The sequence below is a fragment of the Camelus bactrianus genome, chromosome 18, assembly GCF_048773025.1.
Source record: "Camelus bactrianus isolate YW-2024 breed Bactrian camel chromosome 18, ASM4877302v1, whole genome shotgun sequence".
Classification (NCBI taxonomy): domain Eukaryota; kingdom Metazoa; phylum Chordata; class Mammalia; order Artiodactyla; family Camelidae; genus Camelus; species Camelus bactrianus.
The window spans coordinates 26012466-26264049 of NC_133556.1; the positions used below are offsets into that span (position 1 = coordinate 26012466).

The 251584-nt window shown below is 45.3% G+C and overlaps 3 protein-coding genes, 1 long non-coding RNA gene and 1 other non-coding gene across 5 annotated transcripts; 2 read left to right on the forward strand and 3 right to left on the reverse strand.

The window, feature by feature from the left end:
- Positions 1-54891: 54891 nt before the first annotated feature.
- Positions 54892-58433, reverse strand: LOC141573923 (uncharacterized). The gene is made up of 2 exons (XR_012500384.1): positions 57914-58433; positions 54892-55665 (listed from the first exon to the last, which is right to left on the reverse strand). It is a non-coding gene; the product is annotated as an uncharacterized LOC141573923 (long non-coding RNA).
- A 62-nt stretch (positions 58434-58495) lies between these two features.
- Positions 58496-176704, forward strand: CREBBP (CREB binding lysine acetyltransferase). The gene is made up of 31 exons (XM_074346399.1): positions 58496-59181; positions 79931-80643; positions 107314-107490; positions 123668-123908; positions 125221-125334; positions 132649-132891; positions 134456-134558; positions 134923-135069; positions 135911-136028; positions 136545-136716; positions 137020-137064; positions 139274-139398; positions 140001-140189; positions 141583-141999; positions 143414-143593; positions 144570-144759; positions 149085-149203; positions 151323-151562; positions 151991-152079; positions 157407-157487; positions 159006-159062; positions 161965-162042; positions 162358-162425; positions 164859-165009; positions 165371-165517; positions 166140-166253; positions 167348-167513; positions 167805-167972; positions 169692-169853; positions 170096-170377; positions 171970-176704. The coding sequence occupies exons 1-31, from the start codon at positions 59097-59099 to the stop codon at positions 174145-174147; spliced, it is 7359 nt and encodes a 2452-aa protein (XP_074202500.1). The 5' UTR covers positions 58496-59096; the 3' UTR covers positions 174148-176704.
- Positions 176705-183632: 6928 nt separating this feature from the next.
- On the forward strand, positions 183633-232300 carry TRAP1 (TNF receptor associated protein 1). Its single transcript, XM_010949940.3, has 18 exons — positions 183633-183789; positions 209746-209910; positions 210795-210877; positions 212102-212242; positions 215225-215296; positions 216476-216636; positions 217516-217625; positions 218114-218187; positions 218910-219065; positions 220225-220345; positions 220813-220882; positions 223611-223758; positions 225657-225842; positions 226219-226357; positions 226906-226991; positions 228365-228510; positions 231679-231751; positions 231976-232300. Exons 1-18 carry the CDS (start codon positions 183714-183716, stop codon positions 232075-232077), a joined length of 2109 nt encoding a protein of 702 aa, XP_010948242.2. The 5' UTR covers positions 183633-183713; the 3' UTR covers positions 232078-232300.
- Positions 213254-213325, reverse strand: TRNAG-ACC (transfer RNA glycine (anticodon ACC)). Its single transcript has one exon. It is a non-coding gene; the product is annotated as a tRNA-Gly (tRNA).
- On the reverse strand, positions 232242-235759 carry DNASE1 (deoxyribonuclease 1). Its single transcript, XM_074346405.1, has 9 exons — positions 235562-235759; positions 234973-235120; positions 234557-234645; positions 234295-234378; positions 233927-234042; positions 233599-233711; positions 233359-233513; positions 232827-232923; positions 232242-232577 (listed from the first exon to the last, which is right to left on the reverse strand). The coding sequence occupies exons 2-9, from the start codon at positions 235117-235119 to the stop codon at positions 232530-232532; spliced, it is 849 nt and encodes a 282-aa protein (XP_074202506.1). The 5' UTR covers position 235120; positions 235562-235759; the 3' UTR covers positions 232242-232529.
- Positions 235760-251584: the final 15825 nt, after the last annotated feature.

Sequence of the window (251584 nt, forward strand, 5' to 3'; positions counted from 1 at the left end):
ACACATGCCATCTGTCCTGTCACAGAGATTCACAGCACCGCCAGGTCTGGAGCCAAACCACGGCTCTGCTAGACGTTAGAGCGCCCCCCACCCCCCCAGGGTCTCTCCCGGCGAGTCCAGTATTTAGGTGCAACTTGAGAGCACAGGATCCTTTTGTTGACTCAGCGAAGGGAGAGGCAAATGTGGCCCCAGGCCTTGTCCATCCCACTTCTAGGAGATTCTCTGCTGGAAGCTGGTGCCAGTGAGGACATTACTTGTTGACGAGGGCTCTCTTTCCTCCGAGTCTGCGCTGCAAGCATCCCTAGGAATGTCTCAGGAGATCAGGGAACAGCGGCCCTTGCTGCGTCAAAGGTCTCTCTATTGAAAAGGGGCCCCGCGGGGACTTCAGAGCGTTTCTCAGTTAGGAAGGGCAGCCTCTAATTTTTGCAGTAAGCCTCAGGACTTAGCATTTGTGGTTTCTTTTTCATCTAAAACCTCTTTCGCACGTGGTTGCTTTTCTCTGCCGTGGGAGCCTATCACTGTGGCCGCCTGGAATAGATCCCAAGTGCCAGGGAGAGGAAGCTAACTGGGAAAGAGATAAGTGAGAGGAAGTGATTAAGAAAAAGTACACACTTGCACACCATGTATGCATAACCTCAAAATCTCCCCACGTCTATTTTTATGCTGTTCCTTTGTAAAAAATTCTTTTGTGTGTGTGTGTGTGTGTGTGTTTTTTTTTTATAACATGGCTCTGAAGAGTTGTTACTGTATAGTAGAGTAACTTAAGCTTGGGGAATTCTCAGATTCCTGCTGGGCCTGGAAATCGGAAGGAGGAAGGAATTACGCAGTCATGCATTGAGCCATCTGCCTCCTGAAATCTCAGTCATCGACAGCGGCCATTCTTAACCTTTCTTGCAGGGGGCTCCCAAAACCTTTGATAACTTGATGAAAGTTGTGGCTCCTTTCTCCAGGAAAAAAAAAAGCACATTAAAAATAAACCTACTCAGTGTTCCTGGATCCAAATCAAATACCCATGACCTGGAGTGGTGATTTTTAATAATAACTCTCTGCTAGTGAGGTTTCCAAGCATTTCTAGACTCTCCATTGGAAATGTGATTAAACAGGTCAATGCTACTTATTTATATACGCATTTCCAATCCAACTGTATTTTAGAGTTTAGTGTCGGAGCTGCCTCAATACATCTGGAGAGCCATTCAAAGGACTTTTCAATATAAAGACGAAGTTAGTTGGATTCTTTTCAACAGAGAAGTAACGTTCAGGCAGTGTTTACTGAGGACCTACTAAGTGCCAGAGCTCCTTTTACTTAGGTGGTTACAATGCTGGGATACTTGAGAAGATCTGACGAGCAGCTGTGATTAGACACTGTTTTTTGTGATGGCTCTGCCGTTAGGAATTCCAACAGGAAGCTGAAGGGAATTTCAGATATCCCTGTCCTTGTTGACGTTTTTGAAGAGTGGCTTCCTTGATGTCATCTGTAACCTGTTAGATTATTTTCATGTTCGTGGTCTTATGAAGTATTCACTCTCAAGAAAGAGCAACAGATGAGGACCAATATTGTGTTGGTCCCTCCAACACACGTGGTCATACATTTTTATTTCTAAAACAATCCTCTCCTGATGGTGACTGGGGTCCCAGCACAGGCTCGGAGCTGAGCAGAACGAGGCACGGGCTAGCAATGGTCGGGCTGGTGGGAGCCTCTCAGGAGTAACACGCCCAGTGAGGCGTCTGCCTGCCGTGTCTGTCTCTGGGAGAACGGCTGGTGGTCAGAGGACCAGGGTCTCGGCCAGCCCCTCACCCTTCTGTGCCGGCTGCCGGCGGGCAGCAGTCTTCTCGGACCTGCACTTTCTCTGTCTTCTTTTGACCTTCTTGATCTTCTCAGCAAACAGAATTCCTGCCCTCTAGGTTGGAAGGGTGAGGAATGATATCAGAAAGGAGGAACTGCTCAGACTTGTCCATGTGATTCTGGGGAAAGGAGTAGGATGGGAGTGATGTGGACACACACGCCCCCCTCAGGCTCCTTTGGGCGTAGACATCCTCGCACCCAAGGCAGACCTCAGTGGCTCCCCACGCCCTCCCTTCTTAGGGCCGCCATCTCGAACTCTCCCCAGCTTCCCAGCCTCCCCAGCTCTGGTCTCTGTCCCTGGACAGCCACTCCTCTCCAAGGACACTTGTGCCTCCCTCCCCTCCACCTGTGGCCCCCTCCCCCCCATCCCACCATCACCTTTAACCTCCCAAGAAGGTTTCAGTGCTGGGCCACCTGACTCCCAAACTTGAGGAATACAGAGACCCACAGCAACACGATGAGCAGACACTATTGATTTTAAGAAAGTAACTCTTTAGCTGCTAAATTCAGTTCTCCCACATGCCAATATGCCTCAGCACATAAAGCAGCCTTCTTCCAAGACATTCAGAACATCTGGAACCCCTTCTGTCCTCATGATGCCTCACTGAAAGCAGAGGTGTCTTTTTCTGTACAACAGATTCAAGGCTCAGGTTCAGGGTAGCCGAGCGGCTGGTCCCCGCTTGGCCAGTTGTTGCCAGGGGTTCCCAGCTACGTAGCCAGAAGACGACGCCTGCTGCCAAAGCCAAACCATCTCCCATATTGGCAGCCCCTGTCCTTTGCAAGGAAAGAACACAGCATCCAGGTGGTGGAATGGGACATTGTGCATTTAAATTGTGAGATCAGACAGCAGGGCATTTAAAAAACTACTGAGCATTATACATGTTCAGTATAATGACCACATGTTCAGCAAGTGACCGCCAAGACAAACACGTCTTCCGTTCTCTCCCTGTCCCCTTCTTGTAAGACCAGCTACTTGGATTACGTGTGGAAGGTTTAAGTTATTGTCTAATGTCTGCTTGGACTGGAGAAGTGCAGTTACTCAGATGTCCATGTGGACTTGTGTCCGTGTGCTGACCAAGACCATCAGGGAATTGAGACAAGATTTGTAACACGCCAATGCCTTCAGAATGATCAGTGAGAAACAGATTATGTTGGGAGCCTGTACGTCCTGCTAACGTAACAGAAGTAGATTGTATACCTTTAACACAAGGTCAGGTTTTTTTCCCCCCAACTGTTGATTACACCATAAAATGTTTATTATGTATAATGTTCAGTAGTTTTTTTTAAATGCCCTTATACACCTGTACATCTCCAGTATTTCAGGGTAGTATTTGAGGGGGGGAAAGTCCTAAATATTCCTTGGCCACTTAACTTGAAATATCATAGAACATAATTTACAATTTCCACACCAATTTGGGGATCTTGGGTAAAAAAACGATTTTGTTGACTATTTACAAAGGACCAAGGAAGCCAATAGTTTTCTTTTTAGAAGGAGATCTTACAACGTGGTAGTTGGTGGAACGTTTCTTTGGTAATTTTGATTTGCCGGAACAATCTCTCTTCTTCCTCAACAGTAAAGACTTCTGGCGGCATCACAGATACACTTAGAGTGTTCATTTAGCACAGGAGAATGTGGCTGAATGTTGTCCTTGGTCTCCTAGTTCTATTGTTAATTGCATGATGTGTTGTACTTTCCAAAAATTTTAGTCAAGGACTTCCAAAGACTTCTCAAGCTCCTAATCTACTGTGATATCTGGAGAGCTTTTGGATTTGGTTGGTTGGTTGTTTTTTAATATTGAAGAATGTGATTTGTATGAACTTTCAGGAAATTGATTCAATTAAACTCCAAATCTAAGAAGATAAGGTAAAACTATTTGGGAAAAAAAAGGATTTAAAGCAGTTATCCAGATAACTTAGGATAAAAGCATCCTTTTGCGTGAAATATCTCAGATGAGACAAAATGAATTTATTGCATGAATCACATGGATAGTGATCCAAACCTTCAGCTCACTTTTCTTAACCGTGGGCCACTTCCGTCCCTTCAGCGTCTCATTTCCAAGTTTCCTCGTCTTCTGCCACCGCCCATCTGGTTGGCAGAATTACAGCAGGCTCAGACCTTCGTGCTCCGAGAGAAAAGCTAGCGAGTTCCTGTGAACCAGCCGCTTGGTGGGCACCGGGACTCCAAGAGTTTGCCTGTGCTCCCGACGGGTGGCTTCTGTTACTGTCGTGAACACAAGCCCTCGGGCATCTGTGCTCTGCCAGCACCAGCATCCCCATCCCACGTGTCCTGTGACAGTCTGGCAGCCAGCAGGAGACTGATCATTCCTTCCGCTCACCCCTCGGAAGTGCAAGAAGGCAGCCTCCTGGCACCACCGCGGGGCGCCAGCCCTCCTGGTGCCTCTTTGGCTTCTTGGTGGACTCTGGTGACCTTCACGCTCTGCTGGGGATGCTTTTTCTGGTCTGTGCCTCACGCACTGGCCCAGCCTGAGACGCTCCAAACCCCTCACCATAAACTGCCACCAGGTCCCGGGCAAACCCGTGGCACCCACCACCCTTCAGAAAAGCATCTGCAAATTCCTTCCGGTTTTAGCCCCAAGAAGCTGCCAGAGCTGCAAGTGGGGAGTCTGGGCTTGATCCAGGCTCACAGAGAGGGCCTTCACCCCTCCAGTTCTGGGCTGGCCCAGGCAGCCGCAGGCTAGACTCTCAGACCAGCGTGGAACCCAGAGAACCCCCCTGCCCATCCCACCAGTGATCCTGGGGTCCCCAAAGCTGTCCTTGGACTTGGGGGTAGTCAGGGACAGAGCAGAGGACCATCTGGGAACGCCCAGAAAAGTGGATGTCAACACTGCGGTCCCAGCGTTCAGTGACCTAACGTAGGGGCCCAGCCCCTCGGGTGCCACAGCTGCAGCCGCACCACAAGCCATCAGATGGGTGTGCCAGGCAGGGCCTCCGGGCACACCCTCTTCACGCCCCCACATCAACTGAAGCACCAGTAACACACGGATGAGCACCGGTGAAAAACCCAGAGCCTTAACGTCCTCTAGGAAACCCTGTGTCGATTTCAAAGTCTGTAACAGGCAGAGTTTTAGGATGTAGCCGTCCCTGAGATGATCCAATCACTAAACAGCTCCAACGTCTCCATCCACACACTTACCTTCATACCAAAACCAGTTCTGTGAGGCTGTGAGTTGTGATGGAATATGACATGGCAGCGTCACCCCATCCCTACAGCTTTGACCTGGCAGGTCGGGTGTTGTATCGCCTTGAAGGGGCAATGGCGGTTTGTTCCAGCAGCGTTTTGGCTGTGGGTGGTCTCGTGCTCCATCTGAAGATGAGCATCCTCTCACACACCTGACCCAGGCTCCCACACCCGGCGCTGCACCTTGCAAGTCACGGAGTAACAGGAATCACAGGAGAGTGCATGTCATCTTTCCATTCCAGAAGCACAGGGAGTCTTCTTTTTTAATCATCGCACTTTCTAGAAAGCGCTCATGGTTCCTCTTTTCCTCCCCTACCCCTTCTTCCCATCTCCACTTTTCCATCTTCTCTTTTCCAGAAGATGAGCACACTGCTGAGAGGGGAACTCGGCTTCCTTTCAGATAAAGGGAGGAAGCCTAATTGTCGATTTAAAAACTATATAAGGAACCACTTATGTTCTGTCAACAACCAAAAACAGGAGGAATTGTATCTGTGAACAATTAAGCTGCATCTGTGTATAGATAAAAAGCACATTATCTTTCATTCATTACTACAGATCTTGTAATCCATTGTATATTGAAATGTTTTACTGTATCACAGAAAACGTCATGCTATAGATGAAGAAAAGCTGGGGCAATAGTTCAAAATACAGTATAATTAACTCACATTTTGTTGTTTGTTTATTCTGGGTGTGGCACAAGTTCAAGTAGAAAATGTGCTTACTATAAATTATCAATCGGAAAATGAGTTTATCTGCAAGACTCCTGAAGCTTCTCTTTAACGTAACGCCCATTCACAGAGCTCACCGGGTGGGGGTCCTCCCTGCGGTCGGAGGAGGGGTCGCTGCATTTTAATCCAGACGCAGGCACTTCGGGGAGAAGGCGGTGCAGCCTCAGTCCAGCCTGCCTCCTGCCAGGCCACCGTCAGCTCCCCTTAGCTTGAGTAGAAGTGTCGGAACACGGAGTGGCTGCAAGGCTTCAGGACCTCGAATGCCACTCTTGGGACTGGAAGGTTCGGTAGCCTTTTTCCTCCAGCAGAACGTGTGCACACAGGCAAATGTGCAAGGAGGTCAAAGAGGCGCCCTCTCCCTGGGGGTCCCGATGCCAAAGGGCCAGAGGGACCTCCGTGGTCAGAAACACGGCGGGAGGCTCGTCTGCTGTGCGCTTCTGCTGTGATTTCCCTGGAGTTTGTTCAGGCCTGAGCTGAGCTCACAGACAGAACTGAACCAAAACTTGTTTTCTTTGGACTGTTTGGAGCAAAAATAGAAGAGAAGGGCTCACTTTTTCCAAGTGATTTTTTTTTTTTTTTTTGGATCAATAGGACAGATCCAAAGTAAGCGTTGATTCACCGGCCCAGTTTTCCAGTCTTCTCACTTAGAAGCACGACTGCCAGTTGCCTGAGATGTCAGCGTATTCTGAGGACGAGCTTTCCCCGTGCGGCTGTGTCAGGTTTCCTGCCCCAGCTGTTACATACATTGTTCTTAACTCTGAGCTTGACTTTTTTTAGTGGTGTTGGATAAACAGGTGTGTGAAGCTGGTTAGCAAACACACTACAAAGAGAAGCTGCACTCCTCCTGGGAAGAGACTGGGCTTTTTTGGTTTTTAAATGCAAAGCAACTATCTAAAAAGAGAAAGTTCTTACTGTCCCAGCCACCTAGCAATGAGCAGGGGAGGCGGGGAGATAGGTGTTTAAATGTGCATATTAACAAATGCCCTGATGGCTAAATTTTTTGGTCCATGAAGGAAATATTTTTCACCTCTTTTTTTCCAGTTATCAAGCTCATGTGAGAATAAGAAAGCATCCCTTTAAGTAGCATCTCTTGCATGACCTGGAAAGGCACCCCTTTCCAGCCTGGTGGCTCTCTTGAGACTGAAGCAGTCACTTCAGACCTTCCCCGTGTGGTCAGAGACCTGGCCTTCCTTGTCCAACCCCCCCTGGAGATACACAGCCAGCACACGGAGGCCGTGGCGTCCTTTTGGAAAATAAAAGAAGTATCTCATACCACAACTCTTCTAGCCAAAGGGACCTGCAAACAAATGTTAAAGTTGAAGGATATCATTCTCAACTTTTGAAAGGATATTAGTTTGAGCTTTGATTTATCAATTAGTCTTTCTGGAGGACTTTTTTTTTTTTCAATTAAATTACTCTGGTCTGTTGTGAGGCCGTCATTTTAATGTCATGGCTTTATAGGAACATAAAAATTTGATGGCAGTGAAATTCATTAGAATTCTCCATCATCTTGTGGATTTAGTGCCCATCTATCTTGCAGATGTTTCCAGTGGTGGCTTACAGTGGTCCTCATCGTATATCAACCATATGCCCACGTATCATGCCCACAGGGAAACACTCGAGCACAGAGACCCAAGACTGGGCGTCTAGTAAGGCTGTCTCTGACTTGGGTCCAACCCCCCAGGAGGGCGAGGGCCCAGAAAGGCGCACACGCATGGACATGCTCTTGACCGTAGCTTTAGAAACAATCCTCCCAGCTCAGCAAGTGTCACTTTGTTTCTGTCTGCTCACCCTTTTCATTTGCAGTAAACCTGACAAAAACTTCCAGAGTGAAAACGAGAATGTTCGTATTGGAAGGAGTCGTTGGCAGGCAGCCACCGACTCAAAGGACGAAAACTAATTTTGCTCTTGTTTTTCTGCCAATAGCTCCTTGGTCCCCACACACCCTGCGCCGGCTGGACCCGGCGGGAGGCGGGGGTGGGGGTCCTGATCAGTCAGCTGCACACAGGTCCCTGAAAACCCCCAACGGAGAAGGTGAGCTTCCTCTGCTCTGGAACAGACTCTTTCCCCTCTGAGTCCCACCGCCCCTGGGGGCGGTCACCTCACTCAGCCTGTCAGCCACACGGAGCCCAGGGAAGTCCACTGGGATCAGGCCCTCCAACCACCTTCCCTCCAGTTAGAGGAGATCCTTCACTTTACTAAGGAAGGGAGGGAGGGAGCGTGGGGGAAGGTTACAGAGAAACAAGGAAGAAAAAAAGGAAAGAAAGAAAGGGAGGGAGGGGGGAAAGAAAGAAAAGAAAGAGGGAGAGAGGGAGAGGAGACTGGCGGACACCTTTGCTGCTTTTTAAATGGACTTGTGAAACCCGTTTCCGGATGAGGTTTCAGCACACGTCTCCTGCAGGCAGCATCCTGCCTCTGGGGTACAGAAGGGCTGGAGCTCTACAACCTACTGGGGGCCCCGCTTCCGTGGGGCTTTATGCTGAACGACGGAAGGCAGGCACTGGGGCTTGGCTGTTCCCTGTGCCGCTGGTGAGGCCCCGACACAGCGCCCTTCCAACGTGCGGCGGGCGCGGGAGCGTCCTGGCTTTCTGAAGAGGAGCAGGAATAATTTGGGTCTAACAGGGCTTGGAGAAAAGATTCCAGGTTCCCTCAAGCCCCACCAGAAGAGGGGTGGGCTGAGGGTGAGGGTCCAGCGCCTGGGTAAGCTCTCCTGGAACCCGGAGGCCCCCAGGGTGGGCAGGCAGGGCAGGGCAGGCTGGGGCAGGAGTCCTGCACCAGGGATGGGAGGAGCACGGGGACAGGCTGGCCGGCCTCTTCAGCCAGAAGGCCCAGGAGGTCCTGCGGAGGAGAGGCCAGGACCACTGTCGCTCTTCCCAGGAAGGGACCTCGGCCTCCAAGTAGGTGCCCCTTCACCCAGAGAGATGGCCTGGCCACTGGGTGCCTGAAACCCCAGGGCCTGGCCTGAGTCTGGTGAGAAAGCAGCTCCCTCTCCTCACCCAAAGCCCTTTAGAGTGTTGAGGCCACTTCAGGGAAGGTAAGCCCCAGGAACTGGCTCTGCCAGGGAGACCCCCACCACCACCACCACAGTGACATGTGGCCCCGCAGTGGGACCTGGAATGTTCCAGAAACATTCAAGCTTGGGGTAGGGGGGAGAGAGCAGCTGGGGAGCAGAGGTGAAGGCGGGAGGAAGGAGCCACTGGATGAGGCTGCTTTCATGCGGAGCCTGAGGCTATAAATAACCAGGCAGCTGCTTCACAGCTGGGGCAGAGGAGGTCCGGGCAGGGGGAGGTGAGGAGGGCACAGCGAGACAGCAGCTGTCCAGCTCCTTTGAGCTGCAGGAGGAGCCCTGGATGCCCGAGGGGGCTACAAGCCTCCCCTCCCAACGCCTGGAACCGACAGCTGGGTCCAGACTGGACAGAGACACAGGGTCTGCCGTGGGGCTGCTTGTGTATGTGTGCACCTATGTACCTGTCACCGATCAAGGTCTCAGACATTTTGAACAGCTCAGGGGACAGTCTTGTGCCCGTGTTGTCAAAGCCCCCACCATCTGAGTTGAACCACTGTTTTGATCTCTGTCATAGTCGGTTGCTTCTTCCTTTTAACCTCACGGTTGATTCATCTCAGTGGAATCCTGCAGGAAGCACTGTTCTGTCTCTGGCTTCTTTCAGACACTGACATGCCTGTGAGATTCCTCTGCCTCATGGGTAGCAGAACTCTGTCCTTTTCATTACTTTATAGTATTCCATCGTGTGCCGAGATCACGATTTATTTCTCCATCCTCCTGCTGAGGGTCACTGGGTCATTTCCAGTTTGGAGCTCTTACGAATTATGTTGCATTGGGCATTCTTGTCAGTGTTGGCAGATCTCAGAGTAGGTTTGGAAGTAAATTATCATGTGGATATAAACTGGGACACCCTCTATGGACAGCAAATTGGCAACAGTTGTCAAAATTAGAAAAGCCCACACCCTTCTGGGACAGGATTCTGCAGATCTGCTCAGATATGCAAAATGTCTTGTGCATGAGGGTCTTCATTACAGCGTTTATTTGTAAAATCTAGCATTTAGTCTTTTTGTTGTTAAGTTGTGTTCTTTATATATTTTGGATACTAGACCCTTATCAGATATATAATTTGCAAATATTTTCTGCCATTCTATAGGGTGTATTTTCACTTGATATCCATTGATAGATATATGATATCCATTGATAGAAGTTTTTCATTTTGATTAAGTCCAACTTATCTATTTTTCTTTTTGTGGCTTGTGCTTTTAGTGTCATGTCTAAGATTCTTTTGCCAACACTGAGGTCACAAAGATTCACCCCTGTATTTCTTCTAAGAGTTTTATGGAATGTGATCCCCATTCCTTAAGTGTGGGCTGCACTTGGTGACTTCTTTCCAAGCAGCAGAAGCATGGAAAAGGGAAAGAAAGGAATACGTTTACCGTGGAGAAACCTGACCAACATAACTCAGCCCAGTGACCTAGGTGATAAGTCAACAGTGGTAAATGGTGTTGATAGCCTCGGCCCTTGAGATGATAAGAATGGTACTCATGGGCTGAATCGTGTCCCCCCCCCCCCCAAATTCATGTGTTGAAGTCCTAACTCCCAGGACCTCAGAATGTGACTGCATGTGGAGAGAGAATCTTTAAGGGGGTGATCAAGGTTAAGTGAGGTCATTGGGATGGGCCCTAATCCAATATCACTAGTCTCCTTATAAGAAGAGGAGATGAGGACAGGGACAGGCACAAGGGAAGACCATGTGAGCACACAGGGAGAGGACGGCCATCTCTCAAGCAAGGAGAGGGGGCTCAGAAGAAACCAGCCCTGCTGACACCATGAGCTTAGACTTCCAGACTCCAGACTGTGAACGAATAAATTTCTGCTGTTTAAGCCCCCCAGTCTGTGGTACTTGTTACAGCAGCCAGAGCAGATCAAACATCCCTTTACCTCTGAGGTCCACTCAGAAACCCATCACCCCATTCCAATCATGAGAAAAACATCTGACAAATCCCAGTTAAGTGACATTCTAGGGGGAGGGTAGAGCTCAGTGGTAAAGCACATGCTTAGCATGCATGAGGTCCTGCGTTCAATCCCCAGTGCCTCTATTAAATAAAATAATAAATAAATAAACATAATTACCCACCCTCACAAATTAAGTCATGCCCTTAAAAAAAAAAAGGGACATTCTACAAAATAACTAACCAGTCCTCCTCAGAACTGCTAAGGTTATCAAAAGTCAAGGTTAAAAAAAAAAAAAAAGCTTGGGATACTGTCACAGCCAAGGGGAGCCTGAGGAGACATGACAACTAAATGTAATATGGTGTCCTGGATGCGACATTAAAGGGCACTAGGTAAAAACTAAGGACATCTGAACACAGCGTGGACTTGAGTCACGTCAGATGTTAGCATAACTAGGTGTGAAGAATACGGACAGTCTGTACTCTCTTCACAATTCTGCTGTAAACCTAAAACTGTAATACAATTAAAAGTTTATTCTTCAAAATGGACAAAACATTTGAATGGCCGTTTCAACAAAAAATAGACCAATGGCCAATAAGCCGAGGAAAAGCTATTCAACATGATCACTTGTTAGGGAAATGTAAATTAAAACTGCAGTTAGAGGCCACTACATGAATCCCACTGGAAGGGCTGTAATCAAAAGGAAATTAACAAGTGTCGGCAAAGATGTGGAGAAGCTGGAATCATTATACATTGCTGATGGGAATTTAAAATGGTACAGCCACCTTGAGGGAAAAAAATTGGCAGTTTTTTAAAAATGTTAAGCAAGGGTAAGGGTATACCTCAGTGGTAGAGCACATGCTTAGCATGCGTGAGGTGCTGGGTTCAACCCCACGTACCTCCATTAAGTAAATAAATAAGTAAATAAGCCTAATTACCCACCCAAAAAAGAACCCAAAACAAAACAAAACAATTTTAAAAAGAAGGAACTATGAGCTCAAAAAAATAAAATAGAAATAAAAATGTTAAGCATTGCACATACCATAATATCCACTAATTCCACTCCTAGGTACTTACCAAAGAGATGTGAAAACATTCATCCACAGTCACTTGAATGTGAATGTTCATAGATGCATTATTCATAAAAGCCCCCAAAATGGAAATAACTCAAAAATGTGTCATCAACTCATAATGGACAAGGAAAATGTGGCCCATCCAAACAATGGAGTATTGTTCAGCCAGAAAAAGGAACTGACACGCTACAACAAAAGATGAATCTTGAAAACACCATGTTTAGTGAGAGAAGCCAGACACAAAAGACCACATACACTTCCATTAATATGAAATGTCCAAAAAGAGGCAAATCAATAGAGACAGAAGATGAGTGGTGGCTGAGGGCGGGGGATGAGAATGAGGATTGACTGCAAATAGTCACGAGCAAAATTTGGGAGATAGTAGAAATGATGGTTTCACAACTAATAACTTACTAAAAGTCACTGAGTTATATATATAAAGTGGGTGAATTTTTATGGTTGGTAACTACACCTTAATAACACTATAAACACCTATAAATGACTGGATAAAGAAGTTGTGGTATATTTATACAATGGAATACTACTCAGCCGTTAAAAGGAATAAAATAATGCCATTTGCAGCAACATGGATGGACCTGGAGACCATTGTTCTAAGTGAAGTAAGCCAGAAAGAGAAAGAAAAATACCATATGATATGACTTATATTTGGAATCTAAAAAAAAGACATAAATGAATTTACTTACAAACCAGAAACAGACTTACAGACATAGGAAACAAACTTATGGTTACCGGGGGGATAGGAAGGGATAAATTCAAAGTTCAAGATTTGCAGATATTAAGTACTATACATAAAATAGATAAACAACAAATTCTACTGTATAGCACAGGGAACTATATTCACTCTCTTGTAGTAACTTATGGTTAAAAAGAGTATGAAAGCCAGTATATGTATGACTGAACCATGATGCTGTACACTGGAAATTGATACACTATAAATTGACTATACTTCAATAAAAAAAATGCAAAAAAGAATGCAAAAAAGTACTGATAAATTGATAAGTGATATAGGAAATAAAAAGATGAGTCATTTAAAAAAAATACCTCTGTGAAAAAAACAAATAATCCAGCAAGATGGTGAGGCATAGATGAAGGAAGATTGGTGATATGTAAAGTGGGTGACAGGTAGAGAGGCCCCTATATTATACTATTCTTTTTACTTTTGTTTGTGTTTGAAATTTTTCATCACACAAACTGTAAAACTTAATTGCTCCTTTGCGCGTCGACTGAGCACACGTTTCCATAAAATCCCCAAGCACACAGGGGTTGTGTCCTGGTGTTATCTATATACCTTTTTTCCTCCCCATTAGATGGTGAATTTCCTAGGGGTAGGGACAGTTTCCTCCGGTTTATTGTTTTTCTTGTTTGTTTGTTTATTTCCAGGGTCTGACTCAGAGACTAGCAAATAAGTGTTAGTTGCAGAAATTTCTAAAATAAAACGGGGAAGGAGAAAAATCACTGGTAACATGGGAAAGACATTTTGCAAAAACTGACTCAAGTTTCTCAAGAGGAAATATTTTAAGTATTCAGAATAGCAAGATGACATCTTACTTCAAAATGTGTTTGGCGGTTGGATTTTTCTGGGGTGTTCTGCGTTAGGGAGGCTACGGTATTAAGCAACGTCAGTGATGGGTCCCTGGTTCTAAAATTGTCGTAAAATACGTAAAGCACTCTACATGAAAATAACTCTGAACGAAACTGGATCTTTTTGAGTCGGGATTTTATAGTGTCTCCGGGTCTTCGTTGTGACTCTCCTCACATTAAATTAGTGTAGAAAATTCTTTGACTTTGTTCTGATAAATTTCCTGTTTTTAAAAAAATGTAATTTTCTTGCCAACGAACAGTTCTGTGTGGCACGCCCTGGAGCAGGACAACTTGAAAGAATATTCCAGATTTGCTAATAGAGATGAGCAATTCACGCGAAGAACAGGCCTCCCCAGTAAGAGAAGTAAAGCGTCGTAGGGTGTGTGTGTCGAGGGGGGCAGAGGAGGGTGGTAACATGCAGCGCATCTTGGGTGGGGGTGGTGGGGGTTGGTAACATGCATTTCATCTTCTCTAGGACCCGGGCAAGTACTAGGGCTTGCGAAGCTCTTGCACATGACTCTTCTGCGAGAGAGGCGAAGAACCGGGCCACACAAGGGGCGACGCAATGCTGCCCGACGTCGCAACAGGACCCCAGGCTCCCCCAGCGCCCCCAGGACTCCCGGGAGCAACGCAGATCCGGCCCTCGGGCGCCACCTAGCGTTGACCGCGCCCGGAGCCGGCCCCTCCCGGCAGGACTCCGCCCCACTGCCCGCAGTCCTGGGCACCTGAGTCCCAGATCCCGGGATAAAGCAAAGCAGGAGGAACACCTGGATCTCAGAGCCAGCCCTGCTTTCGCGCCGCCTCTGCAGGGCGTCCCGCAGGGGTTTCTGGTGTGCAGTGCCTGAGGCAAGAAAGGCGCAGGACTGGGAGGCGGGACGTGACAAAGTCCTCCCGACATCCATTTCTTCAGGCTCTGAAAGTCCGAGTCCGAGTGCACAAGGTTCCCCCTGCTCCGAATCCGCCCGTGTAAACCGTCCAGACACTTGCAATCCCTTAACCTTGGTGGATCATTGGAATCACTGGGGAGCTTCTTAAAGGACAATTATTTGGGCTCCAACCCAGTTCAGTTGAACTGAGGGGAAGAGAGACCTGGGCAGCAGTATTTTTGACTTTATCTGGATGATTCTATTGTATGACTAGGGTTAAGAACACGGCCTTACACCAAGAGCAAGCCCCAGCTCCCCTGGTCACCTGCATTCTCCTCAACTGCTTCCTGTTTGCACTCCAAATTACCTCCTTCCTCCACAATGTCACCTCTTTGAACCAGCTTACCCTGGAAAGCCTACACTTGGTGTCCAACTCTGGGGTACCCTCCCATCACCCTGGACACTGGCAGGGCAGGTGAGGACTGAGAAGCAGTAACCAGCTTTGTACAGACCCAACGAGGGGCAGAATCACGGTTAGGGGGTGAAAGGGAGAGAATGGCAGTGGCCATGGGGCAGGACAGGGAGGGGTGGGGGTGGCCTGGCCAAGCCCCGGGGGAAGCAGGGCCTGGCGCGCTGGTGGTGCAGAACCCGTCCTAGGATGCCGGGGCTCTGAGCCCCTGGTGTGCTTCACCGTTTCCATCATTTACAATACATGCGTTCTAAGAAAAAATATGCAGAATCTCAGGCTGTGGACACCAGAGCTTTGAACCAAGCCCAGGTCCTGTGTGGCCACACAGGCCTCACATCCACGATGCCAGCCCTGCCTGAGACTCTGGCTAAACACGTGGATTCTTGGCTCCTGCCCCAGACCCAGGAATCAGAGTCTCCAGGAAAGATATTCAGGAATCTCTACGTTGAAAGTGTTCCTGGGCAGTTTTGTCAGTGAGTTGGGAACTACCTTTCTAGGGTAGTTTCCAAACCTGGCTGATAATTAGATTCCTGGGCCCCTCCCCATGCAGACTTAAATTGAAAATTTCTAAATTCTGTCCTCCCTCCCCCCACTGCATGGAATTCTGTGTGATTTTTGGAACCACTCTGCTTGGGTTTGAATCCTACCTCCGCTATCCACTAGCTGTGTGATCAGGAACAAGCTTCTTAACCTCTCTGTTCCACAATTTCTCATCTGTAACATGGGGGTGGTTGTGAGGACTCAGTGAGTGTATATACACACGGGGCTTAGAACAGCGCCCACTATGAAGTAAGGACAAAATAGTTAGTCCTCGTTATTCTCATTAGTTCTCAGCCCTGGATTGCATATGAGAAAAATCTTTTCTTTATGTCTTTGTTTGCTTTTAGTTTGTTTTTAAATACCTGTGCCTGGGCCTCACTCCAGAATAGTTCAGTGAGAATCCGCAGCGACTCTGGTGCGGGAGGGCTGAGGCCCAGTGATGCCACGTTGGAATTTGCTTTGTTCATTCAGTGGTGTGCCAGGCGCTTCCTCCTTATATGAAGATATGCAGGTCCAGTTAATCATCTTTTAAAACTTTCTATTTTGAGATAATTATTCTGATTATTAAAATACAGCTGTCTGTTGTCCCATGGCACAGACATGGCCTAATCTAGTTGACCCCGTGTAATGAGTGCCAGTCCATATGCTTACAAGACTATATTCCCTTTTAGGTGAGGGGACAGTGTGGTCAAGTTCAGAGACTTTAAGTGCTTCATCCAAGGTCATGCAGCTAGAAAATGGCAAAACATGTAAGTGATCTGATCTTTCTGTTGTTTAAGGAACGGAGTCTGGGGTAATTTGTCCTGGGAGCCCTAGCAAACAAGTACACCCCCATCCCAGCCCCACCCCCAGAGTTCAAGGGGGAAGGACGGAGCCCAGGATACAGCAGGCACATTTCTTCCTGTCCAATCTGTTGCCCTTTTGTACACACTGCTCAGCATGGGGCCGGGCACATGGTAAGCACAGAGCCGTCCTTGAAAACACACAGCACCTGGATACAACCAGGAGCAGTTCGGCTCCTGCATTCCAGGTGTATCCCCATTCTCCAGATGAGGAAACTGAGGCTTAGAAAGGCTATGTAACTTGTCCAAGGTGACACAGCTTTTTAATTGTGGAGCCAGGACTCAAACCCAGGTCATTTGTTTCCAGATCCCATGGAATCTTTGTAATTCATTTAATCAAGTTTACAGAAGTATAATTTACATATGCATTAAAACGCATAGATGTAAAGTCTACGGTCCGATGAGTTTCGATAAATGTATACACCCCCATAACCACCACCACAATCAAGATATTTTCATCCCTCCAGAAAGTTCCCTCATTTTCCTTTATAGTCAATTCCCCAACCCCTGCTCCAGGCAACTACAGATCTGATTTCTATTGCCTGTTCTAGAACTTTGTATAGCTAGAAGCATTTCTTTTGCTCAACCATTCTAGAACCATTTTGTTTTGCTCAACTTAACGTCTCTGAAATCCAACCAGGTTTTTGTGTATCAGCTGTTCTTTCCTTTTGATTGCTGAGTAGAAATCTGCTACAATATGTTTATCCACTCATCAGCTGATGGGCCTTTGGGCTGTTTCTACTTTTTAGTTATTATGAATCATGCTGCTATGAACATTTGTGTACAAATCTTTCTGTGGAATTATGTGTTCATTTCTCTTGGGTAAACACCTAGTAGTGGAACTACTGGTCATGGGTAGGTGTATGCCTAATATTGTAAGAAACTATGAAACTGTTTTCCAAAGTGGTTATACCATCCATTTTACATTCCTACCAGTGGTGTTGGAGAGCTCCAGTTGCTCCACAGCTTCATCAACCCTTGGTATTGTAATTTAAAAAAAAAAACTTCATTCTAGTAAGTGTGTAGAGGTACTCATTATAGTTTTAATTTGCATTTTTCCCTAGCCCTAATTACTAATGAACTTAAGCATCTTTTTATATGCATATTGTCTATTTATTTAATTGAAGTATAGTCAATTTACAATGTTGTGTTAATTTCTGGTGTACAGTGTAGTGATTCATTTCTATGTGTGTATATATCTATATATTCCTTTCATATTCTTTTTCATTATAAGCCATTACAAGGTATTGACTATAGTTCCCAGGGCTACACAGTAGGACCTTGCTGCTGTTTATCTATTTTATATATAGTAGTTAGTATCTACAAATCCAGAACTCCCAATTTATCCCTCCCTACCTCCTTTCCCTCCAGTAACCATAAGTTTGTTTTCTATGTATGTGAGTCTGTCTCTGTTTTGTAAATAAGTTCATTTATGTCTTTTTTTTTTTTAGATTCCACATATAAGTGATATTATATGGTATTTTTCTTTCTCTTTTTTGCTTACTTCACTTAGTATGACGACCTCCAGGTCCATCCATGTTGCTGCAAATGGGCATATTATCTATTCATATTGCTTCTTTTGCAAAGTGTCTGTTCAAGTCTGGATTTTTCTTCTTCATGCCTTATTGTAGTGGCGAGGACCTCCAGTACCATGCTGACTAGAAGCAGTGAAAGTGAACACCCTTGTCCTCCTCCCAATTATAGGAGGGAAGGATTCAGTCTTTCAGGACTAAGTTTGATGTCCATTGTAGGTTTTTCAGAGATGCCCTTCTATTCTTAGTTTGCTGAGAGTTTTTCTCATGAATGGATGATGAATTTTGTCAAATGCTTTCTCTGTGTTTATTGAGATTATCAAATGATTTTTCTCTTTTATTCTATTGTGGTGGATTACACTGATGGATTTTCAAATGTTGCCTAACCTTATATTCCTGGGATAAACCTCACATGGCCATCATGATCCTTTGAATATATTGCTAGATTTTATTTACTCTCATTCTGTTGAGGACTTTTGTGTTCATTGAGGGATATTGATCTATAGATTTTTTTAAATAATGTCTTTATTACAGAGTCCTACTTCCTCCTTAAGTAAAATGTAAGCGTTGGGGAAATCCTCTCCACAGAGATTATTTCCAAGTCTGAGATCCTCTCCAGATAGGGCTCTATTCCCAGGTGTGCCCTATGTACTAATCAGCCAGTGTCAATGAGATGAGATAAGATATGCTGGCTAAGAGTTCCACCTGGGTCACTTAGTAGGTACATTTGATGGGTAGAGCAGGGACCAAGATCTGAGCTTCTGCTGTACAGATTCAAGAACTCAATTTTATCAGATTACCCAATGGTGTTAATTTCCTAGGAAACCGCATCACACTATACAAGCCCATAGAGACTAAACAATTAGATCAGAGTGTCATTTTACTAATTTATAATGGAAGTGTACCTTCCCTGAAATCTGAATATTCATGCCTTTTATTCAGCCCACTCTCTGTCTTAGTCTCTAAATACTCAAGATACCAAATTAGTCATGCGAAGCCTTCTTAGCACACCCAGAGGCAGAGCGCAGGGAGCTGGGTAATGCTGTGTTTGTTTTGTCCAGGCTGAGGGGAGTCCTGGAGCCATCCCTGTTCCTGGCTGGTGATCCTCTGCCAGTCACCGTGTCCCTCTGCCATTGTTAGTGCTGAATGAACAATGGCAAATTCTTGGCCTTCAGCAGTCCTAGACTTAGTCCAGACCACTATCTTATAGCTTTTGTCATGTCACAGTTCATTAAACAACTGTTGATTTTATATTCGCTTTCATTTTCCTGATGGAGACTTAAGACATCCTGACTCTGAATTGTAGAAAACAAATATTCTGTAGCTTTCAGAAATCATTGTGAAAAGTGACACTCATACAGAAGAGTGCACAAAACAAATTTTTTTAATGTATTACCTGATGGTTGATCATAGAGCAAATATTTGTACACTGACTGCCCAAGTCAAGAAAATAGAAAACTGGCAGCACTCCAGAACCCACTATGTGCCCTTTCTGTCACTAATCTTCTCCACTCCCATCCTAATTTTTATTTAATAATTTCCTAGTGTTTACCTATATTTTCCCACCAAAATATGCATTCCTAAATCTTATGTCATCGTGTGCTTGCGCGTGTGCGTGTGTGGTTTCTTCTTGAGAGTCGTTCCTGTTGTTGTACCTTGTTCATTCATTTTCATTCCGTCCTTTAGACAGACCACAGGTTATTTATCCATTCTACTGTTGGTAGACTTTTGAAGTGTTCCCATCTCAGTTTGTCAAGTTCTATTTTTAAAAAACCTTTGAGATTTTGGTTAGGATTCCATTGGCTCTATAGATCAGTTTGAGTTGATGTACTTAACATGATTGAGTCTTTTTATCCGTAAATGTATTTGTTTAGGTCTTTTAAAATTTCTTGCCATATTTTTTTGTTTTATATTTAGAAGGCTGTGCATATCTTTTTTCAGTTTTATCTTTAGGCATAGATATTTTTAAGCTATTATAGATGGTATCTTTTACATTTATTTTTATATTTACTTCTGGAGCACTCTTTTAAAAAAAAAATCTGACGGGTAATTAGGTTTATTTATTTATTTTTAGAGGAGGTACTGGGGATTGAACCTAGAACCTTATGCATGCTAAGCACATGCTCTACCATTTGAGCTGTATCCTCCCCCACTGAAACATTCTTGATTTTTGTATATTGACTCTATCTAGCAACCTTGCTAAACTCTATTATTAATTCTTATATTTATCAGCAGAGTCTTTTAGATTTTCTTCATATAGAATCCCTTAGCTGAGAATAATAATTGTCTTAGGTTTTTTTTTTCCCCCCTTTCCAACCCTTATAACTTTTGTATCTTTTTCTTGCCTGCTGTACTGGCTAAAGCCTCCAGCAAATGCTGAATAGAAATGGTGGTAGTGAGTTTCTTTATCCCATACACAATCTCAGCCAGAAGGCTTTGAACTTTTTACCAAGTATGATAGCTTTTTTAATTGATGTCCTTTATCAGATACAGGAAATTTCATTCTTCCCTTTGAGTTTTTATTGTATATAGATGTCAGGTTTTATCACTTTTTCCTGCAAGACTTGAGATGATGAATTTTCTCTTTTGATCTATTAATATGGTGAATTCTGTTAATTAATTTCCTAATGTCAAATCAACGTGCATTCCTAGGGAAATGTAATTTGATCGTGATATATTATCCTGTTATATATTGCTTGATTTGGGTTGTTTTATTTAGGATTTTTGTACTTACGGTCATGAGTGAAACTGGCCTGTGTCTTCTCTTTCTTGTACAGCAGTCTGCCTGTAGCTGCAGTTTCACCGTCCAATGTTTCGGTTACCCTTTGTCAACCACGGTCTGAAAATATTAAATGGAAAATTCCAGAAATAAACAATTCATAAGTTTTAAATTGCAAGCCATTCTGAGTAGCGTGATGAAATCTCGAGCTGTCCTGTTTGTAGCACCTGAGATGTGAATCATCCCTTTGTCCAGCAGATCTGCCCATTAGTCACTTAGTAGCGACTCAGTTTATCAGATCCGCTACCGAGGTATCGCAGTGCTTGTGTCCAAGTGACCCTTATTTTACGTATTAGTAGCCCCAAAGCGTAAGAGGAGTGATGCTGGCAATTCAGATAACACCAAAGAGAAGCCGTAAAGTTCTTCCCTTAAGGGAAAAGGTGAACGTTCTCAACTAGTAAGAAAAGGAAAAAAATGTGCACTGAGGTTGCTACGATCTACAGTAACAACGAAGGAAAAGGAAATTTGTTCTAGTTTGGCTGTCGCACCTCAAACTGCAAAAGTTACAGCCTCCGTGCATGATAAGTGCTTAGTTAAGATGGAAGAGGCACTAAATTTGTTCAAGATGTTTTGAGAGAGAGAAAGACCTCATTCACATAACTTTTATTATAGTATACTGTTATAATTATTCTATTTTTTATCGGTCATTGTTGTTAATCCCTTACTGTGCATAGCTTATAAATCAGACTTTATCCTAGGTGTGTACGTATAGGAAGAACCTAGTATATGTAGGGTTCAGCCCTCTTCGTGGTTTCAGGCATCCACTGGGGCTCTTGGAACATTATCTCCCACAGATAAGGGGAAACTACTGTACCGTTCTTGTTGTGTGTTAGTATAAAAGTTATGCTGGTCTCCCAAAATTAGTTGTTGAATCTTTTTCCACTTTCTGAAGACATACAAATAAGCTTTTTTTTTTTTTCTTTCTTTCTTCGGTGTTTGGTAAGATTCCCCAGTGAAGACATTTGGGTCTTGAACTTTCATCTTCAGATGTTTTAAAATCACAGATTTAATTTCTTTCCTTGTTATAAGATCAAGATTTTCTATTTCTTTTTGTGTCAGTTAGGTTGTATTTTTCTGCGACTCTGTCTGTTTCACCTAAATTTTCAAGTCTTTGGCATAAAGTTATTCGTAATAGCCTCATATTTTTGCACAGAAATCTCTTTTTCACTTCTTACACCTGCCGTCTGTGCCTTTTCTTTTCTTTGTAGTCGCTTCCAGTGGGGGGTTATCTGTTTTGTTAGTCTTTTCAATTTCAGCTTTGTTGCTTCTCTTTGTTGTGTGTTTTCTTTTACATTTATTTATACTTTTAAATTATTTCCTCTCATCTGCTTACGTGGAATTGATTTTACCTTTCTTTTTCTAACCTCTTGAAATGAATACTTAGCTCATTATGCTTCAGACTTTCTTCCCTCAAATATGCAATTAAGGCTATGAGTTTCCCTCCAAGCCCTGCTTTATCTTTATTTCACAAATTCTGTTGTGTTGGTTTTTTTTCATTGTATATAATGTAGTTCAAAATAATTTCCAATTTCTATTTTTAGTTCTTTAGAGACCACACATTATTTAAAAGTGCATTGTGATTGGAGGACGATATGGCGCAAGTGCTAGAGCACATGCTTAGCATTCATGAGGTCCTGGGTTCAATCCCCAGAACCTCCTCTAAAAATAAATAGTTACCTCCCCCTCCCAAAAGAAATAAATTGATTAATTAATTTAAAAGTGCATTTTGGAAGTATATTACTCAAAAGTGTAGTTTTCAAAGACACAGAGGTTTTCCAGTTATATTTTGTTATTGGTTCTTAACCTATTTATAGTGTGGTTAGAGGATATTATCTGTTTTATTTCAATCCTTTGAAATTTGTTGGAATGTACATTTTGGCTCAGCATATAGTCAAATTTTTAACTAGGCTATGTCTTCTTGAAAATAATAATTCTGCAGTTGTTGGGTGCACTGTTCTACATGTGTCCATAAAGTCAAGTTTGTTAATTGTGTTGTTTCAAATCTTCTACAATGTTATTGATTTCTTGTCAGCTTGTTCTATTAATTATTGAAAAATCCTGTCATGATATCTCATTATGAACTTGGACTTGTCTGTTTCTCCCTATAATTCTGCCTACTTTTACTCTCTATAACATGTTATTAGGCTGATACAAATTTAGAAGACTCTTTTATTATTATAGAGTGACCCTTTTTAATTCCAGTGATGCTTTTTACCTTAAAGTGTATTTGCTATATTAGGATTGTGACCCCAGCCATCTGCATAGTATTTCAGTGGTGTATGCTTTTTCGTCGTTTCTTTCCAGTTTGTCTTGATCCTTCTGTTTCAGATGTGTCTCTTGTACAAGATTTTGTTTCTACCCAGTGTGATCATCTTTGTCTTTTAGCTGGAGTAGTTGACCCTCTTACCTTTAATGCAATGATCAATCTTACTATGGATGGGCTTTCTGCTCATCTCGCCTGTTCTATGTTCCTTTATCCCTTTTTTGCCTCGGTTTAGTTTGGTTGAGTTTTTAAGATTTCATTCATTCCCCTGTTGGTTTGATATTTATTCAGAGTTTTACCATTCTTTTTAGTGACTATTTTTGAAATTACAATACACAACCTCAACGTATCACCCAATAGGAATGATTACCTTTACTTCTCTCCTGGAAAAATCAAGGCATTTATAACATTTTATGTTTCTCCTATCTTAGATGCTTTTATTGTTTTGAATTTTCGTTCTCTCTACATCATAAGCCCAACAAGACATTGTTTTGTAAAGTTAAAGTTCATATGGACTTACCCTCGCATTGACATTTTATTCTTTCTTCTATCACCAACCTCCTCTCTGGGACAATTTTTTCTTCTTCCTGTAGAATACCCTAGAACTCCTTTGTTTGTTTTGTTTATTTTATAATGGGGAGATAATTAGGCTTATTTCTTTATTTATATTTGCAGGAGGTACTGGGGATTGAACCCAGGATCTCATGCATGCTAAGTGTGCACTCTACCACTTGAGCTATACCCTCCCCTCCTAGAATTCCTTTCAAAGGGCTTTTTCAGCAGGTAGAAGTCTGGGTTGCCTGTTCTGCTGTTATTGTGTTGTTTAGTTTTCCTTCCAACACATTGACAATATAATTCTACCACTTCTGCTTTTTATTGCTGCTGCTGAAAAGTCAGCAAAACTTGCACTTTTGAAGGTCAACTTTTGTTTTTCTTTGGCTACTTTTAAAATTCTTTGTTTGGGGGTTTCTGTACTAGGGATGAATTTCTTTTTATTTATCCTGCTTGAAATTTATTTGGCTCCTTGAATTTCTAGATTGATGTGTAGATCAATTTTGGAAAACTACCAGCTTATTTTATTCAAATAATGCTTCATTCTTTCTCTCCTCTCTTCCTAAAACCCCAATAAAACTTACGTTAGATATTTTTCCCATATAGTGGATGTCTTAGCTATTCTACTGTATTTTCTTTTCTTTTGTCTCTTCCTACTTCACTCTAGATGGCTTTATTCTGAGTATGAACTCAAGGTTAATCATAAGAACTCAAATTCAGTATGTATTCCCATATTAAAGGCAAATTTGGACTATTAAAAATAACTCAGTATGTGCTGAGAGAGGTTACTGATCACATACACACACTCGCCCCTTCACCTAAGCAGGGAGCAAGTCAATGGGGAGGAAGGTGGGGCAACAGGCAGGCACATATGAACTCAACTGAATCACTCAGTTTTCTCCTTCAGCCACCACTGACTCGCAGCTGGGGCATCAGTGACCTCTGCTAGCAATATTTCCTTCCTCCAGCCATGAGTTTGAGTCTCCTCACGGTCTGTGTGTTGTGACCTGCAAAAACCCCAGTTCAGTGCTCTCCAGAGAGAGGCAAGGAGATCACTGCTCAGTGCCCAGTGGCACTAGAGTGGACCGAGGCTTTATACTATCTGTATTACACAAATGATACTAACTTGTACTGGGAGATTAGAGGCTATATTAACCAGGACTGTTACATAGTTTTATTTTTTTAATTGAAGTATAGTCCGTTTACAATGTTGTGTTAATTTCTGGTGTACAGGGTAGTGATTCAGAGATATATTTATATATTCCTTTTCACGTTAGGCTATTGCAAGGTGTTGAATATAGTTCCCTGTGCTGTACAGTAGGACCTGCTGTTTGTCTATTTTATGTATAGTAGTTAGTATCTAGCATAGATTTTTTTGTCTCCTTAGGCTTCTGCCAATGCAAATCATTTTAAGCATTAATTTCTCTTCATGTAAACGTATTTTCCTTTTTAAAAATGTTCCATGTTCAAAAACAACTTTCACATACACACACTTATGACTTTTTTAAGAACAAAATGTTTAGACCATAACAAAGTAAGATGAAAACACACTATTAAAAGAAGTTCACTTTGGGGAGGAAATGAGACATCCTTCACAAGTTCTTATAGTAATCGCACACAGCACACATTCTGCTAACTCCCTCTTTAGCTGTGTCTAATTTTTTGTTAAATCCTCCCATTGACTTTTGAATTCTGCTCATGATATATTCTTTTATTTCTAAAATTCCTATTTGATTCTTTTTCAGAACTTCTCATAGATGTTTAAAATACAATCTCCACTTCTCTGCCAACATTTTCAAGCTTGGTATTTATCTTCTTAAATACAGCAAGCAGAGTTGTATTTATAGTCTGTGTCTGATTCTAATATCCAGGAGCCTGTGGAGCTGTATCCATGGCCAGTTGTTCCTGCTGGTTCTTGTTCTTACTATCAAGTCACCTCTTGAGGCTGGTTATCTATGAGCTGGACTTTGTGTTTGAAAAATTATTTGTAGGGTAATCCAGGGCTGGGATGATGCTCTCTTACTCCAAATAGGCTTTCTTTTTCTTTTGCTGGGAACCTGGGGACATTAGCAGTATGGGACCACCTTAATCCTACTCCAGGGCTGGGTATTGTCTGGGCCGCCCAGTGACTTGCCATTGGGCTCCAGTCATGCCGCACCTGCACTGCTTCCAGGTCACTCTCCTAACGTGCTGCTCTTTGAAACCAACCCAAACCAGGGGTGTTTGTGCAGGGTCTGCACAGACGGCAGGCCTGGATTCTGGCTTTCCCCCCCTAGCCCCATGAGATTGGAAAACACACAGCTCAGCTTCTTGGCCGTCTCTACAGATCAGCAAACAGTCCCTGGACGAGAGCAGCTATGGTGCCGGGCCTGCCTCTGCAGATCTCTGGGCTTCCTGAGGGTTGGCCCGATAGTTCTCATGCTCTTGCTTGCTCTTTGCTGTTTTCTACACTTTGTCCAGCCCTTTTGGTTGTTTCTATTGGGTAGATTGGTACCCATTACCTAGACCATGGTTACTGGAAGTAGAAGTACCCACCTCACTTTTTTTTTTAAAGCAAATATTTATTGTGTGCCTACTGTATATAAGTTACTGTTTTAGAGACACCAAGTATTAAAAGATAAATAAATGAGAGATCTCGGTCCTAAAGGAGCTTCGAGCCTCCTGGGGAATATACCCAGCTTATCCACGAGACAGAGAGGGGGACGTGCAGTGAGCTGGAATAAGTACACAGGGAACACGGGAACCTAGAGGGCTCCAGGGAAGATGCAGCCCCCAGGACAGAGCCTCGCAGGCCAGGCCAGCGTTCTCTTTCGTTACTGCAGATCGCTGCACCCATTCATTATATACAGATTCTTGTTAGCTCTGAACTTTCAGGTTTCATTTTCTCTTCTTTTTTGGTTTTTGTTTGTGTGTGTGTTTTGGGGGATAATTAGGTTTGTTTATTTATTTACTTATTTTAACGGAGTTACTGCAGATTGAACCCAGGACCTCATGCATTCTAGGCATGTGCTCTACCACTGAGCTATCTCCTCTCCCTTCATCTTCTTTTCTATTCCTCACATTCTATGGGTTCCTCAGGGTGGAGTCTGTACCCCTTTATCTCATGCGCTTATTATAATAAGAAAGTCCTTTATTGTTCACCCCGCCTGGCTCAGATCAGTCATTTCACAGACCCAGGGGTGGCTGGAGGGATTACAGGAGATGCCCCCACAAAGGCTGGCAAGAGACTCGGAACCACCAAACTCCTTTTCCTTTAAACAGCTTTATTGAGATATCATTTACACGCCATACTATTTATGTGTGCAATTTAGTGGCTTTTAGTATATTCTCAGAGTTGTGTATCCATCACCATAATCATCTTAAGGATATTTTCACCACCCCAAAAAGAAACCCTACACCCCATAATCCTCATTTCCCTAATCCTCCAGTTCCCCAATCCCAGCTCTAAACAATCACTAATCTGCTTTCTGTCTCTGTGGATTTGCCTGTTCTGGACATTTCATATAAGGAATAACACAACATGTGACCTTTTGTATCTGGCTTCTTTCACTGAGCATCGTGTTTTCAAGGTTCTTCCATGTTATAGTCTGTAGCAGTGCTTTGTCCCTTTTTATGGCTGAGTAATATTCCACTGTGTGGTTAGACCACATTATGTTTATCCGTTCACTAGCCTGTGCACATTTGAGTTGTTTCCACGTTAAGCTGTTATGAATAATGCTGCTCTGAACTTTTGTGTACAAGTTTTTGTGTGGATGTCAGTTTTCAGTTCTCTTGGGTATGTACGTGGGAGTGGAATTTGCTGGGTCATATGGTGACTCCATGTTTAACCTTTTGAGGAACTGCCAGACTGTTTCCCAAAGCAGCTGCACCATTTTACATTCCCACCAGGAGTGTGTGAGGGTTTCGATATCTCACCAGCATTTGTTATTACCTGGGTTTTGTTTTTTTTTTTTAAATTACAGCCACCCTAGTGGGTGTGAAGTGGTGTCTCACTATGGCTTGGATTTGTGTCCCCCGATGACAAGTGACCTGCTGCAAAAACAATGCTGCCTTTTGTTTTTCCTTCTGGTTCTGCTCTCAGCTTTCCTGCATCACCCTTGTCCACCCAGATGGAGGTGGACCTCAGAACTGAGATCATTCTGCAGAACAAAAGATGTTTCCAAACTGTGTCAGCAAGAATGGCAAATGCTTAATTCCATCCCTGTTAGAACTGTCTCTCCATTTCAGCTTTCCCACTAAAGGGCAGTTTTCACAGGTGGTGCTTGAACACAGAGTCACCCGCTTCATCTCCCCATCCCCACCACTTCCCCTGTTCAACGAGTGCATCTAACCCAATTTACTTGAAGTTCTAACCGTCTCCTACCAGGTGAGCAAAGACCACCTTAGTCCTCCCCTGGAGCCTCCTGCCGCTCACCTCCTCTGAGGAGGGCTCCCCTCCACCCATGGCCTCTCCCACACCAGAACAGGTTTTCCTAGTTCTGCAAGCCGGCTTCCTCCAAGCCGTCTCTACTCTGTGGGCTCTGGCGCTGCTCCCCAGGCATGTATGCAGGGGTCGGCCAGCAAGCTTGTTTCCTGTGTGATGATTGGCAGCAGGTGGACCTGCCTGGGGCTGTTCTCTGCAGGGGCCCCGTCACTAGCAGGTGTGGATGGCCCATTGTGACAGTCCCAGTCCAGAGGAGGGAATGCTAGCGCGTATGCTTACCACCCCAACCGGACCTCCTTCAGCTCCCGGGAGAGTGCATCCTGGGAGGTATCTGGCTGAAACCTTCCCAGTTTAGGCAACTGTAGAGCTGAACAAGGGAAGACGTCTCTTGTCTTTCTCACCCACCACTCTTAGTCTGGTGCTAAGGAAAGGATGAAACGTCACTGCTTTTTGGTTTAGCCCATGCCTTTAATTAAATCTGTGTTTATCAGTCTTTTTGTTTGTTTTACCACCCTTCCAGCCAGTTGGGAAAGGTTAAATTTCTAGTGAGGGGGAACATCCCAGTAGAACAGTCAGAGTGAGGAGAGAAGTCAAGTCATGGGCTGTTTGGGCCACAGCAATGCCAATAGTGTTGCAGAGACATGGGTCTTGTCCGTGTGCTGAGAGACACATGCTCAAAGGAGAGCCTCGGGAGGAGACGTCTGGGCTGAAAGGGTCCCACTGATGCAGCAGTGCGCAACCTGGGCCACCTTCCACTGTGCTCAGTCTGGACTTAACGGTCTGTCCCCTGGGGGTTGCAACTTTGCATCTCATGTCCGCTGGCAGGATCTTGTGTCCCTCACAGCCAGCTCACATGGGCTCTGTTTACTACTGTGGGAGGGGGCCCCTAAGATCCCAGCTTCCTCAGGGAAGCCATGTTTTCCTGACCACATGAGTGGTACCCACTCCCTGAATTTATAGCCAAGGAAGGGAGCGCTGGGATCCACAAGAGGGTGGGCATTTTTGGTCCACTCATTCATTTGCTGAACTGTTCAGCAAATAATGAGTGAGATGCTGATGATAAAGCAGTGAGCAACAGTAGCTCTGGTCCCGAGCCTATGGACTGAGTTCAGTGAGAAACACTTATCCCCATGGAATTAGGAACTGCAAGGCGGGTCAACAAAATCAGGCCCTGGGAAGGATGAGTGTTCGACTCAGACCAGCCTCAGGGTCAGGGAAGGCCCCTGAGGATGTGATGGCAGAGCTGACCTTGGAAGGATAAGGAAGAGTTTTGAGGGTCATGGAAATTCTAGGGAGAACAGAGACTGGGCGCCAAAGCCCCAGGGAACAGAGTGTCTTCCACAGGTTGATGGAAGGCCAGGGTGGCTGGACACGGAGGAGACATGTGGCCAGTTAGGAGTCTGACTTCAGCTGGCACACACTGGCAGGGCTGGTCCAGGCATTAAAATTGAATCCTTCCATGGCGTCCCAGCCATCCCATCCCCTGCCCAGGGACCCCTGGACCTCCTTAAATCCAGCCAGTAAAGGGCATGCCTGGCCAGAGGGAGTCTCCAGAACCCTGTTCCCCTCCCTCAACCGGGTCCCTTCTGGTTGGTCCCTTACCTGCCCAGTCCCACCTGCCCGCTTGGGTGTTGGTGCTGCTGGCCCCGAGTGTCCTGCACTCCTTGGACTGGAGCCAGAGTTCCTGCTGCAGCAGCAGTGACCTCGGGTCTCTTAGCTGAGGCTGCTGCTCCCGCCCTGACTCCACACCCAGAAGTGGGGACACATACGGAGCCCTGTGCTCGGTCACACAAAATGCCACCAGGAAGCCACACATCCAAGCAGCCTGCACGTGGCCATTTTCATGGGGCCCCTATTGGGTGACAGCATTTTCTCCTGACCCCTTGGTCCTCTCTGTTCTTCCCAGCTCTTCCCCTCCCCCAGGCTAAGCTGGGGACACCAAGAGTGCCATGATCGCCAGACCACGCCAGGCCCCCTCTCTCCTTCCAGACCCAGTATATCCTTCCCCAGCCCCACGCCACCCACGCTGTCTGGGTGAAGGGAGGATGGGGATGTGGCTTCCCCAGAGCTGGCCAGGGGACACACCTGGACACACCCTGCTCCGTCTGCATCTCTCTGCACACATTCGCCCACCAGGTGACATGGCCCGGGACTCCCCTGAACTTCCTTCCCCCAGCTCTCCAGCCCCGATTGTCGTTGTCATTGCATTTCCAATGATGATGGCTCTGGCCCTGAGAGCTGCCTCTTCTTGCTTTCACTCAGTGTGGCCTGAGTGTCTGCTGAGCAGCAGGGCTGCTCCCCTCCCGGTGCGGGGGTGAGTAGGACAGGCAGCACCCCTGCTCCCCGGGGCTCCGCTGCAGAGAGGGACTTGGCAGTCATCCAGCCCACACATCGGAGCTGAAGGGGGCCGTGCTGCGCCCCCCACAGGACAGGCGTGGCAGATGGTGAAGAGGGCAGGGACTGGACTGGGCAGGAGGCCAGAGTCCTCTTTCTCACTCAGCCCTGCCCTGCTCGGCCCCATGCTGGGTGCTGTCCCTGCTTCCAGCCTCTGGGACCTCAGAACATCCTGGTTCTCTAGGTGGCCCTTTATTCAGTCCCTGCCCTTCTCGGGAGCTGGGGAAGAGGTTTGCATCACAGAGCCACATGGTCCTTAGACCCCTGATTTTTGCAAAGGGACAGCTGGCTGGGCAGACCTACGTGAAAACCCAGCCAAGGGGAAAAACCAGGGTATTCCAGTCCATATACGTTACCTGGAACCAAACCAGAGAAAGATTTACTGCCTCTCAGAACACCAATGTTCCACATCCCTGACAAGAACTCTCCTGAATTAAGATGATTACAATGCAGGTAAGACCCACTGTTAGAAAGCCTGGAGGTGACTTATTCCCTTTATGGAAGGATTTCCAGAGGCTCCTCGTGAAGATAGATTCCTCCGAAGAGTTCCAAAGGGAATTTGATTGATGTTCAAGAAGCCATTTGGCCCCCAAACATTCGTCATGTGCCTCTTGGGTGCCGGGCACCATTCCAGCCCCTGGAATGATAACGGCAAACCTCTGCTCTCCAGGAGTATGTGGGCTTCCGGCAATAAACAAGGCAACAGGTCACTTTAGCTGGTGACAAAAAGGACAAAATAAGACAATGTGATGGAGACGGCCTTGGCGGGGTGGTACTGAGGAAGTGACACTGAGTGGAGCTCATAATGATGGGGAGGGGCAGCCTGCGAAGGTCTGGTGGAGACATGTTCCACGCGCAGAGGTCTGGCACATTTGAGGGGCGTTTGGAAGACAGGAGCCTGGAGTGTAATAAACAGTGGGGGTGGGGCCTATCACATGAATCTTGTAGCCATGGTAACAGGTTGGGATTTTTTTCACTCCAAGGGTAAAGGGAAGCCGCTGGAGGGTTTTAAGCAAAGAGTAGTGTGAACTAGATGTACAGTTTGGACGTCCCAGCTGTGCTGCTGTGAGGAAGGTGAACCTGGGAGGTAAGGCTGGTCCTGACACAGGATTTGGATTAAACTGGACACCAACCAATTTCTTTGATCCCATATAAAAGAGACAGCAAGCCTCCCCCAGGGAGACAGGGTCTCTGGTGGTCACAGCCAGGAGGCCTGCTATGGGGAAACGGAAGGAGGCCAGGAACCTGGCTGGAGGGCATAATGCGCAGTGCAAACCTTCCACGGGGAGGGGCTGCTGAGTCCTCAGAGTGGAAGGGAGCTAATCGGACCAAGCACCTGTCAGGCACCTGGCCCTTCGCACGTGTTACCCCAGGGGCTCCTGGTATGCTGATGAGTGTATGTTTCCATTACCTCTTGCTGTGTAACAAAATACCCCAACTATACTGGCTGAAAGTGATGAGCATGGATTACCTCACCATTTCCATAAGTCAGGAATTCAGGAACGGCACCACTGAGTGGTACTGACTCAGGGCCTCTTGTGAGGTTGGGGTTGGGATGCTGGCCAGGGCCGCTGCCATCTGAAGGCTGGACTGGGGCTGGGGGAGTCCCTTCCAAGGTGGTGCCCTCACAGGGCTGTGGGGTGCATGCCTTAGTGCTTCACCAGTGGGCCTCTCTTCATGACATGGCAGCCGGCTTCCCTGAGAGGGAGAGACCCAAGAGCAAGAGAGAGAACAGGCAGGAAGCTGTGGTACCTTTCACGACCAGGTCTCCGAGGCCACACGCCAGCACTGCTGCTTCATTTTATTAGTTAGAAGTGAATCACTAAGTCCAGCCCACACTCAAGGGAAGGGGAACCAGGCTTCACCCCTTGAAGGGAAGAATATCAGGAGGTTTGCAGGCATATTTCAAAACCACTGCAGTGGACATCACCTCTCCCATCCCAGGATGAGGTCCTTTGACGAACTTTCACCATGTCACACTACGGGAAGTGACAGGAGTGGGATTAGAACCCAGGTCTCCAGGGGAGGAGGGTGTAGCTCAGTGGTAGGGTGTGTGCTTAGCATGCACGAGGTCCTGGGTTCAATCCCCAGTGCCTCCATTAAAAAAATAATAAAAAATAAATAAATCTAATTACCTCCCCTCAAAAACAATTTAAAAAAAAAACAACCCAGGTCTCCAAAGCCTGAGTCCGTCCTCTGGTGCCATGCTCCTGAGGGAACTTTTCCAGACGTTTCTTGGCCTCTGCAGCTAGCTTCTGGTGGGGCCTGACCCATCAGCTCAGACTTATGTTTCAAAAAATGTCTGGGTCCAGCCATGGGTCCCAAGCTAATGTTTCCCTGCGAGGGCAGGGAGTTTGTGTCCAGGGTGCCCACCCGGCTTCAGACGCGAGCATGAGTCCTGAAGCCGCCCAGCAGTGTCCGATCTGGGTCAGGGCTGCATGAAGGCCTGGAGGGGCCACAGCGCATGGTAGGCCTCAGGGTGCTCAGCCGAGTAGGGCTGGGATGGTGGGACCAGAGGCCTCCCTCTCCTCCTCTTCCTGCCCTCCGTCCAGCAGCACGGTGCGTTTGCTGGGAGTCTTCCCAGAGCCGAGGGCGTTGTGGTGATGGTATGCGATAGAACTTGTTTGATCACTCCCAGCTATGCAATTAAGGGCAGATTCACGCGGTGGGGAACCCGCGTCCTCTTTGCAGTAATGGGACCGGGTGCTCTGACTTCCAGGTCATCCGGGCCTGCCCTTGAATAAGTTTCCGAGCCTTGGGGGACCCATTTGTAATATAGAAATGATGGGAACAGCATCTTCTTCCTGGGGCTGTTGAGAGGCTTAAACAAGATAATGTGTGGAAAATGCGAAGCTGAGTCTTGGCGCATAGTAAGCGCTCAGTGGGCGTCAGCTGTCTGAATTCATCGTCACCATTCAAGCGGTGGCCCACTTTGTACACCTGGTCATAGGAATGTTTTTATGGGGCTGACCTGCTCTCCCTTGGCACTAGAGCTAATCCAGGGATGCTGCGATCCTGTCAGTGTTGGCTCTTACTCTAGTTGGCCTTGGTTTGCACTCTGAAGTCAGACTCCTGGGTGGTCTGGACGCAGAGGGAAGGAGGAGGTTGGGGCCCTTGCCGGGGTCAAGATAAGATCCTCTGCAGGTCAGGAGAAAGTGGGGCCGACCTGCATCAGACCTCACTTTACGTCCTGAGGGCCGGTCATGATTGTTTTCTGTAGAAACATAGCCACCCTGCAGGGAGCCTCTCACATCTAAGCAGGCCAAGCTTCTTGTCACCTGTGGGAAAGCGCATGCGTCATGGTTTACCTCTGGGATAGCTGGGAGTGTCAAGAGTAGTCAAGAGGGGACAAAGGCACCCGGGGAAGTTCATTGCTAGATGGCGGGGGGGCGGGGGGCAGGGGGTAGGGAGAAGTGCTAGAGGATCCAAAGGACATAAGGAAACAGAGAGGCCACCAGGCAGCAGGGGAGCGTGACCGAGGACATGGGAGTTCTGGATCCTGGTCCGGCTCCACCTCCTATGGAGAAGTCAAGCCCTGGGGAGACTGACTCCTTTCTACAAACCCCTGAGCAAGAAGAAAGAATGCAGCTCCACTCGCACCTGATCCCCGCAAGAAACCAGCCCTCCAGCCTGAATCTGGGGCGCTGAGGCTTATCATGCCGCTAACCGAGTAGGACCTGGGCAGTCCCTGCTCCTCTGCTGCTTACCATGCAGCGCCCACTCTCCATCGCCAAGACGTGGCCGCCTGTGCGTCCGTGCGTGGACGTGTGAGTGCACAAAGCCACGCGTGCGGCTTTCTAAGAGCTTCTGCGGGTCATGAGTCATGTGGACTAAACGTAACTGTGTCCTTTATTTAGAACCTCAAGTAGACAGGACTCGGTGGTTTCAGCTGGGGCTGGCCTGAGGTAAGTTATTAAACACCTGTGTGCCTCAGAGTAAAAACCACAAATACACAGTGAAGTCATGATCCAGGCTCCTCTCACGGATTCCCAGACCCACCTGGATGCCTTGCAGCCACCCTATGGCTTCCCACCCCAGGACATGAAGACAGTACCTCCCTACTCCCACAGAGCCCTCCTGTGCTACCCAGGGGCCAGCGACCCTCAGGGAGGGAAGGAATTTGCACCCAGCTCCCACTGGGTGCCATGGGCTGAGCTAATTGCTCTCCACGATCAGGACACGCACTGTTCAGTGATGCTCCTCTAATGCACACAGCAGAGGCTCTGAGAACCCAACTTGCCCCAAGTCACCTGCGGGTGGGTGATAAAGCCGGGGATGAGCTACCCAGCCCTGCCTGAATCCACCCCCTCACCCCCCGCCACCCCCATCTCCATCACCTCATCTGTGTCTCATGACAGCCCAGGGAAGACATGGCCAGAGTGGCCTCGTCAGACAGGAGAGGAGCCACAAGTCCCAGGCTGGGGCTCAGGCTCTAATTCCACGATTCTTCCACCACCACCCCCCTGCCAATACCCGCAGACATCCCAGAGTGGGAGCGGCTGTGGGGGAGGGAGAGGGCGCCGCATAGCTGACTTCACACCCTCAGTACCTCTGAGAACAAAGATTCTCTGGGGAGCCGCCTGTTAGTAGCCACTGCACCCACGTGCCAGAACACATCTCACTCTCAGCTGTCACCCTGTGTCCTCCCTGAAGGGGTTTGTCCCCCTTGCTTATTGCCGTTTGAGATCCCAGTATTTCACCTCCCGTGGCCGCGGTCCTGGGCCACATCATCTTGCTTCCTTGGAAGAAGTAGGGTCAAAAGGCCTATCTTGGCTCTGAGTTGCCCTCCGAGCATCTTGGGGTCCCTGGAGCAGAGCAGAATGGCCAGAATCCAAATACCAGCCCAAATGAGGCCCTGTTCCAAGACATCCAAGTACAGATCGACAGGGGAGGACATCCCAAGGGATAGTGCCCAACGATTCCTTTAAACACAGGTTTACAAGAAGTGGCTGGATTTACCAGGGGGTCTGGCATTGCCTGGTGCAGTCTCCCAGCTGGAAACTTCAGGGCTGTGTTACCAGGGAGGGTCCCTGAAACCAGCTAGGTCCCATGGAAGCATTTTGAGCTTTAACCGGCAAAGCGTCCCTGGAGACGGTTATTCCTTAACCTCAATGGGAAGTTCTGAAAGATGTGCAAACTGTCACACCTCCTCTCTCTCCTGTGACCACTGTTGAGGTCTCTGGGCTCCCCAGCGCTGGAGTGCTGGCACAGGTGGGACACGCTCTCCCAGTGGCTGTCGCCGTGGGGTTGCCGGCCGGGGGTAGGTCTGTATCTCCTCCAGTTCTCTGTGTTGACCTTGTGGCCACCATTATAGAGCAGTGGCGGACAGGGCTGCTCATGCTGCCTCCCAGAGATGAAAGCGACAGAGATCCTTGCCCTCCCGGGAGCTCATGGTTTGCTCTTACCGTTGTCATAGAAATGGGAACCTGGCAGCTGCAGGAGCTCTACTGGGGCCCCCCAAAAGTATGTCCACCTGGCATCTCAGATTGTGACCATATTTAGAGTAAGGATCTCTGTGGATATCATTAAGGTAAAGATCTCGAGGTGAGGTCATGCTGGATTATCCGAGTGGGCCGTAAATCCAGTAACAAATACCCTTGTAAGAAAGGAGAGGGGGATATGAGACACAGCGGAGATGGCCATGTGAAGATGGGAAGATGAAGGCGGGGATTGGCGTGGTGTGGCCACAAGCCAAGGGATACCTGGAGCCACCAGAAGCTGGAAGAAAAGGAAGGGTCCTCTCCACAAGCCTCTGGAAGGAGCATGGCACTACAGCACCTTGATTTCAGACTTCTGGCCTCTGGACTGTGAGAGAATCCATTTCTGTTGCTTTAAGCCACCCAGCTTGTGGAAATCTGTCACCAGCAGCCCCAGGACACTGACCCAAAAGCTGCTGTCAGAGGCTGGGCTCTGTGGGAAGCAACCACTGAGACAGAGGGTAGCACCCAGAAGGTTTGTCAGGGATGCTCTTGTGGGGAAAGTAAGGATGCAGGACAGGCAGAGGGGCAGTGGGGCTGCGATGGTGGGATGGCAACTCAGAGTTGGGCTGGGGTGAGCGCTGAGCCTCTTAACTCGGCATCCATGCCCTTGGGTGCAGACCCCCAGGAAGGGGCGGGACCTTGGATGAGGCACATCTCCTCAGTCAAGTGGAATTCCCAGGGCATCTCTAGCAGTTGGAGGACTAGATCCTTCAACCCCAAAAGGGAACAGGGTTGGGGATTGTCGGTGAAGGATCCCTGTGGCCCTGACCACTTTGAGGCCAGCAATGGGCAGAGGGCTCCCCTCCTTCGGGAGGTGGGGACTGCCTTGACATGACCCAAGTGCAGCTTTGAACTCAGCATCTATCTAGTGCCTGTCCTAGCCCAGGGGAACAGGCCTGACCATCAGCATGAGGCTTTGGGGTCACCTGGTTTGTGGGCATCCCCTGAGAGGGTGGAGACTGAGGCCTGAGTCATACTAGGTTATAGCCACTGGGACTTAAGAGGGGCCTCAACACAAATTCCTGCTCCCCACCCTTCCCCCTCCCCATGAGTGGCCATGGAAATGCTTGGTCAACATGGCAGCAATGTCACTGATTATGTATGCTTGCCACAGATGCCAGACGGCATGGTGCCCAGCGAGGATTATGCATGGTACCAGGTAGGTGTCAGGAGAGCCTTGCCACAAGCGTGTTTGTTCATAGCTCAACTCCCTTACACGCTCAGTCTCCGTGTGTGTTGTGTGGTCATCTGCTCTCAACAACGGATGACAGGAAGCCCTGATGACAGGAAGGCTCCACTGGACCTTCCTGGGTCCCAGTGGTGGCTAAACAGAGCTGAGCCTCACGCTGGCGTCTTTCCTCCACCACCGCAGGCCCTGTGCACGTGTGGGTCATCTGTAGGTGTGCGTGTGACTCCTCTGGCCCTTCCTGAAGCTTGATGGTGCTCTTCAGTACCTTTTAATCCTTAACAGACAATAGTTCCTTTGGTCATTGAGTTTTTCTCATGATTTTTAAAAATTTTTAATTTTCTAAAATTATGCAAGGGGTACATCAATTTGTTTGTGTTTAGTCTATTTTTTCCCCCTTAAGTTTTTGACCCAAGCACAGAGGATTAGGTGACCCATGCTTTTTTTTTTGGTGGGGGGTGGTAATTAGGTTTACTTATTTATTTATTTTTAACGGAGGTACTAGAGATTGAACCCAGGACCTCATGCATGTTAAGCATGTGCTCTACCACTGAGCTACACCCTCCCCCCGACTCTTGCTCTTTGGTTCATTGTTACATCTCAACACTGGTCTGCTCAAGGCCTTTCTTTAATTTTGTAAAGATGGAGCAGACATGCAGCCTGTGGGCAGATAGCAGTGCCTTCTGCCTCTGAAGATGGTTTCCCCTTCCCCCACCGCAGAAACCCCAGTGTGGACGGTGGCCAAGATGGTGGCGTTGGCCCGGCTCCTGAGGCTGAGGCCTGGCAAGGAGGCCTGTTTCTGGGAAAGTGAGGTTCCCAGGCCACCTTTCCTATCCAGGGACTCTGACTTGACCGGGTCTCTGGCTTCAATTACCCCAGCCTGGCTGTAGACAGAACTCTGAGCCTGGCTTTCATGGTCTGTGTTGCCAGAAAAACCCCAAATGTGACAAAAGAAAGTGGATGATAACTCGTATTCTGTGCTCTCTCTCGTGCCAATAAGAAGTGGCCTATTGAAGGGACAATCTCCTCAGTAACCAACTCGGATGTTTCCACCATGGGCCATACGACCAGGATCTGAGCGAACCAAGGCTGTGGCCGATCCTTTCAGAGAGCAGAATGGGGGGTGAGGGGCAGTGAGGCCAGACCCACTGGCCAGGGCGATGTGTTGGTGAATAGTTTTAATGATACCTCCGCAGTATTTTTTAATAATTGCTCTAGGGAGTGCAATACGTATCCTTAATTTTTCCCAGTCTACTTGGAGTTAGTGTTATGCTACTGCGCCCAAAATGTAGAAACCTTGTAACTATACGGGTCCCTTAGCGCCCTACCCCTCCTTTATGCTGTGGCTGTCATAGGTGCTATACCTACATCCATTGTAAAGCTTATAATCAGTCCAACCCTTTAACTTTTGCTTCAAACACTTATATGTGTTTTAACAGAATTAAGAGGAAAAGTGTTCTTTTGTAGTTGCCCACATACATTCCATTTCAAAGCCATTTATTTCTTTCTGAAAATTCAATTTTCTGGGTGGTATAGTTTCTCTTTAGTCTGAAGACCTTCCTTCAGTATTTCTATAGCAAAGTGCTGCTGACAGTAGATTCTCTTAGCTTTATCTGAAAGTGTCTTTATTTCACCTTAAATATTGAAGATTTTCTCTGGACACAGAATTTGTGGTTGATAGATTTTTTTTTTCCCCTCTTAGAAATTTAAAGATGTCGTTCCATTATGCCCTAGCCTCCATTGTTTCTGATAAGAAGTCAGTATAATCCAGATCCTTGTTGCCCTGTAATGATTGTTTTGCTTTCTTTCTTTTTTTTTTTTTTTTTTTTCGGTCTGCCTTCAAGACTGTCTCTTCATCTTTGGTTTTCAACAGTTTGACTACGAAGTGCCTGAATGCAGTTTTCTTTGTGTTTATCCAGCTTGGTTTTTCTGAGTTTCTTGATTCTGAGAGAGTCTGTCACCAAACATAGGTAAGTTCCATTCATTGTTTCTTTGAAAAATTTCTTCTGTTCATTCTCTCTTTCCTCTCCTTCTAGGACTCCAAGTACTCATGTGTTAGACCATTTGATCTTGTCCCACAAGTCACTGAGGGTATTTTTTTTTTTTTTTTCATGCTTTTCTCTCTCTCTCTTTCTAAGTTTCAGTTTGGGTAGTTTTATTGTCCTGTCTTCTAGTTCACTGCTTTTCTTCTACAGTGTCTGCTCTGCTCTTAAGCCCACCCAATGAATTTTTAATTAAATTATATTTTTCTAGAATTTCCATTTAGTTCTTTTTATTGGTTTCTGTATCTGCCCTCTGTCCTGAGATACCTAAATGTCTGTGTATTTATACGTCTATATCTACCTATAGGCATCTATCTCTATCTCTGCTTATCTATCTATGTATACATATTGTCCTTGAGAACAATAATTTTGTAGACTGTATTGTGCCCCCTAATTCTTATGTTAAAGTCCTAACCCCTAATGTGACTATGTTTAGAGATAAGACCTTTAAAGAGGTAATTAAGGTTGAATGAGATCGTAAGTGTGGGATCCTAATCCCGTAGGACTGGAGTCCTTATAAGGAGAGAAAGAGACATCAGGCATGTGCATGAACAGGGGAAAGGACACGTTGGGACACAGCAAAGAGGAAGTGGCCATCTACAAGCCAAAGAGAGCAGTCTCATGAGAAACCAACCCCACTGGCACCTTGATCTTGGACTTCCAGCCTCCAGAGTTGTGAGAAAATACATCTCAGTAGTTAAAATATCCAGTCTGTGGTGTTTTGTTACAGCAGCCCTAGATGACTAATACAAGTTATAATAATTTGTGTAGCATCCTTGTCTGCTAATTCTAACGTCTTATTTGTCTTGGAGTCAGCCTGCATTGATTGCCTGTCTTTTCTCTTACGTGTGTCACATTTTCCGATGTCTTTGTATGTCTAGTAATATTGAGTTGTGAGTGATATATTCCAGAGACTCTGAATCCTTTTATCTCGCTCCCAACAGTGTTGATTTTTTAAAGCCAGCATTAACTTGGCTGGATTTTGTTTGCAAATTCTGTCTTCCCCATAGTGAGCAGCAGCTGAAACCTCAGGTCAGTTCTTTTAGCCTTAGCTTGGTGCCAATGCGTGTATTGTTCACAAGTCAGCCAGAGAATTGGGCAGTTTATACACAGAATTTGGAGTACTCCATCTCTGTTTCTGTTCTTTCCAGGTTTTCTCTCCGTTTCTCTCCAGCAGTTATGCTTATCACAAGTCATCCTCTAGTTCTTCAAACCAATAAAGCTATGAGTTTTCTACTGGAATTGTAGCCATCTGGAATGATGGTTGCTGCAGCCTTCCCTCAGGCTAGAAACCATAGAAAATGTGAAATATCTAATGCAGCTCCATTCTTTCAAGTGTTGATGACCCTCCCGGATTGCTTTTTGTTTCTCTCCAGGGCCTTTAGGTGGTTGCTTTTTAAAATACCCGGTCCAGAATTTTCAGAAGCAGTCTGCAGAAGCATTGGTCCAATAGGAGCTCCTTGTCCATACCGGGAATAGAAACCCTAAATATCCTTGGAATCAATCCAAATGTCTCTACCTTGACTCCCTCTACCTCACAGCAGCAAGACTAAAGCAGTAACTTCCAAACCAGTTTCTCCTAATACTTTTCCCCATTAAGCTCATTCTCCGTGTGCTTAGAACACTTCCCTGGGTTGCCCTTGGACCCCCTGATCCTGCTCTGCAGGCTTCCTGGAACATTTCATCCACTTCTGTCTTCAGTTATCATCTCTTTGGTGATGAAAGTGTACCTCCAGCCCAGAGTATCGCCTATATATTCAGCTCCCTGCTGTGTGTTCTTTTGTTTATGTCAAAGAATCCTTTAACTTCCCATGCTCTAAGCTGGCATCATCATTTCCCTTCTCAAGCTAGTTTTCTTGTGTCCTCTATCACAATGAACACCCCTACCATCCGTTCATTTTCCAAAATCAGAAGTCTGGAAGCCATTCTCCCCACCCCCCCATACTTAATCTCCAAAATCTCTTGGTCTTTATCTCCTTAACCTCTCTTAAAACTGCTCATTTTTCTCCACCTTCATTACTACTGTTCCGACAGTTTCTAACGGGGTTGTTAGCAATAGTCTCCTAATTGGCTTTCCTACTATTGATCTTGAACCTCCCCTCCTTTCTCTGCACATTGGTCAGAATGACGTTTTGGCCACTACTGTGTCCCCTTACTTTTTCATAAACGTTGTTACATAGCTTGTGAGGTTTTGGGGTTTTTTTTTAAGTCCTGCTAGGATTGCACTGAATCCAGAGATCAATTGGGGGAAGATGACATGTTAGCAATATTGAGTATTCTAATTTTTGAACATGGTATCTGTTTTAGTCCACTATGTTTCCTATAACAAAACAAAAATCACAGATTGAATGGCTTATGAACAACAGAAATTTATTTCCTATAATTCTGGATGCTGGAAGTCTGAGGTCAGGGTGCCAGCATGGTCGAACGAGGGCCCTTTTCCATTTACAGACTTCTCATTGTGTCCTCACATAAAAAAGGGTTAAAGGAGCTCTCTGGGATCTCTTTTATAAGGGCACTAATCCCACATATGAGGTCTCCACCCTCATGACTTAATCACCTCCCAAAGGCCCCACCTCTTAATGTCATCACATTGGGCATTAGGGTTTCATCATATGGATCTGAGGGGGGAACATTCAGATCATAGCAGTATCTCTCCTCATTTATTTGGGTCTTCAATTTTTTGGAGATGTTTTGTGGTTTACAGGGTATAGGTCTTGTACATCTCTTGTTCAATTTATTCCTAAACATTTCATATTTTAATGCTATTTTAAATATTATCATTGGGGGGAGGGTATAGCTCAAGTGGTAGAGTGCATGCTTAGCGTGCATGAGGTCCTGGGTTCAGTCCCCAGTACCTCCTTTAAAAATAAAACAATAAATAAACCTAATTACCTCCTCCCCCCAAAAATATTATTATTAATTAATATCAATTTCCAATATTTTTGTTGCTAGCATATAGAAATGCTATTGATTTTTATATATTGACCTCATGTCCTGGAACCTTGATGAACTCACATATTAGTTCTAGTAGTTTTTCCTAGATTCCTTAGGATTCTGTGCAGAAGCAGTTATGTCGTCTGTGAATAGTTTTACTTCTTCCTTTACTATGGGTTTGCATTTTATTTCCTGCCTGTGCTTTTTTGCATTAGGTAGGACCTCTATTGAAGTGTTAAGTACGATGGGTGAAAGTGGACATCTTTGCCTTTTTTAAAAAAAATAGAGGTATTGGGGATTGAACCCAGGACCTTGTGCATGTTAAGCATGCACTCTACCACTGACCTATACCCACCCCACCCCATCTTTGCCTTTTTTCTAATCTTAGGGAGAAAATAATTCAGTCTTTCACTATTAAATGTGATGTTAGTTGTAAGTTTTCTATAGGTACCTCTGATAAGGTTGAAGACACCCTTCTACTTCTATTCTTGTTTGCTGAGAGTTTTTTCTTTTTTAAAAAATCATGACTAGTTACTGAATTTTGTCAAACAAAATTTGGCATCAAAAGAGATGGTCTTAGGTTTTTCTTTCTTCGTCAGTGTTTGAGTTTCATGGGGCTGCCATAACAAATCACCACAAGCTTGGTGGCTTAAAACAACAGAAATTTATTCTCTCTCAGTTCTGGAGACCAGAAGTCTGAAATCAAGGTATCAGCAGGCCCACACTCCCTCTGAAGGTTCTAGGGGGGAATCTTGCTTCTTCCAGCTTCCTGTGACCCCAGGTGTTCCTTGGCTTGTAGCCATGTCAATCAAATCTCTGCCTCTGTCTCCATACCAGTTTCCCTTAGGTCTATGTCTCCTCTTATGTGTGTCTCAAATATCCCTCTGACTTTCTCTCATAAGGATGCTGTCATTGGATATAGGGTCTACCTGAACAACCCAGGATTATCTCTCCATCTCAAGTTCCTTAACTTGATCACATCTTCAAAGACCCTTCTTCTAAATGAGGTCACCTTTACAGGTCCCAGGAATTTGACGTGGGTATCTTTTAGGGAGCCCTTTTTAGGCCCACGTAGTCAGCTAACATGTTAATTGCAAGGACTGATTTTTCAAATGTTAAACTTGGCATTCCTGGGGTAAATCCCACCTGGTCATGTTGTATTAAATTTGCTTTTTGCATCTAAGTTCACTAAGAATATTGGTCTGCAAGTTTTTGTTGTTGTTGTTTTGTAATCTTTATCTGACATTGGTGTAGAGGAATGTAGACCTCATAAAATCAAGTAAGTGTTCCCTCCTCTTGTTTTCTGGAAAACCTTCTATAGAATTCTTTTTTTTCTTTAAATGTTTGGTCAAATTCATGAGTAAGGCTACCTGGGCATGGAGTGTTCTTTGTTGGAAGGTTTTTAACTACAAACATAATGTCTTGAATAGACATAGAAATTAAACCTATTTCACCTTGAGTGACCTTTGGTAGTTTGTGTCAAGGAATTTGTCCATTTCATCCAAGAGTTTTGATTTGTTGGCATAAAGTTGTTCATAATATTCTTTTATTATCCCTCCCGCTAGGGTATTTTGTTTTCTCTCTTTAATTTCTGATATTGGAAATTTTATTTTTTTTCTAGCAGTTCATCAATTTTATTGATATTTTCAAAGAACCAGCTTTTGGTGTCATTGATTTTTCTCAGTTGTATTTCTGTTTTCTTCTACTGATTTCCACTCTTATCTTTATTTCATCTCCTTCTTTCTGCTTATTTTGGTATTAATTTGCTCTTTTGTTTCTAGTTTCTAAACATGTAAACTTACATCATTGATTTGAGACCCTTTTTCTTTTTTGTAAGTATAAGCACTTAATGCTAAAATTTTTTCTAGGCACTGCTTTAGATCTATCCCATACATATTGATATGTTGTGATTTTTTTTTTCACTCAGCACAAAATATTTGCAACATCCTGTTGCTTCTCTTTTGAAACAGTAGGTTATTTGGGATTGTGTTATTTAATTTACAAATGTTTGATTATTTTCCAGATATCTTTCTGTTATTTATTTCTAGTTTCCATGATGGTCAGGAAACATGCTTTATGTGATTTAAATCCTCTTATTCTAATTCAAATTTGTTTTATGACCCAGAATACAGGCTCTCTGGGTGAATGTTTCGTGCGTGTTGTAAAACAACGTGTGTTTTACAGTTGATAGAGACAGTGTTCCGTAAATGCTACTGTAGTCGAATTGGTTGGCCATGTTGAATCTATATCCATATTAAGCCTCTGTCTACTTGCTCTAACAGTTACTAAGAAGTGAATGTTGAAATCTTCATGTCTAACTGGATTTTCTATTTATTCTTTCTGGTCTATCAGTTTTTGCTTCATCTGTTTTAAAGCTATGCTATGAGGTACATACACTTTTAGCTTTATTATGTATTTTTAATTAGTTGACCTCTTTATCAGTATAAAATGTTGCTCTGCGTCCCTGGTAATATTCCTGGTTCTGAAGCCTACTTTGATTGATATTAATACAGTCACTCTAGCTTTTCTTTTTTCTTTGATTTGTTTTTTTGGGTTTTTTTCCCCTTAGACATTCTAGCTTTTCTTTTGATTGGCGTTTGTATACTCTTTCCCCATTCTCCTTATTTTTAATTATCTTTGTCTTTATAACTAGAGTATAATTAGAAATTTGAAAGAAATTTTAAAATTTTTGGTAGATAACATATAATTGTACGTTGCTTTTTCATCCAATATGTTAATTTCTTCCCTTTAATTGGCGTGTTTAAGGCTATTTACATTGATACAGTTATTAACATGGAGCAGGAGTTAATGAAATAGAAAACAAAGAACCAATAAAGTGGATTAACAAAAATTGGTTTTATAAAAAAATACAATAGAAAAAACTCTGGTGAGACTGATGAACATACACAAAAAAGGGAGAAAACACAATATAGCAGATTTTTTTTAAATAAGAGAGCTTTGTGAATAACTTCATACTCATATTTTTTAAAAACAGGTAACAGGCAATTTTGAAAATAATTTAATACATGTATTACTTACAACCATAAAAATATTTGATTCAGTAGTTAAAATTCTATCCATAAGAAAAAAAACCAAATACAAAAACAATGCACACACACGTACACACGCACACACACACACACACAAAGTTTGTCATATAGGTGAGTTCTAAATTCTCAAAGAATGAATATATCCTGTCTCTGACAAACTATTCCAGAAAGAAAAACAAGTGAGGGAAAGCAGCTTATCTAATTCTACGACACAAGGACAATTTGAATAGAAGAAGTGACAAGCCAATCTCATTTATAAAACTTGATGTAAAAATCCTGAATAAATATTAACAAACCGAGGCCAGCAATATATTAAAAATGATAACAACAGGAAAACAAATAAACTCACAATCAAATCATGATCATGTAAGGTTTATCCCAGGAGCGGAATGAAGGTTTAACATTAGAAATTTTACTTGTGTATTTCACGGCATTAATAGATGAAAGGAGAAAATGTATTTTCATTTCAAATTCAGAAAAACTACTTGATTAAAATCAATGCTCATTTGAGTAACTCTCCGTAAACAAAGATGAGATGGGTGACCACCTTAACCTGGAGAAGTAGCTCTACCCAAACCTAGATTGGTATGTTGAGACCCAAGTCGTAACAGCCACTCCCAAACTGCTTCACCTTCAGCCATCTCCATCTCAGTTGACAGCAGCTCCCATCCTCCCATTGTTCAGAATAAAATTTGGAGTCACCTTTGACCTCTCTCTTTTTCACTCACCTCCCTTCCAATTCTTTGATGTGTCTAGTTGGCCTTCAAAAGATGCCTAGAATCTAGTCACGTTTTGCCATTTTCACCATTAGCACTAGACCATGCCACTACCATGTAGCTTAAGTGTCCTTCCTGGAATTCCTACTTCTAACTCTGCCACCACCCCACCCCCATGTCTGTCCTCAGTGCAGCAAACAAAGAGATCTTTAAATACACACACACACACACAGAGCCCTATTGGTATATCATTCATTTGTAATACAATTCACTCATATAAAGTTTACAATCCAATAGTCGAGGGTGTTCACAGAACTGCGCATCCACAACCACAATCAATTTTGAAACATTTTCATTACTCAGAAAGAAACCTGTACCCCTAAACCAATAACCACTAATTTGCCATCCCCCATAACTACTGATCTACTTTCTGTCTCCATGTATTTGCCTATTGTGGATATTTCATAAAAATCGGATCATATAATACATGATGCTATGTGATCAACCTCTTTCACTTAGCACATTGCTTTCAAAGTTGATCCACTTTGTAGCAGCTATTACTATGTCATTCCTTTTATTGCTGAAAACTGTTGCATTGTATGAGTAGGCCACGTTTTGTTTACCCATTTATGGGTGGTGGACATTTGTGTTGTTTTCACTTTTTGACTATTACAAATAATGCTGCTATGAACATTTGCATACAAGTTTTTGTGTATAGACATAGATTTTCATTTCTCTTGGGTATATATATATATATATATGTGTGTGTGTATATATATATATATATATATACACATACCTAGGAGTGGAATTGATGGGTCATGTGGTAACTCTCTGTTTCACCTTTTGAAGAACTTCCAGACTTTTCCAAAGTGGCTGCATGATTTTACATTTCCACCAGCAGTGTACAAGGATTCCAATTTCTCTCCATCCTCACCAACACTTGTTATTATCTGTCTTTCTGATTCAAGCCATCCTAGCGGGTGTGGAGTGGTATCTCATTGTGGTTTGGTTTGCCTTTTCCCAATGGCTAATGAAGCTGAGCATCTTTTCATGTGCTTGTTGGCCATTTGTATATGCTCTTTTCTAAAGAATTGTTGATTTAGAGCCTTTGTCCACTTCTGATTTGGATTATCTTTTAATATGGAGTTATAATATTTCTTTATATGTTCTAGATACAAGACGCTTATCTAGTATATGATTTGCAACTAAAGGGATCCTTTTAAAACTTAATTCAAGTCACATCATTATTCTGCTTTGGAATCCTCCAGTGGTTCCTATCTCAGAGTAAAAGCCAAGGTCCCCATAATGCCCTACAAGACCTACAGGGTCCATCATTATGTCTCCAACCTCATCTTCTAACATTTCTCTCACTTCTACCCAACCACTTGTCTCCTGGCTGCTTCTTAAACATGTCTTGTCTGCTGCTGCTTTGACCTTTGTCCATCTGTTCCCTCTGCCTGGAGGTTCATTCCTCCAGCTTCCCTCATGGCTTCCCTCCTCCTAGTCTCTGCTCAAATATCACTTTCTCAGTAAGGTCTACCTTGATGATCTTGTTTTAAAATTACCCTTGCCTCCACATTCCCAATCTGGTTTTACCCTGCTCTATATCTTATCTCAGCAGCCACTTACCCTCTTCTGAACCACTGGAGAAGTTATTTGTTCTGTTTATTACTTATTAGCTGTCTCCCTACACTAGAATCTCTCTATAAGGGTGGGTAGGGACTTTTTACTACTTTTGTTCACTGATGTATTGCAAATGCCCAGTACAGGGCTTGGCCTATAGAAAACTCACAATAAACATTTTTTCAGTAAATGAATGGATGATTGTAAAAATGGAAGAGCCATGGTTAGTTTTGAGCAGAGGAGTGTCAAGGTCTGATTTATATTTTTGAAAAGTCATTGTGAACATGGTGTTGATTATAAACAATGGTGGGGCAAATGGAAGCAAGGACACCAGTTAGGAGAGAATTGCAATAATCTAAGCAAGAGATGCTGGTGACCTGAAACAGAGAGGTGGCAGTGAAGTGACAAAGAGGGGTTGGATTTTTGGATATACTTCCAAGGGAGAGCTTAGAGGTGTTTTTTCTTGTTTTTTTTTTTTTTTTTTTTTTTTTTTTTTTTTTAAGTTGGATATGGGTGAGAGATGTAGAAGAATCAAGAATGACTCCAAGTTTCTTTGGTCTAAGTAACTAGGAAGACTGAGTTGCAATCAACCAAGAAGGAGAAGACATTGGGTGGAACAGGTATTGTTGAGGAAATATCAGGAGGTCATTGTTGGAATATGCTCATTTTGGGATATCCTTTGGGCTGTATCTGGAGTTCAGGAGAGAGGTCTGGGATACAGATAGCAATTTGGAAGTTATGGGCATGTAGGTGATATTTGAAGCCATGGGACCAGCTAAAACTGCCAGAAGAATGAGTGAAGATAGAGAAGAAAATGAAGGAAAAACATTGAGCCTTGTGGCATTTCACTAGGAACTCAGAAGAGGAAGAATCAGCAAACTAGAAGACCAGACTAGAAGAGGAAGTCCCTGAGAAGGAGGGACTAGTAAAGCTAGGAAGCAAATGAAGACAGCTTAGTTTCTGGGAGATAAGTAAAGAAAGTAGATCAAGAAAGAGGGAGTCACTAGGTCTGTCTGATGCTGCTGACAGGCCGAGAGAGATGAGAAATGAGGATTCGCTATTGCATTTAGCAGCTTTAAGGTCATTGATGTTCTTGACAAGTGCAGTTTTCAGAGGAATGTTGGGGAGTGAAAACCTACCTGAAATGGGTTTAAGAAAAAAATGTGGAGCTTCTGCTTCCTGCCAAGATGAGGTAGATGTTTTCTGGACTAGCTCTGCCAACATAATGGACAATAAAGCTGGAGAAGTATGTGAGGCAATTATTTTCAGGCTTTGGACGTCAGGCGGTGCAAGGCTATGATCCTCCAGAGGAGGGAAGTTCATGAGTGAGCCCCACAGTTGCCCAGCTCTCTGCCCTCAGGACTGTTCCTCAACCCAGTTAAAGAGCTGGATTCTGAATGAGCATCATGGCCACACTAACATGAGGAGGCAGAATTAGGGCTCAGCAAAGCCAAGGCAGCTGAAATCTGTGGCGTGAGGCATGGAGAGGAGGGAGCTCTGGAGAGAAGGGGCCCTGTAAGTCTTAGGAAGGAGGACCCCCATGAGTCCATGGCTGAAGGCTGGGCTGTACCTGTGTAGAGTGAAATGACCCCAGGCTTATCAGAGGGTGGCTGCTCCAGACGGGGGTCAAGCAGAGCTGGAGGAAGAGAAGTGCTGGCAACACTGGAGTTCTGGCCTTGCTAGAGTCAAGAGACCACTTTAACATCTCATCAAGAGTCCTGGCATCCAGCTGAAGAATATCCTTAGGAGTAAGGACCATGCCCTAGAGCAGGTACCAGCAAACTTTCTGAAGAAGGGCAGATATTAAACATTTGAAGCATTGTGGGCTATCTAGTCTTTGCCACAACTACTCAGCTCTGCTGTTGCATTGTGAGAGCAGCCAGTGGGACACATAATGACTGAATATGGTTGTGTTTCAATAAAACTTAATTTATATGACACCGGTGATGATGGAGGATTTACTCCACAGGTTGTAGTCTGCCGAACCCCGCCCTAGAAGAATGTGTATTCTGGACCTATTCTAACAATGTCTGACATCAAACAACAAAAAAGACCCACAGCAGAGGCAGGGTTTGAAGGTTGAGTTCTGCCAAGTCAGAGGGGCTGGAGATCTACACGAATGAGTGTGAAAAAAAGCCTATTTAAGTTCAAAGTGATCGACCAGTAGTAGAAGTGTCTGCCAGAATAAGAATCAATACTTTTCAGAGGAAGATAACAGAATCCATTATCTCTACAGTGTGTGAACCACAATATCTACTATTCAATCAAAAATTGCTAGACATACAAATAAACAGGAAAACATGATCCAAAGTCAAGGGGAAAAAAGCAGTCCACAGAAACTGAGCAAAAGATGGCCCAGATGTTTGACTCAGCAGACATATATTTTTAAGCAGCTATTATAAATATTTTTAAAGGAAAATATGTTCAAAGAATTAAAAGATGTGGTCTTAAAGAGTGAACCAATAGAGAATTTCAGCAGAGAAACAGAAAATATGAAAGAACTAAATGAAAATTTTAGAACTGAAAAGTAAAATAACTGAAGCAAAAAAAATCACTAGTTGGCCTTACCAGTAGACTGGAGATGGCGGACGAGTCAATAAACTTGAAGACTCGTCAATAGAAATTATTCACTCTGAAGAAGAGAGAGAAAAATATTGAAGAAAAATGAACACAACTTTAGGGACAATGTCAAGCAATTGGACATCCATGTAATTGGAATTCCAGAGAGAAAAGAGAGTCATACTGAGATAGAAAAATTTAAGAAGTTAATGGCTGAAAATACCCCAAGTTTGATTTTTTAAAGTACCAATTTCCAGGGATAAACTTACATTTGTCCCAAGCGTGGATAAGTGAAAGGAAAACTATACCTAGTGCTCATAGTCACACTGCTAAACACCAGAGATAAAGAAAAAAAATTCTTGAAAGCATCAGGAGAACAAAAGCACATTACACATTTGGAAACAGCATTCCAAATGCCTGCTGAATGACTTATGAGTGATGACGGAGGCCAGGGTACCATGCAAGACTATGCAAAGACATCTTCAAAGGGCTGAAAGAAAAAAAACCCATTAGCCCTAAATTTTATATCTACAAAAATATCCTTCAAAAATTGAGGGTGAAATAAATTTATTTTCAGGTAAAAGCTCAGAGAATGCCTTGCCAGTAGACCTGTGATTTTAAATGCTAAATAATAACCTTCAGACTGAAGGAAAATGATTCTCATTGGGAAGTTGGATCTACAGGAAGAAACGAAGAACAGTAGAAACAGCAAATAGAGCTTGTTTTCTTCTTATTATTTACTTAAAACCAACTGACTATTTAAAATAATAATAATAATCTTGTTGGATGAGGTCTAGTACATGTTGAAGCAGAAGATATGAAAATCACATAGGAAGGGGGGGGTGAGTAAATGAAAGTGTTTTTTTTGATTGGAGGGAAGCCATAGAAGACTACAGGAACAGACAACTCTTCAAAGGAGTTTTGCAGTAAAATGGAGCTGAGACCTGCGTAGTAACTGACAGGGAAATGGGATGAAGGGAAATGGGACCTTTTTTAAGATGGGAGAAGTACAGGGTTTTTTGTTTTTGTTTTTTTTTTTTTCCCTTTTTTCTTCCTCCCCTCCCCCACCCTTTCCCCTAAAAGGGTTTTTATGTGCTGAGGATGATCTAGTAGAGAGGGGCAAACTGATGCCGTAGGTCAGAGGGACTTCTTGGAAAGAAGTGCTCCAACAAGCAAAAAAGAAGGTGGGTCTCGTTCGGAGGTGGAGGGATTGGTTTTTGATGTCAGCAGCAGCCAGAAGGCCAATCAGTGTTCAGACACTCAGCCATGTTCATAGGCGGATGTGTTTCAGGGAGTGTGTGCAAGTCTCTTGTGATGGGTTCAGTTTTCCCAGGAGAGTAGGAAGCAAGTCATCAGCTGGGAGTGAGGATGGGGAAGGTGGTGGTGGAGTTTTGAGGAGAGGAAAGCGGGAGTGGCCGACTATGGAATTACAGTAGGATTGCCCAGCAACATGAGTATCCCGTTAAGGCTGGTGGTCATTACTTAAAGGGACACAGGTCAGCGTGGTCATGTGCTTTTCTTCCCCAGCCACTTTCAACTCTCGGGTGCACATGAAGCATAGGCAGGGAGTTGGATTTAACCCAGGTGATGGTTTTGCCAACAAGTACAATAACGTGAGTGAGGGAAAGAAAGCGTGTGTACAGGGCAGCATTTGTGACTGTTGACTGTGGAATTTAAGCTGGGTGAGAGGGGGAGAGAGGCATCTAAGAGGATGTGGGTTGGTTGAAAGGGATATTATGGTCATGCACTGAAGGTCCACAGAGAGTCGAGATATTGTTGAAGCCAGCGTATTATAGGGAATGAGAAAAAGAAATTGGACGAGGCTCAAGAATGGAGTGAGCACCTCCACCATGGGCTCCCACCTTCATCCATCTCCTCTTCATCGCACCTTCTTCTACCTCAGCTGCTGCAGCTGCCCCAGCCTCACTTGCCCGCTTCTCTGCGGTGGATCAGGAGAGCTCTTCCTTGGATATTGACACACTCACTCCCTTCCTCCTTCAAGTCTGCTCCAATATCATTTTCTCAGCTAAGCCTGCCTCCATCACCTTATTTAAAATTGCACCTGTCCCCACACTAACACTCCAGATTCCTATTGCTTTTCTGCATAGTGTTTAACACCTTCTAACATATGCTATAGAATTTAATCATTAATTATATTAATCTTCCGTCTCTGCCTACTGGAATGTAAGGTCTGCAAGGGCGAGGACTTTTGTTTTGTTTGCTGTTGCATTCCAAGTACCTAGTACAGAGCCTGGCACATAGTGTTTGCCCAGTGAGTATTTATGGAATGAGTGAATAAACCTACAAAAAACATAATTTTTACTCCGGTTGGTAACAAGACATAGATGCACTGTTTGTATTCAGCATTAATCTGGAGGTTCTAGATGGCAGTATATAACAGGACAAAGAAATGGAAGTCATAAGCATTGGACAGGAGAAACAAAATTTCACTTTTTAAAACATGTGACCTGATGGCCTACATAGACTATCCAAGAGATTCTAAGGTGGGGGAGGGTATGGCTCAAGTGGTAGAGCGCATGCTTAGCAGGTCCTGGGTTCAATCCCCAGTACCTCCTCCAGATATAAATAAATAAATAAATAAACTCAATTACCCTCCCCCTCATAAAACAAAAGAAAAAAAAAGCAAAACGTGTACCAATTGGTGTGGACAGGAGATTCTAGAAAAAAATTACTAGTGTGATTAAGAACTAATAAGAGTTTAGTAAATTCATTGGATCAACCAAAGATGTGCAGGGCCAATTATAAAACTTTGCATGACAGAAGAAAATTCAAATAAATGAACAACTATACCATGTTTGTGAATAGAAAGACTCAATATTTCAATATTTGAGAAATGTTTTATTACGGAAATTTCAAAATACACAAAAGTATACAGAATCATATAATGAATCCTCAAGTGCCCATCACTCAACTTCTGTGACTATCAATTCTTGGCCAATCTTGTTAATTTCTTTTTCCATCTACTCCTCCCAGGCATTGTATTATCCCATCTACAAAGATTTCAGCCTATGCCTCTAAAATATTAGAGAACTATTTTAAAACATGTAACTGAAACATCATTATTACACACAAAAATTTAACATCAGTTTCTTAATATCATTTCTTTACCAGTCAGTATTTCAATTTCCAGTTGTCTCATTATTTTAATTTATTGGAATCAGGGTCCATACAACATCCACATGGCAATGGGTTGTTATGTTTCTTAAGTCTCTTAACCTGCAGGGTTTCCCTTCAACTACATTATGTTTTTTTTTTTTCTTTGAAATTTATTTGCTGAAGAAGTCCAAGTTGCGTGTCCTGCAGAGCTTTCTGGAGTTTGGATTTTGCATAGTGTTGTATGATATGCTCCTCTGTCCTCTGTTTTGCCCGCTAATTGGTAGGAGAACTCACTATTAAAAAAAATTTTTTTTTAATTGAAGTGTAGTTGATTTACAGTGTTAGTTAGGACTCACTATTTTTAAAATGGCAATTCCTCCCAAATTAACCTACAAATTCAATGCAATTCCAATAAACTATTAAATTCTTTTATGGTCCTGGAAAAACTTACCCCAAAGTTCACATGGAAGAGTAAAGGGCCGCGAATAGGCAAGACAACTTTGGAAAGGAAGAGGAATGGTGGAACTCTCCTTACTAGATATCTTCAAATTTGAAACAGTGTAATAGTGGTGGGGGACCCTTAAAAATGTAGGATGTTAGGGGTGCCCCTATAAAAAAAGACCCCAGAGAGCTCCCTCACCCCTTCCACCATGTGAGGACACCATGAGAAGACAGCCACCTGTGAACCAGAAAGCATGCTCTCACCAGACACCAAATCTGCTGGCTCCTTGGATTCGCAATAGCCAAAAGGTGGAAGCCACGTAAATGTCCATCAGTGGATAAATGGATAAACAAAGTGTGATATATAACTACCATGGAGTATTATCCAGCCTTAGAAAGGGAAGAATTTCTGATAAGTGCTACAACAAAGATGAGCCTTGGAATGGTAAAGCACCACAGATGAACCACCTAGAATGGCAGTGGCCGGGAAAGGGCAGGAAATGGGGAGTTATTGTTTAATAAATACAGTTTAAGTTTGGGAGGATGAAACAGTTGGGTGCAGATGTCATATTTAGGTGAACCATACTAAATTGTCATGGGGGGTGGTCAGAAACAGTCACATGTTGGCAATTTCTTTTGGCTCAACTCAATAAAAATACACATCTTACATGGTAACCGTATACACCAACTTCAGGAAAGTCGTAACTTTAGGGGAGAGAGACAGGAAATGGGAGCTTTAGTTCTATCTCAGACATGTAATTTCTTAAATAAATAAGTAAAATAAAGATCTGAAGCTGATGTGGTGAAATGTTACTGTCACCTACCTTAATAACGTAGACATGAATGTCTATATATTATTGTCTGTGATTTATTTGAAAATTTTCACAAATAAAAATAAAAGCAGTGAGTGGGAGAAGAAAAGTGAGTCGAGCCAGTGTAGACAGCTCAGTCAAGCAGCTTGCCTGGGAATGGAAGAGATGGGGCAGGATCAGGTTTGACTGTGGGACCACGTGTTTATGGAGGAGTCCCTGGGGGAGGGGATGAACAATTAAAGGTACAGGAAAGGCGACGGTAGGAAGCTACCCCAAGTCCTCCAGGAGAGAATCGGGGACCATTCCTGAGAAGAGGAGTGCATGAGGAGGGGCCTGAGTGGAGAGAAGGTTGTGGCCTGTGTTTGGGACCCCCTGGGGTCCGAGGCAGGAGGGAGCTGAATGTGCACCCGGAGCCTGAGTTGAACATTCCTCAACTCTCCCCCATCAAGTTCCTCTCGTTCCAGTTCGGCTTGTGAATCCGGGTCTCCGTTTTCTTCCTGCCAGCTCATCCCTCAGCCTCCACTTGGGAAATCCCAACTACATCAAATCCAAGCCCCCAGGACCATTTCTTTTGGTGCCACCAAGCAGATTCCTTTTTCACTCTCTTAACTGGACCCCTGACTTGTTCCTTTCTGCTGGGAGCACCAGCCTTTCTCCCTCCTTCCTTGTCCCTTTTCCTTCTTCCCAAATCAACCTGTTAAGAACCAGCTTGGTGGGGGAGGGCAGAGCTCAGGGGTAGAGCACATGCTCAGCACGCACGAGGTCCTGGGTCCCATCCCCAGTGCCTCCATTAAATAAATAGATAAATACTTAATTACCCCCCCCAAAAAAATTAAGAGAAAAAAAGAGAAGAACCAGCTTGATTGAGAGAGGGTTCACATACTATATAATTCACCCAAAGTGTCGATTTCATTAGTTTTTAGTATGTTCAGTGTGGTGCAACAATCACCATCAATTTTAGAACATTTTCATCACCCCAAACAGAAACCCCATATCCTTCGGCTACCATCCACTCTCTCCCCCTCTCTCCAGCCCCCCAAAACTGCTGACCTACTTTCTGTCTCTATGGGTTTGCCAATTCTGGATGTTGCATATAAATGGAATCATACAGTATGTGGTCTTTGGTGACTGTCTTCTTTCACAGAGCATCGTGGTTTTCAAGGCTCATCCATGTTATAGCATGTGTCAGTGCTTCATGCTTCATCTGGCTGAATAATATTCCATCGTGTGGCTAGAACACATTATGTTTATCCATTCATCAGTTGATGGATTCAAATGGACTTGTCTCAAGAAGTCTCTTCTGATGTATTTCTATCTCTTGCTCCTCTGCTGGCTATTGAGCATTCCATAAACGGGCTTCCTTGGTGACAAGGCCTCTGAGGCTGGAAAGAGCAGGCAGCCTTATGTTTGCAGTCTGGCAACCCTTAGTGGCTCTCCTCTGAGCCTTGTTTCCTCATCTATAAAATGAGGACAATGATATCTCCTTCCAGGATTGCGGGAAGTGCTGATCCAAGTGGAGCATGTGGCAGAGTGGCCTGGCATACAGAAGGCGCTCAGTCGTGTTGGATCTCTTCCGTCTGTGTTGGCCTTGATCCCAAGCTAAGGGTAGACAGGCAGGAACCACAGTTTCTTCCTTGCTATTCCCCCATCAATGTCAGACCAAGGGGAGAAGACATAGAAAGGAAAGAAAAAGCAGGGATTAGGAAAAGAAGAGAAACTGAACAAAATGATACAAATGAGATAGAAGAAGGAACTCTTGAGCAGGGATGTTTTAGGGTTGAGCTTGGTGAGTGGTTTGGCATTTGAAGACTTGTGTTTCAGATCCAGTCCTGGCACGTCCATGTCATTTACCACTGAGTCATAGGGACGGGTCCCCTCAATTTCCCCCTCTGTAAAATGGGGCATGATCTATGTCATAGCTGCCCCTTGGGGGGCGATGGCATGAGCTCATGTGCCCACTGCTTTGTAAACCACTCACCCAGGGACCCCAGAGCCAGATGGTGGCCCTACTGACCCAAGGCAGGCCCTGCCTGAGGCCTCTCAGTGACCTGACACATTGTCCCCTCTGTGGAGGAGTGGCCTGGAGCTGCCTCAGGCTGAAGCCCATCCTTCTCAGTGTCCTGAGGCCTCTAGGACTCAGGGGAAGCTGACAGAGTTCATTCATTCATTCTTTCATCAAATTTTGAAAACCTACCTCTTGCAGGACACTGTACTATGACTAAGACCTGGCCCTTGCCCTCAAGGGGCCGGCAGACTTCTGGCAAGAGGGACACACAGGCACATTCATATACAGGATGCTACTGGCCCTGTGTTACTCTGTGACTGCAAACACCTCCTGCCTTCTTGTGCAAACTGACTTCTTGAATGCTTCTTTTTATGATTTCCAGGGCTTGCTCTCTGGTCTCTTTGAATATAATAGGGGTTTCTTTCTTTATTCTTTGCCCAAGATATTAGCATACTGGCAATGCCCTCAGGAGATTTTCAAGGGATTCTGATGGATAAATAAAAACACGAAAGATGACAAGAAATGATAGTGTGTGGTGTGTGGTATGCCCTCCCAGAAGTATGCCCACAAGTGCTGTGGGAGCCCTAAACTGGGCCAAGAGGGCTTCCTGGAGTAGGTAATATTTGAGCTGGGTCTTGGAGGATGTGTTAGAGTTTGCCAGGCATATGTATTCTCAGCACAGGGAACAACATTTGCAAAAGTACGAAAGGGTCTCAATGGTGAGAACTTCCTAGCAGCTGAGTGGGTGTGGGGGAGTGAGGGTGGGATGGAAAACGGAAGGGAAGGACGCAAGGGGGGGGGGCAGCCAAGATTTTGAACACTATAAATAGAAAAAAAAAGTAAAAATATCACTCAGTCTTGACACTTGAAGACAATAACTCTTTTGACGTACATATATATTTAAAACAGACTATACATGTTTTTCCCCCCAGACTGTATCTATCTATCTATCTATCTATCTATCTATCTATCTATCTATCTATCTATCTACCTACCTACCTACCTATCTACCTATCTAATCTATATCTTTCTTCCTTTTTCCAGGAAGTTAACTCTGGTGCTGCGTGGGGAGAAATAAGGATTGCAAGGGACACTTAAGTGGGAAGCTGCTATCTAGCCACCCGGGAGATGCGAGCCGACTTTGGGGCAGTGGGATGAGGAGGAAGAGCCGTTTGCACAGGTAAAGGACCAGGGGAGGCAGGTTGGTTGGTGGGTGGAGAGAGAGGGAGGAGCCGGCGCTGACTCACAGGTTTCTGGCTTAGGAAATAGGTTGTTGGTGATACCTTTCAGATAAGGACTTCGGATGAAGCGCCTGGCAAGTTTTGAGAAGCAGATAAGAAACTGAGATGTGTGAACACCTTAGATGTGGGGGGAACTGGGAGTGAGTGGCCGCGCGGACCAGTCACCCCGGGACCCCACACCTGTCTGGAGCACCTGCGGGGGCCAGGTGATCGTCCGGGGCGGGGAGCGCACTCAGACCGTCGAGGTCGTAAGCCCTGATGTAATAAGGGGCCTTCTGGGCCTGATGCAGGCTGAGCGCGGCCAGCTGGGGGGCAGCGCTCACCACCTCCCGGTGCAGGTGGGGGTGTCGGACCTAGGGCCCCGTCACATCGGGCTGGGGAACAAGGGCTCAGGAGTCTTGCGTCCCCCTCACTTTACATGGGGGGAGTTCGAATCCCTGCCCTGTCGCTTCCTGCCTCAGTTTCCCCATCTGCATCGCTCTCAGACGGACCCGGCAGCAGTCTGTAAGCAGAGGACACGACACATCGCTGGATCTGGCGAGGAAAAGTGGCCAAGCCTGACTACCGAGGAGGGTCGCGGGGCAGGGACGTGAGGAGTCAGGACCCCGCGGAGTCGCCCCGCGGGACAGGAGGGCCTACCCGCGCCGACTCCGTGCCTGGGGGCCCGGCTCGCGGCCAGGCCGCAGCCCTCGAGCTCGCCGCCCAGTCGCCGTCAGAACAAAAGTGGCGGCGGTGCCCGGCGTCCCGCAGGCCCGGCCCTAGCTGGGCAGCCCAGCCTCCCCACAGCGGGGCTGCACCGAGCACAGCGGCCGCGCCTTCGGTCCTTTCCGCCCGAGCGCGCTCGGCTCTTTCCGCCGCGGCCGGCGCAGGTGGAGGGGGCGGGGCGGGGGCCGTGCGTGGTGACGCCGCGGGGGGGTGACGCACCGGCGTGCCCCGCCCCCTCCCCCTCCCCGTTCAGGCTCTGGAAAGAGAAGAAAAAAAACTTTCTTTTTTTTTTAATTGAGGAATCAACAGCCGCCATCTTGTCGCGGACCCGACCGGGGCTTCGAGCGCGATCTACTCGGCCCCGCCGGTCCCGGGCCCCACAACCGCCCGCGCACCCCGCTCCGCCAGGCCGGCCCGTTCCGCCCGGCCCTCGGCGCCCGCTCCAGCGGCCCCGCTCGCCTCTCGGCTCGGCCTCCCGGAGCCGCGGCGGCGGCGGCGGCAGCGGCGGCGGCGGCGGCGGCGGCGGCGGAACGGGGGGTGGGGGGGCCGCGGCGGCGGCGGCGGCGGCGGCCCCGCTTCGCGCATTGTTTTTTCTTACGGCGACGGCGGCGGCGGGCCGCGGGCGGAGAGCGGAGCCCGGAGCCCCCCGGTCGTCGGGCCGCGAGCGAATTAATTAAGTGGGGCGCGGGGGGGGGGGAGCGAGGCGGCGGCGCGGCGGCGGCACCATGTTCCTGGGGACTGCCTGAGCCGCCCGGCCGGGCGCCGTCGCTGCCAGCCGGGCCCGGGGGGGCGGCCGGGCCGCCGGGGCGCCCCCGCCGCGGAGTGTCGCGCTCGGGAAGCGGGCAGGGGATGAGGGGGCCGCGGCCGGCGGCGGCGGCGGCGGCGGCCGGGGGCGGGCGGTGAGCGCTGCGGGGCGCTGTTGCTGTGGCTGAGATTTGGCCGCCGCCTCCCCCACCCGGCCCTGCGCCCTCCCTCTCCCTCGGCGCTCGCTCGCGGCTCGCGGCTAGCGCTCGCTCCTCTCCCCTCGCAGCCGGCCGGGGCCGGCGCCGACCCCCGCCCCGGAGCCCTCGCCGGCCCGGCCGCCCGCGCTCGGGGCTGTTTTCGCGAGCAGGTGAAAATGGCCGAGAACTTGCTGGACGGACCGCCCAACCCCAAACGAGCCAAACTCAGCTCGCCCGGCTTCTCGGCGAATGACAGCACAGGTGAGGAGGGGGCCGGGCGAGGGGCAGGGGCCCCGGGGGTCGCTGTCAGCCCCACCCGGAGGTTAGTGCCGCCGGAGGACCCGAAATCGACGGCGGGCGTGCGGGGCCCCTGGAGCGGCGGCCGGCGCAGCCCCTTTCCCGGGACCCCCGCCGCAGAGGGGGAAGTTTGTCGAAAGACTGTCATGGGGCCCGAGTAGGGCGGCATACGCCCGGGTGCATTCAGATCTCCCGGAGTTGATGAGCCCTCCTCGCGTGGAGCCCGAGTGGTACTTCCAGGGAGGAAAAGTAAAGTGAGTGGAGCGTGTTTATTCTGCGTGGTACTTCCATACGCCTCCGTTCGCCGTCGTGTGTGTCCGCACACGCGTGGCTGTCTGGAGGGATGACAGCGGAGGGTACGTTTGCTAGTGAGAGAAGGAAATCATCCAGCCGAAAGGGGACCCGAAGTGTTTTCGGAATCGGTAACACATTCTCAAGGCTGCGACCAGAAGGCACTCATAGCAGCAGGCCCGCCTATGAGTTACGACTTAGAAGTTTCTTGGAATGTGCTCCTTGGGAATATGCTTAGTAGTTATTTTGAAAACTTGTTGGTCACCTAAGTCATTCCACTTTTCACAGCCCCAAACTTAGTTAGCAAGATGTCATAAGTTGCTGTGGTGTGTTTAATTTCACGTGTTAACTTCGGAAGAAAGTTAAATAGCATATTTCATCTAGGTTGCAGTCTCCATGTGAGCTTGTGTTGTTTCTACCGTGTAGCAGAATTAAAAAGTTATGTTAAGGAATGTAGGAATTAAAGTCCCCCCCCCAATTTTTTAAAGTAGGATACTGAATAAATCATTCTTTCAAACAGCTTCCCCAAAAACTTTCTTAGGTGATCGTATCAGTTACCTAAGAGAAGTATTTTAGTTCTCTGTTTCTTTAGTAATCCTAGGTTGTTCTGGGCTGGTTCATGGTAGCATTATGAACTAGCTGTATTTCCTCTCAGAGCTCTCCTTTGCAATAAAAACTTGTGCGCTGCCGCGAACGAATGGATCTCCAGCGCAGCTTGCATTGCTCTACTACAGTCTTGCAGTCGCAGCATCTGAAAATCAGTTTCTAATGAATGGGTCCAAACTGAATTATATTGCTGCAGCAGTGCCTTCAGATTTGCAGTAGACACACACAGCTGTTCAACTTGTTCACATATTTCTGTGACTGACCACTAGCATTTTTCTCCTAGTTGTTTAAAAACCTGTTTCTACTGTTGAAACAAAACTTGAATTTTGTGGCTTCAGTTTTAATACAGTTTCTGACTAGTAGTTAATGTAGAAGTGAGATAATTTTTAAAAAATAAATCATAAGGAGATTCTTGTCTAGTTGAAATGAAATTTCACAGTGGAGAGGAGTCAGTGGCAAGTCATGTCAAGTAACTAATACTGCTCTTTTTAAAAAATTGATGAAGAGTTGAATTTGATGTTAATTTTGTAAAAATCAGCTCACCAGAAGTGAGAAATGTGGAAACAACCATGATTTAAATACCCTGATTTTACAGCATGAGAAAACTATAATTTTAGTGCATAGTAGATCTCTTTTGCTTCATTAGTCTTGGCACTTTTCAGTGAAAAATCTCTAATCATATGAAACATAGATCACACTCTACAAGTTCAGCGTTGAAGCTTGTCCTTTGAAACTGGTAACTTTTGAATGGCTTTGCAGCTTTGCTATTGTTGAATGAGGTTATTGTAGATTTTGTTTTATAAAGAGGTACAAATTAGTAACATGAGACTTACCAGAAGGGCTTGTCCCACTGTATACTTTTAGCAGTTTTCAAGATAGCGCCCAAAGGATGGCTTTTTTGACAGTTCCATTATTGGATGGTCAGATATTTACTTTATGTGCTGCTAATCACAGCAAAGTTTATCAGAAGGGATTTTCTACTTCTGACCACTTTTTCCCCTTTCCTATTCTGATCCTTGTAAAGCACTGGGGCTCTTTTACTTTTCCAAATGTTCAACAAAAAACTCAGTTTTTAATAGCTGTGTTTAAATAATCCAAAGAATAAATTCACCATTATATTTATATCGGGTCCTTGGTTGCACATTCATCGTCATCACGTTATTGCAAGAGGGTCTGTTAGTGTGGGGGGGGCCGTGGACAGGATCATCATCGAGCATGTTAAACAAGGTACAGCCTTGTCTCTGGTAACTACTAGTCTAAAACAGATCTTAAGGATGTATAGCAAAGCAAAGAAAGCACTAAAGGAATTACATTGCACACAATCAAAGGAGTGATGGCATTTGGTTAGATGGAAAAGTGAGGAGAGACCTGGGAATAATATTTCTTGAGAGAATAAACCTCATTTTAGTGAGGGGATGTTTGTTTCTGGCTTCTAGGGTAAAATTGGACCAGGCAGAGCAAGGTGTGTTCCCTGCTTATGTGATAAAATTTGAAGGGGGCGGGGAGCACTGTTCATGGGAAGAGCTGAGGGGTTAGGAGGAGGCCTTGGTGGCCTGAGAAACAGAAGTGACTTGGATTGCCACGATGCAGCACATATCTCTGGGGACTGGCCTGTGGAGCCATCGGTGTCAGCTGAGTGTGCGGGGAAGGCAGTGAGCCCAGAGAACAGTACATCAGATGCTGGGGAGTAAGTAACCAGCTAGGATGCTGCCTGCAGGGCGCTTGCAGTCTAGCAGGGGGAGCACTGCTGTACATACACTCCAGTGAGGTTGGTGGCCTCTTTGATAAATGCCATCGCCACCAGTGACAGAAGGGACAGGTCACTGCAGGCTGGGGAGATCATGGAGGGTTTCTGAGGAGAGCGTGCAGAGGTGATGCCAAAATAGGGAATGCACCCCAAAGAAAGATATCAAGGGGAAGAAGGAAAAACGGTACTTTTCCCCCAACCCAGGCTTTTCTTCTGGAGTGGCGCAGAATTTGATGGTATCAGATGTTGTTGAAGTAGCATTTTCTTGTTTTACATTGAAGGCATAAATGCTTTCTTACAAATGTCATCTTCCTTTACTTGGCACCCTTTATAAGAAGTAGGACTTAGTGTTACCAGTGTATAGCTAGTTGTGTGTTTTAGAAACTTTTTATTTAATACGTCCAAATTAAAACAGCATTTTCGTGTCTTTTAGCAGCAGAGATTCATGATTTAGCAGTGTAGGAGAAATAAATATCTAGGCAAGTAGGGTTTTCTTGGTCAGCTTTATTGAGGCCAAATTTACATTCAACAAATAGACTGTAAAAAAGTTTTTTAATGCTGTCTTCTGAAAATTGAACATGGGTATATTTCATCCTGTGCCCTAAGCAACTGTGATTACATTTTATTACATAAATGTAATATGCAATAGAAAACTGTACTTACATGCAATAGAAAACTGTACTTAAAGAAACTTGGTGTTAAATAAGGTTACCAAGCAAAATGCCTTTTACAATAAAATGATGACATTTTACATTTATGTATCAGAGTGCTTTTCTCCCCATCACTTCAGTTTGGTCCTCACAGCATCCTGTGAAGGTAGGAAGGGAGGATACTGTTCCTTCCAATTCGAGGTAAGGAACCAGACTTGATAGAGGTGATCTGCCCAAAGTAACGTAAAAGGTGAAAACCAGAACCAAACCTAGATCATTAAAGTAAATAGTTCTGTATATTCATTATGTAAATCTACATCCATAAAATGGGATTTACTTGGATCATGGACCAGGAGACTGCATTACTTAGCAAGTTTCAATAGTGTCACTCCAACAAGTGAATTAAGTTCCTATGGGGAAAGTTTGTCAGCAGCTATGGAGGGAGACGGGAATGTGTTCTTCCTATCAGGGGCCTGGGGCAGGGACTCTGCCACTTCCATCTCTTTCTGATGCAGCAAGTGTTACCTGAGGCCTACACTATGTGGTCTCACCTTCCTGTTTATGACAGTGGATAGTTCAGGACCAGTCAAGTTATTTTTTTTACTGAGTTCTGGCTAAATAGGAAATGTGAGTTTTTGTAGAGACTTCTAGGGCTGGGGCTTTTCATGACTTTGCTTTTTTTGGTAGAAGAATAGAGATTTTTGAATAACCATGAGAAGTGTGATAACAGTGGCCCCGTTTGAAGTTCCTAGGGAAGGCGGTAAGTATGAACCCCACCAAGAGCACCTTCACAGTGGATCAAAGAATTGAGAAGCATTCCTGTTTGGCGTTTGAATTTGACTCTATAACTCTTAAATGTGATTGGAAATGACTTATAAAGAGGCTGAGGCTTTATCCCACAGCTGGAAGTTGATGCTTAGATTGTTAGCCTGTGTCTTTACAACTTTTAACTTGTGCCACTGTAGTTATGTGACAAAATACGCGGTTACTTGGGGCTACGTAAGTGCCAACTTTGTATGTTTACTTAATGTGTTTGAAAACAAAATAGTTAAAAATGATTTTGCCGAAGTATGCCTTCCCTTGTTAAGATGAAATGTTCCTTACTGTTAGTTGTTCAAGATTAGGAAAGCTTGCTTTAAGCCACTTTTGTTCTTGGGGTAACATTAGTCAGGACCACCTCTTTTTCTCATTCAAATCAGCACTCCGAGTATATTCCAAGAGCACGGGAAGAGATGTTGCTCAATAAAGTCGTCTTGCTCGAAAGAAGTTGGGCAGAGGTGGGGCTGTTCTTGGGCCCTCCCCGAGCCTTAGAGTGCTGTTGGGCTGCGGGTCTTGGAGAGAGGGGCTGCAGTTTGCACCATTCCCAGACCGTTTTTATGTAATACATGGGTCAGCAAATTTCTTTCTGTAAAGGGCCAGAGGACATATTTTCGGCTTTTACAGGCCATATGGTCTCTGTCGCAGCTGCTCAACACTGCCGTTTTGAAGGGAAAGCAGCTCTGGACAGTACTTAGGCGGGTGTGCACTGCTGTGTGTCAGTAAAACTAGTAAAACCATTGCTACAAAAATCAGCAGCCGAGGGGGTTTGGCTCTCAGGCCACAGTTTGTGAGCCTGATGTATGTGGGGCTAAGGCTTTGAGGATCCTCAGTTTTCTCATCTGAAAAATAGAGATAATGACCATTCCCATCTCAAAGGGCGATGACGAAGGTAGAATGAAATGATGAGTGAGAAGCGCCTGGTCTGGAGTGGATGCTCGGTGCCTGGTGCCTGCGCTGTCCTGACCAGGGAAAGTGGGTGCACCCTTGTAGGCCAGACCTGCTGAGAGTGCTCATCCAATTGGACCGGGACACATTTGCTGATGATTCTGGAAGCGGTAGTCATGGTGTGACTTCATGTAGGCCCACAGCAGGCTGACCTGCTGTACTGCAGCACACTCAGAGTGTATAGCCCGGAATTCTTTAATCAGTACTATTGATTATTTGCCTTTACTTTCACTTGTATTTTTTTTAATACAAACGTGATGGCCGTGAAATTTTAAAGTTTAAAAACTTGAGTGTATATGTTCTGAAAATTCTTACTCATTTTGAAGCGTATTAAGCAGTGAACAAATATGTGATTCTGTTTCTTAACTGTGTGTATTACGGTTCAGTCCGAGGTACCCCTTCTACAGCAGCAGTGTGCAAAGGATTCTGGTGATGCGTCTAAGTAGTTTAGAACTGTGTTGACAAGATAAGACTTAGAGGCAAAACTTGAGAAAAGAATACAAAATGCAATCAAGTGCCAAAATGCGAGTCAGAAAGGGCAGTCCAAGAAGATTTCATTTATCCACCTGCTGTTTACTGACTGTCCTGTGTGCAGAAGCCTATGGCTGTGTGTCCAAGTGGATGTGGCACCTGAGGCAGGCCTTGGGGGTGGGCATGGGGCCTTGACTGGGGGGCTCTTAGTGCTTCTGTATCCTGGTGCCCCGTGGGGTTCCGTCGCTGAGCCAGAGCGGGGAGCCAGACAATTGGGGAAGCTTGCTAGTTTTCTGTGCCTCTGTGTGTTGGGAAGAGCACTCTGGCCACTCAGAGAGTTTCGTCTTTGTGGGTGTGATCTCGGCACGTGGCTTGCATCTAAGTCGTTTCAGATTGTTTCAGATGGTCTCTCATAAGCTCTCCAACTCCTGGCCATGCCCTCCGTTTTTCATCACATTTGCCCCATGTTCCCTGAGCCCACTCTGCAGCCTTGAGAATACTGTCCCATGCCTGATGGGCTGCCCTGGTCTGGTGTGGGTGGCATCCACAACTCCTGCATAAATCTAATTAATTACATCTAAGCTCAGTTTTCAGGAATTGTCACATTGCAGCAGATCACTGATGCAGCACATCAGCACTTGCACCAGTGCCTTTTGGGGGCTTTTGCGTGTTCAACTTTACATAGGAGCTGTGATTCGCTGACGGGAGGGTGGGAAAGAGCCATGTGCAAGGTTGTCCACCTGGAGCTTCGACTTGAGACGTGAATCAGAGATTGAGGGTGGGGGGTTCTTTAGGAAAGGCATAGAAATAAGCAAAAGTGGCTCTTTTTTTTCCCAGATTCTTAGACAATATACAGAATGATTGTTGCTGACTTAGAAAAATCTGCCTTTAGTGTGTTTTCTCGTTCTAAATTTGGGAAGCAAGGCTATTTTTGAGCTCTGTGTCTAAAAGTCAAATTCCTTTCTTTTTAAACCTTACCCTTAGAAAGACTTGGATATCATCCCGTGTGACATTTTCCCCCGTGTTTCATTTCCATTAATCAAAAGAGTATTTAGCTGAACTATTGCTAAGAATAGTAAAATCTAATGGTGAAAAAATTTTCACTTGGTTAAATCGACTTTCCTATTTCTAGATGTCCCGTCTGCTACTGTTTGAAGATGTCTTAATTTGCCAGTCTTTCTAATAAACCTGTGCCTTACTGTATATAGTAGGTGTTTCTTAATAGTTGTAGCTGTTTAATGGGGTTATACAATTCTGTTGTAAGGCAATATCTTTTTATTTTTCAGAAGCTTCCCTTTGCACTGCCCCCACATATTTTGGATTTTTCTTATCAAAACTGTACTACCTATATGAGTTTTGATTTTGTAGTTAGAATAACCAGTGAAGTAGCAAGAAATAAGTTCCTATTCTTTTTTCTAGCCTATAGAGTGAAGCTTGTGCAGTGTTTAAGTAAATGGATTTTGGTATTTGATTACAAACTGAATGCTGACACTTAGGAACTGTAGAACTGTATCAAATAATTAGGGTTTGCTTTGACAATTATGGACCATACAAGTTTGACCCAATTTCTCTGGATTAAAATATTTTGAGTATTTGTCACCTGCTTAAAAGTAGAACCTTTTAACCATGACTCAGAGTTGAAGGAAATGTCAGAGCTTTTTATACAGGGAGGCAGGCAAAGTGGTAGTAAGGAGCCTGACCTCCAGTCAGAGTGGACGCTGAATCTTAGCTTCCAGCTCATCAGCTCTGTGACTTGGGCCAGTGACTTTACATTTGAGCTTTGTTTGGGAGGGTGGATCTCATCTCTAAAAGGTATTTTTTTTTCCTCTAGAATTTTCCATTTCTTCTCACTTTGATTAGCTTTGTATATTGGGCCCCTGTGATTCCTGGCATATAGCAGGTTGTGGCAACTATTATTACTGTTTCATTGTGTGGGAAAATACTAGATGTCACCTGCCTCTTGGGCTGGTGAGGTTGGGGCTGATGTAGGGGAGGGGTCTGACTCAGAACCAAATCCATGGATGTTTCTCGCTGAGTCCATGGGAAGATGTGGCCCCTGACGGATCTGCTTCGAGCACCAAGGGCTGGTACAGTCTCAGTACCAGCTTGCAAAGGAATGAGTTAGAGGCTGAGATTCAGGAATCCCATAAAACAGGTGGTAGTTTGACACACTTTCCTCAGTTTGTGTTTGAAGTTAAAAACTGTTCCTCATTGGAAAATTTAAGTCTAAATGGAACTGTTTTTCTAGTATTGTTTCAGAACAGGGACTTGATTTAGGTTAGGACCTGCTGAAAAAAGAAAATGAGCATGGAGAAATTATAGTCTTTTCTTTTTTAGGAAACAGAGTTTGGGGAGAAAATGGCCTTGGGATCTCTATCCTGTTTGGTCAGGTTGATTGGTTGAAAGAAATACCAGTGAAGTTTAACTTCCTCTTTGGCTCAGCGACCACTGTGCTTGGAAGGAGCAGGCTCTGCTCCTCACTGTACTGAGGGGATTTTCTCTTCCTGTGGATTTTCTCTTCCTGCATTCACTGTTTTCCCGTTCTTCTGGATATTTTAGGCATGGTGATTTATGGGTTTTACTAATAAAAATGGCCCCATGGTGGACAAAGAATGCCCCCTCCCCATTTGTGGTTATCTTTACATTAAATCTTACTTACACTTTATTTAGTTGGTAATTTTTATTGAGAATAACAAAAAGGCATAAAGTATTGGTAGATTTTCTGTGTCATTTTGTTTGGGCCTCTGCTGCTGTTGTGACTGGCGTTTGTTTGAAGAGCACAACCTGCCCACAGTTGAACTTCTCTTTTAAACAATCTCTGGTGGGATTATTCAGGTTACTGAGAGAGAATTCAGTGTTTGGGCTCGCACTGGTGACTTTCTCAATCTTTGAAAGTTTAAGGAAAAATTGGTCCCATCCCAACAGTAAGAGTGGACTTGGACATTTCCTTTGAAACACCAGCATTCTCGTAGTAATCTCTAAGTCAGCGCTGTCAGTGAAACGTTCTGTGATGATGGCCATGTTCCATATCTGCGCTCCCACTACTGAAACCATTAGGCTCTTGTGGCTATTGAGTACTTGAACTGTTGCTGATGTGACCAACTGCGGGAAGTGACCTTAACCCTGAGACCTGAGGATGAATAGGAAATAGGGGTACTGTTCCAGGCACAGGGAACAGCATAAATAGCAAGTGTGAAGGTCTGGAGGTATACACTTTTGAACATGTAAAGTTTTTGCAAAAGCCAGTTTTGTTTTTGGTTTACATTCAATGGGTACCATTTAGAGGCAGTGTGGTCTTGCCTCTGGAAGGTGGAGACTGCTAGTGTCACCTTGCTCTGGGGAGTCAGGTGGGCCCGGGCTCCATCTCAGCTGTACCACTGTCCATCTGTTCTTTTGTTCAATAAATATTAAATCCTTATGTAATTCAAATTATATGTGCTTATTATGGGCGGGACACTGCAAGGCTGTGGTGATAACAGGGGTGGCTCTGACCTCTTGCAACTCAGAGTGTAGTGGTGTGGGCAGACAGTCTAGCAGTCTCACCAATGCCTGTCTAATTGCAAACTAGAATCAGTGTTGTGACGGGAAGGAACCAGGTGCTTCAGGCTGGGTGGTTAAGGAAACTTCTTAGAGGAAGGACGCTGGAGCTCGTTGCAGGACAGACTATCAGGGGGAGCCAGGCAAGCCGAGTGGAGAGCCTGCAGTGTCAAATGAGGGAGTCCAGACCATCCTTTTAGGGCTTAAAAAACAAAACAAAATTTTAATAAACCATCACTTCCAGGGTGATTGGAGGAAGCGACTGTGATTTGTTCTCCAGAAGTCTAGATCATCTTTTTCCAAGCTGTATTTTCCTGCCCCGGTTCATATCTGCAGGCAGAGTTGACACCAGCCTTCTCTCCCCCCAGCCCCCATTTGTGGGAGGAAAAAGACCCCACAGAAAGCAGCTTAAGAATCAGAACTACCATTGAACAATGCAGGAGTTGGGGCACCAGCCCCCCCCCCCCAAATCCACATATACTTTGCCTGCGTATAAGTGGACCCATGCAGTCCAAACCTTTGTTGTTTGAAAGTCAACTGTAGTGTTGTTATTTAAGATATCAGAAAATTTTTGTACAAACAGGAGAATTTTCTTTAAAAAGTTTTTTTTTTTTAATTTTTTTGACTGGGTAACATGTTCATAGGGTTCCACAAAGTAGAAGAGAATGTTCAGTGAAAATCCTTCCTCTCCTGTTTCCAGAGCCTTCCAGTTCCCCTTCCCACAGGCAGCTAATGTTTCTTGTATATCAATCTAGAGATACGCTGTGTGTATATAAGAACATGCTTTCTCTTCTTGCTGCTGCTTCCCAAAGTGACCCATTATATATATTGTCCCACTGTAAGTGCATTTCAGGCTGCTAAATATCTTAGAGCTGTTCAACTGTTAATATTTGAAAAACAGGCTTCATTCTAAAAAAAAAAAAATCCCTTTTTTTTAGTGGTGAAATGTTTTGATGCTGTACTTAAATAACATAAAATGACTTTTTTGCTTTTTCTACACTTTATAAATAGGAAGAATTGAAATTTTAGAAATTAATTTCGTGCCACATTGAAGATTATTAGCGGTTTTGTTACTGTCATCATATTGCGCATTGGGCAGCCATGGTTCACACCAAAGTTCTATTTATAGTTTCCCAGTTTCTGGAAAAGATTCTCTAAACCTCTGGTTTTTATTGACCACCTTATTAGTTGATATACAAATATCTGTAGCTTAACAACCAAATTTTATACCAAGCAGATACAGTAAAAATCAGTCTCCTGCTTGGTAGGACTTCTACGGCCTATCATATTAGCTCCACACCTTTTTGTTAGTTTGGTTGATCTAGATATTGCAGAGCACTGAAGGTGATCCAGAAGTCCTTCAGAAGAGGGGAAGCTGAGTCCTCTGCCATTGCAGCTCTGGGGAGGAAGAATGATGGTATTTAAGAGGGATGATAAGTTTGAGAATCATTAAATAAATCAGGCTGGAGAACGAAAGTGATAATTAGATCCTTTTCAGGGTTAAAAAGGTATATACTCCTGTGTGCATAGGAGATTTTCAGAAGGAAATCTCTGGAAATTGTTTTTCTTGGGCGTGAGGGGCTGGGGATGGGATGGGTGCTCACTTCTTTCCACTTTATGTTCTTCTGAATGTTTTTTAAAAAACATAAATATATTATTTTTAAAACAAAAAAATTAGTTTAAGAGTAAACCAAATCCAAAGGAAAACATCTTTAGTATTTGTGATTAGAAGAATCTGTTAAATGGTGAGAACTGGAGTTTTGGTTAATTCCTATTGTGGAACCTTTAGACCTTTGGCGAGAATTATTTGAACAAAGTGTGAATTAACTTAGAGGTGGTGTCCAGAGATAGGGAAACGTGACTGTGTTTTAGTGTGCTGTCCAACCTTCACTTCCTCTGTCACAAGCTCTGATTTTAACAGAATCCTTTTATTAGAGGTTTCTTCACTGATGTGCTGGAAGCTACAAAACCTGACATCCAACTAATGTTTCTTTGAGTATATTGAAATAATGTCAGCTTTCCTGACTTGAGCAGCATTTATCTTAAAACTACTGCATTGGGTACAAAATATGTGTAGATTGTCACATTTCTTTAGGGGAAAAAATAAAGAAATCCATCTTTAAAGTGCTTTCTATTTTGCTGCCTTTTAAGCTCATTTGAACACTAAAAATATTTTAAACTAATATTGAACCCATTTCAGATTTCATCCTCAAGCTGTAAACACTCCAACTGGAACTAGGAGCATCTGGAAGCATTCTAGGTGTTATCACCTGGGCTGAAGCTAATCACCTGGGCCAGGACACCCTCGGGGCTGCCTTTAAAAATTCAATTTCTTTAATTACTTAAATGCGTAGTTCACTCACATAGTTCAAAAATCAGAGGATACAAAACTGTAGAGTGAGAGCCCACATCCTTCCCTCCCCTTGGTCCCCCAAGTAACCACTGTGAGTAGGTTGTGCTGTTCCCTGGAGCTTATCTCTTCAAGCAGACAGCCTGTTCCTAGCTCCCTTACCTGCTTCCTGCCTTTTCCTTCTTACTGGAGGTAGCGTCCTATCTGCATTGTTGTGTACCTGTACGTAGCAGCACTTGCAGAGCGTCCTCATTATCTCTTTCTGTACTTGCTAGTTTTTCATTATGTGAGATGTGCCATGATTGGTTTAATCTGCTCCCCACTGATGGACATTTAGGTTATTTCTGATCTTGTCCCCTCACAAACAGTGCTTTAATCAGTAGTTCTGCACAGTATATATATATATATATGTAACAGATTCCTAAGAGTGGAGTTAATGATTAAAAGGAATATGCATTTGTAATTTTGATTGCATCATCAAATTGTCGTCCAGGAACGTATATGTTGGTGGAAGCTTTAAAAGGAGCACACTTAGAGCCAGCATAGACATCCCTGGATATTTCGTGTATTTTAGTTATTAGAATAGTTGATGAATACTTAGGTTATTTTTCTGCTTGTAATTCTCTATCATTTTGTGCCTCTCATTTGCTTGTGATTTACCTATGATTTTGTGGTATACTTTTTTTTCCTTTAAGACTTTATTTTAGTGTACTTGCAGGTTCATAGCAAAACTGAAGGAAGGTACAGAGATTTCCCATATACTCCCTGTCCCCACACATGCATAGCCTCCTGCATTAACAGCATCCCCCACCAGAGTGGTACATTTGGTTTAACTGATGAACCTACATCGATACATCATAATTACCCAGAGTCCATAGTTTACCTTAGGGTATGTTCTGTGTACATATAGACAAATATGCAGTGGCACGTATCCATCATTATAATATCATACAGAGTATTTTCACTGTCCTTAAAATCCCCTGTGCTCCACCTAGTCATCACCCCCACCCCAAACAAACTCCTGGCAGTCATTGATTATTTTTACTGTCTCCGTAGTTTTGCCTTTTCCGGAATGTCATACAGTTGAAATTATATAGTACGTAGTCTTTTCACATTGGCTTCTTTCACTTAGTAATATGCATTTAAGGTTCCTCCGTGTCTTTTCATGGCCTGATAACTCATTTCTTTTTAGTGCTGAATAATATTCCATGTTGGTGTACTTTTCGGACTTAATGCATTCATTTCCTCTTGTGGGCTCTCTTTTTTTAATTTTATTTTTTATTGAAGTGTAGTTAATTTACAGTGTTAGTTTCCGGTGTACAGCAAAGCAATTTAGTTATACATTTACATACATATATTTTTTTCAGATTCTTTTCTATTATAGCTTATTATAAGAAATTGAATATATTTGTGCTATACAGTAGGTCCTCATTGTTTATCTGTTTTATATATAGTAATGTATATCTGTTAATCTGTGGACTCTCTTACAGACCACACACTTCCCTGTGTTGTACACTGACTCCTCTTAAGTCCAAAAGAAGGTCTCTCCACTTTCTCCTGACTTGGTGTTGCCTGCCAGCAATAGCTCCCAGCATTTGGTCAGAGGACCCAGTCTCTGGGTGTTTGCTTGCTTGTACTTATGCTGTGGCTGGGTAGTCTGAGGTGGTCGAGCACCTGCGGTTAGGGGTTGCTTCTGCAGAGGTTGAAATCTAGCTCAGCCTCCACATTCCTTCTCCTCTAGGAATTTTAATTGGGTTGCAGGATTGGATAGGCAGTGCCTCACTCAAGTCCCAGTGCCCCTCTCAGCCATGGCAGTGGAGAACAGTGAACCCCTTTCTGCTCCCTCTGATCCAAATTATCTGGTTGCTATTTAGGACTGTTGGGTGGTTTACAGTTGGTTGAGTGGTGGCTGCTGCTGTGACAGCACCTTCTTTCCCACCTCTTCCCCAGGAAGGTTTTTTTTTTTTTTTTTTTCCATCCTTCAGAGATGAGGGGAGGCAGCAAACCAGATTTAGGAAACTAAATTGTCCTAGCTGTCTGGAAATGGCACTCCTGGGAACTTCTAAGTGCATTGGATGAAGATAAAAGGGTGGCTGTGATTGCAGGACTCTGATAGTTGAGGATCCAGCGTGGCATAGAACTTCCTTCCACTCAGGACTGTCTTATAATCCTTGGTTGGCAGACTTTTAAACAGACCTCAAGTAAGCCTGGTCAGCCCTGCACAGAGTGAAGACTGGGGAGCAGGGACTTGCTTCCGCTGAGGAGGGCCTGCGAGGAGGTGGCTTCCCCAGCTAAGCCACTTTGACTCTTGAGCAGATAGTGATCTTGAGAAGGGCATTTTGTTGTTGTTGAGTGTACTATCACTGTTCAGAATAAAGTAAAACCTCATTATTCTGTACTAATTTATGTATCTGCATGAAAGAAGCTTTTAGAAGAAATCAGAAGATTTTAGAAGGAATTTGCTCTAATGATTTCCTAATAACTATTATTAGTTAATAAATATAGGTTAGATGTCTTTTAGGAACTTGATTAAATGCCTAGGTTAAATTTATTAATGGCATAAATGCTAATAATAAAATGTTGTGCTTTTTTTGTTGTTAAAATTTTTAAATTTTAATTCTCCATTGTTGGAGAGTTGTTCTATTACTTATTTACACAATCCTCAAGAATTTTCAAAGCGAAGTAAGCTTTAATTCTAGCAGAATTGTCACAGATGATTAGGGCTTTACCATACTTAAAATATGATCATTGGCATGAACTCTGTACCAGGCATGGGGTGCCACGTTCTTGATGTGCATGTGTCGTTCAGTCCTTGTGGCAGCTTTGGAAGATGGGGCGGTGACAACGATAATAATGATTGGTATTTATTGAGTCATTTCTACATGCCAGGCTAAGTGCTATATACACACTGTATGATTTAGTTCTTTCACCAGTGATGGTAGAGGCAGGTCCTATTTTCGTTTCCAGTTTAGAGCTGCAGAAGCACACATAGGGAGGAGGTAGACAGAGATGGACCTGAGTTAAGACCTGACTGGGTATACTGTTTTCTCACTACCCTAGACTGTGCTTCCTGTGTTGGCAGTGTGTAATGAGTAATATATTAATAAATGCACCAAAGAGGTCTAGAATGATCTCCAGGTCATCTAAGACTTATAACCCTGTGAAAGTGTCTACCATTTTAGGATTCCTCATCTTTGGTTGTGAGCTTTTTTGGGATGCATTGCCCTTTTGGGGTCAGGCTTTTTTGATTCCATTTTTGATTTAGGAATTAAATTCTTTTTGTAAATTTTTCCAGGGTTGATGAATAAAAGTGCTTATTAGCTTTTGAAAGGTTTAAGAGATACATTTAAATAGTCATGGTTATGGAACGAGTGATGCCAAAGAAAATCTAGATAAGATACGAAAAAAATTAAAGAAAGCAGACCTTTTTCATAGGGAATAAGGGCTGCAGAGAGACAAAGGGACTGGAGGGCGGTGGGGAAGAGATGGTATCTGTAGGAGGGGAGTTTCGTGCTCAGAAGTAGAGAAACATGAACACAAAACAGCATTTAAACTCTTACGTAGATAATGTCTCACACTACCATCTCTCATTTGACCCTGTGCTGTTTAATTGTTGCATCAACCACAGGATAGAGGGTCATTGATGGTGGGGTGTAGCCAGAGAGTGAAATAGATGTGGCTGGTTTCCTGGAAGATAGAGAGGCAGCAGGAAGAGGTGTAAAGAGAGAAATGAGTAGAACAATGTAACATTTCAAGAGAATTCATTACCCAATTTTGTTCTCTTTGTTTCTGTTTTAAGAAAGTGGTAATAAATGCTAAGATTACTACTTGATATCTTTGGCTAGACAAGTAACTTGTTAAAATTGATAATGTGTATCCTCTGTAACTGTGATTCATTCACTCATTCATACCGATGTTTGTTGAGGGCCTCATACATGGTAAGCATTGTGTGGTAGGTACTAGGTAGACAAGCTCTCTGCTTTCATGGTCCTTACAACCTTGTGAGTTATAACAGGAAATTGGTAGTATGTCTGTAGAGTGTGGGAGAGTTCATCCTTCTGGCCAATACAGAATGTGAGAAACTGGTTTGTACATGCTTTGACAGAAAAATCAGTTCTATTAATACAGAGAATTTGGGGCTCTGGATGTAATTCAGAGGAGCAAATAAGGTACTATGATAGAAAGAGGAGAATTTAGAAAACCTGAGGGAAGATGTGTTTTCTGGATGATTTGTTTAGCTGATGCATTTGGAAAAAAATCTCTTCAAACAAAACTGTTTTCAGATGTTATTGGCTGGTTGGACAGTAGTGGTTAGTCACTTGCCAGGTATTTGATTTTGTAAAATGGAAAGCCTTTTTTAGTTTACTTGATAATAGTTCTTCCCTTGTTTAAGGTGAAATACTGCTGATAATGATGAATAAGAGTGGGTCTTACAGCAAGTGTGGGATTGGATTCCATTTGTCTTTGAGTGTTTAGAAGTGGTCGTCCCCTGGAATGAGGTTTCAGTGTATAGTCTAGAAGGGGAACGACCCTTGTGGTCTGTGCAGTGAAGACCTTCTGTTCCTGAGGCGGGCTGAGTTTGGTGACTTTCTCCCTCCTTAGCTGCTGCTGTGGGCGCCCCATCCTTGTATGAGTGTGATAGAGACTGGGGGCTTGTAGCTTTCCTCAGGTCAGCTAATTGAAGGGGGCCCAAGTTCCTGGGTGGCAGCCAGGAGGCCTCCAGAGAGAGAACATTCCTGTTCCTGGCTGTGAAAGTGTGACAGGCCGTTTGCTGTTTGTGGTGTGAGGGCCTTGTTTCCTGCTAAAGGTGAACCCCTGGAAGCAAGGTGTCTGCAAATCTTACTCAGCCTCAGCTTTGCTCTCTCCTGGGTCCAACCACTGGTAACTTGATGGAGAGAAGGAAATTTACCTGGGATTGGAAGTGGCGGCATTCAGTCTTGAATTTTAGAACTTCCGATGATTCAGATTGGTATTGCCCAACCTATGTGTTGGGACACTTGGTGTGTAGAAAGCACAGCTGTGTTATGTTGCAATAGCCCAGCTTTCCTGCTTCAATCTCCTTTGTCAACTAGAAAGAAGGGAAAATTGACAGTAATGGTGAGAAAAAGGGTGATGGCGTGGGTATGGATATGTCTTCCGCAAGCCCTATGCAGCCCCTCTTGTCTTTTAAAAAAGCTGTATCTTGTATGTGTGGTTGTCTACATGTTCGTATGTGTTTGGACTGGTAGGTGAGGACATAGCAGAATTAGTCAACCCTTTCTGCACCCAAAGAGCTGTGAGATGTACTTGGACTGAAACAGGATGAGAAAGAGTGGTCAAGATGGACAAAATGTGGCAGGCCAGTAAAATCCAAAAATGAGCCCAAGACATAATGCCCTGCTACAACCAGAAAAGTTGCACGTGCATTTGGACAAGAGTAATGAGAGTAAACCATAAAAGAGAACAGATAAATTTGAGAGTGGCAGCATGGTGGGTGAATTTTTAAAGTAAGAAAGTTTTTGTGCGGGACAGGAGAAAACAGCCGTGTCTGTGGCACAAAACTCTCCGTTCCTGCATTCATCAGTTGCCCTGCGATACTGTTGTCCCTGCTCTACAGTTGAGGCTGTTAAGACAGAGTTTGCCCAAGGACACAGCTGATTGATTCCGCCAGGATTTGAACTCATGTGTTTCACTTCCAAGTGTTATTTTGCCATTTCTGGTTCCAGTTCCTGTACTGGAGTAGGGACCCTGGCTTGGACCCTGCTGTATTTAAGTGTTCTGGCTTTACCTGCTATTGTCCTGGCCTGTCTCCCCTCTCCTAGGAAAAGTGCTTCTTCAGGACATGGAAGAGCCAGTCAAGGGAGTGTCAGCAGGTTTTCCAAAATTTTAATGTGAAGTATTTGGAGCTCAATTCCTTCTGGTTTACAGTGCTTGACACCAGCTCTTCATCCCCTCCGCGGCAAATAGAAAGGAAACCTGATCTCCAGCATAATGGCTTCCATTTTCTGATATAGATGAAGTTTAATTTTTACGTTCATAGGCCAAGAAGCATTGCATTAAATATACACACAACACTGATTTTTTAAAAAAAAGAATGCTGGACAAAAACGTGTGTATATGTGGACAGAACCTGGAAGTCAACAAACAAAAATGTTAGTTATGTTTGAAGGTTGTTCTTGCTTTATTTCATGTGGCCTTTGTATCTGGAGACCTCAGTGAACCACCAGATTCAGGACAACACAATAGGATAAAAGCTGCGGAATGGAACCCACAAAGCCACGTGGAAACACAGAAGCTGGGTCATTGCCAGTAGCAAGCCCTGGTTCTCTCCAAGCTGGCTGCTGTATCCAGGAGTCAAGTCTGTTGTCCTTTCATAATTAAGTGTCTTGTAACCATGAGGAAGCAACCCCAAATTGAGGGACATTCTACAAAAATTGCAGAGTTATGAAAGACAGTCTGAAGAACCTTTGTAGAATAAAATAAAAGACAAAGACATGACAGCTCAGTGTACTGGGATCCTGAATTGGATTTTGGATCAGGAAAAATAAACGTGATAAAGGGCATTATTGGGACAACTGGCCAGATTTGAATAAGGACAATCAATACGTTAAGTATTATATCAATGGTAAATTTCCTGAATTTGATAAATGTACCGTGTTTGTGTAAAGGGTGTCCTTAGGAGGCACATAGTGAAACACTTGGGAGGAAAGGCTCATACTGTCTGCATCTACTCTCACGGGCAAAACAGAGTGTGTATCCACTTGCAAGAAGTACGTAATTCCTTACAGTCAAGCAGGAAGATGTAGGTATTTGTTAGAGGTGGTGTATGAGGCATGTATGTACAGAGAACTTGGGAGGCTGAAGGGAGAGACTAGTCAGTTCTGCAGGGGTGCCCTATAGAAAGTCTCCTTAGTCAACGTTTCATTTGAGGGAGGGCTGGACGTGGGATTTTCTAGACCGAGAGAGAGCGCATCTCCAAGAAAGATTGATGACCGTGGGACAGCTGGCTGTGTTATGGCTGTAAGGTAGCGTACATCGGGAGGTACAGGGGAAGCAGGGCTGGGAAGGGAGCAGGGGCTGCACACTGAGGGCCGCGGGTGCCATATGAAGAGCTTGAACTTCATCTGCAGACATGATGGAGATACCAAGATGCCTTTAGCTGCAAGTTCCATAAAACTCCAGCTAGCATGGCTTAAATGATAGGGACTGTATTTTCTCTTGTGACAAGAAATCTGAAGATAGGAGAGCTCCCAGGGTTGGATAATTCAGCCTAGAGATGGCTTCACAGACACAGGAGTATGTTTTGCCGTAGCCATCCTTAGTATGTGAGCTGCGTCTCCTCCTGATTGAAGAGGGTCACCACAGTTCCAGGATGAAGTCTAGTGAAGGAAAGGAACATCTCTTTATGCCTTACAATTAGGAAGGAAAACCTTTTCCAGAACTGTCTTGGCCACCTTGCCTTCAGTTCTTTTAGCTGCTCGGATTATGTCACCTGCAAAGGGAAGGTGATTGTGGTGGTTCTTGCTGCTTGGCTAGGACCCTTCCTGAAAGGAACACCCAGGGTAGCCTGCTGAGGGGGTTGTTGGGGAAGCCGTCATGAGGGTCTGCACCATGGAGAAAACAATTTTCAGTTTTCAAAAAGTGGGGATGGGATGCCAGTGTGCTGGCTGTGTTAGATTTTTTTAAAAAGGCACATACACACGTCACCCCAACATTTTACCATTATGACTCTGTTTTTGGCAAGTTACTTTCCAGCTACTGCCCACGTGCACATTATTTGGTTCTAATCATACTCTGTACCATTTTGTGTACAGTTTCCATTTGCATGTTTTTACGTAACATACGTTTTCCTATATTTCTACAGTCTTTATAATTATTTTAATAAATATATAATGTTTTATAGTATTAGGCAGCAATTTAGTAAACCTCTGTTGTTGGATAACAGCAATAATAATAGCTAATACGTCCTGAGCACTTCCCACCCACAGGTACTTTTGAAGTACTTTACATCTGTTAACTCATTTAGTCCTCACAGCAGCCCTCTGAGGTATAGCAGCCGTTATCACTCCCAGTTTCCAGATGAGGGAACTGAGGCACAGAAAGTCTTAAGTATGGAGGCAGTGGGTATAGCTCAGTGGTAGAGTGCATGCCCAGTATGCACAAGGTCCTGGGTTCAATCCCCAGTACCTTCATTAAAAACAACAACAACAAAAAAAAAGTCTAAGTGACTGACTTAAGGACACACAGCTAATAAGTGAGGAGCTAGAAGCAGAGCCGGTGTTCAAATGCAGACAGTCTGGGCCTAGAGTCTGCAATGACCACTAGGTAAACTGCCTCTGGGTATTGTTTGCACTTGTTTTGATGTTACAGATCATTCTGTGATGAATATATTTCTACATACTTGTGCTTTGCACATGCACACATAGCCAGGTTATTGTGGGTTGAACAATGCATGGTCAGTGAGGGACTAGAGATGACATATGTAGGCCTCATTAGAGAAGCGTTACTCTGAGAGGGACCAGAAAAAAAGAGTGGCTTCAATTTTCATGTCTGATTACCAGGAAGGGTCTATTTTGTTTACTGCTTTATCATCTGTGATACTTGCCTACTTATGTCCTTAGTATGTTTATTCCTGGGAGTCAGTGAGCTTCACATCTTTCATTGAGATTGATTTTAACCCCTTCTGTATAATTCAAGTATTTTCCTTTACTTCTAACTATTTTTAGTTTCTGTGTATGTCTTTATTTTTATTTCCTGTAGCTTCAACACTTTGAGAAATCTCATTTTCTGTTAAGGCTAGTTTTGGTGGTGGTGGTGGGGTTTTTTTTGTTGTTTGGTGTTTTTTTTTTTTTTTTTTTTGATAATTTGCCTTTTAAATACGTAATCACTTAAAGTTAAGCTTTAATTTCCCTAAATTGCTACTCACTAACCTGATGCCCAGTTACTTTTTTACACATATGCATTCTTAAAAGCATTTTAACATCATAATTCAGTGAATTTAACTTTCTGTTATTTTCCTTTAACTTGTACATCTGCGTTTGCCTTATACCACACTATTTAATATTTAGAGTATACGATCAAATCTGTTCTCTTAGTCCTCCTCTCATCTCTATTCAGCATTCCCTTCTTCAGAATTTGAAAAATATTCTTCCTGTTTTATTTTCCTGAATGAACTTTCTAATCATTTTGTCATTACTCTTAAGACATCTGGTGTTCCGTGTTAAATGCCCCTTTTGGTTAAGATCATAGTAACATGTGATAGTTGGTGAGCTATTATAGTTACTTAGTTTCTCATTTCCATTTCTGTTTAATTTCTAGATTTTGGATCATTGTTTGACTTGGAAAATGATCTTCCCGATGAGCTGATCCCCAATGGAGGAGAATTAGGCCTTTTAAACAGTGGGAACCTTGTTCCAGATGCTGCTTCCAAACATAAACAACTGTCAGAGCTTCTGCGAGGAGGCAGCAGCTCTAACATCAACCCAGGAATAGGAAATGTGAGCGCCAGCAGTCCTGTGCAGCAAGGCCTTGGAGGCCAGGCCCAAGGGCAGCCGAACAGTGCGAATATGGCCGGTCTGGGTGCCATGGGCAAGAGCCCTCTGAACCAGGGAGATTCTTCAGCCCCTACCCTGCCTAAACAGGCAGCCAGCACCTCCGGGCCCACTCCCCCTGCTTCCCAAGCACTGAATCCGCAAGCACAAAAGCAAGTGGGGCTGGTGACCAGCAGCCCTGCCACGTCACAGACGGGACCTGGGATCTGCATGAATGCTAACTTTAACCAGACCCATCCAGGCCTCCTCAATAGCAACTCTGGCCATAGTTTGATGAACCAGGCCCAGCAAGGGCAGGCGCAAGTCATGAATGGATCTCTTGGGGCTGCTGGCAGAGGAAGGGGAGCCGGAATGCCATACCCTGCTCCGGCCATGCAGGGGGCCACGAGCAGCGTGCTGGCCGAGACATTAACGCAGGTTTCGCCGCAAATGACCAGTCATGCAGGACTGAACACAGCTCAGGCCGGAGGCATGACCAAGGTAAGTGAGCTCCAGTGCTTAGACTGCTTCCTGCTGACCAGGGGGCACATTCCTCTCCTCCTTCAGGCTTTCCTCCTGCCCCTCCTGCTTGTAAGAGATGAGTTTGGTATTGAGAGCCCTTCTTTCCAGGATGCAGATCTCTGCCCCGTGTCTTTAAAATGGGAATTCTTAAAGAAGTCAACGGTAGGATAGCCTGCACGTCAGACAGTTGAAAAATAGGGAATGAGTTTGGAGTGACAGCCAGTTTTCAGCCTCTGAAGAAAGTGTGAAAATAGGACCACATGGCTGAAAGAGGCAGCTTCTGCTGGGAATCAGCTTTTGCTTGCGTCAGTGAATCCAGTAAAGGCTTTTTACCTCCACTTCTCCCAGCTGTGACCAAGTTCTTATTCTGTATGCCCTTCCCTTTTTACAACCAACTAGTAAAGTGTCTGTGCTTACAGTCTCCAGTTTACCAGCGAAGAAGCTGGGATCCACGCTGGTCAGCTACCTGCCAGGGTAGTTAACAGGGAAGAGGTGGCATGGCAGAGCCAGGGGCAGCTCAGGCCCACAGGTCCCAGAAGAAACTCAGAGCGGTGGTTCTCAAAGTGGGGTCCTCAGACCAGCAGCATTAGCGTCACCCGGGAGCTTGCTAGAAGTGCAGAGCTACAGACTCTAGGTGCGTGAGGCCCAAGCAGGGCTGAGACCTCTGCTCCAGGGAGGAGCCTTGCAAGTGGTGCGTAGTGTAGGAACTGGATGTGGAGAAGAGGAAGGCAGATGCTGAGGGCAGTAGGAGAGCAATGGGAGAATGAGAGGTGACCAGGGAATGAGTGTGTGGGCTGACCCCACCAAAGGGCCAAACACCAGGACGCGCTGAGACAGAGGCTTCTCAGCTGCAGCCTTTGGTGCCCCTGTTTCAGGCAGTATCTAATGCAGCAAATTCTAGAACAGTAAAACAATTTGGGCTGTTCTCTGGATTTGATTAGTCCCAAATACGAGAGAGGGAGAAACAAGAGGAGAGCATGGTTTCCCCACAAGGTTGACGTTGAGCATTAGGTAAAAGCCATGAACCCTGTGGCTGATTTAGGTAAGAAGATTTTCTTTTTTCTTTTAAGAAATGAAAATGAAGTAATTCCAGACATTAAAATTGCATTTACCCTGTTTTGAAGTGTTATTAAGGGGAAATGTGAACTTTAATTTTAGTTGTCTAAATTTTAATTTAAATTTCCATTTTAATTGTTTGAAGCAGGGTCTGTGTGTGCATGTGCCTTTTAGAGTTGGGTTGAGAAGAGATTTCTATGGGTTTAGGGTTTATGGATAGATTGATGTTTGTTCTTTCCTAATTTATTCATCACTCTGCTCCATGCTACCTAGTTACAAAAAACTATTTAGGAGAATTTAAGTCATATGCGAAAGTAGACATAGGACACCTGAATAGTCTTAAAAATTATTGAGGGCCCCAAGGAGATTTCTTTAAAATGCGGATTATAGCTGTCAACATTTGCCACATTAAATACTAAAACAGAATTTTAAAATGGAAGCACAAGCCTTTAAGCACAGTGATACCACATGCCACAGAGCCTCTGGAAAACTCCTCTGTTCTTGTGAGAGAATGAAAGCAAAAAAGGCAAATATCTTAGTATTTTATGAAGATAATTTTGACTTTTGACCCCTAAAAGGGTCTGAGCCCCTCAGCCACACTTGGAGAGCCATTATGTGTATATACATACCCTAGGAGTTAGACTTGGCATACGTGTAAGTAAGTGAACGGTTTCCTCATGTTTTCAGTGTCCACGAGATGTTCTCATTTCCCATGGTTGCGTATGTCATGATTTATCATTACAGATTTTTTTTCCAAAATCTGAACAACCTATATTTTGTTTAGTTGATATGGCTCTTAAGAATGTATTAAAGGGAGAGGGTATATAGCTCAGTGGTAGAGTGTGTGCCTAGCATGCATGAGGTCCTGGGTTCAATCGCCGGTACCTCCATTAAAAATAAATAAATAAACCTAATCACCTACCCCCGCCAAAGAATCTATTAAAAAAAAACAACTACATCTCTAGAATCCTTACAATTTATTTTTTGAAGAATCTGGCTGTTTTGCTTGTTTGTTTGTTTTGTTCTGGGAGCTTCCTGCTGTCTGGGCTTTGCCGATAATGTCTTTACACTCCATGTTCCTCTGTCTGCCCAGGTTTTTCATTCCTTTGTACGGGGTGATTTTTCTTTCAGACAGTACTTAGTGAGTGTTCACTCTGGAAAGTAAGCCACATTAGTGTTGTGGGGGCAGCCACCTCTGTTCCCTGTAGGTATCCCAAAGAGGCCGATGGCGAAGGAGGGGCTGGCATTCTTGAAAGGTTGTCATGGCCTTTGATTGGGACAAAAGAACTAATAGTGGTGGACAAATAGTAGGAGCAAGAGACAAGTTCATTTTAAGCCAAATAAGATTTTAAAATGCACAAAGGGGAAAAGAAACTTTTTTAAAAAGTAATTTTGTTTTTAAAATTATTATTACAAAGGAAATAAAATTGCCCATAAAATAATTCAAAGAGTAAAAAGAGAACAGCCCTCTTTACAGATAACCACTTCTATACAGATATATTAACACACATTCTCTTTTAATACGAAATGGAATCATATTACATAAGCAACTTGCTGTTTTTCGTAACAGTATACTCTAGATGCCTTAACATGTCAGTGCACACAGATTTTTCCTTTTTTCCTACTGGTATTGCACTTTACGATGCACTGTAATTTCTATACCCCTCTGGTGATGAACATTTGGACTGTTTCCATTTTTTCATTGGTACAAACACTGCTGCAGTGAATATATCCTTGTGTAGGCACATCCACATGCCTCGTGGGCTAATTTTTTTTTTAAACACAAGGATAAAATATTTTATTAAACCACAAACATTGAAAATAAGATATAAATTGTAAAAGGAAAAAGTTCTGCTAAGAAGAGGATGAAAATTATCCAAGTTGGGTTTTTAAGGTTTTAGCTCATCTCATGGGATAAATTAAGAAAAATGAGGTTACTGGGTTGAAGACTTTCGTTAAAAGTTTTGTTTTTAGAAAGTAATCATGCACATGGTTTAACAACAAACAGGCGAATTAAAAAAAAAATCACTAACAGTAAGAACTGAAAATTTAATCTCCCTTTATTTTTGACCTTTGTGTCTCCCAAATTCTTTCCTGAAAGGCAGTTGCTATTTCTTATTGTCCTGCTAGATATGATCTGTGTATAGAGAGGCATAGAGAGGTAGGAGTGTGTGTGTGCACGTGTGTGTGTGTGCACGTGTGTGTGTGTGCACGTGTGTGTGTCTGTAGGTATCACGCCTAAGCATAAGAGAGTAGTATAGCATAACCTTGCCCTCTCTCACTCTCCTCCTCCCCTGCCTGCCACATCACGTGTCAATGTATACATGCACCTCCTTTCTGCCCCTTAATAACGGAAGTTGGATGTCAGATAGAGCTCTCAGTCCTTCTTACTAGTTATGGTATAGTAGTAGTCCTGATTTGGCTTCATCTTTTAATTTATAGGACTAGTGCCCAAATGGCTGTATATTTAGATTGTTTCCAACGTTTTGCAGATGTGATGACATTTAATTTATATATACCCCTTTGTACAGCTGAGTGTATCTGCTGGATAAATTCTTGGGGGTGAAATTTCTGGCTGAAAGGATATTGATATTTTTAACAAGCATAGATATTGCCAAATACTCTCCAAAAACATTGTGCATATTACACCTGCATTGACGTCGAGTGAGCTCCTGTGCCCCACATTCTCACCAGTACTGATTTGCCATTCTCTTAGGGAAATTGTCTCGTAGGCATAATGTCTTTTCATAAGTTCATGGGCATTTGTATTTTGCTGTTGCTCACATTTCCCTGTCAGTTTTCCTCACATTGTTTCCCATTTTTTCTTGTTGGTTTGTATTCTTAATACTCTTTGTATATTAAAAGCTAAAGTCTTTAAATGAATGAAAATTTTTCCCCCTTTTTTATTTGTTTAAGTCTGTTTTACCAGGAGAATGGCCACATAGATTTATAATATGATAACTGGTATTTTTAAATGGATGTTTTCAGTTTTTATAGAAACAGATTTACACATTTCTTTCTTTATGGCTTTTGGGTTTTATGTCATGTTTAGAAATGCTTTCTGTGTTCCAAAATTATGAAATATTCTCCTGTATTCTTTCCCCTATGCCTTGTGTCTTTAACTCAGAATTTATTTTGACTTGAGTGAGATACAGAGATTTAGCTGTACATTTTTTTCTCAAATTATAGTTATCCCAGTACCATTTATTTAGATATTACTAATCCAGCTTTTTTTTCCCCCATGGATGTGACATCATTTATTTTTCACATATGCAGGGTTGGGGTCTAATTCTGGACTTTTTTCTTTTGTTTCACAGGTCTTTATTTGTTCTGTGCTGGAAACTTAGCTATCCTAGCTGTATGATTTTAATATCTGATGGAGCTAGTTGCCCTTTATTCTTTGTCAAGAATCCAGTATTTTCATCGCTTTCCTTATAAGATACTCTTCTAGATATGCAGTTAACTGTGTCTGCACATCAAAATTACCTGGGCAGTTTTTTTGTTTGTTTGTTTTTTGTTTTTTTTAATGTAATGCTTCATCCCCCCTGCAAAACAATTAAGTCAAAATCTCTGGGGCATGGCATGAGCATTAATATAGTTTATAGTTCCTCGGATGATTTCCATGGTAGCCAGGGTTGAGAACCTCTGTTCCAGATAAACTATAGGACTGTTTTTCAAATTCTTAAAAACAAACAAAAGTTGGGATTTGATTGGGGTTGTATTGAACTTTATAAATTATTTAAGGAAGAATTTGACATTTTAATAGTTTTGTGGCTTCCTGAATTGTCTTACCCTGTACATACAAGTTTTATCTTTTTATGGAGTCTAATGTTGCTTAGAAGCATACTGTAGTTTTCTCTGTATGAGTAATACACCTTTTATGTGAAGTTTGTTTCTGACTGTGTTAATGGACCAATCGTTGCTATGTAGATGAGTTGTTCGTTGCGTCAGCTAGGTGACTGTTGGTTTTAGTATAGGAAACATTTTGGTATATATATATGTCACTTTGGTAATCTGGCCATTTTATGGAATTCTCTTATTTACTCTAACACTTTTTCAGGTGCTTCTCTGGGGTTTTCCTAGTAGACAGTTACCTTTTTGCATTACTGATACTTTTGTCTTCTCCTTGCCAGTATTTCTAACAATGTTTATGCTCTTCAGCATCCCTGTCTTGTATCTGACTTAAATAGAGATGTATGTGGTGCTTTATTATTAAGTATAATGTGGGCTTTGGTTTTTGAGTCTTTTTAAATTGGGGCATAGTCTATTCCTCATTTATTAGATGTTGGGTTTTATCTAATTCCCTTTTGACATCAATAGTGATTATGCTGTGATCTTTCTCTTTTGTTTTATTTATGTGACAGTTTATCTCAATAGGTTTCCTAACATCCAGTTGAATTATTTCTCTAATTATGAAATTGAAAGTTAATGTTTGCTAAATTTTCATTTGCTAGCAACTGGAATTTTTGCTTCTCACTAATCAACAGTGAGCTTGATCTGTAGTTCTTTTTTGTGTTTTGTCAGGTTTTGGTATCAGGGTTGTGTTAATGTGGTCAGAGTTTGGAAGCTGTTTACATTTATTTTCTGAAACAGTTTTGAATTTGAATGATTTTGAATGAATATGAATTTGAATTTGAATGCTTGGAAGAATTAAGAAATTTCATCTGTACTTTATGGGCCTGAAGCTTTTTCCCTAGAGAGTGACTTAAGCTCTTTGACAATACTTCCACTGTTTTCTATAGATATTGGCCCTTTTAGACTGCTAGTCTCTTGAGTCAATATATTTTTCTTTTAGAAAAGTCTAAATTTATTTTTATTCTGAGGAAAAACTCAAAACATTTAACTTTCATTTTTCGCTAAAAAAATATAAAGTGTGTACTATGTATTATTCCCGTGTTACAGATTAAGTAATGGAGGCACACAGAATGGAGAGGAGAAATTTTTTCATTTTTGTTTTTAAGTCATATCGTGCCTTTTTAACATTATTGCCACCTTGTTGAAATGGCTTATGTTTTCTATTTTAAATATTTCCTTTAAGAATCACACGAAACTAGGAATGAAAAAGTGATTATAATCACATACCTTGGGAAAGTCTAAAATTATAACAATTTTTGCACAACTGTAAGTTATTTCATTTTAAAGCCTAGATAAAAAGAAGTTCTATTAAAATATAGATTGTAAGACTGATCCAAGAACAGGCTGCACAGGTTAGTGGTTAAGAGACCCTTAGCCAGACCATGTGGGATCCAACCCTGGCTCTGCTGTGTGATCTTGGGACGTTACTCAACTTCCGTTCATTCCTCTATCCTTTGTGCTTCCCTTTCAATGGTAGGAAACCTGAGATGTTATCCTTTTGGTAGCATATTCTAGTTTTCTAATGAAAATAACCCGAACACTTGTCTTTTAGAGGGAAAGTAAAAAGGATATTTAAAAATAAATGTAAGTGGGAATTGGAAGCCAACTCACGTTCTTCTTGTGGCTAGAGGGGTAAAGAGTTGTTGCTCTGCACAGAAAAGGTGGCAGAGCTGGCCAGACGCTGGTAGGAAAAGGAAGGTAATGAGATATATCTGGCCAAGAGGTCCAGAATCTTTCTAATTCTAAGGTTGATAAATGCTTTCACAGCCTTAGAAATATTTTCAGTCTTTTCTTGTAAGTAATGAATTGGAAACACAGGACCAAAATAGTTTATATGGGTAAGCCTTCTTCACGGGAGGTTAGATTAGGGCTTATTTTTAATATGTTCTTTGGAATATCCTTTTTTTAAGAAAGTGGTCAAAAACTGGGGAGCTGGCTTTCCCTGGAGCTCTCCCTGAGGGGTAAAGGTTTTGATTTAGATTCAGAGCCCCTGGACCCAGTGAACCAACATTTTGGTCAGATAGGATAAAGCAGTGGTTCTCAGACTTGAGATTCCAGCACAATCACTGCGGGCTTGTTATCCTGGAGAGCTGGTCCCTCCCCAAAGTTCCTGATTCAGTAGGTTTTGGGTGGGACCTGAGAATTTACATTTCTTGCCAGTTCCCAGGTGACCCTGGTTTTGCTGGTCCAGGACCACACTCTGAGAGGCAGTTTGCTGAAGAAGGATTAGCAGCATATAGTCAATAAGAAATTGTAGAGCCAGATTGGCTCTTGAAGGAATGAGCGACTCACCTTCCCTATTTTGGAATGATAATTGGAAATGTCTAAAATTTAACAGCAAAGAGAAATAATACTGTACATTTATCTAATATTTTTCTTTTTTTATGTAATAACATCTGATCCTTGAAATGCAAAGAAAATAAAGACTTTTTTCTTAAGTAAATCCTAATTTGGCTTTTTTTTTTTTTTAAAGATCACAATGGAAATAAATGGTCAGTTTATAGAATGATAAGACTGAAAGCTTTGAATTAATACTGTGCTATGGGGTGATTTTATAGCTCATTTAGGCACAGGTATTTAGTAAAAATATTAAGCAATCTGGTACCAGCTCAGTAATCTTATCATGACTTTAATGGAGAATATGTGATTCAGGATGTGCCTAACTTTCCATAATAATTATTTATGTATTTATTTCTTTCTAAAATTGCTTAAATGAGATGGTATATGTATATTTAGTGGCTTACGCACAGATAGTACTGAGCTGCTGCCTCTGCTTCCTCCTTGTCCTGTCAGCAGTAGCCGCAACTCAGACTGCCTTCCCCAGATGGAGTAGAGCCAAGTCTTCCAGAGCGGAGGTTGGGATCTGGAGTAAACTGCCTCCGTTCAAGTCCAGACTCCACTAGTTATTAGCTGTGGGAAAATTATGTAATCACTCTGGGTCTTAGTTGTTTGTCTTTTAAATGGGGATAATAATATTATCTGCCTTTGAGAATTGTATAGATTAAGAAGGGATAGTAATATTCAGCTTGTAGAATTGTTGTGCTGATTAAATGAGATAGTGTATGTATAGTTCTTAGCACAGTGTCTGAATTTACTGAAAAACATTCAGAGGAGACCGGTTAGTTGACTAGATAGTTTTGTTTTTGTTTTTGTTTTTTTGGCAAGGGGGAGGTAATTAGGTTTTGTTTATTTATTTATTTTTAGAGGAAGTACTGGGGTTTGAACTCAGGACCTTGTGCATGCCAAGCATGCGCTCTACCGATTGAGCTATTCCCCTCCCCTCTTTGATGCTTTCTTATATAAAGGATTTGAAGTCATCACAAGACATTGGAAGTGATAAATAGACTGCTTTTCTACTGTTTTCAGAGAATTATTTTCTGATAAAAATAGTTGATTGTGGGGGAGGGTATAGCTCAAATGGTAGAATGCATGCTTAACATGCACAAGGTCCTGGGTTCAATCCCCAGTACCTCCTCTTAAAGTAAATGAATAAATAAAACTAATTACCTCCCTCCCCCAGCCAAAAAAAAGTAGTTGATTGTACAAAATTTGAAAGTCTAGAGAAGAAACCATTGCCCATAATCCTATCATCCAGTTCATAATTAGTGTTAACTTTTTTATTTTCTCCCTACCAATCTTTTATCTGTAATTGTATATCTCTTTTTAAAGTCAAAGTGGGAGTCATGTATTTCTTTTTTTCAGTTACCTTTGTAACTGATTATTTTCTGTAACTCAGACAGAATGAATGTTTTTCATAATAGCAACATTGAATACTTTGATTTGATAAGTCTCCAGGGTGACTACTTTGAAGAGTATACTTGTAAGAAAAACTAATCAACCTCGTTACTTTCTAACTAAAGGTCAACAATTAGGATCGGGGGTTAGAGACCTACATGTATTGATTTTTTAAAAAATATTTTATTGTTTTACTTTTATTGTTTTTGAAAGTATAATTCGCGTAGAGTGAAATGCATAGATCTTAAGTGTTGCAGTTTGATTTGTCAAAAATCATGCCTGTGTAACCCATACCCCTGTCAAGATAAAGGGCATTTTCAGAATTCCAGAAAGTTCCTTTGTATTACTCCCTTTTCCTGTTGTCTCCATCCCAATCCCTGCAGTCACTACTGATTTCTTTCACCATGGATGAGGTTTACCTGTTCTCAAACTTCATTTAAATGGAATCCTATAATGTGGGTTGGTTGGTTTGTTTTTGGTGAGGCTTCTTTTGCTGATGGCATGTTTTTAAGATTCATTCACATTGTTGACTGAATTCAGTAGTTCTTTTTATTGCTAACTAGTAGCCCATTGTATGAATATACCATGATTTACTTACCAGTCTCCTATTCATGGACATTGTGGTGGTTTCCAGTTTGGAGCTGTTAAGAATAAAGCTTCTGTGAACATTTTTGTATAAGTCTTTGTGTGAACATATAAATTTTCATTTCTCTTGGATAAATGACTAGGAATGGAATTGCCTGGATAAGGAGGGATCTGTTTCTGGACTCTAGTCCAGGAGTCAGCAAACTGTAGCCCATGAACAAGATCTGGCCCACAACCTAAGAATGGTTTTTATATTTTTAAAGGATTGGTTAAAAAGTAAACTAACATAAATAAAAGAATGAAGAATGGAAACCATAGGTCACCCACTCAAACTGAAATATTTACTAACTGGACCTTTACAGAAAAATCTGCCACTCCTGTTCTGGTCTGTTCCATTGATCTATTCATTCCTTTAGCTTTACAGGAAGTATTAACATCAGGTTGTTTAATTTCTCACTTTTGTTTCTATTTGATTTCTAAATTTTGTATCATTGTTTGACTTGCTTATTATTCATATGGAGAAATATAATTTATTTTTCTGTATTAACATTACATCCTGTAACCTTGCTAACTAACCTCACTTACTAGTTCTAACTTGTTATTTGATAGCTGCCTTAGAATTTTCTAAGTCATGTTGTCTTTGAATAAAGACAGTTTTAATTCCTTTCTAATGGTATGCCTTTTATTTTTCTGGCTGTACTGCTCTGACTGAGACCTTTAGTACAATGTTGAATAAAAGTAGTGAGGGCATACATCCCTTGTCTTATTCTTGATCTGCGGAGGAGAACATTCAGTTAGTTATGAGGTGTGGTGTTTGCTGTAGGCTTTTAAAGATACCCATCATCAGGTTGAAGAAAGCCCCTACTCAGCAAAGTCTGCTGAGGCTTTTAACCATAAGTGATTGCTGGATTCCATCAAATAATTTTTCTGCATTGTTGAGATAATCAGAGGGATTTTCCTTATTCTATTAATGTGGTAAAGTACATCTTTCTGAGTGCTGAACCAGCCTTACGTTCCTGGGATAACTTCCCTTGATCGTGATGTATTTTTATGTATTACTGAATCCAGTTTATTAAAATATTGTTTAAGATTTATGCATCAATACTTTTGAGGGATGTAGGTCTGTAGTTTTCTTGTAATGTCCTGATTTGATTTTGATATGAAGACCATACTGGTTTGTTCCCTCTTCCTTTCTTAGTGAGTTTGTCCCTTCAGTGCACCCGTGAAACCATCTGGGTCTGGAGTTTTCCTTGTGGGAAGGTTTTAAATTATGCTTCAATTAATTTACTAGGACTGATTATTCATATTTTTCATTTCTTCTTGGGTTAATTTTGAGTAATTGTGTTTTTCATGGAAATTATCCATTTCATCTAAGGTCTTGAATTTACTTGGCATAAAGGGATTCAATATTCCCTTAATTTCCTTTTAATGTCAACAAAATTCATAATAATATCCAGTTGCCCCCTCTTTCAATCAGGTATGTATATTTTTATATATATATATTTCTCTCATTTTTCCCTGATCAAGCTAGGTAGGAATTTGTCAACTTTATTGATGTTTTTCAGACAACTTTTGATTTGCCAATATTCTCTCTTTCTATATCATTGATTCTCTTCTTGTTATTTTATTTCTTCTACTTTGGGTTTTCTTTCCTGTACCATGGGGTGGATACTTAGATCATTGATTTTAGACTTTTCCAGTATAAACATTTGAGCAATAAATTTCACCGTAAATATTACTCTACACTGTAGATCATAAATTTTGGTAGGTTTTGTTTTTATTATCATTCAGTTCAAAATATTTTTATATTTTACTTGTAATTTCTTCTTTGACTCAGTTTTATGTAGAAATGTGTTGCTTAATTTTTCAAATATTTGGAATTGCAGATATTATTTTGTTACTGATTTCCAATTTCTTTGTGGTCAGAGAACATGCTCTGTATGATTTTTGTCCTTTGAAATTTATTGAGACTTGTTTTATGGCCCAGCATATGGTCTGTCTTGATGAATATTCTGCGTATGCTCGAAAGAAATGTTCCTCTTAACCGTCGTAGGGTGTAGCACTTGTAAATGTCAATTAGAGTAGTTGGTTGTGTTCAAATCAGCTATATCGTTCCTGATTTTCTTTTTTGTCTCTGAACTACTGAGAGTATTAAAATTACTATACTATAATTATAGATTTGTCTGTTTGTCCTTTAGTCAGAATGAAATCTGATAACTTATTCCATATATTTTGAAGCCCTTTCATTAAGTGAATGTACATTTTGGATTATTATGTCTAACTCATAAATTGAGCTTTTTATCATTCTAAATGTTCCTCTATTTCTGTTAATAGTCTTTGTCTTGAAATCTACGTTGTCTTACTAACACAGCCACTCCCGCTTTCTTATGATTAATATTTGCAAAGGGTATATTTTTTACCCCTTTGTCTGAATCTTTATATGTATAGTATGTATCTTGTAAAGAACATATAGTTGGAACTTGTTTTTAATTTATTCTGACCATCTTCGTCTTCAAATGGAGGGTTTAGTTTATTTACATGAAGTGTTGATACAGTTGGAGTTAGATCCCCATCTTGCCATTTGTTTTCAAAACACCCCTTCTGTGTTTTGTTTTTTTCCTCTCTTTGTTCCTTCCCTGCTCTTCTTTTGAAGGCCAAATCCAACATCTTTGTCATCTCTGTGTTTGTTTCATTTGCAGTCTTTTGTTCATTTGTTTAGATAAACAATTCCCAGTTATGGGTCACATTTTCCTGCCTCTTTGCATGTTCAGTAATTTTTGATTATATAGTGGACAATGTGGATATGTTGTTGAATAAGAGTTTTGTTGTCTTGCTTTAGAAAGTTGGGATTTGTTCTGGGAGACATTTGACTCACAGATCAGTTTGATCCTTTCAGGGCTTGTTTTTAAACATTCTTAAGGCAGATCTTAAGGAGCTCTGCTCCTTAGACATAGTCTTTTGGGAGCCTCAGTTCAGTTCCTGAGCTGTTCAAGCAAGGTCTTGAACCTCTGGCTGGTCAGAACCTCTGTGTCTCCAGCACTGTGCCACTTCTGGAATCTGTTCAGTACACAGTCTCTTAATTATCCTGTGCAGCTAGGTATTCACATTAAACCCAGGTTCCCTTGCTGTGCATCCAGGCCCTTGCCACACTCTTTAACTTCAGCCCTGCTGCGCTTCTGCACCGACCACAGGTTCTCTTGAACTTCTCTTTAGGCTCTACCCTGGGCCTCCTCTCTGTTGCCTGGGGATCTCTGCATTTTATTGTTTGTTGTCTATGTTTTCTTTATTGGGAAGTTTGCCTGATATGAATAAACAAGTAGAATTTCTTGAGGGGGTGGGTCTGAAACTGTGAACCTGACACTCAGGTCAGCCACCCACCGCCCCCATGGCAAGCGCCACAGCTTCAGAGATGGGCTGGAGGGACAGGCTTTCCCTGGCGCAGTGAGAGACAGTGGTGGATAAGAAAGTTTGGAAACATTGTACCTACATTTTAAAGTCACTACTCAATAGGTAAAAAATATGGAGCTCAGAAATCAAGCGTTTTATGTAGGGTCACAGTTGGGAGATGGCAGCCCAGTATTCAAACCCAGGGTCTGTCTGAAGCCTCTGCTGTTTGTATTCCTCTCAGGAGCTTTTCCATCAGTGCAAACATTTTAGGAACCATTCCTATACCTGGCCATTAACCTGTCTCTCAGACTTTAACATAGATTTGGGCAGGGCTTCCTAAACTTTAATAATTTGTGGATCACCTGGGGATCTTGTTAAGATACTTATTCTATTCAGGAGGTCTTGTGGGTGGAGTGCTGTTAGCCTGCTTTTCTAACTAGCTGCAGGAGGGATTGGTACTGTGGCTGTGCCCTCCAGGCACTGGGAGATCTCTCCATCTTGATGGTGTGAGCATAAGTTAGGGTATGTAATGAGTGCCCATTGGTGATTGGACACATCATACTTCAAAAGTTATCTGTTCTTTTCTTGTTCAGTGTAGAAAAGTGGGAAGTACTAAACCTAACGTTCTTTATGTAAATGGGTCCAAAGAATGACTTCAAGGATCAACTTCTCCAAAATGTTTCTGCAGTATTTTGGAAAAAGTTACGTTTACTGTAGACAGTAATTTGCTGTCCATCTGTCACCAAGTTAAAACATTTAGGGTTTTTATGTTGATTACCGTGTAGTACTTCTGGCATTTTTCAGAATTATATAATGACTGTAACATAAGATTTCAGTATGATCCTGTTATGAACAAGAATAACAATGACTGTATTCTTTCTGAGTTACGGTAAGAGAAGAGCAGGTGGGCAGTGGCACTGCTGGGGTGCCCATTGCATTGGGCACTGTGCTGGGTGCTTTGCAGCATGATCTCGAGTCATCTCTTATTTAATAATCCTGTGAGGTAGGTGCCATATCTGTTTTGCACATGGAATAAAATATTCTGAGCCACTTTTCTGCCTCCCAGGAAATTATTCAAAATGACACATGTTCGAAAGTGGCAGACTTTGACTTACAACCCATCCATGTCTGACTCCAGAGTCTGTATTTTTTCTGCTACACCATTTTGTCTGTAATATAGCAGGCTTCAAAGCAAGGTGGGGAAGTGCATAATAACCTAATTTTCTGCGTGTGAATCAGGTTTTACCCCCATCTGCAAAGTTTATAGAGTAGATAACTTGGAGAGTCAGTCTAATTTCCCAGGAATATTTTTTTGTTGTACAAAGGGATGTGCTGCTTACTCCCTTCTAGAAACACACCCATGTGTGCTGTGAGCCTTGCCTGTGGTCTGCTTGGGCTGTAGCTCTCAGTCTGGAATAGTAATTCAGCCAAGCAAGTTTTGCAAGGCCCATAAAGAAGTTGACTTTTCTGGCTAGTGAAATTGTGTTTACCTCCCAAGCAGGAGGCCTGCATAGTTACAGTTACTTCTAATGTGATTTTTAAAAATGATCTTGCCTCTCTAAAGAAAAAACATTTTAACAGTACTACTGCTATAGTGAAGAAAGATTTGATTTGTGACTTTGAGTTGTTGTTGTTTTTTTTTTTTTTTTTGTTAAACACACTGAAGAACAAAGAATAGTGTCATCAGCATCTGTGTTTTCATTAGTCAGAATTAACACGTGTTGATATTTATCACGTCTTCTTCACAGTTTTGTTTTTTTGGTTCTTTTGTTTGTTTTTTACTTTTAAAGTAGACTTTTTTTGAGAACAGTTTTAGATTTTTAGAAAAACTGGAAGGTAGTATTGAGGATTCTCATATCTCGTCCTCCCCACCTCCCCATTACATGCAGTTTCCCTTGTTATTGTATTTGTGTATAACATTTGTATATTTGTCACAATTAATGAGCCAGTGTTAATACATTATTGTTAATTGAAGTCTACACAGGTTTCCTTAATTTTCTCCTAATGTCCTTTTCCTGTTTTTCGGACCCCATCCAGGATATCACATTACATTTATTATGTCTCCGTAGGCTCCTCTTGGCTGTGACAGTTTCTCAGTCTTTCCTTGGTTTTGATGACCTTTGCAGTTTTGAGAAGGACTGGCCAGGTATATTTAGGATGCCCCTTTATTTGGATTTTTCTGATGTTTTTCTCGTGGTAAGACTGGGTTTTGGACTTTACGAGTTATGGAAGGAAGATCATAGAGAGAAAGTGTCTTCCCAAAGGGTGCCATGCCATCATCGTGGCTTGTCACTATGCTGGTGTGGCCTTGATCACCTGGGTGAATTACTGTTCCTCCTCCTTCCCCCTCCCAGCCTGTCCTCTTTGGAAGGAAGTCACCATGCACAGCCCACACTTACAGAGTGGGGTTGGGCTCTACCTAAGTCATGGTGGGGTGTCTACATAACTTACTTGGAATGCTTCTGCAGAGGAGATTTGTCTCTTCTTCATAGTTTTTTTTTTTTAATAAGATCTAATGTAACTGATTTAAAAATCTAAGTATTTTATATACAATACACATGACATACCATATTCATCTCATTTTTTTTAAAACTAGTTACATGTAGATTTGATTTACTTATTTTTAACATCTATGTACATGACTTAATTTTATTTTTTCTATTATAATTTTTTTGTATTGTGCAAATTTTTTTAATTGAAGTATAGTCAGTTTACACTTTTGTGTCAGTTTCTGGTGTGCAAATTTTTGAATGTACACATAACACTGAAAACTTTGCCTTTTACAAGAACTTCAAGTAGTGGGTGTAGCTGAATCTCAGAAACAAAAGGTTTGTCTTAGTAGTTTTTAAAATAAAGATTACTCACAAATGGAGTTTCCCCCAAGCATTTTTAATTTTTCTTTGATTGTCTTTGATATACTTGGTAAAATGTATTCTCTGTGTGCAGAAAATTCCCTTTTTCCCTCTCTGGTTGTCTGCTGAGGAATGAGCACCTTTCCTGAATGTTCTAATGAACAAGCATCCAGAGTGCTCAACGCGTTGCCTGATGAGAGCTTTGAATTGATTTTTGATGACATTTTCTGTTCAGGAGGTGCAAATAATTATCACTGGATAATGTAATTCCAAGGCCATAGTTCTGGATATATATCTCTGCATACTATTATATATTTTAGGGTAAGAGTGTGGTACTTGGGTTTGTGACTTTTGAAAAATGATGTGATTATAGTGGTTGCTTCATTATTTACCAAGTGGAAACTTCATGTCCTCAATATTGAGCCATTTTATTCATTTTGTTGTTGTTGTTGAGTGTTTGAAGAACTGGAAAACAAGCCATCTTAAATCCTGGGACAAGGCAAGAGATAAATATTACTGGAAAATGCTAACTTCAGACACCATATTGGAATTATTGACTTTGTAAATTGTTAATAGTTACAATGCATGCCCGTCTATTTTCAGTATTGTAGAAGATCTATCCACTTTTTGGAGAATGCTGTCTGATGTTAGAAGTTTTCTGTTCTATTTGAGATCTTAAAGCCTTCTCAAGATTGCACAGTGCTTTGTGATTTTCAGAGTATTTTCTGCGTGCTGTACCATTTAAGTCGAAACCAGGAAGTCTGGCAGCCCTGTGTGCGTGGTGTGCTGTGTGATCTCAGTGGTGAGCCCCTGTGCTGATAGGGGTGCGGGGAAAGCACTGCGGCATGAAGATAAGCGGCTGACCAAGGGGAGGTTATGGAGCATGTTTTCTCCCCAGAAAACTTGGCACATTTTGCTTGGAGATTTACTGTAGAATGGGAGTCACTGGCCTGCTCGGTGGTTGTACTTTTGAAGTTGCCAGGGTGTGGCTGCGCCTAGGCATGCTTCTGCCTGTGTGTAGGTTCATTGAAGGAAAGGTGTGTGGAGGTGGGAGTGGCTGGAAGACGAGAGGCTATGACGCTCAGGTCGAGTCTGCCAGGATCTGACTGGAGAGATCACAGCAGCTTTCTTTCCTGTCTGTTGATACAGCAAACGATGCTCTTCAGAGACAGAGCTTACCTCTTACAAGTAATTAACATAAATAACCAGCTTACTCCTGCTCTTCCTAGGCTTGTTGTTCATTTCAATTAATACCTTAGATCTGTCAGTCAACTCCCAGGCAGATGGCTGGTCATCTAGTCCCTTTATTGTGGATATTTGAGTAGAGATAGACTTTGAAACTACAGGAGTAACTTCTCTAGGCCTAGTGGATAGCCAGGCCCCTTCCTGAAGTGTCTTACCGTGTTCTCATTCATGGTGATGATACAGAACAGCAGCTGCCACTGATGAATATTACTGTTACTATTTAGCCTGCTTACTATTTCTCAAGCCCCTGCAAGTTGGACCTCTTGAACTATTTGTCTGCCCCCGGGGTCTGGGCCCCTCTGTCCCTCTTCAGACTCCTTTTAGCCACTGGTATTAGGTGTCATCTGCACACATGTGTGTCTTGCCTTGGGCTTGAGAGGACATGGCCCTTTGTGCTGTGCACCTCCACCACTGATAGCATCTCCCTTCTGGAAGATACTTAATAGACATCATTCTCATGGTTGATGAGCATGTATATTGCCACAGCCTTTTCACCTTCCACTGTGCCAAGATCAGGGCATCACTGCTAAGAGCTGAGAGCTTGGAGGCAGGTGGCCTTTAGTGAAAGTTGGGCAGATGTCATAGCTGCTAAGTCATCTCCTTGCTGGGGAAGCTCTACTCCTTAAATAGGTACTTTCCAACTATAAATGCACCTCCTTATCAAAACCTGGGAGCCAGACACATCCTGGTAAATCCCTCATGATCCAGTCTCTTGCCTGTTGCTCTCCAAAGCTCAGGTACCAGACAGATTCGGATGAAACAGTGTTCCTTGCTGCCTGAACTATGAACCAGAGTACAGAAAGCAGGATAATTGTTCCTTTGTTGTCGTAAGAGTCACCCATGCAGTTTCCAAGTTGATAAACATAAGCTACTGGAGTGCTGTGTGCAGCTTTTTGCATCCTGATTGGCTCCTGGCTGCGTTTGCTTCTCCTCTCCCGCCTTTCAGCCTTCCTTGCCAGTAGTAGTGGCAGGTGTCTGGGTGGCTGAGCCTCTGTTGGGCTTTTTTTTTTTTTTTTTTTTTTTTTTTTTTTTGGTCCACATGTATAATACATTAGAGCAAAGTGTGACAACCTATAGCAATGTTATAACCAGGGTGAATTTGGTTTAAATTACTACCCAGGAGTAGTTTCTGGCAGCCATAATCAGTTTGATCTACCTAGTTTTATTCAGTGTCTGATGACAGCTTAAATTAATATTTTAAGTACAGCTGTGGAGCCCAACAGTGGGTCATCCTGTCATTGTGGGCAGTCTGAACATTTGAGTAGAGAATGACTTTTAAAAACAGCTTTTCCTCCTTTGATGAAATAATGCTTTGTGTAGAGAATTTGAATAACATAGGAAATACTTAAAAAATAAAAATCACCTCTAAACCCTCTAGAGTCATCACCGTTAAATATTTTGGCGTACTCTCTTCCTTGCTGTGTGTGTTACGGGGATTGTATGTTTTCTGCCCTTTTTTTTAAGAAAATGTCCAAGGAACATTTTTCCCTTGTCAGTAATGGGTGAGTTTTTATAGTGAAAGAACTGTTTTATTTTTAATGCCACCACCATTGCCTAACATCGATCTCACACTTTCCTTTTCCAAGCGCTTTTATGTACATTATCTTCAGGAATGAGGCTCGGAGTCTACAGAGTGTTAAGGTGCCTCTGGGCACCCTCAGAGCTGTGTCTCTGCACCAGTGGACATGACTGGGAATGCTTTACTATACCAAGTATATTTTTGTTAGGACTTTACCAGCTCGGTTTTTGGTTAGAAGTAGAGCCACATGTGTTTGGAACAGTGAAAAGTCTTTGAGTGTGCTTTATGGTTTGAGATTTATGGCATGTAAGCTGGGCAGGACTTGACTTTTTCCCTCCATTCCTCCTCTTGCAGATGAGGATGCCCCAGAAAACCCTGGGTTTGTATCTTCACTCTGCTTCCTGGGACTCATCTCCATATGCTGGTCCTCCTGCCCCAGCAGTGAAGCTGTTAGCCTGTCTGTTTCAAGAACTCATTTAGTTTTCCTGCCCCAATATAGGGGAAGAACAAAACTTGCTGAAATGTCAGTTTTCTTTCTCCTTTAAACTTTACTGGAGATAATCACCAGCTCTCTTCCCGAAAGCCTTCTTCGCACGTCAGGTCCCGTCTTTCCCTCCCCTTCCCCAGCATTCCGCATTAGCTGTGCGGACCTCACCTCGTCCCTCTCTGTTCTCCTCTGCCTGCTCTATTTCATCCTTTTTCAAGTGGATTGAGTTCAGTGCTGTTCTGTCACCTTCCCTTTACGAGTTTCTGCCGTTCTTTCTAAGTCACATTCTGGTCACACATCCAAGTGCAGCACCATGAGAGTCCATAAATACCCTTATCCATCTCCAGCTGCAATTTATTAGTGTAAAGGGAGTATTCAGACTTGGGGACCAAGTAATTCCCTGACTGCTTCCAGAGTTGGCAGCATTGTAAGAGTTGAGTTCAGTGAGGTGGGCTGCTCACGTGCCCAGGCTCTTCAGCCCAGTTCTCTTACTCCAGGTGACACTGGACGGCCAGGCAGTGTCTTTGGCATTGCGATCTGTTGTGTATTTCTGCTCTTTATTTGCCAAGTTTAGGTACTGGAAGGATTCCAGGAGCAAGCGGGTGATAGCAGACAACTGAATACAACCATGTCTTTCCATGAAAACTGCTTTTCTTGGCTTTCTCCCAACAATGTTAGGTTGCCAAGAGAAAGTGCTTTTGACTTTACAAATGATATGGCCATACTCTGGGTTAGTTCTGGGTTTGGGAGTTTTTTGTTTTGTATTGTTTTGTTTTTGTCATTGAAAAGATTGCATACTTCTGGCTCTTAAATTATTTGGCAAATTTTTATGAATTTATATGAATTTGTGGTTTTATGTATACACTGACGTGTGAAGAAAGATGCTAAAAACTTCAGGTTAATAACTACGTCAGGTTAGGTTGAAGCCACATCAGATGGAACATTTGCTGCTTTGTCGTGGCCAGCTTACGAGTGGGAGTGTCATCAGTCTCTTTTTTTGTGGGGATATTCTTGTTCAATTCTTCTATGTTTTGATTTAAATTTCAACCTAGGAAGGTTAGGCTAGAGTATTTTGATTGTATATTGATACTGCTCATGATATATTTTAAGTTTGAAGTGAACATTCTGAGTTATTTTTTAAGCTGGAAAACAATCTAGAGTGAAAACTGGAAATTTTGTGATTTACTAGAACAATTTGAACACAGTTGTCTATTAGAAGTATTTCGACAGCTAGTAAATGCACAAGATTGTTTTCTATCATAAGTTTATTCATGTTTCTCTGAAAATGCCTCATAATCAAATGAAAATGATCCCTGCTGGCTTCTCCTTCTGATCCTACCTGTTTGAACCACACCTCACCATCACACATTCTCTGAAAAAAAAAGAAGTTCATTTATTTTATTGTTACCCTAAGCATGTTAATGAAAGAAATCATACCTAGTGTGAAATGATTCTCCCCAAAGCGAAATAATAATAACATACTAGCCAGTACCGGTAGCACCTGGTACCTGTCAGTCGCTCGATATAGTGCTTCATGTGTGTGAATCCACTCAATTCTAACATAGTCCTAAGAGGAGGTGCTGTCATCTCCATCTTACAGGTGATAAAACTCAGGCACAGAGAGCTTTGAGTCAGTCGTCCAAGGTCACACACAGCTTGCAAATGGCAGGGCCACCTGCAGACCAGGTAAAATATCCCTGGGGTCCACACACTGAACCACAACAACTTGCTGCCTCTCAGAAGAAAATCTTATTTGTGGCCGTGTTCCAATAAAACTTTTTTTCCCCCCAAAAGCAGGCATTGAGCTGGCTCTGGCCCCATGGGCCATAGTTTGCTGATGCCTGGTCTTTGTGAACTGAGCCCATCTCTGCTTAGTGGTACTCAGGCACCGGATGTGTGCAAGTCCAGGTGTGCCTGGAGGAGACACAGTTCTACTTAAGCGAGGGGGTGATGAGACTTGTGGCAGGGGGCAACTCTCTAGACTGGGGACAGGGAGAGCCTCACAGCAAGTTTGCTAACTGATCTACTGTGTTCCTAAGCTTTCTGGACCACCTTTCCTTACCCACAAAGTGTAAGTTTCAACCAAATACTCTCCGAGAACTTCTGGCTGAAAATTCTAAGCTGTCCTATTGTCCCTACTAAGCTTATCAGTGAAGGTTGTATTTTGTTTTCTTTCTGTTTCCTGACCAGCATCAGTTACACACACAGACACCAGCAGTACTTCCTCTGATTGCTCTGCTATGTAGTGTGGTTTTAAGTGTATATCAAGGTGTGAGGAAAACTGCTGAAGAATTCAGCTTTTGAAAAAACAGCGTATTTAGTGGTCTCACTGAAACCACATCAGACTCAGCATTTGTTGCCACTTGAAGCAGTTCTGAAGCCCTGGTGGACTCTCAGTAAAATCGTGAGGTGGAAGCATGTTTCTGGCTGTCCTCCTCCAGCCCTGGACATCCACCCTCTCCCCTCCCATTCCTTGTATTCTCAGCTGATCACACGTTGTGTCCCCATCAAGCTTTTAGCTTATAAATGGTTAAGATCTGATCCTTCCTGTCAGTGTGCGTTTCAAGAGGGTGTTTGGAGTTGGAAGTTGGGGAGAGTTCATTTGTGAGGGCAGTTGTTACGTGAGTAGTTGACGTCTTTGGACAGGAAAGGCCTGTATTTGGCAGGGGTGTGTGAGGTCTGGGGAGAGCTAGCCCTTCCCTGAGACTTCTGAGGGAGTTATCTTCCCCAGTGGCAGGTGTCCTTAATCTTTAGGGGATCTTAGAATCCCCTCTGAGTATCTAATAGTGGATCTTTTCTCTGAAAAATTCACACCACACGAAAGGTGTGTGGGCACGACTACTGAAGCACCTGTCCCTTGTGTGGACTGCTGGGGCCGTCCCCGGGCCACTGTCTCGTCCCAGGGGAGTACTGGGGCTGCGGGAACCTATGGTGGCCCTAACTGCGAAGAAGGTGTTTCTTTGTCCCTCTTTCTTACAAAGGGGCAAGAAAACGACTACTTGACTTGTTACTATTGTAGAAACCTATTCTGGGGAGAAACTTCCATGATCAGTGTTACTTCTTAACAGCCCTAGTTAGTCCTTTGGTTTTCAGTTACTACCTTGTTTGATTAGATGAGTTAGGTGAGTGGTAGTAGAGATCTTCTCCGGGTTAGTGTCATGTAGTGGAGAGAATCTTCCTGTTCTTTGGGAGCCCACAGTTTGTTTTCTTATTAATATGTTGGTAGTTGTCATATCATGGCATAAGTAGAAAAGGAAAACACTTGTCCCACACTGAAGTCAGCAGAGGAGGCCGTCTGCAGCCAGAGGTGACCATGGAGGTTGGTGGGCCAGTATCCCAGCACACCAGTGGGAAGCTCTGGAGCTTGGCGCCTGGCTGAAGCCTTGCACCAAAGCCAAGGGTTTGCTGGGCCTGTGCATGTAAGCACAGAGTGCCTGTGGTACAGCCAGGCTGGGCTCCCATATATGCTACTATGGGGCACAAAACTGTCCTCATCCTGGAAAACCAACTCTTAGGGCATGTTCTCGTTGTTTCCAACCTTCCAGCACGGGCTAGTGGACTGACTGCCTGTCTGTCCACTGCGGCTAGTATCTAAGACCCTAGTGGTGGCCGTTTAGAGGACAGGAAGGAGCCTGTTGTGCTGCCCCTCCCACTACCTGCACCACCCAGCAGTGACCCTCATCTGTACCTGGCTTCAGTGACCAAGTTCTGTGATCCTCTCTGCCCTCGGGGCTGACGTTGGGGTTTCTGATGTTCTGAGAGGCTGCAGGTTGCAGTCTGTCTCTTAGAATGTTCATTTATTTGGTTCTTTCCCCTGAATACTAATCGAGTACCCACTATATACTGGGTCCCTGGACAGAGGAGATAGATGTTCCAGGAAGACAAGAGGTTTTCATCCTGGTTTTGTGCCAAAGACAGATTTAGGACGGACTGTCATAAATATTATGACAAATAATGCCATAGAGTCGTGTCGCGTTTTGAACTCCCATAGCGTATCTGTAGTAGGTGTCTGTCAGAGTAAAGCGAGAAGCCTCATGTGCTCTGTCCCTCTTCTGTGGATGGCTGTCACTCACCTACCCAGACAGCTCAGAGCTTCAGCAGTTTCTGATTGATGGCCCAGGTGCTGCCACCAGAATTTGCTGCAGACACTCACTTTGTTTCATAATAAGGCTAGTGTAGGCATTGTTCAGGTTTGTTTGAACTAAACCCTAAAGAGAGGTTTCCTCATCAGGTCATGCTTAGAGTCATTCCAAGGCTAATACGCAGTCCCCATCCTGGGCAGACGGTAGGCCTCAGGATCGGTCACTCGCTTTTTACCTTCTTACCTTGTTTGTTCTTCCTTGGTTCACAGAGACTGTAGTCCATGTGTCTTTATTCTCTCATTGAAGTGACAGACACAGACAAGTGGAGTAAGTAGGTTCTCAAATGATTGATTAATACACTTGGTTACAAGAAGCTTTTTCATAGGAAAACTTGATAGACCTGTAAAGCATTTAGATTTCATGATTAGAAAGCTTGCCCTTTTTTCCATACTTACTATATTTAACTTTTCCTGTTTTCCAAGATTAAGCATAAATTAAATGTTTAAAGGGGCTTTGGAAGAATAGAGTGAAAGGATATTTTAACATGTATGGACTGTTGCTGAATGAGACAGAATATAAATATTTATTCCATAGGCTTTAATTTGTTCATACACTATATATAAATTGCACCATTAACTGAACAGTTGCCCATTTCTGCTGTTCTGCTTTTTTAATTTTATTGAGATTACATGCTGATTCTTGTAGCAGCCTTAAACCAAAATCTGATGAACTTCAGTTGAAAATAAAGCAGAGTCTACTAAACTGTTATCAAGTAACCGTTGAGAAATTAGGAGACATATGTAAATTTTATTAGTTAGACGAACATCTTGATTTATACTATTTCATCATGAGCATTGGTGCTAAAAAAAAAAAGTGTTAGCTGGATTTGGGAATGTTCAGTCTGATCAAAGGAGAATAGACGCAGACAGGAAATCAGAATCTAGACATCTCCTGGAGAAAAGGCTTCTACTCAAAACTAGGCTAGGACTGGAGAGCCTTCCTGTTCTACCGGGGGATAGTTGGGACCAGGGCGCCTACTTGGGAGATGATGGGTTGACCTGTTGGCCGGGCTGGCCCTGGACCAGGGAGCTGAGCCCTGACCTAGAGCCTGATTCCGCAGGTGACTGGGACTCACTTTCGTTCATCTTTAAAGTATGTTTACTGTCATAGGTGGCAGTGGGATTTTTCCTTGTTTTTTAAACATACAGTTCCCTGTGAGCTGGCCACTCCCTACCTGACATCTGTGATTTTTTTTTTTTTTGCCTCAAAAAGTGACAGTTATTCAAATAAAAAAAAAGACAAGATATCCATCCCTTGGCTCCCTTCCCTCACCCCTCCTTCTGCTTCTAGGGTTGATCCCTGCCTGGGGCTACCATCTGTGATCTTTGACTTTACCCTGGCTCTTGCCAGGTGAAGGTTGAAACCACGTTGAATGGCCAAGAAGAAAGATGAGAACATATTTATTGTTGAAGTCTGTCAGTGTTCCATAGCACTGTGGTTCCACCAGTTAGAAAGTGCTTTGTCCCAGAGGCTTACCAGGCAAGTAGTGGCCAACTGACCAGACCACACCCACACCCACATGGTTTTCACCCTGGCAAGAAGAACGTGTGAACGTCCTTCAGATGTTCACAGAGCCTTTAGATGTTTTTAAACCGATCTGGTGAACTTTGAGTCCTCTTGGTCCCCTTTGGGAGCTCCTTGGCCTCTTGGTATTTATTTCCCTCTCTGCATTGAAGGGCTGACTGCCTTGGATGGTTGGTGTGAGTGGAAGGACAGTTACCTCTCCTTCTCCACCGCCTGCTGCCATCCGCTGTGGTTCATCGGTACTAGAAACTTCCAAAACAACATGGATTTTTCTTGTTTGCCAGATTGGTGGTTATAAGGAGCGAGCTCCATGGCAAGTAGGAAAACTGCATCTGTACGTGCTCCAAACCAGGCTTGGTGCATAGCAGGTGCACACTTGGTGAACACTGACTGACTATAAGCGCGGATTCCTGGATGGGTGAATGGATGTGCATGTCTTCTGACATATTTGGTCCTAGCAGAGAAATTTAAAATGAAATTTAGGAAATGGAAACTGTAATTATGTTTCTTCCTCAAATTCTTGGGCCTCTGAAAACAGTGTTTGAGTTTATGCAATAAAACAAAATCTGTAAGAAGCAATTGTTACATGGAGTTAACTTAGTGTAACGTTTCCTGAAAATATAAATTTTTGCTTCAGTTCTTCTGAGTTTCAAATAACAACTGAAGGAACCTAGGTAGAATCAGAAATGCCCTTTACGTTAGATTTGTTAATTAGGTCTCCCCTTGATTAAGTCATCTGAACTCAAAGTTGAGCCTAGTTAGTGGGCTTTGTAAAGAATTTGTTTTTGTTTCAGTTTACTCAAAGCAAATAGTGCAAAAGTGGCAGCCACAATGTGTTCACCTTCAAAAATGAGAAGTGTCAGCTGTGAGGGCTCTGTGTGGAAACCACCTGTACATATGAAAATGCCAGAACGAGATCTTTTTGGTTACGCTCGTTTGGTTTTATTTGTGTTTTTATGCCAACATTTCATAAGAAAAGGGCCAATTGTACAGAGCATTGATTTGTTTGCAACCTAGAATTTTAGAGCTGAAATAAATAATGCACTGTGTTGTTTAAGACACTCATCTTGCAGGTGAGATCAAGGTCTGTAGAAGAAATGTGAGTTACCCAGTGTGAACAGGCTGGCATCACAGTCACCATGTGAGGCTGTGCAGACAGCTGAGCTGTGATTTCTTGAATGGACACTTTCTCCCCAAGGGAAGGGGTCTTCCCTTTGGAGGACCTCCTTCCTCCCAGTTTCCAAACATCAAACTCACCAAGATGCCAGAAAAGTAGAGCAAGCAGTAGGCAGCGGATGGGATGTTGCAACTTTACAGGCAGACTAGAAAAGCCAGTGTCTTGGTAGTTAGTTTCTGCTCCTCCAGAGGGGGCGGGTGAGCAGCAGGGTATCACTCTGGGATTCCTGGCTTCGTGCCTGTGGAGGTTGGAGCTGAGGGGTCCAGTGGGACCCTGCCAGGGTCTTTTGACTGCAGGGGAGCCCTGACCCGAGGGATTGGTTGCTGGCCCTTCCTGAGGCATATGTGGGCTTCCTCCTTCCCATTTTTGCCTTTATCTACTGTACAGTTTATTTCACTGTAATTAAAGTAAGACTTTATTATGGAAAACTTCAAACATGTGTAATGTTAGAGGGGATAATATAACAGCCCCGCACACCTGTCCCTTGGTGAGCCTGTCACTGACGTGTGGCCAGTCGTTTTTCATTGACACCCTTTTGCCTCTACCCTTTGCCTCACTAGGTTATTTTAAAGCAAATCCCAGACATTATATCATTTCTTTATCAGTGTTTCTGCTGTTCACTTTGAACTAATGGAAACTGAAATCTGACTGGGTAGGGGTAGCTGAAAGAAACTATTTGTAGAGTAATTAGGGATTAAACTGAAGGAGCTCCACTTTGTCAGTGATTCTGGAAGGTTTTGTTTTCCAGATGATCTTCACATCATTGCCACTGTCAGGGTAGGGGACTTGGGGTGAGGAGTAGCTGAGGGGTTAGGGTGGGAAAGCGCTGGCTGGTAGTATGGTATTTCGGAGGACGGGACAGATAGGGTTGTGGGGAGCTGCCTTTAGTCAGTAGCCGTTTGAGCAAGTTGCTCTGTTCATAATCCTAACAGTGAACCCTAAGAACTAACCTTTAATTTATAATTGAAATGAAGATTTTCACAGGAGTAACAGCTTGCCTCAGTGGGTCAAACTGAGCATTTCTGAGGCCCTTCCTTTCATGCATGGTTGCGTCACGACAGCTGATGTCGCTCTTTTTGTTTCAGATGGGAATGACTGGTAACACAAGTCCGTTTGGACAACCCTTCAATCAAACTGGAGGGCAGCAGATGGGAGCCCCTGGAGTGAACCCTCAGTTACCCAGCAAACAGAGTATCGTCAATAGCTTGCCTCCCTTCCCTGCAGACATCAAGAATGCTTCCGTCACCAACGTGCCAAACATGGTAAGTTGCCCTTGATCTCAGAGTCGTGGGTCTCCAGTGCGTGCTTTGGTGTGTGGATTTTATTGTGCTGACAGTGAGGATCTGCGGCTGACAGTGTGTCATGGGTGAGAGGGAAATAACTCTGTTTCTTACGAGTTCGATCTCTCGGTGAGTTTAATTTTTTGTGATGAGCTGCCAATAAAGGGGCCAGTAAAGATGACTCAGCCAGTCCTCCTCAGGTCCCTGTGTGGAGGGAGAGGGTTCGTTGTGCGTCACTTTGACTTTCTCTCCAGGGTCATCCTCTTGATTCAGTTTTAGAGCCAAGAGAATCAGGGAGATGGGCTTTTTGCCCATCCTGTTTGTGGTTGAGGCTGTCAGTAGAAGCCCACCGATTTCTGTTACAGTCAAACAAAGGACGTTTATTGTTAGAGAACCGTACCATGGCTGTGAGACGTGCCTGTCCTGTCTGACTTGACAGATGGTATCACATGTCTTCATTCTCCCTGAGATTTCCCACCTATAAAATAGGAACTGTCCTTGGAACCTCTTAACCTAACTAACCCAGATATTAATGGGAAAATTGCTCCATTTGTGCCCGCAAATAGAATCTCTTTTAATTCCAGTCACTAAGAGGAAGTGTGTTCTTTGTCAGACCTCACTGCGCACACAGAGCTACTGCGTCTCTGAAGTGCCTCTGGTGGTTGGTCAGCACCTGGGGTGCCAGCTCTCCTCTTCCCGGGACCTGCACTTCCTGAGCTGCTGTCCACGGAGTTGTGTGGGGCAATTTGGGAAGGCTCAGAAGAAGGCCAGTGGATTATGTTTGGAAAAAGTTGTTTTCTGTCTTTTGATTTTTAAAAAACTATTTTGAAGTATTTGTAGTAAAGATACCACAGAGAATTCCTATGTCTCCATATCCACTTCCCTTGATGGTAAGATCTCATATAACCTTGGTACATATGTCAGAACTAAGAAATTGACTACTTACAGTTCTTTGAAGTTTTGAGGCTGTTGCAAGCAGGGAGAGTTGAATCTTTTTCTCTTTGTTTCTGATAAAATCAGAAAACGGAGTAACATTGAGGGTCCTGATCAGGTGCGCTCTCTCTTTGCTACATTCTTCCTTCTTTAAAAAGAAAGGGCAGAAGTAGTCAAATCTGTTGTTCTCAAGCTACTTAAAGTTTTTACTCATTTATTTCTTCTTCTGACCATCTTCCTGTAACTTTCCTAGACCTACTTCTCTCCTTCCAGTAACTTTTTTTTGCCAAGATCGCGCTGTTCCCCGCCGTACATACAGATACAGAACCTAAATCAAAGCCCACCGCTCCTTTTGCTTGGCCCCTGGGTTAGCAGGTTGGGGTTCCCACCTGTGCTGTTCCTGGTCTCCCCTGCCTTTCCCCTTCCAGTCCTTGCTGGGAGGACAGTAGCGTGGACTTCAGTGCTGGTGATTGTCACCCAAGTTTGCTCAGTGACCTGGAGCACATTTTGGCTTCAGAGTACGAGTGTTTGCTTCTCATACGCATCCTGTGTTTTGTAGTCTGGGAAACCCCAACCTAACATTCTCTTCCCTTTTCTCTTTTTGAATCCTCTCCTGCTCCACTTTTCCATCCTCTCTCCTTTAACCTTCACTGCGGGTTCCCCTGCCTGCCTCTGCTGCTCCAGGGGACTGAATTCCCAGGAGTGATGTGCTTGTCAAGGGCAGACTCAGACTGGACTGGAGACAGGCTTCTGGTTCCCTTCACCTGCGCCATGGCTGGAACCCTTTGGTCTGGGGCAGGGCTTCTCTTGCTCGGCACTGTTGACATTTGGGGTGGGATCATTCTCTGTTGTGGGGCCGTCCTGTGCACTGTGGGAAGTTGAGCAGTATCCCTGGCCTTCATCCACTGGATACTCATAGCACTCTCCCCCACCCTCCAGCCCTCCTTCCCTCCCCACGGTCGGCCCCAGTTGAGAGCCCCTGCTCAGGGGAATGGTTATGGGAGGCAGTAGCAATAGCATCTCAGCCTTCTGTCTGTGACACCTAACAAACAAAACGAGTTCTCCCCTACTCCCACCCCCCACCCCTGCCACTGGGCCTTCAGGATAGCATGGAAGCTGGGGGACTCTTGGTCTGTGGGAACTGCCCTGCATACTTAGCCACCACTTTACCACAGGGGCACACGTGGACTTTGTGAGAGATCTGCAGCTGGTGCCTTTGGAGTGAGGTACTCAGACGTGCAGCTGGGGGCACTGGGCGGGCTCTGCCAGAATGTGTGTCTGTGATGCAGCGTGACCCAGTCACTGCCTTCACGCTGCTGGGCACAGTGCAGGAAGCAGAGGGGACCAACAGAGAAGCAAATGCCGGTGTTTTACCTTATTTTTGTGACAGCCTCTTAAAAGACATCGTTAACACCTCCTGTTTTACAGATGAGGAAGTTGAGGGTCTGAGGGGTTTGGGTTTGTTCAGGGCTATGTAGCTTCTTGTCCACAAAGCCCAAAGTTCTTTCTGTATGTCCTGGTGTCATGTTTTAGCAGCCCTGAGTCCTCTGGGTTGTGTTTATATCACTTGTTTGCAGTTCCTTGAGCATTTTTGTGATCTTCCTTCAATTTTCTAAATTGTATCTGGCCCCTTTGGAGTCCATAGATTTTTGCACAGTGAGGGAAAGCAGTTACAAAAATTTCGGTCTCTTTAATTAAAAAAAAATAAAATTTGGAGCCTTGAATATATTTGTGTTTTTGTCGTGCTTCGGGGAGTAATCTTTTGAAGCCCAGCTAGGTTTGGTGTACCAGCAACTCAGGTCAGGACTCTGATACCAAATCACCTGGTGCCCTGGTTGAGGTTTTTGTGAACAATTTAGAAACCCATTCATTGGCCATGGGACCCCTGCTTGTCTCCTTTCCTAGAGGATTCCCATATCACTGGGTGGTGTTGAGAAAATGAGAGGGTGTGGCCATTCCTCTAATTCACCACATTTGTTGAGCACCTTCTCTGAGCCCAGGTGCATCTGGAATGCAGGTGTGAGTGATGGAGAGCTTGCCCCTCTTTCATAAAATTGGGGGGAGGTGGTGATGGAAAGCAAAATTACAAATGTGGATTGCCCCAAAAGATCTGAGTAGCACTCAGGTTGAGGGTGACGCAGGGACCTCCTTAGATGGAGCTGTCAGACAAAGCTGCACCAAGTAGGGGGATTCAAGGGCAAGATTGAGAGGATGAGCAGAAGTCATGGAGACCCCAGAGCACTGGGAGAGTTTTGGCTTGTGTAGGAACCAACAGAAGTCCAGTGGAAAAGGTAAGGGAAAAGCCATGTGAGCGGATTTGGGGGGCTGAGCAGGAGCCATCTCAGGGAGGGCCTGATGTGGCTGATCACAGTGGGGATAGGAGACCAGACAGGATTCGCTGGAGTGTATGTGTGGAGTCACTGTGTGAAACAACTTGGTGTGTGATGGCACATTTACAGAGCTGGAGGAGGAAAGACTTGGAGAAGGGTGATGAAGGGGAGGGCGTTTGTAATTGCACTTCAGACGTGCTCCTTTTGAGATGCTTGTGAGATGCCTGGGTGAAGATGTTAGGGAGATGGGCGGAAGTACAAGTAAGGCAGCTGCTGACCATCTGGGAGCTGGTTTTACCTCTTCTGTAGCAAGGGCTGTGGAGTGAACGTGATGGCTCTGGAGGAAGCCCAGGAGAGAGACCAGGCAGAGGAGGAGCTGGCAAGGGGGACAGGAAGGGAATGATGTCACCGAAGCTGAGAGAGGAGGCCATTTGAGCAGGCAGTGATGGTGGCCACTGAGATTGTGAATGAGATCAGGGCAAAGAGTGTTACTGGGATGTGCGGGTGGATCTCTGGGACAGTCCAGCAGTGTGGAACATCTTCCGAGAGAGTTAAATGTAGCCAGCAGTCATGGAGACCTGTGGATCACCCTGTTCTGCACTCACCCTCTGGGAGGTGCTGCCTGGAGCTCCGAAAGGGTCAAGACCCCCTGTTGCAAATATGTCCTTGTTGAGGGCGTATATATCCCCAGGATGATATTCAAGAGCAAATACTACATCTCCCTAAATTTTCACGTGGATCTCATTACACCTCTGTCTTTGGCCATTTTATTTATAATTTCTTAACTTTCTACAGATTTTTGAAACTTCTTAGAAATTTTATCGTATTATTACATGGTATTTCATGATTCTAAAATGCACATTTTTTTCACATCGTAGCATCTTTTAAGTGAGGTGTTTTACGAGTATGTGTCTTTATATGCATGCCTGGAACATTGTGCTGTACACCAGAAATTGACACATTATAACTGATGGTACTTCAATTAAAAAAAAAAAGAGGTGTTTTAGAAACAATCGAGTTTTAGATCTAATAAAATACAGTATGTATATACTGCTTCGTCATAATTTGAATTAAGAGTGACAACTATTAAGTGTATGTACTCACCTTATAGCTTTCTAGGACAGCTCGCGTGGATATAAGAATTTTAAACTGTGAAGTCTCACTGATGGAGAGGAGCAGGTTTTGGCAGGGGCAGAGGCAGGGCTGTCTTTCTCTTGACTGGCATCAAGGCCCCCCGAGAGCTGTCTCAGAGGGGGAGCTTTCATGAGAGTGCCTGAGGCAGAGAGGGAGACGTTTTCCAGGGCAGTCCTCTGGGAGAGGAGGCCACCTGATCCCTGGTGACATTGTCCTTCTTGCTTAAGCTTGAAGTTGGGCTTCCTGCCATTTTCACCTGAGAAAGTCGTAACACAGAGAGTGAGGAGCATGTTTGTAGGGAGGAGGAAACTTCATGCGTCAGTTGGGACTGGATTTGTCGGTTGGGTCGTTGCTGACCTCGGTGATGGGTCTGAGACTATTTTTAAAGGAGCACTTTTTAGAAGCAGGACACATCTTGGGCATATCTAATCTGAGAAAGATTACTGACCAAAGTGACCTCCTCCTCGTCAGTTTCTCTCACAGAATCTCCTGTGGGGGTTCCCCGATGTGGTCTCTCACAAGGGTTAGTTCTCTCTCTCTCTTTTTTTAACATTAAAAAAAAAATGAAGTATAATTGATTTATAGTTGTATTATAGTTGTATTAATTTCTGGTGTACAGTGTAGTGATTCAGTTACACACATATATATTTTTTCATATTCTTTTTATTATATGTTTCTACAAGCCATTGAATATAGTTCCTGTACTACACATTAGGACCTTGTTGTTTATTCTATACGTAGCAGTTTGTATCAGCCAATCCCAAACTCCCCATTTATCTCTCCCTTCCCCTCTGTTAACTATAAGTTCACTTTTATGTCTGTGAGTCTCTCTCTGGTAAATAAGTTCATTTGTGTCATTTTTTTAGATTTTACTTTTAAGTGATATCATATATTTGTCTTTGACTTACTTCACTTAGTATGATAATCTCTAGGTTCATCTGTGTTGCTGCAAATGGCATTATGTCATTCCTTTTTAAGGCTGAGTGGTGTTCTGTTGTGTGTATATACCACATTTTCTTTATCCGTTCTTCTGTCAATGGACATTTAGGTAGCTTCCATGTCTTGACTGTTGTTAAGTAGTGATGCTGTGAACATTGGAGTGCATGTATCTTTTTGAATTAGAGTTTTCTCCAGATACATGCCCAAGAGTGAGATTGCTGGATTGTATGGTAACTCTATTTTTAGTTTTTTAAGGAACCTCTGTACTGTTCCTTAAAAGCAGTGGCTGCACCAGTTTACATTCCCACCAACAGTGTGTTTCCTTTTCTCCACACCCTCTCCAGCATTTATTATTTGTAGACTCTTTGATGTTGGCCATTCTGACCTGTGTGAGGTGATACCTCATTGTAGTTTTAATTTGCATTTCTCGAATAATCTGTGATGTTGAGCATCTTTTCATATGCCTGTTGGCCATCTGTGTCTTCTTTGGAGAAATGTCTCTTTAGATCCTCTACCCATTTTTTGATTGGGTTGTTTGGGTTTCTTTTGATACTGAGCTGTGTGAGTTGCTTGTATACTTTGGAAGTTAATCCCTTGTCGGTCACATTTGCAAAGGTTTTCTCTCAGTCTGTAGGTTGTCTTTCTGTTTTGTTCATGGATGAGGGTTATTTCTAACAGGAAGTTTGTATATGTGGGGATTTGTTTTGTTGTTGTTTTGAGAAAAACTAAGAACTGTCCTGTGGAGACTTTGCCCTTCTTAAAATTGTAATGGAGGAAAATCATCAGGAGTGCTACGTATTTTAAATTGCTCATGAAAGTAGTGTTAGGATTCTTTTGGTTGTGTGTCAGAGAATTTTAACACAGAGGCTTTGGACTAGGTCCCCAGGCAGCTGCTGAGCCACGGCTCTAAGGTGAAGGAAAGTGCACCTGGTACAGGACTATTTGTGCAGTGGAGGGCTGTAGCGTCGTCTTCTGTGTCCTGCCAGAATAACAGAGATGTGGGGTAGTGCATGTGGACGGCTAGTCACCTACTCTGGCCCTTGCAGGGTGAGCTGTGTGTCGTAGAGTTATTTCTGCCTGTTGCTCACAGTGTGTCAGTGGACCTACTGTATCACAGTGACTGGTTCCAAGGCCCCACCCCGACCTCTTGGTCCAGATTCTCTTAGAGGAAGGGTAAGGAATCTGTGTTTTTGTTGTCACTATTATTTGTGAAACTTGAGGTTTTTCTTCCTTTCGCTTCCAGTGTTTACCGCCTACTTCCCTCTAATGCAGTTCAGGATGACAGCCAAGTAGATGGGCTTGTTGTTCTTTCTCTTGGAATCTGCAGTTTTAAACAAGCTCCTCCAGTCATTCTGATGTAGATCAGTTTTCAAGAGTCACTGTCCCCTGCAGTGTCACTGACCTGATGCCCAGCTGTTCCACTGTGGAGTGGGCTGCTTTGTTGGTCTTTGTGTCCACTTCAGAAGGCTTCCCTGTCTCCCCGCCCCTTTTGTCTTATTCTCATAGTTTTCTGTCCCCCACGTCCAGTTTCTGATCACTGAGGGATGGAGACTTGAACTGACAGAGCTTTGTGAACCCGAAGTCTCACTCTGTCGTTGTCTTTGATTGGCTGGTCTCATGGTTTTAATTTCCCTGCAGAGATGCTCACGTTCCCATACCGTTGCACACTAGCTCCTTGTACTTCACAAGCATGAATTTAAAAATCACTGGTTGTGTAATATTTTCCTCTATCCTAGGACTGAGGAAAGTGCTTTTGTGGTTCTCTGGAAATAACAAGTGAGTAGTCATGTCAGCTCTTCACCATCAGAGCAGTTTCTGTAGAAAATCACTCTGTGGCTATGAATTATGCCTCAGTAATTGAATTGGAAAATGACGCAAGGTAGGCAAGTAACTGTTTGCCTGCAATTATTAGTAATTCAAGTGTTTTTGTAATTTTAGGAGTTTACCTTTCTTATTGTCATCTTATTACCTCCACCTATAATTTAAAGATCTCTGAGAAAATGTGTATGTGGGGTCTTTGAAGAATAACTTAGTCTGAAATTCTTATCAGTACCTATATAAATCATTTCTGTTGTTTAAACTCATCCCCTTTTGTTTTGACAATAAATATCAGCGGGGAAACATAGCTTCAGCAAATATGGTATGTTGCAAATAACAGGAAACTAGAAACTGAGAAAAATGAACAGTGTTTTTTTTCCCCTGAACTAGTTGACTGTTTATTGGAAACCAGGTCTGCCAGTTTGGGCTGACACCTTTGACCCCCACAAGGCTGCGGTCCCTGAGAACAGAGACCATCCTGAGCTGTTAACAGTGTTCTTTAATACCAGAAACAACTGTAGTACTGCAAGTGCTCAATCAAGATCAAAGATGAGTTTCCGGTAACCAGCAGTGTCTTCTCTGGAGTCTGATTAGCATAGCCCTTTCCTCAGTGAAACCTTCTGGGTAAAACAACATGAATTCTCCAGAGACATTCATCTCTCTCACTCCATGTAGAGTAGAGATCCCGTTGGAAGGTTCTTTGGGGCTAAACAAGCTGTGCCGAACTACTGACAACTAGAGCCAGAACTTGTGCCTGCCTGTTACCCGAAAATACAGGGGATGTTTACCAGGTGTTTCTGGAAAATGAAGTGACCATTAAAAAGAACTGAGTAGATAGCACATTTACTGGATCTGGATGGAGACAGTTGTGGCTACCGAAGACATAAATGCAGTGCCGTGTCTGAAGAGGCATGAACCACAACAGTCTTTTTCACGGACCTAATTACCCTATCCTCTTTTTACCTTTTCCACAATTATCTGAAATGGCCCTCAGGTCACCAGAAACTAATTGGTCAGTCAGATGACTAATTTGCCAAGCTATCAAAAGCTTAATGTAGTAAATGTTCTTGAAGAGTATTTTCATATATATTGACGTCTTCAAGAAGACTGTCCCTTAGTCATCAGTAGATCGGTAATCCTGGTGAACTGATCGTTCAGTGAATGGGCCTGATGCTGCTTAAGACCCCTTAAGTCAGTTGAGACCTGCTGCTCTGGTCAGCCTGTCACCTTGGCTGTTGGAATAGATCCAACACCTTTTACCCTTTAGAGTTTCTTTGTGCGGTTTCATTTGACCGCTCACCCCTCCTTGGCAGAATGACCCTCCAGTCAGAAGGAGTGAAGGTAGGGCAGGGGAGTGGGTGGGTCTGTCCAGTTGTCAGTCCCTGTGCCTTTGCCCTCTAGCTTGCCCAGTGAGTTTTCTGTCTTTTCTTAGCCATTTCTTTCCCGCTGTGGAAGATTGCTTAGAAATCATTCTGGTCCAGCTTGCTTATTTTAAATTATTGTCCTATTGAATTTAAATCTTAAATTGTAAGGTAATCTTATTTTTCAAAAATCGACAAACACCAGGCAAAAAGAAGAAAACACAAGAAACATTATTCCATCTATCTAAACAGTTATGTTCTGTTTCTTACTAGTTGATCCTTATCATCTCAGAGGTAATTATCACTTCTTCTCAGTTTGATAGCCGTGTGCATTTAATGAGCATTTTCTTCATTTTATGACTTCAAAGCTTTGCACACCCAGCTGTTCTAGGGCCCTTCTGGGGGAATTAAAACAAGCAAATATTGCAGAATGATCCTTTGTCCCACCTGGTGTTCACTCTGGTGTCATTTTCTGACTTTAAGTGGAGGCTGGGGAGAAGTTTCCAGGTGGGCCAGGGGAGGGATGTCAGAGGAGTGGGGGTCTGAACTCTGTTAGTAATGTGGAAGGTTTGGGCCAAGTTTATCTGAAGGGCCATCTCCAGGAATCCCAGCCTGATGGGAACTGGGGACAGTGGTTGTGTGGCAGGAGGAAGCCTTTTCATCCCCTGTTCTGTCTTGGTCAGTTTCTGCTTCTTACCGTTTGCACTACAGAGTCCTTTGCAGACAGTATAACTTATTCTTAGACACTTCATAGAAAAATAACTTCTTTTTCTAGGAAGAATGCCAGGATAAACTTTATTATACATACTCTTTGTGCACATCTGTGAATATATCCTTAGGATAGAATATAGGGCATTTAAAAAGTGGGTTGGTACTGATTATTCAAACCTGTGTAACAATAACAATCCTAATAGAAGTACATATTAAACTACTTTAAAAATTAAGAAATATACCAGAATAAATATAAAAGGTTTGCCTTTCCAGGTCATTTGATGGACAAAGGTATAAACGGGGGTTGAGTTATGATGACAAGCACTGCATGCACAGAGCATGCAACCAGATCTAGCAAAGACTGAAGTAGGGGGAGTGGACTGTACCCTCCGCAGCACTTGGGTCAGTGTGCTTTGTGCTCACCTGCTGTTACTGATGGATCACAATGTTGACATGCAGGGGTGGGCTGGTCATGATTGATCCAGTGTGACTCCTATGCCACAGTAACCTCTTCCTTCTGTGATTAGGAATTGTATGTGAGCTGATTGGAGTTACAGAAGTGCATATAGCATATATTTTAAGGCTTTTGATGGATCCTATTATATTGTCTTCCAACAAAAGCCGTGTATCAGGTCACCAGTATGACACAGTGCTCCCAAAGCTGAGGATTATCACTGTCCTTTGGTAGGAGGAAATGGTGTCTCATTATTTTGGTTTGTATTCCTTGATTACTGGTAAGAATTAAACTACTTATGTTTGGAGAAGTGTGCTTTTCTGTTTTGAGTTGCTTGATTCCTGTCTTGGTCAGTTTTTCTGTCAGATTCTTTTAGAATGCTTTATAATACAAGGTGGTCAGCCCTTTGACAATGGGAGCTGCAAAAGGGTTTAGGTGGGGACACTACTGCTAGGCCACCCACTTTCCCACCACCCAGTGCCACGTGAGCCTCAGTCACTCCTCTCACAAGAGGCTGGGAGGGCCCTGGGTTAGTTCTCCCTTAGGGGTAGGTGGGTGGATATTAAATGAGTTGCTGCTTTTGGACACTGAACACAGAGCCTGGCACAAAGTCCTTGAAAAATAAAGACTGGCTTTCTCTTGTGTGTTTCAGATACTTTTCCTAGTTAGTTGGTTGCCATTACAGTGGTCTGGCCCTGGTGCTTTCCCTTTATGTGTGACTGCCACTGAGTCAGAATCACCTGGGCCTTTCTCTCTTAAATGTTTTATTATATTCTAACTGTGAAAGTGCATACATGTTTGTCTTAGAAAACCTGGAAAAAGTATACAGCTAAATATAATAAAGCACCCTCTGTGGAACTTAAACAAATAGAAATAGCTCTGGCTCCACCGCAGATTTGTGAATCATGATCTCTGGGAGGGAGGAACGGGGAATTTGTGTTGGAAGAGCTTCACTGGGGATTGGTTAGGAACCACTGCTTTATATAGTTTTCTGAAGGCCTTTACCAGTTTTGCATTACAAAATATTCGTCTTAATACCTTCTAGTGCCTTTACAGTTTTATTTTTTATATTTAATTGTTCATTATTTTTTTACTGATTCTTCTGGTCCCTCCTCTCCATGATGGAATACATGACCCCACCCCTGTCCAGAGATAACCATTAAATAATCTTAACAAGGTTTTTTCTAAGAACAGATACAAAATATGAAGTTAATAAGGAAAAACAGAATGACTTGCTGGTACTATTCTACAACTTCTTTTGTAGCTTAATATGTTATAGACAGCTTCTCGTAAAAGCATAAATATCTACATTATTGTTGTTATTGCTTTTTTTTTGTAGCCTCAAATAACCGTATTTTATTATATCTCATAATTTTCCGTGGGTCCAGAGTCTGGGTAGGGCTTGGCTGGGCCTTTCTGTTCCATATGACTTTGACTGGGGTCACTTGAGGGCTGCCTTACTTTTCAGGACTGCATATGATTTCATGGGGTCTGTAGCCATAATTTAATTCAGCCACCTTTGATATAGGCATTTAGGAGTTTTCCAGTTTTTAATCATTTAATCAAGGTGTGGTGCCTATCTTTGTGGCTACTTTTTAGCGCACTAGTCTGGTTACTTCCATAATTAGATTATAGAAAGTAGAACTCTGGATCAAAAGAAACGTATGTTTTCCTTTTTGACATGTGTTGCTTTCCAAAGTCTTCCTAAATTGCATTATCACCAAAGTCCCTGAGAATTGCTGTTTCTGTCCTCATCGATACCAGTTTTTTGTTTTTTGTTTTTTGTCTTGGTCGTATTTGTAAGTGAAAGGTGCCTCTTTGTTCTAATTTAATTTCTTCAATGAACTCATTTTAAAACAGCTTTATTGAGATATAATTAATCTGCTGTACAATCCCCCCCCAGAACATTTTCATCACCCCAAAAGAAACTGTACTATTAGCAAGTTATTCCCCATTTCTGCTGGACCTTCATCCAGAGGCAGTCAGTAATCTGTTTTCTGCCCCTATGGATTCACCTATTCTGGACATTTCATAGAAATGGAATTACGTATGTGATAATTTGTGACTTAGCCTAATGTTTTTGAAGTTCATTCATGTTGTAGCATGTATCAGTACTTCCTTTTTTATGGTTGGAGTATATTCCATTTTGGAAATAGCGTATTTTTCCATTCATCATTTGATGGGCATTTAAATTGTTTCCACTTTTTGGCTGCTAGGAATAGTGCTGCTACAAATATTTGTGTACACGTTTTTGTGTGAACATATGTTTTCAATTCTCTTGAGTATATGCTTAGGCGGGAAATTGCTGGGCCATATGGCAACTCTAGGTTTAACCTTTTGAGGAACTGCCAGAATGTTTTCCAAAGTGGCGGCACCATTTGCCATTCTCACCAGTAGAGTGTGAGGGTTTCAGTTTTCCCATGTGCTTACCCACCCTTGTTCTGTCTGGGTGTCTTCAATTGTGTAGCTGTGCTGGTGGGTGTAGAATGGTATTGCACTGTGGTTCCACTGAGGACTAATGGTGCTGTGGATCTTTTCCTGTGCTTATTGACCATATCTTCTTTGGGAAAATATCTATTCATGTTCTTTGTTCATTTTTAAAAATTTGATTGTCGTTTTATCTTTGAGTTTTTAGAGTTCTGTTTGTTTTAAATACAAGTCCTGTATCACACCTATGATTTGCAAATATTTTCTCTGATTCTTTGGGTTGTCTTTCACTTTCTCAGTGGTGTCCTTTGAACATAACAGTTTTTAGTTTTAATGAGGTCCGGTGAGGTCCAGTGTATCCTTTTTGCCCTTGTTGTGTGTGCTCTTGGTGACGTATCTAAGACTCCATTGCCTGAGCTGAGGTAATGAAGGCTTACTCCTATGATTTTTTCTGAAGAATTTTATAGTTTTAACTCTCACGTTTAGGTCTTTGATTCATTTCAGGTTGATTTTTTTAGTGTAATGTGAAGAAGGGGTCCACCTTTGTTCTTTGGCATGTGGACATCCAGCTGTCCTGCCCTTTTTATCATCATTAGTTTTGGGAAGACTTCCTCCTTCCGTTGAGTTGCCCAGGCAGTAAAGTGTAGAACATTTTTTATGTTTGTTGTTTATTTGTATTTCTTTTGTGGGGTGTCTATCCTTTTTTTTTTTTATCCAACTTTTTAGTGGAGTAGCATCTTTTTTTTCCCCCTGAGAGTTCTTTATATAGTTAATAGTACCACAGTCTTTCCAGAAAAGATTTGGCAACATATATAATGTTCCTATCTTTTGACTCACTATTTCTACTTTTCAAAAACAACCATTTTTCTTTCAATTTTTCACTTTTAAATTTTAATCTGTTTTTCTTTATATTAAGAAGTTTTTTTCTTATCCTTATACTAAAACTACTATTTTTTCTAGTATTTTTATCCATTTTAGTTTACTTCAATTCATCTGGAATTTATTTTTTAAGGTGATACAAGGATCAAAGATTGCTGCCACTACCCTCTACATTGAAACACCATCTTTATAATACACTAATCTCATATGTATATGTATCTTTTTCTAGACCTATGTAAAGAAGTCTATAGCTTTTATAGTTTTGGTATCTGGCAAGATAGATGCCTCCTTTATTCTTACTGTTTTTCAAAAATTTTTTTGGCTATTGCAAAAACAAATGAAGTTGCATAAAATTTATACATTACTTTTGGGAGAATATTCAGGCCTTGTTCTGTATGTTTAAAGGGAAGTTCTTGTCTAAGCTTTTTTTTTTTTTTCCATTCTTGGTGCCTGCCTGGACAGTGGGGACTGAGTAGGGCTATTAGTAGAATCTGAAGGCTGCTTCTGACAGTTTTCTGCAAGAGTTCATGCAGCTCTGTCATCTCATTGAGCACCAGTCTGAGAGAGGAGGAAATTAAAGGCACCCTAAGTTTGTAAGCACTTTGCAAACTGAACTAGCCCCGTGCAAGTTCTGTGGGGAAGGCCAGTTACAGGGACACAAGACACTCAGTTTCACCCTCCAAATTGTTTTTGAGACACATGTAAACAATGTGTAGAGCTAATTAAACATCTACAGATAGACAGAGAATAGACCAAGGTTTGAATGTGCTGTACAGTTTCCAACCATGCTGTTTCTATGTGTTGAGGTTTCAACATATGGTCAGAAGATGCTTTAAGGACATCCCAGATGAGAAGCAGTGTGTTGATTTTTAACAACTTAAAAACAGTCTTCTATGATTTAATCATAAGGTTAGGGGTTTTTACCTGATTTTTATATGATAGATTTTTTTGTATATAACATTTCTGTATTTGAAGAAACATCAGGAGGACAGCTGGCTTGATCTCCTCAACAAGTCAGTGTCTTGAGAAAATAAAGAAGGGAGGGTGGCAGGAAGTGAAGAACTTTTAAAGACAAGAACCAGATGTAGTGTTGGGTCCTGATTTGTGCAGACCAGCTCTAAAAAACAATTTAGGGATAAGTAGAGGAATTTGTACGTGGATTAGGTATTATTAGCAGATATGAAAGAATCATTCATTTTGTTGGATGTGATCATGGTATCCTTTCCTCTGTACTTTTCCATGTGTTTGAAATTTTCATAAATGCAAAAGCAACCTAGACAAGGATCATCTTATGTTTCTCACGTTCTTCTATTCCTGTTCCTGTTGATTTCTGCTTGGACTTTCCAGTCTGTGAGAATAAGCTGATTGATGCAGAAACATTTAACACAGATAGTGCATGCTGCCAGGGCATAGTCACAGGCTGTTTGTTTGCTGGGGCTTTATTTGAGAGTGCCAGGAAAACAGCGGGGGTGCAGTTTATGCCCAGCCATGGGAGATCGGATAAACGAATATATGGTCACATGTTCAGTACACATCATGCTCTAACATAATGGTATGGGACAGACCTGGAGTAAATACCAAGCCAAATTTATGATAGAAGACTATTGATGATGGTTAATACATATGCATGTACATAGAAAAAAAACTGGACGAAGAAAAACCTGTCTAGACTTTAATAGTAGATTCCTGGATATCAGAATTTCAGGTGTTAATTATCTCCTTAGTAGTTCTTTTGCTTTCCAGAATTTCTACAGGATGCATATATTGCTTTTATAATCAGGGGAAAAAATAAACATAAGGAAAAGAGATTCTTTTCTCTTAGGAGCTAAGTACTTCTCCAGTCAGGACACACAGCCTCTTGACTTGGACTTTGCTTTTGCATTGGGTCCTGTTAGGTTTCCAGGGATTGTGCTCCTGAGTGAAGCCAGGTGGCTTTTCTGCACACCTCTTTTCTGAGTTCTCGTCAAAATACAAAACCCTGTAACTTTTAAAAATGATCTTTGGCTCATTAAGAAATATTTTTTTGTACATGGTTTTCTCCTAATTGCAAGTGTATAGTTTTGATTCTTAATTTGGAAAATCAGAGTGGTGGTGTACTTTGTGGGAGGTACTGAGTGTTGTGAAATCAAGCCAGGAGTGTGAATGTCAGAACAGAAGATTAGAAATCCCTGAACGATGGATTATTTTATTGCATATTAGAAGTACTACATTTCTCTTACTTCACAAGTTTCTGTAGTAAGTTTGTCTGAAGCACGTTGGTAGTTGGTAAAGAGTAAGAAGACTCCATGGGTCACCTTTTCCATTTTCTTTGCAGTTAAGAGATATGTTTGGAGGGGGTGGCAATTGCTTAATGGTAGAGTGCGTGCTTAGCCTGCATGAGGTTCTGGGTTCAACCCTAGTACCTTCATTTAAAAAAAAAAAAAAGAGGTATGGTTGGTCTGGATTGTTATTTTGAAAGGATGAAAGCAATTAAACTCTGTATTTTTGTATCTTTAGCAGGTCATCAAATACTTTTAGAAAAAAATATTGTCAGATGTCTGAGTGGAAATTTTAATGGAAGGCAGAGCATTTTTTTAAGCATTAACAATTGTACTGGATGGTTGTATTCAAGCTAAGTGCTATATTATTCTTTTAGGAGAGGTAATGAATGAGGCAAGTGTTGTCCTTCTGGTCACAAGATCATGAAATCCAGAGGGTGGCTCCAATTCTTCTGCTGCATCAGATATTTGCAGTGGGTTGCGATTGGTCAGGCCTTGGCAATCTTTTTAATTAGGTTGAACCATATGAAAATGCCAACATTTGGTCATTTGGGCTATATTATAAAAACAATAATTTCATATGGTTCAACCTAATATAATAAGTTTCTCCAGCTCTTATATGTTCTGTAGCGTGAATTAGGGTTTGGTTAGTACCTTTAAGAATGTGCATTGCTTTCTTGTTCTAAGACAATCATACACAAGTGAACTTTAATCAGACTTGCTTCTGAGGTGGTTTGTTTCTGTGCTTCTGAATCCTCCTTAAAGTTGCTGATGAATTAGAACCACTTCAGCTGACTTCTGTCTGTGGCCAGTATCATCCGTCAGCTTTAACATTAATTTGAAAAATAATTAATGAACATGAATTGGAACTCTGAAAGTTTATTAAAATGTTTTTATTAATTTGTTTTATTTTAGTCTCAGATGCAAACATCTGTGGGAATTGTACCCACACAGGCAATTGCAACGGGCCCCACTGCAGATCCCGAAAAGCGCAAACTGATACAGCAGCAGCTGGTTCTACTGCTTCACGCTCATAAATGTCAGAGGCGGGAACAAGCCAATGGAGAGGTTCGGGCCTGCTCTCTCCCGCATTGTCGAACCATGAAAAATGTTTTGAATCACATGACACATTGTCAGGCTGGGAAAGCCTGTCAAGGTAAGTGCCATTTTCTGAAGTCCTGATGGCAGAGCTTAGGGTGAAATTTGTCTTTGTTGTTCTCAGGCACCTCTCTTGTTCCTGCAGCCTGCGTCCCCACACACTGACCAGTCAGGTGCCTCTGGAGCATCTGCTGAGGAGAAAGGCGATTTGCTTCTGTAATGTTCTGTGAACTTCTGCTGGTTGGGGCTGTGCCCTGCGTTTGCTCTTTTCTGCTTCCCTCTGTCACAAAAGACATTTGTCCCTTCTTGAGCACTGTCTTCCTCGTAAATTCTTAGATCATGGTTTTCTTTTGGACAGTGTAGCGCACACACGTGCATGCACACGCCCTTCCCTAAGCCTAGAGCATCTGTCTTGCAGTCGTTCTGTGTGCCCAGACTGCCAGGTCCCACCACCTTGCTTCTCCACCTTTCCATCTTGAGGCTAATCAGGATACCAGCAAAGTTGTCCTGGGGGGCTGTCTGTGATGTGGAGAGCTGCACACTGCCTCATCCCTGCCCCTCCTTCTTTCCCTCCAGGAGGGGGTGAATCAGGCACATTACGTGCCCCACTCTCTGCTCTTCTATGGCAGACACCTCGATTCTCCTGAAGAAAGTGTTTCTTACTGACAGCTCTCCTTCCTTTAATCTTTATCCTCTTTCCTTCTCTTCTTACTTGTGCTTCTAAACCTTGAGGAGAGTCTCTCTGATCTCCCTCTTTCCCTTTGTGACAGTCCCCAGTGTAATTGTGATCCTGATGGAGAAGCAGAGGGTCATGCTAGACCTTTAGAGAGAAATGACAGCACCTCGATGTGGAAGTGAAGATAAAGACTGAGAGGAACCAGGTTCAGTTACCCTCTCAAGTCTTTGGAAAGTGCTCGGGGACCCTTTCCCAATCCCCACAGACCAACCATTTGCTTCTCTGTCTGTATTTCTTCAACTATAGCATTTAGATGGTTTCATCTTGAAACATAGCTTAATTTTTTTTATTGTAAATAGTGACATTACAGAATTATTATTTGTTCTACCTTTCATCCCAGCTGTACAGTATTTCAGGTCGAGTAGTTTTTGTTTTGTTTTTGTTTTGTGGGCTGAACCTTAATCACCATCATTCATAACATTGCTTCTATGGGAAGTTTTTGTTTGGAATTCTCAACAGTCGACTTACAAACTTTTTGGAAAACAGCCTGTTTGTAAGTTGAGGACTGCCCGCACTGTGCTATGGTTACACTTGTTACCATTTTCTTATGGAAGCTGGCATTATGATTTAGGTGTAATTGAAAGTGTGACGATTTGGATAGAAAAATAACATCTCGTTGTTTTTCTGGTCATAGTTGCCCATTGTGCATCTTCACGACAAATCATCTCTCATTGGAAGAACTGCACACGACATGACTGTCCTGTTTGCCTCCCTTTGAAAAATGCCAGTGACAAGCGAAACCAACAAAGTAAGTGAGCGTTGGGGGTAGAGAAGCTTGGAGATGAGAAAATAAGCTATTTCTAAAGAGAATACAGAAGAGTAGGTAGGAAGCAGGGCAGAAATTACTAACCACAAAGTTAGTGGTTCAGTGGGAGCCGAGATACCTAGGTGGAGACGTGCAGGGACCTGAGGGTGAAGCTGAGCTTAGCAAGTAGACGGGTTCTCAACGTGCTCAGTGGACGTGGTCGTTTTGGAATCCACCCCCTCCCCCGCCTCCACACTAGAATTGTCCACAGCAGAGCAGAGAGTGCAAAAGAGGAGAGTCACTTTGATCAAAGAGCCTACTTGAGGACTCTTTGTATTTCTTGAGAGATATTCAGTATCTACAGATTTGAATGTCATGTCACTGTAATGGTGGCGACTTCGGGGTGAGGGGTGAATAGAATGGACACTTCTTTTGAAATTATCCTAAAGTAAGTTTTGAGGACTCTGTGTTCTAGAAGAGTCAGTCAGTCTGGGTCGGTATAAAATTCCACGTGCAGACATCTGGGAGGTTTTCCTCCTCGGAGATGTAGTTCCCAGACCTAGTTGCATAACTAACAATTTATTCCGCCCGGATCGAGAGTCTCTGCCACAGGACTGGCTGCATCCTGATCATTCCCATCGTTTTGTCATCTTTCACGTCGATCTGTGTACCCTTAGCTGATCGCTTAAGCAGTGCCCTGCTCAGGAGGCCTGCATGTGGCCCCCGGGGCTTCCCTGTAGGCATCAGAGCAGGGAATGGGTGAGCATCTCTCCCCAGTTTTCAGTCCTCTCCTGTCATTTCAGAGGGAAAACTGTGGTCTTTGGGTGTGTCCCTCAGTGTGGACATTTAGGACGTGCCCTTCGATCTCATGTTGCCCCGAGGGCTGGAGCCGCTCCCCATGACTCCAGCACTGTCTTCATCTTCCTCCATCTCGTCTGTTCCATCTTGCCACCCTCCCCTGTTTGTGGTTATGTGTTCATTACTCTCATTCTTCTTGATCATCTTCCTCCAGACCCCACTGCTGCCTGGAGAACGTGTGCTGCTTTTCTTTCTGGTTGTTTCCAAGTGGCACCAGGAAAGATGGACAAGCACACTGTTCCTCAGAGCACTGTGCAGCCTGAGTGCCTTCCTCTCAACAAGCCCAACTCCCTCCCTCACACAGCGGAGTGTCCACGTCACCAGAGAGACGTTCCAGGGTCACTGTCATCCTGCCTCCCTCCCTGCAGGAGTTATACTAAGTTTCCTTTAAAAATCACTTTCCTAAATCAGTTAAATAATACTTTGATTAACCAAAAATTGAGTTAATACATGATTTTCAAGGTCATCTCTTATATAAAGTGAAATTCTAGGAATCTAGATCTTCTAGAACCAAATATTTGGGACAGTAGTTCTGGTGGAATACAGTCTGGTTTTCTTCTTTGTTGGTATAAAACTTTTTTTAACAAGTATGTTGTGATGGTTATAATTTGTTGTGTTTTAGAATGTATTTCAGTCATAGGCTCTTCAAGTGCCAAAATATTCATTGTCGGGTTTGTGGTTGCACAGTATTAATTTCATGAATAATGAATTTTAGGACATTTTTAACTTGTAATTTGGGGGGGTGTGGCTCTTCTGGAATCTTTTGGTTTTTAATATGTATTGCCATAGCAATTGTAAACTTTTGTGATTTCACTTTTTAAGAAACACTTTGTGTGGTTTTTGTTTAAAAAAAGAAAAGCATTAAATGTGGTTTTTTTTTTTTTTTTTAACATCCTTGTAACTGCCTGACTTGTAACAATTGATCCAGTGCGTGCTCTCAGAAGTGGTAAACCACAGTGTTTCTTCTAGTCATAATGTAAGGTGTTACCAGGGTAATTTTATAATACAGAGTCACAGAGAATATGTAGATTAACTTTGTGCAAGTTTTGGCAATTTTTCATGAAAGAAATGCAAGCTTTTTTTTTTTTTTAATGCTTCTCAAATTAGGTTTCCACTTGAGTGTATTCCTTTGGCTTTAGCACTATAGTTTTGTGACTACAAAGGAATTTGATGAGTGAGAAAGCTTTAGCAATTTATTTTCTGTAAATTTTTTTTGTTGTTTCTCCTCTCCTAAAGCAAATTGTGCTTAACATGTGTGAACACTGAGCTTAAACAATAGAGAGGAATATTGGTCTGACCCTCCGATAGCTTAAAGTCAGTTCCACTGTTAGAATATATACAGCTGACCCTTGAACAACTCAGGGGTTGAGGCGCCATTGCCCTGCACAGACAAAATTCTACACGATTCCACATCTGCAGATTCAACCAACATGAGCAATGTGTTACTATAGTATTTACTATTGAAAAAAATCCATGTATAAGTGGACCTGTGCAGTTCAGACTTGTGTTGTTTCAGGGTCAGCTGTACCTGTACCTCACAGGAGTGAGGTAGAGACAGGTCAATAGTGTAGATATCCCTGGAATGGTGTATCAGATTGTGCTGGAGGGCGGGGCTAGATGAAGCCCAATTTTAATAAAGTAACAATGGAAGAGCATTTTAGACAGCACCAGCAGTGGCTGCACAGCTGTCCTGCCTGCAGGGCACGCATCTGACTGCACTCAGAGGTCCCTGTGCAAGCCAGGTGATTCGGGGAGACAGGGACCCCTGGGGACCGTCAGAGACGCACCTGTGCCCACCGAGGCTGTGCTTTCCAGGCAGGATTCCCCACAGATGCTCACCCCACCCGGTGCACACGTCTCATTGTCTAACTTGTCTCGTTGATACGTCTGTTGAGTGAACCTGCCAGAATCCCCTGTGGAGCTTACCCAATGGTCATTGAAATGAAATCCAGTTACTTTTTTGCCCTGTATTGAGATTTTGTTTGATTTTTCTTTGAGTTGTTTTCCAGAGATTCTGTAACCACTGATCTTGAGTTATCCATCCTTTATAGAGATGATCAGATTTTATTGAATAATTAAGATTTTGAAAGGTATATATCTCATATCAGTCCTCGCACCTGACTCCCAGTTAATTTCAGTACACAGGATGGCACGGGGAATGGGAACTGTGTGAACACATGGCTGAATTCCCTATTTGAACTCATGTTGCCTCGTCAGTACGATTTTTGGTACTCAAAGTGTGGTTCTCAAACCAACTACATAGGCACCCGCAGGATGCTTGTTAGAAATGCAGAAACTTGAATCCTGTCCCAGACCTCCTGTGCTGTTAGACTGCATTTTCACAGATTCCCAGGTGATTGGGATGCACATTAACGGCTGAGACACACTGCTTTGGGTGCCCTGAAGGGTGGACTGTCTGTTCCAGAGCTCTTGAGAAGGTGTAAGTCATTTTCTGAGGGAACCCTGGGTTTCCCAACTCAGACCAGAAGAACTGTGAAAACAGATGCTACATGGTCAGAGCCAGACCAGACCTGCTCACTGCCTACAGCTAGCTGTCTTGGACCCAGGCTGCCACACGTGAGCCTCAGCAGTCCTCAGACCCATTGCTTGAATACCTCTATTGGCTTAACGCTCTCTGCCTGTCCTACTGTGTGTTTCAGTATTGGGCACCTCTTACTGAGATGCATTCCTTCATGATATTGAGTCCAGATCTACCTCCTCAAAACTTGCACTCAGGACGCCTGCTGGGCGCTTAGTGGGTGCTTGTTGAACAGGCGCTCGACCCGCCCGAGGGCTCTTCAGACTCTCAGACACCTCTCCTGACAGCCTGTGTTTGGGGCCGGAACAGAGGGGCAGTGGAATCTCAGTGGCCATAGGGACAGCATTGAGCTTGTTTGCCCTGATTTAAGTACCAGACAATCACTGTTGATCTACTTCATTGAAATGGCTTTGTCCTTGCTCTTCTGGGTGATACGGTGTTGCCTTTCTGAGTCATTTGGCTTCTGAGGAAAACGCCCTGAAGAGTGTGCATTCTGGCTTGCTGACGGCTGTGATGGGAGGCCTGGCACTGGGGCCTGGCTGTTCCCCTTTGCTCTCTTGCCCTGTACTGTGCACATGAAGATGCTGGAAAAGAGGGCAGTCCTGGTGCACAGCGTATGCGGAGCCATGTGCTGTGGGAGCAGCCCTGCAGAGACATTTGCAGGTCTGAGTCAATTCCAGCCTGACTTTCTCAGTAGAAATCTTAGATAGTTGCTGCTTTGACTGCTTCATGGTATGTCTCCCACCATCTGACAAAGCTCTGGGATTCAGTGTGTCTGCTTTCATTGGATTTCCATATTGAGTACAATTTTACTGAGTTTCTGGTGAGTTGAATGTTGCAAGTTAGCAACGTGTATTATACATGGAACTTCTTAGTAGGACAGTCTTTGTGCCCACTGGGGAAGGACTGCCTTGAAAAGTGATGGGCGAGTCCTGGACAGAGCCCACTGTAAAACTCGGCCTTTTATATTCTGGGTCATGGGCTCCTGATTTGGCTGCAACAGAAGGGGAAGGGTGAGGCAGTGGAGGGTTGGGGGTGCTTTGAAGACGTGCTGAGAGCAGGAGTGCCCAGCTGGTGCTCAGGGGAAAGGAGCCCACACTTTACTGAGATGTTTGGGGACACTGTGTGACACCCATAGCTTAAGGACTGATTGTTCATGAAACATAGCATTAAGCTCCAAGAGAGGAGACAAGATATAAACATGGCCAAAAGAACAGGAGCTTTTGACATTTAAAGAAGTAAATGTCAATAATGTGTAAAAGTGATTGACTTAGAAAGCTGCATGCTCAGTGATGCCGGGTGAACGAAGTGCTGCTGCTTTTAGCGCTCCTTTATGTCTTGTTCAGTCTCCAAGGCCTCAGTGCGGCGGCGCCAGGTGGGCGCGCGGGATGCCGGGCGCGCTGCTGGCAGCGGCCGCTCCCGTGGGCTGGGCACCTCGCCGGGAGAATGTAGAGGAGTCACACGTCCACCCGCCTTCAGGGGGTGTGCAGGGAGAGAGATGGGCGCGGCTGTCTCCAGCACAGGGTCCGGAGCTGCAGGCCCCGTGGTTAGGTGATGATTAGGGACATTTGTTGCTCTTCCAGAAGACCCTGTGCTCCATGTGTGCAGACTTTTGTGCTCACACTGTATCCTGGAGCCCAGCAGAGGGAGTGAGGGAGGGTAACCAACGGCCCAAAGAGGAGCCGAGACCAGCAGGCACTGTGGGAATTTAGGGGACAGTGACTGGTGCCCGAGGGTTGATGGAGAGGTAGAGTTACGGTTGCGTTTACCTCGTAACTCCTCTTTCAGTAAGCCATCAACCGCGTAGGAAACGCACCCGTCCCCTCACTCCGAAGTAGTTGTGTTATCCGCAGTAGATTTGGACTCAAGTTGGGCCATGCCTAAATGTCAGAGACCTTTTTTTCGTTTGTATTTTGTTTTCCTTATTTCCAAATTGTTAGGAATGTCAAGTACCAAATGGTTACTTGTCTTTATATAGGTATGATTTCTTTTAAAATAAAAAAATATGCTAATGTTTACATTTAGGAAATAAGTGCTTTTAACACAAACACAAAATACTCTGACCATGTCAGCAGCTTCCCTGGGAAGTGCTGGCTGCCCCATAAGTAGCCTTGGGCTTGGGAATGGCATTCATCCTAGGGTGGAGAGTTTTGGCTAGAAGGATGGCATTTGGGGAAGTGTAGTTGCAGCAGATTATAGTAGGAAGAAGTTGTCGTTAAAGCACAGCTAGCTATTACCTCTTCACACAGAAACGGAAGGCCACCTAGACCTTGTTTCTTTAAATTCCTCTCCATAGTGGACCATTCTGTATATCCAGCGTAGTCTGGGCCTGTTCTTTCTTGTACCGCAAGGTGACAGAAAAGTAAACCTACCATTAGAACTTCACATATCATAGTTCTTTTGGAAAATTAAGCATGTCAGTTTTAGGAGTATAATAGCATGTGTTTAAGTTTTGGGGACAGTTTTACCTATTAGGGAAAAAAAATACTTTTAAAGGTATTATACATGAGTTATTTTAGCTACACACTTGTCATAAAGTATACCTTGGGAATTGCTTTTCATTTATAATAATTAGGTGCTCGGTGTGTGTAATTGTGTCTAATGAGCACTAATGAGTTTGAGATCTGAATATCCTTATTAGAAAAGTTAATAGAATGAAATGTGTAATTATCAAGTTTTTTTTACACATTTCAGTTTAATTTTCTCTGATAAGTATTTGAGTTGTTTATGTTATAGTGCACTTATGATAATGTAAGAATACTACTATTACATATAATAGTACGAATTTTAAAGAAAGGCTTTGTGATAGTGTTTTATGTATCAAAGATCATGGTTTCATATCAGTTTTATAAGCTGCTATTTATGACATGACTGTAAAGTTTGAGGAAACTGGAAAGAGAGGAACTGTTAGGAATAAGTGGTATGACGTAAAACTTCTGCCATCTGGTGAGTGCTTGCCAAATAAGGACATTTGGATGGATAGACAGATGGACAGATGGAAGTTTGGAGTCATCTCTGTTAACTTTGAAGCCTTTGGGAATGGGGCTCTTTATGTTGCCATAGACTTTCTTTAGTCTTCTGGGATTAGCCTGGAAGATAGGGTAGCTAGAGGGAGCACCCCGCATGCTCACCGCAGGCTGGGCTGGGGGAGTCAGCTCTGATTATCAGTGGTGCTGAGGTGGCGCCTGGATGAACGAATATCCATGCACAGTTGCCAAGCCTCGGTCCATCAGCTTGACCAGTCACTCCGTCAATTACAGTATTTCTTGAACAGCTTTACGTGGCAGAGCTCAGCATGGCACCCTCCTGCATAGGAAATTTATAGGAAAGAAAACTGTAAGTTACATGGTCACTGAATACCGAAGATTTCAAGGAAGTTCAGTTTTGTCATTTGGGAGATCGTGTCATAGATCTTAATTAAGTTATTAATTAGTAACAAAACTGACCCAACTGGGTATCGCCTCTGCTCCTTCTGTTAGGCCTTCTGTACCTGTGCTGGTGAGCAGTGAAGGACCGGGGGTTCCTTAGCTCATCTCGGAGGTGGCTGATGACCCCCAAAGAATCACAGGCTTTCTGTTGTCATATGTTTGCCATTCCTCCAGAACTGACATCTTACGAGGCTGTAGTGTAATGCACACTAATTTTGATGAAGTAATTGCTAATTTCGTCCGTTGCTTTCTAACACAGAAGCTTGAATTTTCTTTAGCTTTTTGCTCCTCAGCTACTGCCATGAAGATTAGATGAATAGAATAGGAGCCTTCTCTCTGCACATCTCTCCTTTCTTGGTAGCCTTGTTCCAGCACTCATGACATATATAGGTGGTCTTCTGATAAAATTTTACTTGCTTTTCAGTAGTTTTTAAACCATTCTTGACTTCTCCCTTTTACTTAACTTTCTTGTTTGTCTGTTTGTTGTTGTAGCCATCCTGGGGTCGCCAGCTAGTGGAATTCAAAACACAATTGGTTCTGTTGGCACAGGCCAACAGAATGCCACTTCTTTAAGTAACCCAAATCCCATAGACCCCAGCTCCATGCAACGAGCGTATGCTGCTCTTGGACTCCCCTACCTGAACCAGCCTCAGACCCAGCTGCAGCCTCAGGTTCCTGGCCAGCAACCAGCACAGCCTCAAACTCACCAGCAGATGAGGACTCTGAACCCCCTGGGTAGGTGAAGGAACTCTCGGGAATTTCTTTGTCCAAATGCAGCACTGGGAATGGCAAGTCTTCCTGGAACCCAAGGCTGTTTCAGTTATTGTCTTTACTTTAAATTCGAATTAATATATGCATATACCACAGTGATAGTATCCTTTAAATGTGAAATTAAAAACTTCCAGGAAAAGGCTAAAATGTTGGGTGCATGGAAGATGTTAGAGGCTTATAAGATGAATAGTATTTGCAGATGAATCAACTTTTTGGTCATTTCTCTCTGGACAGTTTCCATAAATGGCATTTCACATGGCTCAGACTGCAAAATCTCACAAGTTAGTAGTCATTGTACAGCTTGTATCGACTCTCAGTAGACCATTTGTTTGTTGGAGAACTTGAGGGTGGGCTGCAGTTGCTAGCACATCTTGGTTATGGGCTACCTCATGGCTGGAAGTGACTGGCCTGGACATGGGCAGGTTAACAGGAGTCTCAGAATCTCTCTTGTCTTAGACTTCTCTATAAATTAGTATTTCCTAGTGTTATCTTAACCCATTGATTGCCAGTGTTTGGTCATTTGCACATGTATCTCCACAATTTTTGCCATCTCTGCATATTGTTTCCTTAATATTTTTCTTTAAATTGACATAGTCTTTTTAAGCTTAGGCTTAGGCCAGGCAGTTACATCAGTCAAGTCAAGTCAAGGCTGTTATACTAATTTTGTTCTTTCCCTAATAGAGTATTTTAACCTTAAAAATGACTCTTAAAAATGACCAATTAAAGACATCACATTTGTTGCTTTTTGGAAAGCAATTGTCTTCATGTATCTCTGACTCCTGCTGGCAAGGAGACTGGGTTGGAGTCCTGAAACTTGAGTTCTAATCTGACTCCACTTCTATTGATGGTAGAATCTGGGACAAGACTGTTAACCTCTCTGTGTTCCAACTTTTTCTTACTTTAATATGAAGACTAGACAAATTGACCTTTTATGTTTTTACCTGCACTTAATTTCTATGATTTTATTTTCTGATAATGCCCCCAAGAAGCCAAGACCCCCCCAAAACAAAAGATGATGCAAATATATGTGACAAGTCAGCTTACTTGTTTAGGGCATGATATTAATGAAGCCAGAATCAAGATCTGAAGTTGCAGCAGGGAGGGTAGAGCTCAGTGGTAGAGGATGTGCTTAGCATACACAGGGTCCTGGGTTCAATCCCCAGTGCCTCCTCCAAAAATAAATAAATAAATAAACCTAATTACCTCCCCCCTAAAATTAAAAAAAAATTTTTTTAAATCTGAGTTGCAGATGGATCATTTCTGATTTTTTTCCACAGCCATGGAGTGCTTATGTCTCCATAAAAATGCCCTATTTTGGTTATAAAGTACAATGGGAAGGAGCCTGCAACTGAATTTACACATCGATCACTGTTACTGAAAATATAACTCCCAGAGTTCCTGCTATAGTGTTAATATTGTAACTCCTAAGAATCACTTATTTATATGTGATTTGTTTATCTGTTATCAGGACTTTAAAATGTGTATTATAAATTAGGAGTTGGTTGATTTTTTTTTTCTGTCTTTAAAGGAAATAACCCAATGAACATTCCAGCAGGAGGAATCACAACAGATCAGCAACCACCAAACTTGATTTCAGAATCAGCTCTTCCAACTTCCCTCGGGGCCACAAAGTAAGACCCATGTTCCATTTGGCTCTTGTCTGAGTGAAACTAGCACTGAAAGTGGACTGGGGTGCTGTACACCAGGAATTGACACAACATTGCAAACTGACTGTACTTCAATAAAAACATAGCTTAAAAAAAAAAGTGGACTGGGACTCACACGAAACTCTTGATTCTTTCTAAATGTGTGGCAGAGAAAGTAGTTTAAACAGGGCGGGTGGGTACTGTTTCTCTTTCTTCCTTTCTTTTCAAAATCATAAATGTAGAACAGGGAGTAAAGTTTAAAGTCACACGTGGTTGAAGAACCTTAGTTGGATGAAGTGCATTTGAGCCACTTCAGCGGCTGGATGAAGTGTTCTTATCCTTCCCTCAGCCCACTGATGAATGACGGCTCCAACTCGGGCAACATTGGCACCCTCAGCACTATACCAACAGCAGCACCTCCTTCCAGCACTGGTGTTCGGAAAGGCTGGCACGAACACGTCACTCAGGACCTGCGGAGCCATCTGGTGCATAAACTGTACGTGGCCACCTCACCCATCATTCACATGTGATGGAAACATTTTGTGGCTAATGGCGATGTGACAGTTTTACAGGTTCATCAGTGTCTGATTTACTTCCTAAGTGGTGTCCTGGGCCCCAGGTGACAGTACCCTAACAGCTAATGCATGTCACATGCTTGTTAAGGGAGGCCAGAGAATCCTAGACCCTGTATCCCTGGTGGGTGGCACCAGAGCTTCTGTGGCTCTGCCCTGCAGAGGAGCATGAACCATGTCTCAAAGGACCAGACCTGTTTTCGGAGCTCTGGGATACACTTTGGGAGCTGGGATTAGCTCAGAAGCCTTGCATTATTTTATGGCTCAAAATTATAGTTGTGGAGACCATGAGAATTGGCAGGATTTGGGCCTCATGAATGCAGACAGCACGACAATACCATCATACAGTCACTTAACATACAGGAAGTTAGTAGTTAACTTTCTCTGGCTAGTTAAGCTGAATTGAAGATGTGGTTAATCAACTCAGTTCCCTTAGGGGTTCCCCCCACCACCACTATTTTAATCAAAATTTTTATAAGAAATAGTTTAATACTAGAAATTCTTTAAATGATCTGGCAGCTGTTGTTAATAGCAAAATATTGGTATGTTTGACTTGGAGATAAATTGGCAGGTCAGTATTGTCTCTAGAGAGTGGCTTCACTTGTGTAATCGTAAACTAGGAGAAAGAGATTTGGGGGTTCTCTCAACAAGGTGTCGTCCCCATAGGTAGATGGTTCTGTTTCGTTTCTTTCTGTGTAACGTACAAAATGGCAGGATATTGATGTTGTTTTGAAAGTAAATTGAGAGGGTGCATTGTCCTTTCAGTGTCCAAGCCATCTTCCCGACACCTGACCCCGCAGCCCTGAAGGACCGGCGCATGGAGAACCTGGTGGCCTATGCCAAGAAAGTGGAAGGGGACATGTATGAGTCCGCCAACAGCAGGGTAGGTGCCACCTGTGTTCCTGCCCGTGCAGCACCTGTGGGAGCTGCCACTGCACCTGTCTGGCTTGTTGTCTGGAAAGGGGGGTATGTATTAGTCTGGTAGACTCATCACTTGAGGGCACTGACCAGGGAAACTTCCCAGTTAAGACATGAGGCCCCTTCACAGCTCTCTCGGCTTATTACAAATGTCTCCACAACAGCAGTAAATGAGGTATATGGAATTGTGTTTCATCCATGGGTATACTCTATAGTGGGCCTTGTTTTCCGTGCTTGTAGTCTGTTACTGTCAGCGTCAGTGAAGAGGTTCAACTGTGGAATGAACTGTAATGAGCACTTAGTGCCTACTGTGTGATAAGTCCTGTTAACATCACTGGGCATGGATTTATCAGTTAGAAGTGCTGAATGTACTTAATTAAATGTACTTAATTAAAAAGTTCATTAGTTTGTTAGAACATACAAAAACATCATTTGTTTGTTTTTAACAAATAACTAGTATTGAATGTTAACTGTTTTTTAGGATGAATACTATCACTTATTAGCAGAGAAAATCTACAAGATACAAAAGGAACTAGAGGAAAAACGGAGGTCGCGTTTACACAAACAAGGCATCTTGGGTAACCAGCCAGCCTTGCCAGCCCCCGGGACGCAGCCCCCTGGGATACCACAGGCACAACCTGTGAGACCTCCGAGTAAGGAATTCATTTCCTTTACTAGCCCTTAGTCTGTTTCCTTGTTTTTCCTTCTGTGTTTGGGGTGTATTTCTAAGCATGAAGAATTACATTCTCAGGAAGCCTGCACTTTGGAAACTGTATGGTAATGACCATGACCTTCTCCAGTGGCCTGTGGTTTAGCCATTGAGTCTCCCTCCTGCAAAGGCCCTTTAAGGGTGTGCTGGCATCAGAATGCACAGTGCTTTTTGGACCTGTGGACTGGTTTTCTGTTTAAGTTTGAAGGATTGTTTTAAATAACTCATTTTTTTCCTGCTGTTTTAGATGGGCCCATGTCCCTGCCAGTGAATCGCATGCAGGTTTCTCAAGGTATTTAACTACTGTTGTGAATTCATGTTTTGGTTTAACACTCAACAGCCACACAGTTTATTGGTTTGTTTTCTTCCCTCTGTAGTTCTTTGTAGCTCCTTCTCTTATTCCTCCCATTCCTTTTTGCTGTTGAGCAGAGTTCATGTCCGTTGACATATGAATATTTGTTGCATGTGAAGGTTTTGGAGATCATAGGAAAGCTCTCCAGGGAGATCAGAAGTAGGAGTTAACTTTTTTTTTTTTTTTGGATGATAGAAGATATTGTTCTGAGGAAGAATCTCCAAAGAAAACCTTGTAGGTGGGAAAAGAAACATTTCTGAATGCTTGAAAAGAGAGCATCAAGCCCATCTTGGGGCAGGAGCACTGCTGGGGGGGCGGGGAGGCCACGGTGCCTGCTCTGGGCCCTCAGAGCACAGGAGCCACGCCTGCCGGGGTCGGCAGAGGGGAGTTTGTGCTCAGAGAATCCTCATCAGGCTGGGCTACTGGCAGCTGAACAGCTTTCAGAGGTTCTTCCTCAAGTCAAAATTCTCTCTGTTGTTGATGGTTCAAGCAGTCATTTGAGTTTAGGGGTGAGGGTCGCTTCACAGCTTTTACTGCTCTTGAACAGTAGTATGTTTTTACAGGCTGTGAAATCAGGTGGTGACATTATCTAGAAGATTCCAAAGCATGGCCTTGCTACTGTGTGTAGAGTAGTTTGGGAGGGGAGAAGAGATCATTTTAAAAGTTGTGGTAATCACAGGGGGAGGCTGTAGCTGTGTGGTAGAGCGCCTGCTTAGCATGCACAAGGTCCTGGGTTCAGTCCCCAGTGCCGCCATTAATTAATTAATTAATTAAACCTAATCCCCCCCAAAATAAAAAAAAATTTTTTTTAAGTTGTGGTAATTATATTGCATACTGAATAAAAGCTTGTAGATAAACTGATACTGTGAAGGAAACTTCTCAGGGACTTGGTTAGGTGGATTGGAGGCGTGAAAGAAATCAAGAAGTCAGAGAAAGAGAGCCTTAGGAAAGGGGCAAGTCCTGTGTCCGGGATGACGTGGAAGCTTCTGCTGGTCTGGGATCTGATGAGGTGGCTGCTGAGCAGAGTGCTGAGGAGGGGTCTTATAACGAAGTGCTCACATGCCCCCTACCCACACACACACATCTAGGTCTTTTCATGGTTCCGTTTCTTCGTACATCTTTTTCTTAAAATCTTCTCGTTAATAAAATCCTCAAGGAGAGGGGACACTTTTGTACTGTAGGCTTCCTGGCAAGTCCTGGGCCTGTGCTGGCACCTAGTTACATAGGGTGACATTTCCAGGTGGTGCTGAGGGAGGCACACGTTGCCACCCTCTCACACTATACCAGCATTGAGGCAGCACCTCAGGGATTCTGTTAAATGCCAGTGTCAGTCCTGAGACTCAGTAAAACCAGCATTTATTTTAAGTAGAGCTTGGAGTTAACAAAGTATCATGGGAAATGACGAAGAATGAGACTCTATGGTCTTGGAGACGCTTAGTGGCTGTGAGGTGTCTTTCATGGTGTGACATTCCGGCGGACTGCAGGCACCCCTGGGAAGGCGAGGGGAGCCGAGAAAATGAGATCTTTCCAGTCTGAAGAGGAGGCTGAGGTTGAGAACTGCTGACCCTTGGGCACTTTCTAAACATTTAACATACTTGCAAAATTAAAACCCCATTTTGAGTCTTACCCCAAATTCTGATAATAAACATAAACCCAGCTGAAGAGCTGGAAGGCCTGAGGTGATGGGAACAGGCTTCCTGCAGGAGAGGAGACAGGAGTCAGGGTCTCCAGAAGGCTTTGAGGGGTTGGTTCAGACGGGTGCCCTGGCCTTAGTTGACCTCCTCCAGCAATGGTGGGAGCCCCTTCCCCACACCGCCTCCCTCTGCTTTGTCACTTTGAAGCTTTGGTGCCGAGTGACCCGAGCTCCCCAGCCTTGTCGGCTCTCACTTACCTGACTTTCTGCCTTCATCTCCTCATGCTCCCTACCTCCCGCCCCACCATCTTGTCCTCACCATCACTGCATTGCTGCCATTTTTCCTGGACATGAAAAGTCTATTCCTGAACCATCTTTTCTGATTAACTGTTTGCCTTTCAATCGTATATGCAGTGTGTGTGTTCCATCTTGTTTTGCTTAGAGTTTATTGGGTGAGTTGTAATTTGTTTTCCTGTGGGTGCTCTTCCTAATGAACCATTGTGGGTACATTTACAGGGATGAATTCATTTAACCCAATGTCCTTGGGGAATGTACAGTTGCCACAAGCTCCCATGGGACCGCGTTCAGCGTCCCCCATGAACCACTCTGTCCCGATGAACAGCATGGGCTCCGTTCCAGGGGTAAGTGCCTCTGCTGCCTTGGCTGTGCCGAGGAGGCCTGGCTGCAAGGAGGGAGATTGTCTAAGCGGTGCAAGTTGAAGGCTGTCGGGGAATCCTGCAGTCCTTGTTCCTTTGGATTTGGGTTTTGCTTTATTTCCATCATCTCTTTCTCTCTTTGGTCTTTATTACTGCAAGAATTATTTGACCGTTATTTTTTTATTGAAATGACAAATTCATAGGAACCTGTGACTCTGTGAGAAGATGGGAGTTCTGAGGATGGGGTAGGCAGATACGCGGCCGAGAGGGGTGTGTCAGCGTCTGTTGACTCCTGGAGCTCACTCTCCTGAGGCTGCTTTCTAAATGCTTCAGAGAGCTCATAAAAGGCCTGCTTGAACTTGAAACTGTGGCACACTATTGATTTCTGTTCAGAGGACTCTGTGGCACTGGCTCACGAGAGACCTAGTGTGAGAAAGCATGCCGAGTGCCTCGGAGCCAGACGCCTTATCCAGTGGTGGCTCTCTTCCTGCGAGAGAGGACGATTTGAAGATTTCTGTCTCCTAGTTTGTCTTGAATACTGGTGCTCGAACCCCTCTGAACTCGCAATGATGCTTGTTGTCTTGTAGATGGCCATTTCTCCTTCCCGAATGCCTCAGCCTCCGAACATGATGGGTGCGCATGCCAACAACATGATGGCCCAGGCGCCTGCACAGAACCAGTTCCTGCCACAGAACCAGTTCCCGTCATCCAGCGGGGCGATGAGTGTGAACAGTGTGGGCATGGGGCAGCCGGCGGCACAGGCCGGAGTGTCACAGGTACTGTTCCCGTTGGAGCTGTGAGCCACCTACACGGATGCAGCCCCAGCTCCCTGCTGCCCTGAGCATGTCTCAGTTCATGGGTATTAGAACTCTAGACTAAACATTTTCTGTACTAGCATCTCTTGATTTTTTCCCCTTTCTGTCCCATCATTTTTACCTTGTTTGAAATTACTCTTACTGTCTTGGGGTAAACTTCATGCAGAAGTGGAATGGATTATGGTTTTTTGATTTGTGTGCTTTTGTGTTTTTGTTTGGAGTTTTTAGTTGTCACTTTCTTGGTCTTTATTTATGTGTTTTAAATTCTAAGTTTCACATGTGATCCTGAGAGACATTGGATTTTAAGGATGGAGTGGAGAAGGGCCCCATGAATTCACTCCTAGTGATTTGGTCTTTGTATCTGATTGCCTGTCTATGTGAACTGCCTAGGTGGAATCCAGCTAACTGGATCATTTGAGTATTTCTTTTCTTGTTGAATTTTTTTAATTATTCAGTCTAATGCTGGGGAGAACTATTTTCCATTCATTTTACTGCCTTTTCCCCCTTTTGTTGGAGTACATCAGATTTCCGCTGTATATAAATGTACATGTATTCAAAATAGGCCAAATATTCCCCCCAAAGACAAGATTCATTATTTAATTTTTAACATAAAATAACATTAAATAAAAGACATTGATTACATTAGATTTACATACTAAGTATTTATTAATTAATTCTTAATTTCCGTAACATTTCATTGCTCTGAAACAGGGGTCAGCAGGTTTGTCCTATAAATATTTTCAGCTTTGTAGACCATGAAGTCTTGGCTTTACATACTCTACTCCACTGTGGTGGTGCAAAGGCACCCATAGACAGTACATTCACATAAGTGGATGGGCAGAGCTGCGTGCCAGTGAAACTTTATTGACAGAAGCTAGCAGCTGGCTGGACTTGGCCTTGGGCTGTATGTAGTTTGCAGATCTCCACCTTAGACCAGTGATTCAGAATAGCTCTGTATAGGTCCGCAAATAATTCTAAAGCGGGTCCCTAGTTGAGAACCACTGCATTGAAACATTTCAGTGTTTGAATAACTAATTTTTAGAGAAGGCTCAGACCTTTTCCAGTGGTCTGAGCTGTGGGTGAATGTTGTGGAGCACGAAACTAGTAATTGAAGTGTGTATGTGTTTGTTTAAGCCAGAGATTTCCGCACTTGTGTAAATCAAAGCATGAGAAACAAGTGCACATTACTGTAAGTGTACAGATTGATGAATTTTTATGAATGGAACGTTGCTGTACAGTCAGCAGACCTCATCAAGATACCATGATTAGATTTCATATATTTAATTCTTTAAATTCTGTTACCACATTTTCAAATGGAGGAAATAATTTTAACATACTCTGTTCCATCTGTTAGGGACAAGTGCCTGGTGCTGCTCTTCCTAACCCTCTGAACATGCTTGGGCCCCAGGCCAGCCAGCTGCCTTGCCCACCAGTGACACAGTCACCTTTGCATCAGACGCCACCTCCTGCTTCCACGGCCGCGGGAATGCCATCTCTCCAGCATCCAGCAGCACCTGGGATGACTCCTCCCCAGCCAGCAGCTCCCACCCAGCCATCGACTCCTGTGTCGTCTTCCGGGCAGACCCCTACCCCGACTCCCGGCTCAGTGCCCAGTGCTAGCCAAACCCAGAGCACCCCTACGGTCCAGGCAGCAGCCCAGGCCCAGGTGACAACACAGCCTCAGACCCCAGTCCAGCCTCCGTCCGTGGCCACCCCTCAGTCGTCACAGCAGCAGCCGACACCTGTTCATGCCCAGCCCCCTGGCACACCGGTGAGCCCCTCAGTCTGTCATCTTCTGGCCAAGACTCTTAGATGAGAACTTTCCCGTTAAAGCAGTGGCATAAAGTCACTGAAAGTCTTGGTGCAGTCACAAGACCAGCACCCTAATCGAACCATAATGAGCTGTTCTATTCCAACATTGGCTCCAGACGCTGTGTCCAGCAGGACGTGACTTATGATTATCTTCTCTAATTAAATGGGTTTATAGAAATCAGCCAGTAAAAGGATTCATACGTGGGTCCTCTGTAGAATTTTTAAGCTGTCTGTCCATAGGAGCAGCGTGTTCCCCATTATCTGTCCTAGACTGACGCCTGCTGAGTTTGCATAGTTTTTCTCCTTTGTCTTGAGAACTAGGTACACGAGTCAAGTTCCTAATTATATGTACTTTGACCTATATTCAGGCTAGAAGCCTTTTCTTTTTCATGACAAAAGGCACACCCAGGCTAACGGTTCCTGTGGCTCAGATCTACCCATCCCTCCAGAGAGGGGAAAGTGGCAGGATCACTTCGCGTCCCGTGTCCCACGTCCCATGCTCTGCTGATGATGCCTGGCCTGGTGCTCTCCCAGACTGAGCTGTCCCCACTGACGCAGGGGCCTGAGGCTGCCTTTGCTCACCTCCGCATTCCTTCCACAGTTATCACTGAAATCTCACGGTCTGTTTTCTTATCAGTCCAACTTGAAAACCTCCTTCCCCCCGAAATACATTATTTGTGGGGACTGAGGATATTTATAAAATGTCGAAATTAATCCCAACAGCAACCCCAAGATGACATTACTGTTTATAGTTCTCCATAGGGAGTGTGCTTATTTATCCTTATTTTATACTTCTTATCTCTAAATAAGACCCTTTTGTAATTTTACATTTTCTTTTGTTTGTTTACTTTAAACTACTTTGGGTAAATCTTTGAAAATTTAGAATTCTTTTAGGAATTCCTTCTCTGAATATTTGTTTACTTCTCTGCCCCTCTTCCCTACAGTTAACAGGCCAGTTGTACATTCTTGCCCCAGGTAGGCACTTTATGCCTTCCTGCAGTATATAGACTTACATGTTTATAATTCAGCCTTTTACTGTAACCATTAGTGTCATTATTGGAGGGGATTAAATTTAAAATTGGAAATTCTGTGACTTGCATAGAAAACTCCCCCAGAATAATTTTATATCAAAGTGTTGAAAGCTCTGCTCTTCTGTCTTTGCATTATTGGCAAGAAGTCAGTTGTTTTTCTGCCTAACGTTGACTTCCTCTGGAGCCCCTATTTAACTCCTGTTCTTCAGGTGTCTCAGATCGGGGTGCCTGTTAGCTTAGTAATGAGAAAGTTACAATGAAACTATATTGGATGTGCATCAGGCTTTGAGATCATTTATAGTCTCTTGTTTACCAAGATAAATGATTTGGGTTTCTCCACAGCTTTCCCAGGCAGCAGCCAGCATTGATAACAGGGTCCCCACTCCATCCTCAGTGGCCAGTACCGAAACCAACTCCCAGCAGCCAGGACCTGATGTACCAATGCTGGAAATGAAAGCTGAAGTCAAGACCGAGGACACCGAGCCTGATGCCAGCGAACCCAAGGGAGAGCCTGGGTCTGCGGTAGGTGCCTTTCCTGAGAGTGACAGATGTGCTGCGCACATGGAGGCCCGAGGGTCCACCATAGATGTCCCTGCTTTTTGTTTCAGTGTCCTGTTTGATTATGCTTCATGTAGGAAATCAATTAAAAACAGATCACCTACTTATTTTTAGATATTAGTTACAGGTTTTTTAAATTTTGCCAGCAGTGAAGAGCACTGGCATGTATTTTAATTGTTTGAATTATCCGACAGCTTTTTATAGTCATTTGTCATTATTTTATAGTTCTACAGAATTAGACTATGCAAGGGATGTATTCTTTTACTAATTAATCTGTGGCAGAAGTTGGAAACTGACTGACTGTGGGTTGAATCCAGCCTATAAGTCTGTTTTGGTTGACCCACACAATATTTTTAAAGTCAGAAATTACAAGAGTCTAAATTTCTGGCTTTTCTTGAAAAATGAGAAGCTCTGCCACCACTGTGTTTGCATTCCTGTGTGGCTGCAGTCTGGATGGGAGCACCAGCCGTGGCTATTAGATGGGTCATGGGCCCTCTGGTTCACTGGAGTCTCCACTCCTCCCTACTGCCTCACTCCACGCCTCCTGCTGCTCTCATTTACTTCACCTTCCTGGCCCTCCGAGCAGTTGGAGTTCTGATCCCTCCCCCAATATTTGAGGTGATTCTTGTTCCAAACTAGAAATACCTGTATGTAAAACCTCTGAGGAGATAATAATGTATATACAGTGTATATACGAGTTTTTTAAGCACTCTAGCATGTAAATTTTATTTAATTTTTAAGACTATAGTTACACTGGTATTGTGTTAAAAGTGACTCCACCCCTTCTTGTGGGAGAGAAAAGAAATAATCAGTGCAGCTCTGACTAGGGAAGGGCTTTAACAAGCCCAGGTAGATTTTTAAGAGTCTTCCAGTAAGGCTGAGTTAAAATACAGGTCTTTGATTTTCATATATCATTATCTGTAATTTGGTTTTTCTCAAGATGATGGAGGAGGATTTACAAGGATCTTCTCAAGTTAAAGAAGAAACAGACCCAGCAGAGCAGAAATCGGAACCAATGGAAGTGGATGAAAAGAAACCTGAAGTGAAAGTCGAAGCTAAAGAGGAAGAAGAGAGCAGCGCAAATGGGACGGCCTCTCAGTCAACTTCTCCTTCGCAGCCTCGCAAAAAGAGTATGTCGTGTTCTTTGAGCTTCCTAAACAGTGCTGCTTTTCTATTGTGTTGTGATTCTATACTGTGGATTAAAAGCTAAAGCAGAAGAAAAAGCTAAAGCAGAAAAAAAAAAATTCCATCCCTCCTTTTACCCTTGCCTGCCATTCCCTGAGTTTTAGAAATGGTGGCAGTAAGCTGACTCCCGGGCGAGGGCCCATGGGGTCTATGCTAGGGACGAGAAGCGAGCTGAGTCTCCAAGGGGCAGCGCGCAAGCAGCCTGTCTGGGTTGGTGCTGACTGTACTTGGCAGGCCACGGACAACCACTGATGTATTCAAGCGAGAAGGTGATTGGAAGCTTGAGGTTAGGGAAATTATCACCATGGCAACGTGTATGCACTGGAGTTTGTAGGTTTCTTCTGATACGGACAGAAAACTAGGTGCCCAAAGTCACGGGATAGGAGAGAGAATCTGACTAGTGCAGCAAGAAGGGGCGACAGGATAAGCCAGCCTCACAGTGGAAGTTGGATAGAATCCATTTGAGATGTGTCCAAAGTAAGGAGGTAACAGGGAGTCAGAAATTTGTCAAGAGACCCTTGGAAATGTGAGACGGGGCTCAGGTAGTTGAGGGCTGCTGGTGATGCACTTAGGAAGGATGGCAGAATAATGTTAAAGGCTCATACCGTGTAGATTTGCTGCTAGAAGAGACCCTGGAGATCATGATACGGCAGGTCTCAGACCTCTTTATATTCCTAAAAATTGAGGACGCCAGAGAAGTTTTTGTTTGTATGGATTATCTGTCACTATTTACCCTATTAGATTTTTTAAAATATTTAATCTATATAAATGCAAATCTGTTACATGGCATTCATAAATAACACATTTTTATGTAAAATAACTTTCAAAACAAAAATAGAGTAGTGACATTTTCTGTTACAGTTTTATTACTCAGGGAGTTAAGTGGGCACAGCTGGGTTCTGTATCTGCCTCTGCTTTCGCTCTTGTGTTACGTTGTTTGGGTGAAGTACATGAAGAGAATCCTGCCCCATTCAGGTAAGTAGTTGATAAAGAGAAGAGCACTTTAGTAGCCTTCTCAGGTCGTTGTGGATATTCTTTTTTGATACTATACCACCACTCAACAATTGGAGGTTTACTAAAGGTTAGTTGCAGTGTGAAATCTGAATCCGTAGCACTGAATTTTTCGTCCTCTGGCATTAGAATCTGTTTGTTTTTTATCTTGAATGGATCTTTTGCCCTTGCATGATTTTTCTTTTTTTTTAATAACATAGTCCTTTGGTCATCTAGGAATTTGACTCACTGAGTTATGCACATCTTCCAAATGACATAATTTCATTATGTGAAATTTTGAAAAACCACATTCATTAATATCACTATGAAATCTCTTCAAAAAAATCTTGTAAATTTTGACAAGCTGTCAAGCTCATGTGGCATAAGTTTTCAAAATTCTAATCTTTGATCAAAATCCAGATTTTATCACTGGTAGAAAATAGAGTTGTCCTGGAGGGAACTGGCTTACGTTGTTCATTTTTGAGAAAATGTCTGTCCCATACTGAGACCTAAATAACCACAGCTTGTCTGTGAGACATGTTTTCTAGTTTTATGTGTTCCATGAAGAAAAGCAGTTACGTCCGCTCTCAGCACTCACACCAGTGCATCCTCTCCACACAACCACGGCGTGCAGCAGAGGTGCTTTATGACAGCTTCCCAGTTTGTCGTACAGAATAAAGGACATGTAGCCAAGGGCTGAGATTTAATAAAAGTAAGAATTTTCAGTCCTTCATCAAGGACATCCATCCCTGCAGTTGACATCCTTGTCTTGTGTGTGCAGAGCAGCAGCATAGAGTGGGGTGGCCGCCGAGTCAAGTCTCGTGTTGCGGGGCTAGTGATTTACTCACTGCTGCTTTTGCCCTATCGTGTGAATGTCAGCACAGCGCAAAAGGCAAATGACGACATAGTGGTAACATGAAAATTGTTTTATATTATGGAATAAATTTGATTTCACAGAGCCCAAGAAAGGGCCTCTGGCAGCGATGGAAGTGTTACATATCTGCACGTTCCATATGGCAGTCACGTGGCTCCTGAGCACTTGAAATGTTGCATGTGTGACTGTGGAAGTAGATTTTTAATTTTATTTAATATCAATTCGTTTTGATTCAGGTAACCACATATGGCCGGTGGCTACTGTATTAGACAGCACCGGGGTCTGCAAGGCCTCCGTGGGCAGTGCTCGGAGGACTGCTGATGTAGTACACCATCCTGATTGTTTGCAAAAGATCTGGAGGCCCGAGAAGTGCAGTGACTTACTCCTAAGCACACCGTATGAGTCACTGGCAGAGAACCTGTTTCAAACACAGCTTCTGACTGCTACTTCCACTCACTCAGTCTTATTCCATCAATATGGTGGTTAAAGAGTTTGAAAATGACTTTTCCTCAGCATAGGTATTACACAGATGTTTCATGAACGAATGAACAGTCATCCAAAGTGAGACACATGGTGGGGAGGGTGTAGCTCAGTGGTAGAGCACGTGCTTAGCATGCACAAGGTCCTGGGTTCAGTACCTCCATTAATAAATAAATAAGTAAATAAATAAACCTAACCCCCCCCAAACAAAAACAAAAACAAAAAAAACAAAGTGAGATGCAAGTAAGGCCATATTACTTTTTATTACCACTAGGGAGATGAAAGGGGCTGGAGCAGGACATCAGCAAACTTCAGGGCCAGAAAGTACATACTTTAGCCCTAGTGTGTCATAAGGTTTTGTTGCAGCTACTCAGCTCTGTGATGTGGGAAAGCAGCCACAGACAACATGTGCACAGATGAGCTTGGCCGTATTCTAATAAAGCTTTAGTTTTACAGACCAAAATTTGATTTTGTGTAATTTGCATATCATGAAATACTTTTTCCCTAACCATTAAAAAACTTAAAAACCATTCTTAGCTCAAGGCCATACAAAGGCAGGCATCTGGCCAGATTTGGTCCGTGGGTCATGGTTTGCTGACCCTTGGTCTAGAAGAATGAAAAAGCTATTGATTAACTAAAGAATTGTTTTCTTATAGTTATTCAAAGAAAACCAAGCGCGGCTTCATCTCTGTGAAAAGCCTAGAAGACTAGAAGAAAAGGGGTTAGCTGAAGGCAGGATTTGTGTGTGTTTCAGGGGCCTCCACAGGGCACTTCTGCTCCCTAGACCAGGCCTTTGTGCCTGCCGGGGAGTGTCTTGGGGAGCGTCTGCTGGGGAGCGCTGTACTGGGTGTCACATGCTTGCTGACCTCCAGCAGCCAGCCCCGGTCTAGTGTGCCAGGTGTCCTGGAGCGTAGGAGGCTGTTCCGTCAGGAGGTCAGGCAGTCGCTGGCTCTGATGGCAATAAACTCTCTGGAAACTTCCCAGCCAGTGTTTTCATCTCTCAATATACTTGATGCATGCCACTTCCCAGCTGGAACTTTAAATGTTTACGGTTATTTTAATCTGATTTATAAATTACAGTTTACCACATGTGTGTTGTAGGAAACCTTTTCACAATCCAAAAAACCACAAAGAGGAAACCTCTTATCACTTATGACCTAAGTCATCAGAACTCCTTTGTGCTGTTTGCCTCTGGTCATTTTACCGTGTGTAGAAGCATATGTGAGCTTTGCGGGATGCGGGTTTCCCATGTCGTTAGAACTCACTAGGGTTTTGTATAAATGTACCATCCTGAATGTATTTGGCAGCCATATTTGTCCTTACATTGGTGACGACAGAAAGTGCAGTAGGAATTGTCTGGCCTAGAAGTTGGAGAACGGGCATTGCTACATGTGGGAGGGTATAGTACAGAATTGGGGGGGGTCTTGTTTTTCTAGCTCTGTTACTGTATACATTTGTTTGTGAGTTTGTAATACAAAACCATCATCTCAAGTGGTCTGAGTTTACTTCAGCCAAGGACAGACAAGTTTCTTCGGAGGAGGAAAGGCCCCGTCCAGTGAACTGACTTTATTTACACCCACTTGATCAATGAAGCAGATTTGGGAGTTAGCATCATTTTCTATTCCAAGGAAGTTTTAACATTGGAAGCCTTTACGTTGAACAAGCAAACTTCTCAGTTTGCTTTTTTTGCCTCATGATGTGAGTGCAGTTTTTAAAAACCCTAGTCTGGCTGTGTTTTCCCAGTCCCTGAATTGCGGCTTTAGAACACCCATGGACCCCACGGTGAATGAGCCCTCAGAAGCTTCACGGCTGGAAGGGAAATGATTTGGACCTTCTCAGCAGCAGCCTGGGCTTCCTTTTGAAATGTTTTGGAGAAGGAGTCTGGGTGCCTTGTAAACAGTGTCGTTTCCTATTTCCTAACTGCAGTCTTTAAGCCGGAGGAGTTACGCCAGGCTCTGATGCCAACCCTAGAAGCACTGTATCGACAGGATCCGGAGTCCTTACCTTTTCGGCAGCCTGTAGATCCCCAGCTCCTAGGAATTCCAGTAAGTTGATGCTTTAAAAACATGTGGTAACATCACCAGTGTAATTCATGAGTATCCATTGTTTTATCTTTTAAAGTCAGGTAAAATAAAGCCCCTTGTTTTGAAGATTTTTTTTTCCCCAATATAAAAAATTTTTTTCTGTCAAAACAATAATACACTTTTGTCTTAGTGATTGAAATGTGTGTTTCCAGCTGGTTCTGTTAAGCTCAAGGGTCCATGGAGTGGGTAACAGTGAGATGTGGGGAGCATACCCTGGAGCACGTGGCCTCTGTAGCCTTGATATTTGGGCTCTGGGTAAGGCTTTGTCTGCAAGAATGGATTTAAAGAATTGATGAACAAGAGAACATAGATAAAACATTCTCTGACATAAATTGTAGCAATGTTTTCCTAGGTCAGTCTCCCAAGGCAATAGAAATAAAAGTAAAAATAAAATGGGACCTACTCAAACTTACAAGCTTTTGCATAGCAAAGGAAACCATAAACAAAATGAAAAGACAGCCTATGGACTGGAAGAAAATATTTGCAAATGATGCATGCAGTTGACAAAGGCTTAATTTCCAGAATAGACAAACAGCTCATACAACCCAATAACAAACAAATGATGCCCAATCAAAAAATGAGCAGAAGACCTAAATAGCCATTTCTCCAGAGAAGACATATAGATGGCCAGTAGGCACTTGAAAAGATGCTCAACACTGCTAATTATCAAGAAATGCAAACCAAAACCACAATGAGGTATTACCTCACCAGTCAGAATGGCCATCATTAGAAAGTCCACAAACAATAAATGCTGGAGAGGATGTGGAGGAAAGGGAACCCTCCTACACTGTAAGTAGGAATGTAACTTGGTGCAGCCGCCATGGAAAACAGCATTGAGATTCTTTAGAAAAACTAAAAAATAGAGTTAACCATATGATCCAGCAATCCCACTCCTGGGCATATACCCAGAGAAAACTTTCATTTGGAAAGATACCTGCACTCCAGTGTTCATAGCAGCACCGTTTACAGTAGCCAAGACAAGGAGGCAACCTAAACGTCCATCGACAGATGACTAGATAAAGAAATTGTATCTATGTGTGTGCACGCGCGCGCACGCACACACACACACACACACACACACACACAATGGAATACTACTCAGCCGTTAAAAAGAATGAAATAATACCATTTGCAGCAACATGGATGGATCTAGAGATTATCATACTAAATGAAGTAAGACAAAGAAAAAAATAATCATGATACCACTTTTATATGGAATTTAAAAAAAATGATACAAATGAACATATTTACAAAACAGAAACACACTCACAGGCATAGAAAACAAATTTATGGTTACCAAAGGGGATGGGGGAGGGATAAATTAGGAGTTTGGGATTAGCAGATACAAACTACTATATATAAAATAGATGAACAACAAGGTGCTAATGTGTAGCACAGGAAACTGCGTTCAATATTTTGTAATAACCTATAAGGAAAAAGAATATGAAAAAGATCATGTATAATTTTAAATATATATTATATATAACTGAATCACTATGCTGTACACCAGAAACTAACAACCTTGTAAATCAACTAAGCTTTGATTAAAAAAGAAAAAAAAAAATTGGTGAACATCAGTTGTAAAACACAGGCCTCCCACTTTGCTATCCCTGGATGCTATTGCAAAGGCCATGGTGACCCAACAGATTCTGTTCAGCAGTGTTACTATTTTTGGTTTGTGTTTGTGTTTGTCTTGGAATGTCATTTTGCTTGCTAGAAGTGAATCTCTAGAAAAACATTTTATTTGGTAAATATGCTGATGATTTTAATTCAGTGGGTCAAAACCCTTATTTTTAAAAAAGTTTACATTAAAAAACATCTTTTATTAAATAATTATTTTAATACTATTTTTACTTTGCCTTTGTAATAATTTGATCACACTTGAAAATATTAATTACAATTTCAGGTAGTAAAATCAGAGGAATATCAGAGGTTCTTTTTCAATTCCAATTTCTCACTATTAGAAATGAAATTTTACTGTTGCTTTCTACTGCTGTTTTACTTTAAGATAAAGCTGCCAGATAAGACCGGCATTCAGAATTTGGGGGATCCACTAAACTGAGATTGTTTTGTCTTTAAGGATTATTTTGACATTGTGAAGAATCCCATGGACCTTTCCACCATCAAGCGGAAGCTGGATACAGGGCAGTACCAGGAACCCTGGCAGTATGTGGACGATGTCTGGCTCATGTTCAACAACGCCTGGCTCTATAATCGGAAGACGTCCCGGGTCTACAAGTTCTGCAGTAAACTCGCAGAGGTCTTTGAGCAAGAAATTGACCCTGTTATGCAGTCCCTTGGATATTGCTGTGGACGCAAGGTACAGTTGAAAGTTTTCCTGGAAAATAAACTTCCCTTGTTAATCTAGCCAAAAAGAATTTTATGATGATATGAGAGACTCAATATTTTGGCCACACTTGTGTACTGAGAAGTACCCAGTGGATGCTGGTCTTTTGTAAACCAGTTGATTGTCTGAAGCTAGAGGTACTTATGGGGGAAGATCTTGGGTTAAGCATTTCTGGCTGCCCCTATGTCCATTCCTCTATCTGTAGTAAATGTCTCTTAGACGCTAATTCTGTCCCATTGTATCCCCCCAAAAAAGTCTAAATAGCTATGAAAATTGTTAAGACTATCCAGTGTACTAATAAAAAGAATTTACTAGCTAAAGCTAACACTCAATATTGGACTAGACCATTACATGACAGTAAGTGGAGTACATTTTTAGTATTTTCTCCTTTGTTTTTGCAGTATGAGTTTTCCCCTCAGACTTTGTGCTGCTACGGGAAGCAGCTGTGTACAATTCCTCGCGATGCTGCGTACTACAGCTATCAGAACAGGTGAGCACTGAGCAATTTCTTGAATTACAGGACAAAAGGAAGGTCTTAGGGCAAGTTATGCTCATCTGATGACAGCCTGGGTACGTTATTTCTTTCCTGAAGTTTCAGTGAAAAGAGCTGAAATTTCATTGCTTCTCAGTATTCAGATAGGCCTATGGTCTCTTAACTTAAAAGCAGGCTTTTATAGTGTAAAATTTTAAGTTCAAAACTGCTTGCTGCAGTGCTTGGATCAGGTACATGTATCAAGCCAAAATGTGCCAAACCAACATGAGAAACTCTGGAGTTAAGAGTAACTCTAATAAAGGTTGACATCCTTTTTTAAAGATATTAATAAAGTTGAAGCATTATATTTTACCAATCAGTGTATAAATATTTGCCTAGCTAATTTGGCCTGGACAGTCTGATAGAAGGACTTGTGTTAGTGCTAATTCATTAAAAAAAAAAAAAAAATTCAGGCCATAGACTTTTTAACTGGTAGCACAATACAGAATGAAATTAGTGTTTTTGTTGAGTTTAAGATCAATTTTCCTATCATGAGATAGCCTTTTCGAGGTTTTGTGAGTGGTAGGTATGCTTGAGAAATATTTGCTATTCTTTTGAAATGTGGAGATGGCTTAAGAATAGATTCCATGTCTTGAATAGAAGGAGAATGAAAATAATTTTTGTTATAGGTGATTCCCCCATGGAAGTACAACTTCCTGGTTTGGGGGTTGTTTTGAAAATTAAGCTACTTTGTATCCATTGCTTTAGTGGCCACATGTCACCGTAGCATGGAGGGCATCTTGCCCTGAAACACAGGCTGTAATTCTTTGTCAGATTCAATTACATTGCCTCCATTTTGTGAATCAGCAGCTAAATTCTTTATGTGACCAAGATGGAGCTTCATGCCTGTTCTGTGTCCTCAGGTTCAAGTATTAAATATCACCATTTAGAGTTTGGTGTTTTGATTATTTTGATCTTATGTTTGCTTGGAGTAATTATATATGTCCTTATATTTCAAAGAAGTTAAGTACAGGGCTTTTTATTTGTTCAAAGGTACATGCACAGGCATGAATAATTTGAAATTTTGCAATTATTTTTTTCCAGCTATGTTTTTTAAATTATTTTAGTTTTTTAAAAATGTCTAACCATATTCAAGATAATTGACAGCTCCCATCAAAATCCTATTTAAAAAAAAAAAAGAACTGTTGACCTATGAATATCTTAAGACAAGATTTCCAAGCCTTATTCAGCTCACTTATCCTAGTGGAATGCTGGTTCGAGGGGAAAGATGGGTGTCCCCAGAAAGAACCTCTGTTGGAAGTACAGCCAGCACAACCGTCCTGCTGAAGATATTTTAACATTTGGAATTTAATTTCTATCTTGGCTTGCCCTTGTAGCAATAAAAGCGTTTTAAATCTGAAAGTTTGAAATGGTACCATAGCCCTTTTGTAATGGAGTCCTTCCTATAGTGACAAGTGTTGTTCTGGAGGTTCTGGCCCCTCCGTTTACACACCCCATAACATACCAAGCTTAACCTTCTTATCCAACAAATGGGCATGGTAACAACTTCCCTGATAGCCTTAGTTATCAGCCTCCAAAGAGATAATGAATAGGATTTCACTTTGGAAACTGTTATGTGCCAAGCAAAATAAAGTTACGAACTTTTAAGAGAATAGGCTAAAACTAACTATACCCTGAAAAATGCCCCCACTGCTGAGTGCCCCAAACAGTTCGCGTTTAGAAGGAAGAGCAGACAGTGGGTTGCTTGTCACCATATCTTAAGTTTGAGGGCCTTTCATTGTTGATTTCACTGTTTCTGGGTCCTTTGGGACCCTGCCTTTGCCGATTGGCACAGATTTTAGCCATGCTTAAGTTGAGAGCAGTTAAAGTTCAGTGGAGTCGCTGGCATGAGCACGCACTGCTGCCCCACGGAGGAGGTTGTCGACGGAGTGCAAACATGGGATTGTTTTGAAAGTTCCGAAATGTCCCATTTTATTTCTATAGAGGACTTAATTTTTATTGAACAAAAATAATGTGTTTTCCTTAAGAGTAGAACCATGAATAAAGGCATTCTCTTTTACTCATAATACATTTTAAGAGTGTAAGCATGCTGCTCCTCAGCTGAGTCTCACAAGGTATGCTTCCTAGAATACTGACCTCGAAGAGATAACCACCTTGTGAGTCTAGGAAAGCAGTGGTCTGATTCACGATGGACATTTTAAGTGCTTACATTCTTAATCTCTACTTTGACTATTGATGGACACTGTGGTGTTCTTTTGAATAACTTATGGCACTTATAGTCCTAAACTGTTTGGGCACTTAGAATAGGCAATTCTACAGACCGTTTAAACAAGTGAATCTAATACATAAACTAGTGTATGGTTACATTTTTCACTTGTTTCCATACTTCGACATTTTGAAAGTAAGTCATGTTGGGGAAACTGTTCTATAGATTTTTCCATTTATTGTCTATAGATAAGATAGGTATTATCTATAGACATTTGAATTCTTTGTATATACTGATATGGTACTTAACAACAATCTGCATTTGAAAATTTACTCCATACATTACCCTTACAGATAAACTGTGCAGTTACATTGTGTTAACCTTAGGTACCCAGATGTACATCATCATCAGATTATGTGAAGTACTTCTCCTTTACAATTCCATATTCATCATACTGCTTCCTTCACACAAGGCAGAAGGTCATCCAGAGTCTTTAGGTTGAAAAGTGAATCTCTGAACCGTTATGTGTTTCCAGGGTGAATAAAGTTTGGACTCGATTGTAAGATAGGGACAGCCCAGCATTAGCATCTGTCACCCACTGATTGCCAGGGTGGTTTCAACCTGCTTGACCAGATGGGTGGCTGCACCCCTCCTGTGGGCTGTCGTCACCTCAGTAAGGTGCTGCAGGGAGGCCCAGGCGCCTTCCTCTCCCTTTACACCTGAACACGTTTCATTCTCCACCGTCTCTGGCATTGATTGCTCTGAACAGGCACTAGAGCGTGCTCACTGTGTGTCCCTCCCAGTTTCTGACCCTGGGGTTCTTGGGGACAGGAGTTATACACAGAGAGCACAGGTTCCCGTGGCCACTCTGAGGGCTGCCGTTGAGCCATCAGTGGTTTGCTCTGGGCCAGCTTCCTCCAGTGGAACGTGGTGGGTTTGTGATTCTTGTTTCCCAGGTGTTGCTGGGCTCAATGTCCCGCTTGAATAAAAACTAAGAATTTGTCCAAGATTTTAAATACTAGTGTGTAATTATCATGGCAATTTCATTTGAAAATGTATTCGGTAGTCCTCTTTTAGCTAGCCCACAGTGGCTGTCCTATCATAATGAACTGGACCATTCCATCCCAAGTTCCATTTTTAAAAGGGAAGCAATTTGGCATTGAGGAGCTATCTTTTTTGCATATTGTTCTGGTTAACACTTAATTGGTTTATAGTTTATGTACTTTTCTTTCTTGCCAGTGATGATCATGCCCTCCTGCACATGGAAGTTCTACTACATGATTTCAAGGCTCCATAAGAATATTTACAAAATAGTGAATGGTCAGAATATTACTGTAGTTCATTCAGAGAAAAACGATACATATTTTTTAAAAAACAGCAGTGTTAATCTGTTCCTGGTCAGTTTTTAATCTTGGCAGACTTTGTTGATTGAATTAATCCTAAATATACTGGTCCCAGCAAGAAGCTTTTATTAATCCAGTTGCTACCCACAGTGACTCTGTCATGTTCTTCATCAACAATCTGAAAAATTGAATAAGCTTGAGATGTGTGCATGCTCTGAAGTTATATGCTTTTGATTCACTGTATGTGTTTAGTCAGTGAAATACAGCCGACAAAATGCTCAAGTGTGCTTAATTAAGATTAGAATTAGAACCTGTGGGGGCCTATTTTAGTGTTAATGAAGATATTCTGGCCAGGCAGTGGCCTGAATCCCAGTCCTTTATAGCTGTGTGCGTGCGTGTGTGTGTGTGTGTGACTGCCGCATCTCCTTCTGCCTGTGTGGTTCAGTGTGACGGTCCAAGTCTCGTCACAGTGTCTTTAACACTAATCCTCTTGGCATCTCGTAGACGTAGTTTTGAGCGCTAAAACCGCATTCCATTGTGCTGCCGCCGCTGCCTTGCACTCATCCTTTTTGCTTGTGTAGTTCGCCTCATTCAGCTCGTTTACTTCTGCAGTATTCTCGTGTGCCCATCTTGTTTTATGCAGCATCAGCCTACATTTTTGTTGATTTCTCACTTGTGTCCTTTCCAAACATTTAATAGTTCTTATTTTAATTGTTCTTATTTGATAGCTTGAGCCCAGGCTCTATATAATCAGAAATTGGGGTGATGGATAATTTCTCAAATGCAGATTGTGCTGTAAAGATTAACTTCCTAAATTTGCTTAACTTGGATTGTCACCCAAGTCAGAGCAATCACTATCTTAGATTGATGAATGATTGGTCCCAGTACCAAAAAGTTTAAATCAAAGCTTAGAATTGAATTTTAAAAGTCTTTAAGATTGTTCGTGGATTTACATATATTGTATTGTTTATACAATATATCACAGTTTTTTCTCTGTGTATTCTTACTGATAAATGGCTGGAAAGTCTTTGACCCCGATTGCATTTCTGTTAAATGTTTGTCTAGAATATGGATTTGGTTTCATTTCTATTGTAACCCAGTTAACTAAGTGATTAACATGAGAAAAATGACAGAAGAAGATTAAAAACAGTTCTGGGTGCTCAACATTTTCATACCTTTAAAGATCTGGCTTAATAACATAAGTAAAATCTGTGAATCGCTGTCAAGCATAAATTTACTGTTTCGAAAAATAAAGCTATTACAGTTTAAATTGCTTTTTTAAGATCTTTTGTCAGACTGTTTTATTCAGAGTAAATTTTTTCCATCTCAGACCCTGGAGTTATATTTGATTTTTCTCTAAGTAAATAAAATTCAAACTCTAAAATTTAGGCTCCTTGCAATTCTAGTATTAACAACTCCTTGAAAACATTTGCATCTTGGAGCTGGACGAGCCCACTATTAGTCATGATGGCCTGTGATGTGTGCAGTGAGACCGGATGCTAATCAATGCTTTGCCTTGGCTTTCTGCTCTGTGTTGTCTTGGTGTTTGCGTCTTACCTTTATGTCTGTGCTATTTGTTCCCTCCCCTGTTCTCTAATCCTGCCCTTCCCCACCTACCCCTGTTCCTTTCATTGTCCTCACTGACCCATCAATCAACCAACAACGCCCCCCCTTCGTCGTGGTGATCTGCCCTGCTCTGATTGGTGGCTTCGTTGCTTGGGTGGCTGTGTGTTATGATGGACCAGTTCACCCAAGTATGGCCTTCTTGCTGACAGGTATCATTTCTGTGAGAAGTGTTTCACAGAGATCCAGGGGGAGAATGTTACCCTGGGTGACGACCCTTCACAACCCCAGACGTAAGTACCATCCTGTCATTTTGTTCGGAGATGACTCTTAATTGCTGTTTTCCTCCTGTCTATGATTAAAAGGGGAGCACCACTGCCATTTTGACGTTTGTGTGGTGTGTTTTTTCATACTCACTGAACCCAAACTGACACTTCAAAGCGTGGCTGTTGTAGCTGAGTCCCAGAGCCACACCCACTCTCTCCTCCATACCAAGCGTCTAGACACCGCGGTGCTCTGGCACCCGCGCAGCTCAGCAGTCCCTCTTGACCTTGCTCTGTCTCTTGTTTTAAAACACTTGCTTTTTCCTAGTGGCTGTCAACTTACATTGGGGGAAATTATAAATTTTCAGATACACCTCTTCACAGAACTGGTGGGAACAGGAACAAGTCTTGTGTACATACCTTGTCCATAGCATTTGGTTGATCTTCGACTGAAACCTCTGTCCTTTAAGTTGTGGAGTTAACAGAACCCAGATGAGACCCAGCGAGCAAGCATATCTTCTTCCTTGTTGGAAGCTGGACTCTTGCTCACTAGCTCCAGTGTGGACAGGCCTGAATGTTAGTTCATTAATTCCTTCACTGAGTTCACCATTTCCTCCCCAAAGCTTATTACCTTTGAGTAGGCTGATGGCCAGAATGTGGCAGGAAAAAAGCAAGTCCACAAGTTCAGTGAATTGAAGCATTTACATGCTTGGGATACCCAAAAACCTGCCAGCCACCACAGGTGCCTAGGACTGCCAGCATTTTGTGGTTCTTTATTTTCTCCTGACTCTGCCATGATTCCTACCACTCTGGGAAGTCTACTGGGTGACTGTCCTCCCTAGAGGCAGGAAAGGCTTCCCACCGAAGCAGTTTCCAGCAGGCACAGACAGTTACTCTGCAACTCAAGTTTACTTTCTTCAAATGCAGAACAAACCATGGCCACCCGTAAGACATACAGACCAAAACGACAAAATTTTTCATATTTGGTTTATTTTTCTATCCCATGTCATCTTAATTCTTTGATCCAATTATGTGACTAATAATTGGATTGTATAATTCTATGATTCAAGCAGTTCACATATACACTGATCGTTAACAAAGGAACAGCAGAAAAGAAATACTTAGCTCTTTAAGAATAAGTGAAATAGCCCCAAGTACATGCTGCCTTGTGTTGGTGAGGGAATTGTAATGAGAAGAATTGGTTACACCAGTGTTGGTCAGATTCAGTAGCCGTTAAACATACATTTGTTTGAAAATTGATTTGAATCGCAACATAATTTTTCCATCATATTTTGACTGACCTTAATTAAATCTTATAATAAGTGCTGATGATAGTTTGGAGGAAGTAAGATAGAGAAAAATAAATGGTAGTGCTTTTGTAGAATTACATTTTATGCCATCATTACCTCCACTGAGATTTCAGCTGACCATTTATTTTTTATGTGAATTAGTTACAAAATAATACCCCAGAGACCCTATAGTTTATACTCAACAGATAAATTTAATTAACGTTTTTCCTTTTTTTTTTTTTCTGCTGAAAAAATAAAGGACAATTTCAAAGGATCAGTTTGAAAAGAAGAAAAATGATACCTTGGATCCTGAACCGTGAGTATACAGCTATTTCTGAATTTTAGGATTTTGGTTTCATATCAGGAAAGTTCCTCCTTATGATTGGGTTATGGGAGAAGACATTGGAAATAAATATATTACCTTGAGTGGAATTTTTTGTGTGACGTTATTTCAGATGTGGATTCTGTTTAGACTCTCACAAAATATATATGTCTCTATAGCATGGTATGCATGTACTGAATGTTAATAAAGATCAGATCAGGTGGATGTTTGGGTTGTATTAGAGCCTCTCTGATGACCTGGTCACTGGTGTCTTTAAGAAGCTGTTTTGTGAGACTCTTTAGACACCAAAGGTAGGACTGTTTGGTGGCAGGGTGCTAGTATCACTTAGAGGGACATTTGAGAAAGAAAACTCCTAGAAACTACTTTTTAAAAATAATGGGAAGCCTAGTGCTATGTGTTCTTGCCACCATATTTTCAAAGGTCATTGTCAAATATTTTCCTTTCCCCCAGTGATCAGTGAGAATACTGTGTGTGCAGAGTTCACTTTGTAATAGCTTCTAAAGAGGCCTCAGAGCTCTTTTCATGTGGTGGCCCTGCTCAGGTCCCTAACTCTTGAGTCCTGAGGGCACCCCAGTCACTGTGGGGAGCGCCTGTCCAGGGCTGCGTGGGGTGTCTGGGAAATGTGACTGTGGTGCATCCAGAGCTGAGCAACAGGTCCTCCCCTTCCGTGGCCCAACGTCCCAGCTCCAAGGGGGCCATCGCTGCAGTGGAAGACACAAGGGCTGTTGGGGCTGACTCAGTCTCCCTGCCTGCAGTTCCCTGGGCGGGACGGGGTGGGGCAGGGGCATATTGATTCCTTAGCAAAGTGCCTGGTGTGTGAGGAGGCTGCTCACACACGTCTCGTCAGTGACCAGGGGATTGTTTGTCCTGATCGGCCACCTCCCTGCTCACAATGTGTCCTCACCCACAGTTTTTCAGTTTCTCAACGACTTATATTCACTTTTCAATTTGAAAATACATTACTTTGAAGTAGTAAGTGCCAGGCAGTGGGGAATACACGGATGAATAAAGGGGGCTTGGCCCTTCGGCTGTTCATCTTCTAGTAGGAGAGACAGAGAGATGGTAGCATAGACAGCAGGAGGCAGTAAGGTGGTCCAGAGGGAGGGGCCCCAGTTCAGGCAGAGTGGCATCCCGGAGAAAGTGACATTCATCTGGAAGCAGGTGTAGGGGATGGGCAGAGAATTCTAGACACAAAGAAGTGACACAGGTCACTGGGCAACAGTGCAGGTAAGCTCGAGTGGTGGGCAAGTAGGGAGCATGGATGGAGCCCTACGGGACGAAGAGGCAGAGGGTGCTGGGTGAAGGGCCACGTACGCCCTTCTCTGGCATGGAGATTTCCTCCTGTGTGAGCTGCGGAGGTTTACAAGGACATGGTGGGTTTCTGTTATGGAAGGATCACTCTGGATCTGGAAGATGGATTCACTAGGAGAGGAGGAAGTATTGCTCCCCAGTAGGGAAATCAGGTGGAGACTTAGAGCAGCAGCTCAGGGAGGAAGAGGAAGCAGACCTGAAGGAGGGCCTTCTGGTAGAAGAGGCCATGCCAGGGGGTGGGTGAGGAGGGGGCCAGACTTGGTGTTGGCTGAGGTGCAGAAGTGCGTGAGCGAGAAGCACAGGGTCGGAGCCAGCCCCGTGGTTAGACAGAGGCAGGAGGAGGGAGGCTGAATTCAAAATCGATAGAATCGGTTCTAGAACATGTGTATTTTTTTGACCTTCCTCTTCCCTAACATAGGGAAGAGTTGAGAATGGCCTGTCTTCAGAGGGAGCACGGAAACTAAGGGAGTTACTGCCTACTGAGCTTTCAAGTTCTTGACCCAGGGGTTGAGCTCAGCTGCTAAGATTTCAGAGAAGGAGCTGGTTGGGGGTGACACGGCCCTTGAAGAAGGAGCGAAGGTTCAGAACAGCCACCGTATAGAGTAGGCGGGGTGGTGGCAAAGGGCAGGACTACCGGGGAACTGGAGGGCAGCAGGTGAGGGCTGCTGTTGTTCTGCACGCTTTTTTCCTCCAGCAGAGCAGGAACAGAGAAGCTGGGTTGGGCTCCAGGTGTGGTTGAAGGCTTGCTCAGCAAGGGCAGTGGGAAGTTCGGGGTCAGGGACTCGACTGACAGCAATGAGAGTGTGCATCTGCTTGTGGGGCTCAGCTTCCTCAGATAGGAAGAGCCTGGACTTGGGACAGTTTGGAGAAATGTCGTACTTTCTCGTCCCTTCAGTCTTCCATGAGGTGTAAGTTGTGGTGGCGGTAGGGGAATGGCTGAAGAAATAGAAGGTTTTGACCTTCAAGCATGTTGGCGATTAAGATTCCTAGGTGAGGTGACAGGGCCCAGGCGAACCACAGTGGAAGCTGCACAGTGTGGTGCATCCCAGTCTCGCTAGTGTTTGCTGGAATAAAGACCATCATTTACCAGTTGGCTTGGTCCCCACCCTTGTAACTGATGCAGAGCAGACGTTTCCTGTGCCTAGGCTTACGGACACACGTGTTTGCAACACTGACAGTATTGTTCTCTGTTATTCAAGTTTGTTAAGGTATGTGCAGTCACCTACAGCAAATGCTGGTATTGAAAATGAGTGGTAATATCTGATACTGACCCGTAAGCTGTGCGTTTATCATAGCAATTTTTAGAAGTAAATTTTCATTTCTGACTGCAAAGGAGATTGAGAGAAGAGAGGAATGAGGCACTTGTACAGAGAAGGAGAGAAAACCAGCTTTTCCTGTAGGAAGTATCATATACTGATGCATTTTTAGAACACGGCTCAGTCAGTCAGCAGATGCATTAATGCTGCAGATTCTCAAAGTCATCAAGGGGACGAGGTGCGAGTGTGGCTCAGGGACTCCGCGTGTGGCTCCCCATGTGTTACAGCACGCTCTCTCTGTCTTACAGTTTCGTTGACTGCAAGGAGTGTGGCCGGAAGATGCATCAGATCTGTGTTCTCCACTATGATATCATTTGGCCTTCAGGGTGAGTGATTTCCTGTGATGTGGGGAAGGGAGAGCATCCTGCACAGAGCAGAGGGGAGGGTGCCGGCTGCTGCTGCGTTTCATTCATTGTTGTCAGCAGGAATCCGGCAATTAGATCGATGGCAGTTGGTTCTAAATTTAAGTCTTAAGTGTTTGCCCGCTTTAGGAATTGTAGAATCAAAGCAGTCTGCCTCTTCACTTTTGTATAATGATGAGATTTAAATTGCCAACAAAGTACTTGAGTGCTGCATTTCACTGGTTTGGCAACATATACTGTTTTATATAATCTGATCACACCCATTATTTTTTTTTGCAGCTTTGTGTGTGACAACTGCTTGAAGAAAACTGGCAGGACTCGAAAAGAAAACAAATTCAGTGCTAAGAGTAAGTTGTGGAAGAATTTCTGTTTTGTAGTCTGTACGTTTTAGAAATGTGTGGATTTTCCCAGTCCTCCTTTGGTTCCTCTAACGCATGGCTTTGGAGCCCACTTGCCTCAGGTTTTCATCTGTAAGTTTGTTTTCTAATACTTTGCATTTTTCTTGTCTTACCCTTGAAGAGAATCATTTGCCTGAATCTGTGTGTGAAAGTCAGCTTTTTGATCAGTCTGTGTCTCAGATGAACACTTAGAAAGCTTGGGCATATAGTGAACTCTATAAATTCTGAGAGAGAAGATTTTTCAACAGATCCTTCTCAAGTAGCTTAGAAATAAGACATGCTCCCAGCATACATGCACACATGTGTCCTGTGTGACCAGCGCACTGAGCCCTGAGCACATGGTTGGGCAGCTGTTGTGAGGAGTGGCCCTCTGGGGCCCACTGGGAACCGGCCAGCTGCGCCCAGGACTGGCAGGAGCTGGGTCTGCACAGAGGCTTGCTGGGCATGTCACTGCAGCACTGAGAGCGGCTGCTGGTGTCTGTGTAGAGCAGGGTGAGCACCCTCTTGCTATGGAAGTAACTTTTCATAGGTAGTCTGGATGTTTTTAGAGATGACACATTTTTCAGAAGTGTACGGTGTGTCATCGTTGTCAACTTGGCACTGAGACCACCTTCACGGCGTTCACGGCTGTCCTGCTGAGCTGACAGCAAACCTGAATGAAACAATCCCCCGCAGCAGTGCCGTACAGCTCGCTGACCCAGGGCTCCCTCCGCGCCTCCTCTTCTCCAGCAAGACGGTGACTAGTGCACTGCAGAGGGGTTCCCAGCAAGAGGTAGGCTGTCTGAGGAGCTGGAGTGCAAGAGAGATGGAATGTAGGGAGAGATCCCCAGGCAGAAGGAGGAAAGGCGGCAGGCAAGGAGGAGAGACCCCTCTGAAGGCTTTCAAGTCAATGTTAATTCAAGTTCTAACACTGTCACTACCAAAATCCAGTTACCCTATCACTTAAACTCATTATTGTAAAACCTGAAATATTAATGAATTCACTGACTGTTGTAGTATTTCTCTTTAGATCAGAGTTTCTAAACTGACATTCAGGCCAGATAAGTCTTTATTGTGGGGGGTGTCCTGTGCTTTGTAGAATTCTAGCATTCCAGGAAGGGAGGCCACCTTATGAGGGAACAGAACTTGCTCAGCGGCATGAGGGGGAGCACATGGGGATGAGAATGTGAGGATTTTTTTCATGGGCTGAGTTGATTAGATGGGTCAATTATAAGTCCCTTACACCTAATTCTGTATTTCTCAGGATGGTTATCTCAGCTGTGGGGAGTGTGAAGTAAGAAGGGGTCCAGGGCATGATGGCACAGCTGAGTAAAGTGTACATCTGTGTCAGAGTGTGGAACAGATTGTAAATGCACTTCACCTCACTTTTATAGTTTTGCAAGTTTTCATTTTTCTACGGGGTTTTTATTTTATTGCCATTGTAAGTTTTTTTTAAGTATTTTATTGAGGTATAACTTAAATACAAAAGTAACTCCACCATCAGTATGCTTATTGCAGAGGAACTAAGTTTAGAAAGTTAGTCTAAATTTTGCAAATACCTTATAACCTCAGTAAGGAATCTTCTAAAATCCTATCATCTATAAATATTCAGTGTTAACCTGTCACAGTTTTCCCATCTAATCTTTTTTTCCCTTACACAAGTTTTTTATGTTATGACTGTGTGTGTACTTCCATGCTGTGTAACTGGTGTCACAGTGGCCATGTGCGGAGTGGCGGGCTGGAGTAGCCCACCAGGAATGATGCTGGGTGGGTCTGGGTACTGGGATGGTGTTCCTAGCCTCCCAGGATTGGGACACTGGCCGTGTGCTTGCTTAACCATCTCAGACTGCAGGACGACTCTCCTCGGAGCTTGGTGGGAGGAGGCATTTGTGCCGTCCTGTCCTGGAGGAAAAGCAGTGGCAGTCTCCCCACCAGAGGAATTCCTCCCGTGTGGGTTCCAGCCTCAGAACCCAGCTGTGACCCTAGGCAGCCATGTAGGCGCAGCTGGGACCAGATCTCAGGCTCACCGGGGCCTGGGTGCGGGGCAGGAGGCAGGGTGGACATGGTGCGGCTTCCCCATGCCTGCTCCTCTGCTTTAACCGAGAGCCCCTCTATTTTCAGCTTTCATCTTTGTGGCTCTTCTGCCCCTTACATTTAGAAACAGATGGAAATATTTGAGCATTTGACGGCAGTTCTCACTGTGTGGAATGCCTGAGCTTCCAGGCCCCACCTTTCTCCTGTAAAACGTCCTTTATGGGACAGACTAGATCCCTTCTGTGTCTGGAGAATGTTACTCCTAAAAATATTGGACCGCACTGAGAGAAAAAGGTGGATTCTGTGGCTTCAGCACCTTCTCCACAGCCTTTCCACAGCCCTGTCACCTCCTTGTTCTGGGCTTTCCAGGACTGCAGACCACACGATTGGGAAACCACTTAGAAGACCGAGTGAACAAGTTTTTGCGGCGACAGAATCATCCTGAAGCTGGGGAGGTCTTTGTCCGCGTGGTGGCCAGCTCAGACAAGACGGTGGAGGTCAAGCCGGGGATGAAGTCACGGTTCGTGTGCAGACATTAGTCCAGTGGGCCCCCCACCTGCTTACTCAAAGCCCTGCTTTCTGGCAAGGCTGTAGAGTTTGCACAATTTGAACGCTTTGCATCACTTAGTGTGTAGCCAGCCCTTCTTTCAGTCTCCCAAATTCATCAGGGGAGGTGGAATTCCTGGCCAGGTGAAACTGTCTCAGAGAATGGGTTCGCAGCTCCAAGCTGCGCAGGCCAGTGGAGGAGCTCCAGGCCAGCAGTCAGAAGAGGCTGCCGCGCCTCCGCTCCTCCGCACTGAGCAGGTTTAAAGGAGCAGGGCTCCTCCGTCAAGCACTGTGTAAACAGTGACGTGCGCAAACATCAGGCTCTTTTATTTCAGGTTTGTGGATTCAGGGGAAATGTCTGAATCTTTCCCATATCGAACCAAAGCACTCTTTGCCTTTGAGGAAATTGACGGAGTGGATGTGTGCTTCTTTGGGATGCACGTCCAGGAGTATGGCTCTGACTGCCCCCCTCCAAACACAAGGTAATCCTCCACTCCTTTCGGGTGTGTGTCATGTGCTGCGCTGTGTTACAGCGGCCGCGGCTCTAACCGTCTTGGAGGACTGCTTAACCAACCAAACTAGTTAGTTTAGTTTTCCACTCAGACGGTGGGAAGTGAAGAGTTTTGATGACTATTCTTAGCGTGTTGTCTGTTGTGTGTTCACGTGGGTTCAGGGCCTGCTCTTGCTGTTGTCCATGTCTTACCTGGAGCAGGTAAACCTGCAGGGGGTGGGGTGGAGACTGCTTTGTGGGCCCAGGCATTCTTTGATGCACCTGTATAAATGAAGATTCTCTGCCAAGAGTTACTTCACATCAGTCAGAATCCAGGTGAGGGAGGTGCAAGGGGCTGTTCTGAGCTTGCCCTGATCTCTCCATAGTTCTCCGTGGTAAGTGACAGTATTGTTTCTTAGTTCAGGGATGAATTGAATTCCACTTGATTGATCTACAGTAGTAGTGGTTGGTGATGGGAGATCCTGTTTGTGGCCAGTGTAAATGCTATCAAAACAGAACTTATTTCTGGAGCTTTTTTTGGATCCTGATGTTTGGTTTCAAGTTTAGGGGATAACCTGAGCTTTCGATTAATTTCTCTCCTGCCCCGTCCCCAGGCGTGTGTACATATCTTATCTGGACAGTATTCATTTCTTCCGACCCCGATGTCTCCGAACAGCCGTTTACCATGAGATCCTTATTGGATATTTAGAGTATGTGAAGAAATTGGGGTGAGTTTGATTCAAATTATTCAGAACTAATAAAAACTCCATTTTTAATTTTCACCGTATATTTACTTTATGAAATAACAGAAGTATTTTTTAAGGTTTTATGTATTTTCATTTTAATATCCTTAGATGGATTCAGACGTCTCTATCCAGACCCCCCCCCTTCCAGATGCTCTTTTGTGTCACGATGGTCTAGGGTCCCCAGCACAGCATGTGTGCTTTCCTTGCCTTCTGTGTTCTTTTCCACTCCAGTTTATTGTTTTTAACTTTACTGAGGTGTATTTTATGTACCATAAAATTCACTTATTTTAGGTGCACATTTCAGTGATTTTTAGTAACTTTGCCAAGTGATGCCACCATTACCATAAATCAGTTTCAGACTGTTGTCATCCCTCCAGTAAGAGTACTGTGCCCATTTGCTGTTCATCCTTGTTCAACCCCTGTCCCCAGTGACTACTAATACACTTGTCTCTGTAAATTTGCCTTTACTGGACAGTTCATGTGAATACAATCCTACCAGATGTGGTCTCTTGTGTCCGACTTCTTTTTCTATCTCTTTTTTTATGTTCTAGATCACATTTCTTTCCCAAATTTGAAAAAGAGGTATTTGATTAAAGTGTCTTGAACACAATGAATGAGATCTATTCTGACTTTAACACGTTAGAGAGAAATACTGAGCTGCCTTTCCAGTGTGCAGGAGAAAGTACGTAGGAAGTTCATTGCACCCATCCCTGGTGTAAGCCCCCGATACACTGCTGAGGCGCCGTCTTCTCAGGCTCTCTCTTGTGCCACAGGTTCCCTTGCAGTCTCAGCCGCTACCTGATGTGCCCACTCAAAAGGGTGGTCTCTTGGCCAGTGTCCAGGCTGTGATTGCACACTCTAGAGACTGGGCTTCACCCTCACCACCTGCTCCTTCACACTAGTTTGGAACCTCATTAGCCTGTTACACATTCGGCCAGAAGTGCTTTGTAATTCCCTTGTTTTTCTTTATATTTATTTCCGTGCTTGCTTTGATCCCTGTTCCTCAGCTGTTACTCCTTGAAGGCAGGGACGACTCCACTCACTGCCTCGGTCTGAGTTGTGTGTGTGTCTTGCAGGTATGTAACAGGGCACATCTGGGCCTGTCCCCCAAGTGAGGGAGACGACTACATCTTCCACTGCCACCCCCCTGATCAGAAAATCCCGAAGCCGAAGCGCCTGCAGGAGTGGTACAAGAAGATGTTGGACAAGGCCTTCGCCGAGCGGATCATCCATGACTACAAGGTGCCCACGCGAAGTGGGGGCGGGGGGCTCCATCACCACCACTCCCACGTCCTGCTCACACGTGGTAGAATTGCGTTCACTTAGGATTGGAAGGCAGAAATTTAAAAATTTAGGAAGCATAAACTAAGAAGCATCGTACCTGCCATTGTCCATTGAGACTTTCGGTTGGCAGTCTGGAGGCAGTTCTGTCACGGGGCCTGTGACACCGGGCACCACAGGAGTGGGTGGTCCCGTCCCGGAGTCGCGGCCCCCAGGCCCCTCGGCTCACCGCTGTGCTTGTTCACCCTCCAGGACATTTTCAAACAAGCAACTGAAGATAGGCTTACCAGCGCCAAGGAGCTGCCCTATTTTGAGGGTGACTTCTGGCCCAACGTGCTGGAGGAGAGCATTAAGGAGCTGGAGCAGGAGGAAGAGGAGAGGAAGAAGGAGGAGAGCACCGCGGCCAGTGAGACCACGGAGGTGAGGCTGGGCCCAGGCGCGCATGCTGAAGGGAGGGAGTGCGGGCTTCTCGGTGCACAGGACGTGGCTCCTTTGTCTGTGGTGGTGTTTTCATACATGACCTCACCTTGTCACTGCCTACACACTGGGTGTGGGGTGAGCTGGAGGCAAGTCACCTGCTAGAAGAGTGTCATGGTCAGGGACCAGTCACGTCACCTGGAAAACTACTTGAGGAGGAGACCCTTGTGTGCCAGGCCTCGTCGCAGACTCCCCCACCCCCGCCGTGTACAGGTGCCGTCCTCAGTGGTGCAGTGGGGAACTGAGGAAAACCCCATCCCTGCCCTCACGGGGTGTACGTTCTAGTAAGAGAAACAAGAAAATGAATGCATGGGTGGTCCTCTCTGAGAGGATCTAGGAGCCTGGAAGAAAAGACGCATGGGGAAGTGGCATCTGAGCAAAGATGGACTGGTGAGGGAACCCAGAAGATCCAGGGGAAGAGCTTCCTGCAGGAAGAGGAGGACATAAGAGTCTGAGTTGGGAGCGAGTGTCCTGTGTTTCCGGTGTTCAGTGATGGTGGTTTAATTGGATTTGTAGCTGCATGAGGGGATGAGAAGGATGTGTAATGTTTTGAGAGTAACAGCCCCAGAACTTTGTGGCATGTGAGGAAAATCCTGTTGAAGTCTGCCTGCTGGGTCTGGGGCCTGAGACCTGAATCAGTGTTCCCGCCTCTCCCTGAGGGGCAGGCAGAGGGGAGAGCAGCAGGGAGAAGAAGTCAAGAATTGACTGCGGGTGTGTGGATCTTGAGATGCCTGTTAACAGCTGTGCAGGCTTGGGGCCCTCGGAGGAGAGCTTGGGGCCGGGCATGGAGCCAGGGGTCTGGAGCTGAATGTCTGCCTGACTGCTTTGTGCCGAGCAGAGTGCACTTCGGAGTGTGTCCTTTTTGCCAGAGAGTATCCCTAACCCCTTCCAGAAGGGAGAAAACGTGGATGAGGATGTGACAAGTACCCGTGGGCACTGAGGAGAGCTCGTGGGCTGTGGTCATCATTCTCTGCCTGCCTTTTGCTGGGCCTCCCTGGAGGTGGGACCCATCATCCCCCGGAGCGTGGGGTGGTAGAGGGCTGGAGATGCCGCTCCTCTGGGCTGGAGCTGACCTAGAAGAGTGGGCCGGATTTCAGTGGAAACTCGGAGTGCCTGCGGGAGAGGGACGACAGCCAATTTGTGAACCCAGGTCCCTCTGGGTGTCAGCCACCGCCGGGCACCTCGGGAGGTGGTCTGAGTCAGCTCCTGTGTCCAGGGCTCATGGAGGGTGGTGGGAGCAGAGAGTGCCCTGCCAGCTGAGCTCCCTCAGGGAGGGGCTCTGAGGGGGCGGCCGCCAGCCATGTGACCGTCAAGGAGGAGTGCCTGCCTCTGACCAGTAGAAGATGTGGAATAAGGAGAAATGGTTTCCACCCCCTCAGCTATTAGACCCCAACTAGTGTCACATGTGTGTTCTTCCCTCTAGAGGTAACATGGTGTGTGGCTGGGGTGGCACAGGCAGCATTTGCTTTATGTCTCTGTCACCGTGGTGCCTCTTTAGCAGCAGTGTTTCCAGCCGTGCAGCTGGTGCTCAGGTCGGGGCCTGCTCGGGTCTCCTGCCTCAGGCCTGGCTTCCTGGAGCCCCACAGCCGGGAGCTGGTGGCCTCGCTGCCGGGCAAGGAGGAGGACACGGCATGGGGCTGACAGCCTTGAGTCTTGTTGCAGGGCAGCCAGGGCGACAGCAAGAATGCCAAGAAAAAGAACAACAAGAAAACCAATAAGAATAAGAGCAGCATCAGCCGAGCCAACAAGAAGAAGCCCACCATGCCCAACGTGTCCAACGACCTGTCCCAGAAGCTCTACGCCACCATGGAGAAGCACAAAGAGGTAGCAGCCAGGGCGGGGGGCAGGGAAGGCCTGGCGGCTCTGTGGTACCCACCGCGGGCCCAGTGGGAGAGCCCCCCCCGGGAGGCAGAGCTGGCTGGCCAGGCAGCACCACTTGGCTTGTCACCAACTCACCTCAGCCCCAGGGCAGCAGGAGTCAGGTCGGCTGGGTCCTGCAGGCTGGGCCGGCTGACACTTTCCTCCTCTGCACGGGACTGACGCCGCCCCGCTCTGCTGTCCCCCAGGTCTTCTTTGTGATCCACCTCCATGCCGGACCTGTCATCAACACGCTGCCCCCCATCGTTGACCCCGACCCCCTGCTCAGCTGTGACCTCATGGATGGGCGGGATGCCTTCCTCACCCTGGCCAGGGACAAGCACTGGGAGTTCTCCTCCCTGCGGCGCTCCAAATGGTCCACGCTCTGCATGCTGGTGGAGCTGCACACCCAGGGCCAGGACCGCTTCGTCTACACCTGCAACGAGTGCAAGCACCATGTGGAGACGCGCTGGCACTGCACCGTGTGTGAGGTGAGCCCTGGGCTCCCCAACCCTAGCGGAGCTGGCAAGGTCCACGGGCACCCTTTGTGCATTTGCGTTTCAGGTGAACTCTTAAACAGTGGCATTTTCCAGGGGAAAAGTGAAGAATAACTATCTGTCCGCTGGTTCTCTCAGTACCATTGGTTACGAGGTTGTGTTTTGGGGTTCATTTCCATGTTGGTTGGGTTCCCGCTGTGTTCCTGCTCTGGGGCTCATCGCCAGACCTCCAGGACAAGAAGCAGCTGGTCTCCCCTCAGGCAGGCCGCTGGTCCTGACCGAGCTGAGCATTACACTGGGGTCTTCAACAAGTGTCCGCAGTGCTGTCAGCACCTCACCAGGCAGGGCTGGTCTTCGGAGATGGAGGGAAGTCAGTGAGCTTCCCTGGGAGGCGTGTTTGTGCTGACCTTTCCAGGACGAGGAGATGGGTGATCACAGAGTACTTTGACATTTTATTCCCTATGCTCGGTCAGCACCGGCTCTGTGTTGGGCCATCCATAGGCCTCATGGTACAGGTGGGAGCACGGAGAGGGAAGAGGCACAATGGTGCTTTGGTTCCACTGGCATTCTGACTGGTTCCTCTTCTGGTGCCCTCAGGTCTAGCCTTGCAGAGAAGTTGGGGGTGCCCTGCCGTTGTCAGGCTAGGCTCCTTTGGCCAGGGGTCTTGGCCCTGTGTAAGGGCTGTGGGCTATCCCTTGCACAGAAGGGTCCCTGGCTTGGAGTGTCTCGGACCCTCCGCCTTCCCATCCACAGGCTCTGTTCTCCCGCCCAGCCCTTGCCTTGTTGATGAGGGCACCTGAGACAGTCCCTGTAGCCACGTGCACCCAGAGCAGCCTCTGCCTGGGGCAGAGTAGAGCACTTGTAGTGCCCTCGTCCTTCCCCACTGCTCTCCGCAGCCTCCTTTGGGCCTCTCATTCCCTCTTGCAGGGATTTCCACGTCCTTTCTGTGAGAAGGTCAGCGGTCCTGGTTGCAGGGCTTCATCTCCAGATCCACTGCTTTGTCAGCTCTCAGGGCAGCGTTCAGAAACCTGGGGAGGGGGCATTATGTTGCCATGGTGTGAGCCCTGGGCCTCCCTCCTGGTGGTGGCTTCTCAGCCCCAGTGTCCCCTGGCACCCCGCAGCAGCCCCAGAGAGTGGGGACTGGCCCCTGGTACTTCAGCAGTCTCAGGGGCACTTGAGAGGGAAGGGGCACGGCCTCAGCCATTCCTTCACTGTCAGGCTTCCTAGGCCGGGCACGGGAGCAGGACACAGTGGGTCTAGATGCCCTTCCCAGGGAGCAGAGGAAGGATGGGAAGGGGCACAGTGCCCACCGGCACACCTGAGAGCCTGGGGCAAATGCAGAGCCTCACACTGTGCATGCGTGAGCCCGTGCACTGTGCACATGCTGGGGGCCGGCTGGTGAGCGAGGCCAAGTAGATGCATCAGTGGTTTTCGGAGCTTTCTGGGCTGCAGAGTGTTCCCAGGAGTTGAGGTTCTGGGGGGCAGACGTGTTTGGCATCTGTGAGTCTCCCGGGCGCAGACCCAGTGGCAGGGGCCTGGTCTGGGCCGCGTGCTGACACTGGCTTCTTCTCTTTCCTCACCCGCAGGACTATGACCTTTGCATCAACTGCTACAACACAAAGAGCCACACCCACAAGATGGTGAAGTGGGGGCTGGGCCTGGACGACGAGGGCAGCAGCCAAGGCGAGCCCCAGTCCAAGAGCCCCCAGGAGTCGCGGCGCCTGAGCATCCAGCGCTGCATCCAGTCCCTGGTGCACGCCTGCCAGTGCCGCAATGCCAACTGCTCGCTGCCGTCCTGCCAGAAGATGAAGCGGGTGGTGCAGCACACCAAGGGCTGCAAGCGCAAGACCAACGGCGGATGCCCGGTGTGCAAGCAGCTCATTGCCCTCTGCTGCTACCACGCCAAACACTGCCAAGAAAACAAGTGCCCCGTACCCTTCTGCCTCAACATCAAACACAAGCTCCGCCAGCAGCAGATCCAGCACCGCCTGCAGCAGGCCCAGCTCATGCGCCGGCGGATGGCCACCATGAACACCCGCAACGTGCCTCAGCAGAGCCTGCCTTCCCCTACCTCAGCACCGCCCGGGACCCCCACACAGCAGCCCAGCACGCCCCAGACACCGCAGCCTCCCGCCCAGCCCCAGCCCTCACCTGTCAGCATGTCACCAGCTGGCTTCCCCAACGTGGCGCGGACTCAGCCCCCCACGACGGTGTCCACCGGGAAGCCCACCAACCAGGTGCCGGCCCCGCCGCCCCCTGCCCAGCCCCCACCCGCGGCGGTGGAGGCCGCCAGGCAGATCGAGCGGGAAGCCCAGCAGCAGCAGCACCTGTACCGGGTGAACATCAACAATGGCATGCCCCCGGGGCGCACGGGCATGGTGACCCCGGTGAGCCAGATGGCCCCTGTGGGCCTGAACGTGCCCCGACCCAACCAGGTCAGTGGGCCCGTCGTGCCCAACCTGCCGCCTGGGCAGTGGCAGCAAGCGCCCATCCCCCAGCAGCAGCCAATGCCGGGCATGCCCCGTCCTGTGATGTCCATGCAGGCCCAGCCGGCTGTGGCCGGGCCACGGATGCCCAGTGTGCAGCCACCCCGGAGCATCTCGCCCGGGGCCTTGCAGGACCTGCTGCGGACCCTGAAGTCACCCAGCTCCCCACAGCAGCAGCAGCAGGTGCTCAACATCCTCAAGTCCAACCCTCAGCTGATGGCAGCTTTCATCAAACAGCGCACGGCCAAGTACGTGGCCAGCCAGCCTGGCCTGCAGCCCCAGCCTGGCCTCCAGGCCCAGCCCGGCCTTCAGCCCCAGCCCAGCCTGCACCAGCAGCCCAGCCTGCAGAACCTGAACACCATGCAAGCCGGCGGGCCTCGGCCGGGCGTGCCTCCACAGCAGCAGGCAATGGGTGGCCTCAACCCCCAGGGCCAGGCCCTGAACATCATGAACCCGGGGCACAACCCCAGCATGGCGAGTATGAACCCACAGTACCGAGAGATGCTGCGAAGGCAGCTCCTGCAGCAGCAGCAGCAGCAGCAGCAACAGCAGCAGCAGCAGCAGCAGCAGCAACAGCAGCAACAGCAGCAGCAGCCACCGGGTGGCGCAGGCATGGCCGGGGGCATGGCAGGGCACAGCCAGTTCCAGCAGCCTCAAGGACCCGGAGGCTACCCGCCGGCCATGCAGCAGCAGCGGATGCAGCAGCACCTCCCCATCCAGGGCAGCTCCATGGGCCAGATGGCAGCTCAGATGGGACAGCTTGGCCAGATGGGGCAGCCGGGGCTGGGTGCAGACAGCGCCCCCAACATCCAGCAGGCCCTGCAGCAGCGGATTCTGCAGCAGCAGCAGATGAAGCAGCAGATCGGGTCCCCAGGCCAGCCGAACCCCATGAGCCCCCAGCAGCACATGCTCTCAGGACAGCCACAGGCCTCGCACCTCCCCGGCCAGCAGATGGCCACGTCCCTTAGTAGCCAGGTGCGGTCTCCGGCCCCTGTCCAGTCTCCACGGCCCCAGTCCCAGCCTCCACATTCCAGCCCGTCGCCACGGATACAGCCCCAGCCTTCACCGCACCATGTCTCGCCCCAGACTGGTTCTCCCCACCCAGGACTCGCAGTCACCATGGCCAGCTCCATAGATCAGGGACACTTGGGGAACCCCGAACAGAGTGCAATGCTCCCCCAGCTGAACACCCCCAACAGGAGTGCGTTGTCCAGTGAGCTGTCCCTGGTCGGCGACACCACAGGAGATACCCTAGAAAAGTTTGTGGAGGGTTTGTAGCATTGTGAGAGCATCATTTTTTTTTTCCCTTTCATGTTCTTGGACCTTTTGTACTGAAATCCAGGCATCTAGGCTCTTTTTATTCCTAGATGGAACTGCTACTTCCAAGCCGTGGAAGGGTAGATTGCTGTTTAAAAAAACAATACAAAGAATATATTTTTTTGTTAAAAACCAGTTGATTTAAATATCTGGTCTCTCTCTCTCTCTCTCTCTCTTTTTGTTTTTTGGTTTTGTTTTTTTTTTTCTTTTTTTTTTTTTTTTTTTTGGTTTTGGTTTTGTTTTGGGGGGAGGGGGGTTTTGTTTGGATTCTTTTTGTCGTCATTGCTGGTGACTCATGCCTTTTTTTAACGGGAAAAACAAGTTCATTATATTCATATTTTTTATTTGTATTTTCAAGACTTTAAACATTTATGTTTAAAAGTGAGAAGAAAAATAATATTCAGAAACTGATTCCTGAAATAATGCAAGCTTATAATGTATCCCGGTAACTTTCTGATGTTGCGGGAAGATTTTTTTCTATAGTGAACTCTGTGGGCGTTCTCCAAGTATTAACCCTGGACGATAGGAATTGGCTCCTGCGTGCACACACACACACCCACACACATCTATCTATACATCCTGGCTTAAGCCAAACTCTTGTCTTGCAGATGTAGAAATTGTTGCTTTGTTTCTCTGATAAAACTGGTTTTAGACAAAAATAGGGATGATCACTCTCTTAGACCATGCTAATGTTAATAGAGAAGAAGCATCCTTTTCTTTCTTCTATGTGAAACTTGAAATGAGGAAAAGCAATTCTAGTGTAAATCATGCAAGCGCTATAATTACTATAAATAAGAAAATTCAAGAAGATTCAATCACTGTATAGAATGGTAAAGTACCAACTCATTTCTTATATCATATTGTTAAATAAACTGTGTGCAACAGACAAAAAGGGTGGTCCTTGAATTCATGTACATGGTATTAACACTTCGTGTTCGGGGTCTTTTGTTATGAAAATGCTGTTTTCAACATTGTATTTGGACTATGCATGTGTTTTTTTTTTCTCCCATTGTATATAAAGTATCGCTTAAAATTGATATAAATTACTGAAGTTTTTAACATGTATTCTGTTCTTTAAGATCCCTGTAAGAATGTCTAAGGTTTTTATTTATTTATATATATTTTTGGAGTCTGTTCTTTGTAAGACATGATTCTGCTTGTTTGCTCATAGAGGAGAAGTGGGGGCCGCGGTCCTGATGGCTGTGGGGGTGGCAGCCAGGCTCAGCCGAGGCCTGGAAGGTCCTGGTTCACTGCTCACGGGAGAAGCCCACCCAGAGTCAGGGACACGAGTGGGCCTGAAACAGCCCTTTGTCTCCCATCCACTCCCCGTCTCAGCCACCCCCGCCCACCCACGGCCTATATACCAACCCCGGAATTGCTGCAAAGGGTGCTCCGGGGACAGGAGGTGCTTCCTGGCCTACCCCCAATCCTGGCTCAGTAGGGGAGGATGCCGCCACAGCCTCTGGTCCTTTCTTCTCCACTCCATTCTACAAACAGCGAGGTGCTTCCCTGGAGGCCGCCGGGGGGACGATGTGGAGTCCTGGCCACCAGCCCTGCTGTGATGAGAACAGGCCTCCAGCTTCGAGCAACACTTGTTCACTTGGCCGCCTGGTCCCACCCCTCCTCTCTGGGTCCAGTTCCAGAGGCCCTTACTGAGGGGGTGACACTCGAGGTCCTGAACGCTACAAGAATCACATCTGAGAGGAGCGTCACCACCATAAGAGCCGAAGCGAATTTCCTAGTCTGCACACCCCTTCCCAGGCACAGGCGGGTCGAGTCCGGTCCTACTTCCTTGCTCCCCAACCAGAGTGTGGTCTAAGTCGAGGGGTTGAGGTGTTAAACTTAGAAATCATGACCCAAATAGCTTTCCTTTTGGCTCCATGTTCCCAGAGATATTTTCAAAATACTTGACTTGGGAGTCTAAATTTGATAAAAAGTTCTCAGAAATTGGTTTTAACAGAGCTTCAAATGTTCTAATATAGGTTAAGCCAGGTAAGACTAAGACCACCAGCCAATCCGCATCCCTAAGACCATCCCCAAGAGGGAGGCAGGGCCGTGCCCTCCTCGGCCACACACCATCCTTGCTCAGTGTGCTCGAGTCTCACATCCCTGACCCTCTTCCCAGTCGCCTTTTGCACTGAGGGGAAAGCTCTGAGCTGAGCCCGTGTTCAGACCAGGAGTGTGGGCCATCTGGGGCCCAGAGAAGCAGCTGCAGTCCAGCCTCCAGACAGGCAGCCCTTTAACCCGGCCAGTAGGGAGTCTCTTTCAGGTTATCCTGGAATCCAAATCTCTGCGTACCAACTTCATCCTCTTGGAGTCCCATGCAATCCAGATGCCAGAGGGTGTGGCCTGGATGCTAACCTGGCACTTGGCGGAAAGAAGTTTCTGTGAAAGCTGGAAAGCCCCGACATGGTGTCTCACACGCAGTCTACTTAAGAGAAGGAAAAAGTCCTATATTTGTGATCAAACGAGGAAACTTTGAATGTGCTGGTGTTTATAATAAAAGCTGGTAAAACTGCTTGGATTCAGAGATGGTTCCAGTTGGCTAACAACCCTTGGCATTAGCCTAGCAAACAGTTGTAAGATGAAGGGGCTCAGTTGATTCTGTCTAGTGTGTGTCTTTATGTATTTGAGCATTTAGCATGTTTTAAAAAAAAAGTGGACTGCAACAGCTGGGTAACGTGAGATGAAGAGGCTGCTAAGATCTCAGGCTGAAGACTCCTAACCTTTTGATTGCTATAAAGTGGAACCAAAGATTTCATTTGAACCTAAATGTGCTTTTAGAGCTGCATGGGAAAATAAGCTACTGTGAAGAAGGAAAGGAGCTGAGTGTTGGGTGCAGCGAGGGGGTAGCCAGGGAGGACTTCACCCAAGGGCAGTGCTGGGGTGCAGATGCCCTAGCGGTGCCACCGTAGCAAGGAGATGTGCAGGATGAAGGGGACGGAGTCCACATGGGGTCCTAAAGCCACATGCACCTTCCCCGGGTTCCCCGCGTTCACTGCACTGCGTTACTCAGCCAGAAGTTCATTGTGCAAAGTCGAGAGTAGGGAAACAGGTCAGTTGCGAGATACTAATCGTTAAGTGGATGTAGCCCTTAGGCTGACAAAGACAGACAAGACTGAGGGACTTCGAAAAGATGAGGATGCAAATGGAGCTTCCAGTAAACTGAAAAATTCAAAGGGTGCTGACAGCTTAGAACACCTTGATTAAGGAGGTGGTATACATGTAAGGGGATTAGGGAGAGACTGGAGGGTGAGAGATCAGATTATAGAAAGTGCGTGCCTGAAGCCTCTTGGGGTGGGGGTGCGGGAGTAATGGCCCCGGGCCCTCATCAAATGTGATACCAGATCACAAGTGCTGTTCGAACGCATGCCCAGCCATGTGGTGGGAAATCGGAGACAGAGATTTGCCTGAACTCATGAGCACCAAGGGCAGACGTGGGCCGCTTGCCCTGAGCCAAGCTACCCTTGTGTTTGGAAAGAGCTTTTCCTCCCAGCCTTGATAGCTATCCTTCGTGCCTGCCTCCCCTCCTTGTTCCACAGGCTCACCCACTTTGGGGTGCCTTGGGGAAGTGAGGGCGTGGCGGTACATTGCAGCCCCTCCAACATCCAAGACGGTAGTACAGTACGTGGTAACCAGCTCCTTTAAAGGACTGTTTGGGACTCAGCCTGCCTGTGTCCGGTGCCCCGGCTCACTTCAGCATCAGAGGAAAAGAAATGTTGGCAGAGTCAGACAACCCTGGTGTCCACAGCTTCAAGCTCTGGGTGTAGAGGACCCTAACCCACCTCCCGCCCAACACCTAGAGAGGGCTTAGTGATGGAAATGGGGTTTATCAACTGATCGTGGGTCCCAGGCGAGCAACCAGGAAGCCTCTTACCGACTTTGTTGTACTGATTATATTTGGGCGAATCGGTGATAAGGATCCTCCGGGGAGGTGGTGATGTTTAGAAAATGTTCCAGGTGAGGGTGAGGGTCCTGCGTTCACACGCCCTTCAGGAAAATGTCGAGAGAGGACATCCTTGGAAAGGATGGCGAGGGGTGTGTGCCTGGATCCCTCCTTGTCTTCTCACCCCACCCGGGGCTCCTCACATCTGGGCACAGGTTCGGGGCCCTCAGGAGACGGAGGGTTGCTTCACGTGCTGTTGCACGAGGAGGGGTGCCTGCTGACAGAGGGAGAGTCCTGGGGACCAGACGCTCACATCGCAGCCGTGCTCCCAAAGCCAGGAAATGTAGAGTAAGGAGGAGGGAGGTGAGGGGGCCGGGCGTCCATGCAGGAAGCATTCAGAGCTGACAGGTGTTCAGCAGCCAGAATCGGGGTCACCAGTGAGCGGGAGGCCTCCGCGGGAGGGGCACAGGGGACTCCTCAGGCTCCCTGGGAGGCTGCTTCTCACTGTTTCCCACCCTCTGGACACTCGAGTTCCGAACTTTGGTCTCCTGGGTGAAGAGAAGGGGTCCTCGTGTGGGAAGCGGGCAGGAAGGATGCAAGTGACACTTGAGCTGGGGCCCCTTTCCCTCTATAATGAGCAGCTTCAGGATCTGCTGCTTCCAGCTGATGTTCAAATGAGCGCCATGTTTGTTCACTGCACAAGTCTATCTTGAGCAGATCCTAGGCAGTGACATACAGCCCTTGGGGAACTCAGTTGACAGAGACAAGTCTCAGAGGAAGGTGCTTCGGCTCAGCTGGAGCACTGCAGCCAGTCTGTGCTGGAAACGAATAGTCTCCGTCAGGGCCAAGGGTTCAGGAAGCACACGATTTCCTCTACTGCCCTGTGTTCCCCGGGACAGTATTTCTCAAGCTTAATGTGCACGCGGATTGATTGGCTGGGATCCTGCTAAAATCCTGATTCTGTAAAACTGAGGGCCACGTGCTGAGATTGCACGTTTCTAGCAAGCTTCCAGGGAGGCTGCTGCCGCCGGCCCTCATGCATGGAGTAGCCAGGCTGTACAGGACCAAGAACAACCCTCTCAGCTTGGAAACTGCCTTAGTTTTAATGTTCATGATCAGACATGGGTGTGGGGAGAGTGGGCTGGAGCAAGTGGTTCTCACCTGAGGTCTGGACAGGACAGGAGCTGGGGCAGAACCTGGGCCCTGAGCAGCCCCAGTGGGCTTAAACCCCTGAGCTACCTGGAAAGGGCATCCCAACCATTTTGTTTGGTGCAGGGAGACGTCCTGGTTGTGAAGCGCATTGGTTAAAATGCAGATTGTGAAAAGAACAAAGGGAGTCACGTCATGCTTGCTTCTCCCATGAAGCAGGAGGGGTGCCTTGCCCCCAGCCCGTCTCCAGGCCCTGTAAACATGCTGTTGCCTGTTCTTGGGCTCCCAGTGGAGTCAGCGCTAGGGTCTGTCCATCCCTCCTGTTTGCTGAACTGTAGGCATGGCACCCGCCACTTGGAAGAGGCCAGGGGCTGCTGCAGGACCATGGTCCCCTCCGCTCGAGGAGTGAGGGAAGATACCCAACAGTCTGCATTTCCACCTGTCCTCCATACCCAGCTGGACCAGAGAATCCTGGCTGAGGGGACCCTCTTCACACCTGGGGAGACACAGTCTCTGGAGGAGAACGTGACAAAATCTGCCCCCTGGCTGGGGCCTGACACCAGGTGTTGCTCAGGACACCAGCTGGGCAGGGCTCTGTCTGGAGCAGAGGCCCAAGTGCCCAGGCTGAGGGCCAGTCCTTCAGGGAGGCAGGGCTTTGCTGGCATGGAGCAGTCACTGAAGGAGGGGGCCTTGCGGCCACCAGGAAGCCATGTCAAGCGGGGAAAGAAGCCTTCGAGCAGGCAGAGGCTCCCACACAGCCTCTCTGCTCCCTCCAAGCATCAGGTGAGAACTGCGGCTCCAGGAAGTATGAAGCACCGGCTTGGCCCAGGCTCACACGGGCACATGGTGGAAGCACGCGGGGAACAGTGTGGCTTTCTCACCCCGCAGTCTCTCAGACCAAACGAATTCTCACTTGTCCTCTTTCTCATAAGCAATAGATGCAGTGGACTTGAGGGCTGGTAGACACTTTTTATTCTTAAAATGGATGTCATCCACAAGCTGGGAAAAATTCTGATTTGAGTTCTTTGCCAGGACAAAAATGCACCTTTCAAAACATGCCCTCAAGGCTAGTTCACCCGGTGGTGTCTCCTCAGTGGCAGAAATGCCAGGGGGAGAGTTGCTGCCTCCTCTACCTGCCTTCCCCAGAGCCACAGTCACTCAGGCAAGGGCCCTCCAGTGATATTTCGTGGTTATCCAGGCTCAGCTAACTGTCTTACGTTGGTCACATGGGACAGGGAGGCTGGGAGCCCAGCAGGATGGCCCCTCCTGCCCCTCCTGTAGGGAGCACAGGCAGCCATCACAGGGGAAGGGCCCCACAGGAGAAGGGATTGCCAAAGGCCACCCAGCTAGTGGGTGACCAGGGAGCCCCTAGAGGGGCCTGGAATGACTGCTGATGCTGTAGGGAATGAAAATGGAGAAGACCTCATGTCTATTCACCCCTCAGACTGGGGTGGGGATGGGGGTCCTGTGGAATCAGCCTGAGACATTCCCAGTGTCCTTGATGGTAGAATTAAAAGTGGCCACTGGCAAAGAAGAACAAGCCATTTAGAGAAAAAGCCTCAGAGCCATCTAGTAAGTTCCAGGCCAGGTCCTGCTAAGTGGCTGCACCTGCCTCCACGAAGGGCCATAGGTCTTGCTTCTGGCCCAGTCCCAGCCTCAGCATGTGTGCCAGCAGGGGTCAGATGGAGCCGTGCTGCCTTGGGCAGGTCTCTGAAGTTGGCAGGATTGACATTTGTCAAACACACTGAGCTAGTTGTCAAGAAAATCAGCAAAATACTAGTCTTCTGAGTTCCAACTCACTCTGAGTTGGCATCAAAGTACTGCAAAGGATGAAAAGGACGTTAAGAAATGCACAAAACCCTGTGAGGTACCAGCAGGCCATTTGTGCTTCTCTGAATTTGAACGTTTCGATGCTTCAGAAACCCAGGGAGAGGTACTGCGTTTCAGGCTTTGGTCAAAGGCCGCCAAGCTGCAGCTGCTCCTCTCCAGGCCAAGAAGTATCCTAGAGCCATGAGCCTCTCTTCCTAGGGAACACTCAAGATGTTGCTTGGTGAAGGGAGAAACTCACCCAGGAGTTAGTGCTTTGAACAAAGAAATGAAGAAAAAGGGAGTTAGTCACATTGGGGTTTTCTTTGCAGTAGGCATTTTTTTTTAATTGTGGCAAAAAATAAATCATACTTACTATCAATCATTTTTAAGTGTACAGTTCAGTGGTATCAAATACACTCATATTGTTTTGCAACCATCACCACCATCCTCTCCAGAACTCTATTCATTTTGCAAAACTGAAACTGTGTCCCCATTAAACACTAACTCCCCAGTCCCCCTCCCCCAGCCCCTGGGAGCCACCATTCTATTTTCTGTCTCTATGAACTTGACTACTCTAACTACCTCGTGTTAGCAGAATCATATAGTATTTCGTCTTTTCATGACTGGCTTCACTTAGCATTCACATAGCATAATGTCCTCAAGTTTCATCCATGTTGTAGCATGTGTCAGAATCTCCTTCATTTGTAAGTCTGAATAACATTCCATTGTAAATATATACCACATTATGTTTCTTTATTCATCCATCAGTGGACACTTGGGTTGCTTCTACCTTCTGGCTGTTGTGAATAGTGTAGTTGGCACTTTTCACAGCCCTCAGCTCACCCCAGGGGACGGCAGTGACTTCTGCAGAAGGAATGGACAACCCCAGAGTGACCACAGAGGTGGTCTGGAGACCCAGGGAGGGGGGTGTCTCCTTCTCTCCTGTCCTGTTTCTCTCTCTTGCTCTCTCCAAGCAACTCCTTGCCAGTCTCCATCAATTTTGCTCAAGCACATCTGCATCTAATCATTTTTTCCCTCTTCTATTTTCCTTGTCTGCAAAGGGGCTGAAATCTGTTCATGACCCCCTTAGACTGGCCTGGATTCCTGGGCACCTTAAAAGGCCACAGTTCCCTGCGCTACCAGAGGACCCAGTATCACAAAGATCTGTGGCTGAGGATATGTCTCTGAAGGCCACAGGCCAAGAGAGGACAGAAGGCCCAGGTAGGTGTGTCTGGAACCTGATAGGTTTGCCCTCCACAGAGCCTGGGTCCTGCCTGTCTCAGCAGAGGCCCCCCCAACATCCTTAACTAAAGCCTAGGTTTCCTTCCTTCCTTTGCCAAATACCACTTCCTCTTCCTGAAATAAAAGGGCTCCCCAAGCTAGATCTATTGCCCCATAGACCAATGTGTCAGCTCTTACAAAACAGATGATTTCCTGAGTGGAGTGAACAAATGAAATGTGAGGGTGAGACACCTTGATTCAGTGACATCCTGGGAATGGAATGCTATGTCTGAGACTGGCTCAGTGTCGAGTGTGGGGAAGGAGGGAGCGAGGCAGGGGTTGGTTATGCAGGGCTTGGAGGCCAAGGCATAAGGGATTTGGAATTGATTATCTGCTGGGAAACCACTGGAAGACCCTGATTGAGGAGTGTATGATCCAGCTGCTGTGTAGAGAATGGGGTGTGTGTTGGAGGGTGCGGGGTCGGGTGTCAGGAGGCAGCTGGAGTCTCCCAGCTGAGAGAGCTCCTGCTCTTCCATCCAAATCTGCCCACCTCTTTTATGTTCCCCTTCTCTGTTGCTTAAGCCTGGAACTTGTGGATCACCCTTGACATCTACCTGGAAGTGTTCCCGGACACACCCCCTCCTGTGGCCCTGGCTAGGTCCAGGTCCCACGGGGGGACACTCCCCTGGCTTCTGTACTTTGCATATCCTGTCACAATCTCAACCTGTTTTTGTGCAATTATTTGATCGTGGCAGCGAGTCTTCAGTGTGCCTCATAATCATCTGGGGAGCCGCCTGAACCCCACTTCAGGCAGTGCTGGAGAATCTGCATGTTACATGGTTTGAAACTCTCGTAAGAAAGGGAATTCAAGGTCGGAATCCACGACGAGACTCCTACCTCCAGGAGGGCGAGAGAATTGGAATGAATGAATAAGGCCAGTTTGCTGGTGGGCGTTGGCTCTCGAGTTTTGGTGTAGCCAAGTCAAGCATGCAAGTCTCCCTTTTGCTTTTTAGCTATTTGGCCTGCGTTGGTTGGAACAGACTGACTTCCAGCGTTCTGGACGGGTGGCCCAGGTCTTAGAAAGGATCCCAGAGGTATTAACTGCTTCTGCTTGGGTGCCGCCTTTTCACACCCTCTGCTGTGGATTGGAACATCTGCCCGCTTCTGGGACGCACAAACTGAGGCCCAGCTGGTGGACAAGTGCCCAGGGCGACCCAGCACTCACTGCCCGTCGTCCTTGACAACGCGACACAAGGTCGCAGAGGTCCCGCCTCCAGGCCCGACTGTCCTCTCGCGGGCCGACCGCACCCGCGCCACGGAAGCCCGGCCCACTCGCCCGCGCAGGCAGCGGACCGGGCAGCCGGGCGCGCACTGTGACGTCACCGCGCCGCGCCCGGCGAAGGCCCCGCCCCGGCCCCGGCCCCGCCGCGCGTGGCTGCTCTGGGCGCTGAGGAGAACCGGCATGGCGCGGGAGCTGCGGGCTCTGCTGCTGTGGGGCCGCTGCTTGCGGGCGCCGGCGTTGGCGGCCGCCCGGGGAGGTGAGGGCGGCCGGGCAGGGCGGGTGGAAAGCGGGCAGGGATGGGGACGCGCGGAGCTCCCCAGAGTCCCGAGCCGATTTTCTCCTCCGTGGGAGGCGCTGTGTGGGAGATTCTGTGAGACTGATGTGCCCAGCGCGCGGCGAGCGGCGAACGCTGAGCGCTCTGTGCGTCTTGATGTCACCTGGCTCGACCCGGGGCTGGGCTGCCGGGGTTTTCCCGCCGGGGTTTTCCCGTAGGTGACGGGGTTGAGTCCGGGCCCACGTGACTGCAGCAAAGGCTTCTCCCCGACCAGCTCCTGGGGCCGGGTTGAAGTAGAGAGGCCGCGGGCTCCTCGCTGCTGGAGCCGAAGGCAGTTTCGAGGAGTTGAAATCGAAGGGTGTGTGTGCGCTGGGAACGGACCCCACCAGGATGATGACTTCAGTCCCTTAGTTGCGCTTTTATTCCTCTCCTCCCCCAAGTTGATTTATACACGGATAATGCATAAGCCACTTGGTCACTCGTTCATTCGACACAAACTTGAGTGCCCACTCGGCCTGGCACGGCACGCGGCAGCGAACCGAGCAGAGACCCGGCACCTGGGCCCTCATGCAGCCCGTGGACTCTGGGTTATTGACTGCCGTGTCCTCAGGGCCTGGAATCGGTAGGTGCTCAAATAAATGTTGAAAGAAAAGAATGACCGCAATCTCTGCTTTCTCACTCCCCACTGGGAAGTAACCACGGGTGAACATGTTGATGTTCCTTCCAGGCTCTGCACAGTTAGACACATACGTAAATAGACCTGCCTAACTATTTTTACGTAAAAAGGCCTAAACCGTATATACATTGTGCAGCAGTTTGTTGTTGTTGTTGTTTAAAGCTCCAGCATGGCTTACACAGCTTTTCTTGTCAGTATGGACCGGTTCCATACTGTTTACAGTGGCTGCGTAGTGTCCTGTGTTATGGATGTATCATTTCCTTAACATTATCCTATTGAGGGAGTGGTAAAGATTATTTCTGTTCTTTTGGTCGTGACAGTGCTGCCTAGAATGTATCAGTGTTTAATCTTTGTGTACAGGTATGGCATTTCTTTCGAATTACAGAATTAAGAGTTTTAAAATTGATGGTTCGTAGTCTTGCGTATTTGAAATGTTTGCTGATACTGCCAAATTGTTCAAAAAGGTTTTATCAATTTATATTCCCCTTAGCAGGGAATGAGACTACCTGTATCAAGGCATCTTCTCCAACACTGGATATTAGATCTTTTTGAAACCGGTGGTTTGTAAACTGTATCTTGTTTAACTCTCATTTGCATGGATACTGATAAGAATGTTTTCATTTGTTTAATGACTGTATATCTTCTGTGAATTTCCTCTTCATATCATTTACACTTTTTTCTGTTACCTGAATTTTAAATTTTGGTGTTGTCTCTGTTTTTGTTTTGTTTTTGTGTGTGTGTGTGGGTAATTAGGTTTATTTATTTTTAAAGGAGGTACTGGGGATTGAACCCAGGACCTCATGAATGCTAAGCATGTGCTCTATCACTTGAGCTATACCCTCCTCCCCTACAATGATTTTTTTAAATAATGTGTATTAACAGATAAGACAACTGTAGGTTTTATTACTGTTACTTGTATCCAACGTCTTCCTTCCTTTTTGGATTTATTTCCTGTTTTACCGGAGTATACCGTTGTGTTAGTTTTGCAGAAAAAGTCAGTTGGTTGTAAATTTTCTAAGCCCCACCATGTGTAAAAAGATTTTTATTTTGTGCCCATACTTGTGGAGTCATTTGGCTGGGTATTTTATTGCATTCCAGGTTGAAGTAATTTTCCTTCAAAGAGTGATACTGCTCTGTGGTTTCTTCTAGCATCTTCTTTGCAGGTGAGCAGTCATACCAATTTGATTCTTGTGTGTTTTTTGTAGCTGACTTGTTTTTTCCCCCTTCTCTAGAGGTTAAGATTCTTTTCTCTTTTTTTGTTTTTTTTCATGTTCTAAGATGTTCTGTTCATGTGTGTTTGTAATTCATTCTTTGTACCATGTGGGGTCATTTCCATTGTGAAGATACATTGGTTTCCTGCCAAGTTTTGTTCTGGTTCTTTCTCTCTTTCCCTTTATAATCTGTATCCTCTCCTTCTGCAGTTTGTCACGGTGGTTCAAGTAGTCATTTCTTGAATCTGAGATACTAAACCTGTTCTCGAAAGCTCTCTGTATTGCAGATGCCTTTGACATTGTCACCTGTGTGTATAAGGGTGAAGGTACGGTTGTTTGGATGGATTGAGTGACAGGTGAATCTAGCCAAGAATATGTCTTATGCATTGGGGGGAAGAGAATGTGGTTGAAGTAGAATTCACCTATATAGGAAATTCAGAATTCTCCTGTATTTTTTTTTCTCTTTTCCTGGGAAGGTATTGTCCAGTTTTCAGCCTTGGCTTCACATCCAGGACTCCGACCTTAGGTCACCATCATCCTAGTGCTTCTTGCACTTAGAATATCTCTGTGGGATAGAGTCTCTGACTGCGGACGTTTTATTTTTCACTTTTGCTCATTACTTAGTTTATTCAGCAAATATATTTAGAAGGCCCTCTGGAACTTCCAAGGTGGTATGACCCTGCCGTTGGGTCATAGGTTAGTGGGAACATATGGCTGCCAGGCAGTATGCTGGGCCACGTTGGAGGCATATGTGGTGTATCAGAGAATAGAAACATGTGGTTGACTGTTTTTCAAGTTTCACAGAAGAGAGGATATTTGGGCCAAGTCTTGAAAACATTAGGTGCAGGGTAAGAGGGTGCTTTTGAATAATTTGGTTTGACAAGAAACTAGGCGTATAGGGGAGTGAGGGTGAATGAGGCTGAAAATTATGTCCTTTCTCTTCTGTTAGATATAAACTTGTGGGTTGGGACCACATCGTTCTGTAATCAGGATAGTCAGAGTGCTGGGCCTGGGCCAGTGTTTGGAGAAGCCAGCTGCAGTCTCTCTGAGGACCACAACCACATGCACCTGACTTCATGTGCCCTCAGGACCTGGTGGCAGATTACAGATGTCAGAGACAGATAATATCTCTTCTTGAAGCTTGAGTTGACTGGTAGTTGGGGACAAACAGTATTTCAACCACCAAGTAATCCCTTCCCTTGGTAAAATTTAGTTATTCATTATGGGGAGTATGGATATCAGAACTTGAATAATCTGGAAAACATAATGTTGCAAATAAAAATATAAACTGCCATCAAATCTTTCCACCAGAGATCCAGCGAGTATCAGAAGTTGCTGATTTGCTGGTAGACAAATAAGAAAGCTACCTACCTTCCAAAGAAGAGATATGACCCTGAAAAATCAACGACAGACTCAGTCTCCAGAAGCAAATGTGACTGTGTTGTAAGGCAGGTGGGGTGTTGGGTTGGTCATTTTGCGTGGCTGGGTGACAGCAGTGACCACAACAGCTCTGAGCCGTGTTTCCTAATTACCCTGGATGCTCTTATTCTCACAATTGGCATCGCAAGAACGAGATCGTGAGGCAGCCGCTGTAGGCCTGGTTGGTGCTTGAATTAACATCTTCTGCCTTTTCTGTTCTCTGTAAGCTAGAGGCTTTGCTGGAATTTTCTGCCTTGGAAGGGAGAGTTGTTAGGGGTGGGGAATCCACTCCAAGCACCAGAAAGGTCACAGGAGTGAGCTTTCTCTGTCGTAGGGCCAAGAAGCATTGCAGGTTTGTTTCATTCTCCAGAATGAGCCCCACCTGAACCCTGTCCTACTGCAGACTCCCATTTAGTACTTTCATCATTTTGTTGATTTATTTTGCTTCCTCCCTCTACTCTCACGGGGGTGGTGGTGGGGCATGCTATTTAATTTCTGCCCTCACACCTCTTGTACAAGAATTCAGGAAAATTTCTGGTGTTGCCAGGCTGTTCTTTCCAGGATGGAGGGAAGTAGCACTTGCCAGTCAGATTTCACTCTCTCGTTAAAGCAGCTATTCGTGTTGCTAATGTAACATGGCAATAAAGGTTTTGATGGTTAACTGCTTAGACGCTGAGTGTCAGTGCCAACTACATAAACCACGGTGCTGGGACTTAGGGCCAGCATCAGAGAAGCACATGGACAGTGGAGGGATGTGTGGCCAGCTGTCCAGGAGGCACCAGGTGGCCCTTTGGCAGTGGGACACTTGGTTAGGATGAGGGGCCTGAGTTATCTGAGCTGTCTGCCAAAGATCAGACCAACCCAAGTGTAATAGGTTAGCAAAGACCTTATTAGTTACTGGCTGAGTATTTGATCAGAACTAAGACAAAAGGAAGATCCCCAAGTGTTTTGCTCCCCCTGGGCAAGAACAGAGGGAATGCAGCTTGAAGAGGAGGGAAGTCAGGTTGATGAGTAAACACTGAAGGAAAACTAACAGTTCTCGTTCCCTAGATGTGAAATACCAGGTCGTAACAGAACAGAGGAGGGTATTACTGAGGCCAGTGGTGGTGTTTGCTTGTCTCAAACCAAAATACTGACTCGGGATCAGTGAAACTATATCCGGTTCACCCTCAAGTGAGATGCTTTAAGTTCAAAGCCAGAGGGTGTTCTTGGATTGCATCCTTGATGCCCTCAGTGTAGTCAGCTAAAATTTCTCTTAAAACCGTTCTGCTCAGTGTTGATATAGAACACTTGCCTTTTACTAGGAAGCTGCTGTTTGCTTAGTCCACACAGGGACTTCCCCATAGTTCTAGCATTTAGTAAAGGTAGATTTCAGGGTGTTTATTTCTGATATGGCTGGTATTTCTGCCAAAGCCACTAGAAATTACAATGGAAGTTGTGGCCTGGAGAACCAGCGTCCACTTGGGGGCGTGACTCCACCTGCTTTTATGCCTGCAGATCAGGTAAGTTGAATGCAAGTGTAGCTGAGTTGTGGCTGTAGTAACTAATTTTGAAGGAATGGCTTGGGTATTTAGCAGCTGTATAACCAAGAGATGTGATTAGAATACTGAAAATTGCGAGATAGCCAAAATGAATACCATGTTTTAAAAGAGCAGGCTGTACAGGAATGTTGTTCAGAACATACAGAAGGGTGCAAGTCTTCCCCAGGGAGCTGGGCAGCGAGGTCCGGCTGTGTGCTGCAGAGGAGGAATGAAGAAGGCGCATGGTCACTGGAGTTTACGCTCGCCGTTCTCCGGCGTTTACAGGGAACAGAGTGCCTGGGGGAATTTTCCATGAAACTGACTTGTGAAGTAGTAAAGCATTTTGTTTTAACCATTATGATTAGAAGTTTTTTCTGGAAGACTTAATCATTAAAAGGAACATAACTGAACCTTCCTTTGATGTTTTCGGGGTCGTTATGAATGTTAGTTTATGGTCTTCTGTTCTAATCCACAGGCCCCTGCAGGACCACTGGGGTGTGACAACTCCTTTGTCTATCAAGTGCCCCACACTGAAACCACATCTTGAGTATTTGTGTTTTTAGCGTCTTTTACTTTACTCCCATTTTAACCTGCCAGGCCTCTGAAGCCGGGGTCCCTCCTCCTCTCCATTTTCATATGATGGTTGGGAAACTAGATCATGAAACTTGCTGGCAAATGTTTTAAAAGAGGAGAATTTTGAGCTTGGACATAAACATTTTTGTATAGCTGAAGCTTGGCATGTCGATTTCATGTCCCATGTTTTGACTGTTCAGAGTTGCCCCTCCCTTTTGATTTATTAAGTTTCTTTGTATTCAGAGAGTTGTTTCTTGGAGTGTTGGTACAGCTTAGGACAAAAGGATTAGAACAGGCTGTGAAACACAGTAAGGTTTGAGAAACTGAACATGTTCGGCAATGCCAGAGGTAAGAACTTGGGAAATTTTGAGGGACTACAAAGCTTTATTGGATATAATAGAAAGTGAAGAGCTTTCTGTCTGGAATATTGATATACTTAACACAAATCTTACCTGAAGTGATGGCAGAACTTAAGAAACAAAATGTTTGGAGAAATTTCAGATGTGAATAGCTAACCTGTGGCTCTGGGGGAAGTTGAGAGAGAATGAAGCTCTCAGAGTTGACTTACTGAGAAGCAGAGCATTTCATGCGTACAAGCATAAAACTATGGGGAAATAATTGGAGGTGTTCTGGAAAAAAAGCTAGAGGCTACATTCCAAAGAACTACAGTTTTTCCAGTATCATATTTTCCCTTTGGGGGAGAGAATTAATTCTCCTTTTCATTACAGAATTTTAAACTTTACAAGTAAACTTCTTTAAAAATTTTTTCTACGGTACCTGAAGCTTTGGTTTAGAAATGTTTAGATTGGTATTAGATGAGTGAATTTCAAACTGTTTTTGTCACGTGCTTCCACTAAGAAAAGCATTCATATTGTGACCTGCTATACACGTACATGTACACTGTACAACCGTGTGTGCTTACTTAGCTGAAAGAGTTCTGTAAATGCTTACCCTTACTATGCTATACATTCTCTTACTTTGCATTTGATTTAAAAAAAAATTCTGACTTAACCCACTGAATTGGTTGCATAACCAACAATCTTGACCCGCATGCTGAGAAACACTTTGTGTCACGTTGGCTGTATCTTCTGAGAAAATGACCCCGTGTTTAACAGGGGTCTGCTCCAACTCCACCATGATCATGGGAGAAATGCAGGTAGGAGACGGTCCCACCCACTGGTACACTTGCTCCATCGTGTGGCAGCATCACTTCCTTAAACATCTGACGTGCCTGCTGTGGGACCCCCAGGGGACGAGATGGACAGGACTCCTGGCCCTCTGTGGCCCTGAGGTAGACTGGGGTCAGACACAGACAAGTCCGTGCCACATGGCTATGCAATGAGTAGAAACCGAAGCCGGAAGAGGGTCGCGATAGAAGTGGGAACTGAGATGGTTGGGGAAGGCCTCCTGTGCAAGGTGGTGTGTAAGCAAAGCCTGGAAGGAGGTGAAGGGGCCCAGGGAAGGCCATTTCCAGCAGAAGGAGCGTCTGGTGCTGGGGTCTTGAGGCAGAAACAGGCTGGCAGATTGGACGGACTGCAGGGAGGCAGGGGCCGCACTGGGGGGCGCCCTCGAGCGGTCCAGTTAGAATAGTGCCACTTCGTCCTGGTGCCTGACTCCACAGAGATTTGGGTAGTTAGTGAGACTAGGTGTTGAGTTAGAGTTAAAGCTAACTTCCTAGGAGTTTCCTGAGAAAACTTCTTTCTACATTTGTGTTAGTGAGAACATAGTGGTGGTTTCCAGAACAGACTGCTACCAGGAAAAAATCTTCAACCCTGACTCCCAGCTCACTGCCCAGTGGTGCCAGAAAAAGCCCCTGCAGTGACCAATGTGCCACCATCACTCCGGGCACAGGCCATATGCGGTCTGCCCCTTACACGTCTCCCATGCTGTATCCAGATGCACAGAGCTCTGGTGTTCCACGGGGTGTGCCCTTCCTGTATTTAGCCCTCTCCTGATGGACTTCTAGGTTGTTTCCAGGCTTAACTTTTTTAAATCACAAGCAGTCCCACCAACAATTTCTCACACCTCACCAGTGCTGGCATAACAGTATTTTAAAAATCTTTTGTCAGTCTGGTAATGAAAATGCAATCTTGTTTTAAAGGTATTTCTTTAGTTATGAATATGGCCACGCATCTTTTTCTGTGATTCAGAGCCATTGATGTTTATCATTTTTGTGAATTGCCATTTTTCTTTTGCACCGTTGGCCTTTTTCTTGTCGATCTGTAAGCGATCTTGCTGTATTAAGGGAATTAGCCCTCTGTCGTGTGTTTCAGCCTTTTTTTTCCCCTGGTGTGTTTGCCTATTTACTTTAAATTTTTTTCGTATGGTTATTGCTCATTGTTATTATTCATTAAAATTTAGATTTTTAATTGAGATATAAGTGACATCTAACATATTAGTTTCAGTTGTACAACATAATGATTTGATGTTTGTATATACTGTGAAATTATCACCACAATAAGTCTAGTTAGCACCCATCACATCACAGAGTTACAGCTGGTTTTCTTTTAAGGTCTACTTTATTGACTTTAGTTTTTATGTGGTCCATAAATTTATGGTTCTTGGGCTATGTGTCTTGTTTAGTTTACTCACTCTTAAACCATTGGGAAAAAAAGATCTCAAGATGATCAATATCATTAGCCCTTACTTAGGGAAATGCGGACCAAAACCACAATGAGATACCGCATCACACCCACCCAGGTGGCTGTAATAAAAAACACGGACAGTAACACAAGCATTGGCGAGGATGTGGAGAAATTAGAACCTTCGCGCACTGCTGGCAGGAACATTAAATGGGGCAGCACTTTGAAAAGCAGTCTGGCAGCTCCTCAAACGGTTAAACGTAGAATTACCATTTGCCCCGGCAGTTCCGTTCCTAGATTTATACCCAAGAGAATTTAAGACATATCCACACAGAAACATGTATACCAGTATTTATAGCAGCATTATTCATAATAGCCAAAAAGCAAGAACAGCCCAATTGTCCATCAGCTGATGAGTGGATAAACATGTGGTCTATCCATATAATTGATATTATTCAGCCATAAAGAGGAGTGAGGTGTGCTGTGTGCTGCAATGTGGATGAACCTTGAAAACATGTTAAGTGAGAGAAGCCACAGACAAACGACCACATATAGTGTGCTTCTGTTTATGTGAAATGTCCAGAATAGGCAAATCCATAGAGGCAGAAAGTAGTTGCCAGGAGCTGGGGGCAGGGAGAATGAGGAGTGACTACTAATGTGTATGGACTTTCCTTCTGGGGTGATACTGGTCTGGAATTAGATAGTGATGATGATTTTGTAAATATACTAAAAACCATTGACTTGTACACTTTAACTGGATGAATTACAGTTCAGTCAAGGTTTGTAAAATCTCTTACAATTTCTTTTAGTACTTTCAGCTTTTATTTTCACTTTATAGTCCATCTTGAATTTGTTTTAATAAGTGAGAGAGGAAATTAATTTTAATACTGTGGCTTTCAATTCATGTGCTTTAATATTTTATAATAGTATTTCCTCATGTTTTTCAAAAATTTCTAGGCTATTTATGCACTTTTATTTTTCCATATGAATTTTAGAATTAGATTGAATAGTAAAAAAAAAAGTCCTATTTGAATTTTCAATAGGATCATGTTAAAAATATAGACTAATTTAGATAATGGACACCTTTAAATATTTACTCTAACTATTCAAGGACATTTCCCCAAGCTTTTTATATCCCTTTGTAAATGTGTTTTATGTCCCTACTAAATTTTTAAATTTTTCTTGTAATTGGGTAATTTTTGTCTATAGTTTTATAAATAGGTTATTTTGTAAATGGGTTATGGATACACATAGCACAATTCAAAGGATACGAGGTGTGTGCAGTGAAAAGCACATCTCTTCACCTGCTACCCTCAGCCACCAGTTCCCTTCCTGGTGGCAGCCCCCGAAGCCCGTTTCCTGGGTGTCCTCACAGAGATATGCTTGGCTTATGAGACAATAGACATGTGTGTGCGCACACACATGTGTATTTAAACACCGTGGTGACATAGGGAAACCCCTGTTCTGGACCAGGTTTTTTCTTAATAAATCTTAGAAGTAATTCAGCATCAGAGTGCTTTACACCTGTAATTGCCTCACTTTTCTATGTTTTAGAGTATTCTATTATGTATGTAATGTATTTGCTGACCTTCTACTGATGACTCCTCAGCCTGGTCATTGGCTGCTGATTCATGGGGGTCCTCTACATTGGATCCTTATTTGCTGTGTCTTTTACGGGGCCTTCTCATGAGCCTGACATTGACGGTGGGAAGGGGCTAGCCCTTTTGTGACAGCCACATTTTCTTAGAATTTGTTGTTTTGAAAAATTAACTATTAATTGTTAGATAAACAAGGTATACAGTGAGAAGTCTTGCTCTCAGCTTGATCCCCCTCTCTTCCGTTTCCCTGCCCCCCCTTTCATGGGTCATCACAATTATTGTACAGCCTCTGGTGTTTCTATGCATACAGTATGTACAGATATACATCTTTCTTCTGCAGGGATATATACTTCTCCATGTTCTGTTGTTCAGATAATAGATATTAGAGAGCTTGCTCTATCAGTACATAGAGTTTCCTTGTTTTGTTTTTTTCCAAATAGCCACATCATAGTAGTGGTCCCATGTTGGGAGGCACCAGAGTTTATTAGTCCTCTGTTGACAGATGTTTGGGTAGTTTCCAGGCATTTGGTATAATATATGGCCTTTAATCTCTTTTTTAATACACAGGTTCAGCTATATCCATAGAATAAAGTCCCAAAATGGAATTGCCAGATTAGAAGGTACATGCACTTGTAACCTTGACCAATATGGCCAAATCACCTTCCCCAGGACTCAGGCCATTTCCTGCTGCCGTAAGTGGTCTCCCCGCTGGGTTACCAGAAATACTGTCTGAGAGTTGCTCCTGAAAGCAACACGGTGCAGTCCTGTTGACTTCTCTCCCTTCCTCTGAGCTGGTGAAGATTACCCGTGGTTAGAATTGGAGCAGAATGCCCACGAGGGGCCTTGACTTGTGCTGGGCCTGCCAGACCCTGCCCCATTCCCTTCTCCTGCAACTGCCTTCACCTCAAACCTGCAGGCTGGGCTACACCTCGGGCTTATACTCCCCTTTGTGGCGGGCGTCAAGGACACCCAGTACCCGACCGTGTCGCCCCACAGGCCACACACGGGAAGCTCCTCTGCTTAGTCAGGCTGGGTTCCCAGAGGCTGTGTGTACATCTCTCTGTTTGCAAGTTCAGAGTGACCCAGGGAGGGTTGAAGCTGGTGGCAAGTACCCCCCCCCCCAGAGCTTGCCTGCCTGCCTTCCTTCTTTTCTCTTCTTTTGGTGAAATACATTCCACTTGAAAAGGAATGCACGTAAAATGCGTATGTGCAGTTTTTAAAAGAAGCATCAAGTGAATACCCATTGACCAGCTTAAGAAATAGAAATGACCAGTCCCTGGAAGGCACTGTGTGCCCCTCTCTGATGCATCCTCTCTCTCTCCTGGAGGTAACTGCTGACTTGAATTTTCTGGGTTTTATTCCCTTCTCTTTACTTCTGCCTGTGTATATGTATAAACACATATGTATGTATATGTATACACACAATTTATTGAAATCATACCGTGTATATTCTGCTGTGACTTTGCTTTCTTGAGTCCACATTATGCTTTCTAAGCTTTATCCATGATAACGTTCATTAGTTGTCCCTGCTTATTTTGTTGTGTTAATACACCTTCATTTCTTTATGTAGAATTCCTGACGTATACCTCATTCTGTATAGTGTTGGATGATGTGATATGCTCCAGCTTATTCGGTGATGCACAATTATCTCCGAGGAATGGTTGCGTTTCTGGGGACCCCACCAGGAGACAATGGAAGTCTCCTTCGCCCCACACTCACACCAGTGCTTGGTCTTCTCAGACTTTTTAATCTTTGCAAGTCTGGTGAGTGTTAGGTGGGATCCTGTGTGTGTTCAATAATAAGATACACATCAGAAAGTACATGAACTGCACGTACAGCTCATTGAGGGAGCAGCACCTGTAGGGTTTATCCACGTCACGGCTGAGAAGTAGTCCATTGTGCGAACGTACTGGCACTTAGCCCGCTTCCCAGGCAAAGCCATCCTGGTAGTTTTAGTTGGGGCTTTTATAAATGAGGCACAGTGCACTTCCTTGTGCAGGCCTCCTGCCTCACGGAGGCACCGATGAATTTCTCTAGGGTTCATAACTAGAGTGCAATTGCCGGGTTTACAGTGTGTGTTTTTACTATAAAATTGTGACTTTTTCAAAGTTGGTCTGGATTTACATTCCATCAACTCTGTGAGAGTTCCCACTGCCTCATCCTCACTGACACTTGGAGTTTCCAGAGGTTTGTTTTTTTTTTTAATGTATTTATCTTACAATATCATATTTTTAATATACTTTTATTATAGTATAGTCAGTTTACAATATTGTGTTAATTTCTGGTGTACAGCACAATACTTCAGCCATATAGGAACATACATTTTTTTGTTTTCATATTCTTTTTAACCATAAGTTACTATAAGATATTGAATATAGTTCCATGTGCTGTACAGTATAAACTTGTTGTTTATCTATTTTATATATAGTAATTAGTATCTGCAAATCTCAAACTCCCAATTTATCCCTTCCCACCCCCTTCCCCTCTGGTAACCATAAGTAGATTTTCTATGTCTGTGAGTCTGTTTCTGTTTTGTAAATAAGTTCATTTGTCTTTTTTTTAAGATTCCACATATGAGTGATATCATATGGTATTTGTCTTTCTCTTTCTGGCTTACTTCACTTAGAATGACATTCTCCAGGGCCATCCATGTTGCTGCAAATGGCATTATTTTATCATTTTTTATGGCCGAGTAGTATTCTGTTGTATAAATATACCACAACTTCTTTATCCAGTCATCTGTTGATGGACATTTAGGTTGTTTCCATGTCTTGGCTATTGTACATAGTGCTGCTGTGAACATTGGGGTGCATGTATCCTTTTGAATTTATAAGTTTCCTTCTGGATATGTGCCCGGGAGTAGGATTGCAGGATCATATGGTAAGTCTATTTTTAGTCTTTTGAGGAATCTCCATACTGTTTTCTATAATGGCTGCACCAAACTACATTCCCACCAACAGCCTAGGAGGGTTCCCTTTTCTCCACAGCCTCTCCAGCATTTATTGTTCATGGACTTTTTGAATGATGGCCATTCTGACTGGTATGAGGTGATACCTCATTGTAGTTTTGATTTACATTTCTCTGATAATAAGTGATATTGAGCATTTTTTCATGTGCCTATTGGCCGTTTGTATGTCTTCATTGGAGAATTCTTGTTTAGGTCTTCTCCCCATTTTGAGATTGGGTTGTTTGTTTTTTTTCTTATTAAGTTGTGTGAGCTGTTTATATGTTCTGGAAATTAAGCCCTTGTCAGTCTCATCTTTTGCAAATATTTTCTCCCATTCTGTAGGTTGTCATTTTGTTTTGCTTATGGTTTCTTCTGCTCTGCAAAAGCTTGTAAGTTTAATTAGGTCCCATTTGTTTATTTTTCTTTTTATTTCTACAATATCATTTTTTAAAATTGAAGTATAGTTGATGTACAATATTATATGTTACAAGTATACAATGTAGTGATTCATAATTTTTAAATGTTATACTCCATTTATGGTTGTTATAAAATATTGGCCATATTCCCCATGGTGTACAGTACATCCTGGTAGCTTATTTTATACCTGATAGTTTGTACCTCTTAATCCTCCACCTCCATCTTGCCCCTCCCCCTTCCTCCTCCCCACTGGTGAGGGTTTCCAGAGGTTTTAAATCTTCATCAATTTGATGATCGCAAGGCGATGTTTCAGTTGTGATTTTCATTTCGCTGCATGCCAGTCTTTCCTTTATGAATTACCCCAGGGTTCTGCAAATGAAGGCCCATGGGTCAAACCAGACTTACTGCTTGTTTTTGTAAATAAAGTTTTAGCCGAACACAGATATACCCATTCTTCCAGTTGTTTTCTGTGATCACTTTCCTGCTGCATCAGCAGAATCAAGCAACACAGCTCAAAAATCTAAACCATTTACTTTCTGGCCCTTTACAGAAAACATTTGCCAACCTGTGTTGACCCCAGGGTCCTAAAGATCATCTCCTTTTTCTATGAAAGTTGTTTCCTGACTCGTTTCTACCAAATAAGAATAAGAGCCTCTATTTTGAAGGATTACTATTTCTCTCTTTGTTGGCAAACTTTCTCACAAGCTTCATTTTCCAGATTAGAAAAGAGTTGCAGATTAGCAACCGCAGGCTAATTCTGGCTATGAACAAATTTTGTTCAGTCCAAACATTTTTTAAAACATAATTGCAAACATTTAAAGTTAGATTTGACATCAATATTTGAGTTTCTTATTTCTTTTGAAAAATTCAAATTCTGAGAATCTTGCCCCACATTTCACAGTGGCAACGACCTTTTAGAATATGGAAGGTCTGCTGCCTCCTCCAGGTGGGCCTGCCCTCTGCAGTGAGATCCAGTACCTGTGCTCTCAGTTGCTCCTTCATTCTAGGTCCATTAGTACCATTTCTTTTGCTGTTACTATTTCGTAGGTAGAGTTAATTGTATTGACTGTCTACAGGCCTACCTCGTTGTATTGTGCTTTGCTTTGGTGTACTTCACAGAGACTGCGTGTTTTACAAATTGAAGGTTTGTGGCAACCCTGGGTCGAGCAATCTGTCAGCACCATCTTTCCAGCAGCATTTGCTCACTTCATGTCTCTGTCTCCCAGTATTTCAAACTTCGGCATTATGGTTTTATTGTTATGACGATCTGTGGTTAGTGACCTCCGATGCTGCTCTTGTGATTGGGGGCACCCCCAAACCACACCCATGTAAGATGGCATACTTAATCGATGAATGTTGTGTGTTCCACCACTCGGCCATTCCCCTATCCCTCTTTCCCTCCTCGGGCCTCCCTATTCCCTCAGTCACAACAGTGCTGAAGTTAGGCCAGTTAACAAACCTACAGTATCCTGCCTCTGAGTCTTTAAGTGAAAGGAAGTCACAATGTCTCTCATGTTAAATCAAAAGCTAGACATGATTACACTGCATGAGGAAGGTGTGTCCAAAGCCAAGACATACTGAAAGCTGGGCCTCTTGTGCTGGTTAGCCGAGTTGTGGAGGCAAAGGAAAATTTCTTGCAGGAAATTAAAAGTGTTTGTCCAGGGGGAGGGTATAGCTCAATTGGTAAAGCACATGCTTAGCATACACAAGGTCTTGGGTTCAATTCCCCAGTACCTCTTCTAAATAAATAAGTAAACCTAGTTACCCCCCACCCCGAAATGTGTCCAATGAACACATGAATGAAAAGGAAACAAAACAGCCTTGTTGCTGATGTGGAGGCAGTTTTAGTGGTCTGGATAGAAGATCTAACCAGACACAACGTTCCTGTAAGGCACAGCCTAATCCAGAGCAAGGCCCTCATTCTCTTTAATTCTATGAAGGCTGAGAGAGATGAGGAAGCTGCAGAAGAGAAGCTTGAAGCCAGCAGAGGTTGGTTCATGAGTTGAAGGAAAGAAGCTGTCTCCATAGCATAGAAATGTGAGGTGAAGCAGCAGGTTATCCAGAAGATCTAGCTAAGATAATGAAGGTGGCCACACCAAACAGCAGATTTTCAATGTAGGGGAAACAGCCTTCTATTGGAAGAAGATGCCATCTGGGACTTTCATAGCTGGAGAGGAGAAGTCAATGCCTGGCTTCAAAGGACAGGATGATTCTCTTGTCAGGTGCTAATGCAGGTGGTGGCTTTGAAACACAGCCAGTGCTTATTTACCATTCCAGAAATCCTACGGCCCTTAAGAATGATGCTAAACCTACTCTGCCTGTGCTCTATTAATGGAACAACAAAGCCTGGATGACAGCACATCTGTTTACAGATATTTAGTATTTTAGCCAGCTTTGCGACCTACTGCTCAGAAAAAGGATTCCTTTCCAAATATTACTGCTCATTGACATGCACCTGGTCACCCAAGAGCTCTGATGGAGATGGACAGTGAGATTCATGTTTTTATGCCTGCTAACACAGCATCCATTCTGCAGCCCATGAATCAAGGAATAATTTCAACTTTCAGTTCCTCAAGAAATTTCATAAGGCTATAGCTGCCATGGATGTGATTCCTCTGATGGATCTGGGCAAAGTCCATTGAAAACCTTCTGGAAAGAATTAAGAACATGCATGATTCATGGGAAGAGGTTAAAATATCTACATTAACTGAAGTTTGGAAGAAGCTGATTCCAACCCTCTTGGATGACTTTGAAGGGGTCAAGACTTCAGTGGAGGAAGTAACTACAGATGTGGCGGAAATAGCAAGACAACTAGAATTAAAAACGGAGTCTAAAGTTGTGACCAAAATTGCTGCAATCTCATGATAAGACTTGTAATGAATGAGGAGTTGCTTCTTATAGGTGAGCAAAGAAAGTGGTTTCTTGAGATGGACTCTGCTGGTGAAGATGTTGAAATAACAACAAAGGCTTTAGAATGTGATAGAAACTTGGTTGATAAAGTAGCAGCAGCGTTTGAGAGGACTGACTCTGATTTTGAAAGAAGTTTTACTGTGGGTGAAATGCTATCAAACAGCATTGCATGCTACAGAGAAATCCTCTGTAAAAGGAAGAGATTGATGTGGCAAACTTCATCATTGTCTAAGATTAAGAAATTGCCACAGGCACCCCAACTTTCAGCAGCCACCACTGTGATCAGTCAGCCGCCATCAACCTTGAGGCAAGACCCTCCACCAGCAGAAAGATTACGACTCGCTGGAGGCTCAGATGATGGTTAGCATTTTTTTAACAGTAAAGTATTTTTGAATTAAGGTATGTATTTTTTAAAGACATGCTGTTGCACACTTAATAGATTATAGTATAGTGTAAACGTAACTTGTATATGTGGAAACCAAAAAATTTGTGTGATTTGCTTTATTGCAGTGGTCTGGGACTGAACCTGCAGGATCTCCGAGCTCTGCCTGTAGTGCTAACCCAGCCTTGCATCCTGGAGATAAACTGGCTTGGTCATGACGTGCATCATTTTTATATATTAATGGATTTTACTTGCTCATATTTTGGCAAGGACCTCTATGTCTATATCCATGAGGGATATCGGTGTATTATTTTTATTGTATGTGTGTGTATTATGTCTTTGTTAGGTTTTGATGTTAGGGTTATGCTGTCCTTATAAAACTTGAAGGGAAATAATTCCTTCTTTTTCTATTTTCTAAAACTTTGTGCAAGATTGGTGTTATTTCTTCCTCATATGATGGATAGTTTGACTTCAGTAGAAATTCTGGGCCTAGAATTTTATTTAGAAACATTTTTTTGCAAACATTTAATTCCTTTATTAGATATAAAGCAATTCAGAATTTCCGTTTCATCTGTCACTTTGGATAAATTTTTTTTCCAAGGAATTTGTCCATTTTACCTAAGTTGTCAAAGTTCTTGACATAATTCTGTTCATAATGTTTCCCTATTGCCTTGTTAATGCCTGTAGAACTTGTGACAATGACCCCACCTTCACTCCTGGTGTTGGTAATGGGTGTTGTCCTTTTCTTCCCGATGAGTCTAGCTGGGGGCTTATCAGTTTTGTTGATCTTTTTCAAGAATCAACTTTGGCACTGTTAATTTTTCCCATTGTTTACCCATTGTCTATTTTATTGATTTCTGCTCTTTGTCATTTCCTCTTTTCTCCTGTATTTGGGTTGACTTTGTGCTTTTCTCTAATGTGAAACCTTAGGCCATTGGTTTTAGAGTTATTTCCTAACATAGGCATTTAAAGCTGTAAGTTTCCTGCTATGAGTTTCTCCCCACAACTTTTAATATATTGCATTTTCATTATCATTCAGTATGAAATATTACCTAACTTCCCTTGTGATTTCTTCTTTGACCCATGGATCATTTAGAATATGTTGTTTAATTTCCAGATACCTGGGGACTCCTATGTATTTTATTATTATTGATTCTAAATTAATTCTGTTATATTCAGAGAGCTTACTCTCTATGATTTCATTCCTTTTAAATTTATTGAGACTACGGCCCACTTTATGGTCTGTCTTCGTGAATATCCCATACAAGAACTGTAGTTTGCAGTTGTTGGGTACAGTACTCTATAAATATCCTTCAAGCAAAAGTGTTTCGTACTGTAGTTCAGACGATCTGTGTCCTGATTTATTTCTTGGTTCTGTCATTCATTGAGAGGAGGTGTCAAAATCTCTGACAATAATCATGCATTTGTTTTTTCTTCCTTTTAATTCTTTCAGTTTTAACTTCATTTATTTTGAAACTGTTATTAGGCAGACAGATTTGTGACTGAGTTTTCCTGATGACTTGTATCTTTTATCATTCTGATATATTCTTTTTCTCTGGTAATACTTGTTATTTTTGCAGTCTACTTTGTCTCATCTAATATGGCCACGCCAGCCTTTTTATGCTTACTTTTTGCATGGTATATGTTTTTCCATTCATTTACTTTCAGTGTATATATGTTTTTATATTTAAAGTGATTGTTTTATAGACAGCATATAATTAGTCTTGCTTTATCAATTCTGACAATCTTTGCCTTATAATCAGAGTGTTTAGTCCATTGACTTAAAATTAATTATTGATATAGTCAGATTTATCTCTACCATTATCTCTACCTCTCTTCTACCTTTCTTGCATTCTTTTGGATCAGGTAAATATTTATGTTTAAATATTTTTTAGAATTCCACCCTGATGCTTTTTTAGCCATACTCTGCTTCATTTTTTATTGGTTACTCTGGAGAATGCAATGTTTTTCCTTAACTTTTCAGTTTGTTTAGAATTAGTATTGTAATATACCATATAAACAGTAAAAACCTTGCAATTATATAGGTGTGTTTCCTCTCTCCACCTTGTTTGTCATTTGTCATTGCATGTATATATGTTATAAATCCCACTAGACAATATTTTAATTTTTGGTTTAAACTGTTTGTATATATTTTAAAGAAATTGGAGAAAAATTCTTTTCTGTTTACCTAGGCTGCCATTTCTGATGCTCTGCATTCCTTTCTGAAGATCCAAGTTTCCACCTGATATCATTTACTTTCAGCCTGAAGAACTGTAGCGTTTCTTCCAGTGCAGGTCTGCTGTTGAAGGCTTTAAAGATGTTGTACCATTGTCTTCTGGCCTCCATTATTTCTGATGAAGAGTTAGCTGTCATTCAAATTATTGTTCCCCCATGTAACGTGCTCTCTGGTTGCTTCCAAGATTTTCTCTTTTTATCTGGTTTTCAGCAGTTTGATTATGATGTGCCTTCATGTTTTTCTTTGATATTATCTTGCTAGTGGTTCATTGAACTTTTTGAATCTGAATTTATTTAATGTCTTTGACCAACTTCGGGGAAATTTTTAAATTTAAAAAATTTAAATTATTAGTTCGTCAAGTATTTTTTCTTCCCTGTTTCTTGTTCTTCTCTCCTTCTGAGATTCCAGTTACATGTATGTGAAACTTCATTCTCCTATCCCACATATATCTGAGACCCCATTCATTTGTTTTTAATCTTTTTCTTTCTCTCTGTTTCACACTGAATAATTTCTATCAATTTATTTTCAAGTTCATAACCTTTCTTCTGTTGTCTCCATTTGGTTGTTAAGCCTTCCAGTTAATTTTAAAATTTCAGAGGTTGTATTTTCTATATCTAGAATTTCCACTTGGTTCTTCTATTATAGTTTATGTCTCTGAGATTCCTCATACTTTATTTTGAGCATTTTACCTTATATCATATAGTATTGTTATAATGTCTGTTTTAAGACCCCTGTCTTCTGATACCAACATCTGGGTCTTCTTGGCACTAGTCTCCATTGACTGACACTTCTTTTGAGTAGGGGCTGCATTTTTCTGTTTATGTGTCAGGTAACTTTTTATTGCATCCTGGACGTTAAGGTGGTTGCCTTGTGGAGTCTCTGGATTCTGTTATATTCCTTTGAAGAGTAGCTGTTATTTTAAAGGTGGATATTAATGTGGCTGGCCCCCAACTGCAAACACTTTCTCTTAGGCAGCAGTTTGACTCTTTTATCCTTAACTGGGCTGCTTGCAGTTTGCTCCCCGCATGTGTAGTTAAGGAGGTCAGCCACAGGCTTAGAAGAATTTATTCCCCAAACTAGGGCTCCCTTTCTCTGAGTCACCTTTCTGGGGTTTTCTCCCTTCACTTTTCAGACTCCGTGGTTTTCTAAATCTCTCCTCTGGTTCTTCCAGCCAGAAAGTGCACATCGTGCATGCTTTGTCTTGGAGTTTTAGTGACCCTTCATTGAACTCGCCCTCATTCTGTGCTGTCCCTTCTTCCGAGTATCGACTCTCCTCCAGAATCTGCCTGCTTTTGTTGATGCTCCAGAGCCTTCATGTGGTCCTTCTGTTGTTCCTAAGGTCCTGGTTGTCATCCATAGGTTTGGTTGGTAGGATACACCTCAGCCAAACAGGAGGTGGTAGTAAAGATGAATAGTGAAATCACTCTTGTCCCTATCACACTTGTGAAGTGGGAGTGTCTGTCTGGGATATGTAACTCCAGAGAAACAATCAGTGTATTTCTTACAGCTTAAAATATTAAAAATGTGTCTGTATCTAAAGTACATTTAGGATGCCATTATAAAGGAAAACCATAGTAAGAACTATGACTGAAATATAGGAAATGTGGATGATTTAAAACAAACAAACAAACAAAAACAAAGCACAAGAACAGAACACACCCAGTGTGTTTTCACTCATTTGCCTTCCTTGGCCACCCCTGTTGGCAGTTGCATTTTTAATTTTGCTCACCAGTCACAATGGCCGTGCAGGACCACTAACGCCATCTGTTGGCCGATCGGATGTGCTTCTGCTTGAGCATAGTGATGTTTATGCTGATAAAAAGTTTCATGATTGTTTAAAAAACAAGTTTCAGATGTTTTGGCATGCAGAGAAATATGGATGTTCTTGCCTTCGAGAATTTGATACTAAAGAATATAAGCCTGTTCCTGCCCTAATTTGGTGAGATATTATGTTAACAAAAAGGTGATAGAAAAAATGCCACAAGCTGGCTCATAACAGCAGTTCTAAATCAGCAGCATGAAAAATAGGGGCTCTGAATTTACCGTAGGGAGAGATTATTGTGTCCTGTGTGTGGGGCGCAGTGATGGGGAGGCTTGGTGGAAGAGGGGGCCTCACGCTGGGTCCTGAAGCAGTTCGGAGGGGGAAGGTATAGCTCAGTGGTAGAGTGCCTGCGTAGGACGCACAAGGTCCTGGGTTCAATCTCCAGTACCTCCATTAAATAAACAAACAGACCTAACCCCCCCCCCCAAAAGAATTTTTTTAAAAAAAGCAAATTGCCTGAAGCAGTTCAGGTGGAAAGAGGTTGCAGGTAGAGGAAGCAGCATGAGCACTGGCAGGTGTGAGTGTGTGTGTGTGAGGGGGGTGGTTCAGATTCAAACTATCAGTGCTTCCCATTTTGTGTGAGCGCAGACCACTAAACAGATTAACACTAAGACATTGTAGCCTGACACTGAGGTTTGTGGTTTTTCCTCTAGGGTGTAGGGGAAAACATGAAGACAGATACCGTGCAGAAGTATGTTTGTATCTGGTTCAGGCAGACTTATTACACTATTGGTTTTTTCTTAAAATTATTGTAGAAAGTTCACTTAACTTGAAATCAAATCTGCTCTTAACAGTGCTATTGATTAATATAACCTTGGAATTATAATGGAAAGTCTTAAAGTCCTGGTTGGAAATACGGGATTGCTTATTCCCTTTTCCCAACTGTGAGGTCTTACATTATTCCCATCATGAACAAAATATTAAATCCTTTCAAAAGTGTTCTGAGTCTTAAGTTGGGGGGGGAAAGACAAAAGGATAGGAAAAATAAAACATAGGAAAATTATATGTAATCTTGGAATGTGGAAGGCCTTTACAAACAAAACTAATTTCCTTAATATATAAAGAGTTCTTCACAAATCAGTAAGAAAAAAATATATAGTAGAAAATGATCAGAAGATATCAACAGTTTATTAACAAAAAAGGAAATAGAAGGTATTTTAAAATATGGGTGGATGATCAGTCTTGCTCATAATAAGAGAAATGTAAATGAAACTACAGTAGAATTTTTATCTGACTGGTAGGCAAAGATCTAGAAGTTTCATAGTGGTACCATCCTGGCAGGAATGTGGGGTAATACTCCCATAGTCGCTGGTGGGAATGTAAACTGACAGCCTCTAGAGAGTGTCTTGGCAGCATCGAACACAGTTTAAACTGCACATAACCTTGGACTTGATTCCACTTCTCAGTGTCTACTCAGATGTATACTTGTGCATAAATGAAATGACACATGTACAGGGATATTCCTTAGAGTCCTTTTTAAAATTTTGAAATAGTTTGCGCTCTACAGAGATGTTGCAAAAATAGTACACATGCTTCCCTTCCTCTGCTCCTGGTTTCCCCTAGTGTTAGTCTCTTACAGAGCCGGGGTATAGTGATTGAAAACTGAAATAGCGCTGACACAGTACTGTTCAGTAACATGTCACTCTCACCTGAATTTAGCCAGGTGTCTCGTCAATGTCCTTTGCTGCCCCAGGGTCCTACATCCTGTCCTTATGTCTCCTTGGTCTCCTCTGTCTGTGTTTGTCCTTCAGGACCTTGACTTTTGAAGAGCACCAGCCAGTTGTTTAGAGGATTTCCCTGTCTTGGGTTTGCCTGATGCTTTCTTGTGATTAGATCAAGATGTCTTTTTGGCAAGAACACAGCAGAAGGCAGGCGGCGCCCCCTCACCACCCGGGGTTGCAGGGTGTGGATACGTCTCTTTCCTGATGATGTTGACTGTGTTCACTTTGTTCAGGGTTATTTGCCACTTTCTCCCCCGTGAAGTGCTGTTTTTCTCTTTGAGATCAAGAAATGTCTTGTGGGGATACTTCAAGATTCTGGAAATGTTCTGTTTTGGTGAACATCCATCAACAATTTATACCTGTCACAACTAATACAGTGCTTGCCTGGTGGCGACTGTCTGTCTCCATCATCCTTACACATTTCCTAATTGTAATTCTGCTGTAAGGAAGAGGTCCCATCTCCCCCATACTTTGATTTTACATTTCTAGCCTCCAAAACTGTGGGATGATAAATTTCTGTTGTCTCAGCTGCCTGGCCTGTGGTGCTTTGCCACAGCAGCCCCAGGAAACTAACATACATCCCTTGTAAGCAGCCAGTTTCTTACGGCTTAAATTGTGTGCCCCCAAAAGTCATGTTCACATCCTTCCCCTGCCTGCACCTGTGAATGTAACCTTATTTGTGAATAGGGTCTTAGCAGATAAGGTAAGTAAGATGAAATCATATTAGATTAGACTGGGTCCCAAATCCAGTGTAACAGGCGACCTTAAGAGGGAAATTTGAACACAAAGGAGACACTGAAGAGAAGGCCATGTGATGATGAAGGCAGAGATTTGAGGGAGGCAGCGGTGGGTCAAGGGTGGCAGGCAACTCAGAGGCCAGAAGAGAGCGGGGACAGGCTGTCCGTCAGAGTCCCCAGGAGGAATCAGCCCTGCCAACACTTTGGTTTTCAACTGTGGTAAGCTGCCCTGTCCGTGGTGCTGTGTCACAGCAGCTTCAGGAGACGGACACACAGTCTCATTAGGTTCTGGTTTATCCTTCCCGTGTTTCTTTTGCACAAAATAGTGGAAAGAGGATGTTTTCCCGCATCTCCTTTCTTCCTTGAAGGGTAAGTACGCGGTAGATAACCCTTTACCACTTCGGGGTTTTTTGTTTTTTGTTTTCCTGTTTTTTATTTTTATTTATTTATTTATTTTAAACATTTCTTTAATTGAGTTATAGTCATTTTACAATATTGTGTCAAACTCTTTACCACTTTGGAGCATTATTTTTAACAGCACCAGGCTGGAAACAGATTGAGCACTAGTTACTTATCCATTACAGTGGACTATTGATTATAAAAAGAAAAGCAGTTTTAAATATACTAGAACAGAGTGATCTCTAAGATGTGTTCTTGATTAAAACATTTGTACACAGAAGCCTGGAAGTAAAAAAGTGTGCCGGCCCCTTCCTGCAATCTGGGAGTGGGTTTAGAACAGGTAGTTCGTGGGAGCCTGAAGATAATGAGAGCCTTTAGCCTCTCAATTGTTTGATTTCGTGTGATTTCTGGTTTCCTGTGGGTAAGGATGGTTTAGAGCTGGGATGAGGGAAAGGGACCTGTTGTTTCCTGATGGGACCAAAAGGCAAATGTCGAGGAAAGGACCAGAGGAAGTCTGAGACAGGAAGTGGGGATAAATGTCAGTTTAGTGGGTTTATGCAAGCAGATCAGGGCACTTAATTCCTTAGCAGACCTGCTACGCTGGGGCAGGAGGAGGCGGGTTCCTGGAGATTTGGGGCATTGCTTGGTGGAGGGCCTGGAATGCCAGCCTGAAGTGTTTGGAGTTGATGAGGTTGTGGCAGGACTGACCTCTGAAATCGGAAATGATGAGATAAAATTGGCGTTGAAAGATTGATATGTTGACATTTAAGTGACGGATTTCAGGGAACAGTGTTTCAGGTGGGGAGACCTGCTTAAAGGCCTTTGGACCTGAGTTGTGCGGGGAAGAGTGGCCGCAGCAGAGCTGGGGGAGGCCCATGAGGCGGGGAGGGGCAGGGGTCCAGGATAAGTGCTCCTTCTGTGTCCCTGCTGGAAGGGACTCCGCATGACCATCTCTGCCCTTACCTGGGCTGGGTAATAGGGTGTGGTTGTTAGGTGGAACGTGGTAAGAGGAGTACTAATTAGATGTAAGAATTTCTAAACTGCTTTCGGTTGGTCTGTGTGTACTGGCTCCCGTGGGGGTGTGGCCACGAACCCTGCCCACCTGTGCTTACCCAGCTCGCTCCCCTCTCTCCTGGAGGGACTCCTCCATGGCTCCGGGCTCCATGGCCCGGCGCTCACCTGCGCGTTTGTGCATCTGGAGGGCTGCTCCCTGTAGAGCTGGGACCCAGACCCCGACCTGAGGCCCAGCCGGAGTCTTGCATCCCTCAAACTTCTCTCCTTTACCCCCGTCTCTGATTTTGTCCTGAAGTCCTACCATACTTTAAAGCAGAGGGTCCCCGTGGGGAACTGTTTTTCTCTCCACATGTGCCCAGGAGCACTGTTCCTGGGAGAAAAGGCAGTGTGGGGTCGCCCCTAGTCTGCTGGCATCATTTCTCATATGCTCAGGTCACAGGCTGGGATCATAGGGACTTCAGCACCCTTGCCTGGCCTGGTGTAGACTGTTTGTTAAAAAACTTTTTATCAAATATTTAATTCCAGAAGAAATACCCCAGTTTGAGGAGTTTCTTTAGCTGTATGAATAAAGTGAAAAATGTAGTTAGGCCAGAGAATTAAATATTTAGACTCTTTGGAAATTGACTATTTTCTGAATTGGGATAGATGTTGTAAGGTAATCTTCATAGAGGTAAAGACTAAGGTCATGTTATTTATTATAAATCCAAGAATAAACTTAAAAGGCAGGTTTTTATACCTCATAGGAATGTGGAAGTCGACATGTTGATTTTTTAAACTTTCAAGTTATTTCTGGACATTCCATGTCATTTCTTCCTGACTGTGACACGTGTGTAGTCCACAGCGTGCAACAGCAGCTCATCATGGCCTGGGCGTCCACACAGACTATCCTGTATGTCTGACCTGTAGCTTTGAAAACACCAGGCATTAAGCCCCTCCCGACCAGCGCCAGTCCCTGGCTTGGTGGTCCAGGAGTCGGGTGAGTGGTGCTGGCGAAAGGGTTGGTTCTGTCCTGCCGGCTAGAGTGGAGGTGTGTTTCTGTAGCGTCTGTCAGCCAAGCGAGGCTGGGGACAGCATGTCAAACGGATGGCTTTCCCTTCTTCCCTGGCAGTGGTTCCTGGCTCCACTGTGCTGAGCAGGAAGTGACAGAAAACCAAGACAAGGACAATTCTAGTCCCTTTGCTGGTTACAAGGTGGAGGAGCTCATTCGCTGGCTTGCGGGTTTTAAATACACTAATTAAAAAAACTGACAGTTTTGGACAAAAAAGGAAAGGAAGATAATTGATGATTCTTTAGAAGATGATGAGACTGGTTCAGAATATCACTATTTAAAAATTTGGATCTCTCTTGGGGTATTTTTCTCCCCTTTTCCATGATAGTTATGTGATGAGGGAGGTGGTCTGTCATATTTCAGGCTCCGGGAGGGGCTGTGAGCACCAGGACACGTGCGTTGGGTGGGTCTGTGTGCAATCTCACCAGGGAACGTATGTGGGAAGTGGTGTCCAAAGACACCTGCTCGCCCCCGCAGCTCTGCCCCGGGTTCTGATGCATTCTTGGTATCTGACACGTGTGAGGATGTGTTATTAAAACTATCCGCGAAAATGCCAGCACAGCATTCAGTCACTTCTTGTTTCTCCTAGTGCACTGAGTCTCTCAAGCAACAGCCTGCCTTAGAGAAATCCCCCTCAGCATCTGCCAGACTGGACATGAACACACTAGGATAGTCTTTTCCTGATGTGTTACTAACTCATTTCTTTCTGCATGTTTGTCTTTTCAGGAAAACCAGTTCTGTGTCCTTGGAGGACCCCAGCCCAGCCATGGAGTCCCAGGCAAAGGCCAGCTTTGAGCTTCTACGTCGGACGGTTGTTCAGCTCGCAGGTGGCTGAGGACCCGAAGGAGGAGCCCCTCCACTCCATCATCCGCAGCTCGGAGACCGTGCAGGGTACCGTGTGCGGCTGCGTCTTGTCCAGGGAGTCTTGGCTGGCTAGTGGCTGGCTCGTAAGGGGGAGTTTTTTTAAGGCAGAAGCAATGAATGATCGAGCCACCCACTCGCTTCAGAGGAAGGAAGGTCTTGGTTGGAGGGAGGGTTCCCCAAAACAATGTGTCCTGCGTTTTGGTCTCAGGAGGAACCTCTGACTTCCATCCTGGTGTGTCGTGCCCCCTCTGGTGGTCGCCTGTGAGTTCGCGCGGGGCCCCTTCTACATGGTGATTCATGGCACATCTGCTAATAATCATGGAAGCGGGACGTAAACTCAGTACTGGCCCCGCCGACGCAGGGCTGCACTCCGGATTGTCCTTCATTCCTAAGAAGTATGGAGAGCAGTCTCTAGAGCTGGTCCTCACGTTGGTCCATTTCTGGCTTTCAAATGGGACGACAGAAGCTTTGAAGTTTGGCTTAAGAGGAGAAATGAGGTTTTCTTGTTATCCTGCTTTCTAAGTGAGTAATTTGGAAACCGCTGTATTCAGGAGTAGGAGCCCAGGCCTGGATGTTCGAGTCGGCTGGTCTCACAGGCGGGCGAGGTGCAGGCCTCGGCAGCCCCTCGAGGTAGCCTGACCCCAGGCGTGCCGGCTCCAGGGGGGGCGGGAGGAGGCAGGTGAGGCCTGTGCTTCCTCCGCCCCTTCCTGAGGAGAGGGAACCACCTGGTTTGTTCTGAAGCTGAGACTTCCTGCCTGAGCCCAAGACTTGGTTTCTTTCTTTCCTTTTTGTTCACTGTTTTGAAAAATGTTTAAAACTCGTTACCATAAACATTTTTTTGAATATTACATAGCATATTCTTCCATGAAAAAAGACATTAAACTTTATTGGTTTGTCTGATTCATTACTAGGTTCCGTTTCCAAACATGAGTTCCAGGCTGAGACAAAGAAGCTTCTGGACATTGTTGCCCGTTCCTTGTACTCAGAAAAAGAGGTGCGGTGCCTGTCATCATCCCCAGCACTAGCAAGGTTTCTGTTGGCAAGACCACTTTTACGCCGCTGTGGGGGCGCCAGACAACACGTTAGCTGTGAGAATGCGTTACATTTGGACGGGCTTGATCTTGGCTGCCAGTGAGAGTATTTTTATCGAAGTCTGTTGGGTTTTATGGACAAATATATCCAGATGATTCTTTGGGCTAGATTGAATCTGGGAATTAATGAATTTTGCTGCTGGTTTAAAAGTCCCCTAGATGTTGACGTGGGGGGCCCTGCTGAGATCTGTTCCGTGGTGCTTTCCATGTGCTCCAAGGCCCTGGGTTTCCTCCCCTCGTCACCTGGTGGAGCCACCACGGTCTGTAGGGTGTCAGGTGGGAGGACAAAGACCGCTGGCCTTGTGGGGAGCAGAGCAGAAAGGAGCTGCCAGGGGCCTTTTTGAGGAGGTTAAGCTCCTCCAGGGGTGACAGCTCCTCCACGGAGAAGTGGGGAACCAGTGAGCCGTCATTTCCATGCTCTTTGTTGTAAAACACAAAGAAGACTTAGCGAAGGATAAAGCCCAACTTCCCAAAACAAAAAGGCACTTTCTAGGAAGTATTTCCAGGTATTGTCCTGTTAAATTCTATATTCTGGTGTCCCTGTGGCATCCGGCTTCTGTTCTCGGGGTCGGGTCGCCTCCTCCCTCTCCCCCCGTGTGCTGTGTCTCTCCTTAAGCAGGGAGCCTGTCGGGGGGAAAGGGCTTTCCAGACACCGGTCGGCAGTTGAGCCTGTGGCCCTTTTTTGTCCAGAACGTGGCAGGTCTGGTTTGTGATGATCCACGAGATTAAAGAAACCAGTGAGTGAATGAATGACCAAGCCACTGTAAGAGCAGAGCAGAAGAAACATACTTGGGGGATCTTTTGACATCCCCGGGCAAAGGTTGAAAAAGAAGTCGTGTCACAGGGTCCTTGACGTTTGGAGTTAACCAGTCGACACCTAACTCCGGGCTTGACGTTCCAGGAAGGAGCAGTAGAGTTAGACTTCAGCATGTACAGCCAGGTCAGGGAGGTGCGAGCGTCCTTGATCATTATGTGCTCTGCCCTGGAGAAACTGCCTTTGAGCAAAGTGGGAAGTCTTTCTGGTTAAACAATTCTGGGGCATTTCTGCCCCAGCCTTGAACAGTCGCTGCAGGTGCCGCTAACCCAATGGGCCCTGCAGTGCCGGCTTCTTATTTCCGCTGCCGTAGGTGTTTATACGGGAGCTGATCTCCAATGCCAGTGACGCCTTGGAAAAGCTGCGTCATAAGCTGGTGTCTGAAGGCCAAGCGCTGCCGGAAATGGAGATTCACCTGCAGACTGACGCCGAGAAAGGCACCATCACCATCCAGGTACCTCTCCCCAGTGTCCTGACGCGGGCGCCGCCGGCCTTTCCACACACCACCCTGGGGACACAGGCCTTCCTTTCTGTCGTGTCTCTGGGTCCCAGTGACTTGCTGATTGTATTCACTATTAACTTCCTGTAAAAACATTCATTCAATGTAGAAAAGTTAGAAAACATGGATAGCAGAAGAGGAGAAAATTTTAATTCACTCCATCATTCCAAGGTAAGTACTATTAACATTTTAGCGTATGTCTATTTAAGTTTTTGAACTGTGTGTTTATCTTCATAGCTAAACACATTTTTAGGCTTAATTTTTTTTTAAATGGAGGTACTGGAGATTGAACCCAGGACCTCATGCATGTTAAGCATGCCCTCTACCACTGAGCTCTACCCTCCCCCCAAAGTTTAATTTATTCACTTTATTACTTTTTCTAATTAATTTTTTTTGCAAGGGGGGAGGTAATTAGGTTTACTTATTTGTTTACTTTCTGAGTGGAGGCACTGGGGATGGAACCCAGGACCTTGTACGTGCTAAGCATGTGCTCTACCACTGAGCTATACCTTCTCTTCATTTTTAATCTATAGTTGACCCTTCAACAACACTGGGGTCGGGGAGCAGACCCTCCCCACAGCTGAAAATGCACATATAGCTTCTGGTGTGCTCTCTGTATACCTGGGTCCTCCCTGTACGGTTCCTGGGAATCCGCGGATCTGCACCCGCGGGTTCAGCCAGCCGCAGACAGTGCAGTACTGAATGGAGGTGGTACTTGCTGTTGAAAAAACCGTGAAGAGGTGATTCGCCCAGTTCAAACCCATGGTGTTCAGAGGTCAGCCGTCCTCTTCACATTTTTAGCCATACTTTTCCTCTTGCAATGCATATTTCCCAGGTTACTGAATATTCTGTGGTTCTATTTTTAAAAATCATTCTTTTTTTTTTCTCCCAGTTTTATTGAGATATAATTGACGTACAGCACTGTATACTTTTTTGGGGGGGTAATAGGATTTTATTTGTTTTTAATGAAGGTCCTGGGGATTGAACCCAGGACCTCGTGCTTGGTAGGCACGCACTCTACCTCTGAGCTCTACCCTCCCCACTCTACTATTTTTAATTGCAGCCCACTGTTTGGATTAACAGTCTTACTTTAGATGCAGAGTTATTTTTGGTGGCTCTTGTAACCTTTGAACAGTTTAAGGTCAAAAAGTTAGAAAGGCAAAAGTGGGGTTCATCAGGCAGTGGGCCTAAGGGACTTCACCTTCCCGGGACAGCTGCTCTGGGACCTGCTGCCCGGGCGCAGGTGGGACTGTGGGGCGTGCGTCCTGCGGTTTGGAAGGCTTGGCTCCGGGTGTGACTGCTGCTCTTCTGGTCACCTGTTCTCTCTGCTCTGTGTATGTGTCTGCCTGTCTGGCTTGTTGTTTTCAGAAGTTTTACTGAGGTATAATTTACATGCAGTAAAATCCTCCAAGTCTTAGTGTACAATGAGTTTTGACCAACATATGCGTTCATGGGACCACGCATACCACTGATGTCATCACCCCCAGTATCCCTTGCCCCTTCCCACCCCTTGTCAACCGCGGGTCAGCTTTCTGTCCCTGTGGTGGTGTATTTTCTAGAATTTCACGTAAACAGAATTATACAGGATGTAGTCTTTTGGGCCTGACTTCTCTCAGTTGCCTCAGTGCTTTAGTGATGCTTCTGTGCTGTTGCAGTGTCAGTAGTCTGCTCCTGTCACTGAGAAGTGGTCACTGTGTGGGTCTCATGGTTGGTGTGTCCGCTCAGCAGCTGGTGAGCACTAGGGGATGTTAGGAAGAAAGCCGCTGTGCACATTTGAAACGTTCAGGCCTTCATGTGGGCGTATGTTCCGTTTCTCCGGGGTAAATACCTAGGAGTGGGAGTGCGGGGCTGCAAGGTGAGTGTCTGTTTACCTTTGTAAGAAACCACTGAACTTCCCCAGAGGGGTGTCCCATTTTGCATTCCTGCTTTGAGAATTCCAGTTGCTGCACATCCTTGTCAGCACTTGTCACTGTCAGTCTTTTTATTTTTAGCCATTCTAGTGAGTGAACAGTGTATCTCTTTGTGGTTTTAATTTGCATTTCCCCAATGATTAATGGTGTTGAGCATCTTTTCTTGTGCTTGCCATTTGTGTGTGTATCTTTTTTGTGAAATGTGTATTCAGATTTTTGCCCATTTTGAATCAGGTTGTCTTTGTGTTGTAGGCATTCTTTGTATATTCTAGATACAAGTCCAATATCAGATATTTGTTTGCAAATATTTTCCCCTAGTCTGTGACTTGCCTTTTTATTTTCTTAGTGGTAGCTTTCGTTCCTAATTTATTTTAGCTATTTTTAAATTTTGTTTTGTTTGGGGGGAGGGTAATTAGGTACTGATTTATTTATAGCTCCTGTATGCTTAACATGCGCTTTACCACTGAGCTATAACCTTCCCCCAGTGGTGGCTTTTGAAAAGCAGAAGTTTTTAATGACGTCCATTTTATGACTTTCTTTGATGCTTCATGCTTTTGGTGACCTAAGAATTCTCTGCCTATTCTAAAGCCGTAAAGACTTTCTCCTATCCTTTCTTCTAGAAGTTTTGCATCTTGGCTCTTCCACTTAGGTTCTGGATCCATTTCTGTGTCTGGCATGAGGTGAGGGCTGAGACCTCCTTCTTGCCTGTGACTGGTCAGTGGTTTCTGCCCTGTTTGTTTTTCCTTTCCCCAGAAAATTGTCTTGGAGCCTTTGTCAGCAATCACGTGACACTGTGCAGCTCTTTCTGGACGGTTTTGTCCCTTTGATCTATGTGTCTGTCCTCTAGTGAGAGTTTCACCCGTGAGGCCTGGCTGACGTGACTACAACGTGCCTTTTCTGACGATGTGTGGTGTCACCTGCTGGCCCCTCCCACCCCGTGTGACTGATGTGCTTGTTCCGGGCGGTCCACACATGTCTGTCCCCGCTCGCCCCGGCCACCTTGGGCACTGAGCCTGTCTCTCTGCAGGACACTGGCATTGGGATGACACGGGAGGAGCTGGTGTCCAACCTGGGGACAATCGCCAGGTCGGGGTCGAAGGTAAGCACCCCCCCACCCCTTCCTCTGGTGCTGCAGCTGCTCCCCTCTCAGGTTTGAGGTCTCCCCATGAAGGGCGGCTCAGACTGGAGAGGGTGTGTCCCAGACGCCCTGGACGCCAGCTTCAGAGCGATGTCCTCAGTTCATCACAGGGTCTTGCGTCGTCCCGGGGACCTTGGAGGGGGTTTCTGTTCTTTGCTGGGTGGAGAGGCTGGAGCCAGCACTTCGCCCACTGCTGGAGACCGGCCAGCCCTTGGGTCCGAGCCCATGGGGCCACGTCTGATACATCGCCCTTCTGCCTCCTCATGCTTCTCCAAGTCGTTGCTTCGCGTTCACTGGAGGCAGGAGGGGCCACCCGGTTAGCGAGGCCGAGTGGGCCCTGGGCTGCCTTCGTGCCTCTCCTGGGGAACAAGTGCTCTTTGTTCTTTGTGGGCCTCAGTGGTGCCTCACGTGGCCCTTTGTGCCAGGTGCTTGGAAACAGTCCAGTCATTGGTCCAGAGTGATGGGTGATTTACAGAATTTCTTCTTTCAAAAAACGACTTACCGTGACTGTTTCCCACCCCCGTTACATTTTTGGCTGTGTTTCTATCTAGGGAATCTGTGCTGTCACGTCAGTAGCCGCTAGCATGTGGCTGTTTGAATTTAAATTAATTAAAATTAAATACAACACAGTTAAGATGTACTGGCCCCTCGGTCACACAAGCCACAGCTCAGGTCCTTGGGAGCCAAATGTGGTCTGGTCAGCAGCACCATGTTGGGCCACGTACAGCGTTCCATCGCTGCAGACCATCTATTGACAGTGTTCACAGCAACGACTGTGCGCATTTTACTGAATTTTTAATCTTAGGAACTTTGCTTGTGTGAGTTCCAACAACTGAGTGTCTTGTGCTGCCACAAAGAAGCCTGGCTTTGGTGTGTGCTGTCTCCCACGAATCTAGGGGACACATTCAGGAGTCTCCCTGATGTCGGGGCCACCGTGGCCAAGGCACTGCTGCTAGCCAGGATCATCGGGCCTCCCTTCCCCGCTCTGGGCCAGGTCCCCTGCGTGGAAAGTGGGTGGGAAGCACGGGGTTGTCGTGAAGATTAAACATGGTCTGAGCCTGCCCTGGAGGAACAGACACGGGGCTGGAGATGTTGGGTCTTGGGAAGGGCCACCCCCATGACTGGTTTTCACCACCCCAGGCCTTTCTGGACGCACTGCAGAGCCAGGCAGAGGCCAGCAGCAAGATCATCGGCCAGTTCGGAGTGGGTTTCTACTCGGCTTTCATGGTGGCCGACAGAGTCGAGGTCTATTCCCGCTCAGTGGATGCTGGCAGCCCCGGGTACCAGTGGCTTTCAGATGGGTGAGTAAGCGATGGTCCCCATGTCACCTGTGCCCCAGGGCTGCCAAGACAGGTGTCCCAGGTGATGCCAGAGCGGGGTTCAGGAAGAGTCGGACTCCTCTCCTCAGCAAACGCCGGCTGTCCTCCCCAGGATTGACACTCGGGGAGCAATTACTCCTTTTGCTCCAGGGGCTGCATGCCCATGTGGGTCCCCTGCTCTGTAACCCCCTGACTTTGTTCCCTGAGGCTTGTTCTGACCCCTTGGCCTCCCTGCCACCACAGGCCTGAGGCATCTCTGCTCGGAAGGGCCCACTTGGTCCCCATTGTGCCCTGGGCCTACCTCACAGGCTGACCAGGAGGGTGTTCCAGGAGCTTCTTGAGACAGTTTGAGGAGGATAATACCAGAGCCTCATTTCAACATGTATCTCAGGGGCCCCAGAACGTCATTTCTGAATCCTGCTTTCCCAACCGAGTCTTCCATCTGCCACTGTGGTTCCAGCAGCGCAGGCGAGAGGGGGCCCGGCAGAGGCGCGGCCCATCGCCCTCAGTCAGAGCAGTTTCTCTGTTTCGTTCTCTGCAGCCACAGTGCCCAAAGTAAACTTGGGCCAAGGGATGGAGCAGGCCCTGCTCTTGTGCTGCTGTGCGTGTGAGGGCGCCCGGCCTCGGGCAGAGGTTCAGAGGCGCGTGGGGTTGGCCCTGGAGGCAGGCGTCTCCCTGGGGTCTGGCGCACATGGGGGAGCCCCGCAGCCCAGCAGGACTGTCCCTGGCAGCGAGATGGTGGCCCAGGGGCTCAGCAGGCTCGAAGCAGCCACACTCTGGCTTCCTTTCGACCACAAGTCCTGTCGAGCTGGATCTTTCAGTGCTGACGGTGGAGCTCACTGTCCCTTGCCCGTGTCTTAGCTCCGGGGTGTTTAAAATTGCTGAAGCCTCCGGAGTGAGAACCGGGACCAAGATCATCATCCATCTCAAGGCCGATAGCAGCCAGTTTGCCAGCGAGGCCCGGGTGCGAGGTGAGCGGGGCCGGGGCCTCTGGGGACATGGGTGCAGGTGGCGCCGTGCCTCTTGCTGGCGCGTTCTAGGACATTCCACCAGGGAAAGGGGGCCGGGGAGTGAGTGACATGGGGCTGGGCCTGCAGCTCAGTCAGGTTTCCCCTCCGCCGTTCGAGGGGCGCCATCTTCTACAGTCGGTGGTGACGCGGCTTCTCCGTCGTCTGCCTGTGTGAGACGCAGGCGCACCTGCCTGGTGGTTTTCTCTGCCCGTGTCTGGACACTGGAGACCACCAGGTGTGCGCAGCACTTCCCCGTTAGCCCGTGAGCCTCTGTTCATGCTGCCAAGAAGGCGTCATGTCTCTCGGTGGCCTGGGGTGTGTGTTCTGCTCCCCCAGAGTGTGCAGGGCATGCACACGGCCTCCCCAGAGCGCTGACCCCTGCAGCGCCTTCCAGAGCTGTCGTCTCCAGAAGCTTCCTGTGTTCATTGTCTCTCTCCTGTGTCTTCCAGATGTGGTGACAAAGTACAGCAACTTTGTCAGCTTCCCCTTGTACCTGAACGGGAGGCGCATTAACACCCTGCAGGTGAGGCCCTGGGGCTCGGGCTGAGGCGGCCGTGGAGAGCAACTGGTCCGCGTTGGGCCGGCCAGGCAGGGATGAGACGGGGGTCCCCCACTGCCCAACCCCATCCCGAGGCATTGGTGTCACCCACTGTACAGTTCGCCCTTTTATGGTGCATGCTGTGTTCCTGGGTGTGTTCACGGTCATGCTGCTGTCACCACAGTCAATTCCAGAGCATTCATCCCCCTAGAAAGAAACCCAGCGCCCATGAGCAGTCGCTCCCCTTCCCGTCCCTCAGCCCTGGCAACCACAGTCCACTTTCTGGACTGGCCTTTTCTGGACATTTCATAGAAGTGGAGTCAAACTCTGTGTGGCCTTTTGTGTCCAGCTTCTTACCATGTTTTTAGGATTAGTGCTGGTTGTGGCATTTCCTTTTCATGACTGATTTCCCATCGTGCAGCTGGGCCGTGTTCTTTAGCCACTCACCTGCTGCCGTGCAGGCTTGTCCAGACTCTCCCTCCCAATCCGCCTGTGTCCTCCTGATGCTGGTGGGGACAGGCGCTTGTATGTGTACTTGTCCAGAGCTGGAGTCAGCGGGGCGGAGTTGGAGGGTCCAGGAGGCAGGTCCTCGGGGGTCCAGGGGTCGCCCGCGCCACCCCAGGCTCCACGAGCCCCACTTGTCAGCCCCACGTGTTGTCGGAAGGTTGCGTTTGAAACGTGAGGTCCCTGCCCATCTCCCCTTCCAGGCCGTCTGGATGATGGACCCCAAGGACGTGGGCGAGGGACAGCATGAGGAGTTCTACCGCTACATCGCTCAGGCGCATGACAAGCCCCGCTACACCCTGCACTACAAGACGGACGCGCCCCTCAACATCCGCAGCATCTTCTACGTGCCGGAGACGGTGAGCCGGGCACCGGCTCGCGGGGGTCGTCTGCTGCTCCCTGGGCTTAGGCATCAGTGGGCTTCCCCTTCAGCACAGACTTCACAAAAATGACCTTGGCAGCATCAGAATGAAAGGAAATCCTATTCCTCTGGACGGGTAAACAGAGTTTAAAGTGAGGGGTGCTGAACAGAGATGTTCGGCCAGCAGGCCTGGGCTTTGTGGATGGACATGGGCTCAGGGTGCCTGTGGGCTTCCTGTCTCCAGGCCGCACGTCATCCCTCCTCCTTCCACTTGGCCCCTAAAACTTCCTGGCTCACACAGCCCCGCAGAGGCCCTGCCGCATCTGCAACAGAGAAGCCTGCTCAGAGGCTGAACCCGGTCTCCTGGCTTTACTTGCCTGCGGCCCTCTTAGCTCCCTGCCCGTTACCCACTTCAAGAAGTTCTGTTCTGCCCTCCCCATGCGTGTACTCCGCAGGCGCAGCACCAGCATCCCCTGGGCTTGTTGGGAATGCGGAGCCCCGCGCCCCGCGCCCCGCGTGGGGCCTCCTGGGTCAGTTTTCATCTTAACAAGATGCTGAGGTGATGTGTGTGCAGACGGCAGCATGTGAGGCACTGGTTTAGAGCAGGGTTGGCGGACGTTTCTGAGAAGTGCATGCGGTGAGCACCTAGGGCTCCGCCGTGGCATGGAAAGCTTGGGGCTGATCGTGCGGGACAGGTGCATGTGGCCAGGGCCCAGGAAGCTGTAGACACTGGAATTTGGATTTCACATATTTTTCACAGATCGTGAAACGCTCTTTCGTGCCTTTTCCTTCAATCATTGAAAAATTGAAAAGCCATTCTAGGCTACACAAATCCACGGGCTCTAGTTTGCTGACCCCTGACCCCCAGCAGGTTTGGCTCTGTTCACAGAAACATGCAGGTCATCGTTTTTATGGGGGGCAGCAGCTGCCCAGAGCCATGGTGTGGGGGTCCTCCCAGGGCCTCTCTGGGCTTTTGAACAGACAGACACGGCGGGTTCCTGGCCCCTCCTCCTCGGGACTCCCCGCCTCAGATCTCCCAGTCCAGGTGGCCTCTAGGAAAGGGGTCCCCACCAGTGACCTTGTAGGCTCTGCCTCCTAGTGAGGCCGTCTCAGATTTCTGCTGTGGCCACCTGACACTGCCCTTTCCTCGCCTACAGAAACCATCCATGTTTGATGTGAGCCGGGAGCTGGGCTCCAGCGTCTCACTGTACAGCCGCAAGGTCCTGATCCAGACCAAGGCCACCAATGTCCTGCCCGCATGGCTGCGCTTCATTCGAGGTACCAGGCTGGCGTCTGTGCCGTGCTGTGTGGGCCAAGGCCCTGTGGCCCCGGGCCCAGGAGCAGCTCCCCACCTGGGATGTGCTGTCGTTAGGCAGGGCTCATCTTTGATGAGCTGGCATCCTCGCCCACAGCCCTGGGAGGCAGCGCAGAGCCTTCCAGGGAGCTTCCTGCCTCCACGCGCTAGTCTTGGTTGATTGATCCATGATGTGTTTGTGAATCTGAATGGAAAACCCAGGAGGTGGTTTTCAGAGCATCCAGCTGATGCTGAAATTGTAAACTTGTCCTGGCAAAGGCTTGCCCACCTTACCTGCTTTTCTTCTGATCATATAGTCGTGACCTGGGCTCTGTGTGAATCCTGGGACATTGGCAGGACGGCGAGGGGCCGGGGAGCTGTGCCCCCCGCCGAGTGTCCTCCCCTCTTGCCCACACATGTTCTGATTTCTTGACGGGCCTGTGTGTCGCAGGTGTGGTGGACAGCGAGGACATCCCCCTGAACCTGAGCCGGGAGCTCCTGCAGGAGAGCGCGCTCATCAGGTGAGCGGGGCTGTACTCGGCCGTGTGTGCTTTGCCCCCAGGCTTTACTTCATGCTTTTAGAAGAGGGGTTTGGAGACTGACACTGAGGAAAATTGTTGCTGGTGCCAGGGGGCATTCCCTCCTTTGGCCAATCCCTGCCACCCAGTCCCCGAGTGGCCATGGCAGGAGGGAGTCCAGGCCAGCTGTCCCTGGGCGGACAAGGCAAAGGAAACCCCAGAGCCGGGAGAACGCCTGAGCTCGGGCCTGGAAGACCACTGACAGTGTGGAGGAGGCAGGGCACCTGCCTCTCTCCTGAAGATGTTGCTCTTCAATCCGCGTGAGCTGGGGTGGCCAAAGCTCTCCTCTCCCCATTCTGATTGTCTACCGAGCCCTTCACATGCAACCCGTGTCATCCTTGGAGGTGGGAGCCGCTGCGCCTCCATGTCATAGTTGTGGAAACTGAGTTAGAGAGGTCACACCCATCAGTGAGCAAACTTGTATTTGAACCCACGTTTTCTGACCTCGGCCATGTGCTCTGTGGGCTGACCCAGATGGCAGGTGGGACCCGAGGCTGTGGGCGGAGGTGTGTCCGGCCAGTCGACCACTTGGCCATTTGTGGTTTTCAGGGCCAGGCTGTTGGTCTGAGCATTTATCTGGACCACAGAGTCAGCCTTAAATGAAATCTTTGAAAGAACCTTAAAGAATCAGAAACTTAGAGAAAGGGTAGAAACATGATCCAAAGTACGTTTTTTGCCCTGAACCCTTTGAGAGTAAGGTGCCCACCCTGTGCCCATGGTCCCCAGATATCTTAGAGTGTCTTCCCCGAGAACACAGAGGGCCTCCTCCCTGCTCCCATGCGGCCGGCGGTCAGGGAGTCTCACCCTCAGGCCCGTACCCGTCTGCACTCGGGCCGGCGTGTCCTGTGGAGGAAGGGGTCCAGTCCAGGGTCACACCCGCCTTTATTGCTGCGTCTCTGGCTCCTGGAGGCTGGCCGACCGAATTCCGCAGTCTTTTCCCCAACTTTCATGACCCGGAGGCCTCTGCTGTGTAGACTGGCCCTCAGCGTGTGCCGTGAGGCTCCCGCGGGCTGCGGTGCGGGAACAGCCCAGTGCTGCTGCCTCCTGTCAGGTGGGCGCGACTTCGACCACGGTGACACAGCCTTCACGTGTGAAGTTTCTCTTTTCCCCTTTGTAATTAATACCTCTGTGTGGTTGGTGGTTTGTTGCTTCGTCAAACTTCCAGCATATTTATTTCTTATAACATGTATGTGCATTTCTTGGTACCTGTATCTGTAACTTATTTACATGAATTGATTTGCAGTTTTATTCAGTGGGTTATAATCCATTGTCATTGTTTATTTTGATGCCCAGACTGTCCCCGATATAGTGGGAGCCTGCTCAGGCTGACTCCTCTGCCCTTTGACCCTTCCCTGTCATGCTCGGAGCACGTCTGTATCTATTGAGTTCACCCAATACCAACCAGCACCGCCTCCATCTTGCTCCTTCCCAGACTTGCTTCCTTTGCAACGAAATCTGCCCCTCGTTGTCCTTTGTGTGTCTCCCTCTGACCAGTCCCCTCCACGCAACCCGTCAGCCATTGCCGCTGCCCTCCCCCAGCTTGGATCCTCCCTTCACCTGCTTTGGCCCTGACTCCACACAGTGGGCTGCCTGCTAAGGGGGTGTCTGCCAGAGTTTCTGACAGCTTCTCACTGTCCGCAGCCTGGATCTCCTCTTCTGGGGTCCTTGGGCTCTGACACTCCACGCCAGGCACCCCAGACCCGCTGCACAGACACCCTCCCCGTCCCATCCTAGCTGCCGTGACTCCCCCACCACAGATGGGCGCTACCCGGTCCCACTCCGCCCTATGGCTGAAGGACTGAGCTATTCAGGGTGGGAGTGGAAGAGAAAAGCTTAAATGAATGCTAACCATTATTGTTCCCCTCCCCTGGGTCATTAAGGAAATATATGGTAATTGTACTTTTTTAAAGGGAAGTCAGATTATTAACGAAATAAAAATACCCCTAATCTCAGCAATAAAATTGCTTGTAATTTTATGCCATCATATAATCTTGTGGAAAACACCCTGATGCACAAAACCCGTTTTGTATAATTTTAGTGCACACGTAGAATACCCCATACAGACCCGAGCTGAAGTGGTCACATTGCTTGCACAGCATTGGTCCGCATGGAAAACTATACCGTGTAGCAAGCAGTACACGTGGTCCTCGCACAGCTGTACTGCACGTGCACTGTGGCTCATCCATGTTGGGATTCTTCCGGTTTTTCTTCCAACACAGGCTCTTTCTCATGTCATTAGGATCGTGTCATTAGAGGATTGATTTTTAATGTCTGTGTAGTTTTTTTATCATTCATTTCAACCTTCTGTCTCCTGTTGGACATAATTGTTTTCTGTTTTCTGTGCTTAGTGAAAATCACGGTCCATTCATCTTGGTGACTCGTGAGGGTGTAATCTTAGAATCATCCAAGCTGACCATTTGTTGCCCTGGTTGGGTGGGGGGGCGGGGTGTGTGTGTGAGCTCAAATTCCTGCCTGTAGGGGGCTCTTGTCTCCTTATCCCGTGTTAGCCAGGGATCACCCTTCCTTCTGCTTCATCTTCTGTAGTTTGGCCACAGTGGTCTGTGTCGTCACTTCCCTGATTATTAGTGGGGCCGAATGGTTTTTCTTATCCTTCTGGTTATGTTTTTTAAGAAAGTTGCTTGTTCGTGATAAATGCCTTTCTGTTCTGTAGGAAACTCCAGGGCGTTCTACAGCAGAGGCTAATAAAATTCTTCATTGACCAGAGTAAAAAGGACACTGAAAAATATGCCAAGTTCTTTGAAGATTACGGCTTGTTCATGAGGGAGGGCATCGTGACCACAGCCGAGCAGGAGGTCAAGGTAGGGTCTAGGTGTCCGGGCCTTTCTCTGCGCTGCCTTGAGCTGTGGAGGAAGCTGCAGGAGACCAGAAACCTGGGCTTCCCAGGACATGACGAGGGCACCCCCAGGCACCCCATCACCACTCCTGGGGTCAGGAAGCCTCTTTGGCCTCTGGACCCCGCAGGTTGGCCCCAGCAGACCCAGCGTGCACAGGAGCACAGGCTCCCCTCCTCCAGGGCCCCGGCCCAGGGCCAGAGGGGAACAGGCATGAGGCGTCTCCTCCCATGAGGGTCTGGGAGGCTTGGGAGATCACAGAAGGTGAGATGGGGCGAGCCACCTGGTTCGTGGGGTGGGGAGTGCAGGTGTGTCCTCGGTGCACTTGGTAGAAATTCTTCAGCACTGCTGCTGGAGCCAGATCTCAGTCACCTGTGCAGTTACGTAAAGACTATACGATTGTTCCACGATCATTTTCTGGCTGTTTTTAAGTTGTAATTCTCATACCGTACAATCTACGTTTTAATTGTTTTTTTAAACAGAGGTACTGGGGATTGAACCCAGGACCCTGTGCATTCTGAGCATGTGCTCTACCACTGAGCTACACCCTCCCCCTAAAATCTACCTTTTAAAGTGAACAATTTAGCAACACTGAGTACGGTCACTGGTTGTATGGCCTCCACCACCTAGTTCCAGAACATTTCTGTCACCTCAAAAGGACACTCATCCCCACTAAGCGGTCACTCCCAGTGTCAGAGTTTTCCAGAGCAGCAGCGGGGACGGAGGATGACCAACCGTCTGGGGCCCCAGGACGCGGCTCTGCAGGCGGTGGTGAGGGGGCCTGGGGGCCTGGACATTGGCTTGCTCTTCCCAGGCCTCCTCCCTCCTGGCTGTCAGCGCTGAGACTCCACCTGCTCTGTCGTGTCTGTAGATAACGGCCTGCCAGGGGCTCTTCTCCATGCTTTACAGATCACCCCTCAGTCAGTCACTCCCTCGGTCAGTCAGTCAGTCAGCGTACTTGGTTTGTTAATGAGGACCCATCATGTGCATGAAGCGCAAGCTTTGCGTATGAAGCTAGAGCCGGGGGCTCCCAGATCCTTGTTCTTGCTTGTCTGTCCACTTTTCATCCCCACCATGTCACTCCTCCACCTGGGTCTGGCCCTCCCCCGTCTCCCCGTGTCCCCACTGCTTGTCTATGCTGGGGCTGTCGGAGGTGAGTTGGTGGGGTATGTGAGGCAGAGTGTGTCAGGTCACGTCCAGAATGGTGCCCCCAGGGAGCCAGGCCCCTGCTGCTCCCCCAGCCTCACAAGTGGCTCCCTCCTGGAGTCCCGAGGCCGTTAGTGGCCACACCTGCATCTCAGCTGACAGGAGGGACGGACAAGTCCCTCCTTTCAGGGCCTGTTCTCTTAGTCATACACCCTACTCTCGCTTGCACCCCCTGGGCTAGGACTCATCCTCGGGCTGTGAGGAGGGCTGGCAAGTGTGGGCTTCACACCCCTGTCCCCTGTTGGCTGAGAGGCACTCTGTGATTCAGGACAGAGGGAGGATGCTGGGTCCAGGAGTGGGCTGCGCACAACAGGGTGACCACTCCTGGGACAGTGCACGCGGGTCACCCGGAAAGCCCCTCTTGATGAGGCCCTGGGTCCCCTGGGGTGGAAGGTGCTCTCCAAGGTCCCCTGAACTTAGGACGTGGGACCCAACGGACAGCACGAGAGCTCCCAGGGCTTGAGCCAGCCCAGAATGCCAACCCCGGCCAGGCTTCTGCAGGAGCTGCCTCGGCTGCAGGACATGGGGGCCCACTGGGTGGGTGTGAGGCCAGCCAGTGCCTTTCCTCCCTCCACCGGAGGCTTCTGAAGTCCAGAGTCCGGAGACTTTCAGAGGCAGGACCTGGAACAAGCAGTGACCCAGCTTCTGTGCGTCTGCAGGAGAACATCGCAAAGCTGCTGCGGTACGAGTCATCGGCGCTGCCCGAGGGCCAGCTGACCAGTCTCCCGGACTACGCGAGCCGCATGCAGGCCGGCACCCGCAACATCTACTACCTGTGTGCCCCCAACCGGCACCTGGCTGAGCATTCGCCCTACTACGAGGCCATGAAGCGGAAAAACATGGAGGTGGGTGAGCCAAGGGGCAGGCTCGGCCTCGACCAGGCCTCCCTGCACTTGTCCTCCCCTCGGGCAAGGTCGGAGGGTAAAGGTGTCTGAGCACCGAGGGAGGGTCCCGTGCTCATGGGAAATGGCTGAATGTGCCCAGGACCCAGAGGCCCAAGCACTGCGAGCCAGCGTCCAGGGCACGGAGGCTGCTAGTTCACGTCTCTCTGGGAGGTGACGGGATTTCTCTGTAAACAGCGGCACTCTTTCTACTGCTAAGACATAGCCAGAGTCTCCCCCAGAACCGTCTGTGAACCTCCTTATCCACAAGGCCCCCTAGTGGTCCCATCTCGGGCTGAGACTTCCCCCGGCCTGATGGGCGCGGTCTGGGGCCTCGCAGGTTCTGTTCTGCTATGAGCAGTTTGATGAGCTGACCTTGCTGCACCTTCGTGAGTTTGACAAGAAGAAGCTGATCTCCGTGGAGACGGACATCGTCATCGACCACTACAAGGAGGAGAAGTTTGAGGACGGCTCCCCAGGTGGGCTCGCTTCCCTTCTCTTCGGGCACAGGGTGGGCGGTGGCCAGGGAGGCAGGTGACGCCGGGTGGGCAGGGAGCTGGCACTTCGCTGCAGGGCCTCTTCTGTCCTCCAACAGTGGGTTCTGGGGGTTTTCTTTTCTCGTGTGTGTCTAGGCCACCAGCCTGTATGGAAGAAGCTGTTTGGGAACATTGTAATGATTACAGAGAAGTGTCTCCCTGTTTACATCCCAGGGTCTCTCCAGTGCTCCTTCCAGCTTGCCCCTCAGAGTGACCAAGCTTCCTAAGAGAATCGGAAGTGTTAAAGCCCTAACAGTTCCATGGGCCTCAGGCAACCAAAAGCGTCCTCTCTGAGGTCCCATTTTATCTGCTTAATTTTAGATGAAGAGTGTTTTGGTAGCTTCTATCTTTGTGCCGGTGGCCGGCAGGGGTGGAGGGAGCCTGCTGGGAAGTTGGTGTTGGAGTGTTGACATTTCAGGCCCCAGTGGGAGCCTGAGGGAAGGGAGCTGTGGAGATGACCTCTGAGCTCACTCCCTTCTGCTCCCCTGTAGCTGGTGACCACCTGTCAGAGAAGGAAACAGAGGACCTGATGGCCTGGATGAGGAATGCACTGGGGTCCCGTGTCACCAACGTGAAGGTGAGGCCTCCCAGGGACGGGGACCCCCCGGCTGCCGTGGCCCTTGGCAAGCACATGCTGGCAGGCCTGCCGGTTCTGGGCTGCGGGCCTGGTGGGTGTTCTCCCGGTGGTGGTTGAAGCTGTGGTGTGAGGTGGAGACCAGGCTTATTGCTGGTGCTTCTGTGCGTGTGGCCACACATGGCCCGGGTGTTGCTGAGGCAGGGCAGGCAAGCTCTGCCGCCCGTCCCTCCACTTTGTAGAGCAAGTGGGAACCAAGAAAGTGGAAGGTGAGCAGCTGAGGGCCTGGTGGGCAGGTGGAAACAGAGAAGAAGTGTCCCAGGCTGGCCTCTCCAGGACCATCCTGGTCCCGGTCTAGAGGACATGAGGGCCTGGTGGACACGGGGACCTGGGTGGGCTTTATTTAATGAGCTAGGAACCCACCAGTCCAGCTCAGAGCTGCAAGAGAAAGACAGTCACCAAAGAACAGGAGTCATTGGCTGAGGGACATGTTCAGGGGTGGCCCCAAGGGATAGGCAGGTGTGCAGGGCAGGAATGGCCAAGAGCAGAGGAGTGCGGACTGGGGGCGCTACAGGAGGTCGTTGTGGGACTCTGAGGGAGCCAGGCATGCAGCTGGGATTTCTTCATGTAGCACACGTGTTGTGTCTATTTGACAACGGTAACTCATTTAAGGTGACCTAGGAGGTAGGTGGAATTATTGTCTGAGTCCTGTGAGGGAAACGAGGTAGAGCACTTCCCGAGGTCACACAGCAGGGAGGCTGTGGGGCTGGGTCCGTGCTGTGCTGCTAGGACAGGAGCAGCTGTGCGGAGTCTGTGCTGTGAGCCCGGAGGCCCGAAGCCTGCAGGGTGGGAGGAGGGGAAGGCAGGCCTGCTCACAGAGATCTGGTTGTGAACATTTGTGCATTGGGAAAAGGTGTATTTGATAAAATAAAGACCAGAGGGAGCCACAGGGAGAGGGTGGGTGAGAGCATTGTCTGCAGGAAGGATGGACGGGGTTGAGGCAGACAGAGCTGGGGAAATGGGGCGGCTAGTCCTGGTGGGTCTTAGTCACTGGAGGACTTGGCAGGGGCCTCTGTGGAGGAGAGAATGGCAGATAACACCAGGCAGGATGGACGTTGGGCGGGAACTGATATGGTAGAAATTGGTGGCTTTGAGGGAGAGGAGACGAGGGAGTTCCTAACCAGGATGCAGTTTGGCTCCCTTTCCCTTACTGGGTGATCAGGAGGGAGGGGCATCGCTGGCTGAGGCCTGCGAGGTTACGTCCCTGAAGACCTGCGTTCTCCTGCCTTGTCCTCTGGGGATGCTTCATAATGTGGTCAGCACCCTGCCAGGGCCCCCCACCCCCAGGCCTCCCTCAATCCCCGCCTTGCCTGTAGGTGACTCTTCGACTGGACACCCACCCTGCTATGATCACTGTGCTGGAGATGGGGGCCGCGCGGCACTTCCTGCGCATGCGGCAGCTGGCCAAGACCCAGGAGGAGCGTGCTCAGCTGCTGCAGCCCACGCTGGAGATCAACCCCAGGTGAGGCTGCTGGCTTCTGCCAGGTAACCATTTACGACTGTATGTGAGTGGCTGTTCTCTTATTTATCACACACAGAAAGTGCAGAAAGCTTCTGTGCAGTTGATAAATATTTATAAACACACTCATAACTGAACTACATTAAACTACACCCACATAAGGTTTAAAAAAAACTGGGCCCTGCCAGCTGCCAGACACTCCCATTTTCCTCCCACTTGGATTCCGTCCCACCGCCTAGGGGGAGCCACAGTTCTGACTTGTCTCGGTCGCTTCCTCACTGTCTACTTTTGCATCGTCACACAACCAGCTCAGCTTCACCTCTTTCTGAGCTCATGCAGATGGACCCCTGTGCATGTGTCTCCTTTGAAGCCTTACTTACTTCACTCAGTGCTCAAGGCCATCCACGGGGGTGGCTGTAGTTCATGTTACGGCGGGATCACATTCAGGGTACGACTCTACCTCTGCAGTTACTTATTCTGTTCTGATGGACATCCAGGGTTCCCGTTTGGAGGCTGTTGGGAACAGGTTGCTCTGAACGTTCTTGTCCCTGCCTGGTGCATGTTCTTCTCTGGGGCGTGTGCCTGGGCAAGCCAGCTGCTCCCCAAAGGCGGGCGCCAGCTCCCCTGGCGAAGTGTGAGACTCCTAAGCCCTACGCGTTACCCTTTAGGCTTGGCTTTCTTTTTCTTTTTCTTTTTTTTAACACCTTTATTGTGATACAGTTCCTGTGCAGTAAATTACGCATATTCCAGATGTACAATTTGATGAATTTTGATAGATGTAGACACCTATGAAACCACCACCACAAGGGCTTGCCTTTCTTGTGACATGCTTTCTGAGACTGTTCTTTTTCCTGTTGGGCTTACAAAAAAAGAGGTAGTTCTTTATATATACTTTATCAGTTGCAAGTATCTTTTCTTTGTCTTTTCTTCTGTCTAAAGATGTCTTTTGGTGCGAAGTTCTTAATTTTAATATAATCAAATGTATACATCTTTGTTAGATGCTTTTTTGGGTCTTATTTAAGAAATCTCTTTACCAGACATGAATTTCTCCTGTATCTCCTTCTAAAGGCTGTAGTTTTGGCCTTCTGTGTTGGTCTAGCCTGTCTCTAACTGGCTCATCTGGGATGTGGGGGGTCCAGTTACATCTTAGTCCACGTGGATACCCAGTGGCCCATGCAGTTAACTACATACATCTCTCCTCTCCCAGCTGATCTTTCTCTGATGAGTATCTCTTGGTAACATGTTTTCTTTAGAGTTTTTGTACAGTTTTTATAGTTTATCTTTGATGTGTCTTATTCAATGGATATTTTAAGATTTCACTTTCTAACTGTTGCTGTTGTAAATGGAGACAGTTTCTTTTTGGAAATTGACTTTGTATACAAGCAATAACTTTTTAAATGAAATGACATATGTTACCAAAAATGTCAGAAAGCAGCAAAAAGAAAAAGTCCGTAGTCTCACCCCCACCACAGTCACCGTACCGTTTGCTATATTCTTTTAGACTTTTGCCTTATATTTTTGTTTTTTATTTAGTACCTAATTTGTTTACCATCACTTTCTCATAAATTTTTTCCATTGCTTAAAACCATAAATTTCCTTAAAACTACTTGGAAATGGAGGAAGGTTCCTTTTCCAGTTTCTGAGCCAAATTACTAGCCATGGAATTACTGGATTTCCATTAGCTTGTGGCTGCTCAGACGCTTCTGCAAAGAGCCGTCCAGGTTGGTGTAATGGGCACGCGGCTCCCAGCGGTGAGTCCTGGGCAGCAGTGGACGCCGACTGGACCCCCACTTGCTTTAACTAGTTCTGGCACAAAAGTGGTTTTATAAGGTAGCTGTGCAGGATGCTCATTTCTACTGCAGGACTCTTATTTTACAGATTTATTTGCTTTTAAATTTGGTAATATGTTCACATGGTTTAGAATTCGAAAGAACCAAAGGCATGAATGGTGAGATGTCCTCCTGTCTCTGTCCCCAGCACGGCTGCCTTAGGTTCCCCCGGATCTCAGAGGCTGTGTGTGCCCCCCTGCCCCCAGCACACAGGCTGTGCTTTTGAAGTGCTGGCTGCTGAGGACAGTGCTGTGAGGGAAGGGATCGCTGAGTCTCAGACAGGGTGCCACAGAGACTCCCGCTGTCCTCTGTGCCTGTCCCCAGTGCCTTCAGTTTTAATCAGACTTCCCAATTTTTGCCATTCTCAAAAATGAAAAGTTATACCTTATAATTTTGATGTATGTTTCCTACATTCATGGTATTTTTTCCTGTGCAGAAAAATTCAGTTTTTATGTACTCATTCTTTTCTTTCTGACTTCTGGGTTTACATTTTGTTTGAAGAGGCCTTCTCCTTCAGATTATAAAACATTTCTTCCAGTATACTTTTTTGCTCTTACTTTTTACATTTAATCTTTGGTGGTTCTGGGATTTATTTTGCTCTAAGTAATCACACAGGCATCTAACTTGCTTCCTAGGTGCTGCCCAGTTATCCTGTCTTTATTGGGTCCTAACGAAATTCCTGTATGAATGAGGCCATTTATAGATTATCCACTTTGTTACACTGAGCTGGTGCCTTTTCATTTTCCAGAACTAACTGTTTAATTACTGGAGCTATATGATCTATTTCAACAACTGGGACTTCCTCCTCCAGCCCCTTCTGGCTGTTCTTCCATGTTTACTTTTCTGTATGAATTTTTTAGGTGTAAAAGAAATCTTAATGTAAAGGAGTCCTATTAAGTGTATGGATTAATTTAAGGAAAAGTTTCAGCTTTATTGATGATCCAATTATCCAGGAACTAACAAATGTCTTTTCATACAGTAAACTCATCTTTCTCTCCCTTAGTAGTGTTTAGTTTATATTGATTTTGGTACTTATTGCATTTCCTAATATTAAAACTTTAGACTGATTCTCTTGGGTTTTCTGGGAATATCATTTGTAACGGATCATTTACATGTCCTTTCTAATTTTTATGTGCCTTACTTTTTTATACCGGACCATCCTATTACTCTGTTTTGAATGTTCTGATAACCCCAACATTTCGGAAAAGTCACTAGAACACAAAATTAAAGGCCCTTGTGCTGAGTGTGTGCCCCATGCTCTGAGCTGACCTCTGGGGGTCTCTGTGGTGCTGAGTGTGTGCCCCCCGCCCTGAGCTGACCTCTGGGGGTCTCTGTGGTGCAGGCACACGCTGATCAAGAAGCTCAGTCAGCTGAGAGACCGAGAGCCGGACCTGGCCCAGCTGCTGGTCGATCAGGTGAGTCTCCTGAAGATGCGCTAAGAGCAGAACTGAGGCGCTAGGCTGCCAGTTTCAGAAGCCAGCTTCTTCCTTTCAGGTGGGACAGTTCAGTTTCCTTTAAATCCCTGTTTTAAAAGGAACAGCTCTTTTCTTTCTTCTCTCTGCATTTGAGTGAGGTCCCTGGGTTGGACCTGGGACCCAGTGTGGCTCACCCACTAAAGAGCTGCCGCCCTACCTTTCAGATCTATGAGAACGCCATGATCACAGCGGGGCTCATCGACGACCCCCGACCCATGGTCAGCCGCCTGAACCACCTACTGGTCAAGGCCCTGGAGCGACACTGAAGGCCAAGGGGCTGGCCGGGTTCTGGGGTGCAGCCCAGGGGCCGTGAAAGCCCCAGGTCGTCCTGCAGAGTTATGCCTCCAGGAGTGGGGACAGATGGAACCGTGTGCCTCTGCTGTGGGGCAAGGCAGCCGAGGGGAGCACAGGAAGGACTGGATGCCGCCAATGAGAACACCCTCTTTTGAGCTTTATTACTTAAATTAAAAGGTATTTCTTAGTGTTAGACTTCTTGTCCAGACTGAGGTGGTGAGATATTCTGCTGACACAACCCCCAAGCTTACAATGGAAGCAGGTAGTGAGGAAAAGTCTACCTTTCGTCTCCTTCCTCAAATTCCAGCTGCCATGGTGGTTGGGGGCACAAGGGGGAGGAATGGGGACCCTTGGGACTAGGCACTGATTTCTTAAACTCCATCCCCGGCACTTGGACGTGACGATAGGATCACTTCCATCAGGCTCACTTCAGCGTCACCTCCACCGGGTAATGGTCGCTGACGGCTAGGGCCTGCAGGAGACGTACAGTGAGTACAGGGATACCCAAACATTGAGTTCTCTGCAAACAGTGCTCCTAGGGGCGGGTCAAGATTTGGACCCAGGCCCAGTCCCATCTGCCTGGGAAGAGGAGACCAAAAGGCTCCCAGAGCCACAGGCAAGTGGCTCTTTCAAGCCCATGAGAAAAGCAGTGGGTCCAGATCTCACTATGTTCCTGTGTCCCAGGCTCCTGTTCAAGCTGTGGTGTGTACAGGACACTTACCATAGCGTTGCTTAGTCCGTATGCAGATTCGAAGTTAAAGCGAGCGGCTGAATTAGTAACCACAGCACTTTGGAGCAGAGATCCCGCAACCACAATCCTGCAGCACCCGACATGGAAGAAGGTCGTCCTTAGCCCACTGTCTTGCTCTGTGCCCTTAAACATTGGGGCCCAGCATGTCCCCCCAGATCATCTCTTGGTCTGGTAAATGTCCCATGGCCCCACTGTGCCCCCACTGCTCTAAAGCGCCCCTGTGGACCTGGCTCAGTGTCCCCACCACACTGAGCTGCGGGACCTGGGGCACCCTGGGCCCTCGGGCCCCACACTGCACACCACTAACCTGCATACCTTCCAGTGTCCCCATGTGTGCTTCACCCAACAACTAAGAAATGCTGCTCCTTTCATTCCGTTTTCTAAGTGAACTGACTTGTGCTCAGGAGGGTGAGTGTCAGGTCTGGGAACCATTTCTGAAGCTGCTCATGGGGGCACCCTCATCCCCCCTGGAGGCTCAGTGCCAGGCCTGGGCCCTGCTCACCTGTCATAGGCGCAGTCCGTGGATGTAACTGTGGTGTCGGCAGAGTCAGGAATCAGCCACTGGAAGGCGGAGCTCGTGCGCAGGCGGATGGATGACCACTGCGAGGTGGTGACGTAGCTGCAGTCCGCGTTGAAGTCGCCCATCAACATGATGTCCTACCAGGAGACACCAGCTGGTGGGCCTGGGGCAGGGATGAGGATGAGGGCCTCCAGAGCCCAAGGCCGGGGGGGGGAGCCTCACCTCCAAGTCCCACTTCTTGCGGACATCCAGGTAGACGTCATACAGAGAGTTGATCTCAGCCACTGCATCTGACGGGGCCGCGTGCAGGGGAACGATGGCAAACTCCTTGACCTCTGTGGAGATGCAGTCACGCTGAGCGGTGTGGACACATGCTCAGTAGTGTGTCAGGGGCTGGGGTGGAGGCCACATGAGACCATCCCCATGGATGGACATTTTCCTAAGTAACTTCAATGTAAGACCAGTCCCCTAGGGGCTTGGGGACAGCACAAGATGTGGGCTTCCAAGGAGTCCCAGGAAGGGCGGGGCCGGGCCGGGCGGCAGCACTCACTGGTGGACGGGGAGGAGAACTTGACCACGGCCGGCTCCCGGCTGAAGGTGTCGTTCCCACAGGACTCGCAGCCATCGTCGTACTGGTAGCTGTCCAGCACGGACACCTGGTCGGGTCTGCGGAGGGCGGTTAGCCTGGGGCTCGGGTGCCCCCTCATTGTGTGAAACCCAGGTCCAGGGGATGGTGCTCCCACCACATTCTCCTGCCTCTGCACAGGTTGTGAGGCCTTGGGGGCACAGCCCAACTCAGACCCCTGCTCTGTGGCCCCATTTCTTGCCCCTGCGCCTCGGGGGAAGGAGCTCATGGGCCCTGGAGCACACACCCAGAGTCCCCGTGGGCACCCTCTGGGGAGCTGGCCGCAGCTTTACCTGAACACGAAGAGGTAGCGCTCCTTGTAGCTGTTGCGTCCCAGTGGCTCACTGACCACATAGTGAAAGGTGTTAGGGTCATCCCTGGAGTGACGAAACAAACGTCTTGGTCAGGGGGTCCCTGGGACCCCTCCTGCCACCTACAGCAGGGCTCCTGCCCACATCCAAATCCCAGGAGCCTGGCTGAAATGTCCTGGAAGGGATGGTCTCGCCTCCACCGCCCCACCCCCGTGCCTCCTGGTGCCCCTCTGCTGTCACCCACGCATTAAGTTTGTCCAGCAGCTTCCCCACGGCCGTCAGGTGGCTGTCTCTGACCTCCTGGATGAGGGCAATATCGTAGCGGTTCAGGATCTGGGGATGAGACCACAGTGGTGCTGAGCAGGGGCAGACGGGGTATCTGAGCCCGCCTGCTCTGAGTCACAGGGCTGAGGTGCTGCTCTCCAGATGCCTTTTCATTGCTGCTTGGCCTGCAACCAGAAGCTTTTGCCTGGGACTCTACTGCCAGCCATGGACGAGGGCCCTCTCCCCCTGCCTAACGGGAGCCAAGGCCAGACACTCTTGATGCCCTCCCCACCCCAGCCACCTCCAGTACTGACCACTGGCCCAGTATTCCTGAGCCTGTCAGAGGCAGCCCACTGCACCCCAGAGTTCCTTGGCAACAGGCCAGCCTGGATTTACCTTCACAATGTAGTTGGAAAGGGTGGCATTGGACATCTTGGTCTCCCCAAAAGTCCGGATGTTGAAAGCTGTTATTTTCAGGGACAGGGCCACCTGCAGCAGGCCAGCCAGGGCGAGCAGCACCCCCATCAGTCTGGCACTCCTCATTCTGGAGCAGGAGGGGTGTTTGTACGTGGGCCTGGGGGTAGTGGACACAGCACCCGCTTCCTCCCCGAGTCCAGAGCTGGGCGGGGCTGGTGAGCCCTGTGGGCTGTGCTGAGCAGGCCAGGGCGAGCCTCAGAACCTGCACCAGTGTCCGGAGAGCCAGACACCAAGCACCAAGTAACGGACCCTGGTCTTCTCACTCCTCACCCACCGGCAGAGGGGGCCCCACAAGGGTCACCAGCCTAGGAGGCCCCTGGCGCTCACTGTTGGTGGGGCACCAGCTCACTGCCCTCCCTGCTCCAGACATCCACCCAGCCAGGATTGGCCAGGGCTCTCCCCAGAGTGGCCATAGTTACCAAGAGGGACCCCACGGTGCTTCTGGGCCTGGTGCCCACCTTCCGCAGGCCATGTGTCACACAGCCGTTGGGGCACCAAGCACACTCACCTGAAACTTGACTTCCACAATATGATGGGAATTCTGCCAAGAATCCGAATTGATACTCTTTGGTATCAATTTTCTCCTTTTGCTGCTTTAAGAAAAAATAATTTATAAAGGGAAGTGTGTTAAGAAACACAGCTAAGAGCTCCCACACAGAGCTGCTGCCGTTCCAAATCCCCACAGAGAGAACACTCGTCTCACCTGGGGTTTTAAAGGTTTGGGCATCTGTGACCTTTCTCAGGGCATCAGCTGGAGGACGCAGAACAATGGCACTGCCTGTGTGGCTTTTCCAGCAGGTGGGTAGCTGGCATGTGTTTATTTCAACAGGCATGGGTCCTTGCTGTTGTGAAAGGCACCTGATGATATTTGCATTTGGTTTTAGAAAGTCTAATAATACAGCCAAAGGCTCCGTGTCCTTTGCACGTGCTGTTTCTCTGGAATGGGGAGCAGGTGCATTGGAGGGCAGGGCCCTGGCTGCAGAACTTGAGATGACCTTGGATCGAGTGGCCAAAGCCAGACATTCCATGTTGCAAATAGAGCCCATGGTGGCTGCTCTTTGTCCTAGGACCCATCTCTCAGCAACTCCAACCCTTGCTTCCTAATCTGTCAGTCATGAGGGCTGCAGACATCAGGTGCTCAACGGCGTGTGTGCAATGCAGCACTGGGGGCTGCAGTCCACCTCACTTGCCAGCAAGGCAGCATGAAGCCTTCCTGAGGTGGATGGAGAGCCTGTGTGCCCAGGTGCAAGTGACACAACTGGCCAGATCACAAGGACATGAGCAGCAGCTGGCTCCGTGCCAAGCCTCGAGTCCAGTCATTTCTTTTTGGAGTCTTTGACCTTCCCATTTGTATTCATTTCCTGTGGCTGCTGTAACAAGTCACCACAAACTTGGGGGCTTAAAACTACAGAAACGTATTCTCTAACAATTTTAGAGGCCAGAATCTGCGATCCATTTCACTGAGCTGAAGTCAAGGTGTCACAGGGCTGCGCACCTTCCAGAGGCTCTAGGGGAGAGCCCTTCCTACCTCTTCAGCTTCCGGGGACTCATGCTGTTCCTTGGCTTGTGGCTGCATCACCCCCATCTCTGCCTCCATCGTTACTGTCTGGGTCCACTCTCCCCCGCCCCCTGGCAAAGAAAGAGATGATTGAGTTTAGGGTCCTCTCAGATAATCCAGGACCATCTCCCATCTCAAGATCCTATTTTGCCGTATAAAGTGAAGAGTTTCTGGCAATTAGGACATGGATCTAACTGGGGCCGGGCGGGGCGGGGCCTTTTTCAGCCCATCACGGGTCTCTGCCCCGTTTGGGAGGGGTTGTGGTCTCCAAGGTCAGCCCTGTGAGTGGGAGGCTGGGTCCTTCCCTGGGATGAAAGGGTCTCGCAGTATGAAAGGGAGTGCAGGGCTGTGAGGGACTAGAGGTTAGGGAGCAGTCAGCAGGGACCAAGGTCAAAATCAAGAAAGTATACTGTAGATCTGGTCAGCTGGTTGTGAAGGAGGAGGACGCAGAAAGGATTAAAAACAACTCAAAGTTAGCCAACTTCAGCAAGACCAGGACTGCCTGAAGTAATGACAACATGCGGACGGCAGCTCCGGCTGTCAGCAGGAATGCCAGTCAGCTCCTGTGTCCCTTGATAAGGCATCTGCAAGATGCAGTCACCTGGCCTGGCCCTCAAGCTGCCAGGAGCCCCACGGCAGCTTTTTGCAAAGGACTGATTGCTGATTCTCCTATTTAAAATCCCTGAGGCTGGGACAGCTTCAAGTGTGTCAAAATCTAGGCCCCAACCACCGAGCAATCCCATCAATGTATTCAAAGTAGGGGCCTCGACCGCTTACTTCCTGGACACACACTTGCCAGACCTTTTGAAGGGCGCATGGGGGCAAATCAGTGGGCAGCCACTAGTCCAGCTACTGGCAGGCAAAGGGACCTTCCAGTTCTCAGCATGTGAGACACAGACCCCGTCTGTCAGCACTCATGCCCTCCTCTCCACCAAACGCTGCCCCTTCTGCTCTGGGGAGCTGCCGTCCCTCCCCAAACTGCCAGAAGAAAAGCCCCGACTGTGGCCCCCACCTGCACCAAGTGCCGGGCTCTGTCACCATGTTGGTTACTCTTGAGTCAGGCCCACGGGAGGCCAGCAACACAGCCCGGGGGGAGTCAGGGATTTAGGGCCCAGACCAGGCTCACCCACTGTGCCTTCAGCCACTTTGAACCTCAATATCTCCATCTGTAAAATGGGGATAAAACCAACACTGCTTTCCTCTTAGGTTTGTCCTAAGGATCAACAGGTAGAACATTATTCCACAGAAGAATCATTTCATGTCTCCTTAAAAATTCATCTTATCCCTAAGAAGAAAACAACTTAAAAAAAAAAAAATCCATAAGAGCAGTAACCCTCACAGTTGTGACATTTCCATCACCCCTTTGCCTTTCCCTCATGTACCTCTTTTCCATTTGTATCAGTCAGCTGTTGCTCTGTAACAAGCAATCTCAATATTCAATATGTACAGCAATATGCATTTTTTCCCCATGCTCCCAGGCCTGTAGCTTAGGGGGGAGGTCTCTGCTCCCTGGGTCTCCCTCTGGGGTCAGGCTAGAGGGACTGCAGCTACCCAGGGTATGCTCTTCTAACATGTTGGAAGATGGAAACTTCCAGAGGGGTGAACACAAATACATGACGCCTCCAGAGGCCTGGCTCAGAATCTGCACGTTGCCACTTCTGCCCACATTCTTTTTGTCTTAGCAAGTGACAGGGCCAAGCCCAACACCAATGGCGGGGAGTCAGAGGTACACTCCTGTGCCAGGCTCCATACTGGAGAGGCAGAATGGGTGCCAGGGCAGGGGAGGAAGCCCAGTGCTGCTGGCATCCTTCAAAGTCATATCAGCAGGGAAATGGGTGCAGAGAGCAGACCACTCTCTGATTGCGGTGAGCTGTGTTTCTGTGAGCCCTGAGAGTCTGCCACCCTATTTAGTTAACTAAGCCTGCTCCAGATACAGGAAGGGGAAACATGCATCACAAGGAAGTAATGAAGTTGGAGCCAGGTCCTGAGCTGTAATGTGGCTAAAATCAAAGGATAAAGAAAAAAATCCTCTAAGCACCAAAGCCGAGAACAAAATGGCCTCAAGAGACACTTGCTCTATGCAAGCCATCGGGCTGCGAGGGCGACAGTGAGCGCCACAAGACCCAGTGAGCCCTCCCTAAAAGTAGGGGTGGGGGTGACTTGCACACCAACATGCGGCCTGGAAGAGAGGACATCCACAGAACAGACCCCGAGGGAAAAGGAAAGGGCATGGAGCGGCAGCTCCCAGCCTGTGCCGAGGCGCCCCCGCCCCTAGTGAGTGTGCAGCCACAGCAGGATGCCTTTTACTTGTGAGGAAAACAGTGATACTCAACATCTTTGGACGCTTCATGGTTTTAACCTCATATCTTGCTACATTCCTTTCCGTGATTTGACGTCTGCAAAGCTAGGATTCTGACAGTTACTGAAAAAGCAATTACTGTGTGAGTGAGCATCAATGTGGGACAGGCAACAGGGGTGGCAGTTTCCAATCTGATTCTAAGATTTAAGGAGAGCCCAAGAGGCACACATTCCATCTGTAAGTAATTACAGTTACCTAAAAATATAATGAAAAAAAATTTTAAGTTTATATGTATTATTTTCCAAATATCTACTATAAGTTGCTAGAACATAGTTAAATTGTTTGTTTGGACTTATCTATTTAATAAATGTAACTGTTAGGTATTTCTTTTGGCCTAGGGGTCCCTTAAAATAATTACTAAACCTTACCTAGGGGTGCGCTGGGCCGAGGGTTGGGAAACTCTGACTTTAACATACACAGCAGTGTGCCCCTGCCACTAGGACCCTGCCTGCATCCAAATGCTCAGATACCTGAGACTCATTTGCGTCCTGCTTCCCCTCAGCCCCACACGCATCCTGAGTCTGCACTCCCCTCCGGTTTTACAGCCGCCATTCTTCCCCCGAACAAATGCAAAGCTGCCCATTGGTCTCCCTGCTCCCAGAAAACCATGCCACAATCCTAGCCTCAGCCGGCACCAGCACATCCTGTGAATGTGTGATCAGATTCTCCTGCTTAAAATCTGTCATTGGTTTCTCATTGTCCTCAAGAGAAAAGCTGGCGCCTATCAGGACCTGTGTGGTTCTAACTCAGAACCTCCGCTCTGCCCCTGAGCGGCCGCCTTGTCCTGTCCCAGTTTCAGCTCACCAACCCCTCTTTAGGGAGGTCGTCCTCTGCCCACCCAATCCCTGCCACCAGCATGGTCCCAGTGTCATCTTTTCCATGACCCTTGTTTTCTTTGTTTTAGTGTCTGCTCTTACTTGCTTATACTCATTTAAGGCCTGCCTCTAGACTAGAACACCAGCTGCCCAGGAGTAGGGACCTCGTCTATCTCATCCATCAAACTGCCCAGACCTCAATGCCTGGGAGGCAGAGGCTGAACGAGCAAGCGGGGCTCCGTGCTCACCTGCTCCTCATCTCCTGCCCCCAACCTCCCACGTGAGAGAACGTCCCTTCCTCATGAACGTCCACAGAGAACCCAGCACGGCCTTCTGTCCTGAAGCACAGGAGACACTAAGGAGCATCCAGGTGGCCTCTGGGCACTCAGCTTGAGCTGACCAGAAGCTCCCAGGAGCCAGTGGCTATTGTGGCCCCTCAGACATGCCCCCCTCCCCCCAGCCAGACGCCACCCAGACTCCATCTCTCCCCTCGGGAGGGGTGGTTGCTGCACCCACAGACAGAGCGCTTTAAAGGACAAAGGGGCTTCCACCCTTTACTGGAGATAAAGGGCCGATGTCTTTGCAACAACACTGCATTAACCCATGTCAGACAGCCTATGCAGGTCAGCAGTCATCTGTCCGCTCAGCCGCTGGCCTTGACCCATGACACCACTTCAGCTCACCATCCCTCATGAATTTATTTCTGTTAATTATAAGGAAACCATTAACCCAGGATGGAAAATTTCTCAGAACAACATGCCTATGAATTGCTACAATCCACAACCAGTTTCACAGTGACGCCCTGCACAGCCTGGGCCCTGCTCCCTCACCCCGTTGTGGAACAGGTGGCACTCGGTCTGGGAGCCTGAGAAGCAGTGTGCTCGCCCCTTGCAAATCACAGACAAGCCTCCCTTGGTTCCCCACCTGATTCCCTGCCCCTCAAAAGTGCCCTTTTCTGCACTCTTCATTCAGGAGAGAAGCCAATGAAAAGGGAATTGTTTAAAAAGACATTTTCAAGGAGTATGTTGGAGAGATTAGCATACCTTTAGCCTGGGCCCATGAGCACAAACAAGCTCACGTTCCTGCTGACGGACCTGAGGCCCTTAAAGATTTCATTAGTCACAGAGCTCCACTGACTAGACTCCCCACGTTCTGATGATGTTTCCAACAAGGCTGCAATGGGGAGTGTCCCCCAAATTCCCAAGCACAAAGAGCCTTCTCAGCAGGCCTGCCCAAGACAAGCAAGGAGAAGGAAGCTCACAGGATAGAGTGAGCTGGTCCTGGTGGTGTTTGCAGAGGTATTTTCCATTGCTCTGTCTTCCAGCTCACTAATCCTCTCTTCCGCTGTCTCATCTACTGTAAAATCCACCTACTGAATTTTAAATTTCAGTTATTGTACTTTCCCTTTCAGAATTTTCATTTAATCTTTTATGAATTCTAATTCTCTATGAAACTCTCCATCTTACCTATTTTCTTTAATATGTTAATAACTTACTTTAAAGTCCATATCTGCTACTCCAGTATCTTAATCTCCTGTGGGTCTACCAACTTTTGCCCCCCGTCCTATTTCTCAGTATGCCTAGTAATTTGATGGACCAGCTGGCACTGTGTGACAGAATAGCAGAGGAATGGTACGGTGTCTCCCTCCAGGGTGGGCAGCAGAGGGGCCAGGCCACCTGAGGCCAGCTGGGGACTCAGCTGACACTGAGCTCATTCTGCAGTCCTTGCAAAGCCCAATCACCTGGGGTCCCCAAAGGTCCCAGCCAAGAGTCTGGTATTTCTTAGGGCCATTCCTCCTTGGCAGGCTCTGAACTCTTCCCTAGCAGCAGGAAACTGCCAAAAACCCTGCTCTGCTCTTCAGCCACTTTCAGCTTCTCTGGTCTCCTTTCTCTCAGGGATCTCAGCCCTCCAGCCCCACTGCCTCAGGCCCATATCCCCAGCTCAGTCTCCCCAGCCCCACGAGATTACATGGACCTCCTCTGGCTTCTCTGCCTCTTAGCAGCCACCCCTGCCCAGCCCTAAGGGGAGAAGCCAATGTAGGAAGTAGGGCTCACCTCTTCAAGCTCCCCTCTGAGTCGTGGGTGCCAGGGCAGTGCTCTGGTCCTTCAAGCAGATGCTTTGTGAATTATGGCCAGTTCCTGAGTCTTTGGCAGGCATTGATCTGCTGTGAGCTACTCCATGGCCAGAAGCAGCCTGTTTTCATTACTTGGAAAGAGTCACTGAAGTGAGGAGCTGGAAAGTTTGTAGGCTGATAACTAGGCAAGCTGGTCTAACTAGCAGGCAACATGGACAACTCCGAGCTACAAATGTCCTGTGTAGAGGTATGCCAGCCAGTGAGACAGCATGCCTCTCTGCTCGACCAAGACTGTGGGACTCACGACCTCTGTATCCTGTCTGAAACCTACGGTATTTGTCTTAAAAGAAGACAGCACAACACCAGGACACAGCAGTCCTGTATTCTATAAGCCTGTTCTACACCTCCTCAGAGAACATGCACACATGTCCTTGGCTCAGGCTTCTTACCTCGCTCCTGGAGGACTTCCAGCTCCAGGCCTGTTTCCTTTCTGGGGACTATATCCCCCTTGGCCAGACAGGTGATGCTGGTTTCTGACAAGAAATGTAAGTACCTGCCACAGGGCTTCTCTACAGACACTATAATTTCACACTGACAGTTTCAACATGTTTCCAAAGGGCCTCCCACCTCAGGGCCTTTGCACTGTTCCTCTACCTGAGTGCTCTGCCTCCAGACGGCTACACGGCTTGTCCCTCCCTTCACTTAAGCCTCTGCCCAGATGTCACCCTACCATAGCATCCTACTTAAGTAGCAGGTTTTGTTCCACGACTCTATCTCCTTTATCCTGATTTTCTTGCCACCATCACATCTAACACACATTGTTACGGTCAGCCTCATCCTACTGGGCTAAGTCCCACAAGAGCTGGGCGTATGTAGCATCATGTAGACAAGGCTGGCCCCATAGCAGGTGCTCACCAAGTACTTGCTGAATGAAAAGATGAATGTCAGACAGGGGCCTTCTTGACAGAACAACGGCTTTAGATGTTCCAATCTCTTCAGCTGCTCTGGCTGTCCCCATCTAACTGTGAGCATCTCACACAAGGGGAGCCTGACTAGGTCCTCTTGATGAATGAGTAAAGGAACAGGCTTCTGCCACTGGGCCAGGCTCCTCACTCAGTCTCCACATCACAAATCCTGGTGGAACAATCATGTAACCAAGTGTGATAAGGGAACACCATCAAAGTTACAGCTCCTAACAGGAGGGGAGGAGAGGGAAGCTCCTCGTGGGGTAAGGGGGAATCAGAGCAGCACTCAGGTCAAGTACAGCCAGACAGCAGGGAGCTCAGAACAACCCCGCCCTGTCATGGAAGTCCTGACTGTCAGACAGCAGGCCCCAGGTAGCTGCTGGTGTAGGCCTGTCTCCACGGAGAGGAGGGGCTGCTCCTGCCTGAGCCCAACAGGGTCCATGTGACGGTACAGCCCTACGACTTGGTGGCCACCAGCTCCACCACAGACCTTCAAACCTGAGTCCCAAGTGGGGTGTGTCTTTCCAACTCTGCCCACTCCCTCGTGGATGAGCAGCTAGGGAAGGCTGATGTCTTGTCTTCCCCACCTCCCCTGGTCACTGTGTCCACTAGACACCAGCTTCTGCTCATCTTCCTTTCTCTGAGCATCTCTGGACTTCAGAGTATAGTATATTGAGCAATGGGGTCCCACTAGTGAGGAGGAGACCACAGTCCCCAAGTTCCCCTGGGTGCTTCTCCCTGCCCCTCCACCATGGAAAGCCATGAGCTGTAATGTTCCTGTAACTCAACTCCTCTTGGGGGTGGGGACACGTGCAATGAGGGCCTGTTGGGGCCCAGTCATGTGAGGAAAAAGGCTTCCACTGAGCCATCCTTCCCCAGTGCCTCAGCCTTCTCCCTACCCAGCCTCCAGGAGAGTCCCCTCACCGGGCCTGCTGTGAGTGAAGGATGCTGCGTTTGTCCTGCCCAGGCCCCCCATCAGCCACGAGGGCCCCGCAGAGGGCCTGCCCGTGCTGGGCCCCGACATGTGGGCAGACATGGGGTCCTGCCCCCATTCTCCACCCAAAGGGCCAGACACTGGCCCAGGGAAGGAGCCTGAGGCATGGAGATTCCCAGGTGCTGGAACAGAATGTGCCCTCAGGAGAACAGAGAGGCAGACACAGAGACCTCTGCCTCCTCAGGAATCGTAGGGTTCCAGGCTCTGGGGAGTGGCACTGGTTCTCCCCACTTCTACATTAGTTTAGAAAGCACGTCCACTCACCTTCTGAGGCTGCCTTTCCAGACATCCTCCCCTGTGGCCTGCATACGCACACAGCTGCCCGTCAGGGGTCAATGCCCCTCCCCCAGCACAGAGGTAAAGCAGGATGGCACTGGCTACGACCAGCCACCAGCTGTAGCCATGGACAGGGGCCTTAGGCAGGAGCAGAGATGGCCTCAGGAGGCCAGGAATGAGTCCAGCACAGCACCTTCCATCTGGTCCTCTGGCCAAGGCCAGAGTAGCTTGAGGTAGGTGGCCTTGTTGGTCCGGCTCCCCATCATCCAAAGACTGCTGAAGTCGTGGCGGGCCATAGAGGCAGCCTACGCGAATGCAGGGGGGATCGACTCCTTCTCCCCTCCTCTGAGCTCTATGAAGAGGTGCTGATCTTCGCAGGGGCCTCAGCTCACCAACGACACAGCGCAGGAAGCTGGTAAAATGCAAGCTTCTCAGGAGGCTGCCACCAGGCTGCCACCATGTCACTCTCTCACAGCCTGTGCGATCTTGCTGTTCCTATGCACACCGTGACTGGTTAATAAAAAGAAGAAAAAACCGAGTGTTAATGTCAGTCATCTTAGCTTGAGGGTACCACCTGTTCTGAAACTTCATCAACCTCCTGACAGGCTGTTTCATTTGTTTGTATGTTTATTCATTCACTCGAGATGGAGTAACAGGGGCCCCCGAACAATGAGAAAACTGGGTAAGAGATGATGTGATGGTTTTCCGTCACTGGATAACAGTGCACGACAGTGATCCCAGAGATAAGGGCAACCAAGACACTGGGCCCTGTGACTGACCCACCACAGCTGAGGTGGCTTCCAGGCTACAGTGCAGGGAAGGGAAACTGAGACCCAACTGTCTCCTGAGTGTAGGTCAGGGAGGCCCAGGTGGCTACAATGTGTGGAGAAGAATGTTGGGAGGGAGTGGGCCACAAAGAAAGCAGAGCTCCAGGATCCACAGAGGATCCCCTCAAGTCTTCAGCTGAGGACAAAACTGCATCTGTGTAAGAAAAGCTATGTGAGAGGCTGAGGCAAGAATCCCTTGCAGATAGAACTATCCCCGGAGCTCACACAGGAATGGGAATATTCTGTGTTCCCACAAGCCACCATGGAAAGACCTCCTCATTCACAGGGTATTGGGTAGAATCCTCAGATAGGCATTACCCTTGGCAATGGGGCTAAATTAGCAGTAGACCAAAGGCAACTCTGGACCACCCTAATGAAGCAATTCTCTAAAGATCAACTGATGCCAAGGAACTTAACTGTGTGCCAGACCAAGATTAACATTGTTTGAAGGAATAGAACAAAACCCAGCAACCAACAACATAAATTCACAATGGCCAGTATCTAATAAGGAAACAGCCAGGTCTATCAGTCAGGGTCCAGCCAGGGACAGAAAACACATCATACTTTAAACAAGGGAAGTTTAGTATAAAGACTTATTAACTATTTATAGGGGATTAACTAAAAGGAACCAATAGAGAACTTTATAGAATACCCTAGGGTGAAGGGAGGTACCCAAGGGAAGGACTCAGACCTGGGAGATCATAGCTCCCTGGATGGTGAAGTTCCCTAGGCTGTTCCAGGGGAAAGCTTGAGGGCTGAGAGCCACCTGAGAGGATGCCAGCAACATTAGATGGGAAGCTGTCTGCAGAGAGTGCTGGGAAGCCAACAGTGGGGAGATGCTGATGAGCTCACTAGAAAGCTGCCAGGAGGCCAGCCTCGGTACCCATGGAACTTAAGTGACAGCCTGTCCCCTCCCAAATACATAAATACTGTTGGCATCCATGTACTGCTGCATTTTTCAGTAGGAAGCTGCCTGAGATAGTGCCACAGAAAATCACGAGGGGGTGTGGGGGTGAGCCCATGTCACAGAACAGGAATAAGCAAAGCACAAAAAACCAGGAAGAGAGGCCCTTTCTCCTCCAGTGCCCTCCACTGATAAAGGTTAGGTCAGGCGAGCTGGCTAGGGAGAAATGTCCAGTATCGCAAGCAGGCAGTCCACCACAAGGGTGGACTGATAACTGCAATACCAGGCATGTTAAAAATAGGAAAATAATGACTTGTGGCCATGATAAGAAAAGCAATCAATAGAAACTGACCTAGAAATGACAGAGATAAAGGAACTAGCAGACAAGGACAAAAAAACCAGATATTATACACATGCTTCATGTATCAGGGAAGTAGAAACATGAGCATGAGGTAAGAAAAGGAAGCTATAAAAAGACCCAAATGGAACTTCTAGAGATGGCAAAAATATCTGAAATGCAAAAACTCACAGTATGGGATTAACATTAGATCAACACTGAAAAAGAAAAGATCAGACAACCGAAAGACATAGCAGTTGAAACTTCAAATAAAGCACAGAGAGGAAATAAAAAGCATCAGACTCTGCCAAGCAGTCCAATGTGCATGAACCAAAATCCCAGAAAAAGAAGGGCAAGAAGGGGACAGAAACAATATTTGAAGAAACAGTGAACAAAACTTCAAATTCACAGTGATGAAAACTGCAAATTCACAGATCCAAGAAGTTCGATAAAACTCAAAAAAACACCAAGGCACACCATAATCAAGTTGTTGAAAACCAGTGTTGAAAAACATCTTTAAAAAAAAAATCTTAAAAGCAGCCAGGCTTAAAAAAAAAACACATTATGTATAGATTTTTTAAAAATATGAGACTTCTGCTGTAAGCCAGAGGACAATGGAATGACACCATTAAAACACTAAAAGAAAAAAAAAGTGTCAACTGGAAATCTTTAAATGTACCCAAAATTTGGGACTTCCATTTTCTAGGCTGGCGTGGAAGAAGCTTAGAATCTGTCACTAATATCCTTACAATTAGACAAAAAACTGAATAGACTGAAAAACAACAACTCTTTTTTAGATCCAACAGAGAACTGAGGTCACAGGATTAAAACACTGACCAAACAATTAGAGAAACAGACAGACACACTCAGAGAATCACAGTTTACTGGAGCAGACACCTGAGGCAGAAACCAGGGCAGGAAAAATCAAAGTGTAACTGATGAATTGCCAGAGGTTCAATGTAGACAAACTTGAGAGTTAATAAAACTTCAAGAGGGCCCATTCTTAGGGAGACATGGACATTTTTGTGAGTTTTATCTCCAGGAATCCTACCAGGTTCTCACAGTAAAGGTCAGAAAAAGGACCCCTTATGCTCACTTACAGCAGGGGAAAGCAGCCATTTTGAGTATTCTGTTCTTAACAAGGCCTGTCCTCAAGGGAAACTGTTTTACCAGGGCCTAACTTAACTGAGGTTTTAGCAGAACCTAACTGACCTGAGGGAAAGGAAACACCCAGCTCCAGCACCCTCTGCCTTTCTGTTTCACCCAAGGTGGGGAAACCCAAAACTGAAAAGTACTCATGAAGGTCACAGGCCAAGGGCACAGGTTCACTCAAAGACTGAGATCTAATCATAGAACTATACTTCTCCTTAAAGCAACTGTGATTAATATGCTAAGGGCTCTAATGGAAAAAGTGGACAACTTGCAAGATCAAGTGGGCAACGTAAGCAGAGAGATGGAAACTTTAAGGAAGAATCAAAGGAGATGCCAACAACCCCCCAAAATTGTAACAGACATGAAGGACACTTTTGATGGGTTCATGAATAGACTACACACAGCCAAAAAAAAAAAAAAAAGAAAAGAAAAGAAAAGAAAAAAGACTACACACAGCTGAGGAAAGAATCAATGAGCTTGAAGAAATACCAACAGCAACTTCTAAACCTGAAATACAAAAAGAAAAGGGAATGAGAAAGATGGAACAGAGTATCTAAGAACTGTGGGACAACTACAAAAGGTGTAATATATGCATGATGAGTTTATCAGAGGGAAAAGAAAGAAAGGAACAGAAGAAGTATTTGAAGCAATTTTGACCAAGACTTTTCCAAAACTAACGGCAGACACCAAACAAGGAAGCTCACAAAACACCAAGCGTGATAAATATTTTTTAAAATCTACACCTAGGCATATCAAATTCAAAATTTAGAAAATCAAAGACTGAGAAAATCATGAAAAGAAGCCAGCAAGGGGTGTATGTTGGGGAATCTTACCTATAGAAGAGCAAGAATGAGAATTACATTAGACCTGTCATCAGAAACCACTCAAGCAAGAAGCAAATGGGTCAAACATTTATAGTGTGGAAAGGAAAAAAGTACTAACCTAGAATTCTAAAGAGAAATAAAGACTTTATCAGATAAACAAAAATTAAGGGAATTTGTCACTGGTAGACTTGCTTTGCAAAGAATATTAAAAGAAGTTCTTCAGAAAGAAGGAACATGATATAGGTCAGAAACATAGATCTACACAAATAAGAGTGTTAGAGAAGGAATTAAATGAAGATAAAATATTTTATTTTTCTTATTATTTTTGTAGCGGGGGAGGTAATTAGATTTGTTTGTTTCTTTATTTAATGGAGGCACTGGGGATTGAATCCAGGACCTTGTGCATGCTAAGCACGTGCTCTACCACTGAGCTATATCCTCCCCCTATTCTTCTTACTCTTAATTGATGTAATAGATAATAGTTTGTTCAAAATAATAATAGCAATAATGCATGTGGTGATTGCAGCTTCTGTATATGTAAAATGAATGACAGCAATGTCATAGGGACAGGAAGGAGTTGGGAACACTCTGCTATAAGGTACTTGCACTACCATAAAGTGGTATAATGTTATATGAAAGTGGCCTTGGAAGTTGACTTGGAAGGCAAACTTAAAAGAAATTTTTCAAAATAAAGTGAACACACCAAGAGACTAGGAAAATGTAATCATATCAAATGTTCAACCGAAGCCAGAGAAAGCAGAAAAAGAGTGGAAGATAAAAACAAAAACAAAGAAAAAGGCAATGGATAGAAAACAGTAGCAAAAATGGTAGCTATTAATCCAACTTATCAATAATTACTTTAAATGTCAATGGTCTAAATACGTCATTTAAAAAGACAGATATTGTAGAGCAGATTAAAAACAAGATCCAACTACATGGTATCTTCAAGAGACTCACTTTAAATATAGGGGTACTGACAGAATAAAAAGTAAAAGGATGGATAAATACATATAATTTTAACACTAATCAAAAGAAAGATGGAGTAGCTTATTGATTTCTGACAGACTTCAGAGCAATGAAAATTATCAGAGATGAAGAGAGGCATTACAGAATAATAAAGAGGTCAAGTCTTCAAGAAGACATAATAAACCTTAATGTGTATGTACCTAACAGTAGAGCTTCAAAATACATGAGGCAAAAACTCATAGAACTGCAAAAAAAGATAGATAAATCCACTATTATAGCTGTAGACTTCAATACCCCTGTAACAGAAATGGGCAGATCCAAAAGGCAGAAAATCAGCAAGGACATTGTTGAACTCAAAAAACCATCAATCAACTGGATATACTAGACATCTATAGACTGCTTCATCCAACACAGCAGAATATGCATTCTTCTCAAGCTCACATGGGACATTCACCAAGACAGACCATATTCTGGGCTGCTAAAAACACATGTTAACACATTTAAAAGAACATACATCATATGATATATGCTCTCAATCCACAAAAGAATTAAACCAGAAATCAGTAACAAAAAAGTAGCTAGAAAATCCCCAAATACTTGGAGATTAAATGATATATTTCTAAATAACACAGAGATCGAAGAAGAAATCTCAAGAGAAATTAAGAAATATTTTGAACTAAATGAAAATGAAAATACAACTTACAAAAATTTGTGAGATGCATTGAAAGCTGTGCTTAGAAGGAAATTCATAGCACTGAATGCATGCATTAGAAAAGAAAAAAGATCTGAAGTCATTAATTTAAGCTCCCCCTTCAGGAAACTAGAAAAAGAAGAGCAAATTAGTTCCAAAGTAAGCCAGAGAAAGAAAATAATAAAAAATTAGAGCAGAAATCAATGAAATTGAAAATGAGAAATAGAGAAATCAAGAAACCAAAATCTCATTCTTTGAAAAGATCAATAAAAATCAATAAACCTTCAGCTGAGCTAACTAAGAAAAAAAAAAAAAAAGAGGACACAAATTACTAGTATCCAAAACAAAAGAGGGGACATGATTGCAGACCCCATGGGCATTAAAAGGATAAAAAGGAATACTATGAACAATTCTACACACACATATGTAATAAATTAGAGGAAATGGACCAATTCCTTGAAAGCACAATCTGCCAAAACTCACACAAGTAGAAAGAGATAATATGAGTAGGCCTAGACCTACTAAAGAAATTGATCAGCAATAACCTTCCAAACAGCAAGCACCAGGTTCATATAGGTTCACTGGTTATTCTACCACATACTTAAGAAGAAATTACATTAATTTTCTACAGTCTCTTTCAGAAATTAGAAGCAGAGAGAACACTTCCTAACTCATTCTGTGAGATCAGCATTATCTTAACACCAACATAACAAGAAAACTACAGACTAGTATCTCTCATGAACATAGATACAAAAATGTTCAACAAAATATGAACTATCCAAATCCAAATGATGTATACAAAGAATTAGACATCATGACCAAGTGGAATTTATTCCAGGTATGAAAGGCTAGCTTAACGTTGAATAATCAATTAAGACAAATCCTCACATTAACAGGCCAAAGAAGAAAAATCATATGATCATATTAATAGAAATTCACAATATTCAACACCCATTCAACATTAAATACACACACACACACACACACACACACACAAACTGAGCAAACTAAGAATAGAGAGGAACTTCCTCAACATGATAAAGACTATTTACAAAAACCTACAGGTAAAGAGTGACATCACCAAAATGGAAACCTAGGAAGCTCCAAGCTCCTGTTCCCACAGACACACACATACAAAAACAACCCAAAACTGGCTGAACTAAGTATATAGGACATAAGAGAACAGTCAAATGTCTGCAGAAGCCAAGTGAATGCCCACTCAATGCCCATCCTCCCTGGCATGTCAGTGTCTTAGTCTAGAAGAGGCAGCAAACCAGTTCCCAGTTCCCTCCCTCAAATGAGAGGAAGCAGAGCAGACCTTATTTGCAATGTCCTAACCAGTGTGGGGATGTCTGAAGGACTAATCTCTGTCCACCTAACTTGAATCTCAGGCAGTGAAAAACAGCAGGCATTAGCCATGAAAGCTACAAGGATTTCGAAGACTCTGAGATGCCTGGAACAAAAGCTTATCAATGGAGACATATAATAGACAATCTAAGGCCAAAGAGAAGCTGGAGATGAGAGACTCAGGAAGTTAAGACATTCAAAAACAGCTGTGGATACAGAGAAATTGAAAAAGCCACACACAGACTCAGGCAAAACAAATCTTCAGGATAGACCAGAGAAGACCTTAAGCATTCACCTTGGGCTGAGCTCTAGGTTCAGAATAAGTCCAATAAATCAGGGAAGGACTGCCTAGGCACAAAGCCAATTTTCAACAACTACAAAAGGACAGGAAAATATGATCCATTTAAAGGAACAATATAAACTGACAAGAACCATGCCTCAG

Bases quoted from the DNA above. Each gene is read 5' to 3' on its own strand.
- CREBBP (XM_074346399.1), top strand. From the start codon at position 59,097: ATGGCCGAGAACTTGCTGGACGGACCGCCCAACCCCAAACGAGCCAAA. The intron at 125,335-132,648 runs GTAAGTGAGCGT...TTGTTGTTGTAG, and splicing joins TGACAAGCGAAACCAACAAA to CCATCCTGGGGTCGCCAGCT. The intron at 170,378-171,969 runs GTGAGCCCTGGG...CCTCACCCGCAG, and splicing joins GGCACTGCACCGTGTGTGAG to GACTATGACCTTTGCATCAA.
- TRAP1 (XM_010949940.3), top strand. From the start codon at position 183,714: ATGGCGCGGGAGCTGCGGGCTCTGCTGCTGTGGGGCCGCTGCTTGCGG. The intron at 216,637-217,515 runs GTGAGTAAGCGA...CCCGTGTCTTAG, and splicing joins TACCAGTGGCTTTCAGATGG to CTCCGGGGTGTTTAAAATTG. The intron at 223,759-225,656 runs GTAGGGTCTAGG...GTGCGTCTGCAG, and splicing joins CAGCCGAGCAGGAGGTCAAG to GAGAACATCGCAAAGCTGCT.
- DNASE1 (XM_074346405.1), bottom strand. From the start codon at position 235,119: ATGAGGAGTGCCAGACTGATGGGGGTGCTGCTCGCCCTGGCTGGCCTG. The intron at 234,646-234,972 runs GTAAATCCAGGC...TCTCATCCCCAG, and splicing joins TTTCCAACTACATTGTGAAG to ATCCTGAACCGCTACGATAT. The intron at 234,379-234,556 runs GTGGGTGACAGC...TCGTCACTCCAG, and splicing joins CTGCTGGACAAACTTAATGC to GGATGACCCTAACACCTTTC.